The sequence below is a fragment of the Eleutherodactylus coqui genome, chromosome 2 (assembly GCF_035609145.1).
Source record: "Eleutherodactylus coqui strain aEleCoq1 chromosome 2, aEleCoq1.hap1, whole genome shotgun sequence".
Classification (NCBI taxonomy): domain Eukaryota; kingdom Metazoa; phylum Chordata; class Amphibia; order Anura; family Eleutherodactylidae; genus Eleutherodactylus; species Eleutherodactylus coqui.
In genome coordinates, this window is record NC_089838.1 from 93,781,502 (window position 1) to 94,043,000 (window position 261,499).

Below are 261,499 nucleotides of genomic sequence, written 5' to 3' on the forward strand. Positions count from 1 at the left end.
CAGCCTCAGCGGCCGTAAGTAGCCAGTGCGGCAAAATACAAAATGCTAAATCCAATGTATTGTATATGGAAAAATTTCATATTTACCCGCAAAAAATACTTTCCCTTTTTTGTCAGGGGGATAAAAAAGACAACCCCCCCAGAACAAAACCCCAAAAATGTGTGGAGTGCGGGACGAGACTGCCAGCTACGTACCAGAGGCCTCTATGCAAGGCATGCGTAGCTAGGCTAGTCAAAGAGGAATCGGGGGGGATTCATGGATGACGTTAGGAAGCTGGTGAAGGAGGAGGTTCGATCAGCCCTAACGTCACAGCTGGCGCCGCCAGACAAACGCCAGAAAAAGGCGTATGTTCCCGACGAGCCTTCCGACTCCGAGAGTTCTATCGGGTCGGAGCAAGAGGAACAGGCGGCCGAGGAGTCCTCAGATGATGAGGGCCACAAAAGATACTTATTCCATCAAGACGACTTAACGGAATTGATTAAGTCAGTCAGGGCTACATTAAAAATGGAAGACCCCAGAGAACCACGCACCCTGCAAGATGAGATATTCGGGGGACTAGGGGAGAGGCGTAAACATACCTTCCCTGTCCACAAAAACATCATTAAAATTATCCAAAAGGAGTGGAAGAAACCAGACGCAGGTTCCTTCTCCGCTAGAGGGGTAAAAAGAAGGTACCCATTCGAGGAGGAAGTTTGCGCAAGCTGGGAAGAGATACCCAAGGTAGACGTCCCAGTGGCCAAAGTAGCCAGGAGGACGACCCTGCCCTTTGAGGACGCCGCACAGTTAAAAGATCCCATGGATCGTAAAGCCGAAGGCCTTCTAAAAAAATCATGGGAGGCAGCGGCAAACATACTTAGGCCAGGGATCGCAGCCACTTGCGTGGCACGCACTCTGGGGGTATGGCTCGAACAGCTGGAGCTACACTTAACCAATAAAACGCCAAGGGAACAGATCCTAAATTCCCTACCTATCCTGCGTATGGCAACAAATTTTCTAGCGGATGCCGCGGCCGAAATGGTTAAACTCTCGGCAAAAGCTACAGCCCGATCTAACTCAGGCAGAGGAGTACTATGGCTGAAATCATGGTCAGGCGACTTAGCATCAAAAAATAAACTATGCGCCCTCCTGTTCTACGGTCTGTTTTTGTTCGGACCAGACCTAGACAAAATCCTGGAGAACGCGGCCGACAAAAAGAAGGGATTCCCGGAAGAAAAGCCGCAGAGAGGGAAGACCTTCTTCCGAACCCCAGGGCAACAGCCCGAGGCCTACCGAGGCAAGGGCAAGACAGGCCGCTGGAGTTACCCCAAGGGGGGCAGAGGGAGAAATATCCTCTTTAATCCCCACCAGGGGGAGCACAAGCAGAGACCCTGACGCCAGCTCCGTAGGGGCAAGGCTGTGGAACTTTGTGGACCAATGGGCCGCAATTTGCGAAGGCCCATGGATCCCAAAGATCCTACAGCAGAGATACCGGATAGAACTGGTGTCCCTCCCCAGAAGGAAATTCATTATCACAGGAGGCTCAGGACAACAGTTACACTTACTAAGGCAGAGCGTTCGGGACCTGCAACATCTAAACGCAATATCCCCCGTACCGCAAAACGAGGAAACTCAGGGCCATTATTCCAGGCTCTTCCTAGTAAGAAAACCCTGCGGGAAACAGCGGATGATAGTGAATCTGAAGCCCTTGAACACCTGTGTCAAGTACAGAAAATTCAAAATGGAGTTCATCTCTTCAACGATAAAGTTGATTCCCAAAGGGGCCTACATGGCATCCATCGATCTGAAGGACGCTTATTTCCAGATACCGATCCACGAGGAGTCCCAAAGGTACCTAAGGTTCGCAGTGGATATGGGCAAAGGAATAGAGCACCACCAATTCAGATGCCTGCCTTTCGGGATCTCCTCAGCACCCAGAATTTTTACCAAAATTATGGCAGAGGTAGCTGCCCACCTGAGGAAAAAGTCGATCCTAATAATACCCTACCTGGACGATATTTTAATAATAGCAGAGTCCAGGGAACTACTAACGAAGCACCTAGAGATAGTGCTAGAACTCCTCCAGTCTCTAGGATGGATCATAAACTGGGAAAAATCCAGCTTAGACCCCGACAGGAAGAAGACGTTTTTGGGCATAACGCTCAACTCAGAATTACAATGCTCCTGCCTGCCCGAGAAAAAAATACAAAAAATACAAAGGCTGGTCAGATCCTTCCTACAGAAAAGATCATGCACAATTCGGGAAGCCATGTCTCTCCTGGGAAGCCTAACATCATGCATTCCAGGAGTAGCATGGGCCCAGGCTCACACCAGAGCTCTACAGGCCTCTGTCCTATCCACATGGGACAAAAAGCAGTCCTCGCTAGGGACAAAAATGTATATCCCAAACACAGTGAAAACATCCCTGCGTTGGTGGACATCCCCAGCGAACCTGCAGGAAGGGGTTCATTGGCTACAAAACCCAGCCACGCACATCACAACGGACGCAAGCGCCTGGGGATGGGGAGCGCATGTGGGGAACCAGTTCTTTCAGGGCCCATGGTCCCAAAGGATAAAAGAACAATCCTCCAATTACAGAGAGCTACAGGCCGTATGGCGGGTCCTACAGCAGTTAGGAAACTCGCTACGGAACCAGCATATAAAGATACTGCCGGACAATACCACCACGGTCGCCCATATTCGGCACCAGGGGGGCACAAGGTCTCCTGCCCTGCAAAACATTTCGCAGAAAATCTTCCACTGGGCAGAGGGCCGGATCCTTTCGATCACGGCAACATACTTAAAAGGGACGCTAAACCAAAAAGCGGACTTCCTCAGCAGGAGGCAGATAGACTCAGGAGAATGGTCTCTCTCCCTGGAGGCATTCAGAATCCTGACCAACCGGTGGGGGTCCCCACAATTGGACCTATTTGCAACCAGGGAGAACGCCAAAGTAGGCAATTTCTTCTCCCTCCGGCCAGGAGATCGTCCTACAGCAATAGACGCCCTAGGCCAGGACTGGGGAAAGGGGCTAGCGTACGCGTTTCCTCCGATACCGCTGATCCCCAGGGTCTTACAACATTTCAGAACCCAGGTATGCACGCTAATCCTGGTGACCCCCTTCTGGCCCAAGAGAAGTTGTTTTGGTCTTCTGACAACATTGAGTGTCCAGGACCCAGTCACCTTTCCGACCTGGACAGATCTTCTACCACAGGGGCCACTGAACCACCCGGGCTTAGACAGACTCCACTTAACAGCATGGCTCTTGAGGAATCCTCACTAAGGGGGAAGGGATTCTCACAAAGAGTGGTAGAAACGATAATGTCCAGCAGAAAAAAGACGACCCACCTTATCTACCAGAAGGTTTGGAGAAGGTTCTCCTCATGGAGACAGGGAAGGGATTCCGGGGATTCTATCCCGAGCATCCCTTTGATCTTAGAACTCTTGCAGGAGGGCCTACAGATGGGCCTCTCTCCAAGTACCCTGAAGATCCAGGTCGCAGCCCTTAGCGCCATATGCGACACAAAGTTCGCGGACAATAGATGGGTCAACAGGTTCCTGACAGCAGCAGCTAGATTACGACCTAGACCCATAAAACTTGTTCCAGACTGGAACCTTAATTGGGTTCTAAGGGCCATGTCAGCGGAACCATTCGAGCCGATCGAAGCACTACCGATAAAAATGCTTACGATTAAGACCGTTTTTCTAATAGCCATCACGTCTGCGAGGAGGGTTAGCGAGCTTCAGGCTTTGTCCATTCGCCACCCATTTCTAAAAATCTCGGACTCCAAACTAGTATTTAAAACGGACCATGCCTTCATGCCAAAGGTGGTATCACATTTTCATAGGTCCCAGGACGTAATAATTCCCTCATTTTTTAGCAAACCTAAAAACGAGGAAGAAAAAATCCTAAGCTGCCTGGACGTCAGGAGAGCAGTCCTAGGCTACATAGATGCGACAAGCCACTGGAGACGGGACGACAACCTGTTCATCCAGTTCAGTGGCCCAAATAAAGGGAACAAAGCGGCAAAAAGCTCCATAGCCAGGTGGATCCGCCTAGCCATCATAGAGTCCTATAAGGCCCTCGGGAAGGAAATCCCTTTAGCTCTTAAAGCCCATTCTACAAGGGCAGTAGCATCCTCATGGGCCGAACATAGCTCAGCTTCGGTCGAGCAGATATGCAAAGCCGCAGTCTGGAAAAGACCCCACACGTTCATTAAACATTATAGGGTAAAAGTGCAGCAGGACGAGGACATGGCCTTCGGCCGCAAAGTCCTCTCGGCAGCAATCCCACCCTAGGGAAAAACTTTAGTTGGTACATCTCAATTGGTGCTGTCGTGGAGACAACTGGGGGAAAAAATGGATTATACCTACCTGATAATCAGGTTTCCAGGAGTCTCCATGACAGCACCCGTACCCCCCCTCTAAATGGACAGAAAAGAAACTATAGAATATAATATAAATAAATAAATATATAATATAATATAATTTTATACTCAACAAAAAAACCCTGGTTAAGGGAAGAAATTTAAGTTGAGCTCCTACCCCGGCAATTCGTTAGAATCCACTGAGGAAAGTGGGGAAGGGGGGGAGCTTTTAACCTCTCAGTATGTTCCTGTCCTATCAGGAGGAGGCAATCTCAATTGGTGCTGTCGTGGAGACTCCTGGAAACCTGATTATCAGGTAGGTATAATCCATTTTTTTCTAGGAATTTACCGAAGACTGGCAATCTTACGCTAGTTTTTAGTGGCAGTGCATTCGAGTAACATGGGTCAAATCTTTGAAGACATAGGCTGGCTTCACAAGGGCGTATTTGTGCACGCAAAACTTGCATGCAATATACGCAGAGAATAGAACTTATAGAGTTCAATGGTTTGTTCATATTTGCATAATTTTCCTGCGTATTTTAGTTGCACAAAAAAAGAAGATCGCACCATGCTGTATTTTCCTTCGCATTTGCACACTAAGGGCGCCCACCCACTGGCGATTTTTTTTCCCTGCGAAATTCGCAGCATTTTTTTCTCTGCAGGGGTCTATGGGACTTGTAATGTTAAAATCGCGACCGCGCAAAATCGCAATTTACCGCGAAATCGCGATTTTGCGCGATCGCGATTTTAACATTACAAGTCCCATAGACCCCTGCAGAGAAAAAAATGCTGCGAATTTCGCAGGGAAAAAAAATCGCCAGTGGGTGGGCGACCTAAGGGTGCATTCAGACGAACGTATATCGGCTCGGTTTTCACGCCGAGCCGATATACGTTGTCCTCGTGTGCAGGGGGGGGATGGAAGAGCCAGGAGCAGGAACTGAGCTCCCGCCCCCTCTCTGCCTCCTCTCCGCCCCTCTGCACTATTTGCAATGGGGAGAGGCGGGGCTAATTCACGGAACTTAGCCACGCCCCCTCCCCACCTCTCCCCATTGCAAATAGTGCAGAGGGGTGGAGAGGAGGCAGAGAGGGGGCGGGAGCTCAGTTCCTGCTCCTGGCTCTTCCATCCTCCCCCCCCCCCCCCCCTGCACACGAGGACAACATATATCGGCTCGGCGTGAAAACCGAGCCGATATATGTTCGTCTGATTGCAGCCTAAAAGTCCTCATAAAAGTCAATGGGATGCACAAAATACGTAACGAGATGTGCAAATGATGGCATATCTTTAATAGATTGCCAGTACAAAAACAGTATAATTCATGCATAATGTATAGATAATCAGACAATCTCAAGCTCAAGTCCCCTATGGTGACTAAACAAAAATGTAAAAATAAGTAAAAATAAATTTTCGAATTACTAGAAAAAATACAAAAAAATTTAAAACCCTCTTTTCCCAGTCATCGCATCAAAACTAAATTTTAAAAAATGGTTTCGATACATTCAGAAAGATCCAATTTATTAAAAAATTTCATCATTAATCCTGCACGGTGAATGTTTTTCGAAAAAAGTACAAAATGCCAGTATTGTGCTTCTATTGGTCACCTCATCTCCCAAAATAAATTTGAAGAAAAAGCAATCAAAAAGTCATCATTACTCCAGAATGATGCCAATTAAAACTACATGTGACCTTGCAAAAAACAAGCCCTCGCACAACTCTAACACCGGATTTTCAGAAAACATTAAACATACAAGTGCTTATAAAAAGCATGAAGAGAATTTAGTTGTGCTTCTCAGTATTCTGCGCCTCAGTCCTCTTGTATGGCTGGTGATACTGCCTACATTATAGATTATGCGGCTATACACTATCCTTCCCGACTGAACAGGTAAGGCGGCGGTGATGTGTCCACAGATGACTCATGTGTATAAATAGTAGCGCGCAGTATTGTCCCTTTAAACCTGTGACGTCACTGGGTCATGTGCTTTTATGCGGCTGGGAGTGTACAGCTCGGAATTCCTCATTTTGTGGATCGCTCTTAGGAGCTCCCTGATGTAAAACCTCTTCTTCCAAGTTCAGCCGCACTCATACACACATACACTGCCAGAAGTCACAGCGAGATCAGACGTCTGCGTAGACGATAGAGAACTGTGAGTAGCTGGAGGCTGGTTAAAGGGATTCTGCTTCACGGAAATGACACCGAGTCATTGATGGAAAGTTATGGACTATTTGATGTCCTTTGTATTTCAGCTCCTGACCAGTCTTACTGCTTTCTGTCAGAGAAATTACACAAATAAACAACAATCAGGAATCGTAAGTCGCTGAAGACTAATGTGTAAACGTACTAAGCTTATTTTTGTAATTAAAGCCCACAGGTATTTTTGTATCGCCAAATTCAGAGAGCCATAACTTCTACTATTTTTCCTTGGAGGTACCCATGAGAAGGCTGACTGCAATCTGTAAACAGGAGCAGATTTATGAAGTTGTTGAAAACCAAAACTATCTTTGTTGCCCGTAGCAACCAATTACAGAGCAGCTCTCTTTTCAAAGAGCACTATGAGGAATAAAAGCTGCTCTGTTATTGGTTGCTATGGGCAGCAAAGACAGTTTTTGGTTTAGACAGTTTAATAAATCTCCCTCGCAGTGTCATGGGGGAGACCAAAGGATATGGTGCTGGAGCTGCGGGGACTATAGGATATTTATTATTTTCAGGCATGGGGTGCACTAATTAAAAAAAATATATATAACTCATGCAACACCTTCAATATTATAGCGGAATAGTGGAAGCCGGACAGATCTCATTATAGTCCGTGTGGTCCGTGCTGCGCCCGTTCGATTCCAGCCCATTCTGGATCCAGTGGTTCTAGTATTTTCGCTGTTCTGTTCCAAGGACCGAGTTGAACGACAGAAAAAGACCGCAACTGCAGGGTGCAGATATGAATGGGGCCTAAATGTAAACATTCATTCTGACATTATACCTTCAAACTACTAGGGTTAAGCGTTATAAAAGAAGAATATTAATTCTATAATCCACTATCTGATAATGAAGAACGTCAGATAATCCTCACTTTGGGGAAATTTACTAAAACCGGTATTTCTAATGCTGGTCTTGGTATACTTTCCTTACAGCACATAATGCACCTAAAACATGAAGAGGCTCTTGGTACCTGCGTCTACACGGAAATGTACACCAGATTGGACCTGGCGTACCGTATGCCAGTTTCTGACATAAATCTGTCAGTCCAGGCTGGTCACACCCATTCCCAAATGCTCCACCCACTTTTCAAAAAAGTAGCAAGGCTGATGCAAAAAGCTAAAAATTTTCTAATTTTTACACAAATGGGACTTGCGCAAAAATTTGTGACTTTTTTTTACACCAGAAGGTTTAATAAATGCACCACCTCATTTTCAGAACAGAACTGCAACATAGTATTTAATTTCACAATGATAAAAAGAGAAAATGGAGAAAGAAAATAGTTGGGAAAAAACAAGGTGGGCTTACCATCATATAGCAGTTTTATCACATTATAGGATTTGTACCACTATCATTGCTTACGTGCATTGCTAATAGGACTCTTCCCTGTCACATTTGTTATACTGGGCTCACTACTTACCTTTATGCTCTTTCCCTTAAATTTCCAGTATTCAGTACCCACTGTAGGTCTGCCCACCAATGATTTGTACTTTCGGTGCTCTTACATGTTGTATGAAATATGCTTAAAATGTTTACTTTAATACTTATTCAATAACCATGGTTGAAACTAAAATACTAAGTTATTACAGCACATTTTCTGTTGAGAGTGTATTTGAAGCTTTACTTAGGCCATTTTTTATACATCTTTAAAATGCAATTAGAAGTGCCAACAGTGTGAAACATTTTTTTTACAATGGTTTTCTTTAGGGCTTCCACACATTTGGTTTTTTTTTAACACTGCGTTTTTTGCTATTTTCAATGCGACTTTCTAATGCTAAAACGCAACACACCAAAAACGCAAGTGTGTGGGAGCCCTTACATGCATTTTTAGAGTTTTTTTTAGGATCAGTTTGGTACAGGCAATTTTACATGCAAAACCCTATATAAAAAAACACTGGAAAAAATCCATACTTTCATCATACTCCATTTACATAGAGGCACTGTTGACCCCAAAACACTAGCGTACCTATGGGGGATGCAGGGGATGTGGTTGCACCCGGGCCCAGGAGCCTTAGGGGTCCATAAGGTCTCTCTTCTTCATAGAGGGAACCCAGTAGTATGAATAAAGCATTATAGTTGGGGGTCCTGTTACAGGTTTAGCATTGGGGCCCAGGAGCTTCAAGTTATGCCTCTGCCCCAAAATGGCACTGATGGGTGTTTTAGATGAAAAAATACTTCTAAACCCTATGTATGAAGATTTTCTACTCCTACAAGTGTGTCTAATATACTTTTCCAGGACATTCCCGAAATCCAAGAATATGTGATCAATCTGATACATAGTAAACCAACAGCATCAGGGGTGTCAATCAGAAAGAAAGTCTTCTCAAGTTTTAAAACTGCATCTTTAATCCATCTTGCATAAAAACAAGGCAACGTTTCAACCGGAAGAAACCCGGTCTTTATCAAGCCAATGTATGAGATACCATCTAACTGTGCAGCCCTTAACTAATACATCACACTCCCATCACACCAATAATCAGTGACATAAAAACTACTGACAGCCTGCAGGAATAATACCTGATGACTCATTGGGTCTGACGTCGATCAATCCAGCTGGATCCAATGTCCCAATCAAGTGTATGCGTTAATATGTACCAGCCCCCGGCACTACTGCGTCATCCATGTGCGTCCTGTCAAACCCAGCAAATGTTTAGTATGCTTAGAGCCGCCGGCTCGCATGGGCACATGTCGCGTCATCCGCCGTCGGCCTCATGACGTCAGACGCCACCATGGGCGTGGCCTCGTCCTCCGTCGGGCTATCATGTGACCAACGTCACTCCCAGTCGTCCCAACGCCTACTGCCATACGCTGCGCCTACGTCACTCCTAGCTCAATACAAACTCTACACTGTGTCTCGGTGGTCATGGCAACAGCCGGTCGGCAGAAAAAAACAATTAAAGGGGTTGTCCCGCGGCAGCAAGTGGGTCTATACACTTCTGTATGGCCATAATAATGCACTTTGTAATGTACATTGTGCATTAATTATGAGCCATACAGAAGTTATAAAAAGTTTTATACTTACCTGCTCCGTTGCTAGCGTCCTCGTTCCCATGGAGCCGACTAATTTTCGCCCTCCGATGGCCAAATTAGCCGCGCTTGCGCAGTCCAGGTCTTCTCCTGTTCTCTATGGGGCTCCGTGTAGCTCCGTGTAGCTCCGCCCCGTCACGTGCCGATTCCAGCCAATCAGGAGGCTGGAATCGGCAATGGACCGCACAGAAGAGCTGCGGTCCACGGAGGAAGAGGATCCCGGCGGCCATCTTCACCGGTAAGTATAGAAGTCACCGGAGCGCGGGGATTAAGGTAAGCGCTCCGGTAAGCTTTCTTTAGGTCCCTGCATCGGGGTTGTCTCGCGCCGAACGGGGGGGGGGTTGAAAAAAAAAAAAAAACCCGTTTCGGAGCGGGACAACCCCTTTAACTCTCACACAGAGCATACACGCCCCTTATATTTGTTTCAAATCATATCCCCGTCTGTCACTGTCATCTGTTCTTACCTTCTATTAGCCTATGGTGTAAGATTTATTTAATGTAAAATATTAATTATAGGTCACCAACCCTCAAATCATGCTAATGTGCCATATGTAGTCGCTGTATAATACCATCTTTTTCGTTATAGTTGTCAATACTTCCATTAGGGCTCATCCACTCATTAAGGGACCAGCCACCCCATATAAGGGGACAACAGTTTAAAAAACCAGAAGAGGCAAATATAAGTCCATCCTATCCATACAGAGGGAATCCCCCTATTGTAGACCCCCCTGGGCCCATACCTTCCACAGTAACCACACACCACAATTCAGTTATTTGCAGAATTATTTTCTATTACTTTACTTCCTCCTCACGGTTAGTATAATGCAACCAGAAATTAGTACAACCAAAACCGGACATATTTCATTCCAGAATGACATCAGTCGCATTAGTCAAATAGAATAGGCAAGAGAAAACAATCGGTCCAAAAACCGTCAAAAAGAACCACATAACCAACAAACAGCAGACATTGGGATACTTGATCATTGGATTCAGCTGTCAGATCTCCGTAGGCTGTAACCTTAAAAAAATAAAACAAAAAACATATGTTAAAATCCATGAACATGGCTGGCATGATATCAACATAGATTGATGCACAGGCGTAAATACATATCTGTAAACCTATTACCCATTGCATCCTTAATCCACTTTATCTGTATGCCAAAGGGTTATAGTCAATATTTAACCCTTTCGGGTGAACCGTACCTAACTCAAAGATCCATTTTGCCTCAAGGGATTTCAAACGTCTTTCCTGATCACCACCCCTTATATTTGACTCAACAGAATCAATTATTCTGTACCTGAGCTGGCTGATTGTGTGACCGGCCTCCAAAAAATGCTTGGGGATCGGTAAATCTTTTTTCGCTGTTCTAATTGTGCTTTTGTGTGCCGTAATTCGATTTTTAACTTCATTGGTGGTTTCCCCGACGTAATACAGGCCACACGGACAGATGATGACATACACCACAAAAACCGATCGACATGAATAATGTCTTTTGATGTTATATAACTTTCCAGTGTGTGGGTGTGGAAAGCTGTCTCTGATAACCGTACATCTGCCAAATCCTCCTCAATAATGCGCCTTACTCTTAGGCATTGACTCCAGGGGAGTGATTGTATCATCCCCGGAGGATGTTGATTGTTGTACAGTAGCAAATTGTTACGGTCCTTTTCTTTAACAAAAAGGTCCGTTTTGAACGTCTGTCCCACTTTACGCACTAGAACGTCCAAAAACTGGACAGTATCCTGTGAGTAAATCAATGTAAATTTCAACTTCGGCATAACATTATTGATCTCTTCATGAAAGCCTTCCAATTCGGCAGCTGTACCTTTCCAAATGAAGAACACGTCGTCTATATACCTCCACCACACCTGGACTGAAGCCCAGGTGGGAGAGGTATACAGACGACGTTCCTCCACATATCGCATAAAGATATTTGCGAAAGTTGGGGCCACATTGGACCCCATAGCTGTCCCTTGCCTCTGCCTGTAAAATTTTCCATTATATAGGAAGAAATTTCGTTCTAGCAGCATGGTAAGTAATTGTATAACAAACTCGATGGTTCCATTCGGAAAATCTGATTCAATCAGAAACTCTCTAACCGCCTGTAACCCACAAGCATGTTCGATGTTAGTGTATAGAGCAGAAACATCGAATGAACCAATCAAAGTATGTTCCTCAGGGACAATTTGTCTCAATTTCGGAAAAAAATCTGAGGTATCACGAATATGCGATGCGGCCCCAGTGGCAAATTTGCGCAGGATCTTGTCTAGGAATCTCGAACTATTATTATAGAGAGACCCCCTACTAGACACTATCGGCTGCCCTGGTGGTGCTCTCAGATTTTTGTGAATCTTCGGTAAGGTGTAAAATACCGGTACAATAGGGTGGGCGGGCAACAAGAAATCATACAGTTTCTTATCAATGATACAAAGATCTAAACCTTCCCTTAAAAAGGCACTCAACTCAGACAAATACATTTTTGTAGGGCCCTCAGTGAGGGGTTCGTATATAGAGCCATCGGACAGTTGTGACATAACCTCATCATGATATTGCGTGGAATCCATGACAACAACCACGCCGCCTTTATGCGCGGCGCGTATTGTTATCCTATTATCATCACTAAGAGATCTCATGGCTTCATACTGGCCTTACCCCTTCCACCAAGCCCCCTGGTTCTCAATTTGGCCACTTCCCTCAAAACCAGTTTGGAATAAGTCGTCACTGCATGATCCTGTTTCGGGGGTTGGAAATGACTTATCGGGCGTAGTCCCACACCCGCCGCGGTGAGAGTATTGGTGGACTCAGTCCTCTCTACTCCAACAGTCCTTCTATCTGTAAAATGAGAAAAGTGGGTCCTCAGGCGTAACCGCCTGAAGAAGGCCCTGCAATCGACATCTAGATCAAACCAGTTAATGCCCTGTGCCGGGCAGAAGGATAAACCTTTCGATAGTACCTTAATCTCGTCGTCAGTCAGTGTCACCGTAGAAATGTTGACCACTAGGTTCTCCCCCTGGTTTGCGCTCTTGTCGTTGATCGTGTCTCGACGCGTTGAGAGCTTCTTCCTTCTCCTCTGGTGTCACCTGCCACCTCTCCTCTTGTGCGTCGCTGAAATTGAGGTGCCCGTGTACGTGGGCGTTGATCTAAAAAAATCAAGATTATCCGCCGCCTCAATTTCCTCCAAAGAACCGTTGCTGGAGTTGGATGCCGCTGACGACCAACCAAAGCGAGAAGTGCCACGTCTATTGGTCCCCCCCTCTCTCCTTGGGATACCTACGGCGCCCTCCTCTCGGTTGCCTTGATTCTGTGGGGGTTTGCCAATTGAAAACCCAGCCTTGTTGGTAGTCCTCGGTATCGTGTGTCCATTTATTTCTTTTGACGCTTTCGATATTCTCTCTGTGTACCTTCAGTGATTTATCTAGACGTTCTAGGTATTGTTTCAGCTCCTCCACTGAGAGCTGACCACGTAATTCCTGTTCCACTGTTTGTACAGTCCTTGACTTAACCGTAATTTCTTCTTGTAAAAATTCTAAGTTTAACAAAATTAGATCAAAGGAGTACTTATTGGAAATCCGGACAAACTTGTCACAAAACTCCTTATTCTTAGATATCAGGATTGGCTGTATATGTGACCGCAAACCCCTCGGAATTCTTTGGACGGTATAGTATTCGCCCAGTGTCGCGGCGTGCAGCTTGAGTGTAATTAATTGCTTGTTTAAGGTTTCAAATTGTCTCAAAATCGTCTTTCCATCGGGTGCATTTAAATAGGCCACATCACTCCTTAATCCAGATAGTTTACGTGTCACATCATCATTAGAATATGCAAAGATGTTCGTAACTTGGGGAGCCCCCACTTCCACCACATTTTGTATGCCCAAGCTCATAGTGGGTGCTCGCAACTGTAGATCCAATCGTAACAGTCCACAAAGCAAACAGGTTGTTGCGGCACTTCCACAATAGGAGAAAAAATACTCACTACAGCTATTAACCCGGCTTCAGATGCAAAGCTGAATTTGGATGTGGATCAAACAAGGCAATGTTTCAACTGGAAGAAACCCGGTCTTTATCAAGCCAATGTATGAGATACCATCTAACTGTGCAGCCATACATTGCTTGATAAAGACCGGGTTTCTTCCGTTTGAAACGTTGCCTTGTTTTTATGCAAGATGGATTAAAGATGGAGTTTTAAAACTTGAGAAGACTTTCTTTCTGATTGACACCCCTGATGCTGTTGGTTTACTACATATTGGATGAATCTACATTGGATGTTTGATCCACATCCGAATTCAGCTTTGCATCTGAAGCCGGGTTAATAGCTCTAGTGAGTATTTTTTCTCCTATTGTGGAAGTGCCGCAACAACCTGTTTGCTTTGTGGACTGTGATCAATCTGACACTCACCAGATCCATTAACGATGGATTAAAGTTATTGTATTATTTACGGCCTATATACATTTTTTTAATACAAAGTCTGTATTTGATTGTTGCAGATAACCAATGTCAACAGAAGACCAAGAAGATGAACTATTAGCCCTTACAAGTATTTATGCTGAAGATGAATTTAAGAGAACAGATGCTGCTGCAGGAGGGGAATTTCAATTGTGTCTGGAGTTACCTTCAGATTTTGTAGTATCTATAAAAAGTAAGAAATTGATAATAGTTAAAGGGTGTTTCGGCACTCTGAAAACATTGGATGGAGGTGGCTAATAATAACAAACTAAAGCATATACATCGGTCAGATGTCTCCATCACAGTTGCTCCAGAACTAGGAAGTTGCTGTAATAGTCACATCCTGTTCATTGTACACATGACCTCTCAGCCAATCACAGGCTTCAGTAGTGATTCTGTCATGGTGACAGGCCCTTTTTCTGAATTTCGAAAAGGAAACCTGTCATCACATAAACTATGTTATGGGGCTCAAAGCTAATGGAACGTGGAGTCCGGGGACCTGTGTTTCATGCTAATTACATGCCCTGTTCCAACGCTGTGTCCTTGCAAAGTTTGCACAGGTGAACCTAACGGGGATCACAGCACTGAAACTTGGCGTCTGGTGAGTATGACACAAAGCTCCATGGACTCTCCGTTCCATCAGCTTTGAGCCCCATAACATAGTTTATGTGATGACAGGTTCCCTTAAAAGGGGGTTTTTGAAATTCAAAAGAAGTTTCAAAAGCTTTTAGCCCCATAAAGTAGTTTATGGGGCTCAAGTGTGGTCACCCTTTCAGACATTTTTCGAGAAAGTATAGCTATTTGCATCGTCAGCAGTTACATATAAGCAGATTCGCAAATCAGTTTGTGGCTCACCCGAATTTCAGCTGCAGCAATGATTCTATTTAGCATGGCTGAGTTCAATGTACAACTCTATTCTATGGCGTGTCAAACAGGAACATCCATGGAAATTTGATGTTATCCATATGCAAGAAGCACATTCAAACAGCAGCACATGCACTTATAAGCAATGTTAGTGCCCTCATTATCAAGTGAATAAATACTGTCACCACATAATGTACACAGATTATTTCTTCTTTTCCATCTAGCCCAGGCTACCATGATTCTTCCAGCTATGCCACAGATTGCCCCCAACACTACCTCCAATGTTCCATATGACAAAAGAGTGGGAATTTTTTCATTACATTGCAACTCAGTATGTGGTTCATGTATCCATTTTTCATATCTGCAAATAAGAATTGAAAAAGGCCCAAATTATTTTTTTACTGCATTTCTTGGCAGCAGCTCCATTAACCCTTTCCAATCCACTGTCTGACGTCTAAAGACATTATGATTTAAGGCTGTACAGCTCAGATGTTGGAAGACATCCTTCGGGGTTCTCTTACTGTATATTGCCAGCCTCTCTGCTGTCGGAGCCTATCCAACGTGTCACCTCATGCAGTACTGGCTTTAGCCATCAGATAGCGCCATTGTATAATGGCAGAAAAAGAGTAAGCCCCCTAGGAAAACCAGGATACAAATTGGATTGGAAAGAGTTAAATACAGGCAGCACATGGACGGCGTCTGTGAGCAGTCCATTTTTTTGTGTCCTCGTTGTCTTGAGTGTGTGAATTTTATCCATAAATCGGATCAGAATAGTGCATACCGTTTTATATTTCATGCGATCATGCATCGGTGTGAAAAAACAGATGTGGGAATTGGCACATGAACTACTATGGGTCCATGTGCTATCAGAGCCTGGTTAGTAGTGGACTTGGATAGCACATAGTCTGAAAGTACACTTGTGTGAATTAGCCATAAGGGTGTGAATACAAAGAGAAGTAGTGATCATGTGCCCCTAGTACTGAAGCCTAGAGATCTAACGTGTGGGTCCTAGCTGGAGACACCCATTAATGTCATTTCCTTAGCTGTGTAAATAACATGTCAATCACTATTGAAATTTAAACTGAAAAAGAAGAATATAATTGGGAAAGCACAAGCAAATGTGTGTGACTGCTGTATAATTTACAGAAGGGAGTACAGTGCACATCCCATTCATAAACCATGTATACTACATTCAGGAACATGAAGCAAACATGACGCTGTCAGATATACTGTAACTAAAAATATTTTTGTTTGTAATTTTTTTCCCTCAAGGCAACAGTGCAACAAACTCCTCTGCCGACAACTTTGAGAACACTGTGTCTTTTCTGCCGCCAATTGTGCTGAACTTTGAACTTCCTCCAGGTTACCCGTCCACCACACCTCCGAACTTTACACTGAGCTGCAAGTGGCTTACACCAACACAGGTTACTGTTCATTTAATATACTGACAAGATTATTTATATGTTTATTTCTATTTATGGGTGAGTTTATTCATTCTTACATTGTGCCTCCCAATTCCCTCTCAGAACATTCACCTAATGTATGTAGTAGTTGACCTGTATTAAAGCAATTCACAGCTAAACAATTTCCAAAATCTGGCCAATTAATACATAACTTATATTAATTTAATTAAAATCTTGACATGGTAGAAAGGCACCAACGTAGACAATAGCCAACATTAAACAAACAAGCCTATAGCATAATAGGAAGGATCGGTCAGATATAAGTACAGGTAGAAATGATAGAAAAGGGATAGAGCAAGTTGCATCTTTCCCAAATATGGTCAGAAACCTCCAGTTTGGAATGATACTCCGATTGTTTGCTTCCCACTAGGATGAGTTCCTTTCCTAGGAATAGGAGAAGGGAGAAGGCAGTTACAGCTCAGAAACTCTCCATATAAAACACTTGGACTCACAGACTGCCCTCACATTGATATGCATTTGCAAAATAGGACATGCAATGAGCTTTTTCACAATAATCATTGTCTGTGTAAAAAAAATGTTTTTTTGTTAACCGCTGAAACGTATCATATCCACAAGATTACTTGGTTTCTCATATTTTGCTCTACTGGCTAACACGGTATCAAACTTTTTACATTATATCAAGACATGGTTCACACTATCAATCTTACTTGGGAACAGATATGTCAGTAACCAGGCATTACATGCCTTTATTTAATGGGCAAAGCAGCTGTAAAACCCATATTTCCAATCTCACCTCCTTGATAGAAACACCTTTTGCCATTACCATTTGGACGAATCATTACCACAAAGGTTCACTTACTTTTGCACATTCGTGTGCTCAATAAAAGACATGAACAGTACTGAATTGGATAACAATCAGACCACATTTTTTATCAATGAATGCAGAAATCCAGGCAATTCAAAAGGTTGTTTTTTCTTTCAACTGTATTTGCACTAATTCTGCTTATTTTTGTTATTTGAAATGTGCTATTATTCTTTCAGCTCAGTCTGTTATGCCAGCGTTTAGATGATCTTTGGGAGGAGAACAGCGGATGTGTTGTCATATTTCCATGGATTCAGTTTCTTAAGGAGGAGACACTTGATTACTTGAATATTAAATCTCCATATGAAATTGACGTGTCTAGCAATGGTTTACAGAGCTGGATGCAAACCACTGAAAAGACCTGCGAAGATGGGGTCTTGTTGGAAAAGGCACCATATGACAAACGGGCCATACAGGACGTGCAGTCAGTTCCTGCTCTGGTCAGATGCATCTTGGACTTCAATGAAGCCCAACAGAAGAAGGTTTTTGATAACAAACCATTCTTGTGCAATATCTGTTTTATGGAGAAGCTAGGAAGCGAGTGCACACACTTTAAGGCTTGCGAGCATGTGTACTGTAACTACTGTCTCAAAGACTACTTTGTAGTCCAGATTAAGGACGGACAAGTCCATGCACTAAACTGCCCTGAACCAAAGTGCCCATCTGTTGCAATACCTGCTCAGGTAAGTAATAGCTCAGCATAGATTTTTCTTACAGGTAAGTAAAAGCTCAGCATAGCTTTTGAATAAGCGGTCTGCATTTTTAACTTGGTATAACTAAATAATTTCCATTCACAATCATCTAGAGGGCCTATTTACACACACTGATTGTAGACTATAGCAGCTGAATCGTTAAATGGTTGTTCATCAGATTCTTAATCAGATCTGACCATCTACACTCAGATGTTCTGCTAGGATGGGAACATTGATGGTAATTTCTCAGTGGCGTAGCTAAAGGCTCAGGTGCCTGGAGGAAGAGTTAAGCTTTGGCCCCACACAACTACTTTTGATGGCTCCTAGCCTTGGCCCACCAGGAACTTTTCACTATTACTGGATCTCTTAAGTGACCCATCAATGCAGCACTAGCAGCCAGTGGTGTTGCTAGTGTCTTAAAAGATCAGTCACATATCCCAAGACATAAGTTATACCCCTTCAAAAAAAATGTATACATCAGAAACAGCATATCTATACGACAACTCTTACAACATGGCAGGTACAGATACAACAACTCTGCTCTATGTATGGCAGTATACCTCTAAAATGCAGTCACCAAATAATAGTGAGATACAGTTCTACATAGTGAAAATTGACTACAGTGCAGTTTCGTTCAGTGACATCTTCTCAGATTTGTTCTTCTTTTTTCTATCTGGGCCAGATTGCCATAGATACATCTTCCAGCCACTTCTTGTCTCTGCACACTCCCCATCCTGCTGCTATCTCCAGTGCCCAACCACAGTAATAATGACTTCCTTTTACACCCCGCAACTAGTGTCCCCCACACAGTAATACCGTGTTTCCCCGAAAATAAGGCACCCCCTGAAAGTAAGACATAGTAAGAAATTTGCAGAAGTCCCAAATATAAGGCACCCCCCGATAGTAAGGCATACTAAAGTGTGCAGGCAAGTCAAGAGGTCTGTCCCCTGCCGCCATCCCTGTTGTCTCCTACCTCCAGATGTATAGGTAGATCTGCAGACAGTCTGCTGTTATCCTGTCCCTGCTGTGCTGTACGAGTGTGCTGTTGTGAGCTCCCCTTGCTGGCTGGAAAAGTCCATACTGTACGTTCTGTTCCTGCTGTAAACGTCTGCTGTGATGAGCTCCCCCTGGTGGCCGGAAGCTGCAATACCATCCCTGCTTACAAGTGGTACAGGAACTTCTGTTTGCAGACAGGTACGTTACTTTACAGCCCTTATTTTTTATGGCTCTGTGTGTGAGTCAGGCAACCTGTGTGTGATTCTTAAGACTGGGTTCTCACAGAGCATATTTCCAGTGGAAATCTCGCAGTTTGGCCACAGTGATAAACAGCGAGATTTCCGCCGGGAAAGCGCTGCTTCAAAACCCACGGCACTCAGCCGCTTGTTTTGAAGTGACCTGGCCGCATGCTTTTCCATTTCTGTGGCCACGGAAAATAAGACACCCTCTGAAAATAAGACGTAGCGCATATTTGGGAGCAAAAATTAATATAAGACGCGTCTTATTTTCGGGGAAACAGGGTAGTTCCCACATAGTGCCCAGCACCAATAATACCTACTTTATGCCTTACAGTAATTGTATCCTCCTATGTGCCCACAGTGTAATACTAACCTGTCTGTGCCCCCACAACATAATTATACCCCACTTTGCCCCCAAAGTAATACTGCCTCCAGAATAAAAGTGCCTCTTATTCACTCCCACAAGGTAATAGTGCTCCCACAAAGTACTAGTGCTCCCTATATGCCCATGAAAGTAATTGTACTCCATCTGTTCCATCAGTGTAAGAGTGCTCCTAAAAGCAATTCTGCTATCTTTGTGCCCCTTAATGTAATTGTGCCAGTCACTGCTCACTGTAATTGTGCCAGGGCTGCCGTCGCTAAGCCCCTGACAGACTGCATTGCAAGAAAAGCTTTACTACTTAGGCTGCTGATAAACTGTGCATACATTTTTTGTTGCATGCAAAATTAAAAGTATGAGGCCCAAGTCTTTTTTTTTTAGCATTGCTTAACAGATGTCCATACTTGTGCACTCTGCTGTTTTTGTTCTTTTCTGCACACTCATGTGAATGGGCGTCTGTCATCCGAGAAATCAGACCACAGACCGTTCGAATAAAACACGTCTAAGTAGCCCTCTTGACTGTAATGGGTCAGTTGTATGTATAGTACATGGAGGAGAATTATGCTAGAGGTCTTCTGTATTTTTGTGAATTGTTCCTACAGGGGGTCCGTTATTCTACTCTTGTATCACTAAACAGATTGCTAATAAAAATATTGTTGAACAGATAATAGTAAATGTTAGTCCTGACTGACGGCTCCTGACCTGGATTCCATGTTTCAGTACAGATAGTAAATTGGTCATACCTATGTTTACTTGCAGGTAAAGGATCTGGTTGGGGAGCAGCTTTTCAGCCGCTACGATCGTCTCCTCTTGCAGTCAAGCTTGGATTTAATGGCCGATATTGTTTACTGCCCACGACTAACCTGTCAGACGCCAGTCATGCAGGAGCCAGGGGGTACAATGGGCATTTGCTCGGTTTGCCAATATGCGTTTTGTATCCTATGTAAAATGACCTTCCACGGAATCTCCCCTTGTAAAGAACCTGAAGGTATGTTCACTAGCTTTTATCTCTGCACTAACCAGCGCAAAGCGACAGCTGGTTGTGTGCATGACTTACTGGGGAAGAAATAAGCTGGACGAGGCAGTGTGATGCTTTGGGCAATGTTCTACTGAGAAACTTTGAGTTCTGATCTGCATGTGGATGTTACTTTGACATGTAACACCTTTGTATATGTTGTTGTAGACCTGAGTACCTTTCTTCATAGTAACAGTATTCCATAATGGCCATGCTGCCCTCTTTTAGCAGGATAATGCATTTTCACACACACAGTAGAAATTGCTCAGGAATGATTTGAGGAACATGACAAAGAGTTCCAGTTGTTGACTTTGCCTCCAAATCTCAATCTGAATGAACACTTGTGGGATGTGCAAGATAAACAAATCTTTCACAAGGAGGCTCCACCTGGCAGGTTATAGGACTTAGGGCTCCCTCACACTTGCGTTTTTTTAACGCTGCGTTTTTTAACGCAATTGTCATTGGAACTTTCAAATGTTAAAAACAGATCGCAAAAAAATGCTATGCATTTATAACATTAGAAAGTCCCATTGACAATCGCGTTAAAAAATGCACTGTTAAAAAACACAAGTGTGAGGGAGCCCTTAAAGGGAAATCATATCCCTTATTGATCCCTATCTGTATACAGCACAATGTCTGTCACTTATACCAATCTATTCAGCGATTTTGTAAAACGAAGGACTGATTCACATGAAGTTCACAGTGAGCTGCAGAGCAGGGACCAAATGACTCATTAATATTTATTTATTCAATGCTCCCCCACCCCCTGTACAGCGCAGGATTAAAGCCTCTGCTGCTGCAATCAAGCAGGAGCAGGTCAGGTCTTCAGGCTGTCAGACACAGCCGAGAACCCAGAGGAGAAGGGAGAAGCATTTTTTAACCACTTCTGCCTTCTTCTTTCCATGCTATATAGCGATCAATGAGCGCTATGTGGTAAGAAGTGAAAATGGAATTATTACTTCCACTATGCAACCCAGTAATCATGTGACTAGTGGGTGCCCCCTGTCACAGCAGAGCTTCAGGGTCCTAGCAGGCCCAGAATAGATCTTCCAGTGTCTATTGTCACTACAGGGGGATGTCTCCACTGTAACTGGGGCTTCTATGGATGCCCGAGCTACGGTGGGAAAGTATGTAATAAAAAAAAGAAATACAATGTGAATGGCCCCCAGAGGTTTTATTTGACGTCACGGGTGACAGATGTTAAAAAAAATAGTGACAAAAATAAGTAAATAAAAGTTAGAGAATAAAATAAAAAAATATATATAAAAGAAAATTAACCACTGCTGATGCCAACCAAAACCGTCGCCATAAACGCCCTGTAATCTAAAACTATACAAATTATATATCAAAACATCCGAAATAAAATGAGGAACTCATTCCCATACATTATTTTAGCGCAATGATACCAGTTTTAAAAATAAACAACTATAAATGTTTTTAAAAAATCATTTTTTAGCTTTTTACCCCTCAAAAAACTAAAAAAAACACCTAAAAAAGTCAGTGAAGAAAGATGTAAAAAATAGCCCTATATGTCACAGAAAACAAGGCAGCAAAAATAATTTTGGCAGCTGAAGAAAAAAATACAGCAGTAAAATCACCACATGGGTAAAATCTAGAGATGAGCGAACACCAAAATGTTCGGGTGTTCGTTATTCGTAACGAACTTCCCGTGATGCTCGAGGGTTCGTTTCGAACAACGAACCCCATTGAAGTCAATGGGCGACCAGAACATTTTTGTATTTTGCCGATGCTCGCTAAGGTTTTCATGTGTGAAAATCTGGGCAATTCAGGAAAGTGATGGGAATGACACAGTGACGGATAGGGCAGGCGAGGGGCTACATGTTGGGCTGCATCCTAAGTTCACAGGTCCCACTATTAAGCCACAATAGCGGCAAGAGTGGGCCCCCCCCCCCTCCCAACAACTTTTACTTCTGAAAAGCGCTCATTAGCATGGCATACCTTTGCTAAGCACCACACTACCTCCAACAAAGCACAATCACTGCCTGCATGACACTCCACTGACACTTCTCCTGGGTTACATGCTGCCCAACCGCCCCCCCTCCCCCCCCACAGCGCACACCAAAGTGTCCCTGGGCAGCCTTCAGCTGCCCTCATGCCACACCACGCTCATGTCTATTTAGAATTGCGTCTGCCATGAGGAGGAACCGCAGGCACACACTGCAGAGGTTGGCACGGCTAGGCAGCGACCCTCTTTAAAAGTGGCGGAGCGATAGCCCACAATGCTGTACAGAAGCAATGAGAAATAGAATCCTGTGCCACCGCCATCAGGAGCTGCACACGTGGGCATAGCAATGGGGAACCTATGTGCCACACACTATTCATTCTGTCAAGGTGTCTGCATGCCCCAGTCAGACCGGGCTTTTTAATTCATAGACACAGGCAGGTACAACTCCCTATTGTGAAGTCCCTGTCGACCCACAGCATGGGTGGCTCCCTGGAACCCACCGGCGGTACACAGAAATATCCCATTGCATTGCCCAACACAGCTGAGGTAGTAATGTCGTGCTTAATGCAGGTGGGCTTCGGCCCACACTGCATGCCCCAGTCTGACTGGGGTTCTTTATAAGTGTACAGATGTAGTAAAAAGTCCGTGTGCACCTACAGCATGGGTGGGTGCCAGGAAGCCACCGGCGGTACATAGAAATATCCCATTGCATTGCCCAACACAGCTGAGGTAGTAATGTTGTGCTTAACCCTTTCCAATCCAATTTGTATATGGTTTTCCTAGGGGGCTTACTCTTTTTCTGCTGTTATACAACGGCGCTATATGCTGGCTAAAGCCAGTACTGCATGAGCTGACACGTAGGATAGGCTCCGACAGCAGAGAGGCTGGCAATATACAGTAAGAGAACCCCGACGGACGTCTACCAACAACGGAGCTGTACAGCCTTAAACCCTAATGTCTTCAAAGGTCACACAGTGGACTGGAAAGGGTTAATGCAGGTGGGTTTCGGCCCACACTGCATGCCCCAGTCTGACTGGGGTTCTTTACAAGTGGACACATGTAGGTTAAACTCCCTGTGGACCCACTGCCTGGGTGGGTGCCAGGAAGCCACCGGCGTTACATAGAAATATCCCATTGCATTGCCCAACACAGCTGAGGTAGTAATGTCGTGCGTAATACAGGTGGGCTTCGGCCCACACTGCATGCCCCAGTCAGACGGGTTCTTTAGAAGTGTACAGATGTATTAAAAACTCAGTGTGCACCTACAGCATGGGTGGCTCCCTGGAACCCACCGGCGTTACATAAAAATATCCCATTGCATTGCCCAACACAGCTGAGGTAACGTCAGCTGTAATGCAGGTGGGCTAAAAATTAATTTGATTACACTGTAGGCGAGGGCCCACAAAAATTGCTGTATCAACAGTACTAATGTACATCCCAAAAATTGGCCATGGCCAGCCAAGAGGGCAGGTGAAACCCATTAATCGCTTTGGTTAATGTGGCTTAAGTGGTAACTAGGCCTGGAGGCAGCCCAGTGTAACGAAAAATTGGTTCAAGTTAAAGTTCCAATGCTTTTAAGCGCATTGAAACTTATAAAAATTGTTCTGAAAAATTATTTGAGTGAGCCTTGTGGCCCTAAGAAAAATTGCCCGTTCAGCGTGATTACGTGAGGTTTCAGGAGGAGGAGCAGGAGGAGGAGGAGGAGGAATATTAGACACAGATTGATGAAGCAGAAATGTCCCCGTTTTGGATGGTGAGAGAGAACGTAGCTTCCATCCGCGGGTGCAGCCTACGTATTGCTTACGTATCGCTGCTGTCCGCTGGTGGAGAACAGAAGTCTGGGGAAATCCAGGCTTTGTTCATCTTGATGAGTGTTAGCCTGTCGGCACTGTCGGTTGACAAGCGGCTACGCTTATCTGTGATGATTCCCCCAGCCGCACTAAACACCCTCTCCGACAAGACGCTAGCCGCAGGACAAGCAAGCACCTCCAGGGCATACAGCGCTAGTTCAGGCCACATGTCCAGCTTCGACACCCAGTAGTTGTAGGGGGCAGAGGCGTCACCAAGGATGGTCGTGCGATCCGCTACGTACTCCCTCACCATCCTTTTACAGTGCTCCCGCCGACTCAGCCGTGACTGGGGAGCGGTGACACAGTCTTGGTGGGGAGCCATAAAGCTGGCCAGGCCCTTAAAGACTGTTGCACTGCCTGGGATGTACATGCTGCTCGATCTACGCACATCCCCTGCTACCTTGCCCTCGGTACTGCGCCTTCTGCCACTAGCGCTGTCGGCTGGGAATTTTACCATCAGCTTGTCCGCAAGGGTCCTGTGGTATAGCAACACTCTCGAACCCCTTTCCTCTTCGGGAATCAGAGTGGGCAGGTTCTCCTTATACCGTGGATCGAGCAGTGTGTACACCCAGTAATCCGTCGTGGCCAGAATGCGTGCAACGCGAGGGTCACGAGAAAGGCATCCTAACATGAAGTCAGCCATGTGTGCCAGGGTACCAGTACGCAACACATGGCTGTCCTCATTAGGAAGATCACTTTCAGGATCCTCCTCCTCCTCCTCCTCCTCCTCAGGCCATACACGCTGAAAGGATGACAGGCAATCAGCCGGTGTACCGTCAGCAGCGGCCCAAGCTGTCTCTTCCCCCTCCTCCTCATCCTCCTCATGCTCCTCCTCCTCCTCCTGTACGCGCTGAGAAATAGACAGGAGGGTGCCCTGACTATCCAGCGGCATACTGTCTTCCCCCGCCCCCGTTTACGAGCGCAAAGCAGCTGCCTTTATGGTTTGCAGGGAATTTCTCAAGATGCATAGCAGAGGAATGGTGACGCTAATGATTGTAGCATCGTCGCTCACCACCTGGGTAGACTCCTCAAAATTACCAAGGACATGGCAGATGTCTGCCAACCAGGCCCACTCTTCTGAAAGGAATTGAGGAGGCTGACTCCCACTGCGCCGCCCATGTTGGAGTTGGTATTCGACTATAGCTCTACGTTGTTCATAGAGCCTGGCCAACATGTGGAGCGTAGAGTTCCACCGTGTGGGCACGTCGCACAGCAGTCGGTGCACTGGCAGCTTAAAGTGATGTTGCAGGGTGCGCAGGGTGGCAGCGTCCGTGTGGGACTTGCGGAAATGTGCGCAGAGCCGGCGCGCCTTTACGAGCAGGTCTGACAAGCGTGGGTAGCTTTTCAGAAAGCGCTGAACCACCAAATTAAAGACGTGGGCCAGGCATGGCACGTGCGTGAGGCTGCCGAGCTGCAGAGCCGCCACCAGGTTACGGCCGTTGTCACACACGACCATGCCCGGTTGGAGGCTCAGCGGCGCAAGCCAGCGGTCGGTCTGCTGTGTCAGACCCTGCAGCAGTTCGTGGGCCGTGTGCCTCTTATCGCCTAAGCTGAGTAGTTTCAGCACGGCCTGCTGACGCTTGCCCACCGCTGTGCTGCCACACCGCGCGACACCGACTGCTGGCGACATGCTGCTGCTAACACATCTTGATTGTGAGACAGAGTGTCAGGACAGTGTCCGGGATATGGGGGTCCCTGAGATATCCCGCAACCCCTGTCCCTGCCTACTTGCCCCCCTGGGCTACCCCCCAGGGCGACAACTGGGCGACGGTCCCTACCCTCACTAGGGAAGCGGGACACGGGAGACAGACACTGAGACAAGCAACGGTAGAATGGTCAGACAATCCGGGTAGGCAACAAGAGGGTACGCAGTACGGAGGGGTCAGGCAAAAACGTGGTCAAGTCCAAAAGCAGGTGTCAGAAAAGCCGAGGTCACAAGAGCAGTCAGGATAAACGCGGGTGCAGCTGGAGAACCAAACTAACACTGGCAAGGCCTGAGAGGAAAACACACCTATTTAAATGCTGTCAGCGCTCCCGCCCCAGAAGCTGATTGGGGCGGGGAGCCTGACAGCAGCAGGGCTAATCAGGGCGGTGCTGGGGGCACGCCCCCAGTCTCACTGCACAGACAGTTACCAGGGAAGCCAGCCTGGTAGTCAAGCGACTAGAAGCACCAGCTGCCTCCCTAGCAACCCGGCGGCGACCAGTCTTACAGCGGCCCGGGGAGATCACAAGAACCGGGGTACCTCTGCGCCGTGCTCCTGTACCCCGGGTGGCCGGACCGGTGGTGCGGGCCCGGCGGCCCCGAGAGTTGCCGGTTCTGACAGTACCCCCCCTTCTACGGGGGGACACCGGACCCCCATGGCCAGGTGCGGGCTTAAGCGGGAAAGCCCTGTGGAATGCCTGGACTAGGCGTGGCGCATGCACGTCCCTGGCAGGGACCCACGTCCTATCCTCAGGGCCAAATCCTCTCCAGTGGACCAGGTACTGCAGCCCACCTCTAACCCGTCGGGCATCCACAAGCCTTTCTACTTCATACTCCAGTTCCCCCTGTACCAGAGAGGGAGGAGGCGGGTTCTGGGTGGGGAGAACTGGAGTCACATACTTCTTAAGCAAGTTCTTGTGAAAAACCTTGTGGACCTTCCAGGGGTCAGGAAGTGCCAACTTATATGACACCGGGTTGATAACCTGAGAAACCGTAAATGGGCCAATGAACCGAGGAGCAAGTTTCAGGGAGGGAACCTTAAGTCTCAGATTCTTAGATGATAATAAAACCTGCTCCCCGACCACAAAAGGTGCAGAGATAGTACGTCTTTTATTTGCGTATTTACGCAGTTTCTCTTGGGAACCCTGAAGGTTCTTACGAACCTGGGCCCAAACTGTGCACAGTTCTTCGGCGGATATGTCGGCGGCCGGATTGTTCGAGACCAAAGGAGTAGAAAGCGAGAACCGGGGATGGAACCCATAGTTACAAAAAAAAGGTGACAGTTGGGTCGACGAGTTACCATGGTTGTTAATAGCAAATTCGGCGAGAGGTAAGTAGTTGGCCCACTGATGCTGGTTATCAGAGACAAACAGTCGCAGATACTGGATAAGTTCTTGGTTCATCCGTTCCGTTTGTCCGTTACTCTCGGGATGGAAAGCGGAGGAAAAGGACAAATTAACGTTTAGATTTTTACAGAAGGCTCGCCAGAAGCGAGCGACGAACTGAACCCCTCTATCAGACACAATATCCTCGGGGATCCCATGTAACCGAACAATCTCCTTGATGAACATCTCAGACAAAAGTTTGGCGTTAGGCAACTTGCCAAGTGGAACAAAATGAGACATTTTGGAGAAACGGTCAACTATTACCCAAATGACCGTATTCCCCAGCGAGGATGGCAGATCAGTAATAAAATCCATGGACAAATGGGACCATGGCCTGGACGGAATGGGCAAGGGCAGAAGAGGCCCCTCAGGACGTCTCCTGAGGTTCTTCCCCCTTGCGCAAACCGGGCACGCGGACACAAATACCCGTACATCCTTGGCCATGTGCGGCCACCAATAGAGTCTGGCCGCTAACTCCAGAGTACCCCTGATACCGGGGTGTCCAGCTAGGACTGAAGCATGTGTCTCCTCTAACACTTTCAATCTCAGTGACAACGGGACAAATAATTTGCCTTCCGGAAGGGCTTCAGGAGCAGATTGTTGAGCGGCGTGAATGAGAGGTGAAAGGTCGGAGGAGACAGCAGCGAGGACCACCCCAGGGGAGAGAATGCTCTCAGGCTCCGGCTCGGAAGGTTCCGGAGAACCAAAACTCCTAGACAGGGCATCAGCCTTGACATTCTTAGAACCGGGTCTATAGGTAACAACAAAATTGAACCGAGAGAAAAACAAGGCCCAGCGGGCTTGCCGAGCATTTAACCTCTTAGCGGAATCTAGATAAGTGAGGTTTTTATGGTCAGTGAGTACCGTAATCTGGTGATGGGCTCCTTCCAAAAAATGCCTCCACTCTTCGAAAGCCCACTTAATCGCCAGCAATTCCCGGTTGCCTATATCATAGTTCCGTTCGGTGGACGAAAACTTCCTAGAAAAATAGGCACACGGTCTAAGGTTGGTGAGAGTGGAGGGACCTTGGGACAGTACCGCTCCCACACCAAACTCAGAGGCATCTACCTCCACCACAAAAGGACTGGACAGATCCGGTTGTACTAGGACAGGTGCAGACGAGAACGCCGCCTTTAGGGTATTGAAGGCCCTCAGAGCCTCAGAAGACCAGGTCCTCACATCTGCCCCCTTTCTGGTGAGGTCCGTTAGAGGTTTAGCCACCACGGAGAAGTCTTTAATGAATTTGCGATAGTAGTTGGCGAAGCCGAGGAAGCGTTGAAGGGCTTTCAACGACCCTGGCTGGGCCCACTCCGTGATGGCCTTCACCTTTTCAGGATCCATCTGGAAGTCGCATGGCGTGATGATATACCCCAAAAATGATATCTTTTGTACCCCGAACACACATTTCTCGAGTTTAGCAAACAGCTTGTTATGTCTGAGTCGAGCTAGCACAGTCTGAACGTGAGTATGGTGACTCGGCAAGTCGGAGGAAAAAATCAAAATGTCGTCTAGATATACAACCACGAACACCCCCATGATATCCTGAAACACTGAGTTCATGTACCCCTGAAAAATGGCGGGGGCGTTACACAATCCAAACGGCATAACTAGGTATTCAAAATGCCCGAGGGGCGTATTGAAGGCGGTTTTCCACTCATCCCCCTCCCGAATGCGGATGAGGTTGTATGCTCCCCTGAGATCAAGTTTAGAAAACCATCGGGCACCAGCGACCTGGTTGAGGAGGTCAGGAATGAGTGGAAGAGCATACTGGTTTCGGACTGTGATTTTATTTAGCTCTCTATAGTCAATACAGGGCCGGAGACCCCCATCCTTCTTCTCAACGAAGAAAAACCCGGCACCCACCGGGGATTCTGAGGGCCGGATGTGCCCCTTGGCCAGGCTGTCCTGGATGTAGTCCCTCATGGATTCTCTCTCTGGAACCGTAACGTTATAAATGCGGCCCTTAGGAAGTTTGGCCCCAGGAATCAAGTCTATTTTACAGTCCCATTCCCTATGAGGGGGCAGAGCTTCAGATAATTGTTTGGAGAACACGTCAGAAAACTCGGAGAGGTATTCTGGTAGGGGGCTCCCCTCGCAGGTGGAGATTCCCACCTTCACCGCACAAAGGTGGTTGGCACAGCGGGGACCCCACTTTACCAGTTCCAACGTGTCCCAATTTACTACCGGGTTGTGCTCCCGGAGCCAGGGGAGGCCTAGGACGACGTCCACAGACAAATCTCTCATCACTAGAAAGGTGCAGGTTTCCACGTGTAAGGCTCCTATAGTAAACCTTACTTCAGGGGTCACCAGATTAACCACCCCTGCTTGCAAAGGAGTGGAGTCCACTCCTGAAACCAGAATCGGAGTTTCTAAACGTAACAAAACCCCGGACAGTTGAGCAACGAAATTAAAGTTAACGAAATTAGCCGCAGCCCCCGAATCAACAAAGGCTTGCCCAGTACGGTGGAAAGCATGAAATTCTAGGGTGCAAGGCACTAACATTTTGGACAACACAGGGAGTACCTTGGCTCCTAGACAGTCCCCCCGATAACTGCCTAGGAGCGGGAGTTCTTCCTGCCGTGGCTTCTTAGCGCAGGTAGCAATGCGGTGACCCGGCTCCCCACAGTAGAAGCAGAGGTTCTTCTTCAGGCGGTGTTCCCGTCGTTGCTCGGGGTTCACGGCTCCCAGCTCCATGGCCTCGGTGGTGGGAGGGTAAAAGGTCGGGTCAGTCGAAGAAGTAGACGTGGGGAGTGGGGTGGTCCGAGCGGCGTGTCTGGCCCTCAAACGTCGGTCGGCTCGAATAGCCAGCGACATGGCTTGTTCCAGGGTTTTAGGCTCTGGGTGGGCCACAAGTAGGTCCTTGAGACCCTCAGACAGACCGGTCAAAAATAAGTCTTTTAGGGCGGCATCGTTCCACCGGGATTCCGTACAATGTTGACGGAATTGGGAACAGTAGTCCTCCGCCATCTTACAACCCTGGCGCAGGGCCAGAAGTTTGGAGACTGCGTAGCCCGCCCGGTCGGGTTCGTCATAAATTTGACCCAGGGCGAAAAAAAAGGCGTCAAGGGATAGTCGGGCTGGAGAGCCAGCTGGTAGCGAGAAAGCCCAATTCTGGGGCTCTCCCCTCAGGCGGGTAATTACGATTCCCACTTTCTGGTATTCAGTACCAGAGGAGTGGGGGCGGAGATCAAAGTAGAGCTTGCAGCTCTCTCTAAATGCAAAAAACTGATCTCTCTCTCCGGAGAAGCAATCCGGAAGCGTGGCTCGAGGTTCTGACATCGTTCCTGGAGCGGACGAGGGCTGCATGGGGCCTGCAGCTGCCACTTGTTCCCGTGGCTGCAAGCGGGCTGTTAGGTCCTGGGCAAGGGTCGTAAGGACCTGGACCTGGTTCGCTACAGCCGCCACGGCCTCCATCGAGGGGCTCAAAGTTGCCGGGCGGATGCAAGGGTCTGACCTTAGTTCGGCCAGTGTTACTGTCAGGACAGTGTCCGGGATATGGGGGTCCCTGAGATATCCCGCAACCCCTGTCCCTGCCTACTTGCCCCCCTGGGCTACCCCCCAGGGCGACAACTGGGCGACGGTCCCTACCCTCACTAGGGAAGCGGGACACGGGAGACAGACACTGAGACAAGCAACGGTAGAATGGTCAGACAATCCGGGTAGGCAACAAGAGGGTACGCAGTACGGAGGGGTCAGGCAAAAACGTGGTCAAGTCCAAAAGCAGGTGTCAGAAAAGCCGAGGTCACAAGAGCAGTCAGGATAAACGCGGGTGCAGCTGGAGAACCAAACTAACACTGGCAAGGCCTGAGAGGAAAACACACCTATTTAAATGCTGTCAGCGCTCCCGCCCCAGAAGCTGATTGGGGCGGGGAGCCTGACAGCAGCAGGGCTAATCAGGGCGGTGCTGGGGGCACGCCCCCAGTCTCACTGCACAGACAGTTACCAGGGAAGCCAGCCTGGTAGTCAAGCGACTAGAAGCACCAGCTGCCTCCCTAGCAACCCGGCGGCGACCAGTCTTACAGCGGCCCGGGGAGATCACAAGAACCGGGGTACCTCTGCGCCGTGCTCCTGTACCCCGGGTGGCCGGACCGGTGGTGCGGGCCCGGCGGCCCCGAGAGTTGCCGGTTCTGACACAGAGGAGGAGGAGGAGGAGGAGGGTGCTTTAGTGGAGGAAGCATACACCTCCGCAGATACCAGCACCGAGCTGGGGCCCGCAATTCTGGGGGTGGGTAGGACGTGAGCGGTCCCAGGCTCTGACTCTGTCCCAGCCTCCACTAAATTCACCCAATGTGCCGTCAGGGAGATGTAGTGGCCCTGCCCGCCTGTGCTTGTCCACGTGTCCGTAGTTAAGTGGACCGTGGCAGTAACCGCGTTGGTGAGGGCGCGCACAATGTTGCGGGAGACGTGGTCGTGCAGGGCTGGGACGGCACATCGGGAAAAGTAGTGGCGACTGGGAACTGAGTAGCGCGGGGCCGCCGCCTCCATGATACTTTTGAAGGACTCCGTTTCCACAACCCTATACGGCAGCATCTCAAGGCTGATGAATTTTGCGATGCGGACGGTTAACGTTTGAGCGTGCGGGTGCGTGGCGGCGTACTTGCGCTTGCGCTCGAACACTTGCGCAAGCGACGGCTGAACGGTGCGCTGAACTACACTGCTGGATGGGGCCGAGGACAGCGGAGATGAGGGTGTGGGTGCAGGCCATGAGGCGGTAGTGCCTGTGTCCTGAGAGGGGGGTTGCATCTCAGTGGCAGGTTGGGGCACAGGGGGAGAGGCAGGGGTGCAAACCGGAGGCGGTGAACGGCCTTTGTCCCACCTTGCGGGTGCTTGGCCATCATATGTCTGCGCATGGTGGTGGTGGTGAGGCTGTTGGTGTTGGCTCCCCGGCTGAGCTTTGCGCGACAAAGGTTGCACACCACTGTTCGTCGGTCGTCAGGCGTCTCTGTGAAAAACTGCCAGACCTTAGAGCACCTCGGCCTCCGCAGGGTGGCATGGCGCGAGGGGGCGCTTTGGGAAACACTTGGTGGATTATTCGGTCTGGCCCTGCCTCTACCCCTGGCCACTGCACTGCCTCTTGCAACCTGCCCTGCTGATGCCCTTGACTCCCCCTCTGAAGACCTGTCCTCCTGAGTAAGCATTGCACACCAGGTGGGGTCAGTCACCTCATCGTCCTGCTGCTCTTCCTCCGAATCCTCTGTGCGCTGCTCCCTGGGACTTACTGCCCTTACTACTACCTCACTGCAAGACAACTGTGTCTGATCGTCATCGTCCTCCTCACCCACAGAAAGTTGTTGAGACAGTTGGCGGAAGTCCCCAGCCTCTTCCCCCGGACCCCGGGAACTTTCGAATGGTTGGGCATCAGTGACGATAAACTCCTCTGGTGGGAGAGGAACCGCTGCTGCCCAATCTAAGCAGGGGCCCGAGAACAGTTCCTGGGAGTGCTCCCGCTCCTGAGCAGGTGTTATTGTAGTGGAGTGAGGAGGCTGGGAGGAAGGAGGAGCAGCAGACAGAGGATTCGGATTGGCAGCAGTGGACGGCGCAGACCTGCGGGTAGACGATAGGTTGCTCGAAGCACTTTCTGCCATCCAGGACAGGACCTGCTCACACTGCTCATTTTCTAATAACCGTCTCCCGCGTGGACCCATTAATTGGGCGATGAATGTGGGGACGCCAGAAACGTGCCTCTCTCTTAATCGCGCAGCAGTCGGCTGCGACACACCTGGATCAGGAGCTTGGCCTGTGCCCACACCCTGACTTGGCCCTCCGCGTCCTCGGCCGCGTCCACGTCCTCTAGGCCTACCCCTACCCCTCAGCATGCTGTATTACCAGTGATTTGATTTCACAGGCAGGAAATAAATTGGCGCAAGACTGCAGGCCAAATATAATTTTTGCCCTTTTTGGAAAACGAAAGGCCCCACTGCCTCTAGTGAATGAATTATCTAAGTTTAATAACTGTGCTGTGTCCCTGCTTATGTGTCACAGAACGTGAGGGTAGCAGAGTTATTATAACTCTGGCAGAGCAGGTATTTTTTTTCCCAATTAAGGAAAGCAAATGGCGAAGCCAGCAGTAAAGCGTAGCTGGGTGCGTATGATTTAGCACTGTTCTTCACGCAGCTCACACGTCTCCACCGCCCGTAAGGACGGACAGAGGCTGGACAAATAGATTTGTTTTCAGTTTTTTCCCACCAAAAGGCAGCACTGCGTATATTCTATGAACAGGAGAAGTTTAATAACTGTGCTGTGTCCCTGCTTATGTGTCACAGAACGTGAGGGTAGCAGAGTTATTATAACTCTGGCAGAGCAGGTATTTTTTTTCCCAATTAAGGAAAGCAAATGGCGAAGCCAGCAGTAAAGCGTAGCTGGGTGCGTATGATTTAGCACTGTTCTTCACGCAGCTCACACGTCTCCACCGCCCGTAAGGACGGACAGAGGCTGGACAAATAGATTTGTTTTCAGTTTTTTCCCACCAACAGGCAGCACTGCGTATATTCTATGAATAATAACTGTGTTGTGGCCCTGCCTATACAATTCTTTCCCTGCAGTATCAATGGAGGGTGGAATGCTCTGCAGAGGCGATTTTGAGAAGCCCACAAAAAATGCAGCACAGCTAACAGCAGCCTGGACAGTACTGCACACTGATAAATATGGCCCTAGAAAGGACCGTTGAGGTTCTTGAAGGCTACACTCACTCCTAACACTCTCCCTGCCTATGCAGCACTTCTGTCCCTAATGCCAGGTGCAACGGTCTGCAGAGGCGATTTTGAGAAGAAAAAAAATCCCACTGCTAACAGCAGCCAACACACAGCTATCAGTGGCCCTAATAAGGACCTTTGGGGGGTCTTGAAGCCTACACTAACTACCAATTCTTTCCCTACAGCAGCTCCGGTATAAACAGCACTGTCCCTCATCTAACTCACACCGCATCTGAGGCGAGCCGTGGGAGGGGCCGACTTTTATATTAGGCGAACACCTGATCTCGCCAGCCACTCACAGCAGGGGGGTGGTATAGGGCTTAAACGTTGCAGGGGGAAGTTGTAATGCCTTCCCTGTCTTTCAATTGGCCAGAAAAGCGCGCTAACGTCTCAGGGAAGGAAGTGAAAGTAACCAGAACACCGCATGGTGTTCGTTACGAATAACGAACATCCCGAACACCCTAATATTCGCACGAATATCAAGCTCGGACGAACGCGTTCGCTCATCTCTAGTAAAATCCCTAAAAAGTGTCTGGTATTTTAGGACTAAAACACCCTGGCCTTTAACGGGTTATTCCAAAATCTAAAGTTATCCCCTATCCACAGTTTTTTGTATAAAAACTGGCATAAAACCCCTTTCCAGCAAAGTCACTTCCCTTTTCAGATGAAGTGAAAAAAAATGTATAAACGTGCATTTTCAATAGTAAATCCGCCCTAATGACGTTCCGTTATATCAGCTACTGGATATTTTTCTTTTGCAATTTATGCAGAATTTGTGTAATAAAGATATTTCTTGTTTTCTTGATCTCTCCCAGAAAAACCTGTCGAATTGAATGAGGGGGATGAGTCTGATGATGAGGATTGGAAAAGAGTAATGGAGAAGGCATTTGACAAGAAGAAGAATATAGAATGGATAGAGGAGAACGCTAAGCCTTGTCCTAGCTGTAAAGTTCCCATCCAGGTAAGATCTGAGAACCTTCTACCTTGTATGTCAGTTCTTTTAGAGGTCTTCATACACCTAGGCAGATTCTAATTCTCAAAATCTGAGGGAAGACACACACACCTTTCCAAAGTCATTCATCTAGAAGGAGTATTGCTGTCCATCTTTTCTGTATTGTGGATGACCGCAGGGGCTCACCATTGGTCATGTGCAGTACAGGATTTTTTTCCTTAATCACTGTTGTTTGAGCTGTCCGACCCGTGGCCCATCCGCATTTATCATTGCGGATAGGTCGCTGGTACCCACATCATCGGCTAGCAACAGCGCGGGTACTCGCAACCTATCCGCAATGTCAAGTCGGACGGCTTCCATTGACTTGAATGGTAGTTGTTCGTGCGGAATATGCACTAGATTAATAGATTAATCTGCGATTTTACTTACACTGGCGGAAATTGCTGTCCGCTCACGTAAGTGGACATGCGGATGGTCTATTCCTTGAATGGATGCAGAATGCCACGGATTGTCCAAGCTGGTGACAATCGCGGAATCCGCAATTCAAATCCAGTTGTGTGCCTCTGGCCTAACTCTTGTTTTTCTGTGACGTAGCTGTCTGAGGGCTTGTTGTTTGCGGGACAAGCTGTATTTTTTAGTGGTAGTGGTTAATCTACCATATAATATACTGAAAAACTTTCAAAAATTCCTGTGGAGTGAAATGGAAAAAGCAATTCTGCCATCTTTAGAGGTCTTGTTGTTTATGGCTTACACCCAGCAGCAAAATGGTATGATAAATGTATTACATTGCAACAATACCAAATTTTTTTTTTGTACTACTTCTCAAAAATAACAGATCTTAAAAAATTATTTTGTGTCACAATCTTCTTCATACAAACCACTCATCTGGAAAGCGTACACGTATGCTGTTTAGCGTTAATGTTATCTTGGTAATGATACTAATCTCAAAAGATCGAAGTGATCATAACTAGGTGATGTTCCTCTAAACCAGTTGTTCTTAATCTGGATTTGATTGAACCCCAAGGGTTCGGTGAGTCAGTCTCAGGGGTTCCGCAGAGGTCAAGTCACACATACTGTGTGTAGGTTGCGCTCAGTTGAGTTCAACCCACTTTTATGATTCGTGACACTATCCACTGTGCATCTGGTAGGCCAGAGGAATTCCTGGATCTTCTCCACTAGAAACTCTTGTATCTCTCTTTTCTAGTTAACTATACTGGATAGAAAGTTCATAAAAAAAGCATTAATTTTGGTTGCGGAGCCTCAAATATATTTTTACCTATTAAACTTTTAAAAGGGCTATCACAAGAGGAATGTTGTTTCTAGTTAAATCCAGACCATAATTCGGAACATTTTTTCTTTTTACACTTAAAAAAAGGTTTATATTCCAGGACTAATGTTAGAATAGCACCACCTGCTGTATCTATTCTGCCTGCCTGAATAAATGTTCCAAAGTGGTCACACATGCTCAGTCTTGCTTTTTTTCTGCTCCACTGGGTATACGAAGTGTCACAATGTACGTGTTGTGGGTGCGGTTCGGCCAGGACATAGTCACAGAAGCAGTCCAGTTAAAAGTCCATTTAGCTTTATTTTATGCCAGCAACATAAACTTTGTGGAGACACACACTTTGACACATGCAATAAGTGAATTAAACACCTGTCCGCATGGGCACTAACTAAACTGTGATTTGCTCACCTAGCAATAACATACAGCAGATATCATCCCAGCGATCAGATTTCAGGCTCCATTCTAGGCTTGTGTGCATCCAAGGCTGTGACTCAGACTGCCTGGGATAGCAGTCTTTTCTGTACCACTAACAAGCATAATGAAGTGGGCTGAGCTGACTGGGAAACCAGGTAAAACCCTGTACTGGAGCATTACCAACCTACCCATCACTCTATTAAAAATCCAGCCCATAAAATATTTAAATAAAGGCTCAGCAAACTCGGTTTGCAGAACAAAACCAACTTTCTGGATTTTTCATTTCACCCAGCTTAGAGGGAGTCTGTCAGCTTGAACATGCATTGTGTTATAGAGCAGGAGGAGCTGAGTAGTTCTATGGGAAAAGATTCTATATCACTTGTATTTTATTCATTTAAGCAACTGCTCTTTCTGAGCTGAACAGTCCAGTGGGCAGAGCTATCAGTGACTGACAGCTATCTGTGTATGACTGCATCAAGGGGTAGCTGTCAATAACTGATAGGACCGCCCATTGGACTGATCAGCTCAGAATTGGCAGAGATATAAATGAGTAAAATACAAGTTATACTGAGTATTTCCCATAAAACTATATATTAGTCTGCTCAGCTCCTCCTGCTCTGTAATATGCTGTCCGCAGAATAGACTACATGTTCAAGCTGACAGACTCCCTTTAAGCAACTGGGTGAAATGTACATTTCCTCCAGCACTTTTTCTGTTGCGTACTCACAGGAGGTATTCCAGGTGTGGTGAGTGGCTGCTACTGAAGCTGAAGTGTCTTTTTTGTTTGTCAATGTACTCGTAGTGGGGTGAGGTTAGAGGAATGTGATGACAAGAAGTCTCTGATAGTGGAGACTTAGTGCTATAGATGGGGTTTCTTTTAGGGATATCTTTAAGCATACTCAGGGACAGTGGTATCTGGTGTTAGGATCAGTATCAGGGGTAGAATATGGGAGAACTTTGGAAAAGATAGAGTTAGGGTCAGTTATTGTCAGTTTGTTACTATTTGTGCACAATCCTCCATCTGCTCCATTATCTGACTACTATCAGCTGTCAGCCCTATTATAGGACTACCATCACCTGTCTGCTCCTGTTATGTATTGGTAATTCTTGTTCTTGCATCTTTGTTACCTACTAGTGTTGATACATGCACCCACTGGCGTAACAATTGGGAATGCAGTTGCACCTGGGCCCAGGAGCCTTAAGGGGCCCATAAGGCCTCTCTTTTCCATATAGGGAGCCCAGTACTACGAATAAAGCATTATAGTTGGGGGCCCTGTTACAGGTTTTGCATTGGGGCCCAGGAGCTTCAAGTTATGGCTTTGCCGGTTAAGGGGTTAAGAGAAGTTGGGGGACCCCAAGATAAACTTTTGCACCCATGCCCATGAGCCTTTAGCTACACCCCTGCATGCATCACATTATTGTTGTTCATTCGACTGTCCGTTTGCTGCATAATTCAGCGCTATTGTAAGTTCCGGAGGTATTTGAGTACTGGGAGACACTATTAGAACGGCTGCTGCAGCTGTGGTTCACTTATGTTGTCTTGTGTCCAGCTGGCATCAATTAAGAATAGATTATTCCTTTGAATATATATATTTTTCTTTTACAGAAAGATGAAGGCTGTAACAAAATGACATGCAGTAGGTGTAAGCAGTACTTCTGCTGGGTCTGTTTGAAAATACTGCCTACAGCAAACCCATATAGACATTTCGAGGATCCTTTAGAATGCCTAAAAGAGTATGTATATTGCACAGTCTTAGAGAAATGGATTGTTACATTTTTTAGAGCTGTCAATGATAAGGGGTCTTCTGGCTTTATAATATGTTTTCTTTGCATAGCTAAAATCTATTGTCACATGAATTCTTTTTTGTACTCAGATACTGCATTTTTCAGTGTGTGTGTGTGTGTATATATATATATTTTGTAATATTCTTCCAGAATCCCCCCTGCTATTACTTATTTTGCACATTAAGAGGTTTCTAGCCTGTGATGACAGGGGTGTTTACGCCTTTTTTGTGAGACACAGGGCACTACCTACTTGGGCAGCTGCAACACGTATAACGTGTTCTTCTTCTTGTACTGTTCATAATGACAGCGATGCTAGGAATCAGCTGGGATCCCGAGCTGCGAACCCCTCAAACGTCTGTTGATGACCTATCCTACGGATAGGTCATTAATAGAAAGAATGCAAAAGTCCCAGAAAAGACCTTTAACCTTCATACATATATGGCACACGTCTGGTGTCTGTGTACGTACACGGCAGGTGTCAGCCAACTTTGAAAGCTGACATCCGGCCGCAATAGCCAGTGATGGAGATAACTCTGATCATGGCTGTTAACCTTTTAAATGCCACTGTCAATTCTTGCAGTGGCATTTAAATGTTAAACTTGGGGCACTTCTCTTTTGCATCACTTTTGATAAATCTCCCTGAGTGACTCAACCTCTCTGTCAAACTCCCTATACCAGGTAGGATCACTGTTGCTAATGGTTGGGTTGCATATTCATGCATTTGAGAAAGCATGTGAACAATGTAAAGTGCTTCTAAATTGTTTTATTGTTATTACAGTTATGTCCTGATATTTTACTCTCCCCTTGCTTTATCATGCGAGTCCACTTTCAATTTTAGAAATGTTGCCATATAATATAGCATATATTCTGCAGTCCATGCTGCCCTGTAACAAAGCACTGCTCCACTTATAAGTGGATAAATAAATGATTTTCTGTGTTTATTCATTTGTAGATTGAAACCTCCTGAAGAGGAAGAATATTGATTTGTGTCTTTGTAACCGGGGTACTTACAATAATGTTCTTACCATGTTGATGACCAGACAAGTGTGATGATCACCAGAAGATACAGAACTCTGTAATCATCCCTGACCATTTAGGTTCTATGATGCTGTTAGTTCGGAGGATCAGACCCGCAGATGGACCAGTATTTGCCGTCATAATACAGGGCAGAGATATGCCAATTCTGTGCTCATGTAAAATTGGTCTTAGAATGATTTTCATCAAATTATATCATGCAGACATGAGGTTTTTCAGTTAAATGGAACTAAAAATATTAGTTTCTGCAGCAGAGGAGGAGAGACTCACAAAGATGTGGCCTCTGCTAAGAGTAAGTCAATTACTCTGTTGCAGCTACTGAAATCACATCTACACTGCTCAAGTACTGTGTTACATTTTTAAATGCAGTTTAAGATGCAAAAAAAAAATGTATGTGAAGGAAGCCAGAGTTTGCAGTGAGATTTCTTTTTATTTGTATGGTTATTGCATTTTTCCACAAAAAATAAATGGAGAATAAGAAATATAAATGATCAGTAAAGAACAAGATTATACAATGCGTCGATGAGTGAACTCATTTATACAGAAAAAAAGAATATTGATATTGACACAGGAAGGGTCTGGCAAAATATGGTAGACAAGGCCAGGCAGTATCTCTACAGACATTCCACTTCCCCAACCTCAGCTCTGGTACAGCGGCAGTGCAGAGTCTATAACCAGCAGCCATAGACTCAGCAGCAGCCAATAAGGGAGTCACTATTACTAATGGAGCCAATATAGGAGTCATTATTATTACTGTAGCCATTATGGGGGGGTACTGTTACTACTGGGGCCACCGATTTTGGGTCACTTACTACTGGGGTCACTATTAGAGTCACTATTACTACTGGGGCCACTGTAGGAGTCACCATTATTACTGGGGGCCACTATAGAAGTCATCATTATTACTGTAGGACACTATTACTACTGAATTCACTATGAGGTCATTATTACTATACAGTCTTACACTTACAATTGACCCTTTGAAGGCAACCATAAGGCTTTCTTTCCATTTACCATAAGGCTAATGTGTCTCTCATTGAAAATGAGTCGGACACCCCTGGCATACAACATTATACTACATGGCAAAGTAGAAAATAAGAAAGGATAAACCTTTAGTATGTAGCCAAGACATCAAAACAAAATTGATTTCAGTGGAAACTTGGTCTGCAATACCAAGTCAGGCCACTGCAGTGGTAACGGATCTGTTTGCTTCTGACAGAAATCAGCTCCGTGCCCAAGTGTAGCAGCCCAGCAAACATAATAGGCCACAGATCTGCTATTGTTGGCCTATTTAGAGGATAGTCTATCAATAGCTTCTAACTGGACCCTGATGTTTCTTAACTACATTCCCTGAAAATTCTTGGTAATTTAGTTTTGGAGGAGGTGTGAATCGCTGTGTGGGCAAAGAGTTTGCCAACATCCTCCTAAGGGCGAGCACCCACTGGCGTTTTTTTACCTGCGTTTTGCGTTTTTCCTGCACAGGCATAGAGATAACATGTGTTCCTGTCCACTGGCGTTTTTTTTGCGTTGCGTTTGCGTTTTTAACATAGGAACTGTCAGTTGCATATGTGTCCTTATTTTTCTCCTAATGCACCCATGAAAGTCAATGGAAATTAATGGAAAAGCCGCGAAAACGCCGCGAAAAACGCGCGGAAAAATGCGCGGAAAAATCGCGGGAAACGCTGCGAAAACGCTGCGGTTTTTTCCCGCGGAAAACGCAAACGCCAGTGGGTGCCCGCCCTAAGGTTGGAGATTCTGGTTTAATGTACACTGTAAAAAAAAAATACTCAAGCCCCTAGAAGGAGTTGTTGTTTTGCTGAAAAACTTGGCATACAGTTACATCTCAGGCAGATATGCAAATGGTCTTGTTACCTGAGTAAAAGTGGTTCCTTCCATGGCCTATTAAAAGGCTCTGATAGGCTACTTGTGTGTAGTGACCTCTTTTTCTTTTTGTGTAGAGCTTGTTGACCACTAGACGCCTCTACAATGTAATCAAAGAGGTTTTGCCCAGTGGGGGGCATATTACTGGAATGTGAGAAGCCAGATGGTGGTATTGACGAATTGCCCACTACCAGGGCTGCCGTTCTGAACAGACTGTTAGGAGGTGTTGGCACCAGTGTATGCGTACATACACAAGTGAGCGCACACACACAAGGCGACTGGGCTCAGCATGCTCTTGGCAGACCACCAGTAGAGAGGATCACCTGATTGTCTGATAAGCACAAGCAGCTCCAACTGTTTTGTTGTCTAACAAACTAATCCAGGTTTAGTTTGGGCACTGACGACGGCCATGTTTGTGTCTGGAGATCTAGGAGTTAGCGCTTCACTCCTGCCTTTGCTGTGGAGCGGTACACTGCCCCCACTGCTGGTGTGGTGCTCTAGGGGGTCATTGCATACGACAGCCTACAGGTTTGCACAATATAGAGGCTCAGTTACAGCAAATGTGGACAAATATGTCGCAGGATACCATACAGAGCCTGTGCGCATCCATGCCTGCCCGTATCACATCTTGTATCCAAGCTAGAGGTGGTACAACAGGGTACTAGAGTCTCCCTTCAAGGCGTCAGTTTTCCACAATAAATTCTCCTTTTGCTCTGATATTGTAATCACTTACTTATATCAACATTATAATCACACAGAGAAAGTTTCATTCAATTCCCACAACAACCTCTAGGTGCTTGATTTTTTTGACAATGAGTGTATTTATTTTGTAACCTGAGAGACAAGAGGCGATCGTACGCCTGTAAGTGTATTGTGAAGCTTGGGAGGGGTAGTATAGAGGTTATTAACAGTAAGTAGCTTATGGTCCACAAAAAGAGAAAACTTGAAATCTCTGCCTCAAAACATAATGCTTTTTTATGGAAGTTGAATCCGGGCAACTAAAGGCTCAAGAGAGCTAAAAGGAGGAGTGATGATTGACATCCCTGCCTAGTGCTATTGGAAATGCAGAGAACATTGAAGGAGGGATAGAGAAGAGACTTTAAATAGACACCAGGAAAGGATCTAAGACACTAAAAGAAGACCCAAGGTTTTCAAACAAAGGGACAGCTTAATTCAGTCAAAGATGTAGAGATATACCTTTGAGAAAAGTCATACTGAACCTGACTGAAACATCCAGTATTTACTAAGCAGCCTTAAGGCCCATTTAGACACAACGATTATTGCTCATATTTCATAAGCTATCTTTTGAGTGATAAACGTTGTGTGTAAATGTACCCATCTTTCAGTTTTCTGCTGAACGATGGACCTCAGTTCGGCTTGAAATCCGTCCTTCAACAGAACAGCTGATAAGACGGACCGGACCGCACGCTGTGTTCTGCTTGGGAACTGCTGAGAACTGCTGATTACATTGTCTCAGCTGTCAGCCCCGTGGGCAGAACAAAATGAATTTATTCAGAGAACAGCCGGTGGTCCTCTGAGTAAATTCAGCTCCCAGTGGCTCACAAGCTACTAATTGGTACTAATAGGCATTACTACCAATTAGTGGATTATGCAAAATAATCGCTCAAAAACCATCTTTTGAGCAATCATCTTTGTGTGTAAATGTGCCTTTACGAATAAATATTTATGCTATTTTTATCTAAGAATGGAAATCTGTATATGATGTTGGCGATCATGCTTTTAGGTGAATCTAGGACAGGGTGTCCCCAAGATCATCTGCTCGGAGCTGTGGAGGGAAATGATGATGTCGGGGCAGGCCCAACATTGGATTGGAAAGGGTTAAAGAAATAGACCTATATGTCACGGGAAAAAAAGTGCAGCAAAAATAATTTTGGTAGCTAAAAGAAAAAAAAAATAGGGCAGTTAAACAGCCACATGGGTAAAATCCCTAAAAAGTGTCTGGTCCTTAAGGTACAAAGCAGAGTGGTCCTTAGGGGGTTAAAGTCAAATGGGTTTTTCACAGCTGACGCAGTGCTGCTCACTTACAGCTCATTCACATGGGCGTGAAGACTTTCGGCCAGCCATGGCATGGCCTCAGCATGGCCGAAAAACACGTGAGCGGGTGTTAAAACTCCTGGAATTCCGTCAGGCAGAGACAGACAGTTTAGCTCTGCTAAACTGCCTCCCCCTCTCCGCCCCCTCGATGGCTGTCGGCAAGAAAAGGGTGCGGGACGGCGCGGGAGCTAGTGTGCTAAACTCCCGCCCCCTCTCAGCCCCTTGTCGGCTGCAAGCAATGGGAGGGTGCGGGACACTTAGCATACTAGCTCTTGCCTTTTCCCGCCCCCTGTTATTGCAGACAGCCAGCAAAGGGCGATAAGGAGGAGGGAAGGGTGTGGGAGTTTAGCAGTGATGCTGCTAAACTCCCTCCCACATCCCTTCTCCAGCAGTTGCCATAGGTTACCATGGGAGTCTATGGCAGTGGCCATATTCTGGCTGGAAAAGATAGTTTCAGAACTATCTTTCCTGGCCGACGTAAAAAGGTCCCGCCGGAATGCGCACCGTATGTGCTATCTTTGGTGGCCAGACAGTTTATGGATCGGGAATATGCCCATCTGAACTGATGCACTGGACACCAATGGATCAGAAGGGTAGCGTATGTCGGCCGGGCATGAAAACGCGGCCAATATACGCTTGTGTGAAAGAGCCCTTAGATAGGGTTTTTTGTACAGTGAACAATTGTAAAAAAAAGAAAAACATGTACAATTTTTATTCAGATCTTTATTGAAAAGACACAAAATGTAAGTAAAAATTTTGCATTTGGGACAAAACTAATCAGAACCTGGTAACATTCTTTAATAAAATTAATACACAAATAATGCTGTTAATGGGAGGGATGAGCCGGATACTCGGATAGCAATTGGTCAATATTTGGCTTCACATTAGTGAGATATAGTCTCTAATCTCCACATCCAGTGATTTGCAATCAATTAATTTTTTCGTAAGGTGATTGGCAACCGCGCTAAAACCCTTTTCCACGAGGTATGAAAATGGAAAAGCTATCAAAAACCTTCTTGCGATAGTCCAGGATAAGTAATAGGTAGCCGTGCAATGCGTTGCTGCTGGTATGAGAACTTGTAAAAACCTGCACATGAACACAGCACAGCACAAAGCAGATCGGTATAGTGCGTGCAAAACCTCTTGGGCTCTGGCGAATCACGTGAAAACGATGTGCAGTAGAGACTTTATAGGTAAATTAGCTACTCCACGGGTCTGTTTTGTCTGTCACCAGAGCCCAAGAAGTTTTGCGCGAACTCTAAATAAACAATTTTATGAAATATCACAGAAGTAAGTAATTTCTATGTCTATTATAGGTATTATGAACACAATCTATGTAAGGAGTATTATGTCACTTACAGAACGCCTAAATGTTGATGATAACCTGCCTAAATGGAGTCGGCCCATGTGAACCCCCATTTACATCTCATGCACCCCCAAATTTTCTGCTTGCTAACAAGTCAAAATCGACCCCTGGCGGTCCATATAGACCACTCTGGGAACCACTGGTCTAGGGCATCGATGACATTGTGGAGTGGGAACTCTTTTCATCTTGCAGTAAGATAAGACTGATGTAGGATATATAGTTGAATGAGCTTATTATTCGCTGCTGGTTTGACCGATGTATATGATGATATAGCTGAGGTCCAGGCCTCATTAGTGAGGGAAGTCCACAACACCCAGGTATACATAAGCCAGTTAAGATTGAATAAAATGAGTATACAAAGTAGAAATAAGACCCACAGGCTCCTGTGTGCGCTGAATATATATCAGTAGGTATGTAGAGATGGACTGGTGTGACTCCGGAAATTGAGTATGGAGCATGTCGGAGCTGTAAGAATCTATAAAAAATGGATCTGCGAATCAAATGCATTTAATAAAGGTATAGCTACAAGATTACACTGTTACTCTTATGGAGAACAATCACATTTTGTTCAAAAGAGACAAATACCCCATTTATGTGTAAATGTTCTAGAGAGGGGACCAACCCATTATTATGTGTCCGAGAGATTTAACACTTGTGGAAGAGATCTATCACTTCCACCACAGACCATTCCCGTACCTGAAGCGGCATAAACGTGGGTTTTTGCAAGTTTACGCAAAGGCCAAAGAAATTACCAAAACTATTAATAAGTGAAATGGAGTATGGGAGGGACTTCCTAGAGTTAGATTAAAAAAGTATCATGTCATCTGCAGAAAATCCAATGCCCTCCTCCCGAGGTCCGATAACAATATCCAAATAAGAAGGGTCCTGCCCAACAATTAAAGCAAGGGACTTTATAGCAATCACAAACGAAAGGGGTGAAAGGGGACAACCCTGTCAGGTACCTCTGCTCAATGGAAAAGGCGGAGAGAGCAATCAATTCAATGAGACTGTAGCAACTGGCGTGCCATGCGTGATGAGAACCCATTTAATGAAGGAATCACTAAACCTGAAACAGCACATCACCTCCAAAAGGTTAGGCCATTCAACAGAGTTGAAGGCCTCAGTGGTGTCTAGAGATGCCAAGGCCCAATCACTCTGCCACTTCCAAACAATTTGTGTTATCAGCTGAACTCTTCTAGTAATATCAGAGGTAGATTTTCCCAGGCATAAGACCCAATTGATTGGGGTGTATGAGTACAATGTATGCAGAGCCTTTTCTTCTATCGAAAAACTGGGTGGCTGCGTGGAAAGTGGACGGACTCTATTATAGTCAATGGGGTCTGAATGGAGCAGGAAAGCGGAATCCCCAATGCAGGTGTGAAACCACCATAACCTGGGTATCTACTGCATATAATTGTATGCGTACAGCTGCTTTAAGTTATACATGTCCTGTAGATAGTGATACTAGTTATTAGGAAATTATAGTACCAGTGTTTCTGGTGGCACAATACCCCCCACATGCATGTCACACACACAGCTCTGCTACATGTACATCACATACAGCTCTGATAGATACATTTTTCATCCCATACACAGGGATCACAACCAGCACGCACTGATCAAGCCCTGGTCATGTGACCCCCCAGACTCCTCCCACATAGGTGACTAATGACATGATGGTGACATCATTACAGGTGCTGTAATTGCAGACTTTACATACAATTACAAAATGCATCAAAAACCAGCATGCGGTTTTATGGGAAAAAGTGAACGAGGGAAGCTTCTACCACTATTGAAACTTCTTTATTGATAAAATAGCAAACAGCTTTACAGACACGGCACACATGAACCAGCATTCACGTGTGCCGTGTCTGTAAAGCTGTTTGCTATTTTATTAATAAAGAAGTCTCAATAGTGGTAGAAGCTTCCCTCGTTCACTTTTTCCCCTGGAACTGGACTTTATCTGCTTGCCGACGGCTACCTGAGGACAGAGCTCCCGCAGAGACTTCCCGATATTACCGAGGCATTGCAGGTGAGGTGAGCCCATATTCTCTTATATATATTGTTTCATTCATGTGGTTTTTATGTATTACTTAAAGGGGTTGTCCCGCGGCAGCAAGTGGGTCTATACACTTCTGTATGGCCATATTAATGCACTTTGTAATGTACATTGTGCATTAATTATGAGCCATACAGAAGTTATCAAAAGTTATTCACTTACTTGTTCCGTTGCTGGCGTCCTCGTCTCCATGGTTGCCGTCTAATTTTCGCCGTCTAATGGCCAAATTAGACGCGCTTGCGCTGTCCGGGTCTTCTGCTTTCTTCAATGGGGCTCCGTGTAGCTCCGCCCCGTCACGTGCCGATTCCAGCCAATCAGGAGGATGGAATCGGCAATGGACCGCACAGAAGCCCTGCGGTCCACCGAGGGAGAAGATGCCGGCAGCCATCTTCACCGGGTAAGTAAGAAGTCACCGTAGCGCGGGGATTCAGGTAAGCACTGTCCGGTGTTCTTTTTTAACCCCTGCATCGGGGTTGTCTCGCGCCAAACGGGGGGGGGGGGGTTGAAAAAAAAAAAAAACCCGTTTCGGCGCGGGACAACCCCTTTAAATCCACATGCAGTTCCTAATAGTGTAAACAGCTTCTTAAAAATGTGTGTGGTTTTTGAATATCACATGCAATTTTTTAAATGTGTTTTTTAATTGTGGGTCAATTAAAAATGCAACTAAAAACATGAACACAGCCAAGGCTACTTTCACACAGCTGAGAAAAACGCGCAAGATTTGTACGTTGTGAGATGCCTAAATCTTGCATGAATATGTACCCTATTCTTTTGAATGGAGTCTTACACATGACTGAAGTTAACGAGTAGTAAATTTTTTTTGGCATTTAGATGTAACAATTATCGCGCACTTTCGTTAATGGGCCCTAAGAATAATAGTCTCAGATAAACATAGGCTTAGAATAGAATACACCGCTTTCCCCTTAAGCATTAACAATCCAATACAGTCTCTAGAAGTTGGCTTTCATATACATGCACAATTTCCGTTTAAATAACACAGTCCATGAAGTTCAGTCTCAGAAACCCAATGGCAGTTCAGTGCTCTTAGGCTAACTTCACACTGGCGAGCGCGATATGGAGCCATGAATCCCACCCCCATACTCTGCTCGCCATCCATATGAATTCCCCAAGGGATGTGAGGAGTTTTCATGTAAAAACAGCCTTGTATCATTACGGGGAGGCAGGGTGGAAGTTTGCTGAGCTTCTTCCATTGTTTTCAATGGGAGACATCACATCGCATGCACTTAGCACATGCTGCGATGCTGCCAGCGGCCGCATTGAAAACAATAGATGATGCAAGAGCAAACACAAAATAGTACATAGAACCACAGCCCGATATTGCGCTTGCCAACACACGATTTCCCCCGCAGATGCGAGGCGTCTTAATATCAAAGCCACCTCGCATCACATTGCGGCACGTCCTATCTTTGGGCGTGCTCTCGCATCATCCATTGCTTTTAAAAGGTAGACGTCGCATCACACTTGCATACAACTAGCAGGCGGTGCGATGCTGCTGTCAGCCCTATTAAAAACAATGGGTGATGCGATGCAAGAGCACACCCAAAGATAGGGTGTGCTGGGATGTGTTTCCTGCATGCGTATGACCCCATTCAAAAGAATGGGGTTCATATTCGTTCGAGATTTGTGCGTACATACCTCGCATGATTTTCTCAGCCGCGTGAAAACGGCCTTATTTTGATAGATTGGACTTTTACAGTACAGCGATACCAAATATGCTTTTTTTAATTATAAATATACAAATGGGTGTTTTAAACTTTTACTACCTTCTATTTCTTCTAATAATTATTAAAACTTTTTAAAACTAATTTTTAGTTTATTTTCTAGTTCCTATAGGGAACTTGGACTTGTGATCATTTAATCACTCATAGAGCTTTCTGAAAGGCAGTCTATCAAGCCATGCTATAGGCATAGGCAATCAACATTGGTAGCCCTGGTACCAAACGGTACCTCGCAATCTTATTACAGGGTGGGGCATTTGGGACCTCCATATACTGATCGCGACAATTAAACACTGCTGTCAAAATTTAAAGGGTTAACAGCAGTGATCTTGCACAGAAACGTCGCCGATGTGAGAATTCTCAGTCTGATTCTGACCCGGCCGTCTGCGTTCACCCTAAGGGGTTAATGTTATGGCTGATCACTGTAAGACGTAAATGTTTAAGATGACATTACCTCCTTTAGAATCAGGAAGCAGTAAACATACAACTTGACAAAAGCTGGATACAGAATATGAATTTCTAAGAAAGTTTGGTGATTGTTAAATTGGTTCTCAGTATTCTGCGCCTCAGTTCTCTTGTATGGCTGATGATACTGCCTACATTATAGATTATGCGGCTATACACTATCCTTCCTGACTGAACAGGTAAGGCGGCGGTGATGTGTCCGCAGATGACTCATGTGTATAAATAGTAGCGCGCAGTATTGTCCCTTTAAACCTGTGACGTCACTGGGTCATGTGCTTTTATGTGGCTGGGAGTGTACAGCTCGGAATTCTTCATTTTGTGGATCGCTCTTAGGAGCTCCCTGATGTAAAACCTCTTCTTCCAAGTTCAGCCGCACTCATACACACATACACTGCCAGAAGTCACAGCGAGATCAGACGTCTGCGTAGACGATAGAGAACTGTGAGTAGCTGGAGGCTGGTTAAAGGGATTCTGCTTCACGGAAATGACACTGAGTCATTGACGGAAAGTTATGGACTATTTGATGGCCTTTGTATTTCAGCTCCTGACCAGTCTTACTGCTTTCTGTCAGAGAACCAGAACATGAATAGACTGATACATTGTAAGAAACTATCAGGGCAGGAGACCTGCTGCTCTGTTTAGCTCACAGAGGGCTTGATACAATTGTAACAACCTCTTGGCTGTGAGAAGTATTAAAAGGGCTTTCTGGATAAAATACTATTGATGACCTATCCACAGGGACCCTGATTGATTAGCTGATTGTGCGACCCCTGTGTAGTGGCCAGCAATTGTCACTGCAGGTTGGGGTTCCATTGATCTCAATGAAAGCTGGATTTGCACTTACAAGCGCTGGCCACTACACAGGGGTCGGAGCATCTGCTTCTGCTCCGACCCCTGTGCATTTACATCACTGTCAGCGGGTGCAAATCAGTTAATCGGTCGGTGTCCCTAGTGGTGGACCACGATCGAGCAACTATTGATAACCTATCCTGAGGATAGTTCATCAATAATATTTTCCTGGAAAACCCCTATAAGGTAGCTGCACACAGAATGTATTTGGCTAAATTCAGATCTGTGCTGGTGATTCTGATTTTCTGCTCTGCTATGGGAGCAGGGACATGGAATCCCCTGAATGAATGGATCTGTCTCATAGTGGACCAAAATGTGCTGAATGGACCCCATTGACTATAATCGGGTCCTTACGGTTTCTGCACCAGTCCAGCATTCAGAAAAAGTCCTGAATGCACAACTTTTTCGTCCAGCATTTGACGCCAGATCTACGCTGGAGGCTGTGGATGGAGCCTCTGATGCAGATGTGAATAGAGCATTAGTTGCAGAAAATATGCTGGGGAATACATGCTTTTTTTCTGAAGTTATTGTCTTTTCTGCCCCATCGCTAGGCAATGGCGAGGGTACCCACAGCCCATCCGCAGTTGACATTGCGGATAAGCTGCGGGTTGGACCGCCTCCACTGATTTCAATTACATGCGTGTCTAATATGCTGTGACTAGAGATGAGCGAGCACCCAAATGCTCGGGTCCTCGTTATGCGAGTCGAGCTTTTCGTTAAATTCGAGAGCTCTACTCGAGTAACGAACCCCATTAGCTACTACTACTACTCTCTCTCTCTCTCTCTCCCCCCCCCCCCTTTCCACAATGTCAATTGTGGCTTCCATTGACGTCAAAAATTGGACATGCTGTGTTTTAATTTCTGCGAGCAGAAATCGCAATCACTGTCCGCTCATGAGAGACGACATGCGAATGTTCTATTATTTGAATGTGTGCGGAATACCGTGGATCGTACATGCGAGTGACGATCACGAATTCCGCAATGCAAACTCGGTTGTGTGAGACCGGCCTTAAAGGGGCATTCACAATATTATGACAGACTTTGTATCGTAGGAGTATAAACTGCAGTGGTTGCCTCATTATTCCTCAATATACTGCATACATATACAAAAGCCTTGAGATGGCACAAATAGTCAAGTAGGTTCTGAATATCACAAAATATTGTTTGCCCTCTGTAGGACACTTTATAAAGGGATACATTTACATCACTATTGATTATACTGTATGCTAGAGCTTTATAGACATTCTCATTACAGAATGAGTCATCTGTACTTGCATAAGTCTGGAAAACCCCGATGACACACACATTCTGAGGTCATTATTATTCTTTGGCAACCTCAGATAGAGAAAGTGCTGTATCGTTGGGAGCGTGCCCTTTGGTGCCAGTGTAGCTCTGCTTTTATAGCATCTTTGTTTTAATGGTGCTATAGGTTCACTATTTATGTGACTTCTCCACCTGCCACTTTTAAATAAGCAACTTAGCAGTAAAGACGGTTTTTACTACTGTTATTCATGCATAGTTTAAGTAATACACTGAAATACTGTACTGTCTGGTCACTGCATATAATGCGCCCAGGAGTGAATATGCTCTTTATACGTATAGTGCATCAGAATGATGGGCAACGTGTACGAAATCTCTGCACATGTTCAGCCAAAATGTATTTGTTAGAATACAGAAGGTCATAGTTTAATGTTTTTCCTGTATAAACAGGAGGTATTTTATAACTCAAAGGGAACCTGTCAACAGATTTGTAGTGATGCAAAAACACAACTTCTCCTGGTGTCACAGGCCTGGTCCTCCCCAATCCTGGTGCCACCAAAACGTTTGGGTCCATATCCCCACAGTCCCAAGAGTGATGCACTAACCAGTATGAATGATAAAGAGGTTCACCCCAAAACACATATCTTCTGCTGGCTTTTAATTTATTTAATTAAAGAGAAGCTGAATATTTTATGCTATTGTCTTATGACTTTTATTGGAGAGTAGTGCCAAGATAATAGTTTTTTTTCACATATCTATTGCACTCCCCATTGGTGGGTCCACCTGGTTGGTAGCACCTCCATTATCTATTTTTCGTAACCCTCCCCAAGGCTTCTTGAATCCCGGTCACATATCTAACTCAAGCCTCTGACATTATTGGGATTGCGCCACCCCTCTCCTTTCTATCTCACCAGATTTGTAGTAGCTTCAGGCCCAATGTCCACAGACAGATTTGATTTGCGGAAACCGCACGGGTCACCCATGCGTTAGATCCACAATTCAAACTGTCCATAGGGAAGCACTGGCATTCACAACTAAATTTAATCATGCAGATTTGATTTGCGGAATCCGCACAGGTCACCCGCGCGTTAGATCCACAATTCAAAGTGTCCATAGGGAAGCATTGGCATTCGCAACTGAATTTAATCAAGCAGATTTGATTTGTGGACCGTTTGGTGCTGAAAACAAATCGTAGCACGCTCCTTTTTCTGTGCGGATTCTGTGCGAACGGGCTCAACAGAAGTCAATGGGTGCGGATGATCCGCAGTGCATCCACAAATACAATTGTCGATGCCCTGCGGATTTGAAGGTTAAAATCAATTAGGGAAGTGGGAAAAAGGTTGGTATGCGGGGTTGCGGATTTTTTTCAGGGTGGATGATCCGCAGTGCATCCACGTGGAAAAACATTACATCCGCGATCTCCCACAAATGGTTTTCGCAGGTCTTTCACTGCTGAAATCTGTATGTGGAAAGCAATCCGCCTGTGGACATGAGGCTTACTGATGATGCAGTGATACTTGATAACAGCATTGCAAACATGCCTATAAAGTTGTCTGTTTCATATTCTATTACGCTTTATGCAAAGAGCAAACCTAGAGTTACTGGGAAGATGCTCGAGCGGTGCAGAGTTATGATGTCCTGGCTCTTATCACATCAATTGCTTCCTGATTGACTTTCCATTGAGCATTTGATGTCAGGGCTTGTTGTGCCGAAATCCTGCACATGCTCCATTCACTAGTACACATCGGGCTAGAACTGCCGTCAAACTCCCAATCGGATGTCAGTGATGTGGTTGCAATATTGAAACCATAATAGTTCACGACTATTCGAAACATATAATGATAATTAATAGGTTGCTTTTCTATAGTAACATATACATTTTTTGTTTTGAATGGTCTTCCTGTAAGTGGCATAAGGCCTCATGTCCCCGGCGAAAATCAGGCCCACTGCGGATTCTTCATGCAGAATCCCAAAGCGGGTCCCTCCTTTCCTGCAGACATGAGGCCTAAAAAGAAGAATTACTCACCTGTCCGGACGCCGGAGAGCAGGAATCCAGCTGCGGGTGTACCGTGGATCCGGACGGCTTCCGTAGGCTTCAATAGGAGCCGTCCACTAAAATGGAGCGTGCTGCGGGTGTTTTCCCGCACACGCAATCCGTGCCTCAGGGGAAAATGACATCCACAGGTATTTAATTACCTGCGGGTGTCCAATGCAGCCCTATGGGGGTGCGGATCACGCTGCGGGTGGCACTCTGCGGATTTTAAATGTTATTTTAGCCGTGGACATGAGGCCTTAGGCCTCCTTCCCACGAGTGTGACGGGCTCCGCCGCGTAATATTACGCTGTGAAGCCCGTCACGGCGCCCCCCAGAGCCCCTATACTTACCTGCGGGAGATAGCGTGAAATCGCTTCCCCGCCCACCGCCGCCGCGTCACCGCCCGTCACCGCCCACCGCCGCCGCGTCACCGGCCGTGTCACGTGCACGGCCGGCCGTGTCACGTGACGCGGCCGGCCGCGTCATATGGCGTCATATGATGCGCGGCGGTGGGCGGGAAAGCGTTTTTTCACGCTATCTCCCGCTGGTTACAGCGGGAGATAGCGTGAACGGACGGCTTCCATTGACTGCAATGGAAGCCGTCAGTGCGTACAGCCCGTCCTCACCCGCAGAAAATAGAGCATGCTGCGGGTGAGGACGGGAGAAATCGCGGTGCGTAATTCCGCGGTGGAATTACGCATCGTGAGCATTGTGCTATTAGGTTCAATAGAACCTAATAGCAGGGGGCAACGCAGCGGATTTTCGCCGCGAATTACGCGGCGGAAATCCGTTCGGGGGAAGGAGGCCTTAGTGTAGTTTTTTTAGTCTGAAACAAAGCTAGCGCTACACAACCTGCATACTTCCTACTGATGTTATACGTGTTATACGTTTTAAATTAATATACACCCTTTAAAAAAAATAAAATAAATAAAAATAAGTAAAGCCCCTAGAAAGAGTTGTTTTGCTGAAAAACTCAGCATGCAGTTACATCTCAAGCAGATATGCAAATGATTAGAGTTGAGGTGTGATTAGATGAACGCTCTTGCTACCAGAGGCCCTAAAAGTGGTTCCACCCTTGGCCTATAAAGGCTCTCAGAGGCTCCTTGTGTGTAGTGACCTCTTTGTCCGCTTGTGTAGAGTTTGTTGGCCACTAGACGCCTCTACGACGCAATCCAACAGATTTCACCCAGTTATCAGAGTTTGAGAGGGGCGCATTATTGGAGGGCGAGAAGCTGGATGGTCATACTGACAAACTGCCCACCACCTGGGTTTTTCTGACCAGACTGTTAGGAGGTGTAGGGACTAGTGGATTTGTGAGGGCACACATGCAAGGTATTTGCATTGATGATCGATTAACCTTATTTTACAGTATATATACTTTAAAATAAATTCAATTTTTTGACTGTCCAAGGTAATCAATGTCAACACAAGACCAAGAAGCACAAGTGGATGAACTATTAGCCCTTACTAGTATTTACTCTGATACTGAATTCAAAAGGAACAATGCCGCTCCAGGAGGGGAAATCCAGTTGTGTCTGGAGTTACCTGCAGATTTTGAAATTTCTATAAAAAGTGAGTAAGCAACTGACAAAAGTTAAAAACAATATAAATGTGTTTTGAAATGAGAGAATGTAACTACACTTGTATTGGCAGCAGTTTCACAAGTCAGTTTGTGTTTTGTTTTAATATAAATAATGTACTATATAACTGACTTGTCAGTCAGAAATGATGGTTGCTATATTTTGTTCCCCTTTTTTACGGTTTTTAACTAAAGTTAGGGTCAGGTTGTTGCTTTCATAAGATCTCAGCTTTGGCCTGCAAAAATTTACCCCATGAACATTTATGCCATTTTAGCCCTACCATCATATATTTTGCCTTATAGTTAGTATGTATAGCATACCTCTAAATATAAATCATACTGCAATAACATGAACAGTTGCTATCATATATTGGACAATAACATAAATGCCGTCAGAGACTTGATGATGACCTACCTTCAAAATAGATCATCAGTAACTAATCGGAAAGGGTCCGCTGCCCAGGATCTTGGCTGATTGTCTGATCGCTAGCATTAGAGCTCTGATGTGCGAAGCTGCTTTGTTGCTGGAAGCAGAGAGCTCCGTACATTGTACAGTGGCCTGGCGTGGTACCTATTGAATTGAATAGCACTCAGTCTACAGTAACTTGCCTAGCCACCGCACAATGTATAGAGCTGTCTGCTTCTGGCAACAAAGCAGCTCCATACATTAGAACACTGATCACAGAAGTGGGGATCCTGGGTGGTGGAACCCCATTGATCAGCTACTGATGACCTATCCTGAGAATAGGTTATTAATATTAGAAGTGTGACAAGATCTTTAAATCCAGAGACTCACAGGTGACATCTTCTCTGATTGTAGTTGTTCAATATCCTTGCTTTTCCATTTGGCCCAGACTATCATGAGTGCTTCTTCTAGTTATGACATGATTTTGCAGCACGTCTCCTCACCTTTACCTATCATACCTCCCATGACAGCTACAGATTGTCTCAAAACTGCCATAATGTCACACATACCAATCACAATACCCCTATGACAGCCACAATCCCCTATTTGTCAGCCACAATGCCTTCATTTCCCCACAATGCCCCCCCCCCTCCCCACACCCGTGCTTGCCACAGTCCCACCTCCACCATACACGTAGCTGCCACTTACTTTAGACAGATGTACTTCATTATTTTTGAACTGCAGCTTTCACATCCCCATGTTAGATGTCAGTTATGATATCAGCTGCTTGGAAATAATCAACCTAATGGTCACAATGGCGTTCCTTGCCAGTTTTCAATCATATCTTCACCTTAAGGACATGAATACATTTGAGAGAAGGGATCACATTTTCTGTTTCCCAAGCCTAGAACGCCAGCTCTCAGGCACCCACTGAGGCAATTACCTAAGCTGTCTGAATAACATGTCAGTAAGGGCACATTCGCACTTGTGTTTATCCTCCATTTTGGCTTTCCATCTCTCTCTTCCGTTTTTAGAGCAGAGAGACTAAATTAAAATGGAATTAAACTGCAGCTCTACTTGTTCTGTTTAAAAACGGAAACCTAATGGACTAGAAGTATGGCGGCCGGACGCAGACCTTAGTGTGGTGACAGCGGGGACCAAGATGGTTGTCAACAGTGGCTCTACTGTCCCTCCCTGTAACATCCAGATGTGGCCTAGCCCAGTTACACACAGTGGCAAGAATAATGATAGCAACATTAAATGAAATAGTTTAAATGTTCTTGTGACGCCAGTACCTCCTACATGAAGCGTTCTGGTAACGTTGAAATGAAGAGTTCACACCAAGCTCGAGAAAGCAAACCAAAGGTACACAGTTTACTCCACGCTTGAAAAGTTAACAGCAGTTCACACTTGGCAGAATTCTTAGTAAGCATTCAATTCAACAGTTCCACTTGAGCAGAAAATACACGCACATATTTCTTAGCTTCTCCTCTGTAAAGAAAGATGGACCCACCAGTCTAAGTAATCGGTGGAATTCTTCCAGATGAGTATTTGTGGATGAATGAAGGGAATCAGGCTGACTTCTTTAGCTTAGTTAGACTCACGCTTGATAATGACCTCTCGCCTCTTGGTTCCGAAGGGTCTGCCCCGTCTAGACTTCCTCTCTCTAGCAGAGATGAAAGAGACTCCTTCCACTCCGGCCTCTTGCACTGAACTTGAGCACTCCATTAGACGTGACTTATTCTGGTTTGAGCCCAACTGGCTTAAGCTCCAGTTTCAGCCTCCTCACTCTCCTCCATTCTACTGCCAACCACCTCACTCACTAACTACTACAACACCAACTGCTCCCCAAGAACTAACTTCTCTAGTTATATCTACAATTATAGAGCAATTTGCTAAGCCAATATCAAGGCTGCTTAAAATGACTGACAAGACACACAAGGTTAGAGTAAATTCTGCACAGTCACTCAAGATTAAGTTACACAAACACCAGACAAGTGAACTTACATTAACCCAGGCAAGGCAATACACATAACAATACACAGTCTACCACATTTTAGGGGGGGTTCACACAGGGCGGATTTGCCGCTGTTTTGCCGCAGCAGATCCGCCCACGGCAAAATCCGCCCGCGGCCGCTAATCTCAGGATTAGCCAGCCATGTGGATGAGATTTCTCAGAAATCTCGTCCACACGGGACGGCTAATCCGCTGCGGTAAATCCGGTTGAAACCGGTTTCAAAAGATGGAGCATGTCTATTTACCTTTCCATTTTTATTTATTTACGTTGTGGCCGCGCTCTCCTCTATGGGAGCGCCGGCCGCAACGGAAAAGAATGCGGCTGAGCCGCTTTAAAGCCGCGGCGGTTCTCCCGGCGGAAACCTCGCGGTTTTTGCTGCGGCCAAACCGCGAGACTTCCGATGGGAATCCGCCCTGTGTGAACCCAGCCTAACAGTACAAACACATACACACCACAGAAGGTATCTATTAAAGTGCTGGAAGTTCCCTACTCTGGGACACTACAGAAGCAAATGGAAAGCTATCCATTTTTAAAAACCATATTACAATCAATGGTAGCGAACAGGGAACTGTTTAATTCCGTATTATTTTTGTCTTTCTACTCCAAAAACTGAACAGGGAGATGGAAAGTCAAAACCAAAACAGAGGATAAACACTGGTGTGAACTGAGACAAAGTATTAAAATATATATTGAAAAGAAGCATTTAATACTTTTTAATGCAAAAGCAAGTATGTGTAATTGCCGTGTAATATAAAGGAGGATGGTATATGATAAAATACAGTGTACATCCAATACGTAAGTCATGTGTATTACTTTCAGGAACATGAAGCAAACACGACGCTGTCAAATATACTGCAACTAAAACGCTAAAAATATTTTTGCTTCTATTTTGTTCCTAAGGCAACAGTGCAACAAACTCCTCTGCCGACAACTTTGAGAACACTGTGTCTTTTCTGCCGCCAATTGTGCTGAACTTTGAACTTCCTCCAGGTTACCCGTCCACCACACCCCCGAACTTTACACTGAGCTGCAAGTGGCTTACACCAACACAGGTTACTGTTCATTTAGTATACTGACATTATTTATATGGTTGTTTCTATTTATGGGTGAGTTTAGTAATTATTTCATTGTCCCAAATGTAAACAAAATAATCTTGTAGATATGATACCTTTTAATGGCTAACAAAAACAAAACTATTTTAGGCCTCCTTCCCACGAACGGATTTCCGCCGCGTAATTTGCGGCGAACATCCGCTGCGCTGCCCGCAGCTATTAGGTTCTATTGCACCTAACAGCTCAGGGTACACGGTGCGGAATTCCACCGCGGAATTCCTCACCGTGAAATCTCCCGTCCTCACCCGCGGCATGCTGTATTTGCCGCGGGTGTACACGCAGACGGCTTCCATTGCAGTCAATGGAAGCCGTCCGTTCACGCTATCTCCCGCTGTAGCACAGCGGAAGATAGCGTGAAAATGCTTCCCCACCTACGCGGCCGGCGTGTCACATGACGCGGCCACGTGTCACATGACGCGGCGGCGGTGGGCGGGGAAGCGTCATGCGGGAGCGAGGATGCCGGATCCGCTGGTAAGTATGGGGTCTCTGTGGGGCGCTGTGACGGAGCCCGTCACGGCCGTGTGCAGCCGGCCTTAAGGTGGTTTTACAACTGCACTGAAACCTCCGGTCAGAGGTTCCTTCGCAGATCCGGCTTCATGGAGCGCTTTGTCTTCCGGTAAAATGGCGGGCAGCTGATCAGAAACTTATGGACCTCATATATTTGGGCCGTTCTGTGATGTTCTGTTCCGGCATAAGATGGTGTCATATGGGCAGAGGATTACCCTTTCATGCTCCCTGAATGGAGCAGGAAATCAGAAGCCCTGACACGGATGCGAAACCACTCATACAGCAAGCTTTTGAGGCTACTTAGACATCTTCATCAGGCTGGTATACCAAAATATATCTAAAGAAACACACACACACACACACATACACACAAAAAAAGCAGAGGCATGACGTGATTAATTAACATTTAACTACATGAATAACCAGATAACAGAAGGAACTTGGAAAGTAATGCTGGGTTTACATGGAACGATCGTTCAGAAAATCATTCAAATGATTGAAACTGAACAATAATCATTCAGCTTAAACATGAGCCAATGCCCGAACGATGAACTAGAATTGTGCGCTTCTTGGTCATCTTTCAGTTTCTGTTGGCATAAAAATCATACAGTTTAAACACTGATTGGTCAGTGTTTCACATAGGAATACAAAACACACAACGATTAGTAAACGAGAATGGCACGATTCTCAATGAGAATCATACAGTCTTAACACGCTGCCCGAGCGGGAACATGCTGGTTGGTGACATCACCAGCTTGTTTGATTCCCTTTCAGTGTAAAAGGGGCTTAAAAGCTAATTTACATGCAACGATTATCGTTCAAAATTCGTCAACAGCTTTTGAGAGATAGCCGTTGCGTGTAAATGTGTGCCCATCGCGCACGTACTGTGGATTTTTTGTCCATCATTGCTGAGTTCTCCACGGACAACGCTGATAGCATTGTTTCAGCTGCTGTCCCGCTGGAGAACAATGAAGCTGTAAGCAGATAACAGACCTTCAGCTGTTTACAGCAAAGGGAGCCTCATTTGCGTGCTAATGAGCCACTTAGTAGTTTATGCAAAATGATCGTTCAAAACTGTAATTCAAGTCTTTTGAGTGAATTTTGAGCGATCATCTTTGCATGTAAATGGGGGGTTAGTCCTTAATTAGTTCACAGATAAGAGTGAAAGAGTTTTATGGTCTCTAAATTGACTTCAGTTCAGTGACCCGGTGCCCCCGCTATCCCTGGACCCCTTTTCTCAGATGTTAGAACTTGCCACAAGGATGTTGAAGCCTGTATTCAGGGTGTCACACCATCTTTTAAATCTGTATTCCCTGAACCTCCTGTCTCTTTGGGATTTGAAGTTGCCTTTTAATATAGCAACCTTTGTTCTATGTTGTGTCCTTGGATACAAATTTTCAGCCATAAGTAAATGATTCTCTCTTTCTTGTATGGTGTGGGGATAAGATCTTGTTCTTGCTTTAAATGTTTGTCCTGTTTTTCCAGCATAAAGACCCCCAATAGTACATTTACCGTATGTATATATATGCCTTAACAGTATATGGATTTGCATGAATGCTACTTATTTTTTAATCTAAAATGTGCTATTATTCTTTCAGCTCAGTCTGTTATGCCAGCGTTTAGATGACCTCTGGGAGGAGAACAGCGGATGTGTTGTCATATTTCCATGGATTCAGTTTCTTAAGGAGGAGACACTTGATTACTTGAATATTAAATCTCCATATGAAATTGACGTGTCTAGCAATGGTTTACAGAGCTGGATGCAAACCACTGAAAAGACCTGTGAAGATGGGGTCTCGTTGGAAAAGGCACCATATGACAAACGGGCCATACAGGACGTGCAGTCAGTTCCTGCTCTGGTCAGATGCATCTTGGACTTCAATGAAGCCCAACAGAAGAAGGTTTTTGATAGCAAACTATTCTTGTGCAATATCTGTTTTATGGAGAAGCTAGGAAGCGAGTGCACACACTTTAAGGCTTGCGAGCATGTGTACTGTAACTACTGTCTCAAAGACTACTTTGAAATCCAGATTAAGGACGGACAAGTCCATGCACTAAACTGCCCTGAACCAAAGTGCCCATCTGTTGCAACACCTGCTCAGGTAAGTCACACCTTGGTGGAGCTTTGGACTAAATGATTTACTTTTTTAAAAATTCACATCTTTTTTATTAGATAAAGTTTTTTGTGTCCTAAGACACTTTTAACAGACAATACAGACACATAAACAAAAAACAACTCCCCCAAGTGAACATATCCCATAAGTCACTCTTGTATAGGTCTCATAAGTCTCACATCGCTATAGAGTCCTCTGTTTTTCCATCATCATATATGGGCTTGTTGTAGTCAGTATTGTTCGCTGTTACCTGGAATGCAAGGGTTAACACAGCAATCTCCCTCTCCTCTCTCTTCTCCCTCCTCACTCCCTCTCCTTCCCAGGACACAGTATTTAAACATTATCCTCAAAGCAAGTCATTATTAAGTAGACCGAAGACATGCAGCCATTTAAGCCATATATTGTCATATTTCTGTAACGTTTTCCTTTTGCAATAAATGCTTTTTTCCCTTCAAAAGTGACCTTTTTAAGCTCAGCTAGATCAGGAGGGTCTCATCCAGCCAGTGCTGTGCTATCAATTTTCTGGCCAAATATAATATTCTAGCCACTGCCAGCTTTTCGTTTTTGTCTAGGGGTATATCATTCACATATCCCAAAACACACACTAGCGGAGTAAATTCCAATGTAACTCCATACACATTATGGATCAGACTGCATACCTCAGACCAATATCTTTGCAAATGATTTACATTTTTCATTTGGTATAGCTAAATAATTTCCATTCACAATCAGCTGAATCAACCGATATTTCTTCATCAGAATGATGGGTCTGCACTGGTAATCTACACTCAGATGGTTTTGTAGGATAGGAACAATGATAGGACTTTCTGTTGTGAATGTGATCACTGTTACTCTCTGCAGTCATAGTTAAGGCTTTTTTACATGGATGTCAAAAGCATGCGAGTTTTGTGAGTTTGCACATTACACAGAACTTGCACGCTGTATTACTCCATTGTTTTCAATGGCTTAATCTATAGGAGTGTTTTTCTGATGCTGCGAGATGGAAAATCTGAAGCATGGTCCAGTGGATCAAAAAAAAACTTTTTTGTAGGTAAGATAATGATCAGATCTCATGGAGCCAATAATTTTGTCCACTCAAAACGCACCACTACTGAAAGACATATTTTTAATGCATTTAAAAAAAAAACAAAAAACAAACAAGCCCCTAGAAGGAGGAGTTGTTTAGCTGCAAAACCTCAGCATGCAGTTACGTCATCTCAGGCAGATATGTAGATGATTAGAGTTGTGGCGTTATTAGATGAATGGTCTTGCCACCTGAGACCCTAAAAGTGGTTCTCCCCTGTAAAAAGGCTCTCAGAGGCTCTTTGTGTGTAGTGACCTATTTTTCCACTTGTGTAGAGCTTGTTGACCACTAGACCTACCTCTACGATGCAATCAAAGAGATTTTGCCACATTAACAGAGTTTCATAGGGGTTGCATTATTGGAATGGGAGAAGCTGGAATGGTTGTATCAATGAATTGCCGTCACCTGAGCCATTCTGACCAGACTGTTAGGAGGTGTTGGAACCAGTGGATGTGTAGTGGCCCAGTTCTTCTATTTCTGGCCCCCTCCGTAATGTCATACATGTCATGTCTTTTGTAGGTGCCCTGTGCAAAAGTGTATTGTCATTCTGTTATGTGTATTGCACAGCTGCAGCAAGTGAGGAGTTAAAGGGGTTGTCCCGCGCCGAAACGGGTTTTTTTTTTTTTCAACCCCCCCCCCGTTCGGCGCGAGACAACCCCGATGCAGGGACGTACAGACAGCTTACCGGAGCGCTTACCTTGATCCCCGCGCTCCGGTGACTTCTATACTTACCTGTGAAGATGGCCGCCGGGAACCTCTTGCTTCGTGGACCGCAGCTCTTCTGTGCGGTCCACTGCCGATTCCAGCCTCCTGATTGGCTGGAATCGGCACGTGACGGGGCGGAGCTACACGGAGCCGCTCTCTGGCACGAGCGGCTCCATAGAAGACTACAGAAGACCCGGACTGCGCAAGCGCGGCTAATTTGGCCATCGGAGGGCGAAAATTAGTCGGGCTCCATGGGAACGAGGACGCTAACAACGGAGCAGGTAAGTAAAAAACTTTTTATAACTTCTGTATGGCTCATAATTAATGCACGATGTATATTACAAAGTGCATTATTATGGCCATACAGAAGTGTATAGACCCACTTGCTGCCTCGGGACAACCCCTTTAAGTGGTTGCATGAGCTTGGGAGATGCTTGCAATGTATCAGTTATGTCCTGTCACATGATCCATTTTGTCTATAAATATGAGTGTTTTAGGTGTGTCTGGAGAATAGATTAGAGGAGAGGAGATTAGAGTCTGCTGATTCTGGGTTCTTGAGAGTGCCAGCCCCATGGCACTCATGTGGTGAAGAATGGAGGAGGAAGAGTGGTTCCTGATCTTCTGTGTGTCAGTGACCATGGAGAAGTGAGAGTCCCAAGAGAGATAGAGTGTGAGCATGTTGGTGGTGAGTCAAGGCCAAATCCCTTGGGCTCACTGCATAGAGGTACTTTAATTCTACTTTTCCTACATGGCCGTCCTGTATCGGGGAACACCGTGTAGAAGTACTATCCTATTGTTGCCTGCCAGCATGTCAAATTTGTGTAAATTGTGCCTTCCATCCAGACTTTATTGCAAGTAAAGTTTTGCCAGGCCCTGACCACTCCCAGGGACCTGAGGTATGTTATACAAGTCAGCAGCTCTTTTATTTACCACAGAGGGTCTTTTCGGTGGGTAATGGAACGGTGGCGTCCCCCGTGACAACCCCTATATCTGTTCGCAAGTTTATTGAGCATCCCTCTCTGAGGGGTGTCCAGAAGAGGCCCAGCGTGACAGTCAGTCACTCCTAGTAGTAGTACAAGGAACAATGACAGCTCAGCAATATGTCCAGGGCATCCTGCAGCCATATGTTTTCCTCTCATGGCGGCTTCCAAGAGGTATTTTCCAGCAGGATAATGCTCAGCTGCACACACAAGGGGGTCACAGGAATGTCTCCACAACATTGCCATACTTCCGAGGCGGACCAACAGGGTACTAGAGCCTCCCTTCCAGTGTTTGATTTTGCACAATAAATTATCCTTTTGCTCTAATATTGTGATCAATTATATCAACGTTACAATCACACATGAAAAATTTCCTTCAATTCCAACTCCTTTTTGAGGGGGGATTTTCTTTTCAATGAGTGTATATTTGGGATGTAAAGTGTTGAACTGGTTCTCAGTGTGTAATGACTCTGCTGCCTTCTTCAAGTTTCTTGTATGAACTCCGCAACACTTCTTCAAGACCGTTCTGTTTTCTGTGTTTACTAGATTCATGGATGTTTTATATAGTATGCCAACTGTACTTTGCATCTGAGATGTTAATGTTTATTACTTTTATAAAATGAAGTACATTGTTGAACAGATAATAGTAAATGTTAGTACTGACTGACGGCTCCTGACCTGGATTCCATGTTTCAGTACAGATAGTAAATTGGTCATGACTATGTTTACTTGCAGGTAAAGGATCTGGTTGGGGAGCAGCTTTTCAGCCGCTACGATCGTCTCCTCTTACAGTCAAGCTTGGATTTAATGGCTGATATTGCTTACTGCCCACGACTAACCTGTCAGACGCCAGTCCTGAAGGAACAAAAGAGTGCAATGTGTATTTGCTCAGCCTGCCAATATGCGTTTTGTATCTATTGCAAAAGGGCCTTCCATGGAATTTCCTATTGCAGAGTAACTCCAGGTATGTTCAGTATCACAAGAGTGGGGATACTTTTGTTCTCCTCTTCTCTTTACTGCACGCTTCACAGTGAGGATATTGAACACCAGCCAATCATGTGTGCTGCCACTCTATTCATTTCAGTGGGATTGCCGCTGATAGCTGAGTATAAGAACTCAGGATTAGTGGGGGTCTCAGCAGTGAGACTCCCACAAATATGATTTTTATCATCTATTCTGTGGATTTGATTCTTTAACTCAGTTTGCTGCACCCCTCTGCCCTACCAATTAATGCAACACAATTTTATTTTAACATTGTGGAGTCAGGATTTGGAAATTTCAAGGTGAGGCTACATGAGGTTGCTTCTCAGCAGCCGCAATGAGAGCCAAAACTGCATTGAGCAGCAAATTGGCACAGTTTGCAAATGGTTTGTTATTGGTCGCATGGTTTTGCAGGTAAAGCCGCTGTGCAGCCATTTAAGAATCAATATATACCTCATCTCAGCAGTAGAGTGGTCATGCTGCTCTGTGTATTTATACCCTAGGACCAGGGGCATAGCTAAATGCTCATGGGCACTGGTGGAAAAGGTCAACTTGGGGCCCCTGTGCTCTATTCTTCACGACTCCCAGTCATTACTCATCTATGACTTTCAGCTTCATCACTGGATTTTTTTTTACCCTCATTGATGTGGCATTAGCAGTTAAGGGTGTTTATAGGGTCTTAAAAGATCAGGGGTACAAACCCCAAGTCATCTGTTTTGTCTCCTCTCCCAAAAGAAAAAAATAGAAATATACTGGAGAAAGCATAACTATAAGAACTTGCATAACACGGCCGGTTTAAATATAGTCAGATACTATCTGTACACAGTGATAGTGATTATAGTGCAGTTACCTCCTGTGATCACAGGTGGCATTTTCTCTGATTGGTGTTGCTCACTTTTATTTTTTTATCTGAGCCCAGACCGCCATAGAGACTTCTTCCTGCCACAACTCGTCACTGTACACATCTCTCCATCCTGTCACCAATGCAACAAACCAGATGAAACCAGCTCATATAACCTAATATCTCCTGACACAAAGATCCCATCCAACCTTATGTCCTGCCACATAGAAAAGCAAAATCTGATCCAGTAAGGAGGATGAAAAAAAAACATTAAAGATTTAAAAATTAAAAAACACTGAAGATCCAGAAAATGACAGTATGTCTGCATTTCAGGCACACAGCGTGTAAGCATCTAAAATGTGTAGGTGCTGCCATTTCTCTGGATGATCAGCAGCTTTAAATTTTTGTAGAAATGAAGATTGGATGATCTTTTATCCTGAGCGTTGGATCTTGGATCATCCTGCCTCTCTCAGTGCCCCATACTTAGTAATGTGCCCATTATGGCCACCAAACAATAATAATACTTCCTGTGTGTCCTGCATAGTGTTTCATGTTTATAGCTTGGTTTTTGCTGTATGAATTGACGATTTTAGCCATATCATTCTGGGGCACATATGAATTTCATAGTCTGGGTTAGGTAAAAATCATTTCATAGGTTGTTAATACCAATTTTCTTTTCTTTTACTTATTTCACATAGTAAATCGTGTTTTTATTGGATAAATTGCAATATTTTATTATGTTTTTTAATAGCGGGATTTTAATGTGAAAACATTTTTTTTAAATCATACTTATTCGGCCCACAAATGGATTTGAAGATGTGATAATTTAATTGCTTAGAATCTAAGCATGTGTTATGTCGCCGCCCGCAACTGTCGGTGGCGACATAACACATGATTACAAGAGAACAAGCGGCGGAGCCGCTGCGGGACATAACACATGATTAGAAGAATACCAGTGGTGGAGCCGCAGCACTCCGGTTGGGAAACACTGGCTTAGATAATCCACTTCAGAACTAATGTGGTGCAGTGTATTGTCTCTAACTGTCACTTTCCTCACTGACAGTAAAACCTATTACTGCCACAGAAGAAACTGACTAGCCTAGGCCACTGTACTTGGCTGACCAGAAGGCTTTGATTTAGCCTCCAGCTGCCATGGAAACCATTGGCACCTCACAATCAGATTGCAGGGAGGAGGGTGTGCAGCCATTGGACACGTCACCGGCTGATCCACATTAGCATATTTAAAATGTTCTGGGCCAACAAGGACACACTCACACGAATCACATATAAGTTCTCCCCTAACCTGTCAATTAATTGAACGACCCCATGCGTACCAAGGGATCAGATATGACTGTATTTATGATAGTACATAACCAGAAGTCTGTACTGACTTCAACTAAAGTAGTCTAGGTACGTAAAAGAGGAAAAACTTCTGGGTGACAACCGTATCTGTCACAAGAAAGAAGGCTAGGTAGGAAAATGAATATAATATCACCTAGTTACAGGCTTAACTGGAATAGGGCAGAGATAAATTGGAGCCCTACTCCGTATACTGGCTGAGGCAAGATATAGGTGTGCTCAGGACAAAAATTATCCTGCTTGTGTATAGAGGGGGTATGGTTCAGAAAAATCCAATCCCTTATACCACCTTTAAGGTTCGATATACCAATAACACTTTAGAAATGGTTCATAGTTTTAAGGTTCGACATGTTTCTATGTCTGATATCGACACTTCCTCAGGAATCTTTAACCCCTTAGTGACCAAGCCTGTTTGCGCCTTAATGACCAGGCCAAAATTTGCAAATCTGACATGTCACTTTAACATGGAAAAACACCAAAAAGGTTTTGCATATCCAAGCGATTCTGACATTGTTTTTTTGCCACATGTTGTACTTCATTTAGGCGGGAAAAATAGACCGATAGAATTTGTGTTCATTTATTAAAATCGCCAAAATTGGGAAAATTTTGAAAAAAATTGTCATTTTTTCACATTTCCAACTGCAATATCTTAAATATGTGCAAACATAATATAGAAATTTTTGCTAAGATTTATATTTCCACCCGTTTACTTTATTTTGGGCGCACATTGGAAAAACTTTCGTTTTTTTTTAACCATTTAGGAGACGTACAAATTTAACATAACTTTTTAGCATTTTGAGGAACACTTTGTTTTCCTATACCAAGCCAAGATTGGAAAGGTTCATGAGTGTCAGAATAATAGATACCCCCCCAAATGACCCCATTTTAAAAACTACACCCCTTAGTGTATTCACTGAGGGGTGTCATGAGTATTTTGAGTCCACAGTTTTTTTTCAGGAATTAATTCAATTTAGAGGAGAAAAAGTAAAATTTCATATTTTTGCAAATATGTCATTTTAAAGACATATTTTTTCCTATAGTTTACATGGAAATCAGGATTTACACCCCAAAATGGATACCCCTATTTGTCCCGTGTTCAGAAATATACCCATTGTGGCCCTATTCTTATATCTGAGTCCACAACGGGGCCCAAAATGAAAGGAGTAGTCAGTGTCTTTCAAAACAGAAATTTTGCTTGAAGTCCTTTTAGGCCCCATAGCACACATGTAGAGTTCTTGAGCGCCCAAAACCATAGAAAACTACCACAAATGACCCCATTTTGAAAACTAGACCCCTTAAGGAATTTATCTAGGGGTGTACTGCATATTTTGACCCCACAGTTTTTGAATGAATTCAAACCAAGCACAAGGAAAAAATTGTGATTTTCGTTTTTTCAGCAATTCTGTCATTTTAAAAACAGCTTTTTTTGTACAGCACACATATGAATGAAGACTTGCACCCAAAAATGGATACCCCTGTTTGTCCCGTGTTCAGAGACATACCCATTGTGGCCCTAATCTTATGTCTGGATACACAACGGAGCCCAAAATGAAAGGAGCGACCGGTGGCTTTCGGAACACAAATTTTGCTTGAAGTCCTTTTAGGCCCCATTGCCCACTTGTAGAGTTCTTGAGCGGCCAAAACCATAGAGAACCCCCACAAATGACCCCATTTTGAAAACTAGACCCCTTATCGAATTTATTTAGGGGTGTACTGTGTATTTTAACCCTACAATTTTTGAATAGATCTAAGCAAAGCAGTAGGCAAAAATTAAGATTTTCATTTTTTGGGCTATTGTGTCAATTTAAAAACAGTTTTTTTTGTACAGGACACATATAAATGAAGGCTTTCACCCCAAAATGGATACCCCTATTTGTCCCGTGTTCAGAAACATACCCATTGTGGCCCTAATAGACTTACAGGACCTATGGCAAGGCCTATAAAGGAGGGAACACCCGTTGGATTTCAGGGTACCACTGAATAAATTTCAGGCCCCATTGCCCACTTATAGAGCCATTGAGCGGCCAAAACTATAAAGAACCCCCTCAAATGACCCCATTTTGAAAACTAGACCCCTTAACGAATTCATCCAGGGGTGTACTGCAAATTTTGACGCCACAGTATTTGAATGAATCTAAGCAAAGCAGAAGGAAAAAGTTACGATTTTCAATTTTTTTGGCAATTTTTTTCAATTTAAAAACAGTTTTTTTGACCAGTGTACATAGGAATGAAGACATTCACCCCAAAATGGTTACCCCCGTTTGTCCCTAGTTCAGAAACATACCCATTGTGGCCCTAATCCACTTACAGGACGCATGGCAAAGCCTATAAAGGACGGAACACCTGTTGGATTTTAGGGCACAACTGAATAAATCCCAGGCCCCATTGCTTATTTGTACACACACTCCGCTCCCTTTTTGGCATTCGCAAATCTTAGATAAAAGTAATAATGTGAACTGTGTAGTATTTCCGAAGAAAGGGGTAATTACGGAGGCTGGTTGGGATGGGCACATGGGGCAATAACACCGTGTATCCCCCCTCCTCTCATGCTTTTTGGGGGTCATTTCGTGACCTCAGTGGCGGGTATGGGGTGTAAAAAGTGGCATTCCGTGAGTCTCCGTAAGCTTGATGAGGTGCGGTGGTCTCACACAGAAGGCGCTCAACAAGGTGCTCCTGGAACTGCAGGAAGGCGAGCGTTCCCGGGGCTTCTTGTAAATTACGTATTACAGGTAGCGGTCTGAATAAGGCCGGGCTCACGCGGGTGCAGGCAGATTCCACTTGCGGAGACCCACAGCGGATCCCATCTGTGAGCCCGGCTGTGACTCTGCGTACGGCCATGTAATGTACTGCACATAACTGCCTACTCACACAGGCGGTCATCCGCAGTACACCTTTTTTATGTTTGTATTTCCCGCACCGTCGCTTAGCGATGACGCGGGTACCCGCAGCCCGTATACAAGGTAGTTGCGTATGGGCTGCAGGTATATCCGCGACCATGGAGCACAATGGGCTCTATGTTGCGGATATCCGCGGTAAAATAGAACCTGCTGCGTTCTCTTTTCTGCGAGTGGATTACGCAATTCCGACCCACTAATGTGAGCGGAATTGTGTAATCCAATGCGATTGATCTGTGTATTACCGCAGATCAGACGCATGCGGAATCCGTAATTCCTATCCGGTCATGTGAGACCGGCCTAAGGTAGATTGCTACCTTTTTATCACGTGACCGGGGACCGCTCAACGAGGCCACCCGTCACTGCTCCAGGCTCTCGGCGACTGTTGGTCGCTGGAAGCAAGGAGATTTTAAGTTTCCTGGGCTCCCCGACTCCTGCGCATGTGTCCGGCTTTTTGCCGGCAATCGCATGTGCAGAATTCGGGAAGGTTCACGAAGGAGGATCGCGTCGGGGTTCAAATACGGAGGCCTCCGATAAAAAGTTTCATCTCATCTCACCGATCGGATCGGTGAGGGGAGATGAAGCTTCAAATTTTTTTTTTTACTTTTACGTGATCGCCATTATTGGATAATGACGAACACGTGATCAGGAACCGCTCACCGCGGCCCCCCGTGAAATCTCCATGCTCTTGGCTACGTTTTGTAGCCAGGAGCAGGGAGAATTTAAATTATCCTGACAATCCACAGCTTTTGCGCATGCGTCCGCCATTCTTGCGACGGGCGCGTGCGCAGAAGCTGTGGTAAGGTCCGCGAATAAATCCGGGGGCCTTAGGTACGTACTTTCATCCTCCCTTACGGATATGATCCGTGAGGGGAGATGAAACGTACGCTTTTTAAACTTTTTTTTAAACTTTGTAAAACTTTTTTTTTACTTTTTTTAAAAACTTTTTTACACTTTTTTCCATTGGATGACAGTGATCATGTCCCTGGTGACATCCCTCTGCTCTTGGCTACACATGGCAGCCAAGAGCAGAGGGATTTCAAATTTCCCGGGGCTCGAGCTCCTCTGTGCACGCGCCTGATGTCAATCATCGGGCGCACATGTGCAGACGGGGATTCGGGTCCCCGGACATCGGCACACCGCTGAGGACTGGGGGTGAGTATTTTCACCTCCCCTCATGGGTCCGATCCATGAGGGGAGGTGAAACTGACTTTTTAAAACTTTTTTTTAACTTTTTCGCGATCGCCGCTATCCATTGGATAACGGCGATCGCGGTACTGGGGACCGCTCACCGCAGTCCCCGCTGACATCTCCTGCCTAGGTAGCCGGGAGCCAGGAGATTTTAAATCTCCAGCGCCGCCGGGCCTTCTGCGCATGCGGCTGACGTAATGCCGCCTGGCGCGCATGCGCAGAAGACCAGCTTCGGGCCCGGAGCGGCAGGAGAGCGGGGAGCAGCGTGCCGGACCTGGGTGAGTATTTTCAGCTGCTCTGATGAATCCGATCCATCAGAGCAGCTGAATCTTTAACTTTTTTTGTACTTTTATTTACTTTTTTGCGATCAGCGCTATCCATTGCATAGCGCCGATCGCAATGCCGGGGGAAGGGGGGGGGTCCCCGCAGCCCGGGATGACAGCTCCATGCTGTCGGCGACCTGCGGACACCGACAGCATGGAGCTATCACGTCCACAGCCCGAGGGGCTTTATTCTCTGCAGGATACGTGTTTTTACGTCCTCAGAGAATAACGCCCACTTCGGGACGACGTAAAAAGGCAATGGGCTGGTCGTTAAGGGGTTAAGATAATAAAGTAAGTGTTAAATATGGATATTGGCAACTAGGAACGAGGGGATAGGGCTGGAGTGATTTTTGCTACTGATGGCTGCACCAGGCTGATGCCTGGGATAAATCAGCTGTTTGATAATTAATTTGCTGAAAGGCCTATTAATGATATTATCATCACCAGATGATTTGATGTGATCGGTGGTTGGGAAAGCCCTGTAACTGTCACCGAGACCATGACCAAGGTAAGTGGTCCTAGGGCAGTACAGGTGCCAATCCAACAGATGTCTATTGTTTAACAGAACATAGTCTGTTACCAGATCACTATCTATTGCTGAAGATCGTGCCACAAGGCAGCGGTTATAGCTGTCTGCCCTAGGCCCACACCCAGCTCCTAATCTCCCCAGAACTGCTTTCAAAGATGTACCAAAATAATAAAAAGATGGAGAAAGAGATAACGCCTCTGCCCTGAATAGTAGCATAAGCACATCTCTGCCGCATAAATACATTGTGTATTTACATGACCGAAAATCGCTTACGCCGATGTATATCGCCTGCTTCGGCGTGTTTTTGTGTGCAAATGCACTGTGAATTGGCGCACTCAAAACCGAACACACAAAATCAAATGGATTTTATGTATAAGTATGCAGTTCCCTATGCATTTACGCATGCACATTGATTTCAATGGACTTATACGGTGTGTAATATGCACCAAGATAAAACATGCCGTGTATTTGTTCACATAACTGCACGTGGTGTGAAAAAATACGTTCATGTTAATGTACCCACTGAAATCAATGGGCTCTATTTACTGCTTATTACGCATGCAAAATTGCACGCTTAATATGCGGTGCAAATACGCTAGTTCGAACAAACCCTAAGTAGTCATTCTCATTGACCTTGTAAAGTCCTTGCTTACCTGATTCTGAGCCATAGCAATAACTGGCATTAAAGCTTGCTGTGGACTTCATTCAGCTTTGACTTTCTGGCCTAGAGTTCCATCTTACTACTTCTCAGCTACTGTACAATGCTCTTTTACATTTTATACAGACTTTGTGTAGTAAATTTTTTTCCTTCGTTTTTAGCACAACTCATTGAATTGGCTAGAGAGTATCTGGATGCTGATAAGAAAGGAAAGATAGAACTGGAGAAGAGATATGGACCTCTGAAGAAGATTGCTGAAGATATACAGAATAAGGAGTGGATACAGGAGAACTCTAAGCCCTGCCCTAGCTGTAAAGCTCCCATTGAGGTAAAGTATCAGATAGCAGGGGAGAATGTCCTACCTTGTATAGCCATTCTTTAGGAAACATTTTTCTTCCTGTGGGCAGGTGCCACTCCTGGAAGTTTGAGAGGAAGAGTAATGGCCCATTTACATGGAACGATTATTGTTCAGAATGCCGCGAGAATTTGAATGATAGTCGTCCCGTGTAAATGCATCCAGCGACTGTACGAGAATTGTTCAGTCATTCAGATTCTGCATGCAGAAGACTGAACAAAGTAAGGGAGGCCTTAGACAATAGGCTGCAGCAAGAATCTCTCCCCTACACCCTGTCTACAGTAAGGCCACTATTCAGAGCAATTTTGGGTGATCATTTCAAACATTTTTCACTGTATCTGGTTATCTGAGGTTGCATGTTTTTGCGTATTTTTGACATCACAGAGCACACAAACCCTTTTAGCATCACTGCTCATGAATTAAGACCAGTAACGGAAATCTCTGCGTGCTGCTGAATAGATTTGATAGCTGAATAGGAGTACAGAAGCCCCTACATTCTGGAAACCTATTAAGGCCCAATCTTTTGGACTATATGTATATCTTTTTTAGAGATGAGCGAGCATTGTCCTTAGCGAGTATCTCCCCGCTCGGCAGAGAAGGTTTGGCTGCCGACGCAGGTGACAGGTGAGTTGCGGCAGTTCGCAGGGGGGAGTGGGGGGGAGAGAGGGAGAGAGAGATCTCCCCTCCGTTCCTCGCCGCTCTCCTCCGCGGCTACCCGCCCGCCACCGGCAGCCGAATCTTTGCTCCCGAGCGGGCAGGTACTCGCTAAGGGCAATGCTCGCTCGAGCAATTGCCCTTAGCGAGTATACTCGCTATCTCTAATCTTTTTCCCTACACCAAAACATATAATTTATCGTTTCACACCATCAACCCCCACCATCTTCTTCTAATGTCTCGCAATCCAACCCCTCATCCTCCTCCAATGTGCACTACTACAGTCCTAGGTCAGCAAGCGGATGTGGACCCGCTTTGCCACAAACTGATTTGACTTTGGGCTAAATCTGGAGGCAGCACTTAGGATACCCCGGTTTTCACCTCTTGCACCTCAAAGTGGCATTTGGTCTTCGCTGCGGGGTCCCAAAGTTGTTACTCGCAAAAGTAGTCTCAGTTGTGTGGCAGCTGACACTAACATATGACCGAGGTGCAAAACCTATTAACCCCTTAACGACCAGCCCATAGACTTTTTACGTCCTAGCTTGCTGGGTCTTATTCCCTGAGAACGTAGAAATATGTTTCCTGCAGGGATTAAAGCCCTGCAAGCTAAGGACGTGGCAGCTCCATGCTGCCGGCTCCGGGAGGTAGCCGGCAACCTGGAGCTGCCATTTTGGGCTGCGGGTTCCCTCCCCCGGTCACATGATCGCCGGCATTTACCGAATTCCGGCGATCATATAAAAGTTGGTAAAAAGTAAAAAAAAAGTTAAAGATTCAGCTGCCCCGGTGGATCGGATCCATCGGGGCAGCTGAAAGTACTCGCCCGCCTTCGCCGCGATGACCGGCGGTGTCCTAGCCTCCAGGTCCCGTCAGCGCCTTCTGCGCATGCGCGCCAGACGTCATACGCCAGGCGCGCGCTCAGAAGGCATGCGCGGCCCGGGAAATTTAAAAATTCTTCTGCTCCCGGCTCCCATGTGTAGCCGAGAGCAGAGGGATGTTACCGGGAGCCTCTGTATGCGGTTCCCAGTCACATGATCGCTGCTATCCAATGGATAACAGCGATCATGTAAAGTAAAAAAAAGCTTTAAAAAAGTTTAAAAAAAAGTTTAAGTTTCATCTCTCCTCACAGATCGTATCCATGAGGGGAGATGAAATAACGTACCTAAGGCACCACATTTATCCGTGGACTTCACCACGGCTTCTGCGCACGCGCCCGCCGCTAAGATGGCGGACGCATGTGCAAAAGGCACAGATTGCCAGGGTAATTTAAAATCTCCCTGCTCCTGGCTACCAAATGTAGCCAAGGGCCTGTAGATTTCACCGGGGCCCACAAAACGAGGTTCATGGTCACGTGATCGCCATTTTCCAATTGAAAACGGCGATCACGTAAAAGTAAAAGAAGCTAAAATTTCACCTCCAATCACAGATCAGATTCGTGAGGGGAGGTGAAATTACTTACCTAAGGCCTCTGGCGATGTCCCCTGACAGGATCTTTATCCACGGACCTTTCCCCAACTTTGGCGCATGTGCCCATTAACAAAATGGCAGACGCAAGCACAAAAGCTGTGGAGGGCCCTGGAAATTCAAAGTCTCGGATAAGCAAAACCTTTACGGAGTTATTCTATGTCAAAGTGACACATGTCAGATTTCCAAAATTTGGTCTGGTCATTAAGGCACAAACAGGCTTGGTCACTTAGGGGTTAACACTATACTCACCTTAGCCTGTTGCAAAAAAAAGGATTAGATTGTGAGCCAGTACTATGCTGCCTAACAGCAACGTGCATTACAATTACGTAAACTTATAACTTTTATCCACTGGCCAACTATACAAAGATTTTGACAATGCCTTCAATTATAATCCTTTATCTATACCGCCGATCTGTTCATAAGTCTCCTCACTATGCCACAACCCCAAACGACTTTTCGATACATTCCACTCCCTCTTCAGCCCCAAAGAACAGGCCCCCGTGACGGATCTTAGTGCTGGAGAGCTAGCCGCCCATTTCATAGAAAAAAAATCAAAAACATCTGAAAACAAATCTCCAAAAACTGCACGGCGAGCCCCGATCCCGGTCTCTCTAGCAATGACTCCATAACTCACTATCTATACTAGAACCAACCACAGAGGAAGAAGTCTCCAGATTGCTTTTCACCTGCGTGAGCGACCCTCTTCTAAAGGCCCGAGTAAGACGGCATACTCTCCCCCCCCACTACAGTTACACCTTTGGCCCTACTCTTTGTAGCTATTTTTCCTAGATTGCCAGCAAACAGATGAAAGCAGACCTAGCAAAAAATTGAATTAAAATGCATAGGCCTCGCCCATAACCCCTCTAGCCCACCTTTCTATCTCCAAACGTGGTGTGCTTTCTACCATTAACCCCTTGAGTGGCACACCCGGAAATTTTCCGGGACGAGCTCCATTGCCGATAGCAATATAGTCCGGAAGATTTCCGGGCTATGTATCACTATGGGAGTTACAGAGCACACTGCCACAAGCTGTGGCAGTGTGCTCTGCCTGCACAGTCCCACAGAGAACAAAGCAAGGGCTTTGAACAACAGAAGCAGAAGATATTGCCGATATGCCGTCAATCTCCTGCTTCTAAGTCTACTGCTTTGTTTATAGGTTGCCATAGAGACCATCGGCTTGTCAGAAGCAAGCCGACGGTCTCTGTGGCAGGGAGAGCTGGTGCTTGTCTGTCAGAGGACAGCCAGGCACCAGCTCTTACAGCAGAGATAAGAGAAAACCTCTGATCTCTGCTGTGTTAACCCTCTACATGCTGCAGTCTATGTGACTGCAGCATGTAAAGGGCTGTCACTGCAGCATGTAAAGGGCTGTCACCATCGGACCCCCAGAAAGTGATCAGGGGGTCCTGATGGGTCCCTGTGGAAGTCCCCTAAAGGGACCAAAATAAAAAAAAGTAAAAAAAAAAAAGTAAAAAAATTATAAAAAAAATAAAAATAAAAACACTTGTCTCTCTTTACTTTTTAAAGAATTTTAAATAAAATCACACATGTGGTATCCGTGCGTCATAATGACCCAGAGAAGGATGTTGGTACATTATTTAACCCCTTAATGACATGGCCCCTTTTTTTCTTTTTTCTCCATTTCTTTTTTTCCTCCCCACCTTTTAAAAAACCTGCCCTGGTGGGTACGACAGGGTGGTAGGAAACCCGCCACTCAAGGGGTTAAAGGTATGTAGAAAAAAATGTTTATTCTGCTGAATATCTAGGAGAAATAATACTGCTGGTATCTGTTGCCACCAGTCTACATCTCTAATTGGTGACCTTTGTTATTTTATTCTTGCACTTTGCCCCCTACACTTCTCTTATCTCTGTATAAGGCTAGTCCTGCAGGCCAAGTCAGTTATATATATATAGGTTGGTGGGGATTTCTGTCTGCATTTTCGGCTCTGGGGTCTGAATCTGATTCCTCATGGAATCAGTCAGCTCCTGTTAACCCTCTCGACTTCGCATCGCTTCATATCATAATTTTTTTGTGAGTGGAGGTGATTTAACTGTACTGCACCTCTTTTTTTGTATAGTCTGTTTTTTGGCACTCTCCTTTTCCATTCTCCCCATCTTGCCCCTGATAATCAGGCTGCGGTTTGCCAGAGAAACGCATTGGGAATCTTTTCTTTGACTGGGCATCATTTTTTATTTCCTTTTGTGTGAAATGAAGCTAAGCACAATTATACCAACTGTGTGCTGCTTTGCTACACTTCACACATTTGGGCTATTAGTTCTGTGTGTCCTTCGTAAGTGTGGTTAAGGTGATACAGGGACATATATTTAAGTTTTGTACCCCCATGCACCACCATGCAGGAATGGCGCTTTGAGATAGTAAACCATATAAGCACAGCGGCAGCTAACAGGAGTTTATGTTGGGCATTCTTTGATTAGAATTGACCTACATGAAAGTCCGTATTCTATCTGTGGGCTGCCCTTGCTCTTTGGAGTCCGGTCTAGAACAATTTCATTTATTATATTTTTTTCACTAACCGTATTGAGGTTACTGTATATCTGGACCTCCTTGGTATTTTTTTCTTTTTCCCTTCCTTTGTGAGGACTCTTAACCCCTTGAGTGGCGGGTTTCCTACCACCCTGTCAGACCCACCAGGGCAGGTTTTTTAAAATGGTCTAATCATTGAATTTCAACTAATTTTGCAGTTGCGTCTCAAGAGCCATAACTTTTTCATTTTTCCATTGACATGGCCATATAAGGGCTTGTTTTTTATGGGACAAGTTGTGATTTTTTAAACAGGAGGGAGGAAAAACAGAAATGGGGAAAAAAGAAAAAAAGAGGCCATGTCATTAAGGGGTTAAATAATGCATTAACTTCCTTCTCTGGGTCATTACGACGCATGGATACCACATGTGTGATTGTATTTTTGATTTTTTTACAAAGTAAAGGGAGAGAAGTGTTTTTATTATTTTTTTTATAATTTTTTAACTTTATTTAAAAAAAAATTTTTTTTTTGTCCCTTTAGGGGACTTCCACAGGGACCCATCAGGACCCCTGATCACATTCCGGGGGTCCGATGGTGACAGCCCTTTACATGCTGCAGTGACAGCCCTTTACATGCTGCAGTCACATAGACTACCGCATGTAAAGGGTTAACACAGCAGAGATTGGAGGTTTTCTTTGATCTCTGCTATAAGAGCTGGTACCTAGCTGTCCTCTGACAGCTAACAACCAGCTCTCCCTGCCACAGAGACCATTGGCTTGCTTCTGACAAGCCGATGGTCTCTATGGCAACCTGTAAACAAAGCAGGAGATTGCCGACATATCGCCAATATCTTCTGCTGGTTTTTCAAAGCTCTTGCTTTGTTCTCTGTGGGTCTGTGCAGGCAGAGCACACTGTCACAGCTTGTGGCATTGTGCTCTGCAGCTCCCATAGTGATACATAGCCCGGAAATCTTCCGGGCTATGTTGCTATGAGCAGTGGAGCTCGTCCCGGAAATTTTCCGGGCGTGCCACTCTAGGGGTTAAATGGAGCATGTCGCGTTTTTTTTCATGCACATTAAATTTTTAAATCCTTTTAAAATACCATCCGCTGCTATTTATTTAACCGCGGGTGGTCAATGCATTCCTATGGGAAATTTTACAAGCGGATCACGCGCGCGGGTGATCCGCTGCGGATTTTAAAACATATTTTTCCCGTGGACATGAGGCCTTAAAGCGCTCTCAGAGCAGGCCATTACATTTCCCAAATGTGAAGAAATGTACATTTTGGGGCAGTTCAATTGATCAAAACAGTCTAAAGCCAAAACTGACCTTGTCCATAGCCACCAATCAGAATTCAGCTTTCATTTTGTAACCTTGTCGCCATCCATAAGGTGCTGGAAACTAGTAATTAGCACCTTGTGACATACATTGCAGGGCACAAAGTTTATATAGTAATGCAGCATTGTCCTCAGGCCGGTCTCACATAGCGGTTTAGAGTGGCGCTGGTAAACGCGGTTGACAGGGTTTTTAGCGCACCCCATCATTGCAATGGGTGATGTGGTGCGTTAAAAAGTGCTGCAACGCACTGAAATAGAACATACCGCTATGAAGCCCCATTGATATCAATGGAGACTCAGTACAGCGTTTCAAACGCCCGCTAAAACGCTGTAACAAGCGCCTGTGTGGGAGTGGCCTTATAGCACCTATAGATAGCTATCATGATAATGTATATAAACTGAGAACGCACCTACCTATACCATAAACAGCAGCCATCTATATGGTCTCCTCTCACAAGGTGGACTCTTTTCCGGCTCTCAAGCACTCCCATTTTCCTTCTCACACACCACATGACATGACGAACTGATACATCTACATGCAGGCAATGGTTTTATTACTGTTAACCTCTCAAGCGCCGCAGCTGTGCAACACACACACTGGATATGACAGCAGTTTAAAAAAATAATAAATGGTTTAGTTTTTTTTGTAAGAAAGTTGTGTGCTTTAGTTTTGTATTTCTTGTGGCGCTTTTATATACACATCTTTTTTTTCAGTAGAGGCCTTTTCATCATTCTCTTTCCATACTTTGCCTAAATAGTTCTTGTCGTTCTTCATAATGACTACGTATTCTATACAATCCCTAAGGAAAGTATGTAGCATCTTTGAATACATCACACATTTTATAGATTGCCTGGTTTTCACACATTGCGTGTAACATATCTATGGCATGTCAGAAGATCTATTGAGAATGGATTGTTCCTTTACATATATTTTTTCTTTTATAGAAAATTGAAGGCTGTAACAAAATGACATGCAGTGGGTGTAAGCAGAACTTCTGCTGGCTCTGTTTGAAGGTATTGTCTCAAGAAAACCCATATCAACATTTTGATGATCCTACAGAATGCTTTAATCGGTATGTATCTAGTATGTAATTATCCAGCATAGAAATGTTTGGATTGACAAATAAGAGGTCATCTTCTTTCATAATATGTTGTCTTTTTGTATAATTACACTCTATTGTCACAGTTATTCTTTGTCCACTCCAGTATCTATGATTATATATTGTTCAAAAACTTAAGGGAACACTTAGCATCACAGTATAACCAGGGGCTGGCTAGTAAATTTTAGTCTGTGGAAGAAGCACACAGCACTGGCCCATCAGTGACCCATGAGGCAGATGGCCACACGAAGTCAAACATACCCGTTGACTGCAACCAATGGTTACACTAATTACTACTAACATTATGTGGCCAATGGGCACCATGGGTGGGCGTAATTTGGTGACATACAGCCAGCCACACCATGTGTTTCTACCCTTACCCTGATTATTTGACATAAATATGAAACCAGAACTAACCCCATTATGTAAATACAGCACCAGAACCAAGCTCATACCATGAAAACAATATCAAGCTCAGTACATAAATACAGCACCAGAACCAATTTCATAACATAAATACAGCACCAGAACCAAGCTCATGTTATAAAAAAAACATAACCAAGCTCATAACATAAATACGACACCAAAACCAAAAATTATATTCTTCACTATATGACCAGTTTCATACAAGTGTATTATGGATGGACTTTTGTGCGCTAATCTGATTATGGTTCTACTGACCTGAGATCACATCATCATAAATACATACCCTAATCATAGTGGTTATACAAAGACTGATATTACCACCATACAATGACCATATAGCGATCAGTTCTACACAAGTGCTGTGCAGGCCGTGTAGGAGATTACAGTACAGTCACGCAGTATTTATCGACTCATAGGTCATGTCTTCTTTGGAGTTGTTCACTTTTCCAATCTTTTCCCTCTGGCCCAGACCTCCATAAAGATTTCTTCCGGTCACAACCTCTCTCTGTAAAATTTTCCATGTAGGCATCTTTGTCTCCTCACTTTTTCAGCATCCCACCAATACTTTTCCAAACTATAGTACATGAACTCTGCGGCTAATCCAGTTATGTGCATGTTGCTGCCCTATCTGCTGTGTGGCATAGCATAGTGCCTGCAAAAAGTGCCAAACCGATAATGCCGCAATATATAGTCGCACAAAAGGTAATAAATAGTGCAGTACATTTTGAAAGTGCCACAGTTTGTGCTCCAAACAGTAGTAGTACTCCATTTAGTGTCCTACACAGTAATAGCACCCGCTGTGTCCACAAACCAATAATACCACCGAAGAGACCTTTACAAAGCAATAGTGTCTTCTTGAAATTAATTGTGCCTGCAAGTGCCCCATAATAAGAATAGTACCCGAAGTGTATATACGGTGGATACTGGCTGTCTTTGATAGAATCCTCTCAGCCCGCCCCCGTGATGAGATTGCGAGATGCCATTCGGTTGTCATGGCAACCCAGGGCCCTCTGAAAGGCTGCCAGGGCTGCTATGTAAAAAAATATTTTAAAAATTCTTATTGAACAACTGCTATTGTGTTTGCTTTGTAAATTCAAGCTGATCTCCAGGATCTCCCCAATTAAAGGCCCTTTTACATGGAACGATTATCTTTGTAGTTGTTCAAAACCCGCACTCCAACGGGGTTTTGAACGATAATTGTCCTGTGTAAATGCATGCAGAAAATGAACGGCTGGACGAGAGTCGTTTAGGCGTTCAGTTTTAAACACGCCTAAAAACCGAATGACATGTCGTTCAGTGTAAAAAGCAACTGTTCAGGACTGAACCGCCGCTGCCTACAGTGAATGGAGAGGGGTGGAGTGAACGCTACTCCAGCCGCTCCTCCTCCCTGCTGCCTGCGCTGTGAGTGATCCAGCGATATTCACTCCTGTGTAACAGCATGGGAGCGAGTATATACGGGGGCGAGTGTCAGCAATCGTTGGCTCGACACTTGTCCCATGTAATAGGGCCTTAAGGCCTCATGCACATAGTGCTTTTAGAGGAGTTTCCATATGCACTTATTACTATAGTAGTATACATTGCCCTATTGAAATGCAGTGATGCAATATTCAGGAACTGTGTGATATGGGTCCAAATATACTCTGTGTGCATGAGACCTAAGGCTCATTTGCCACCGTATTTGCCTGATACTCTTTTCTTTTTTCTCACGGCTATTTACTAGTCCAAAACTGAACTTTAGATGAGAAAAGTCTTTCCGTGTTGGGTCAAAGTAGATGATTTGTGGTACTGCTCCAGGAGCCACTTCTATGGTGGAACTTGACTGCCACTCCTATCACCAACTACAGAATTCACTCCTCCTCAAAGAGATCCTCCCAGTTTTGGGATAAAATTCTGTACCAAGGCCGAAGAGGGAGGGGGTATATCACCTGCAGTTGTTCTTCTCTGCCAGCTCTCTAATCCGACAGTTTCTAACTTCCTAATGTACACTGTGCACTGCTCTCTGATTGGCCAGAACTGATCATGGGAGCAGCCCTGGCCAATCAGAGAGCAAGTATTATGCATTGATAGTCTAACACTACCAATAACAGGCCATATTCGATGGCTGAATACAGTATCTCCCAGAATCAGCTCATCAGGGGGACAACGGCAGAGAAGAACAGCAGCAAATAATAAACCCCCCTCCAGTCCCGGGACAGAAGTTTGTCCTGGGAACAGAAAGTTACTTTAAAGCCACCTGGAATAAATGTTCTTATCATAGTCATTCAAATTCTTCTCTTTGGCTAATCATTTTTAGGTAACCTTCACCTTGCCAATTATGCTCAACTACTTCTATAATATAACATTAGGTTTTGTACAGCGTTTAGCACTGCCTTTTCAGCCCAGCCCTAAACGCTGTACAACACTCCCATTCATTTCAATGGGGCTGCTCACACAGGGCTGAAAACGCAGCGCCTTCCAACACTGCGCTTTGACAGCGATGCATGTTCTATTTTGGGGTGTTTTCAGCCCTGCGTCGCCCATTGAAATGAATGGGCAGCGGTTTTAGCACTGCTGAAAACGCGGCAACACTTGGTGCCGCGTTTTTGGCAGCGTTAACCGCTCGCCGATTTTCGGGGTGAGGGCTTGCAATAGAAGCCCTACCCCAAAAATCAGTCCGAGCTAGGTAGAGGGGGGGGGGGGGGGGGGGGAAGTAATACTCACCTAGCCACTGCAGTCCGGGTCTCTGCCGCTGATCTGGGCTTCCTCTGCACTAACAAGTCTATTGCCGTAGGCCAGGTTTGAGAACCCCGCCTCCGGCAATAGAGTGCTGTGATTGGGCATCGAGCGCGCGCCGACAACCAATCACAGCCCTTCATTGACTGTCTCAGCCAATCAGAGCTTGCCGGCGCTGATTGGCTGAGACAGTCAATGAAGGGCTGTGATTGGACATCGAACCAGCGCCGACAACCAATCACAGCACTCTATTGCTGAAGGCGGGGTTCTCAAACCTGGCCTACGGCAATAGACTTGGGAGTGCAGAGGAAGCCCGGATCAGCGGCAGAGACAAGCGGCCGCGACCGGGACTGCAGCGGCTTGGTGAGTATTGCTTTTTTTTTTCTTTTCAGCATCCTTGGCTGCGTTTATAGCCGAGCTGAAAACGCAGCCAAAATGCTGGCATAAAGTATGCCAGCGCTGCTGAAACGGGGCGGAATCTGCAGTAAACGCTGCGTTTCTGCAAACGCCCTGTGTGAGGGAGGCCTTAGTATCTCCAGGGTCCTTCTTATAGAGGCTAATAAAATGTGACAAAACCGTATGGTCTATTTTACCTTTATTTATATTGTTGTAATGTTCTCCTACATCCACTGCCTACATGTTCTGCCCTTGTACTTTAGACCACAGGGGCATTCTAGTAGGTATATGACACCCCCTGTGTTACAGATGCTGAATTAAGAAATAGTTTTTTATTGTCACTAGAAAGGAATTGGTAACTGTTTCTTAACTATGTATTTTGAACTACCTGGCACACCTTGAGTTTAAAGCAAGAATCTAAAGCTCTGAACACAAAAAAATGTGTCTTATCTTGTTCTTATAATATATTATAACCTTATTTTTTAGGTTACATATTAGAAACTGAACAATTTAAGGTTTGTTAGGAAGATCATGTCCAATCCCATTCTGAAGTATATGCGATTTAAGAAAAAATATCTTCAATCCACTTGGAGCCTTCTTCGCAGATTTCAACTAAAATCCAGGATGAACTAACTCATCATGAAGATTTCAATCCAAAATTGAAACCCGTAGTATGATTTTTTTGTTTTGTTCACTGGCTCAATAAAGCTTTGGCCTGCTAAACATAGAACGAGTGGCTTTTCATTACATTATTGTTTATTTTTGTCAGCTTCTAAAGAACTACCCCAGTGCTGTCTTAACAGCATTATGGGCCCCTGGGCAAAGCAGTGTACTGGCCATTCCACAGCATTTCGTGTAAACATACCCAACGTCAGCCTGAGGTATGCTGCTAGGGGCAGAGTGGCCCCAGTAGTAATAGTGACTCCCCGCAGTGGCCTCACTAGTAAAAATGACCCCTATACTGACCCCAGTAGTAATAGTGACCCCTACAGTGGCCTCAGTAGTAATGGGCTCCCCTGTATTGACCCCAGCAGTAATAGTGACCCCTATATCGTCCATAGTAGTAATAGTATCCCCCACAGTGGCCTCAGTAGTAATAGTGACCCCCACAGTGGCCTCAGTACTAATGGTGACCTCCACAGTGGCCTCAGCAGTACTAGTGACCCCCACAGTGGCGCCAGTAGTGATTGTGACCCTCACAGTAGCCTCATATAGTAATGCTGACCCCCACAGTAGACTCAGTAGTAATAGTGACCCCCACAGTGGCCTCAGTAGTAATAGTGTCCTCCACAGTGGCCTCAGTGGTAATAGTGACCCCCACAGTGGCTTCAGGGGTAATACTATTAGTACTGGGGCTGATATAGGGAACACTATTATTGATAGTGTCCCCTATATCAACCCCAGTAGTAACAGTGACCCCCACAGTAGCTCCAGTACAAATATAACCCACCCTGAAACCCACATATTTACCTTCTCCTGGTCTTCAGAGTGCCGATGCTCCTCCCAGAGTGACTGTGGGCAGAAGTGTGTACACTCGCAATAGCGCCTCCTCCCCTCTCCTCTTCTCCTGTGGAACTAAGGAGAAGAGGTCAAGGAAGGTGGGGAGGAAGATCCCAGATGCACACACTGCGGCTGCGATGCTGCAATGTGATTACCATCCGTGGCATCCCAGCTGGTAATCACCTCCTTAGTGACCAGATGGGGTCCTGGCAGAATGCGGGACTATCCTGCCTAAATCGGGACGTCTGGTCAGCTAACTAATGGTGAACACTATAACAGAAAAAAAACCCACAATGGCAGAATTGATATTTTTTTCACTCTGCCCTTACCCCCCAAAAATGTATAAAAGTTATATGAATACACTAGCTGATATACCCGACTTCGCCCGAGTTAATTTGGTACTGGTGTTCACAGAGAAAATCTTATGAAATTGTGGTTACTTTAGAGATACCGGGAAAAAAATATGTTAACCATTTTGCATGGTTCTTTGTGTTGCCCGGGAAACAGCACATGGAGGTAATCATGCGACCTTTCCTTTATATAAAATAACATTGGTAAGTGAGAGAATTAGATTACATACATAAAATTTGGACGCTATTCCTTTGCACTTAGAATTGAATAATTGAGTTGGGACCCATTAACTTTTCCTATTTATGACATAATCAATGCTCGTGCCAAATTTCAAGTTTCTATGACATCGGGAGGTCAGAGAATTAGATTTTATGCGTAAAATTTGGATGCTAATTCTTTTGCGCTTAGTATTGACTTTTCACCTCTTGCAACTCAAAGTGGCATTTCGTCTTCGCTGTGGGGTCCCCAAGCCGTTACTCGCAAAAATAGTCTCAGTTGTGTGGCAGCTGATACTAACATAAGACCGAGATGCAAGACCTATTAACGCTATACTCACCTCAGCCTGTTGCAAAAAAAGGATTAGATTGTGAGCCAGTACTATGCTGCCTAACAGCAACGTGCATTACAATTACGTGAGCTTGTAACTTTTATCTACTGGCCAACTATACAAAGTTTTTGACAAAGCCTTCAATTATAATTCCCTATCTATACCGCCGATCTGTTCATAAGTCTCCTCACTATCCCACAACCCCAAAGGACTTTTCGATTCATTCCACTCCCTCTTCAGCCCCAAATAACAGGCCCCCGTGACGGATCTCAGTGCTGGAGAGCTAACCGCCAATATTAGAGAAAAAAAGTCAAAAACATCTGAAAACAAATCTCCAAAAACTGCACGGCGAGCCCCGATCCCGGTCTCTCTAGCAATGACTCCATAACTCACTATCTATTCTAAAACCAACCACAGAGGAAGAAGTCTTCAGATTGCTTTTCACTACTTGCCCCACCACCTGTGCTAGTGACCCTCTTCTAAAGGCCCGAGTAAGACGGCATACTCTCCACCCACTACAGTTACACCTTTGGCCCTACTCTTTGTAGCTATTTTTCCTAGATCACCAGCAAACAGATGAAAGCACACCTAGCAAAAAAATCGAGTTAAAATGCATAGGCCTCCTCCATAACCCCTCTAGCCCACCTTTCCATCTCCAAACGTGGTGTGCTTTCTACCATTAAAGGTAGGTAGAAAAAAATGTTCACTCAATCTGCTTACGATCTAGGAAAAATAGAAGGACCATCTAGTTTAGCTCCTCGACATTGCATACACAGACTGGCCTAGTTTACAACTTTTAGACTAATCCTTAATGTAATTTTTCATTATGAAAAAAAACAGCAAGTGCTTCACCGTTCAGATGTATTGGCTCACATTAATGCGGTCGGTGCCTGGAAACTGCACTAAAACTAGAACTGGGCACCGTTAGGTCAGCAAGCGGATATGGACCCGCTTTGCCACAAACTGATATGACTTTGGTCTAAATCTGGAGGCAGCACTTAGGATACCCCGGTTTTCACCTCTTGCACCTCAAAGTGGCATTCGGTCTTCGCTGCGGGGTCCCAAAGTCGTTACTCGCAAAAGTAGTCTCAGTTGTGTGGCAGCTGACACTAACATATGACCGAGGTGCAAGACCTATTAACGCTATACTCACCTTAGCCTGTTGCAAAGAAAAGGGTTAGATTGTGAGCCAGTACCATGCCGCCTAACAGCAACGTCCATTACAATTACATAAACTTGTAACTTTTATCCACTAGCCAACTATACAAAGTTTTTGACAAGGCCTTCAATTATAATTCTATACCAATACTGCTGATCTTTTCGAAAGTCTCCTCACTATCCCACAACCCAAAACGACTTTTCGATACAGTTCACCCCCTCTTCAGCCCCAAAGAACAGGCCCCGTGACAGATCTCAGTGCTGGAGAGCTAACCGCCAATATTAGAGAAAAAAAGTCAAAAACATCTGAAAACAAATCTCCAAAAACTGCACGGGCAGCCCCGATCCCGGTCTCTCTAGCAATGACTCCATAACTCACTATCTATACTAGAACCAACCGCAGAGGAACAAGTCTCCAGATTGCTTTTCACTACTTGCCCCACCACCTGCGCTAGTGACCGTCTTCTAAAGACCCGATAAAGACGGCATACTCTCCACCCACTACAGTTACACCTTTGGCCCTACTCTTTGTAGCTATTTTTCCTAGATCACCAGCAAACAGATGAAAGCACACCTAGCAAAAAAATCGAGTTAAAATGCATAGGCCTCCTCCATAACCCCTCTAGCCCACGTTTCCCTCTCCAAACGTGGTGTGCTTTCTACCATTAAAGGTAGGTAGAAAAAAATCTTCACTCAATCTGCTTACGATCTAGGAAAAATAGAAGGACCATCTAGTTTAGCTCCTCAATATTGCATACACAGACCGGTCTAGCTTACAACTTTTAGACTAATCCTTAATCTAATTTTTCATTATGAAAAAAAACAGCAAGTGCTTCACCGTTCAGATGTATTGGCTCACATTAAGTGGTCGGTGCCTGGAAACTGCACTAAAACTAGAACGGGGCACCGTTAGGTCAGCAAGCGGATGTGGACCCACTTTGCCACAAACTGATTTGACTTTGGGCTAAATCTGGAGGCAGCACTTAGGATACCCCGGTTTTCACCTCTTGCACCTCAAAGTGGCATTCGGTCTTCGCTGCGGGGTCCCAAAGTCGTTACTCGCAAAAGTAGTCTCAGTTGTGTGGCAGCTGACACTAACATATGACCGAGGTGCAAGACCTATTAACGCTATACTCACCTTAGCCTGTGTCAAAGAAAAGGATTAGATTGTGAGCCAGTACCATGCCGCCTAACAGCAACGTCCATTACAATTACATAAACTTGTAACTTTTATCCACTAGCCAACTATACAAAGTTTTTGACAAGGCCTTCAATTATAATTCTATACCAATACTGCTGATCTTTTCGAAAGTCTCCTCACTATCCCACAACCCAAAACGACTTTTCGATACAGTTCACCCCCTCTTTAGCCCCAAAGAACAGGCCCCCGTGACAGATCTCAGTGCTGGAGAGCTAACCGCCAATATTAGAGAAAAAAAGTCAAAAACATCTGAAAACAAATCTCCAAAAACTGCACGGCGATCCCCGATCCCGGTCTCTCTAGCAATGACTCCATAACTCACTATCTATACTAGAACCAACCGCAGAGGAACAAGTCTCCAGATTGCTTTTCACTACTTGCCCCACCACCTGCGCTAGTGACCCTCTTCTAAAGGCCCGATAAAGACGGCATACTCTCCACCCACTACAGTTACACCTTTGGCCCTACTCTTTGTAGCTATTATTCATAGATCACCAGCAAACAGATGAAAGCACACCCAGCAAAAAAATCGAGTTAAAACGCATAGGCCTCCTCCATAACCCCTCTAGCCCACCTTACCATCTCCAAACGTGGTGTGCTTTCTACCATTAAAGGTAGGTAGAAAAAAATGTTCACTCAATCTGCTTACGATCTAGGAAAAATAGAAGGACCATCTAGTTTAGCTCCTCAATATTGCATACACAGACTGGCCTAATTTACAACTTTTAGACTTATCCTTAATGTAATTTTTCATTATGAAAAAAAAACAGCAAGTGCTTCACCGCTCAAATGTATTGGCTCACATTAAGTGGTCGGTGCCTGGAAACTGCACTAAAACTAGAACGGGGCACCGTTAGGTCAGCAAGCGGATGTGGACCCACTTTGCCACAAACTGATTTGACTTTGGGCTAAATCTGGAGGCAGCACTTAGGATACCCCGGTTTTCACCTCTTGCACCTCAAAGTGGCATTCGGTCTTCGCTGCGGGGTCCCAAAGTCGTTACTCGCAAAAGTAGTCTCAGTTGTGTGGCAGCTGACACTAACATATGACCGAGGTGCAAGACCTATTAACGCTATACTCACCTTAGCCTGTGTCAAAGAAAAGGATTAGATTGTGAGCCAGTACCATGCCGCCTAACAGCAAAGTCCATTACAATTACATAAACTTGTAACTTTTATCCACTAGCCAACTATACAAAGTTTTTGACAAGGCCTTCAATTATAATTCTATACCAATACTGCTGATCTTTTCGAAAGTCTCCTCACTATCCCACAACCCAAAACGACTTTTCGATACAGTTCACCCCCTCTTTAGCCCCAAAGAACAGGCCCCCGTGACAGATCTCAGTGCTGGAGAGCTAACCGCCAATATTAGAGAAAAAAAGTCAAAAACATCTGAAAACAAATCTCCAAAAACTGCACGGCGATCCCCGATCCCGGTCTCTCTAGCAATGACTCCATAACTCACTATCTATACTAGAACCAACCGCAGAGGAACAAGTCTCCAGATTGCTTTTCACTACTTGCCCCACCACCTGCGCTAGTGACCCTCTTCTAAAGGCCCGATAAAGACGGCATACTCTCCACCCACTACAGTTACACCTTTGGCCCTACTCTTTGTATCTATTTTTCATAGATCACCAGCAAACAGATGAAAGCACACCCAGCAAAAAAATCGAGTGAAAACGCATAGGCCTCCTCCATAACCCCTCTAGCACACCTTTCCATCTCCAAACGTGGTGTGCTTTCTACCATTAAAGGTAGGTAGAAAAAAATGTTCACTCAATCTGCTTACGATCTAGGAAAAATAGAAGGACCATCTAGTTTAGCTCCTCAATATTGCATACACAGACTGGCCTAATTTACAACTTTTAGACTTATCCTTAATGTAATTTTTCATTATGAAAAAAAACAGCAAGTGCTTCACCGTTCAGATGTATTGGCTCACATTAAGTGGTCGGTGCCTGGAAACTGCACTAAAACTAGAACGGGGCACCGTTAGGTCAGCAAGCGGATGTGGACCCACTTTGCCACAAACTGATTTGACTTTGGGCTAAATCTGGAGGCAGCACTTAGGATACCCCGGTTTTCACCTCTTGCACCTCAAAGTGGCATTCGGTCTTCGCTGCGGGGTCCCAAAGTCGTTACTCGCAAAAGTAGTCTCAGTTGTGTGGCAGCTGACACTAACATATGACCGAGGTGCAAGACCTATTAACGCTATACTCACCTTAGCCTGTGTCAAAGAAAAGGATTAGATTGTGAGCCAGTACCATGCTGCCTAACAGCAACGTCCATTACAATTACATAAACTTGTAACTTTTATCCACTAGCCAACTATACAAAGTTTTTGACAAGGCCTTCAATTATAATTCTATACCAATACTGCTGATCTTTTCGAAAGTCTCCTCACTATCCCACAACCCAAAACGACTTTTCGATACAGTTCACCCCCTCTTCAGCCCCAAAGAACAGGCCCCCGTGACAGATCTCAGTGCTGGAGAGCTAACCGCCAATATTAGAGAAAAAAAGTCACAAACATCTGAAAACAAATCTCCAAAAACTGCACGGGCAGCCCCGATCCCGGTCTCTCTAGCAATGACTCCATAACTCACTATCTATACTAGAACCAACCACAGATGAAGAAGTCTCCAGATTGCTTTTCACTACTTGCCCCACCACCTGCGCTAGTGACCCTCTTCTAAAGGCCCGAGTAGGGGGGCGTGGCCTGCGGATGACCGGGAAAGCCGCTTGAGAGTCGGACTCCCGCTACAGCCTTCCTTCCCTCAGCCATAAACCTCCGGTACTCGGCGAAAATCACCCTCCCAAGTCGGGATGGGTAAGAAGACGGCCCCAGACACAAAATCAGCGGCACTCACCTCCAAAAAAGGGACAATGGAGCGCTTTATCGGCGCTCCGTGCACAGCCGGGAGAAGATCCAAGATGGCGCCGGCCAACACCGGAGCACATGTGCCGGCTTCCTCTCCCCCTGCAGCAGCAGCGGCTCAACTCAGCCCGACCGCACGGAGAACACAGACCACACAGATGGAAACCCCCTTAACAACAGCAGCAGCAGCAGCAGCAGGAGCTGGGACAGGGAACTCCTCACAGAACGACCTAGCAGACCAAAGCAGCCCAGGGACTGAAACCCAAGATGCAGGGTCTGTATCCACCATAACTGTGAGTAAGGGGGAACCCTGCCCCCCCGCAAAACACCCAGGACAAAGCCCCTCAGCACACTACACAGCAACACTGCAACAGCACAGCCCTGAAGGGAGTAATGATCCCCACGACTGGGACATATCCCCTAACAAAAGTGCATTCAGCAGCCCTACACATAGCTCGCCAGAAAGGGCAACATCTATGGCGGATAACGGGGCATGGAAATCACGAATTATGTCAATCCCCACAAAGGACGAATTGAATGCACTATTTACAAGATTTGAAGAGTCTAACAGACAGGCCCTTGACCGGATCCATACTGACATACACCATATGGGACACAGGCTCCTCCAGGTGGAGGAGACGCAGGAGGGAATGGCGTCCATTTTGGAATCCCACAGACAGGTCATTCAACACCAATCAGATCAAATCTCCAACATTATCTCACATTTAGATGATCTTGAGAACAGAAATAGGAGGAATAACCTGCGCATACGGGGCGTAAGAGAAGAAGTAGAAGGTCACCAGCTAGAGGAATGGGCCCAAACATTTTTTTTACAACTGCTGGGCCGCACACGAGAAAAACCGATCATGATAGATAGAATTCACAGGGCACTGGGCCCGAGAAGCACGGACACTAACCGCCCAAGGGACATAATATGTAGGATCCACTTTTATAAGGAAAAGGACTACATCTTACAGAAAGCCAGAGAAAAGGGAGACCTCACGCATAATGGCCGACCGCTTATTCTGCTACAAGACCTAGCACGTAATACACTGCGCCTGAGAGGAGCCCTGAAACCACTAACCACAGCGCTAAAAGAAAACGGAATCATATACCGGTGGGGTTTTCCGTTCGCCCTAATTGCCAAAAAAGAGGGGAAGACAGCCACTTTCCGTATGTTGGGAGATTTACCCAATTTTCTAGGAACATTTCAGCTCCCCCTGATTAAGATACCTGACTGGCCCACCTCCCCAGTACCGATCGCCTATACAGCCCAGGAACAATGGCAATCGGTGCCCCCTAAACAGCGACGAGAACGCCGCAGAGACCCAATACCAGGAACTTAGACTTCAATGTCTCTACAAGATTGTTACAGAAGGCATACCAAAGGGTCATCACGCCGCTGTCCGAATATGGACTTTACACCCGTTATAGTCCTTATAATTGCCGTCTAATTACGCTAAGTTTATAATTCTGTTTCTTGGTTTTTTGTTTTTCTATTATAAAATTATTATAACCCATTTAGAAACAGGTTTAAAATGCAGATACCGGAACCTATGTACACAAGGATCCCGATAGGGACCTCAGCGTATCTACACTCACACTGAGGGAGGGGGTTGTGTGGGACCCGATCTAGCTTTGTCGGAAACCTCACCACTCTCCACCAGGGTGAAAAGTTGCACATTAGTGCAACCTACACGAGTTCTCAACTCCTCACCACACTAGTGTGGCGGCCTAATGCCACACAAAGGTTTTCTAACAAACCTTTTTCTTTTTTCTTTCTTTTCTCTTTCTTTTCTCTCCACCCCACTCTCTCCCTTTTCCCCCCTCCTCCCAAACCCGGTCAGGAAGATAACCCAAGAATTAAGACTACACAATGACCAATATCACATTTAGTACTTACAATGTAAGGGGGATGAATAAGCCTGCCAAGAGGGGGCAGATCTTGGAACACCTACATAAACACAGAACAATGATTGCGCTACTACAAGAAACACACTTCCAAAAAAACAAGATACCCAATTGTAGGAACCGCAACTACACAACCTGGTATCACAGCCCTCATCCTTCTAAAAAGGCAGGGGGCACGTCAATTGCCATACACAAACACTTCCCTCACAAATTTATTTCGCTATCAACAGACTCTGAAGGTCGTTATATTTTTCTAAAAATCCAAGTCGGCAATGAAGTTATAACTGTAGCTAACATTTATTTCCCGAACCAAGGACAGGTCCGATTTGGGATCCGGATACTGGGGGCTTTGAGGACCTTTGCGGACGGCTCCAACGTCATACTGGGAGGCGACCTCAACCTCAGCCTAGAGCCCAAACTCGACTCCTCTGGGGGTAAGTCTAACATCGCATACACAGCACTCCGCAGACTCCGCAGGGAACTGGCTAATCTCCGCCTGATTGACCTCTGGCGGATATTACACCCGGGAAAAAGAGATTACAGTTTTTATTCCCCATCCCATAAATGCTATCACAGACTAGACTACCTATTCATATCACACGCCCTACTAGATCGTAACCCCTCAAGCTCGATAGGTTCCCTCATCTGGTCCGACCATGCTCCGGTCTGGGGATCATTGAGAGGGTCTCAAAACGATAGGAAAAACATTAGCTGGCGCCTGAACGATAACTTACTGAATGATGCCGCCTGCTTACAGGCGATTCAGGAGGCTATCCGAAACTTCGGCCTGGACCACGCCCTGGACCTAACCCCTGCGCCCATAAAGTGGGAAGCACTTAAATGTGTACTCAGGGGGATATTTATATCCCACGGGGCACGCTTAAAGAAAGAGAGAACAGGCAAACTGAGCGACCTAATCTCCCAACTAGACCAACTCGAACACGCCAACAAAACATCGTCCTCTATAAGTAAGGCAGCAGAAATTTCGTCAACCCGAAACAAAATATTACACATACTAGACCAAAATTCACTTTGCCAGAGGGATAAAACTAAAGGATGGTACTATGAGCATGGGAACAAAAGCGGAAAGGGACTAGCCAGAGCTCTAAACCCAAAAACATCACAAACGTACGTATTCGCCATTCAAACTCAAAAAGAAGGACTGGTCCACGCCAACTCAAAAATAATAAATAATTTCCACCAATATTATCACGACCTATACAATCTTCCAGACAGATATAAAAAACAGGGGACGAAAATAGCACGAGAGAGAGATTCCTATCTGGCAGACTTTACTCCAACTAGGATCTCGGACTCAGACCAGGCCTTACTAGAAGAGGACTTCACAATACAGGAGGTAAAAGAAGCAATCAAGTCCCTGAAGATAGGGAAGAGCCCAGGTCCTGATGGGTACACACCCCGGTTTTTCAAAATCTTTGAGGAACACTTAGCCCCTTTATTGCTCCACACCTTCAACTCAATCTCTGACTCGTGCCCCTTCCCCACACAAGCATTACAAGCGGTAATAACAGTCATACCGAAGCCAGGCAAGGACCCATCAGTCTGTGGTAGTTACAGGCCGATATCCCTCTTGAACATTGACACCAAAATTTTCTCCAAAATTATAGCTACACGTCTACAAGCGCAAATACCAACCTTGATCCATAGAGACCAGGTGGGCTTTGTGCACGGGAGGGAGGCAGGGGACAATACTATAAGGACGTTGGCCCTCGTGTCCCGGGCGCGGAAATCCGGGGATCCCCTCTGTCTTCTCTCAGTAGACGCGGAGAAAGCCTTTGACAGGGTAAGCTGGGGATTCCTGGAGGCAGTCCTTGAGAGGCTGGGCTTCGGCCCCAAACTCAGGAGCCGGATAATGGCCTTGTATAGGGACCCCTCAGCACGTATCCGGGTCAATGGACAGCTGTCGGATCCAATTCAGATTCGTAACGGCACACGTCAGGGGTGTCCCCTGTCTCCCTCCCTATACATACTAGTTATGGAGGCTTTAGCGAACGCTCTCCGAGCGAATTCGAACATATGCGGGATCAGGATAGGCAATACCGAACACAAAACAGCTCTATATGCTGACGACCTATTACTATATATCACGAATCCCAGAATAGCCCTCCCTGTTGTCCTAGAGGAATTTAAAAGGTTTGGACGGCTCTCTAACTTTAAAGTGAATCTGAGCAAGTCAGTAATCTTAAACACCACTTTAACAGATGCAGAAGTCACCGCCCTAAAACCATCTCTTCCTTTCATCTGGAGATCAGACGAGATCAAATACCTGGGGGTAACAATTACACCAGACCTAGACCAACTTTTCCTGAAAAACTATAAATCCCTATTAACCAAACTGGAAGCGGACTTTGACAGATGGAAAACAGTCCCTCTGTCTTGGTTCGGAAGGATCAACACCATCAAAATGAATGCCCTCCCAAGATTTATGTACATGTTCCAAACAGTACCAATAAAACTACCGGGGGCATTTCTATTAAAGGTCAGGAGGTCAATGATGTACTTCATCTGGGGGAACCATAGACCAAGGCGTAATTGGAAGGCCCTGACCGCACCCAGAGCTTCTGGAGGAATGGGAATCCCAAATCTAGCTCTTTACCATAAAGCCTCATTAACTAAACGCATGTTAGATTTACTCCACATTGGAACACAGAGGCTTTGGGCGGAATCGGAACAAGACTCAGTCCCCTTTAAAGGAATGGGCCTCGCATGGATACCGGGCAAAGAGAAACATAAAGACCTAGGACTATCGCCCTTCATAGAGAACATGATAACGACATGGTCAGATTATGTGACTCTAAAGGGAATGATTAGTAAACCCGGTCCTCTCACTCCCCTGACGGGAAACCCAGAGTTCCCCACCTTTTTAAAAGGATCATACCTGACAAATAACACACCAAACAATATCTTAAGGGTCCGGGACGTGGTATCGACGGAAGGGCTTAAACCACTAATTGATTTAATCGGAGACAGAAGGCCCCCTCCCGGAGCATGGTTCCATTATTTACAACTTAGCCACTACATTAGATCTTTAGGAACCATTCAACAATTGAGCCGCCCCACCACCTCATTTGAGGAAATCTGTATCTCATCTTCCCCGGAAAAATATACAATATCGACACTATATCAAATACTGATCAAAGAGGACACCCGTAACTATGGGAGGGACATAGAAAGGAACTGGGAAAGGGACCTAAACAATACACCCCAGAGGAGTCCTGGAAAAAATCATATACTATATCACACAAAATCTCGATATCCAACAAAATGCAGGAATTAAATTACAAAATACTTATAAGATGGTATCAAACTCCAGTGAAACTAGCGAGGATTTTTCCCCAGTATCCGGATACCTGTTGGAGATGCCTAAAAGAAAAAGGGTCATTCATCCATCTCTGGTGGTCCTGCTCTCTGATCCGTCCACTATGGCGAGAGGTCAACACTCTTTACTCTACCGTTAGCAGAAATCAAATCCAATTCACGCCAGAAATTGCTTTATTGTCCATGTTCCCTGGTTCAATATCACATGCCAAAGGCTCTCTACTGAGATTCTTTATATTGGCCATGCGTCAGATAATTCCTAGAGCATGGAAAACAACAACACCCCCTTCCAGATTACGGTGGCTGGAAGCTTTAGATCACATAAAACACATGGAGGAGCTTTGCGCTAGGGATGAACTAAGATACGAGAAACATGTCTCCACCTGGCTGATTTGGACCCAATACCGACATTCACCGGACCTAACGACTTGGCTAGAGACAGGCATCCCACCCTCCCTGATCACAACTGTACCCACAAATATGAATACTGTGTCATTAGCGATAACAGACCAATAACTACATAAGTACATACCTCAACCTTTCTAAGGTATAGACCGGACCCTTCCCTCCTCCCCTTCCTTATCCTCCCCTACACCTCTTCTAAATATCTTATCTGTCTTTTTTCTCTTTTCTTCCCGTTTTTTCTTTTCCTTAAACATATTTCCAATAATCTCTCTATGTTTGCTTGATATAATTAGTTCATTAAAGGATTAGCAATTGATTGTAATGTGATATTTCGAGACTATAGAATTGTTTTAAAATGTTTAAAAATGTTTATTATTTGGAAAACAGAAAAATCTGCCTCAGAAAGAAACCATTTTATGAAGGAAGACAAAGAGAATATATTTCTATACTGTTTATCTACTCACATGTTAAAAAATTGTATTCTTTAAAAATGCATGGCAGGCAATAAAATTCTTTTGAACCATAAAGGCCCGAGTAAGTCGGCATACTCTCCACCCACTACAGTTACACCTTTGGCCCTACTCTTTGTAGCTATTTTTCATAGATCACCAGCAAACAGATGAAAGCACACCTAGCAAAAAAATCGAGTTAAAACGCATAGGCCTCCTCCATAACCCCTCTAGCCCACCTTTCCATCTCCAAACGTGGTGTGCTTTCTACCATTAAAGGTAGGTAGAAAAAAATCTTCACTCAATCTGCTTACGATCTAGGAAAAATAGAAGGACCATCTAGTTTAGCTCCTCAATATTGCATACACAGACCGGTCTAGCTTACAACTTTTAGACTAATCCTTAATCTAATTTTTCATTATGAAAAAAAACAGCAAGTGCTTCACCGTTCAGATGTATTGGCTCACATTAAGTGGTCGGTGCCTGGAAACTGCACTAAAACTGGAACGGGGCACCGTTAGGTCAGCAAGCGGATGTGGACCCACTTTGCCACAAACTGATTTGACTTTGGGCTAAATCTGGAGGCAGCACTTAGGATACCCCGGTTTTCACCTCTTGCACCTCAAAGTGGCATTCGGTCTTCGCTGCGGGGTCCCAAAGTCGTTACTCGCAAAAGTAGTCTCAGTTGTGTGGCAGCTGACACTAACATATGACCGAGGTGCAAGACCTATTAACGCTTTACTCACCTTAGCCTGTGTCAAAGAAAAGGATTAGATTGTGAGCCAGTACCATGCCGCCTAACAGCAACGTCCATTACAATTACATAAACTTGTAACTTTTATCCACTAGCCAACTATACAAAGTTTTTGACAAGGCCTTCAATTATAATTATATACCAATACTGCTGATCTTTTCGAAAGTCTCATCACTATCCCACAACCCAAAACGACTTTTCGATACAGTTCACCCCCTCTTCAGCCCCAAAGAACAGGCCCCCGTGACAGATCTCAGTGCTGGAGAGCTAACCGCCAATATTAGAGAAAAAAAAGTCAAAAACATCTGAAAACAAATCTCCAAAAACTGCACGGCGATCCCCGATCCGGGTCTCTCCAGCAATGACTGCATAACTCACTATCTATACTAGAACCAACCGCAGAGGAACAAGTCTCCAGATTTCTTTTCACTACTTGCCCCACCACCTGCGCTAGTGACCCTCTTCTAAAGGCCCGATAAAGACGGCATACTCTCCACCCACTACAGTTACACCTTTGGCCCTATTCTTTGTAGCTATTTTTCCTAGATCACCAGCAAACAGATGAAAGCACACCTAGCAAAAAATCGAGTTAAAACGCATAGGCCTCCTCCATAACCCCTCTAGCCCACCTTTCCATCTCCAAACGTGGTGTGCTTTCTACCATTAAAGGTAGGTAGAAAAAAATCTTCACTCAATCTGCTTACGATCTAGGAAAAATAGAAGGACCATCTAGTTTAGCTCGTCAATATTGCATACACAGACTGGCCTAATTTACAACTTTTAGACTAATCCTTAATGTAATTTTTCATTATGAAAAAAAAACAGCAAGTGCTTCAGCTTTCAGATGTATTGGCTCACATTAAGTGGTCGGTGCCTGGAAACTGCGCTAAAACTAGAACGGGGCACCGTTAGGTCCGCAAGCGGATGTGGACCCGCTTTGCCACAAACTGATTTGACTTTGGGCTAAATCTGGAGGCAGCACTTAGGATACCCCGGTTTTCACCTCTTGCACCTCAAAGTGGCATTTGGTCTTCGCTGCGGGGTCCCAAAGTCGTTACTCGCAAAAGTAGTCTCAATTGTGTGGCAGCTGACACTAACATATGACCGAGGTGCAAGACCTATTAACGCTTTACTCACCTTAGCCTGTTGCAAAGAAAAGGATTAGATTGTGAGCCAGTACCATGCTGCCTAACAGCAGTGTCCATTAAAATTACAATTATAATTCTAAACCAATACTGCTGATCTTTTCGAAAGTCTCCTCACTATCCCACAACCCAAAACGACTTTTTGATACAGTTCACCCCCTCTTAAGCCCCAAAAAACAGGACCCTGTGACAGATCTCAGTGCTGGAGAGCTAACCGCCAATATTGGAGAAAAAAAGTCAAAAACATCTGAAAACAAATCTCCAAAAACTGCACGGGCAGCCCCAATCCCGGTCTCTCTAGCAATGACTCCATAACTCACTATCTATACTAGAACCACCCACAGATGAAGAAGTCTCCAGATTGCTTTTCACTACTTGCCCCACCACCTGCGTGAGCGACCCTCTCCTAAAGGCCCAAGTAAGACAGCATACTCTCCACCCACTACAGTTACACCTTTGACCCTACTCTTTGTAGCTATTTTTCCTAGATCACCAGCAAACAGATGAAAGCACACCTAGCAAAAAAATCGAGTTAAAACGCATAGGCCTCCTCCATAACCCCTCTAGCCCACCTTTCCATCTCCAAACGTGGTGTGCTTTCTACCATTAAAGGTAGGTAGAAAAAAAACTTCACTCAATCTGCTTACGATCTAGGAAAAATAGAAGGACCATCTAGTTTAGCTCCTCAATATTGCATACACAGACCGGTCTAGCTTACAACTTTTAGACTAATCCTTAAAGTAATTTTTCATTATGAAAAAAAACAGCAAGTGCTTCACCGTTCAGATGTATTGGCTCACAGTAAGTGGTCGGTGCCTGGAAACTGCACTAAAACTAGAACGGGGCACCGTTAGGTCAGCAAGCGGATGTGGACCCACTTTGCCACAAACTGATTTGACTTTGGGCTAAATCTGGAGGCAGCACTTAGGATACCTCGGTTTTCACCTCTTGCACCTCAAAGTGGCATTCGATCTTCGCTGCGGGGTCCCAAAGTCGTTACTCGCAAAAGTAGTCTCAGTTGTGTGGCAGCTGACACTAACATATGACCGAGGTGCAAGACCTATTAACGCTATACTCACCTTAGCCTGTGTCAAAGAAAAAGATTAGATTGTGAGCCAGTACTATGCCGCCTAACAGCAACGTCCATTACAATTACATAAACTTGTAACTTTTATCCACTAGCCAACTATACAAACTTTTTGACAAGGCCTTCAATTATAATTCTATACCAATACTGCTGATCTTTTCGAAAGTCTCCTCACTATCCCACAACCCAAAACGACTTTTTTCGATACAGTTCACCCCCTCTTCAGCCCCAAAGAACAGGCCCCCGTGACAGATCTCAGTGCTGGAGAGCTAACCGCCAATATTAGAGAAAAAAAGTCAAAAACATCTGAAAACAAATCTCCAAAAACTGCACGGCGATCCCCGATCCCGGTCTCTCTAGCAATGACTCCATAACTCACTATCTATACTAGAACCAACCGCAGAGGAACAAGTCTACAGATTGCTTTTCACTACTTGCCCCACCACCTGCGCTAGTGACCGTCTTCTAAAGACCCGATAAAGACGGCATACTCTCCACCCACTACAGTTACACCTTTGGCCCTACTCTTTGTAGCTATTTTTCATAGATCACCAGCAAACAGATGAAAGCACACCCAGCAAAAAAATCGAGTTAAAACGCATAGGCCTCCTCCATAACCCCTCTAGCCCACCTTTCCATCTCCAAACGTGGTGTGCTTTCTACCATTAAAGGTAGGTAGAAAAAAATGTTCACTCAATCTGCTTACGATCTAGGAAAAATAGAAGGACCATCTAGTTTAGCTCCTCAATATTGCATACACAGACTGGCCTAATTTACAACTTTTAGACTTATCCTTAATGTAATTTTTCATTATGAAAAAAAAACAGCAAGTGCTTCACCGTTCAGATGTATTGGCTCACATTAAGTGGTCGGTGCCTGGAAACTGGACTAAAACTAGAACGGGGCACCGTTAGGTCAGCAAGCGGATGTGGACCCACTTTGCCACAAACTGATTTGACTTTGGGCTAAATCTGGAGGCAGCACTTAGGATACCCCGGTTTTCACCTCTTGCACCTCAAAGTGGCATTTGGTCTTCGCTGCGGGGTCCCAAAGTCGTTACTCGCAAAATAATAATAATAATAATAATAATCTTTATTTGTATAGCGCCAACATATTCCGCAGCGCTTACATAGACAGGGGGGAAAACAGAAAGACAAAATACAAACATTACAGAACCACGGTTACATATAGCAATCAGTTGATGGAAACAATAGGGGTGAGGGTCCTGCTCCAACGAGCTTACATACTACAAGTAATGGGGTGATACAGAGGGTAAAGGGGCTGGAGATGTGCACAGTATGGCGAGGTGGAGAGTGAGCGATGCTATACACATAGACAAAGGTCAGACATTTAGCCATGTGACGGCAGAAACGGTGTGACTGCAGGAGCGGTTTATGATGGCTAGCAGGGATTGCAGTCAGTAGGTCAGGGAGCATGTTATCAGGCGGAGTACAGAGAGGTTTGTTTAGGGAATGCGGTATGCCTCCCTGAAGAGGTGCGTTTTTAGAGCACGTCTGAAGTTCTGCGAGTCCTGGATTGCTCGGGTAGCCTTTGGTAGTGCGTTCCAGAGGACCGGTGCTGCTCTGGAGAACTCTTGGAGGCGGGAATGAGAAGTTCGAATTAAAGGGGCGCTCAGTCTGGTTTCATTAGCAGAGCGGAGAGCCCGGGCTGGTTGATGGATTGAGATGAGGGAGGCGATATAGGGTGGCGCTGTACTGTGGAGGGCTTTGTGGATGAAGGTAGCGAGTTTGAATTGAATTCTGTATTTAACGGGCAGCCAGTGCAGTGACCGGCATAGGACAGAGGCGTCCGAGTAGCGGCTGGACAGGAAGATGAGCCTGGCTGCCGCATTCAGGATGGACTGGAGAGGGTAGAGTCTGGTGCAGGGGAGGCCGATCAGCAACGAGTTGCAATAATCGAGCCGGGAGTGGATGAGGGCAACAGTAAGCGTTTTTAACGTCTCCACAGTGAGAAAAGAGCGGATTTTTGCGATGTTCTTGAGGTGCAGCAAAAGTAGTCTCAGTTGTGTGGCAGCTGACACTAACATATGACCGAGGTGCAAGACCTATTAACGCTTTACTCACCTTACCCTGTTGCAAAGAAAAGGATTAGATTGTGAGCCAGTACCATGCTGCCTAACAGCAGTGTCCATTAAAATTACAATTATAATTCTAAACCAATACTGCTGATCTTTTCGAAAGTCTCCTCACTATCCCACAACCCAAAATGACTTTTCGATACAGTTCACCCCCTCTTAAGCCCCAAAAAACAGGCCCCCGTGACAGATCTCAGTGCTGGAGAGCTAACCGCCAATATTAGAGAAAAAAAGTCAAAAACATCTGAAAACAAATCTCCAAAAACTGCACGGCAAGCCCTGATCCCGGTCCCTCTAGCAATGACTCCATAACTCACTATCTATACTAGAACCAACCACAGATGAACAAGTCTCCAGATTGCTTTTCACTACTTGCCCCACCACCTGCGCTAGTGACCCTCTTCTAAAGGCCCGAGTAAGACGGCATACTCTCCACCCACTACAGTTACACCTTTGGCCCTACTCTTTGTAGCTATTTTTCCTAGATCACCAGCAAACAGATGAAAGCACACCTAGCAAAAAAATCGAGTTAAAACGCATAGGCCTCCTCCATAACCCCTCTAGCCCACCTTTCCATCTCCAAATGTGGTGTGCTTTCTACCATTAAAGGTAGGTAGAAAAAAATCTTCACTCAATCTGCTTACGATCTAGGAAAAATAGAAGGACCATCTAGTTTAGCTCCTCAATATTGCATACACAGACCGGTCTAGCTTACAACTTTTAGACTAATCCTTAATGTAATTTTTCATTATGAAAAAAAACAGCAAGTGCTTCACCGTTCAGATGTATTGGCTCACAGTAAGTGGTCGGTGCCTGGAAACTGCACTAAAACTAGAACGGGGCACCGTTAGGTCAGCAAGCGGATGTGGACCCACTTTGCCACAAACTGATTTGACTTTGGGCTAAATCTGGAGGCAGCACTTAGGATACCCCGGTTTTCACCTCTTGCACCTCAAAGTGGCATTCGATCTTCGCTGCGGGGTCCCAAAGTCGTTACTCGCAAAAGTAGTCTCAGTTGTGTGGCAGCTGACACTAACATATGACCGAGGTGCAAGACCTATTAACGCTTTACTCACCTTAGCCTGTTGCAAAGAAAAGGATTAGATTGTGAGCCAGTACCATGCTGCCTAACAGCAGTGTCCATTAAAATTACAATTATAATTCTAAACCAATACTGCTGATCTTTTCGAAACTCTCCTCACTATCCCACAACCCAAAACGACTTTTCGATACAGTTCACCCCCTCTTAAGCCCCAAAAAACAGGCCCCCGTGACAGATCTCAGTGCTGGAGAGCTAACTGCCAATATTAGAGAAAAAAAGTCAAAAACATCTGAAAACAAATCTCCAAAAACTGCACGGCAAGCCCTGATCCTGGTCCCTCTAGCAATGACTCCATAACTCACTATCTATACTAGAACCAACCACAGATGAAGAAGTCTCCAGATTGCTTTTCACTACTTGCCCCACCACCTGCGCTAGTGACCCTCTTCTAAAGGCCCGAGTAAGACGGCATACTCTCCACCCACTACAGTTACACCTTTGGCCCTACTCTTTGTAGCTATTTTTCCTAGATCACCAGCAAACAGATGAAAGCACACGTAGCAAAAAAATCGAGTTAAAACGCATAGGCCTCCTCCATAACCCCTCTAGCCCACCTTTCCATCTCCAAACGTGGTGTGCTTTCTACCATTAAAGGTAGGTAGAAAAAAATGTTCACTCAATCTGCTTACGATCTAGGAAAAATAGAAGGACCATCTAGTTTAGCTCCTCAATATTGCATACACAGACTGGCCTAATTTACAACTTTTAGACTTATCCTTAATGTAATTTTTCATTATGAAAAAAAACAGCAAGTGCTTCACCGTTCAGATGTATTGGCTCACATTAAGTGGTCGGTGCCTGGAAACTGCACTAAAACTAGAACGGGGCACCGTTAGGTCAGCAAGCGGATGTGGACCCACTTTGCCACAAACTGATTTGACTTTGGGCTAAATCTGGAGGCAGCACTTAGGATACCCCGGTTTTCACCTCTTGCACCTCAAAGTGGCATTCGGTCTTCGCTGCGGGGTCCCAAAGTCGTTACTCGCAAAAGTAGTCTCAGTTGTGTGGCAGCTGACACTAACATATGACCGAGGTGCAAGACCTATTAACGCTATACTCACCTTAGCCTGTGTCAAAGAAAAGGATTAGATTGTGAGCCAGTACCATGCTGCCTAACAGCAACGTCCATTACAATTACATAAACTTGTAACTTTTATCCACTAGCCAACTATACAAAGTTTTTGACAAGGCCTTCAATTATAATTCTATACCAATACTGCTGATCTTTTCGAAAGTCTCCTCACTATCCCACAACCCAAAACGACTTTTCGATACAGTTCACCCCCTCTTCAGCCCCAAAGAACAGGCCCCCGTGACAGATCTCAGTGCTGGAGAGCTAACCGCCAATATTAGAGAAAAAAAGTCACAAACATCTGAAAACAAATCTCCAAAAACTGCACGGGCAGCCCCGATCCCGGTCTCTCTAGCAATGACTCCATAACTCACTATCTATACTAGAACCAACCACAGATGAAGAAGTCTCCAGATTGCTTTTCACTACTTGCCCCACCACCTGCGCTAGTGACCCTCTTCTAAAGGCCCGAGTAGGGGGGCGTGGCCTGCGGATGACCGGGAAAGCCGCTTGAGAGTCGGACTCCCGCTACAGCCTTCCTTCCCTCAGCCATAAACCTCCGGTACTCGGCGAAAATCACCCTCCCAAGTCGGGATGGGTAAGAAGACGGCCCCAGACACAAAATCAGCGGCACTCACCTCCAAAAAAGGGACAATGGAGCGCTTTATCGGCGCTCCGTGCACAGCCGGGAGAAGATCCAAGATGGCGCCGGCCAACACCGGAGCACATGTGCCGGCTTCCTCTCCCCCTGCAGCAGCAGCGGCTCAACTCAGCCCGACCGCACGGAGAACACAGACCACACAGATGGAAACCCCCTTAACAACAGCAGCAGCAGCAGCAGCAGGAGCTGGGACAGGGAACTCCTCACAGAACGACCTAGCAGACCAAAGCAGCCCAGGGACTGAAACCCAAGATGCAGGGTCTGTATCCACCATAACTGTGAGTAAGGGGGAACCCTGCCCCCCCGCAAAACACCCAGGACAAAGCCCCTCAGCACACTACACAGCAACACTGCAACAGCACAGCCCTGAAGGGAGTAATGATCCCCACGACTGGGACATATCCCCTAACAAAAGTGCATTCAGCAGCCCTACACATAGCTCGCCAGAAAGGGCAACATCTATGGCGGATAACGGGGCATGGAAATCACGAATTATGTCAATCCCCACAAAGGACGAATTGAATGCACTATTTACAAGATTTGAAGAGTCTAACAGACAGGCCCTTGACCGGATCCATACTGACATACACCATATGGGACACAGGCTCCTCCAGGTGGAGGAGACGCAGGAGGGAATGGCGTCCATTTTGGAATCCCACAGACAGGTCATTCAACACCAATCAGATCAAATCTCCAACATTATCTCACATTTAGATGATCTTGAGAACAGAAATAGGAGGAATAACCTGCGCATACGGGGCGTAAGAGAAGAAGTAGAAGGTCACCAGCTAGAGGAATGGGCCCAAACATTTTTTTTACAACTGCTGGGCCGCACACGAGAAAAACCGATCATGATAGATAGAATTCACAGGGCACTGGGCCCGAGAAGCACGGACACTAACCGCCCAAGGGACATAATATGTAGGATCCACTTTTATAAGGAAAAGGACTACATCTTACAGAAAGCCAGAGAAAAGGGAGACCTCACGCATAATGGCCGACCGCTTATTCTGCTACAAGACCTAGCACGTAATACACTGCGCCTGAGAGGAGCCCTGAAACCACTAACCACAGCGCTAAAAGAAAACGGAATCATATACCGGTGGGGTTTTCCGTTCGCCCTAATTGCCAAAAAAGAGGGGAAGACAGCCACTTTCCGTATGTTGGGAGATTTACCCAATTTTCTAGGAACATTTCAGCTCCCCCTGATTAAGATACCTGACTGGCCCACCTCCCCAGTACCGATCGCCTATACAGCCCAGGAACAATGGCAATCGGTGCCCCCTAAACAGCGACGAGAACGCCGCAGAGACCCAATACCAGGAACTTAGACTTCAATGTCTCTACAAGATTGTTACAGAAGGCATACCAAAGGGTCATCACGCCGCTGTCCGAATATGGACTTTACACCCGTTATAGTCCTTATAATTGCCGTCTAATTACGCTAAGTTTATAATTCTGTTTCTTGGTTTTTTGTTTTTCTATTATAAAATTATTATAACCCATTTAGAAACAGGTTTAAAATGCAGATACCGGAACCTATGTACACAAGGATCCCGATAGGGACCTCAGCGTATCTACACTCACACTGAGGGAGGGGGTTGTGTGGGACCCGATCTAGCTTTGTCGGAAACCTCACCACTCTCCACCAGGGTGAAAAGTTGCACATTAGTGCAACCTACACGAGTTCTCAACTCCTCACCACACTAGTGTGGCGGCCTAATGCCACACAAAGGTTTTCTAACAAACCTTTTTCTTTTTTCTTTCTTTTCTCTTTCTTTTCTCTCCACCCCACTCTCTCCCTTTTCCCCCCTCCTCCCAAACCCGGTCAGGAAGATAACCCAAGAATTAAGACTACACAATGACCAATATCACATTTAGTACTTACAATGTAAGGGGGATGAATAAGCCTGCCAAGAGGGGGCAGATCTTGGAACACCTACATAAACACAGAACAATGATTGCGCTACTACAAGAAACACACTTCCAAAAAAACAAGATACCCAATTGTAGGAACCGCAACTACACAACCTGGTATCACAGCCCTCATCCTTCTAAAAAGGCAGGGGGCACGTCAATTGCCATACACAAACACTTCCCTCACAAATTTATTTCGCTATCAACAGACTCTGAAGGTCGTTATATTTTTCTAAAAATCCAAGTCGGCAATGAAGTTATAACTGTAGCTAACATTTATTTCCCGAACCAAGGACAGGTCCGATTTGGGATCCGGATACTGGGGGCTTTGAGGACCTTTGCGGACGGCTCCAACGTCATACTGGGAGGCGACCTCAACCTCAGCCTAGAGCCCAAACTCGACTCCTCTGGGGGTAAGTCTAACATCGCATACACAGCACTCCGCAGACTCCGCAGGGAACTGGCTAATCTCCGCCTGATTGACCTCTGGCGGATATTACACCCGGGAAAAAGAGATTACAGTTTTTATTCCCCATCCCATAAATGCTATCACAGACTAGACTACCTATTCATATCACACGCCCTACTAGATCGTAACCCCTCAAGCTCGATAGGTTCCCTCATCTGGTCCGACCATGCTCCGGTCTGGGGATCATTGAGAGGGTCTCAAAACGATAGGAAAAACATTAGCTGGCGCCTGAACGATAACTTACTGAATGATGCCGCCTGCTTACAGGCGATTCAGGAGGCTATCCGAAACTTCGGCCTGGACCACGCCCTGGACCTAACCCCTGCGCCCATAAAGTGGGAAGCACTTAAATGTGTACTCAGGGGGATATTTATATCCCACGGGGCACGCTTAAAGAAAGAGAGAACAGGCAAACTGAGCGACCTAATCTCCCAACTAGACCAACTCGAACACGCCAACAAAACATCGTCCTCTATAAGTAAGGCAGCAGAAATTTCGTCAACCCGAAACAAAATATTACACATACTAGACCAAAATTCACTTTGCCAGAGGGATAAAACTAAAGGATGGTACTATGAGCATGGGAACAAAAGCGGAAAGGGACTAGCCAGAGCTCTAAACCCAAAAACATCACAAACGTACGTATTCGCCATTCAAACTCAAAAAGAAGGACTGGTCCACGCCAACTCAAAAATAATAAATAATTTCCACCAATATTATCACGACCTATACAATCTTCCAGACAGATATAAAAAACAGGGGACGAAAATAGCACGAGAGAGAGATTCCTATCTGGCAGACTTTACTCCAACTAGGATCTCGGACTCAGACCAGGCCTTACTAGAAGAGGACTTCACAATACAGGAGGTAAAAGAAGCAATCAAGTCCCTGAAGATAGGGAAGAGCCCAGGTCCTGATGGGTACACACCCCGGTTTTTCAAAATCTTTGAGGAACACTTAGCCCCTTTATTGCTCCACACCTTCAACTCAATCTCTGACTCGTGCCCCTTCCCCACACAAGCATTACAAGCGGTAATAACAGTCATACCGAAGCCAGGCAAGGACCCATCAGTCTGTGGTAGTTACAGGCCGATATCCCTCTTGAACATTGACACCAAAATTTTCTCCAAAATTATAGCTACACGTCTACAAGCGCAAATACCAACCTTGATCCATAGAGACCAGGTGGGCTTTGTGCACGGGAGGGAGGCAGGGGACAATACTATAAGGACGTTGGCCCTCGTGTCCCGGGCGCGGAAATCCGGGGATCCCCTCTGTCTTCTCTCAGTAGACGCGGAGAAAGCCTTTGACAGGGTAAGCTGGGGATTCCTGGAGGCAGTCCTTGAGAGGCTGGGCTTCGGCCCCAAACTCAGGAGCCGGATAATGGCCTTGTATAGGGACCCCTCAGCACGTATCCGGGTCAATGGACAGCTGTCGGATCCAATTCAGATTCGTAACGGCACACGTCAGGGGTGTCCCCTGTCTCCCTCCCTATACATACTAGTTATGGAGGCTTTAGCGAACGCTCTCCGAGCGAATTCGAACATATGCGGGATCAGGATAGGCAATACCGAACACAAAACAGCTCTATATGCTGACGACCTATTACTATATATCACGAATCCCAGAATAGCCCTCCCTGTTGTCCTAGAGGAATTTAAAAGGTTTGGACGGCTCTCTAACTTTAAAGTGAATCTGAGCAAGTCAGTAATCTTAAACACCACTTTAACAGATGCAGAAGTCACCGCCCTAAAACCATCTCTTCCTTTCATCTGGAGATCAGACGAGATCAAATACCTGGGGGTAACAATTACACCAGACCTAGACCAACTTTTCCTGAAAAACTATAAATCCCTATTAACCAAACTGGAAGCGGACTTTGACAGATGGAAAACAGTCCCTCTGTCTTGGTTCGGAAGGATCAACACCATCAAAATGAATGCCCTCCCAAGATTTATGTACATGTTCCAAACAGTACCAATAAAACTACCGGGGGCATTTCTATTAAAGGTCAGGAGGTCAATGATGTACTTCATCTGGGGGAACCATAGACCAAGGCGTAATTGGAAGGCCCTGACCGCACCCAGAGCTTCTGGAGGAATGGGAATCCCAAATCTAGCTCTTTACCATAAAGCCTCATTAACTAAACGCATGTTAGATTTACTCCACATTGGAACACAGAGGCTTTGGGCGGAATCGGAACAAGACTCAGTCCCCTTTAAAGGAATGGGCCTCGCATGGATACCGGGCAAAGAGAAACATAAAGACCTAGGACTATCGCCCTTCATAGAGAACATGATAACGACATGGTCAGATTATGTGACTCTAAAGGGAATGATTAGTAAACCCGGTCCTCTCACTCCCCTGACGGGAAACCCAGAGTTCCCCACCTTTTTAAAAGGATCATACCTGACAAATAACACACCAAACAATATCTTAAGGGTCCGGGACGTGGTATCGACGGAAGGGCTTAAACCACTAATTGATTTAATCGGAGACAGAAGGCCCCCTCCCGGAGCATGGTTCCATTATTTACAACTTAGCCACTACATTAGATCTTTAGGAACCATTCAACAATTGAGCCGCCCCACCACCTCATTTGAGGAAATCTGTATCTCATCTTCCCCGGAAAAATATACAATATCGACACTATATCAAATACTGATCAAAGAGGACACCCGTAACTATGGGAGGGACATAGAAAGGAACTGGGAAAGGGACCTAAACAATACACCCCAGAGGAGTCCTGGAAAAAATCATATACTATATCACACAAAATCTCGATATCCAACAAAATGCAGGAATTAAATTACAAAATACTTATAAGATGGTATCAAACTCCAGTGAAACTAGCGAGGATTTTTCCCCAGTATCCGGATACCTGTTGGAGATGCCTAAAAGAAAAAGGGTCATTCATCCATCTCTGGTGGTCCTGCTCTCTGATCCGTCCACTATGGCGAGAGGTCAACACTCTTTACTCTACCGTTAGCAGAAATCAAATCCAATTCACGCCAGAAATTGCTTTATTGTCCATGTTCCCTGGTTCAATATCACATGCCAAAGGCTCTCTACTGAGATTCTTTATATTGGCCATGCGTCAGATAATTCCTAGAGCATGGAAAACAACAACACCCCCTTCCAGATTACGGTGGCTGGAAGCTTTAGATCACATAAAACACATGGAGGAGCTTTGCGCTAGGGATGAACTAAGATACGAGAAACATGTCTCCACCTGGCTGATTTGGACCCAATACCGACATTCACCGGACCTAACGACTTGGCTAGAGACAGGCATCCCACCCTCCCTGATCACAACTGTACCCACAAATATGAATACTGTGTCATTAGCGATAACAGACCAATAACTACATAAGTACATACCTCAACCTTTCTAAGGTATAGACCGGACCCTTCCCTCCTCCCCTTCCTTATCCTCCCCTACACCTCTTCTAAATATCTTATCTGTCTTTTTTCTCTTTTCTTCCCGTTTTTTCTTTTCCTTAAACATATTTCCAATAATCTCTCTATGTTTGCTTGATATAATTAGTTCATTAAAGGATTAGCAATTGATTGTAATGTGATATTTCGAGACTATAGAATTGTTTTAAAATGTTTAAAAATGTTTATTATTTGGAAAACAGAAAAATCTGCCTCAGAAAGAAACCATTTTATGAAGGAAGACAAAGAGAATATATTTCTATACTGTTTATCTACTCACATGTTAAAAAATTGTATTCTTTAAAAATGCATGGCAGGCAATAAAATTCTTTTGAACCATAAAGGCCCGAGTAAGTCGGCATACTCTCCACCCACTACAGTTACACCTTTGGCCCTACTCTTTGTAGCTATTTTTCATAGATCACCAGCAAACAGATGAAAGCACACCTAGCAAAAAAATCGAGTTAAAACGCATAGGCCTCCTCCATAACCCCTCTAGCCCACCTTTCCATCTCCAAACGTGGTGTGCTTTCTACCATTAAAGGTAGGTAGAAAAAAATCTTCACTCAATCTGCTTACGATCTAGGAAAAATAGAAGGACCATCTAGTTTAGCTCCTCAATATTGCATACACAGACCGGTCTAGCTTACAACTTTTAGACTAATCCTTAATCTAATTTTTCATTATGAAAAAAAACAGCAAGTGCTTCACCGTTCAGATGTATTGGCTCACATTAAGTGGTCGGTGCCTGGAAACTGCACTAAAACTGGAACGGGGCACCGTTAGGTCAGCAAGCGGATGTGGACCCACTTTGCCACAAACTGATTTGACTTTGGGCTAAATCTGGAGGCAGCACTTAGGATACCCCGGTTTTCACCTCTTGCACCTCAAAGTGGCATTCGGTCTTCGCTGCGGGGTCCCAAAGTCGTTACTCGCAAAAGTAGTCTCAGTTGTGTGGCAGCTGACACTAACATATGACCGAGGTGCAAGACCTATTAACGCTTTACTCACCTTAGCCTGTGTCAAAGAAAAGGATTAGATTGTGAGCCAGTACCATGCCGCCTAACAGCAACGTCCATTACAATTACATAAACTTGTAACTTTTATCCACTAGCCAACTATACAAAGTTTTTGACAAGGCCTTCAATTATAATTATATACCAATACTGCTGATCTTTTCGAAAGTCTCATCACTATCCCACAACCCAAAACGACTTTTCGATACAGTTCACCCCCTCTTCAGCCCCAAAGAACAGGCCCCCGTGACAGATCTCAGTGCTGGAGAGCTAACCGCCAATATTAGAGAAAAAAAAGTCAAAAACATCTGAAAACAAATCTCCAAAAACTGCACGGCGATCCCCGATCCGGGTCTCTCCAGCAATGACTGCATAACTCACTATCTATACTAGAACCAACCGCAGAGGAACAAGTCTCCAGATTTCTTTTCACTACTTGCCCCACCACCTGCGCTAGTGACCCTCTTCTAAAGGCCCGATAAAGACGGCATACTCTCCACCCACTACAGTTACACCTTTGGCCCTATTCTTTGTAGCTATTTTTCCTAGATCACCAGCAAACAGATGAAAGCACACCTAGCAAAAAATCGAGTTAAAACGCATAGGCCTCCTCCATAACCCCTCTAGCCCACCTTTCCATCTCCAAACGTGGTGTGCTTTCTACCATTAAAGGTAGGTAGAAAAAAATCTTCACTCAATCTGCTTACGATCTAGGAAAAATAGAAGGACCATCTAGTTTAGCTCGTCAATATTGCATACACAGACTGGCCTAATTTACAACTTTTAGACTAATCCTTAATGTAATTTTTCATTATGAAAAAAAAACAGCAAGTGCTTCAGCTTTCAGATGTATTGGCTCACATTAAGTGGTCGGTGCCTGGAAACTGCGCTAAAACTAGAACGGGGCACCGTTAGGTCCGCAAGCGGATGTGGACCCGCTTTGCCACAAACTGATTTGACTTTGGGCTAAATCTGGAGGCAGCACTTAGGATACCCCGGTTTTCACCTCTTGCACCTCAAAGTGGCATTTGGTCTTCGCTGCGGGGTCCCAAAGTCGTTACTCGCAAAAGTAGTCTCAATTGTGTGGCAGCTGACACTAACATATGACCGAGGTGCAAGACCTATTAACGCTTTACTCACCTTAGCCTGTTGCAAAGAAAAGGATTAGATTGTGAGCCAGTACCATGCTGCCTAACAGCAGTGTCCATTAAAATTACAATTATAATTCTAAACCAATACTGCTGATCTTTTCGAAAGTCTCCTCACTATCCCACAACCCAAAACGACTTTTTGATACAGTTCACCCCCTCTTAAGCCCCAAAAAACAGGACCCTGTGACAGATCTCAGTGCTGGAGAGCTAACCGCCAATATTGGAGAAAAAAAGTCAAAAACATCTGAAAACAAATCTCCAAAAACTGCACGGGCAGCCCCAATCCCGGTCTCTCTAGCAATGACTCCATAACTCACTATCTATACTAGAACCACCCACAGATGAAGAAGTCTCCAGATTGCTTTTCACTACTTGCCCCACCACCTGCGTGAGCGACCCTCTCCTAAAGGCCCAAGTAAGACAGCATACTCTCCACCCACTACAGTTACACCTTTGACCCTACTCTTTGTAGCTATTTTTCCTAGATCACCAGCAAACAGATGAAAGCACACCTAGCAAAAAAATCGAGTTAAAACGCATAGGCCTCCTCCATAACCCCTCTAGCCCACCTTTCCATCTCCAAACGTGGTGTGCTTTCTACCATTAAAGGTAGGTAGAAAAAAAACTTCACTCAATCTGCTTACGATCTAGGAAAAATAGAAGGACCATCTAGTTTAGCTCCTCAATATTGCATACACAGACCGGTCTAGCTTACAACTTTTAGACTAATCCTTAAAGTAATTTTTCATTATGAAAAAAAACAGCAAGTGCTTCACCGTTCAGATGTATTGGCTCACAGTAAGTGGTCGGTGCCTGGAAACTGCACTAAAACTAGAACGGGGCACCGTTAGGTCAGCAAGCGGATGTGGACCCACTTTGCCACAAACTGATTTGACTTTGGGCTAAATCTGGAGGCAGCACTTAGGATACCTCGGTTTTCACCTCTTGCACCTCAAAGTGGCATTCGATCTTCGCTGCGGGGTCCCAAAGTCGTTACTCGCAAAAGTAGTCTCAGTTGTGTGGCAGCTGACACTAACATATGACCGAGGTGCAAGACCTATTAACGCTATACTCACCTTAGCCTGTGTCAAAGAAAAAGATTAGATTGTGAGCCAGTACTATGCCGCCTAACAGCAACGTCCATTACAATTACATAAACTTGTAACTTTTATCCACTAGCCAACTATACAAACTTTTTGACAAGGCCTTCAATTATAATTCTATACCAATACTGCTGATCTTTTCGAAAGTCTCCTCACTATCCCACAACCCAAAACGACTTTTTTCGATACAGTTCACCCCCTCTTCAGCCCCAAAGAACAGGCCCCCGTGACAGATCTCAGTGCTGGAGAGCTAACCGCCAATATTAGAGAAAAAAAGTCAAAAACATCTGAAAACAAATCTCCAAAAACTGCACGGCGATCCCCGATCCCGGTCTCTCTAGCAATGACTCCATAACTCACTATCTATACTAGAACCAACCGCAGAGGAACAAGTCTACAGATTGCTTTTCACTACTTGCCCCACCACCTGCGCTAGTGACCGTCTTCTAAAGACCCGATAAAGACGGCATACTCTCCACCCACTACAGTTACACCTTTGGCCCTACTCTTTGTAGCTATTTTTCATAGATCACCAGCAAACAGATGAAAGCACACCCAGCAAAAAAATCGAGTTAAAACGCATAGGCCTCCTCCATAACCCCTCTAGCCCACCTTTCCATCTCCAAACGTGGTGTGCTTTCTACCATTAAAGGTAGGTAGAAAAAAATGTTCACTCAATCTGCTTACGATCTAGGAAAAATAGAAGGACCATCTAGTTTAGCTCCTCAATATTGCATACACAGACTGGCCTAATTTACAACTTTTAGACTTATCCTTAATGTAATTTTTCATTATGAAAAAAAAACAGCAAGTGCTTCACCGTTCAGATGTATTGGCTCACATTAAGTGGTCGGTGCCTGGAAACTGGACTAAAACTAGAACGGGGCACCGTTAGGTCAGCAAGCGGATGTGGACCCACTTTGCCACAAACTGATTTGACTTTGGGCTAAATCTGGAGGCAGCACTTAGGATACCCCGGTTTTCACCTCTTGCACCTCAAAGTGGCATTTGGTCTTCGCTGCGGGGTCCCAAAGTCGTTACTCGCAAAATAATAATAATAATAATAATAATCTTTATTTGTATAGCGCCAACATATTCCGCAGCGCTTACATAGACAGGGGGGAAAACAGAAAGACAAAATACAAACATTACAGAACCACGGTTACATATAGCAATCAGTTGATGGAAACAATAGGGGTGAGGGTCCTGCTCCAACGAGCTTACATACTACAAGTAATGGGGTGATACAGAGGGTAAAGGGGCTGGAGATGTGCACAGTATGGCGAGGTGGAGAGTGAGCGATGCTATACACATAGACAAAGGTCAGACATTTAGCCATGTGACGGCAGAAACGGTGTGACTGCAGGAGCGGTTTATGATGGCTAGCAGGGATTGCAGTCAGTAGGTCAGGGAGCATGTTATCAGGCGGAGTACAGAGAGGTTTGTTTAGGGAATGCGGTATGCCTCCCTGAAGAGGTGCGTTTTTAGAGCACGTCTGAAGTTCTGCGAGTCCTGGATTGCTCGGGTAGCCTTTGGTAGTGCGTTCCAGAGGACCGGTGCTGCTCTGGAGAACTCTTGGAGGCGGGAATGAGAAGTTCGAATTAAAGGGGCGCTCAGTCTGGTTTCATTAGCAGAGCGGAGAGCCCGGGCTGGTTGATGGATTGAGATGAGGGAGGCGATATAGGGTGGCGCTGTACTGTGGAGGGCTTTGTGGATGAAGGTAGCGAGTTTGAATTGAATTCTGTATTTAACGGGCAGCCAGTGCAGTGACCGGCATAGGACAGAGGCGTCCGAGTAGCGGCTGGACAGGAAGATGAGCCTGGCTGCCGCATTCAGGATGGACTGGAGAGGGTAGAGTCTGGTGCAGGGGAGGCCGATCAGCAACGAGTTGCAATAATCGAGCCGGGAGTGGATGAGGGCAACAGTAAGCGTTTTTAACGTCTCCACAGTGAGAAAAGAGCGGATTTTTGCGATGTTCTTGAGGTGCAGCAAAAGTAGTCTCAGTTGTGTGGCAGCTGACACTAACATATGACCGAGGTGCAAGACCTATTAACGCTTTACTCACCTTACCCTGTTGCAAAGAAAAGGATTAGATTGTGAGCCAGTACCATGCTGCCTAACAGCAGTGTCCATTAAAATTACAATTATAATTCTAAACCAATACTGCTGATCTTTTCGAAAGTCTCCTCACTATCCCACAACCCAAAATGACTTTTCGATACAGTTCACCCCCTCTTAAGCCCCAAAAAACAGGCCCCCGTGACAGATCTCAGTGCTGGAGAGCTAACCGCCAATATTAGAGAAAAAAAGTCAAAAACATCTGAAAACAAATCTCCAAAAACTGCACGGCAAGCCCTGATCCCGGTCCCTCTAGCAATGACTCCATAACTCACTATCTATACTAGAACCAACCACAGATGAACAAGTCTCCAGATTGCTTTTCACTACTTGCCCCACCACCTGCGCTAGTGACCCTCTTCTAAAGGCCCGAGTAAGACGGCATACTCTCCACCCACTACAGTTACACCTTTGGCCCTACTCTTTGTAGCTATTTTTCCTAGATCACCAGCAAACAGATGAAAGCACACCTAGCAAAAAAATCGAGTTAAAACGCATAGGCCTCCTCCATAACCCCTCTAGCCCACCTTTCCATCTCCAAATGTGGTGTGCTTTCTACCATTAAAGGTAGGTAGAAAAAAATCTTCACTCAATCTGCTTACGATCTAGGAAAAATAGAAGGACCATCTAGTTTAGCTCCTCAATATTGCATACACAGACCGGTCTAGCTTACAACTTTTAGACTAATCCTTAATGTAATTTTTCATTATGAAAAAAAACAGCAAGTGCTTCACCGTTCAGATGTATTGGCTCACAGTAAGTGGTCGGTGCCTGGAAACTGCACTAAAACTAGAACGGGGCACCGTTAGGTCAGCAAGCGGATGTGGACCCACTTTGCCACAAACTGATTTGACTTTGGGCTAAATCTGGAGGCAGCACTTAGGATACCCCGGTTTTCACCTCTTGCACCTCAAAGTGGCATTCGATCTTCGCTGCGGGGTCCCAAAGTCGTTACTCGCAAAAGTAGTCTCAGTTGTGTGGCAGCTGACACTAACATATGACCGAGGTGCAAGACCTATTAACGCTTTACTCACCTTAGCCTGTTGCAAAGAAAAGGATTAGATTGTGAGCCAGTACCATGCTGCCTAACAGCAGTGTCCATTAAAATTACAATTATAATTCTAAACCAATACTGCTGATCTTTTCGAAACTCTCCTCACTATCCCACAACCCAAAACGACTTTTCGATACAGTTCACCCCCTCTTAAGCCCCAAAAAACAGGCCCCCGTGACAGATCTCAGTGCTGGAGAGCTAACTGCCAATATTAGAGAAAAAAAGTCAAAAACATCTGAAAACAAATCTCCAAAAACTGCACGGCAAGCCCTGATCCTGGTCCCTCTAGCAATGACTCCATAACTCACTATCTATACTAGAACCAACCACAGATGAAGAAGTCTCCAGATTGCTTTTCACTACTTGCCCCACCACCTGCGCTAGTGACCCTCTTCTAAAGGCCCGAGTAAGACGGCATACTCTCCACCCACTACAGTTACACCTTTGGCCCTACTCTTTGTAGCTATTTTTCCTAGATCACCAGCAAACAGATGAAAGCACACGTAGCAAAAAAATCGAGTTAAAACGCATAGGCCTCCTCCATAACCCCTCTAGCCCACCTTTCCATCTCCAAACGTGGTGTGCTTTCTACCATTAAAGGTAGGTAGAAAAAAATGTTCACTCAATCTGCTTACGATCTAGGAAAAATAGAAGGACCATCTAGTTTAGCTCCTCAATATTGCATACACAGACTGGCCTAATTTACAACTTTTAGACTTATCCTTAATGTAATTTTTCATTATGAAAAAAAACAGCAAGTGCTTCACCGTTCAGATGTATTGGCTCACATTAAGTGGTCGGTGCCTGGAAACTGCACTAAAACTAGAACGGGGCACCGTTAGGTCAGCAAGCGGATGTGGACCCACTTTGCCACAAACTGATTTGACTTTGGGCTAAATCTGGAGGCAGCACTTAGGATACCCCGGTTTTCACCTCTTGCACGTCAAAGTTGCATTCGATCTTCGCTGCGGGGTCCCAAAGTCGTTACTCGCAAAAGTAGTCTCAGTTGTGTGGCAGCTGACACTAACATATGACCGAGGTGCAAGACCTATTAACCCTTTCCAATCCATTTATTTTTTCTGACCCATTCTCCCCAGCTCCAAATAAATTGGAGCTGGGAGAATGGGTGAGAAAAAATACATTTTCCCTGCATCCTCCTGATCTGACAGAGTTCAGGAGGGTGCAGGGAGGGACCTGCTTACCTGACCGGCGTCTTGTGCATTCTCCTTCTGCCTCCCGGCTCGGTGATCATGTGACCGCTGGGGTCAGGTGACACCTGGCGGTCACATGATCGCCGGGTCGGGAGACAGAAGGAGAATGCACAAGACGCTGGTCAGGTAAGCAGGTCCTTGCACGGTGCAGGCTCCCGGATCGGCGTTCATGTGACCGCCGGGGGTCAGGTAACACCGGCGGTCACATGATCGCCGGCCGGACTCTATGCATTGCATAGCGCTAATTGAGCGCTATGTAATGTATAAAGAAGTGGGCAGAAAGGGTTAAAAACCCTTTCTGCCTTCTCCTCGGGGGTCCTCGATGACGACCAGTAAAGGAGTGCATCTGCACCCGATGTGCCTGACGATCGGGTGCAGATCCACTCCTGCACTGCAGTGTCGGGCCTGCCCCGACATCGGAGCTGTGGAGGAAAATGATGATGTCGGGGCAGGCCCGACATTGGACTGGAAAGGGTTAACGCTATACTCACCTTAGCCTGTGTCAAAGAAAAGGATTAGATTGTGAGCCAGTACCATGCCGCCTAACAGCAACGTCCATTACAATTACATAAACTTGTAACTTTTATCCACTAGCCAACTATACAAACTTTTTTAAAGGCCTTCAATTATAATTCTATACCAATACTGCTGATCTTTTCGAAAGTCTCCTCACTATCCCACAACCCAAAACGACTTTTCGATACAGTTTACCCCCTCTTCAGCCCCAAAGAACAGGCCCCCGTGACAGATCTCAGTGCTGGAGAGCTAACCGCCAATATTAGAGAAAAAAAGTCAAAAACATCTGAAAACAAATCTCCAAAAACTGCACGGCGATCCCCGATCCCGGTCTCTCTAGCAATGACTCCATAACTCACTATCTATACTAGAACCAACCGCAGAGGAACAAGTCTCCAGATTGCTTTTCACTACTTGCCCCACCACCTGCGCTAGTGACCGTCTTCTAAAGACCCGATAAAGACGGCATACTCTCCACCCACTACAGTTACACCTTTGGCCCTACTCTTTGTAGCTATTTTTCCTAGATCACCAGCAAACAGATGAAAGCACACCTAGCAAAAAAATCGAGTTAAAACGCATAGGCCTCCTCCATAACCCCTCTAGCCCACGTTTCCCTCTCCAAACGTGGTGTGCTTTCTACCATTAAAGGTAGGTAGAAAAAAATCTTCACTCAATCTGCTTACGATCTAGGAAAAATAGAAGGACCATCTAGTTTAGCTCCTCAATATTGCATACACAGACCGGTCTAGCTTACAACTTTTAGACTAATCCTTAATCTAATTTTTCATTATGAAAAAAAACAGCAAGTGCTTCACCGTTCAGATGTATTGGCTCACATTAAGTGGTCGGTGCCTGGAAACTGCACTAAAACTAGAACGGGGCACCGTTAGGTCAGCAAGCGGATGTGGACCCACTTTGCCACAAACTGATTTGACTTTGGGCTAAATCTGGAGGCAGCACTTAGGATACCCCGGTTTTCACCTCTTGCACGTCAAAGTTGCATTCGATCTTCGCTGCGGGGTCCCAAAGTCGTTACTCGCAAAAGTAGTCTCAGTTGTGTGGCAGCTGACACTAACATATGACCGAGGTGCAAGACCTATTAACCCTTTCCAATCCATTTATTTTTTCTGACCCATTCTCCCCAGCTCCAAATAAATTGGAGCTGGGAGAATGGGTGAGAAAAAATACATTTTCCCTGCATCCTCCTGATCTGACAGAGTTCAGGAGGGTGCAGGGAGGGACCTGCTTACCTGACCGGCGTCTTGTGCATTCTCCTTCTGCCTCCCGGCTCGGCGATCATGTGACCGCTGGGGTCAGGTGACACCTGGCAGTCACATGATCGCCGGGTCGGGAGACAGAAGGAGAATGCACAAGACGCTGGTCAGGTAAGCAGGTCCTTGCACGGTGCAGGCTCCCGGATCGGCGTTCATGTGACCGCCCGGGGTCAGGTAACACCGGCGGTCACATGATCGCCGGCCGGACTCTATGCATTGCATAGCGCTAATTGAGCGCTATGTAATGTATAAAGAAGTGGGCAGAAAGGGTTAAAAACCCTTTCTGCCTTCTCCTCGGGGGTCCTCGATGACGACCAGTAAAGGAGTGCATCTGCACCCGATGTGCCTGACGATCGGGTGCAGATCCACTCCTGCACTGCAGTGTCGGGCCTGCCCCGACATCGGAGCTGTGGAGGAAAATGATGATGTCGGGGCAGGCCCGACATTGGACTGGAAAGGGTTAACGCTATACTCACCTTAGCCTGTGTCAAAGAAAAGGATTAGATTGTGAGCCAGTACCATGCCGCCTAACAGCAACGTCCATTACAATTACATAAACTTGTAACTTTTATCCACTAGCCAACTATACAAACTTTTTTAAAGGCCTTCAATTATAATTCTATACCAATACTGCTGATCTTTTCGAAAGTCTCCTCACTATCCCACAACCCAAAACGACTTTTCGATACAGTTTACCCCCTCTTCAGCCCCAAAGAACAGGCCCCCGTGACAGATCTCAGTGCTGGAGAGCTAACCGCCAATATTAGAGAAAAAAAGTCAAAAACATCTGAAAACAAATCTCCAAAAACTGCACGGCGATCCCCGATCCCGGTCTCTCTAGCAATGACTCCATAACTCACTATCTATACTAGAACCAACCGCAGAGGAACAAGTCTCCAGATTGCTTTTCACTACTTGCCCCACCACCTGCGCTAGTGACCGTCTTCTAAAGACCCGATAAAGACGGCATACTCTCCACCCACTACAGTTACACCTTTGGCCCTACTCTTTGTAGCTATTTTTCCTAGATCACCAGCAAACAGATGAAAGCACACCTAGCAAAAAAATCGAGTTAAAACGCATAGGCCTCCTCCATAACCCCTCTAGCCCACCTTTCCATCACCAAACGTGGTGTGCTTTCTACCATTAAAGGTAGGTAGAAAAAAATCTTCACTCAATCTGCTTACGATCTAGGAAAAATAGAAGGACCATCTACCTAGTTTAGCTCCTCAATATTGCATACACAGACCGGTCTAGCTTACAACTTTTAGACTAATCCTTAATCTAATTTTTCATTATGAAAAAAAACAGCAAGTGCTTCACCGTTCAGATGTATTGGCTCACATTAAGTGGTCGGTGCCTGGAAACTGCACTAAAACTAGAACGGGGCACCGTTAGGTCAGCAAGCGGATGTGGACCCACTTTGCCACAAACTGATTTGACTTTGGGCTAAATCTGGAGGCAGCACTTAGGATACCCCGGTTTTCACCTCTTGCACCTCAAAGTGGCATTCGGTCTTCGCTGCGGGGTCCCAAAGTCGTTACTCGCAAAAGTAGTCTCAGTTGTGTGGCAGCTGACACTAACATATGACCGAGGTGCAAGACCTATTAACGCTATACTCACCTTAGCCTGTGTCAAAGAAAAGGATTAGATTGTGAGCCAGTACCATGCCGCCTAACAGCAACGTCCATTACAATTACATAAACTGGTAACTTTTATCCACTAGCCAACTATACAAAGTTTTTGACAAGGCCTTCAATTATAATTCTATACCAATACTGCTGATCTTTTCGAAAGTCTCCTCACTATCCCACAACCCAAAACGACTTTTCAAAACAGTTCACCCCCTCTTCAGCCCCAAAGAAAAGGCCCCCGTGACAGATCTCAGTGCTGGAGAGCTAACCGCCAATATTAGAGAAAAAAAGTCAAAAACATCTGAAAACAAATCTCCAAAAACTGCACGGCGATCCCCGATCCCGGTCTTTCTAGCAATGACTCCATAACTCACTATCTATACTAGAACCAACCGCAGAGGAACAAGTCTCCAGATTGCTTTTCACTACTTGCCCCACCACCTGCGCTAGAGACCCTCTTCTAAAGGCCCGAGTAAGACGGCATACTCTCCACCCACTACAGTTACACCTTTGGCCCTACTCTTTGTAGCTATTTTTCATAGATCACCAGCAAACAGATGAAAGCACGCCTAGCAAAAAAATCGAGTTAAAACGCATAGGCCTCCTCCATAACCCCTCTAGCCCACCTTTCCATCTCCAAACGTGGTGTGCTTTCTACCATTAAAGGTAGTGTGAGGGTATATATATATATATTGCCATATGTGTTTTTTATGCTTTTATACCTATATGCAAGTTTTATTCAATTCCAAATGAAAAAAACTTATATGTCGCCTTACATCAGATATTTCAAGAGAGATGTTCTAGAAATTCAGAGAAAACCACCGAACCAGACATGAAGGACGCATGTACTTGGCTGTTTTCCCAGAAGCCCATATCAAGATGTTCAAATGTACATAACTTTCACTGTCTTAGGCCGAAATCCGGACTTCTTAGAATTGAGTGGGTGATTCTTTGTACTGGAGTTAATTGAATACGTGATTTTCTGTACGTAAGCCAGAGGCGCCAGTATCAAGATAATGACTGTTGTATGACTTTCACTGTCTCAGTCCGCAAATCCGGACTTCCCATATATGGTTATGAGCCCATCACCCCGTAGTGGGGAGGGGACAAAGTATATAAGATCTCATGTAATCTGTAATAAAGCACGTCGACGGCAGCCGCAGCCATGTCCCGTGTGAGAAACTATACCAGACCTCTGTGTGGTGTCTCTTCTTACGGCCGGCAACGGGGCAAGTGGGGTGGGCCCGATTGGTGTTGCACTTAGAATTTTAACCCTCATAAATGGCGCCCGAACGTGCGGCGGTAAAATCGGAGCTTACAGCGCAATTCACCCGGATCCACGCCACTGAGAAACCGTCCTGCTGCAATCCGAGCCTGATCAACTCACTTAGAACTCCAGGTAAGACCGGCATATATTTATGTTGTGTTTTACGCTGAGAGTCTTGCAGCAGGACTGACTATCTGTGGTTTGTGACCGGACGGGTTGGGTTAAGAGTTCTACACGGTAACTCGTATGGGCTCCGGGTTTGCCGTCATGGACCACTGACCGTGATATGCGCACCAATGGCTCACCCAGAAATTAGTCTGTAGTTTATTTGTACTTTGAAGTCCGTAGCGTTTTAGCGATAGTGGAGATTGTTTGTTGTATCTGCAGAATTTTTTTCTCTTACTTTTCATTTGATCTCACAAGAGAAGGGACCCTCAGGTTAGTTTAGTTAGTTGTTAATGGTTTAGCAGAGAGGGATGCATTTTGTGAGATGAGGCTTCATAAGAAAAAGGGACTCTCGGTTGTTTTGCCTTATATATGGGGCTAGCGATTTGATTTCAGAGAGATGCATTTTTATGGGGCTGGTTCCATAAGGAGAAGGGACCCTCGGTTGTCTGCCGGTATATAAGGGGCTGACAATTTGAAAATTAAGAGGGATGCATTCTATGGAGCGTGTTATTATTATTATTTGTTGTTGTTGTAATATGCGTAAGATCTTATTAAAGAAGACAGAGCCCCTCAAGGGCTGCCGCCGTGTGGATGAATCTGTAAAATGTAAGAAAACTCTAATGAAAATGTGTGACACCGACCCGCACGGCAGATTACAAAATGGTGTCTGGGAGGAGGTCTTTAGGACCCAGAGGTGCCTTGAAAGACCAAGGTTTGCTAGGAGGAGAGAGAGAGAGACAGTCAGAGTAAGTTAAGTATATACACATTATTTGTTTAAGAAAGTATCCGTAAGTGAAATGTTGAAAAGTACAGTAAGTAATCAAGAGGGCGTCAGGAGAGAGTCTATTGAAGGTTATATTGGCAGTTAGGTAGGGAGAAAAGTGCTGAAGGAGCAAGCACGTCGATAAGTAAGTTACAATGCATGTGATTGGTTGGCAAAGAGAGAAAGAAAATGTGTATAATACAAGATAGATAATAGATAATATGTATAATCCATACTAGGTGGATGTATATGTGTATATATATATACTGTAAGTGCAAATAGTTAACTGAGCTTGCTTTTAGATGAGAAAGATTAACTGAGCTTGCTTGTAGGGGAGAAGAGGCTTGTTGACATGTAGCTGCGACTCTGTGTAGCCTTCCAAGGTCAGGAAGATAACAGCGAGAGAGAAAATGCAATAACATCCTTGGTTAATATCTTGGCTTGCTTGCAATGAATTGAAATGAATTTAATTAGTTATACTGTCTTAGTAAGCAGGAAATATAGTAATTTCTAATGTATATTCTTACTTATACAGGGGTTGAAAATGAATGTTGCAAGGTCCCAGGATATGTGTTAATTATGATTTCAAAATGCAGGCAATAGTTTAAGCTAAAACTTATTCAGTCTGTTTCATATTCGCGGAGAGATAACAGTCAGGGTCACAAGGGGGGCTGAAAAATACCCAGAGATTCTAAAACACTTTAGCGTTTAATACAGCATATAATAGCTTCAGTCAGTAGATAAGAAATATAGAATATTTCAGTCACTCAGCAAACTTTTTCACATAATTTGTCAAAGATAGCGCTCATTCACAATCTCATCTCAATAGAATCATGTACTTTATAATAGCACTCACCTCGGTGTTTTTCAGCTGATGTATGTATGTTTGTCAAACTTTTTTTGTCCGTGCATCTGCATGGACTGGTACACCTTTAAAGGGGGGCGACGGAGCAAACTTGAGAGCATGGATGGATGAGAGTTGGTGACCCGTGTTCAAGCTGCGGTGGGCTGCGTGGAATGTGTGATGTGGATAATTGACTGGGGATAAAAGTCCTCCCCATGCATGGGACTTTGCTTGGTTGTGATGTGGATGCTTGGACTGTTAAGCTGAAATTAAGTTGAGAAGACGGACGCAAGGAGCCAATATCGAAGGGGTGGAGCTAGATAATGTAATAGTACGTAATGTTTCATCCTTCTTGTCCAAGGGAGGGGTGAGGATTTTGAGCAGCTAGTAAAAGTTTTTTTTTCTCCTGTCTGAAATTTGATAAAGATATTGCAGGCAGGAACAGACTAATAATGAATTCACTTAAAGGGATATCACATTTCAAATATTAATAGGTGTTTGTAGACTATTCTTCCCCGATGTAACTCATGTTTCTGTTATAGGTGCTAACATTTTACAGGCCTTATCTGCATCCATCAAATCTTTTTACAATGTTGTAATAACTTAAACCCGGCTACTATTGTTCCAATTGAGTACCCTGGTTTAAAGGGGGGGAGGAGAAGGCATAGGTGATCTAGGTATTGCAAGTCAGCCATTTTAGGTATTGCAAATCAGCCATTTTTAAATTTTTTTTGCAAGCCATTTTTAATTTTTTAATTTTTTGCAACAAGGTTCTGATCTTTTTGAAATAGAATACCAGCCTGATTGTCTAGCAGTGATGCAACAAGAAAATTTAAGTTTTAAAAAAGTTACTGAAAGCCCTTGTTAATAATGCATATTTTGAGTTGTTTTTTATAGATGATACCAGGGTGATTGACGACTCCACACTGGATATACGGTGGTTACACAACAAGATGTCCTAAAAAGCAGAATGTCTCCGCATGTCGCAGTACAAGAAGCGGAACTAAAAGCACTCACGGAGGCGTGTAGAGTGGAGGAAGGTAAGACGGCAACCATTTACACTGACTCCCGGTATGCATTTGGCATAGCTCATGATTACGGCCCAACATGGAAGGCCAGACAGTTTTTTACCTCAGCAGGACAGCCAATTAAAAATGTTGCAGCGGTGCAGTCTCATGGAGGCCCTACTTCTACCTGACAAGGTGGAAAGCTCACACCAATTCCTACACCAAAGAAGCAAGAGGCAACGCCATCACAGACCACACAGCAAAAGCAGCGGCCCTCAAGCCGTGAAAGAAAGAAGAAAAGAAGAATTTGATAATAACTTTGGACTTTGACTAAACTTGGACTTTGATAACAACTTGGACTTTGATAATAATTTTGGACTTTGATTTGAACTTGGACTTTGATAAAAATTTGAACTTTGATATGCTAAAGAATTTACAGTTAAGAAAAAGACAAATGGACTAAAAAGGGACGGCGTATGGTGAACAGTCAACAGAACTTGCTTACCATAGTCCCTGTGCCCCATGATGGCCCAGCTGACGCACGGAAAGACGCACCTCTCAAAGCAGCAATGATGACGACGCTTGAACAAGAACGGGTGGCTCCTTGGTTTTCTGTAGCTGCTGCATCATTTGTCCAATTTTGCATGATCTTTGCCGTAAAGCAACAGGGCAGAAGTAAATTTGCCACATCACACTTGCCGGGGCCACTCTACCCATTTCAGGGATTGCAAATTGGCTACATTCAGCTACCACTTGTTGGGAAGCATGAAAATGTGCTTGTTGTTGTTGATGTCTTTTCAGGTTGGAGACCTACTCTGTTACCAAAGTAAATAAGCAGGTAATCGCACAGAAGCTCATGAATGAGGTAATCTGCAGATATGGGGTACCGGAAGTGATTGAGTCAAACAAAGGTACAAATGTCACAGGTGAAATAATGCAACACATTATGTCTGCTTTGGGTATATTCCAGGTTTTTCACACACCCTACCATCCGCAGAGTAGTGGGAAAGTAGATACAAAAGGCAATGAAGAAAATGGTAAAATTTTGAATTGAGTGTCTTTCATTAGTTTTTCTTTTTCTTAAGAGGGTACATGCCACAGTATCAGAGTTTGGTGAATGATTTTCTTGTTAATGTTGTCATAGGCCTCTCCAAGGAATTGTTAGTAATGCATTCTGCAGTCTCTGCTTTTCTCCCAGGTCCTACAGATGAGTGTCACAATCTGAAACCAGGTGACAGGGTCTATGTAAAAAAGTTTGAGAGACAAACCCGGTTTGAATGTCCCTTACCAGATGTTGCTCACCACCCCAACTGCAGTCAAGCTCGAAGGAAAGCCCACTTGGATCCACACTTCGCACTGAAAAAACTAATGATCCTGCATATCCTTTACATGCTATAATTTGGTACAATTCCTCTAACACACACCTTTGACTACTGTACACTAGCTCCATGTTTCAGAACAAAATTAATACAATTAAATGTGCAATATGAAGAGTACACTGAGGGTGAGAATCCAACACCGCATCCTGCTAAGAGAGAAGTTGACACTCTAGGTGGTAACTTTGATCCACATGTACACATAGATACAATAGGAGTGCCAAGGGGGGCGCCAGATGAATTTAATTCTAGAGATCAGGTTAAAGCAGGTTTTGAGTCTTTATTTGCTATTGTCACTGTTAATAATAATGTAGATTGGATGAATTATATCTATTACAATCAGCAGAGGTTTGTAAACTACACCAGAGATGCTTTACAAGGGTTAGCTGACCAGTTAGGGCCCACTGCATCCATGGCGTTGCATGGCCCTAGAGTAGCCCTGGATATGATTTTAGCAGAAAGAGGTGGGGTATGTAATTTCTTGTATGTGTATTTTCCCTTTGATCAAAAAGAGTATGAGTAATGTGACCAAAATTTCCCTTGTTTGAAAAAGATGAAGAGCCAATTCCGATAATGCCAACCACGTATGTTACCAGAAGAATGGAGAGATGGACTAGTACTGCGTCTGCCTCAGTCTCATAAGATGGACTGTCAGTGGACTTCCCATTTGCCTAGGGAAAGTGCAGAAGACCTTAGGTTCCGGCGAGGGCACACCCTGCGGGGTGTTAACTTGTACAGATAGAGGGTATGGATGCCCGGAAATAAGCCCAGGGAATCCATGGCCTCCTTCTGAGGTGAGGTAGGGATCCCTCCCCTTTAGGAGTAGGGACTTACGGGCAGTGGAGAAACCCTGACACAAGGGAGAGACGACCGAGGAAGAGTGCAAAGTCTGATGCTTGATCTCCATATTAAGTTTTTTAGGGGGGTTTGTGAGGGTATATATATATATATTGCCATATGTGTTTTTTATGCTTTTATACCTATATGCAAGTTTTATTCAATTCCAAATGAAAAAAACTTATATGTCGCCTTACATCAGATATTTCAAGAGAGATGTTCTAGAAATTCAGAGAAAACCACCGAACCAGACATGAAGGACGCATGTACTTGGCTGTTTTCCCAGAAGCCCATATCAAGATGTTCAAATGTACATAACTTTCACTGTCTTAGGCCGAAATCCGGACTTCTTAGAATTGAGTGGGTGATTCTTTGTACTGGAGTTAATTGAATACGTGATTTTCTGTACGTAAGCCAGAGGCGCCAGTATCAAGATAATGACTGTTGTATGACTTTCACTGTCTCAGTCAGCAAATCCGGACTTCCCATATATGGTTATGAGCCCATCACCCCGTAGTGGGGAGGGGACAAAGTGTATAAGATCTCATGTAATCTGTAATAAAGCACGTCGACGGCAGCCGCAGCCATGTTTCGTGTGAGAAACTATACCAGACCTCTGTGTGGTGTCTCTTCTTACGGCCGGCAACGGGGCAAGTGGGGTGGGCCCGATTGGTGTTGCACTTAGAATTTTAACCCTCATAGTAGGTAGAAAAAAATGTTCACTCAATCTGCTTACGATCTAGGAAAAATAGAAGGACTATCTAGTTTAGCTCCTCAATATTGCATACACAGATTGGCCTAATTTACAACTTTTAGACTAATCCTTAATGTAATTTTTCATTATGAAAAAAAACAGCAAGTGCTTCAGCTTTCAGATGTATTGGCTCACATTAAGTGGTCGGTGCCTGGAAACTGCACTAAAACTAGAACGGGGCACCGTTAGGTCAGCAAGCGGATGTGGACCCACTTTGCCACAAACTGATTTGACTTTGGGCTAAATCTGGAGGCAGCACTTAGGATACCCCGGTTTTCACCTCTTGCACCTCAAAGTGGCATTTGGTCTTCGCTGCGGGGTCCCAAAGTCGTTACTCGCAAAAGTAGTCTCAGTTGTGTGGCAGCTGACACTAACATATGACCGAGGTGCAAGACCTATTAACGCTTTACTCACCTTAGCCTGTTGCAAAGAAAAGGATTAGATTGTGAGCCAGTACCATGCTGCCTAACAGCAGTGTCCATTAAAATTACAATTATAATTCTAAACCAATACTGCTGATCTTTTCGAAAGTCTCCTCACTATCCCACAACCCAAAACGACTCTTCGATACACTTCACCCCCTCTTCAGCCCCAAAGAACAGGCCCCCGTGACAGATCTCAGTGCTGGAGAGCTAACCGCCAATATTAGAGAAAAAAAGTCAAAAACATCTGAAAACAAATCTCCAAAAACTGCACGGCAAGCCCTGATCCCGGTCCCTCTAGCAATGACTCCATAACTGATTATCTATACTAGAACCAACCACAGAGTAAGAAGACTGCAGATTGCTTTTCACTACTTGCCCCACCACCTGCGCTGGTGACCCTCTTCTAAAGGCTCGAGTAATCTCCACCCACTACAGTTACACCTTTGGCCCTACTCTTTGTAGCTATTTTTCCTAGATCACCAGCAAACAGATGAAAGCACACCTAGCAAAAAAATCGAATTAAAATGCATAGGCCTCCTCCATAACCCCTCTAGCCCACCTTTCCATCTCCAAACGTGGTGTGCTTTCTACCATTAAAGGTAGGTAGAAAAAAATGTTCACTCAATCTGCTTACGATCTAGGAAAAATAGAAGGACCATCTAGTTTAGCTCCTCAATATTGCATACACAGACCGGTCTAGCTTACAACTTTTAGACTAATCCTTAAAGGGGTGGTCTCGCGAAACAAAGTGGGGTTATACACTTCCGTATGGCCATATTAAAGCACTTTGTAATATACATCGTGCATTAAATATGAGCCATACAGAAGTTATTCCACTTACCTGCTCCGTTGCTAGCGTCCTCGTCTCCATGGTTCCGTCTAAATTCGCCGGCAGCTTGCTTTTTTAGACGCGCTTGCGCAGTCCGGTCTTCTCCTTTCAGCACGAGCCGCTTCAGTGTGCTCCCCGCTACAGCTCTTCTGCGCATGCGCAGACGAGCTGTCACTGCTCGGGAGCGCGCTGGAGCGGCCATTCTGTACCATCCTCTGTTAGAGGAAGGTGCAGAGCTGCCGAGCTGTCCGGAGAAGCCGCCCAGCTGTCCCGCCGTCCAGCTGTCCTGGTAAGTGATGGGCCGGGGGGGCTGTCGCTGCGCCGGGGGGGGGGCTGTCGCTGGGCCGGGGGGGGCTGTCGCTGCGCCGGGGGAACTAGCGCTGGGCCGGGGGGGCTGCCGCTGTGATGGGGGGGGCTGTCGCTGCGCCGGGGGGGCTGCCGCTGTGATGGGGGAACTAGCGCTAGGCCGGGGGGGCTGCCGCTGTGATGGGGGGGGCTGTCGCTGCGCCGGGGGGGCTGCCGCTGTGATGGGGGAACTAGCGCTGACCCGGGGGGGGGCTGTCGCTGGGCCGGGGGGGCTGTCGCTGTGATGGGGGGTGGGGGGCTGCGCTGGTTACCTTCTGCCTGGCGGTGGGTAACAGGTCGGCCGTGTTCACTCCAGGGGTCCGGTCGGCGGCTGCGGGGCGTCTGGTTGTCATGGAGACACAGCTGGTAGCGTCTCGGGAGCGCGCACGTCGGGCTACAGCAAGCGATGCGAAAAGAGCTGGCGGCCATCTTGGGAAAAAGTTTTATAAGTTGCTGAAACGCTGAAACGGTAAGTAGAAACCAGCTAGGAAAGTAATTTACAGGGGTAATTAGTAATGTATGTTTAATTAGGGGGACTGGGCAAAAAAAAAAATTCACTGCTTCCTCGAGACATCTCCTTTAATCTAATTTTTCATTATGAAAAAAAAACAGCAAGTGCTTCACCGTTCAGATGTATTGGCTCACATTAAGTGGTCGGTGCCTGGAAACTGCACTAAAACTAGAACGGGGCACCGTTAGGTCAGCAAGCGGATGTGGACCCACTTTGCCACAAACTGATTTGACTTTGGGCTAAATCTGGAGGCAGCACTTAGGATACCCCGATTTTCACCTCTTGCACCTCAAAGTGGCATTCGGTCTTCGCTGCGGGGTCCCAAAGTCGTTACTCGCAAAAGTAGTCTCAGTTGTGTGGCAGCTGACACTAACATATGACCGAGGTGCAAGACCTATTAACGCTATACTCACCTTAGCCTGTGTCAAAGAAAAGGATTAGATTGTGAGCCAGTACCATGCTGGCTAACAGCAGTGTCCATTAAAATTACAATTATAATTCTAAACCAATACTGCTGATCTTTTCGAGAGTCTCCTCACTATCCCACAACCCAAAACGACTTTTCGATACAGTTCACCCCCTCTTAAGCCCCAAAAAACAGGCCCCCGTGACAGATCTCAGTGCTGGAGAGCTAACCGCCAATATTAGAGAAAAAAAGTCAAAAACATCTGAAAACAAATCTCCAAAAACTGCACGGCAAGCCCTGATCCCGGTCTCTCTAGCAATGACTCCATAACTCATTATCTATACTAGAACCAACCACAGAGGAAGAAGTCTCCAGATTGCTTTTCACTACTTGCCCCACAACCTGCGCTAGTGACCCTCTTCTAAAGGCCTGAGTAAGACGGCATACTCTCCACCCACTACAGTTACACCTTTGGCCCTACTCTTTGTAGCTATTTTTCATAGATCACCAGCAAACAGATGAAAGCACACCTAGCAAAAAAATCGAGTTAAAACGCATAGGCCTCCTCCATAACCCCTCTAGCCCACCTTTCCATCTCCAAACGTGGTGTGCTTTCCACCATTAAAGGTAGGTAGAAAAAAATCTTCACTCAATCTGCTTACGATCTAGGAAAAATAGAAGGACCATCTAGTTTAGCTCCTCAATATTGCATACACAGACCGGTCTAGCTTACAACTTTTAGACTAATCCTTAATGTAATTTTTCATTATGAAAAAAAACAGCAAGTGCTTCACCGTTCAGATGTATTGGCTCACATTAAGTGGTCGGTGCCTGGAAACTGCACTAAAACAAGAACGGGGCACCGTTAGGTCAGCAAGCGGATGTGGACCCACTTTGCCACAAACTGATTTGACTTTGGGCTAAATCTGGAGGCAGCACTTAGGATACCCCGGTTTTCACCTCTTGCACCTCAAAGTGGCATTCGGTCTTCGCTGCGGGGTCCCAAAGTCGTTACTTGCAAAAGTAGTCTCAGTTGTGTGGCAGCTGACACTAACATATGACCGAGGAGCAAGACCTATTAACGCTATACTCACCTTAGCCTGTGTCAAAGAAAAGGATTAGATTGTGAGCCAGTACCATGCCGCCTAACAGCAACGTCCATTACAATTACATAAACTTGTAACTTTTATCCACTAGCCAACTATACAAAGTTTTTGACAAGGCCTTCAATTATAATTCTATACCAATACTGCTGATCTTTTCGAAAGTCTCATCACTATCCCACAACCCAAAACGACTTTTCGATACAGTTCACCCCCTCTTCAGCCCCAAAGAACAGGCCCCCGTGACAGATCTCAGTGCTGGAGAGCTAACCGCCAATATTAGAGAAAAAAAGTCAAAAACATCTGAAAACAAATCTCCAAAAACTGCACGGCGATCCCCGATCCCGGTCTCTCTAGCAATGACTCCATAACTCATTATCTATACTAGAACCACCCACAGATGAAGAAGTCTCCAGATTGCTTTTCACTACTTGCCCCCACCACCTGCGCTAGTGACCGTCTTCTAAAGGCCCGATAAAGACGGCATACTCTCCACCCACTACAGTTACACCTTTGGCCCTACTCTTTGTAGCTATTTTTCATAGATCACCAGCAAACAGATGAAAGCACACCCAGCAAAAAAATCGAGTTAAAACGCATAGGCCTCCTCCATAAGCCCTCTAGCCCACCTTTCCATCTCCAAACGTGGTGTGCTTTCTACCATTAAAGGTAGGTAGAAAAAAATGTTCACTCAATCTGCTTACGATCTAGGAAAAATAGAAGGACCATCTAGTTTAGCTCCTCAATATTGCATACACAGACTGGCCTAATTTACAACTTTTAGACTAATCCTTAATGTAATTTTTCATTATGAAAAAAAAACAGCAAGTGCTTCACCGTTCAGATGTATTGGCTCCCATTAAGTGGTCGGTGCCTGGAAACTGCACTAAAACTAGAACGGGGCACCGTTAGGTCAGCAAGCGGATGTGGACCCGCTTTGCCACAAACTGATTTGACTTTGGGCTAAATCTGGAGGCAGCACTTAGGATACCCTGGTTTTCACCTCTTGCACCTCAAAGTGGCATTTGGTCTTCGCTGCGGGGTCCCAAAGTCATTACTTGCAAAAGTAGTCTCACTTGTGTGGCAGTTGACACTAACATATGACCGAGGAGCAAGACCTATTAACGCTATACTCACCTTAGCCTGTGTCAAAGAAAAGGATTAGATTGTGAGCCAGTACCATGCCGCCTAACAGCAACGTCCATTACAATTACATAAACTTGTAACTTTTATCCACTAGCCAACTATACAAAGTTTTTGACAAGGCCTTCAATTATAATTCTATACCAATACTGCTGATCTTTTCGAAAGTCTCATCACTATCCCACAACCCAAAACGACTTTTCGATACAGTTCACCCCCTCTTCAGCCCCAAAGAACAGGCCCCCGTGACAGATCTCAGTGCTGGAGAGCTAACCGCCAATATTAGAGAAAAAAAGTCAAAAACATCTGAAAACAAATCTCCAAAAACTGCACGGCGATCCCCGATCCCGGTCTCTCTAGCAATGACTCCATAACTCATTATCTATACTAGAACCACCCACAGATGAAGAAGTCTCCAGATTGCTTTTCACTACTTGCCCCCACCACCTGCGCTAGTGACCGTCTTCTAAAGGCCCGATAAAGACGGCATACTCTCCACCCACTACAGTTACACCTTTGGCCCTACTCTTTGTAGCTATTTTTCATAGATCACCAGCAAACAGATGAAAGCACACCCAGCAAAAAAATCGAGTTAAAATGCATAGGCCTCCTCCATAAGCCCTCTAGCCCACCTTTCCATCTCCAAACGTGGTGTGCTTTCTACCATTAAAGGTAGGTAGAAAAAAATGTTCACTCAATCTGCTTACGATCTAGGAAAAATAGAAGGACCATCTAGTTTAGCTCCTCAATATTGCATACACAGACTGGCCTAATTTACAACTTTTAGACTAATCCTTAATGTAATTTTTCATTATGAAAAAAAAACACCAAGTGCTTCACCGTTCAGATGTATTGGCTCACATTAAGTGGTCGGTGCCTGGAAACTGCACTAAAACTAGAACGGGGCACCGTTAGGTCAGCAAGCGGATGTGGACCCGCTTTGCCACAAACTGATTTGACTTTGGGCTAAATCTGGAGGCAGCACTTAGGATACCCCGGTTTTCACCTCTTGCACCTCAAAGTGGCATTTGGTCTTCGCTGCGGGGTCCCAAAGTCATTACTTGCAAAAGTAGTCTCACTTGTGTGGCAGTTGACACTAACATATGACCGAGGAGCAAGACCTATTAACGCTATACTCACCTTAGCCTGTGTCAAAGAAAAGGATTAGATTGTGAGCCAGTACCATGCCGCCTAACAGCAACGTCCATTACAATTACATAAACTTGTAACTTTTATCCACTAGCCAACTATACAAAGTTTTTGACAAGGCCTTCAATTATAATTCTATACCAATACTGCTGATCTTTTCGAAAGTCTCATCACTATCCCACAACCCAAAACGACTTTTCGATACAGTTCACCCCCTCTTCAGCCCCAAAGAACAGGCCCCCGTGACAGATCTCAGTGCTGGAGAGCTAACCGCCAATATTAGAGAAAAAAAGTCAAAAACATCTGAAAACAAATCTCCAAAAACTGCACGGCGATCCCCGATCCCGGTCTCTCTAGCAATGACTCCATAACTCATTATCTATACTAGAACCACCCACAGATGAAGAAGTCTCCAGATTGCTTTTCACTACTTGCCCCCACCACCTGCGCTAGTGACCGTCTTCTAAAGGCCCGATAAAGACGGCATACTCTCCACCCACTACAGTTACACCTTTGGCCCTACTCTTTGTAGCTATTTTTCATAGATCACCAGCAAACAGATGAAAGCACACCCAGCAAAAAAATCGAGTTAAAACGCATAGGCCTCCTCCATAAGCCCTCTAGCCCACCTTTCCATCTCCAAACGTGGTGTGCTTTCTACCATTAAAGGTAGGTAGAAAAAAATGTTCACTCAATCTGCTTACGATCTAGGAAAAATAGAAGGACCATCTAGTTTAGCTCCTCAATATTGCATACACAGACTGGCCTAATTTACAACTTTTAGACTAATCCTTAATGTAATTTTTCATTATGAAAAAAAAACAGCAAGTGCTTCACCGTTCAGATGTATTGGCTCCCATTAAGTGGTCGGTGCCTGGAAACTGCACTAAAACTAGAACGGGGCACCGTTAGGTCAGCAAGCGGATGTGGACCCGCTTTGCCACAAACTGATTTGACTTTGGGCTAAATCTGGAGGCAGCACTTAGGATACCCTGGTTTTCACCTCTTGCACCTCAAAGTGGCATTTGGTCTTCGCTGCGGGGTCCCAAAGTCATTACTTGCAAAAGTAGTCTCACTTGTGTGGCAGTTGACACTAACATATGACCGAGGAGCAAGACCTATTAACGCTATACTCACCTTAGCCTGTGTCAAAGAAAAGGATTAGATTGTGAGCCAGTACCATGCCGCCTAACAGCAACGTCCATTACAATTACATAAACTTGTAACTTTTATCCACTAGCCAACTATACAAAGTTTTTGACAAGGCCTTCAATTATAATTCTATACCAATACTGCTGATCTTTTCGAAAGTCTCATCACTATCCCACAACCCAAAACGACTTTTCGATACAGTTCACCCCCTCTTCAGCCCCAAAGAACAGGCCCCCGTGACAGATCTCAGTGCTGGAGAGCTAACCGCCAATATTAGAGAAAAAAAGTCAAAAACATCTGAAAACAAATCTCCAAAAACTGCACGGCGATCCCCAATCCCGGTCTCTCTAGCAATGACTCCATAACTCATTATCTATACTAGAACCACCCACAGATGAAGAAGTCTCCAGATTGCTTTTCACTACTTGCCCCCACCACCTGCGCTAGTGACCGTCTTCTAAAGGCCCGATAAAGACGGCATACTCTCCACCCACTACAGTTACACCTTTGGCCCTACTCTTTGTAGCTATTTTTCATAGATCACCAGCAAACAGATGAAAGCACACCCAGCAAAAAAATCGAGTTAAAATGCATAGGCCTCCTCCATAAGCCCTCTAGCCCACCTTTCCATCTCCAAACGTGGTGTGCTTTCTACCATTAAAGGTAGGTAGAAAAAAATGTTCACTCAATCTGCTTACGATCTAGGAAAAATAGAAGGACCATCTAGTTTAGCTCCTCAATATTGCATACACAGACTGGCCTAATTTACAACTTTTAGACTAATCCTTAATGTAATTTTTCATTATGAAAAAAAAACACCAAGTGCTTCACCGTTCAGATGTATTGGCTCACATTAAGTGGTCGGTGCCTGGAAACTGCACTAAAACTAGAACGGGGCACCGTTAGGTCAGCAAGCGGATGTGGACCCGCTTTGCCACAAACTGATTTGACTTTGGGCTAAATCTGGAGGCAGCACTTAGGATACCCCGGTTTTCACCTCTTGCACCTCAAAGTGGCATTTGGTCTTCGCTGCGGGGTCCCAAAGTCATTACTTGCAAAAGTAGTCTCACTTGTGTGGCAGTTGACACTAACATATGACCGAGGAGCAAGACCTATTAACGCTATACTCACCTTAGCCTGTGTCAAAGAAAAGGATTAGATTGTGAGCCAGTACCATGCCGCCTAACAGCAACGTCCATTACAATTACATAAACTTGTAACTTTTATCCACTAGCCAACTATACAAAGTTTTTGACAAGGCCTTCAATTATAATTCTATACCAATACTGCTGATCTTTTCGAAAGTCTCCTCACTATCCCACAACCCAAAACGACTTTTCGATACAGTTCACCCCCTCTTCAGCCCCAAAAGACAGGCCCCCGTGACAGATCTCAGTGCTGGAGAGCTAACCGCCAATATTAGAGAAAAAAAGTCAAAAACATCTGAAAACAAATCTCCAAAAACTGCACGGGCAGCCCCGATCCCTTTCTCTCTAGCAATGACTCCATAAATCACTATCTATACTAGAACCACCCACAGATGAAGAAGTCTCCAGATTGCTTTTCACTACTTGCCCCACCACCTGCGCTAGTGACCGTCTTCTAAAGGCCCGAGTAAGACGGTATGAGGGTTAAAATTCTAAGTGCAGCACCAATCGGCCCCACCCCACTTGCCCAGTTGCCGGCGGTAAGAAGAGACACCACACAGGGATCTGGTATCATTCCTCACACGGGAGAAAAAACTGCGCACTTTATTACAGATTACATGAGATCTTATACCCTCTGCCCTCTCACCACTAGGGGGTGATGGGCTCATAATCATATATGGGCAGTCCGGATTTCCGCCTTAGACAGTGAGGCGCCTCTGGCTTATACAGAAAATCACGTATTTAATTAACTCCAGTGCAAAGAATTACCCACACAATTCTAAGAAGTCCGGCCTAAGACAGTGAAAATTATGTACATTTGAACATCTTGATATCTTGTTTCTGGCGCTTCTGGGAAATCGGCCAAGTACATGCGGCCTTGTGTCTGGTTCTTCTTCTCTGAATTTAAGATACATCTCTTGCAAAACCTTGGCATATCTGATGTAAGGCGAAGTATTAAAGTTTTTTTTTCATTTGGAATTGAATAAAACTTGCATACAGGTATAAAAGCATAAAAAACACATATGGCAATATATATATATACCCTCACAAACCCCCCTAAAAAACTTAATATGGAGATCAAGCATCAGACCTTGCACTCTTCCTCGGTCGTCTCTCCCTTGCGTCAGGGTTTCTCCACTGCCCGTAAGTCCCTACTCCTAAAAGGGAGGGATCCCTACCTCACCTCAGAAGGAGGCCATGGATTCCCTGGGCTTATTTCCGGGCCTCCATACCCTCTATCTGTACAAGTTAACACCCCACAGGGTGTGCCCTCGCCGGAACCTAAGGTCTTCTGCACTTTCCCTAGGCAAAATGGGAAGTCCACTGACAGTCCATCTTATGAGACTGAGGCAGACACAGTACTAGTCCATCTCTCCATTTTTCTGGTAACGTATCTGGTTGGCATTATCGGAACTGGCTCTTCATCTTTTTCAAACAAGGGAAATTTTGGTCACATTATCCAGTCCCTTACTCATACTCTTTTTGATCAAAGGGAAAATACACATACAAGAAATTACATACCCAACCTCTTTCTGCTAAAATCATATCCACGGCCACTCTATTTTGGAACGCCATGGATGCAGTGGGCCCTAACTGGTCAGCTAACCCTTGCAAAGCATCTCTGGTGTAGTTTACAAACCTCTGCTGATTGTAATAGATATAATTCATCTAATCTACATTATTATTAACAGTGACAATAACAAATAAGGACTCAAAACCTGCTTTAACCTGATCTCTAGAATTAAATTCATCTGGCACCCCCCTTGGCACTCCTATTGCATCTATGTATAAATGTGGATTAAAGTTACCACCTGGAGCGTCAACTTCTCTCTTAGCACGATGCGGTGTTGGATTCTCACCCTCAGTGTAGTCTACATATTGCACATTCCATTGTATTAATTTGTTCTGAAACAGGGGGCTAGTGTACAGTAGTCAAAGGTGTGTGTTAGAGGAATTGTACCACATTATAGCATTTAAAGGATATACAGGATCATTAGTTTTTTCAGTGCGAAGTGTGGATCCAAGTGGGCTTTCCTTCGAGCTTGACTGCAGTTGGGGTGGTGAACAACATCTGGTAAGGACCTTTAAACCGGGTTTCTCTCAAACTTTTTTACATCTGGTCACCTGGTTTTAGATTGTGACACTCATCTGTAGGACCTGGTAGAAAAGCAGAGACTACAGAATACATTATTGACAATTCCTTAGAGAGACCTATGACAACATTAACAAGAAAATCATTCCCCAAACTCTGATACTGTGGCATGTATCCTCCTGGAAAAAAGAAACACTAATGGAAGACACTCAATTCAAAATTTTACCATTTTCTTCATTGCCTTTTATATCTACTTTCCCCCTACTCTGCGGATGGTAGGGTGTGTGAAAAACCTGGAATATACCCAAAACAGACATGATGTATTGCATTATTTCATCTGTGACATTTGTACCTTTGTTTGACTCAATCACTTCCGGTACCCCATATCTGCGGATTACCTCATTCATGAGCTTCTGTGCGGTTACCAGCTTATTTACTTTGGTAACAGGGTAGGTCTCCAACCTGAAAAGAAATCAACAACAAGCACGTATTCATGCTTCCCAACAAGTGGGAACTGAGTGTAGCCAATTTGCAATCCCTGAAATGGGTAGAGTGGTCTAGGCAAGTGTGATGTGGCAAATTTACTTCTGCCCTGTTGCTTACGGCAAAGATCATGCAAAATTGGACAAATGATGCAGCAGCTACAGGAAACCAAGGAGCCACCCGTGCTTGTTCAAGCATCGACATCATTGCTGCTTTGAGAGGTGCGTCTTTTCGTGCGTCAGCTGGGCCATCATTGGGCACAGGGACTATGGCAAGCAAGTTCTGTTGACTGTTCACCATACGCTGTCCCTTTTTAGTCCATTTCTAGTTTTAGTCAAAGTCCAAAGTTATAATCAAAGTCCAAAATTATTATCAAAGTCCAAGATTTTTATCAAATTCTTCTTTTCTTCTGTTCTTCCACGGCTTGAGGGACGCTGCTTTTGCTGTGTGGTCTGTGATGGCGTTGCCTCTTGCTTCTCCGGTGTAGGAATTGGTGTGAGCTTTCCACCTTGTCAGGTAGAAGTAGGGCCTCCATGAGACTCTGCACCGCTGCAACATTCTTAATTGGCTGTGTAAAAAACTGTCTGGCCTTCCATGTTGGGCCGTAATCATGAGCTATGCCAGATGCATACCGGGAGTCAGTGTAAATGTTTGCCGTCTTACCTTCCTTCACTCTACACGCCTCCGTGAGTGCTTTTAGTTCCGCTTCTTGTACTGCGACATGCGGAGACATTCTGCTTTTTAGGACATCTTGTTGTGTAACCACCGTATATCCAGTGTGGAGTCGTCAATCACCCTGGGTACCATCTATAAAAAACAACTCAAAATATGCATTATTAACAAGGGCTTTCAGTAACTTTTTAAAACTTAAATTTTCTTGTTGCATCACTGCTAGACAATCAGGCTGGTATTCTATTTCAAAAAGATCAGAATCTTGTTGCAAAAAATTAAAAAATTTAAAAATGGCTTGCAAAAAATTTAAAAATGGCTGATTTGCAATACCTAGATCACCTATGCCTTCTCCTCCCCCCCTTTAAACCAGGGTACGCAATTGGAACAAGAGCACCCGGTTTCAAGGTAGTATAACATTGTAAAAAGATTTGATGGAAGCAGATAAGGCCTGTAAGATGTTAGCACCTATAACAGAAACATGAGTTACACCGGGACAGAAAAATCTACAAAACATCTACTAATATTTGAAATGTGATATCCCTTTAAGTGAATTCATTATTAGTCTGGTCCTGCCTGCAATATCTTTATCAAATTTCAGACAGGAGAAAAAAAAAAAAAAAAACAAAACAAAAAAACTAGCTGCTCAAAATTCTCCCCCCTCCCTTGTGCAGGAGGGATGAAACATTACTACGTACTATTACATCATATAGCTCCACCCCTTCGATATTGGCACATTGCATCCGTCTTCTCAACTTAATTTCAGCTTAACCGTCCACACGTCCACATCTCAACCAAGCAAAGTCCCATGCATGGGGTAGGACGTTTACCCCCAGTCAATTTCCACATCACACATTCCACGCAGCCCGAACACGGGTCACTAACTCTCATCCATCCATGCACTCAAGTCTGCTCCGTCACCCCCCTTTAAAGGTGTACCAGTCCATACAGATGCACAGACAAAAAAAGTTTGACAAACATACATCAGTTGAAAAACACCGAGGTGAGTGCTATTATAAAGTACATAATTCTATTGAGATGAGATTGTGAATGAGCGCTATCTTTGACAAATTATGTGAAAAAGTTTGCTGAGTGACTAAAATATTCTATATTTCTTATCTACTGAAGCTATTATATGCTGTATTAAACGCTGAAGTGTTTTAGAATCTCTGGGTATTTTTCAACCCCCCTTGTGACCCTGACTGTTATCTCTCCGCGAATATGAAACACAGTTTTAGCTTAAACTATTGAAAAAACATTTTGAAATCATAATTAACACATATGCTGGGACCTTGCAACATTCATTTTCAACCCCTGTATAAGTAAGAATATACATTAGAAATTACTATATTTCCCTGCCTACTAAGACAGTATAACTAATTAAATTCATTTCAATTCATTGCAAGCAAACAAAGATATTAACCAAGGATGTTATTACATTTTCTCTCTCGCTGTTATCTTCCTGACCTTGGAGACTGAACACAAGCTCACAGCTATATGTCAACAGACTCTTCTCCCCTTCAGCTAACTATTTGCACTTACAGTATATATATATACACATATATATCCACCTAGTATGGATTATACATTATCTATTATCTATCTTGTATTATACACATTTTCATCTCTTTGCCAAAAAAAATCATATGCATTGTAACTTACTTATCGACTTTGCCTGCTCCCCTTATTTCTCTCCCCTACCTAACTGCCAATATAACTTTCAATAGACACTCTCCTGACGCCCTCTTGATCACTTACTGTACTTTTCAACATTTCACTTACGGATACTTTCTTAAACAAATAATGTGTATATACCTAACTTACTCTGACTGTCTCTCTCTCTCCTAGCAAACCTTGATCTTCCAAGGCACCTCTGGGTCCTAAAGACCTCCTCCCAGACACCATTTTGTAATCTGCCGTGCGGGTCGGTGTCACACATTTTCATTAGTTTTCTTACATTTTACAGATTCATCCACACGGCGGCAGCCCTTGAGGGGCTCTATCTTCTTTAATAAGATCTTACGCATATTACAACAAAAACAACAAAAAATAACACGCTCCATAGAATGCATCCCTCTTAATTTTCAAATTGTCAGCCCCTTATATACCGGCAGACAACCGAGGGTCCCTTCTCCTTATGGAACCAGTCCCATAAAAATGCATCTCTCTGAAATCAAATTGCTAGCCCCATATATAAGGCAAACCGACCGAAAGTCCCTTCTTTCTATGAGACATCTCACAAAATGCATCCCTCTCTGCTAAACCATTAACAACTAACTAAACTAACCTGAGGGTCCCTTCTCTTGTGAGATCAAATGAAAAGTAAGAGAAAAAAAAAATTCTGCAGATACAACAAACAATCTCCACTATCTCTAAAACGCTACGGACTTCAAAGTACAAATAAACTACAGACTAGTTTCTGGGTGAGCCATTGGTGCGTATATCACGGTCAGTGGTCCATGACGGCAAACCCGGAGCCCACACGAGTTACCGTGTAGAACTCTTAACCCAACCCATCCGGTCACAAACCACAGATAGTCCATCCTGCTGCAAGACTTCGCAGTGTAAAACACAACATAAATATATGTTTGTCTTACCTGGAGTTCTAAGTGAGTTGATCAGGCTCGGTTTGCAGTAGGACGGTTTCTCAGTAGCGTGGATCCGGGTGAATTGCGCTGTAAGCTCCGATTTTACCGCCCCACGTTGGGCGCCATTTATGAGGGTTAAAATTCTAAGTGCAGCACCAATCGGCCCCACCCCACTTGCCCCGTTGCCGGCGGTAAGAAGAGACACCACACAGGGATCTGGTATCATTCCTCACACGGGAGAAAAAACTGCGCACTTTATTACAGATTACATGAGATCTTATACCCTCTGCCCTCTCACCACTAGGGGGTGATGGGCTCATAATCATATATGGGCAGTCCGGATTTCCGCCTTAGACAGTGAGGCGCCTCTGGCTTATACAGAAAATCACGTATTTAATTAACTCCAGTGCAAAGAATTACCCACACAATTCTAAGAAGTCCGGCCTAAGACAGTGAAAATTATGTACATTTGAACATCTTGATATCTTGTTTCTGGCGCTTCTGGGAAATCGGCCAAGTACATGCGGCCTTGTGTCTGGTTCTTCTTCTCTGAATTTAAGATACATCTCTTGCAAAACCTTGGCATATCTGATGTAAGGCGAAGTATTAAAGTTTTTTTTCATTTGGAATTGAATAAAACTTGCATACAGGTATAAAAGCATAAAAAACACATATGGCAATATATATATATACCCTCACAACGGCATACTCTCCACCCACTACAGTTACACCTTTGGCCCTACTCTTTGTAGCTATTTTTCCTAGATCACCAGCAAACAGATGAAAGCACACCCAGCAAAAAAATCGAGTTAAAACGAATAGGCCTCCTCCATAACCCCTCTAGCCCACCTTTCCATCTCCAAACGTGGTGTGCTTTCTACCATTAAAGGTAGGTAGAAAAAAATGTTCACTCAATCTGCTTACGATCTAGGAAAAATAGAAGGACCATCTAGTTTAGCTCCTCAATATTGCATACACAGACTGGCCTAATTTACAACTTTTAGACTAATCCTTAATGTAATTTTTCATTATGAAAAAAAAACAGCAAGTGCTTCACCGTTCAGATGTATTGGCTCACATTAAGTGGTCGGTGCCTGGAAACTGCACTAAAACTAGAACGGGGCACCGTTAGGTCAGCAAGCGGATGTGGACCCACTTTGCCACAAACTGATTTGACTTTGGGCTAAATCTAGAGGCAGCACTTAGGATACCCCGGTTTTCACCTCTTGCACCTCAAAGTGGCATTTGGTCTTCGCTGCGGGGTCCCAAAGTCGTTACTCGCAAAAGTAGTCTCAGTTGTGTGGCAGCTGACACTAACATATGACCGAGGTGCAAGACCTATTAACGCTTTACTCACCTTAGCCTGTTGCAAAGAAAAGGATTAGATTGTGAGCCAGTACCATGCTGCCTAACAGCAGTGTCCATTAAAATTACAATTATAATTCTAAACCAATACTGCTGATCTTTTCGAAAGTCTCCTCACTATCCCACGACCCAAAACGACTTTTCGATACAGTTCACCCCCTCTTAAGCCCCCAAAAACAGGCCCCCGTGACAGATCTCAGTGCTGGAGAGCTAACCGCCAATATTAGAGAAAAAAAGTCAAAAACATCTGAAAACAAATCTCCAAAAACTGCACGGCAAGCCCTGATCCCGGTCCCTCTAGCAATGACTCCATAACTCATTATCTATACTAGAACCAACCACAGAGTAAGAAGACTCCAGATTGCTTTTCACTACTTGCCCCACCACCTGCGCTAGTGACCCTCCTCTAAAGCCCCGAGTAATCTCCACCCACTACAGTTACACCTTTGGCCCTACTCTTTGTAGCTATTTTTCCTAGATCACCAGCAAACAGATGAAAGCACACCCAGCAAAAAAATCGAGTTAAAACGAATAGGCCTCCTCCATAACCCCTCTAGCCCACCTTTCCATCTCCAAACGTGGTGTGCTTTCTACCATTAAAGGTAGGTAGAAAAAAATCTTCACTCAATCTGCTTACGATCTAGGAAAAATAGAAGGACCATCTAGTTTAGCTCCTCAATATTGCATACACAGACCGGTCTAGCTTACAACTTTTAGACTAATCCTTAATGTAATTTTTCATTATGAAAAAAAACAGCAAGTGCTTCACCGTTCAGATGTATTGGCTCACAGTAAGTGGTCGGTGCCTGGAAACTGCACTAAAACTAGAACGGGGCACCGTTAGGTCAGCAAGCGGATGTGGACCCACTTTGCCACAAACTGATTTGACTTTGGGCTAAATCTGGAGGCAGCACTTAGGATACCCCGGTTTTCACCTCTTGCACCTCAAAGTGGCATTCGATCTTCGCTGCGGGGTCCCAAAGTCGTTACTCGCAAAAGTAGTCTCAGTTGTGTGGCAGCTGACACTAACATATGACCGAGGTGCAAGACCTATTAACGCTTTACTCACCTTAGCCTGTTGCAAAGAAAAGGATTAGATTGTGAGCCAGTACCATGCTGCCTAACAGCAGTGTCCATTAAAATTACAATTATAATTCTAAACCAATACTGCTGATCTTTTCGAAACTCTCCTCACTATCCCACAACCCAAAACGACTTTTCAATACAGTTCACCCCCTCTTAAGCCCCAAAAAACAGGCCCCCGTGACAGATCTCAGTGCTGGAGAGCTAACTGCCAATATTAGAGAAAAAAAGTCAAAAACATCTGAAAACAAATCTCCAAAAACTGCACGGCAAGCCCTGATCCTGGTCCCTCTAGCAATGACTCCATAACTCACTATCTATACTAGAACCAACCACAGATGAAGAAGTCTCCAGATTGCTTTTCACTACTTGCCCCACCACCTGCGCTAGTGACCCTCTTCTAAAGGCCCGAGTAAGACGGCATACTCTCCACCCACTACAGTTACACCTTTGGCCCTACTCTTTGTAGCTATTTTTCCTAGATCACCAGCAAACAGATGAAAGCACACGTAGCAAAAAAATCGAGTTAAAACGCATAGGCCTCCTCCATAACCCCTCTAGCCCACCTTTCCATCTCCAAACGTGGTGTGCTTTCTACCATTAAAGGTAGGTAGAAAAAAATGTTCACTCAATCTGCTTACGATCTAGGAAAAATAGAAGGACCATCTAGTTTAGCTCCTCAATATTGCATACACAGACTGGCCTAATTTACAACTTTTAGACTTATCCTTAATGTAATTTTTCATTATGAAAAAAAACAGCAAGTGCTTCACCGTTCAGATGTATTGGCTCACATTAAGTGGTCGGTGCCTGGAAACTGCACTAAAACTAGAACGGGGCACCGTTAGGTCAGCAAGCGGATGTGGACCCACTTTGCCACAAACTGATTTGACTTTGGGCTAAATCTGGAGGCAGCACTTAGGATACCCCGGTTTTCACCTCTTGCACGTCAAAGTTGCATTCGATCTTCGCTGCGGGGTCCCAAAGTCGTTACTCGCAAAAGTAGTCTCAGTTGTGTGGCAGCTGACACTAACATATGACCGAGGTGCAAGACCTATTAACCCTTTCCAATCCATTTATTTTTTCTGACCCATTCTCCCCAGCTCCAAATAAATTGGAGCTGGGAGAATGGGTGAGAAAAAATACATTTTCCCTGCATCCTCCTGATCTGACAGAGTTCAGGAGGGTGCAGGGAGGGACCTGCTTACCTGACCGGCGTCTTGTGCATTCTCCTTCTGCCTCCCGGCTCGGCGATCATGTGACCGCTGGGGTCAGGTGACACCTGGCGGTCACATGATCGCCGGGTCGGGAGACAGAAGGAGAATGCACAAGACGCTGGTCAGGTAAGCAGGTCCTTGCACGGTGCAGGCTCCCGGATCGGCGTTCATGTGACCGCCCGGGGTCAGGTAACACCGGCGGTCACATGATCGCCGGCCGGACTCTATGCATTGCATAGCGCTAATTGAGCGCTATGTAATGTATAAAGAAGTGGGCAGAAAGGGTTAAAAACCCTTTCTGCCTTCTCCTCGGGGGTCCTCGATGACGACCAGTAAAGGAGTGCATCTGCACCCGATGTGCCTGACGATCGGGTGCAGATCCACTCCTGCACTGCAGTGTCGGGCCTGCCCCGACATCGGAGCTGTGGAGGAAAATGATGATGTCGGGGCAGGCCCGACATTGGACTGGAAAGGGTTAACGCTATACTCACCTTAGCCTGTGTCAAAGAAAAGGATTAGATTGTGAGCCAGTACCATGCCGCCTAACAGCAACGTCCATTACAATTACATAAACTTGTAACTTTTATCCACTAGCCAACTATACAAACTTTTTTAAAGGCCTTCAATTATAATTCTATACCAATACTGCTGATCTTTTCGAAAGTCTCCTCACTATCCCACAACCCAAAACGACTTTTCGATACAGTTTACCCCCTCTTCAGCCCCAAAGAACAGGCCCCCGTGACAGATCTCAGTGCTGGAGAGCTAACCGCCAATATTAGAGAAAAAAAGTCAAAAACATCTGAAAACAAATCTCCAAAAACTGCACGGCGATCCCCGATCCCGGTCTCTCTAGCAATGACTCCATAACTCACTATCTATACTAGAACCAACCGCAGAGGAACAAGTCTCCAGATTGCTTTTCACTACTTGCCCCACCACCTGCGCTAGTGACCGTCTTCTAAAGACCCGATAAAGACGGCATACTCTCCACCCACTACAGTTACACCTTTGGCCCTACTCTTTGTAGCTATTTTTCCTAGATCACCAGCAAACAGATGAAAGCACACCTAGCAAAAAAATCGAGTTAAAACGCATAGGCCTCCTCCATAACCCCTCTAGCCCACGTTTCCCTCTCCAAACGTGGTGTGCTTTCTACCATTAAAGGTAGGTAGAAAAAAATCTTCACTCAATCTGCTTACGATCTAGGAAAAATAGAAGGACCATCTACCTAGTTTAGCTCCTCAATATTGCATACACAGACCGGTCTAGCTTACAACTTTTAGACTAATCCTTAATCTAATTTTTCATTATGAAAAAAAACAGCAAGTGCTTCACCGTTCAGATGTATTGGCTCACATTAAGTGGTCGGTGCCTGGAAACTGCACTAAAACTAGAACGGGGCACCGTTAGGTCAGCAAGCGGATGTGGACCCACTTTGCCACAAACTGATTTGACTTTGGGCTAAATCTGGAGGCAGCACTTAGGATACCCCGGTTTTCACCTCTTGCACCTCAAAGTGGCATTCGGTCTTCGCTGCGGGGTCCCAAAGTCGTTACTCGCAAAAGTAGTCTCAGTTGTGTGGCAGCTGACACTAACATATGACCGAGGTGCAAGACCTATTAACGCTATACTCACCTTAGCCTGTGTCAAAGAAAAGGATTAGATTGTGAGCCAGTACCATGCCGCCTAACAGCAACGTCCATTACAATTACATAAACTGGTAACTTTTATCCACTAGCCAACTATACAAAGTTTTTGACAAGGCCTTCAATTATAATTCTATACCAATACTGCTGATCTTTTCGAAAGTCTCCTCACTATCCCACAACCCAAAACGACTTTTCAAAACAGTTCACCCCCTCTTCAGCCCCAAAGAAAAGGCCCCCGTGACAGATCTCAGTGCTGGAGAGCTAACCGCCAATATTAGAGAAAAAAAGTCAAAAACATCTGAAAACAAATCTCCAAAAACTGCACGGCGATCCCCGATCCCGGTCTTTCTAGCAATGACTCCATAACTCACTATCTATACTAGAACCAACCGCAGAGGAACAAGTCTCCAGATTGCTTTTCACTACTTGCCCCACCACCTGCGCTAGAGACCCTCTTCTAAAGGCCCGAGTAAGACGGCATACTCTCCACCCACTACAGTTACACCTTTGGCCCTACTCTTTGTAGCTATTTTTCATAGATCACCAGCAAACAGATGAAAGCACGCCTAGCAAAAAAATCGAGTTAAAACGCATAGGCCTCCTCCATAACCCCTCTAGCCCACCTTTCCATCTCCAAACGTGGTGTGCTTTCTACCATTAAAGGTAGTGTGAGGGTATATATATATATATTGCCATATGTGTTTTTTATGCTTTTATACCTATATGCAAGTTTTATTCAATTCCAAATGAAAAAAACTTATATGTCGCCTTACATCAGATATTTCAAGAGAGATGTTCTAGAAATTCAGAGAAAACCACCGAACCAGACATGAAGGACGCATGTACTTGGCTGTTTTCCCAGAAGCCCATATCAAGATGTTCAAATGTACATAACTTTCACTGTCTTAGGCCGAAATCCGGACTTCTTAGAATTGAGTGGGTGATTCTTTGTACTGGAGTTAATTGAATACGTGATTTTCTGTACGTAAGCCAGAGGCGCCAGTATCAAGATAATGACTGTTGTATGACTTTCACTGTCTCAGTCCGCAAATCCGGACTTCCCATATATGGTTATGAGCCCATCACCCCGTAGTGGGGAGGGGACAAAGTGTATAAGATCTCATGTAATCTGTAATAAAGCACGTCGACGGCAGCCGCAGCCATGTCCCGTGTGAGAAACTATACCAGACCTCTGTGTGGTGTCTCTTCTTACGGCCGGCAACGGGGCAAGTGGGGTGGGCCCGATTGGTGTTGCACTTAGAATTTTAACCCTCATAAATGGCGCCCGAACGTGCGGCGGTAAAATCGGAGCTTACAGCGCAATTCACCCGGATCCACGCCACTGAGAAACCGTCCTGCTGCAATCCGAGCCTGATCAACTCACTTAGAACTCCAGGTAAGACCGGCATATATTTATGTTGTGTTTTACGCTGAGAGTCTTGCAGCAGGACTGACTATCTGTGGTTTGTGACCGGACGGGTTGGGTTAAGAGTTCTACACGGTAACTCGTGTGGGCTCCGGGTTTGCCGTCATGGACCACTGACCGTGATATGCGCACCAATGGCTCACCCAGAAATTAGTCTGTAGTTTATTTGTACTTTGAAGTCCGTAGCGTTTTAGCGATAGTGGAGATTGTTTGTTGTATCTGCAGAATTTTTTTCTCTTACTTTTCATTTGATCTCACAAGAGAAGGGACCCTCAGGTTAGTTTAGTTAGTTGTTAATGGTTTAGCAGAGAGGGATGCATTTTGTGAGATGAGGCTTCATAAGAAAAAGGGACTCTCGGTTGTTTTGCCTTATATATGGGGCTAGCGATTTGATTTCAGAGAGATGCATTTTTATGGGGCTGGTTCCATAAGGAGAAGGGACCCTCGGTTGTCTGCCGGTATATAAGGGGCTGACAATTTGAAAATTAAGAGGGATGCATTCTATGGAGCGTGTTATTATTATTATTTGTTGTTGTTGTAATATGCGTAAGATCTTATTAAAGAAGACAGAGCCCCTCAAGGGCTGCCGCCGTGTGGATGAATCTGTAAAATGTAAGAAAACTCTAATGAAAATGTGTGACACCGACCCGCACGGCAGATTACAAAATGGTGTCTGGGAGGAGGTCTTTAGGACCCAGAGGTGCCTTGAAAGACCAAGGTTTGCTAGGAGGAGAGAGAGAGAGACAGTCAGAGTAAGTTAAGTATATACACATTATTTGTTTAAGAAAGTATCCGTAAGTGAAATGTTGAAAAGTACAGTAAGTAATCAAGAGGGCGTCAGGAGAGTGTCTATTGAAGGTTATATTGGCAGTTAGGTAGGGAGAAAAGTGCTGAAGGAGCAAGCACGTCGATAAGTAAGTTACAATGCATGTGATTGGTTGGCAAAGAGAGAAAGAAAATGTGTATAATACAAGATAGATAATAGATAATATGTATAATCCATACTAGGTGGATGTATATGTGTATATATATATACTGTAAGTGCAAATAGTTAACTGAGCTTGCTTTTAGATGAGAAAGATTAACTGAGCTTGCTTGTAGGGGAGAAGAGGCTTGTTGACATGTAGCTGCGACTCTGTGTAGCCTTCCAAGGTCAGGAAGATAACAGCGAGAGAGAAAATGCAATAACATCCTTGGTTAATATCTTGGCTTGCTTGCAATGAATTGAAATGAATTTAATTAGTTATACTGTCTTAGTAAGCAGGAAATATAGTAATTTCTAATGTATATTCTTACTTATACAGGGGTTGAAAATGAATGTTGCAAGGTCCCAGGATATGTGTTAATTATGATTTCAAAATGCAGGCAATAGTTTAAGCTAAAACTTATTCAGTCTGTTTCATATTCGCGGAGAGATAACAGTCAGGGTCACAAGGGGGGCTGAAAAATACCCAGAGATTCTAAAACACTTTAGCGTTTAATACAGCATATAATAGCTTCAGTCAGTAGATAAGAAATATAGAATATTTCAGTCACTCAGCAAACTTTTTCACATAATTTGTCAAAGATAGCGCTCATTCACAATCTCATCTCAATAGAATCATGTACTTTATAATAGCACTCACCTCGGTGTTTTTCAGCTGATGTATGTATGTTTGTCAAACTTTTTTTGTCCGTGCATCTGCATGGACTGGTACACCTTTAAAGGGGGGCGACGGAGCAAACTTGAGAGCATGGATGGATGAGAGTTGGTGACCCGTGTTCAAGCTGCGGTGGGCTGCGTGGAATGTGTGATGTGGATAATTGACTGGGGATAAAAGTCCTCCCCATGCATGGGACTTTGCTTGGTTGTGATGTGGATGCTTGGACTGTTAAGCTGAAATTAAGCTGAGAAGACGGACGCAAGGAGCCAATATCGAAGGGGTGGAGCTAGATGATGTAATAGTACGTAATGTTTCATCCTTCTTGTCCAAGGGAGGGGTGAGGATTTTGAGCAGCTAGTAAAAGTTTTTTTTTCTCCTGTCTGAAATTTGATAAAGATATTGCAGGCAGGAACAGACTAATAATGAATTCACTTAAAGGGATATCACATTTCAAATATTAATAGGTGTTTGTAGACTATTCTTCCCCGATGTAACTCATGTTTCTGTTATAGGTGCTAACATTTTACAGGCCTTATCTGCATCCATCAAATCTTTTTACAATGTTGTAATAACTTAAACCCGGCTACTATTGTTCCAATTGAGTACCCTGGTTTAAAGGGGGGGAGGAGAAGGCATAGGTGATCTAGGTATTGCAAGTCAGCCATTTTAGGTATTGCAAATCAGCCATTTTTAAATTTTTTTTGCAAGCCATTTTTAATTTTTTAATTTTTTGCAACAAGGTTCTGATCTTTTTGAAATAGAATACCAGCCTGATTGTCTAGCAGTGATGCAACAAGAAAATTTAAGTTTTAAAAAAGTTACTGAAAGCCCTTGTTAATAATGCATATTTTGAGTTGTTTTTTATAGATGATACCAGGGTGATTGACGACTCCACACTGGATATACGGTGGTTACACAACAAGATGTCCTAAAAAGCAGAATGTCTCCGCATGTCGCAGTACAAGAAGCGGAACTAAAAGCACTCACGGAGGCGTGTAGAGTGGAGGAAGGTAAGACGGCAACCATTTACACTGACTCCCGGTATGCATTTGGCATAGCTCATGATTACGGCCCAACATGGAAGGCCAGACAGTTTTTTACCTCAGCAGGACAGCCAATTAAAAATGTTGCAGCGGTGCAGTCTCATGGAGGCCCTACTTCTACCTGACAAGGTGGAAAGCTCACACCAATTCCTACACCAAAGAAGCAAGAGGCAACGCCATCACAGACCACACAGCAAAAGCAGCGGCCCTCAAGCCGTGAAAGAAAGAAGAAAAGAAGAATTTGATAATAACTTTGGACTTTGACTAAACTTGGACTTTGATAACAACTTGGACTTTGATAATAATTTTGGACTTTGATTTGAACTTGGACTTTGATAAAAATTTGAACTTTGATATGCTAAAGAATTTACAGTTAAGAAAAAGACAAATGGACTAAAAAGGGACGGCGTATGGTGAACAGTCAACAGAACTTGCTTACCATAGTCCCTGTGCCCCATGATGGCCCAGCTGACGCACGGAAAGACGCACCTCTCAAAGCAGCAATGATGACGACGCTTGAACAAGAACGGGTGGCTCCTTGGTTTTCTGTAGCTGCTGCATCATTTGTCCAATTTTGCATGATCTTTGCCGTAAAGCAACAGGGCAGAAGTAAATTTGCCACATCACACTTGCCGGGGCCACTCTACCCATTTCAGGGATTGCAAATTGGCTACATTCAGCTACCACTTGTTGGGAAGCATGAAAATGTGCTTGTTGTTGTTGATGTCTTTTCAGGTTGGAGACCTACTCTGTTACCAAAGTAAATAAGCAGGTAATCGCACAGAAGCTCATGAATGAGGTAATCTGCAGATATGGGGTACCGGAAGTGATTGAGTCAAACAAAGGTACAAATGTCACAGGTGAAATAATGCAACACATTATGTCTGCTTTGGGTATATTCCAGGTTTTTCACACACCCTACCATCCGCAGAGTAGTGGGAAAGTAGATACAAAAGGCAATGAAGAAAATGGTAAAATTTTGAATTGAGTGTCTTTCATTAGTTTTTCTTTTTCTTAAGAGGGTACATGCCACAGTATCAGAGTTTGGTGAATGATTTTCTTGTTAATGTTGTCATAGGCCTCTCCAAGGAATTGTTAGTAATGCATTCTGCAGTCTCTGCTTTTCTCCCAGGTCCTACAGATGAGTGTCACAATCTGAAACCAGGTGACAGGGTCTATGTAAAAAAGTTTGAGAGACAAACCCGGTTTGAATGTCCCTTACCAGATGTTGCTCACCACCCCAACTGCAGTCAAGCTCGAAGGAAAGCCCACTTGGATCCACACTTCGCACTGAAAAAACTAATGATCCTGCATATCCTTTACATGCTATAATTTGGTACAATTCCTCTAACACACACCTTTGACTACTGTACACTAGCTCCCTGTTTCAGAACAAAATTAATACAATTAAATGTGCAATATGAAGAGTACACTGAGGGTGAGAATCCAACACCGCATCCTGCTAAGAGAGAAGTTGACACTCTAGGTGGTAACTTTGATCCACATGTACACATAGATACAATAGGAGTGCCAAGGGGGGCGCCAGATGAATTTAATTCTAGAGATCAGGTTAAAGCAGGTTTTGAGTCTTTATTTGCTATTGTCACTGTTAATAATAATGTAGATTGGATGAATTATATCTATTACAATCAGCAGAGGTTTGTAAACTACACCAGAGATGCTTTACAAGGGTTAGCTGACCAGTTAGGGCCCACTGCATCCATGGCGTTGCATGGCCCTAGAGTAGCCCTGGATATGATTTTAGCAGAAAGAGGTGGGGTATGTAATTTCTTGTATGTGTATTTTCCCTTTGATCAAAAAGAGTATGAGTAATGTGACCAAAATTTCCCTTGTTTGAAAAAGATGAAGAGCCAGTTCCGATAATGCCAACCACGTATGTTACCAGAAGAATGGAGAGATGGACTAGTACTGCGTCTGCCTCAGTCTCATAAGATGGACTGTCAGTGGACTTCCCATTTGCCTAGGGAAAGTGCAGAAGACCTTAGGTTCCGGCGAGGGCACACCCTGCGGGGTGTTAACTTGTACAGATAGAGGGTATGGATGCCCGGAAATAAGCCCAGGGAATCCATGGCCTCCTTCTGAGGTGAGGTAGGGATCCCTCCCCTTTAGGAGTAGGGACTTACGGGCAGTGGAGAAACCCTGACACAAGGGAGAGACGACCGAGGAAGAGTGCAAAGTCTGATGCTTGATCTCCATATTAAGTTTTTTAGGGGGGTTTGTGAGGGTATATATATATATATTGCCATATGTGTTTTTTATGCTTTTATACCTATATGCAAGTTTTATTCAATTCCAAATGAAAAAAACTTATATGTCGCCTTACATCAGATATTTCAAGAGAGATGTTCTAGAAATTCAGAGAAAACCACCGAACCAGACATGAAGGACGCATGTACTTGGCTGTTTTCCCAGAAGCCCATATCAAGATGTTCAAATGTACATAACTTTCACTGTCTTAGGCCGAAATCCGGACTTCTTAGAATTGAGTGGGTGATTCTTTGTACTGGAGTTAATTGAATACGTGATTTTCTGTACGTAAGCCAGAGGCGCCAGTATCAAGATAATGACTGTTGTATGACTTTCACTGTCTCAGTCAGCAAATCCGGACTTCCCATATATGGTTATGAGCCCATCACCCCGTAGTGGGGAGGGGACAAAGTGTATAAGATCTCATGTAATCTGTAATAAAGCACGTCGACGGCAGCCGCAGCCATGTTTCGTGTGAGAAACTATACCAGACCTCTGTGTGGTGTCTCTTCTTACGGCCGGCAACGGGGCAAGTGGGGTGGGCCCGATTGGTGTTGCACTTAGAATTTTAACCCTCATAGTAGGTAGAAAAAAATGTTCACTCAATCTGCTTACGATCTAGGAAAAATAGAAGGACTATCTAGTTTAGCTCCTCAATATTGCATACACAGATTGGCCTAATTTACAACTTTTAGACTAATCCTTAATGTAATTTTTCATTATGAAAAAAAACAGCAAGTGCTTCAGCTTTCAGATGTATTGGCTCACATTAAGTGGTCGGTGCCTGGAAACTGCACTAAAACTAGAACGGGGCACCGTTAGGTCAGCAAGCGGATGTGGACCCACTTTGCCACAAACTGATTTGACTTTGGGCTAAATCTGGAGGCAGCACTTAGGATACCCCGGTTTTCACCTCTTGCACCTCAAAGTGGCATTTGGTCTTCGCTGCGGGGTCCCAAAGTCGTTACTCGCAAAAGTAGTCTCAGTTGTGTGGCAGCTGACACTAACATATGACCGAGGTGCAAGACCTATTAACGCTTTACTCACCTTAGCCTGTTGCAAAGAAAAGGATTAGATTGTGAGCCAGTACCATGCTGCCTAACAGCAGTGTCCATTAAAATTACAATTATAATTCTAAACCAATACTGCTGATCTTTTCGAAAGTCTCCTCACTATCCCACAACCCAAAACGACTCTTCGATACACTTCACCCCCTCTTCAGCCCCAAAGAACAGGCCCCCGTGACAGATCTCAGTGCTGGAGAGCTAACCGCCAATATTAGAGAAAAAAAGTCAAAAACATCTGAAAACAAATCTCCAAAAACTGCACGGCAAGCCCTGATCCCGGTCCCTCTAGCAATGACTCCATAACTGATTATCTATACTAGAACCAACCACAGAGTAAGAAGACTGCAGATTGCTTTTCACTACTTGCCCCACCACCTGCGCTGGTGACCCTCTTCTAAAGGCTCGAGTAATCTCCACCCACTACAGTTACACCTTTGGCCCTACTCTTTGTAGCTATTTTTCCTAGATCACCAGCAAACAGATGAAAGCACACCTAGCAAAAAAATCGAATTAAAATGCATAGGCCTCCTCCATAACCCCTCTAGCCCACCTTTCCATCTCCAAACGTGGTGTGCTTTCTACCATTAAAGGTAGGTAGAAAAAAATGTTCACTCAATCTGCTTACGATCTAGGAAAAATAGAAGGACCATCTAGTTTAGCTCCTCAATATTGCATACACAGACCGGTCTAGCTTACAACTTTTAGACTAATCCTTAAAGGGGTGGTCTCGCGAAACAAAGTGGGGTTATACACTTCCGTATGGCCATATTAAAGCACTTTGTAATATACATCGTGCATTAAATATGAGCCATACAGAAGTTATTCCACTTACCTGCTCCGTTGCTAGCGTCCTCGTCTCCATGGTTCCGTCTAAATTCGCCGGCAGCTTGCTTTTTTAGACGCGCTTGCGCAGTCCGGTCTTCTCCTTTCAGCACGAGCCGCTTCAGTGTGCTCCCCGCTACAGCTCTTCTGCGCATGCGCAGACGAGCTGTCACTGCTCGGGAGCGCGCTGGAGCGGCCATTCTGTACCATCCTCTGTTAGAGGAAGGTGCAGAGCTGCCGAGCTGTCCGGAGAAGCCGCCCAGCTGTCCCGCCGTCCAGCTGTCCTGGTAAGTGATGGGCCGGGGGGGCTGTCGCTGCGCCGGGGGGGGGGCTGTCGCTGGGCCGGGGGGGGCTGTCGCTGCGCCGGGGGAACTAGCGCTGGGCCGGGGGGGCTGCCGCTGTGATGGGGGGGGCTGTCGCTGCGCCGGGGGGGCTGCCGCTGTGATGGGGGAACTAGCGCTAGGCCGGGGGGGCTGCCGCTGTGATGGGGGGGGCTGTCGCTGCGCCGGGGGGGCTGCCGCTGTGATGGGGGAACTAGCGCTGACCCGGGGGGGGGCTGTCGCTGGGCCGGGGGGGCTGTCGCTGTGATGGGGGGTGGGGGGCTGCGCTGGTTACCTTCTGCCTGGCGGTGGGTGACAGGTCGGCCGTGTTCACTCCAGGGGTCCGGTCGGCGGCTGCGGGGCGTCTGGTTGTCATGGAGACACAGCTGGTAGCGTCTCGGGAGCGCGCACGTCGGGCTACAGCAAGCGATGCGAAAAGAGCTGGCGGCCATCTTGGGAAAAAGTTTTATAAGTTGCTGAAACGCTGAAACGGTAAGTAGAAACCAGCTAGGAAAGTAATTTACAGGGGTAATTAGTAATGTATGTTTAATTAGGGGGACTGGGCAAAAAAAAAAATTCACTGCTTCCTCGAGACATCTCCTTTAATCTAATTTTTCATTATGAAAAAAAAACAGCAAGTGCTTCACCGTTCAGATGTATTGGCTCACATTAAGTGGTCGGTGCCTGGAAACTGCACTAAAACTAGAACGGGGCACCGTTAGGTCAGCAAGCGGATGTGGACCCACTTTGCCACAAACTGATTTGACTTTGGGCTAAATCTGGAGGCAGCACTTAGGATACCCCGGTTTTCACCTCTTGCACCTCAAAGTGGCATTCGGTCTTCGCTGCGGGGTCCCAAAGTCATTACTCGCAAAAGTAGTCTCAGTTGTGTGGCAGCTGACACTAACATATGACCGAGGTGCAAGACCTATTAACGCTATACTCACCTTAGCCTGTGTCAAAGAAAAGGATTAGATTGTGAGCCAGTACCATGCTGGCTAACAGCAGTGTCCATTAAAATTACAATTATAATTCTAAACCAATACTGCTGATCTTTTCGAGAGTCTCCTCACTATCCCACAACCCAAAACGACTTTTCGATACAGTTCACCCCCTCTTAAGCCCCAAAAAACAGGCCCCCGTGACAGATCTCAGTGCTGGAGAGCTAACCGCCAATATTAGAGAAAAAAAGTCAAAAACATCTGAAAACAAATCTCCAAAAACTGCACGGCAAGCCCTGATCCCGGTCTCTCTAGCAATGACTCCATAACTCATTATCTATACTAGAACCAACCACAGAGGAAGAAGTCTCCAGATTGCTTTTCACTACTTGCCCCACAACCTGCGCTAGTGACCCTCTTCTAAAGGCCTGAGTAAGACGGCATACTCTCCACCCACTACAGTTACACCTTTGGCCCTACTCTTTGTAGCTATTTTTCATAGATCACCAGCAAACAGATGAAAGCACACCTAGCAAAAAAATCGAGTTAAAACGCATAGGCCTCCTCCATAACCCCTCTAGCCCACCTTTCCATCTCCAAACGTGGTGTGCTTTCCACCATTAAAGGTAGGTAGAAAAAAATCTTCACTCAATCTGCTTACGATCTAGGAAAAATAGAAGGACCATCTAGTTTAGCTCCTCAATATTGCATACACAGACCGGTCTAGCTTACAACTTTTAGACTAATCCTTAATGTAATTTTTCATTATGAAAAAAAACAGCAAGTGCTTCACCGTTCAGATGTATTGGCTCACATTAAGTGGTCGGTGCCTGGAAACTGCACTAAAACAAGAACGGGGCACCGTTAGGTCAGCAAGCGGATGTGGACCCACTTTGCCACAAACTGATTTGACTTTGGGCTAAATCTGGAGGCAGCACTTAGGATACCCCGGTTTTCACCTCTTGCACCTCAAAGTGGCATTCGGTCTTCGCTGCGGGGTCCCAAAGTCGTTACTTGCAAAAGTAGTCTCAGTTGTGTGGCAGCTGACACTAACATATGACCGAGGAGCAAGACCTATTAACGCTATACTCACCTTAGCCTGTGTCAAAGAAAAGGATTAGATTGTGAGCCAGTACCATGCCGCCTAACAGCAACGTCCATTACAATTACATAAACTTGTAACTTTTATCCACTAGCCAACTATACAAAGTTTTTGACAAGGCCTTCAATTATAATTCTATACCAATACTGCTGATCTTTTCGAAAGTCTCATCACTATCCCACAACCCAAAACGACTTTTCGATACAGTTCACCCCCTCTTCAGCCCCAAAGAACAGGCCCCCGTGACAGATCTCAGTGCTGGAGAGCTAACCGCCAATATTAGAGAAAAAAAGTCAAAAACATCTGAAAACAAATCTCCAAAAACTGCACGGCGATCCCCGATCCCGGTCTCTCTAGCAATGACTCCATAACTCATTATCTATACTAGAACCACCCACAGATGAAGAAGTCTCCAGATTGCTTTTCACTACTTGCCCCCACCACCTGCGCTAGTGACCGTCTTCTAAAGGCCCGATAAAGACGGCATACTCTCCACCCACTACAGTTACACCTTTGGCCCTACTCTTTGTAGCTATTTTTCATAGATCACCAGCAAACAGATGAAAGCACACCCAGCAAAAAAATCGAGTTAAAACGCATAGGCCTCCTCCATAAGCCCTCTAGCCCACCTTTCCATCTCCAAACGTGGTGTGCTTTCTACCATTAAAGGTAGGTAGAAAAAAATGTTCACTCAATCTGCTTACGATCTAGGAAAAATAGAAGGACCATCTAGTTTAGCTCCTCAATATTGCATACACAGACTGGCCTAATTTACAACTTTTAGACTAATCCTTAATGTAATTTTTCATTATGAAAAAAAAACACCAAGTGCTTCACCGTTCAGATGTATTGGCTCCCATTAAGTGGTCGGTGCCTGGAAACTGCACTAAAACTAGAACGGGGCACCGTTAGGTCAGCAAGCGGATGTGGACCCGCTTTGCCACAAACTGATTTGACTTTGGGCTAAATCTGGAGGCAGCACTTAGGATACCCTGGTTTTCACCTCTTGCACCTCAAAGTGGCATTTGGTCTTCGCTGCGGGGTCCCAAAGTCATTACTTGCAAAAGTAGTCTCACTTGTGTGGCAGTTGACACTAACATATGACCGAGGAGCAAGACCTATTAACGCTATACTCACCTTAGCCTGTGTCAAAGAAAAGGATTAGATTGTGAGCCAGTACCATGCCGCCTAACAGCAACGTCCATTACAATTACATAAACTTGTAACTTTTATCCACTAGCCAACTATACAAAGTTTTTGACAAGGCCTTCAATTATAATTCTATACCAATACTGCTGATCTTTTCGAAAGTCTCATCACTATCCCACAACCCAAAACGACTTTTCGATACAGTTCACCCCCTCTTCAGCCCCAAAGAACAGGCCCCCGTGACAGATCTCAGTGCTGGAGAGCTAACCGCCAATATTAGAGAAAAAAAGTCAAAAACATCTGAAAACAAATCTCCAAAAACTGCACGGCGATCCCCGATCCCGGTCTCTCTAGCAATGACTCCATAACTCATTATCTATACTAGAACCACCCACAGATGAAGAAGTCTCCAGATTGCTTTTCACTACTTGCCCCCACCACCTGCGCTAGTGACCGTCTTCTAAAGGCCCGATAAAGACGGCATACTCTCCACCCACTACAGTTACACCTTTGGCCCTACTCTTTGTAGCTATTTTTCATAGATCACCAGCAAACAGATGAAAGCACACCCAGCAAAAAAATCGAGTTAAAACGCATAGGCCTCCTCCATAAGCCCTCTAGCCCACCTTTCCATCTCCAAACGTGGTGTGCTTTCTACCATTAAAGGTAGGTAGAAAAAAATGTTCACTCAATCTGCTTACGATCTAGGAAAAATAGAAGGACCATCTAGTTTAGCTCCTCAATATTGCATACACAGACTGGCCTAATTTACAACTTTTAGACTAATCCTTAATGTAATTTTTCATTATGAAAAAAAAACACCAAGTGCTTCACCGTTCAGATGTATTGGCTCACATTAAGTGGTCGGTGCCTGGAAACTGCACTAAAACTAGAACGGGGCACCGTTAGGTCAGCAAGCGGATGTGGACCCGCTTTGCCACAAACTGATTTGACTTTGGGCTAAATCTGGAGGCAGCACTTAGGATACCCCGGTTTTCACCTCTTGCACCTCAAAGTGGCATTTGGTCTTCGCTGCGGGGTCCCAAAGTCATTACTTGCAAAAGTAGTCTCACTTGTGTGGCAGTTGACACTAACATATGACCGAGGAGCAAGACCTATTAACGCTATACTCACCTTAGCCTGTGTCAAAGAAAAGGATTAGATTGTGAGCCAGTACCATGCCGCCTAACAGCAACGTCCATTACAATTACATAAACTTGTAACTTTTATCCACTAGCCAACTATACAAAGTTTTTGACAAGGCCTTCAATTATAATTCTATACCAATACTGCTGATCTTTTCGAAAGTCTCCTCACTATCCCACAACCCAAAACGACTTTTCGATACAGTTCACCCCCTCTTCAGCCCCAAAAGACAGGCCCCCGTGACAGATCTCAGTGCTGGAGAGCTAACCGCCAATATTAGAGAAAAAAAGTCAAAAACATCTGAAAACAAATCTCCAAAAACTGCACGGGCAGCCCCGATCCCTTTCTCTCTAGCAATGACTCCATAAATCACTATCTATACTAGAACCACCCACAGATGAAGAAGTCTCCAGATTGCTTTTCACTACTTGCCCCACCACCTGCGCTAGTGACCGTCTTCTAAAGGCCCGAGTAAGACGGTATGAGGGTTAAAATTCTAAGTGCAGCACCAATCGGCCCCACCCCACTTGCCCCGTTGCCGGCGGTAAGAAGAGACACCACACAGGGATCTGGTATCATTCCTCACACGGGAGAAAAAACTGCGCACTTTATTACAGATTACATGAGATCTTATACCCTCTGCCCTCTCACCACTAGGGGGTGATGGGCTCATAATCATATATGGGCAGTCCGGATTTCCGCCTTAGACAGTGAGGCGCCTCTGGCTTATACAGAAAATCACGTATTTAATTAACTCCAGTGCAAAGAATTACCCACACAATTCTAAGAAGTCCGGCCTAAGACAGTGAAAATTATGTACATTTGAACATCTTGATATCTTGTTTCTGGCGCTTCTGGGAAATCGGCCAAGTACATGCGGCCTTGTGTCTGGTTCTTCTTCTCTGAATTTAAGATACATCTCTTGCAAAACCTTGGCATATCTGATGTAAGGCGAAGTATTAAAGTTTTTTTTTCATTTGGAATTGAATAAAACTTGCATACAGGTATAAAAGCATAAAAAACACATATGGCAATATATATATATACCCTCACAAACCCCCCTAAAAAACTTAATATGGAGATCAAGCATCAGACCTTGCACTCTTCCTCGGTCGTCTCTCCCTTGCGTCAGGGTTTCTCCACTGCCCGTAAGTCCCTACTCCTAAAAGGGAGGGATCCCTACCTCACCTCAGAAGGAGGCCATGGATTCCCTGGGCTTATTTCCGGGCCTCCATACCCTCTATCTGTACAAGTTAACACCCCACAGGGTGTGCCCTCGCCGGAACCTAAGGTCTTCTGCACTTTCCCTAGGCAAAATGGGAAGTCCACTGACAGTCCATCTTATGAGACTGAGGCAGACACAGTACTAGTCCATCTCTCCATTTTTCTGGTAACGTATCTGGTTGGCATTATCGGAACTGGCTCTTCATCTTTTTCAAACAAGGGAAATTTTGGTCACATTATCCAGTCCCTTACTCATACTCTTTTTGATCAAAGGGAAAATACACATACAAGAAATTACATACCCAACCTCTTTCTGCTAAAATCATATCCACGGCCACTCTATTTTGGAACGCCATGGATGCAGTGGGCCCTAACTGGTCAGCTAACCCTTGCAAAGCATCTCTGGTGTAGTTTACAAACCTCTGCTGATTGTAATAGATATAATTCATCTAATCTACATTATTATTAACAGTGACAATAACAAATAAGGACTCAAAACCTGCTTTAACCTGATCTCTAGAATTAAATTCATCTGGCACCCCCCTTGGCACTCCTATTGCATCTATGTATAAATGTGGATTAAAGTTACCACCTGGAGCGTCAACTTCTCTCTTAGCACGATGCGGTGTTGGATTCTCACCCTCAGTGTAGTCTACATATTGCACATTCCATTGTATTAATTTGTTCTGAAACAGGGGGCTAGTGTACAGTAGTCAAAGGTGTGTGTTAGAGGAATTGTACCACATTATAGCATTTAAAGGATATACAGGATCATTAGTTTTTTCAGTGCGAAGTGTGGATCCAAGTGGGCTTTCCTTCGAGCTTGACTGCAGTTGGGGTGGTGAACAACATCTGGTAAGGACCTTTAAACCGGGTTTCTCTCAAACTTTTTTACATCTGGTCACCTGGTTTTAGATTGTGACACTCATCTGTAGGACCTGGTAGAAAAGCAGAGACTACAGAATACATTATTGACAATTCCTTAGAGAGACCTATGACAACATTAACAAGAAAATCATTCCCCAAACTCTGATACTGTGGCATGTATCCTCCTGGAAAAAAGAAACACTAATGGAAGACACTCAATTCAAAATTTTACCATTTTCTTCATTGCCTTTTATATCTACTTTCCCCCTACTCTGCGGATGGTAGGGTGTGTGAAAAACCTGGAATATACCCAAAACAGACATGATGTATTGCATTATTTCATCTGTGACATTTGTACCTTTGTTTGACTCAATCACTTCCGGTACCCCATATCTGCGGATTACCTCATTCATGAGCTTCTGTGCGGTTACCAGCTTATTTACTTTGGTAACAGGGTAGGTCTCCAACCTGAAAAGAAATCAACAACAAGCACGTATTCATGCTTCCCAACAAGTGGGAACTGAGTGTAGCCAATTTGCAATCCCTGAAATGGGTAGAGTGGTCTAGGCAAGTGTGATGTGGCAAATTTACTTCTGCCCTGTTGCTTACGGCAAAGATCATGCAAAATTGGACAAATGATGCAGCAGCTACAGGAAACCAAGGAGCCACCCGTGCTTGTTCAAGCATCGACATCATTGCTGCTTTGAGAGGTGCGTCTTTTCGTGCGTCAGCTGGGCCATCATTGGGCACAGGGACTATGGCAAGCAAGTTCTGTTGACTGTTCACCATACGCTGTCCCTTTTTAGTCCATTTGTAGTTTTAGTCAAAGTCCAAAGTTATAATCAAAGTCCAAAATTATTATCAAAGTCCAAGATTTTTATCAAATTCTTCTTTTCTTCTGTTCTTCCACGGCTTGAGGGACGCTGCTTTTGCTGTGTGGTCTGTGATGGCGTTGCCTCTTGCTTCTCCGGTGTAGGAATTGGTGTGAGCTTTCCACCTTGTCAGGTAGAAGTAGGGCCTCCATGAGACTCTGCACCGCTGCAACATTCTTAATTGGCTGTGTAAAAAACTGTCTGGCCTTCCATGTTGGGCCGTAATCATGAGCTATGCCAGATGCATACCGGGAGTCAGTGTAAATGTTTGCCGTCTTACCTTCCTTCACTCTACACGCCTCCGTGAGTGCTTTTAGTTCCGCTTCTTGTACTGCGACATGCGGAGACATTCTGCTTTTTAGGACATCTTGTTGTGTAACCACCGTATATCCAGTGTGGAGTCGTCAATCACCCTGGGTACCATCTATAAAAAACAACTCAAAATATGCATTATTAACAAGGGCTTTCAGTAACTTTTTAAAACTTAAATTTTCTTGTTGCATCACTGCTAGACAATCAGGCTGGTATTCTATTTCAAAAAGATCAGAATCTTGTTGCAAAAAATTAAAAAATTTAAAAATGGCTTGCAAAAAATTTAAAAATGGCTGATTTGCAATACCTAGATCACCTATGCCTTCTCCTCCCCCCCTTTAAACCAGGGTACGCAATTGGAACAAGAGCACCCGGTTTCAAGGTAGTATAACATTGTAAAAAGATTTGATGGAAGCAGATAAGGCCTGTAAGATGTTAGCACCTATAACAGAAACATGAGTTACACCGGGACAGAAAAATCTACAAAACATCTACTAATATTTGAAATGTGATATCCCTTTAAGTGAATTCATTATTAGTCTGGTCCTGCCTGCAATATCTTTATCAAATTTCAGACAGGAGAAAAAAAAAAAAAAAAACAAAACAAAAAAACTAGCTGCTCAAAATTCTCCCCCCTCCCTTGTGCAGGAGGGATGAAACATTACTACGTACTATTACATCATATAGCTCCACCCCTTCGATATTGGCACATTGCATCCGTCTTCTCAACTTAATTTCAGCTTAACCGTCCACACGTCCACATCTCAACCAAGCAAAGTCCCATGCATGGGGTAGGACTTTTACCTCCAGTCAATTTCCACATCACACATTCCACGCAGCCCGAACACGGGTCACTAACTCTCATCCATCCATGCACTCAAGTCTGCTCCGTCACCCCCCTTTAAAGGTGTACCAGTCCATACAGATGCACAGACAAAAAAAGTTTGACAAACATACATCAGTTGAAAAACACCGAGGTGAGTGCTATTATAAAGTACATAATTCTATTGAGATGAGATTGTGAATGAGCGCTATCTTTGACAAATTATGTGAAAAAGTTTGCTGAGTGACTAAAATATTCTATATTTCTTATCTACTGAAGCTATTATATGCTGTATTAAACGCTGAAGTGTTTTAGAATCTCTGGGTATTTTTCAACCCCCCTTGTGACCCTGACTGTTATCTCTCCGCGAATATGAAACACAGTTTTAGCTTAAACTATTGAAAAAACATTTTGAAATCATAATTAACACATATGCTGGGACCTTGCAACATTCATTTTCAACCCCTGTATAAGTAAGAATATACATTAGAAATTACTATATTTCCCTGCCTACTAAGACAGTATAACTAATTAAATTCATTTCAATTCATTGCAAGCAAACAAAGATATTAACCAAGGATGTTATTACATTTTCTCTCTCGCTGTTATCTTCCTGACCTTGGAGACTGAACACAAGCTCACAGCTATATGTCAACAGACTCTTCTCCCCTTCAGCTAACTATTTGCACTTACAGTATATATATATACACATATATATCCACCTAGTATGGATTATACATTATCTATTATCTATCTTGTATTATACACATTTTCATCTCTTTGCCAAAAAAAATCATATGCATTGTAACTTACTTATCGACTTTGCCTGCTCCCCTTATTTCTCTCCCCTACCTAACTGCCAATATAACTTTCAATAGACACTCTCCTGACGCCCTCTTGATCACTTACTGTACTTTTCAACATTTCACTTACGGATACTTTCTTAAACAAATAATGTGTATATACCTAACTTACTCTGACTGTCTCTCTCTCTCCTAGCAAACCTTGATCTTCCAAGGCACCTCTGGGTCCTAAAGACCTCCTCCCAGACACCATTTTGTAATCTGCCGTGCGGGTCGGTGTCACACATTTTCATTAGTTTTCTTACATTTTACAGATTCATCCACACGGCGGCAGCCCTTGAGGGGCTCTATCTTCTTTAATAAGATCTTACGCATATTACAACAAAAACAACAAAAAATAACACGCTCCATAGAATGCATCCCTCTTAATTTTCAAATTGTCAGCCCCTTATATACCGGCAGACAACCGAGGGTCCCTTCTCCTTATGGAACCAGTCCCATAAAAATGCATCTCTCTGAAATCAAATTGCTAGCCCCATATATAAGGCAAACCGACCGAAAGTCCCTTCTTTCTATGAGACATCTCACAAAATGCATCCCTCTCTGCTAAACCATTAACAACTAACTAAACTAACCTGAGGGTCCCTTCTCTTGTGAGATCAAATGAAAAGTAAGAGAAAAAAAAAATTCTGCAGATACAACAAACAATCTCCACTATCTCTAAAACGCTACGGACTTCAAAGTACAAATAAACTACAGACTAGTTTCTGGGTGAGCCATTGGTGCGCATATCACGGTCAGTGGTCCATGACGGCAAACCCGGAGCCCACACGAGTTACCGTGTAGAACTCTTAACCCAACCCATCCGGTCACAAACCACAGATAGTCCATCCTGCTGCAAGACTTCGCAGTGTAAAACACAACATAAATATATGTTTGTCTTACCTGGAGTTCTAAGTGAGTTGATCAGGCTCGGTTTGCAGTAGGACGGTTTCTCAGTAGCGTGGATCCGGGTGAATTGCGCTGTAAGCTCCGATTTTACCGCCCCACGTTGGGCGCCATTTATGAGGGTTAAAATTCTAAGTGCAGCACCAATCGGCCCCACCCCACTTGCCCCGTTGCCGGCGGTAAGAAGAGACACCACACAGGGATCTGGTATCATTCCTCACACGGGAGAAAAAACTGCGCACTTTATTACAGATTACATGAGATCTTATACCCTCTGCCCTCTCACCACTAGGGGGTGATGGGCTCATAATCATATATGGGCAGTCCGGATTTCCGCCTTAGACAGTGAGGCGCCTCTGGCTTATACAGAAAATCACGTATTTAATTAACTCCAGTGCAAAGAATTACCCACACAATTCTAAGAAGTCCGGCCTAAGACAGTGAAAATTATGTACATTTGAACATCTTGATATCTTGTTTCTGGCGCTTCTGGGAAATCGGCCAAGTACATGCGGCCTTGTGTCTGGTTCTTCTTCTCTGAATTTAAGATACATCTCTTGCAAAACCTTGGCATATCTGATGTAAGGCGAAGTATTAAAGTTTTTTTTTCATTTGGAATTGAATAAAACTTGCATACAGGTATAAAAGCATAAAAAACACATATGGCAATATATATATATACCCTCACAACGGCATACTCTCCACCCACTACAGTTACACCTTTGGCCCTACTCTTTGTAGCTATTTTTCCTAGATCACCAGCAAACAGATGAAAGCACACCCAGCAAAAAAATCGAGTTAAAACGAATAGGCCTCCTCCATAACCCCTCTAGCCCACCTTTCCATCTCCAAACGTGGTGTGCTTTCTACCATTAAAGGTAGGTAGAAAAAAATGTTCACTCAATCTGCTTACGATCTAGGAAAAATAGAAGGACCATCTAGTTTAGCTCCTCAATATTGCATACACAGACTGGCCTAATTTACAACTTTTAGACTAATCCTTAATGTAATTTTTCATTATGAAAAAAAAACAGCAAGTGCTTCACCGTTCAGATGTATTGGCTCACATTAAGTGGTCGGTGCCTGGAAACTGCACTAAAACTAGAACGGGGCACCGTTAGGTCAGCAAGCGGATGTGGACCCACTTTGCCACAAACTGATTTGACTTTGGGCTAAATCTAGAGGCAGCACTTAGGATACCCCGGTTTTCACCTCTTGCACCTCAAAGTGGCATTTGGTCTTCGCTGCGGGGTCCCAAAGTCGTTACTCGCAAAAGTAGTCTCAGTTGTGTGGCAGCTGACACTAACATATGACCGAGGTGCAAGACCTATTAACGCTTTACTCACCTTAGCCTGTTGCAAAGAAAAGGATTAGATTGTGAGCCAGTACCATGCTGCCTAACAGCAGTGTCCATTAAAATTACAATTATAATTCTAAACCAATACTGCTGATCTTTTCGAAAGTCTCCTCACTATCCCACGACCCAAAACGACTTTTCGATACAGTTCACCCCCTCTTAAGCCCCCAAAAACAGGCCCCCGTGACAGATCTCAGTGCTGGAGAGCTAACCGCCAATATTAGAGAAAAAAAGTCAAAAACATCTGAAAACAAATCTCCAAAAACTGCACGGCAAGCCCTGATCCCGGTCCCTCTAGCAATGACTCCATAACTCATTATCTATACTAGAACCAACCACAGAGTAAGAAGACTCCAGATTGCTTTTCACTACTTGCCCCACCACCTGCGCTAGTGACCCTCCTCTAAAGCCCCGAGTAATCTCCACCCACTACAGTTACACCTTTGGCCCTACTCTTTGTAGCTATTTTTCCTAGATCACCAGCAAACAGATGAAAGCACACCCAGCAAAAAAATCGAGTTAAAACGAATAGGCCTCCTCCATAACCCCTCTAGCCCACCTTTCCATCTCCAAACGTGGTGTGCTTTCTACCATTAAAGGTAGGTAGAAAAAAATGTTCACTCAATCTGCTTACGATCTAGGAAAAATAGAAGGACCATCTAGTTTAGCTCCTCAATATTGCATACACAGACTGGCCTAATTTAGAACTTTTAGACTAATCCTTAATGTAATTTTTCATTATGAAAAAAAAACAGCAAGTGCTTCACCGTTCAGATGTATTGGCTCACATTAAGTGGTCGGTGCCTGGAAACTGCACTAAAACTAGAACGGGGCACCGTTAGGTCAGCAAGCGGATGTGGACCCACTTTGCCACAAACTGATTTGACTTTGGGCTAAATCTAGAGGCAGCACTTAGGATACCCCGGTTTTCACCTCTTGCACCTCAAAGTGGCATTTGGTCTTCGCTGCGGGGTCCCAAAGTCGTTACTCGCAAAAGTAGTCTCAGTTGTGTGGCAGCTGACACTAACATATGACCGAGGTGCAAGACCTATTAACGCTATACTCACCTTAGCCTGTGTCAAAGAAAAGGATTAGATTGTGAGCCAGTACCATGCCGCCTAACAGCAACGTCCATTACAATTACATAAACTTGTAACTTTTATCCACTAGCCAACTATACAAAGTTTTTGACAAGGCCTTCAATTATAATTCTATACCAATACTGCTGATCTTTTCGAAAGTCTCCTCACTATCCCACAACCCAAAACGACTTTTCGATACAGTTCACCCCCTCTTCAGCCCCAAAAGACAGGCCCCCGTGACAGATCTCAGTGCTGGAGAGCTAACCGCCAATATTAGAGAAAAAAAGTCAAAAACATCTGAAAACAAATCTCCAAAAACTGCACGGGCAGCCCCGATCCCTTTCTCTCTAGCAATGACTCCATAAATCACTATCTATACTAGAACCACCCACAGATGAAGAAGTCTCCAGATTGCTTTTCACTACTTGCCCCACCACCTGCGCTAGTGACCGTCTTCTAAAGGCCCGAGTAAGACGGCATACTCTCCACCCACTACAGTTACACCTTTGGCCCTACTCTTTGTAGCTATTTTTTCTAGATCACCAGCAAACAGATGAAAGCACACCCAGCAAAAAAATCGAGTTAAAACGAATAGGCCTCCTCCATAACCCCTCTAGCCCACCTTTCCATCTCCAAACGTGGTGTGCTTTCTACCATTAAAGGTAGGTAGAAAAAAATGTTCACTCAATCTGCTTACGATCTAGGAAAAATAGAAGGACCATCTAGTTTAGCTCCTCAATATTGCATACACAGACTGGCCTAATTTACAACTTTTAGACTAATCCTTAATGTAATTTTTCATTATGAAAAAAAAACAGCAAGTGCTTCACCGTTCAGATGTATTGGCTCACATTAAGTGGTCGGTGCCTGGAAACTGCACTAAAACTAGAACGGGGCACCGTTAGGTCAGCAAGCGGATGTGGACCCACTTTGCCACAAACTGATTTGACTTTGGGCTAAATCTAGAGGCAGCACTTAGGATACCCCGGTTTTCACCTCTTGCACCTCAAAGTGGCATTTGGTCTTCGCTGCGGGGTCCCAAAGTCATTACTCGCAAAAGTAGTCTCAGTTGTGTGGCAGCTGACACTAACATATGACCGAGGTGCAAGACCTATTAACGCTTTACTCACCTTAGCCTGTTGCAAAGAAAAGGATTAGATTGTGAGCCAGTACCATGCTGGCTAACAGCAGTGTCCATTAAAATTACAATTATAATTCTAAACCAATACTGCTGATCTTTTCGAAAGTCTCCTCACTATCCCACGACCCAAAACGACTTTTCGATACAGTTCACCCCCTCTTAAGCCCCCAAAAACAGGCCCCCGTGACAGATCTCAGTGCTGGAGAGCTAACCGCCAATATTAGAGAAAAAAAGTCAAAAACATCTGAAAACAAATCTCCAAAAACTGCACGGCAAGCCCTGATCCCGGTCCCTCTAGCAATGACTCCATAACTCATTATCTATACTAGAACCAAACACAGAGTAAGAAGACTCCAGATTGCTTTTCACTACTTGCCCCACCACCTGCGCTAGTGACCCTCCTCTAAAGCCCCGAGTAATCTCCACCCACTACAGTTACACCTTTGGCCCTACTCTTTGTAGCTATTTTTCCTAGATCACCAGCAAACAGATGAAAGCACACCTAGCAAAAAAATCGAGTTAAAACGCATAGGCCTCCTCCATAACCCCTCTAGCCCACCTTTCCATCTCCAAACGTGGTGTGCTTTCTACCATTAAAGGTAGGTAGAAAAAAATGTTCACTCAATCTGCTTACGATCTAGGAAAAATAGAAGGACCATCTAGTTTAGCTCCTCAATATTGCATACACAGACTGGCCTAATTTACAACTTTTAGACTAATCCTTAATGTAATTTTTCATTATGAAAAAAAAACAGCAAGTGCTTCACCGTTCAGATGTATTGGCTCACATTAAGTGGTCGGTGCCTGGAAACTGCAGTAAAACTAGAACGGGGCACCGTTAGGTCAGCAAGCGGATGTGGACCCACTTTGCCACAAACTGATTTGACTTTGGGCTAAATCTGGAGGCAGCACTTAGGATACCCCGGTTTTCACCTCTTGCACCTCAAAGTGGCATTTAGTCTTCGCTGCGGGGTCCCAAAGTCGTTACTTGCAAAAGTAGTCTCAGTTGTGTGGCAGCTGACACTAACATATGACCGAGGAGCAAGACCTATTAACGCTATACTCACCTTAGCCTGTGTCAAAGAAAAGGATTAGATTGTGAGCCAGTACCATGCCGCCTAACAGCAACGTCCATTACAATTACATAAACTTGTAACTTTTATCCACTAGCCAACTATACAAAGTTTTTGACAAGGCCTTCAATTATAATTCTATACCAATACTGCTGATCTTTTCGAAAGTCTCCTCACTATCCCACAACCCAAAACGACTTTTCGATACAGTTCACCCCCTCTTCAGCCCCAAAAGACAGGCCCCCGTGACAGATCTCAGTGCTGGAGAGCTAACCGCCAATATTAGAGAAAAAAAGTCAAAAACATCTGAAAACAAATCTCCAAAAACTGCACGGGCAGCCCCGATCCCTTTCTCTCTAGCAATGACTCCATAAATCACTATCTATACTAGAACCACCCACAGATGAAGAAGTCTCCAGATTGCTTTTCACTACTTGCCCCACCACCTGCGCTAGTGACCGTCTTCTAAAGGCCCGAGTAAGACGGCATACTCTCCACCCACTACAGTTACACCTTTGGCCCTACTCTTTGTAGCTATTTTTTCTAGATCACCAGCAAACAGATGAAAGCACACCCAGCAAAAAAATCGAGTTAAAACGAATAGGCCTCCTCCATAACCCCTCTAGCCCACCTTTCCATCTCCAAACGTGGTGTGCTTTCTACCATTAAAGGTAGGTAGAAAAAAATGTTCACTCAATCTGCTTACGATCTAGGAAAAATAGAAGGACCATCTAGTTTAGCTCCTCAATATTGCATACACAGACTGGCCTAATTTACAACTTTTAGACTAATCCTTAATGTAATTTTTCATTATGAAAAAAAAACAGCAAGTGCTTCACCGTTCAGATGTATTGGCTCACATTAAGTGGTCGGTGCCTGGAAACTGCACTAAAACTAGAACGGGGCACCGTTAGGTCAGCAAGCGGATGTGGACCCACTTTGCCACAAACTGATTTGACTTTGGGCTAAATCTAGAGGCAGCACTTAGGATACCCCGGTTTTCACCTCTTGCACCTCAAAGTGGCATTTGGTCTTCGCTGCGGGGTCCCAAAGTCGTTACTCGCAAAAGTAGTCTCAGTTGTGTGGCAGCTGACACTAACATATGACCGAGGTGCAAGACCTATTAACGCTTTACTCACCTTAGCCTGTTGCAAAGAAAAGGATTAGATTGTGAGCCAGTACCATGCTGCCTAACAGCAGTGTCCATTAAAATTACAATTATAATTCTAAACCAATACTGCTGATCTTTTCGAAAGTCTCCTCACTATCCCACGACCCAAAACGACTTTTCGATACAGTTCACCCCCTCTTAAGCCCCCAAAAACAGGCCCCCGTGACAGATCTCAGTGCTGGAGAGCTAACCGCCAATATTAGAGAAAAAAAGTCAAAAACATCTGAAAACAAATCTCCAAAAACTGCACGGCAAGCCCTGATCCCGGTCCCTCTAGCAATGACTCCATAACTCATTATCTATACTAGAACCAACCACAGAGTAAGAAGACTCCAGATTGCTTTTCACTACTTGCCCCACCACCTGCGCCAATGACCCTCTTCTAAAGGCCCGAGTAATCTCCACCCACTACAGTTACACCTTTGGCCCTACTCTTTGTAGCTATTTTTCATAGATCACCAGCAAATAGATGAAAGCACACCTAGCAAAAAAATCGAGTTAAAACGCATAGGCCTCCTCCATAACCCCTCTAGCCCACCTTTCCATCTCCAAACGTGGTGTGCTTTCTACCATTAAAGGTAGGTAGAAAAAAATCTTCACTCAATCTGCTTACGATCTAGGAAAAATAGAAGGACCATCTAGTTTAGCTCCTCAATATTGCATACACAGACCGGTCTAGCTTACAACTTTTAGACTAATCCTTAATGTAATTTTTCATTATGAAAAAAAACAGCAAGTGCTTCACCGTTCAGATGTATTGGCTCACATTAATGTGGTCGGTGCCCGGAAACTGCACTAAAACTAGAACTGGGCACCGTTAGGTCAGCAAGCGGATGTGGACCCGCTTTGCCACAAACTGATTTGACTTTGGGCTAAATCTGGAGGCAGCACTTAGGATACCCCGGTTTTCACCTCTTGCACCTCAAAGTGGCATTCGGTCTTCGCTGCGGGGTCCCAAAGTCGTTACTCGCAAAAGTAGTCTCAGTTGTGTGGCAGCTGACACTAACATAAGACCGAGGTGCAAGACCTATTAACGCTTTACTCACCTTAGCCTGTTGCAAAGAAAAGGGTTAGATTGTGAGCCAGTACTATGCTGCCTAACAGCAACGTCCATTACAATTACATAAACTTGTAACTTTTATCCACTAGCCAACTATACAAAGTTTTTGACAAGGCCTTCAATTATAATTCTATACCAATACTGCTGATCTTTTCGAAAGTCTCCTCACTATCCCACAACCCAAAACGACTTTTCGATACAGTTCACCCCCTCTTCAGCCCCAAAGAACAGGCCCCCGTGACAGATCTCAGTGCTGGAGAGCTAACCGCCAATATTAGAGAAAAAAAGTCAAAAACATCTGAAAACAAATCTCCAAAAACTGCACGGCGATCCCCGATCCCGGTCTCTCTAGCAATGACTCCATAACTCACTATCTATACTAGAACCAACCGCAGAGGAACAAGTCTCCAGATTGCTTTTCACTACTTGCCCCACCACCTGCGCTAGTGACCCTCTTCTAAAGGCCCGATAAAGACGGCATACTCTCCACCCACTACAGTTACACCTTTGGCCCTACTCTTTGTAGCTATTATTCATAGATCACCAGCAAACAGATGAACGCACACCCAGCAAAAAAATCGAGTTAAAACGCATAGGCCTCCTCCATAACCCCTCTAGCCCACCTTACCATCTCCAAACGTGGTGTGCTTTCTACCATTAAAGGTAGGTAGAAAAAAATGTTCACTCAATCTGCTTACGATCTAGGAAAAATAGAAGGACCATCTAGTTTAGCTTCTCAATATTGCATACACAGACTGGCCTAATTTACAACTTTTAGACTAATCCTTAATGTAATTTTTCATTATGAAAAAAAACAGCAAGTGCTTCACCGTTCAGATGTATTGGCTCACATTAATGCGGTCGGTGCCTGGAAACTGCACTAAAACTAGAACTGGGCACCGTTAGGTCAGCAAGTGGATATGGACCCGCTTTGCCACAAACTGATATGACTTTGGGCTAAATCTGGAGGCAGCACTTAGGATACCCCGGTTTTCACCTCTTGCACCTCAAAGTGGCATTTGGTCTTCGCTGCGGGGTCCCAAAGTCGTTACTCGCAAAAGTAGTCTCAGTTGTGTGGCAGCTGACACTAACATATGACCGAGGTGCAAGACCTATTAACGCTTTACTCACCTTAGCCTGTTGCAAAGAAAAGGATTAGATTGTGAGCCAGTACCATGCCGCCTAACAGCAGTGTCCATTACAATTACATAAACTTGTAACTTTTATCCACTGGCCAACTATATAAAGTTTTTGACAAGGCCTTCAATTATAATTCTAAACCAATACTGCTGATCTTTTCAAAAGTCTCCTCACTATCCCACAACCCAAAATGACTTTTCGATACAGTTCACCCCCTCTTCAGCCCCAAAGAACAGGCCCCCGTGACAGATCTCAGTGCTGTAGAGCTAGCCGCGCATATTAGAGAAAAAAAGTCAAAAACATCTGAAAACAAATCTCCAAAAACTGCACGGCAAGCCCTGATCCCGGTCTCTCTAGCAATGACTTCATAACTCATTATCTATACTAGAACCAACCACAGAGGAAGAAGTCTCCAGATTGCTTTTCACTACTTGCCCCACCACCTGCGCTAGTGACCCTCTTCTAAAGGCCCGAGTAAGACGGCATACTCTCCACCCACTACAGTTACACCTTTGGCCCTACTCTTTGTAGCTATTTTTCATAGATCACCAGCAAACAGATGAACGCACACCTAGCAAAAAAATCGAGTTAAAACGCATAGGCCTCCTCCATAACCCCTCTAGCCCACCTTTCCATCTCCAAACGTGGTGTGCTCTCTACCATTAAAGGTAGGTAGAAAAAAATGTTTGTTCTGCTGAATATCTAGGAGAAATAATACCGCTGGTATCTGTTGCCACCAGTCTACATCTCTTATTAGTGACCTTTGTTATTTTATTCTTGCACTTTGCCTCCTACAGCTCTCTTATCTCTGTGTAAGGCTAGTCCTGCAGGCCATTCAGTTATATATATATAGGTTGGTGGGGATTTCTGTTTGTATTTTCGGCTCTGGGGTCTGAATCTGATTTCTCATGGAATCAGTCAGCTCCTGTTAACCCTCTCGACTCCGCTTTACTTTATATCATATATTTTTTGTAAGAGTGGAGGTGATTTAACTGTACTGCACCTCTTTTTTGTATAGTCTGTTTTTTGGCACTCTCCTTTTCCATTCTCACCATCTTGCCCCTGATAATCAGGCTGTGGTTTGCAGAGAAGCACATTGGGAATTTTTTCTTTGACTGGGCATCATTTTTTATTTCCTTTTGTGTGAAATGAAGCTAAGCACAATTATACCAACTCTGTGCTGCTTTGCTACACTTCACATATTTGGGCTATTAGTTCCATGTCCTTCGTATGTGTGGTTTACGTGATACAGGGACATATATCTAAGTTTTGTACCCCCATGCACCACCATGCAGGACTGGCACTTTGAGATAGGAAACCATATAAGCACAGCGGCAGCTAACAGGAGTTCATGTTGGGCATTCTTTGATTAGAATTGACCTACATGAAAGTCCGTATTCTATCTGTGGGCGGCCCTTGCCCTTTGGAGTCCGGTCTAGAACAATTTCATTAATTATATTTTTTTCACTAACCCTATTGAGGTTACTGTATATCTGGACCTCCTTGGTATTTTTTTCTTTTTCCCTTCCTTTGTGAGGACTCTTAAGGGTAGTTTTGGGCCACAAAGAAAACATTTCTTCTAGACTCTCCTTTTAACCCCAGAGGTCTGTATGTACTTAGCTTGCACAAATCTAAGGAGCTGTATTGTTTGGATGGCCTACCCTTGATTCCGAGTAAGGGCGCACTTGTTACACAACTACAATGAAGTGGTCCGATCTCGTAGTGCCTCCACAATATGCTATATGCTGTTTGACTTCTTTTTGGTTTTAAACCCCAGTTTTAATTGTATTTAATAAAATTTGTAGTTTTAGGGTGTTCGGTGACTTTATAAGCGTACACTACCTTTAACTTCGGTGATTTCAGTGTTTAGAAGAAGTAACCATGTGCATGAATCTGGTTTGGATTCGGCCATCTGAACATGCTCTAATGTCTGCACTATATTGTGAATTGGATATTGGGGATAGGAATTGCGGATTCCGTGAGCGTTTAATCTGCGGTAATATGCAGATCAGTTAAATGTATTGGATTACACAATTCTGCTCACATTAGCGGGTCGGAATTATGCAATCTGTTCGCTGAAAATAACGCAGCATTTTCTCTGCTGAACGCAGCATATTCTATTTTATCGCGGAATCCACGAAATAGAGCCCATTGTTTTCTATGGTTTGGGATATACACGCAGCTTGTGTATGGGCTGCGGGTATCCATGTCATCACTAAGTCATGGTGCAGGAAATATAAACAAAAAGCTGTACTGCACATAACCGCCTGTGTGAGTATGCGGTCATACACGGTACATTACACAGCCGTATGCAGGGTCATGGCATGTGAGCCTGGGCATAGGCCCAATGTGGAATTAAATTGCCTCTCGCAGAAGTTTCTCAATTTAATCCACCCATAGGGATGCATGGGCGTCCATGCTGGAATTAAAGTATGCGGATTTGTTTTGTGGACCTTTTAATCCGGAAAACAAATCGCAGCATGCTTCATTTCAGTGCAGTTCCTGTACAGACAGCTTCCATTGAAGTCAAAGGAAGCCGTCCGATCCGCAGCACACCCGCATCTGACACTGCAGACGGGCCATGGATGCCACGGGAAAGCAGGAGTTTTAAAGGAAAAATCTGTACTGCGCATTTCCGACGGCGAGCCGTGTGGACCATCCGCATTACAGACGTCCCAGCACAAAAGAGGTCCGCACTGAATGCAACCCACCCGTGTACATGAGGCCTTACTGTTACTTAGAGCCCAAGAGCTAAAAATATAGGCATTTCTTCTCAACAGAATATTTCTCAAACACATCAGTGTTTATAACATAAGTATTAGTAATGCACAAAGATACTATTACATATCAGTATGAGGGCAGCTGCAGACGCCGTATGCACAACTATGCTCGCCAGCATAGCGCGTAGTTGCGCATGAACAAGGTTTTTCACCGGATGTTCAGACTCCACGCCATAGCGAAGGAGTTTGAAAAAAATAGCGGGAAGATAGGTCTTGCCCAAACTTTTCCACGCATAGTTAATAGTACATGCGGGAAAGATAGGGCAGATCCTATCTCTTCCCAACCGTACAATTAACAGGTGAGAATCCTGATAGTGAAAACAAAACCACTGAAATCAATTGAAATCAGTGGTTTGGTTTTGTCCTGTTACGCGGTTATGATTATCACTTTTATAAGATTGTGGGCTTAAACACATCAGCTCAGGTCTAGTATACCTCTAAATAATACAGTCAGCCTATAACAGATACCAGCTCTACCCAGTCATAATGATTACAATGCAGTCACCTCCAGTGATGACAGGGGGCGACTTCTATGATTGGGGTTTTTCACTGTCTCTTCTTCTCTCTGGGATTGGACTGCCCTGGCAACTTCATCTAGCCATAAATTGTCTTTGAACACTCCCCATCCTGCTGCTACTTCTGCTGTCCTTCTCAGTGCCGCATACAGTAATAGTGCCCACCACAAGAGTAATAGTGCCCTCCTCTGTGCCATAATCATCCCCCTTTTCACCCACAAATGGTAATAAAACTTTCGTAATAACCCTGAAAATAATACACCTTCTATGTCCACTAAAGCAGGGGTCCCCAACCACCAGTCCACGGTAGTAATAGTGCCCCCTATAGTGGCTTCAGTAGTAATGGTGTCCCCTATATTGACCCCAGTAGTAATATCTGACCCTAAAATTAGTCCCAGTAGTAATAGTGCCCCCTACCTTGGCTCCAGTAGTTATAGAGACCCCTTCCAATGGCCTCTGGCCAGGCAGCATCCCTACAGGTGTTCTACTCACCGTGCCTGCAACTCCTGTCCGGCATCAGCATCTTCTGTGTCTGTGACCGCTGAGCTCTCCCCTCAGCATCTGTGATGCATGCAGGATGGCGCACACAGACACCGGAGAAGAGAGGTCAGCGGTCACAGACTATACACTGCTGTTGATGGACCAGAGTTGGTTGGGTAAGTGGAAGGCTTGTTAGCGTGCTGCACAGCCGGTGGGCCACATAAAATGAGTTGGCAGGCTGCATTCGTCCCGCAGGCCTTGTGCTTGACATGTGTGGTCTACAAGGTATGCCTGATGCTATTTGGCACATATTGTCACCATAGAAAACAATGTATCGTTTAACTGTATCCAAAAATGGTGGTGTGCAAGGTGCCTTTATTTGCAGATCCCAGCAACGTGAATGCATTCCTCCCACCCGAGCATGCTCGGATCACTAAGCAGTTACTCGAGAAGAGCGACGCTCGCTTGAGCAACTGCCTTACCGAGTAGACTCGCTCATCTCTAGTCACAAGCTATAAGCACTATAAACTAAGTGATGGTTCCCAAAAATGTTTTATACTAACCTCCTAGTGCAAAGGTACCTTTACACGGGGCGATTACCTTCCAAGTAATTGCTTGAAACAGTGATTCTGAGTGCTAGATGGCCCGAGTACACACAGTCACCGACATGGCACTCGCATTGTGTGAAAAATACGGGTGAAAATCCCCCATTATTCCCTATGGGAGAAAAAACATAATGCATCCCACTCGCATGAAACTCACAGGTACATTATTTATTTTTTTCTGCACCCAAAGGGAAGAATGGCCGATTCTTCAACAGAATCACCTAAAAATATGACATGCTACAATTTTTCACTCACATCGCACTGGATTTTTTCCAGTGCGATTTCTGTGCATCTCTCCGTGTAGATGCATCCTTAATGATGATGTATTGCAGTATATTGTACACGAGATCTGATAATCACTAGTTAAAGTCCCATACGGGGACTAAAGGAATTAAAAATAAGATAAATAACATTTTTCTATAATTATTTGTACATTAAAAATTAATTATTGACAGTTTAAAAAAAAAAAAAATTCCAGTCATCACATCAAAAAATAAATAAATAGCTTTTGCTGCATCAGTGAGAGTCCAGTTTATTAAAATATATCATTATTTATCCAGCAGAATGAACGCCGTCCGTTTAAAAAAAAAAACAACAACAAAACACAACGCTAGGATTGCGCTTCTTTTGGTCATCAATAAAAAATTGAATAAAAGTAGATAAAAGAGATTAAGTAAGAAAAACAATGTAGTAGAAGTGCAATCTTTTGCTGGATCTGCACCGGAGATTCCTAACGAAGCCTCCAACGCAGATGTGAAAGGGGCCGTACAGAGGAGCATACAACACTGAAATGATCCTTACGTGCCACGCAGGGGGCGCTATTCCTGAAGAGCCATCCAGGATCACTGCTTGAAGCTCTTCCATGGCGTATAGTGAGAAGATGCTGGTCATTCTTGTAACATGTTAGTCAGTGATTCATCCGCCAACTGAAGGGAGAAGCCTGAGAGTAGTAGAGCTGAGCAGGAACAGTTCATCACTTAGAGATGAACCCTGAAAAAAATACACCTTCTATGTCCACTAAAGTAAGTGCCCTGTGTGCGCCTCCACAAAGTAATAGTGCCCCCTGTGCTCCCACAAAGTCACTGCACTCTTCTGTGCTCCCACAAAGTTATAGTGTCTCAGTGTGCCCTGCGTCCTCACAAAGTAATAGTGCCCGCTGTGCATGCCTCCATAGGTAATACCCTCTATGGCGCCACAAAGTAATAGTGCCCTTTGTGTGTATCTGTACAAAGTAATGGCCGTTCACACCAGCGTTAGCGCCCATTAGAGATTTTATCTGTTTTTGGAATAGGGAAATTAAATTAAAATGGAATTAAACATTTCATTCTTTCTCTGGGTTTTCAATTAACGGAAATGTTTCTTTTGTTTACGTTAAATTTTCGTTTTTTAAACAGAACCAACAGTGCGGTCTGCGGCGCTATTTGTTCTGTTTAAGAAATGGAAACTAAACGGAAGCAAAAGAAAACATTATTAATAAAACCCATTGAAATGTTTGGGGCAAAAATATAAACATGTAATTCCATTTCTCTGCTCCAAAAACGCTATAGAGGAACAGAAATCTCTATCGCTGAGCGACTGTCCCAGCGGACAATGTGCTTCCCCATACCCGACTCCGCTTTCTGCTCTGAAGCAATGGACAGAGAGCAGGAGGAGGAGCTGGCATGTGAATAAAAACTGCCGTGCGGTGACAGCGGCTCAGCGGGACCTGAAAGTCATTAAATACATGACCGCCATCACTGCTGTTCGGTTGGCCCTCCGCTTGTTTTCACAGTTGGGCTGCCGGACAGCAGTGCTATAGTGGGGTCATCTTGGGGTGGGAGCCCTGAGCAACTGCCCAGTTTGCCTCCCCCTCCCTAAATACTGGGGTTGTAGTTTAGAAAAAACAACGCAAACATTACCATCTTTTATCTTAAAAGAAAACCATATATAAACCAGGATGTTCACCACTATCTCTGTCCGGCAGCCATCTTGTCCAATCTGACTTTAACTGCCAAATTGGCCATTATAACACAAATCCCCGCTATAACGCTCACCTTCTGGGAACTACTTACATTCTGTCGCCTGGATAGGAATATACGGCCACCCTCATGCGGCTAATACAAAGCCCATCTAATCATGTTGTCGTTGCCAGGTGACATATTTACACAGCAGGCCCCGTCACCCATAGCAACCAATCCCAGAGCAGCTCGCATTTCTCCACAGCAGCTTCCGAAATGTAAGCTGAGCTCTGATTGGTTGCCATGGGCGACCAGGCCTGCTTTTTTTGTTCTGATAACTGAGGTTTCTTAAATATTCACCATATTTTTGTTGATTATCAATAATTTCTCAAGAATTACAGTCCCTGTAAAAGGAAGCTCAGTGGAGCAAGTAGCCACAAGCATGGCTGCCATGTTATGTAATGCTTGTATATACCATGTATTCTCAGGAGCGTCACCCATCCTGCCGCCATACAGTAACCCGCAATAACTCACCAACCCAAATATTTCTCATATAGATGTATTCATTATAATGTAACATTAACCCCTGCTCAGCCAAATCCCACTGTAGTGCACTACATAGACAGATAAAGCAGAGCCCAATGTGTTATTTAAAGGGGTATTCCCAGAATATCATATTTTATTAGTCCATCTGTATAGTGCTATGTAGCTATTGGCTGAAGGTGCGGGACCAATATCGTTACACCCCATATGGGGCAGTGCGTTTTTATATAACATAAGCCAAATATACAGTACAGCCCCCAAATGGCACAGAACAGAACCCATTGACTATAATGGGGCCATCCTGCTTCTGGTATTTCCCAGTGTAGCATCAATATTTCATCAGGGATTTTCCGCTGGATCTGTTCCGGAGATTCCTAACGAAGCCTCCAACGCAGATGTGAATAGGGCCGTACAGAGGAGCATACAACACTGAAATGGTCCTTACGTGCCACGCAGGAGGCGCTGTTCCTGCAGAGCCATCCGGGATCACTGCTTGAAGCTCTTCCATGGCGTATAGTGAGAAGATGCTGGTCTTGTGGGCTGAGAGTTATCTGATGGAATGTAGACCGCTGTCACAAATGAGCCACCTGTGATGTCATTAAACAGAACCCTATGATGTCACCGACTGAAGGGAGACACACTTCACTGTACACCAGATATCACTAGTAGGGACCACTATATATAAATTATCTAATTCACTAATTAACACAGGACTCAAAGATAACCTTCATTAACCCCTTCCCTGCCGTGATCTAAGTAGATTGCAGCAGGGAAAGAGTTCACAGAGGGATCGCGCTCCCTCTGTATCTCCGGCCGGCTCTCGCGATGTCATCGCGAGAGCCCGGCCTGTCACCATAGCAACAGGACGCCAGACACTGGCGTCCTGTATTGCCTGTGCCTATAATCGCTGTACAAGCGATAAGGCATGGCAGAGCAGTAGCTCTGCCATGCCTTATGACAGTGATCATAGGCAAAGTGCTGCAAGTCCCTCAGAGGGACACAAACAGTGTAAAAAAAGAAAAGAAAAGTGTAAAAACATGAAAAATGTAAAAAAAAATTTTTTAAAAACCCTTTTTTAATGCTTTTTCTATTATTAGCATAAAAAAAGGGAAAAAAAATTAAAACCCCACATATTGGGTATTGACACGTCCGTAATGATGTGTACAAAAACTTGAACACCCTTTTTTATTTTGTACGACAAAAAGCGTTAAAAAAAACGCTAAAAAACAGAGGCAAAATGGTAATTTTTAGCTTTTTGCCTCCCAAAAAATGCAATAAAACTGATCAAAAAAGCCGTACATTCCCCAAAATGGTACCAATAAAAACTACAGCTCGTCTCGCAAAAAATAAGCCTTTATAGAGCTCCGTACATAGAAAAATACAAAAGTTACAGGACTTTGAATGCAGCTATAGAGAAAAAAAAAAGATTTCCAAAAAAAAGGGGGTTTTATTGCAAAAAAGTGTAAAAACTAGAGATGAGCGAGCGTACTCGGAAAAGCACTACTCGCTCGAGTAATTTGCTTTATCCGAGTATCGCTGTGCTCGCCCCTGAAGATTCGGGTGCCGCTGCGGCTGACAGGTGAGTCGCAGCGGGGAGCAGGGGAGAGCGGGCAGGAGAGAGGGAGAGAAAGATCTCCCCTCCGTTCCTCCCCGCTCTCCCCTGCAGCTCCCGGCTCCGTGCCGGCACCCGAATCTTCAGGGACACAGCAATACTCGGATAAAGCAAATTACTCGAGCGAGTAGTGCTTTTCCGAGTACGCTCGCTCATCTCTAGTAAAAGCCTAAAAAAAGTATAACAATTTTGGTATCGTTGTTACCGTACTGATCCGCAGAAAAAATTTAGTGTGTCATTTATGCTGCATTATTAACGCTGTAAAAAAAAGAAAAAGAAATCTATGGCAGAATTGATGCGTTTTCTCTCCCTGTTATCATTAAAAAAAATAAAAATTTTTACGATATTGTCTATGTACCCAAAAGTGGCACCGGTGTCATTCTTGTAACATGTTAGTTAGTGATTCGTCCACCAACTGAAGGGAGAAGCCTGAGGGCTCATGTCCACGGGGAAAATAAGAATTAAGATCTGCAGCATTTTTCCCGCACGCGGATCCGCGCCCCATAGGAATGCATTGACCACCCGCGGGTAGATAAACACCCGCGGATGGTATTTAAAAAATTTCTGGAGCATGAAAAAAAATGGACATGCTCCATTTTAGTGCGGATCACACGTGCGGGAGCACATAGAGCACATAGCTCAATTGATCTCCCGCATGAAAAATAAAAGACAATTACAGTGCATCCGCAGCCCAAATCCGCATTACAAATCCGCAGCGGATCTGATTTTCCTCGTGGACATGAGGCCTGAGAGTAGTAGAGCTGAGCAAGAACAGTTCATCACTAAGGCCTCATGTCCATGGGAAAAATGTGGCCCGCGCAGATATGTAACACGGATTTCCGCAGCGGATGCAGTGTGGATGAACTTAAATTCCTTTCTTTTAATGCGGGAGATCATTTGAACTATGAGCTCTATGAGCTCCCGCACGCGTGATCCACACTTAAGGCTTCATGTCCACGGGGTTAAAATCTGCAGCGTTTTTCCCGCACGCGGATCCGCGCCCCATAGGGATGCATTGGACACCCGCAGGTAGTTAAATACCTGCGGATGTCATTTTTCCCTTCAGGCGCGGATCTGCGTGCGGGAAAAAAAATGGACATGCTCCATTTTAGTGCGGGTCTCCTGCGGGGACGGATCCCGCAGGCTTCGATTGAAGCCTATGGAAGCCATCCGGATCCGCGGAACACCCTACCAGAATTAAACTCACCTGTCCTGGACGCTGCAGGTCTCCCTTCCGTCGCGGCCGGATCACTTTAAAATACCATCTGCTGCTATTTATATAACCGCGGGGGGTCAATGCATTGCTATGGGAAATTTTACATGCGGATCGCGCGGGTGATCCGCTGCGGATTTTAAAATATATTTTCCCCGTGGACATGAGGCCTTAAAGCGCTCTCAGAGCAGGCCATTATGTTTCCTAAATGTGAAGAAATGTACATTTTGGGGCAGTTCAATTGATCAAAACAGTCTAAAACCAAAACTGACCTTGTCCATAGCCACCAATCAGAACTCAACTTTCATTTTGTAACCTTGTCGCCATCCATAAGGTGCTGGAAACTAGTAATTAGCACCTTGTGACATACATTGCAGGGCACAACGTTTATATAGTAATGCAGCATTGTCCTCAGGCCAGTCTCACACAGGCATTTCACAGTGTTTTAGAACGGCGCTGGTAAACGCGGTTGACAGGGTTTTTACCGCACCGCATCATTGCAATGGGTGATGTGGTGCGCTAAAAAGCGCTGCAACGCACTGAAATAGAACATACCGCTATGAAGCCCCATTGATATCAATGGAGACTCAGTACAGCGTTTCAAACACCCGCTAAAACGCTGTAACAAGCGCCTGTGTGGGAGTGGCCTTATAGCACCTATAGATAGCTATCATGATAATGTATATAAACTGAGAACGCACCTACCTATACCATAAACAGCAGCCATCTATATGGTCTCCTCTCACAAGGTGGACTCTTTTCCGGCTCTCAAGCACTCCCATTTTCCTTCTCACACACCACATGACATGGCAAACTGATACATCTACATGCAGGCAACGGTTTTATTACTGTTAACCTATTAAGCGCTGCAGCGGTGCAGCACACACACTGGATATGACAGCAGTTTAAAAAAATAATAAATGGTTTCGTTTTTTTTTTGTAAGAAAGTTGTGTGCTTTAGTTTTGTATTTCTTGTGGCGCTTTTATATACACATCTTTTTTTTTTTCAGTAGAGGCCTTTTGATCATTCTCTTTCCATACTTTGCCTAAATAGTTCTTGTCGTTCTTCATAATGACTACGTATTCTATACAATCCCTAGGGACAGTATGTAGCATCTTTAAGTACATCACACATTTTAGGGCTCCTTCCCACGAAGGGATTTCCGCCGTGTTGCCCGCGGCTATTAGGTTCTATTGAACCTAGTAGCTCAGGGCTCACGGTGTGGAATTCCACCGCGGAATTCCGCACCGTGAAATCACCTGACCTCACCCACGGCCTGCTCTATTTGCCGCGGGTGTACGCGCGGACGGCTTCCATTGCAGTCAATGGAAGCCCGTCCGTCACGCTATCTTCCACACACGCTATCTTCCATTGTAGCACAGTGGAAGATAGCGTGAAACCGCTTCCCCGCCTACCGCCGCCGCGTCATATGACACGGCCGTCGCATCATATGACACGGCCAGCCGCGTCATGTGACACGGTGGGCGTGTTATGTGACGTGGCTGGCGTGTCACATGACGCTGCGGCGCGTCATGCGGGAGAGAGGACGTCGGATCCGCAGGTAAGTTTGGGGGTCTCTGGGGGGCGCCGTGTGCAGCCGGCCTTATAGATTGCCTGTTTTTCACACATTACGTGTAACATATCAGAACAATATCAGAACCAAGCTCAGTACATAAATACAGCACCAGAACCAATTTCATAACATAAATACAGCACCAGAACCAAGCTCATACTATAAAAATACAGAACCAAGCTCATAACATAAATACGACACCAAAACCAAGAATTATATTTCTTCACTATATGACCAGTTTCATACAAGTGTATTATGGGTGGACTTTTGTGCGCTAATCTGATCATTGTTCTACTGACCTGAAATCACATCATCATAAATACATACCCTTAGGCCTCATGTCCACGGGCAAAAGAAGAATTAAAATCCGCAGCGGATGTTAACTCTTCTCCCGCCCGCGGATCCGCATCCCATAGGGATGCATTGACCACCCGCGGGTAGATAAATACCCGCGGATGGTCAATAAAAGTGATTTTTTTAAAAATGGAGCATGAAAAAATCTGGACCATGCTCCATTTTCGTGTGGGTCTCCCGCGGGGACGGCTCCCGCGGGCTTCTATTGAAGCCTATGGAAGCCATCCAGATTCGCGGGAGACCTAAAATAAGAATTAGGTCACCCGCAGTGGGCCGGAAGGGTCTTCTCTTCCTCACGGCCGGATCTTTCTTGCTTCGGTTCGGCGGATGTGCCCGGCGCATGCGCGCAGCACGTCGGCGACGTGCCGCCAGCGTGCCGAATTCATCCGCCGGCCGAAAAAGAAGATCTGGATGTGAGGAAGAGAAGACCCTTCCGGCCTGCTGCGGGTGACTTAATTCTTTTAAATTCTTCTTTTCAGCGCTCATGTCCGCGGGGCAGGAGGGACCCGCTACGGATTCTCCATGGAGAATCCGGAGCGGGCCTGATTTTCCCCGTGGACATGAGGCCTAAACATAGTGGTTATACAAAGACTGATATTACCACCATACAATGACCATATAGTCAGATCAATGTCAGTTCTACACAAGTGCTCTGCAGGCCGTGTAGGAGAATTCAGTACAGTCACGCAGTATTTATCGACTCATAGGTCATGTCTTCTTTGGAGTTGTTCACTTTTCCAATCTTTTCCCTCTGGCCCAGACCTCCATAAAGATTTCTTCCGGTCACAACTTCTCTGCATCTTTGTCTCCTCACTTTTTCAGCATCCCACCAATACTTTTCCGAACTATAGTACATGAATTCTGCGGCTAACCCAGTTATGTGCATGTTGCTGCCCTATCTGCTGTGTGGCATAGCATAGTAACTGCAAAAAGTGCCAAATAGAGATGAGCGAGCATACTCGCTAAGGGCAATTACTCGATCGAGCATTACCCTTAGCGAGTACCTGCCCGCTTGGAAGAAAAGATTCGGCTGCCGGCAGCGGGCAAGGAGCTGCGGGGGAGAGCGGGGAGGAAGGGAGGGGAGATCTCTCTCTCCCTCTCTCCCCCCCGCTACCCCCTGCAACTCACCCGTCACCCGTGCCGGCAGCCGAACCTTTTCTTCTGAACGGGGAGATGCTCGCTCGAGCAATTGTCCTTAGCGAGTATGCTCGCTCATCTCTAGTGCCAAACCGATAATGCCGCAATATAGTCCCACAAAAGGTAATAAATAGTGCAGTACATTGTGAAAGTGCCACAGTTTGTGCTCCAAACAGTAGTAGTACTCCATTTAGTGTCCTACACAGTAATAGCACCCGCTGTGTCCACAAACCAATAATACCACCGAAGAGACCTTTACAAAGCAATAGTGTCTTCTTGAAATTAATTGTGCCTGCAAGTGCCCCATAATAAGAATAGTACCCGAAGTGTCCCCTTTAATTTTGCCTCTTAAAGGGGTTGTCCCGCGGCAGCAAGTGGGTCTATACACTTCTGTATGGCCATATTAATGCACTTTGTAATGTACATTGTGCATTAATTATGAGCCATACAGAAGTTATAAAAAGTTTTATACTTACCTGTTCCGTTGCTGGCGTCCTCGTCTCCATGGTGCCGACTAATTTTCGCCCTCCGATGGCCAAATTAGCCGCGCTTGCGCAGTCCGGGTCTTCTGCAGTCTTCTATGGGGCTCCGTGTAGCTCCGTGTAGCTCCGCCCCGTCACGTGCCGATTCCAGCCAATCAGGAGGCTGGAATCGGCAGTGGACCGCACAGAAGAGCTGCGGTCCACGGAGGAAGAGGCCATCTTCAGCGGTGAGTAGAGAAGTCACCGGAGCGCGGGGATTCAGGTAAGCGCTCCGGTGAGCTTTCTTTACCTCCCTGCATCGGGGTTGTCTCGCGCCGAACGGGGGGGGGGTTGAAAAAAAAAAAAAACCCGTTTCGGCGCGGGACAACCCCTTTAAGCCACTGGAGGCTTTTGGGTGTACATGGATGCCCTCCAGCGTCAGGATTTGTATGGAGTGGGATTGGGAGCCGAATCTGCCTTATATACGGCGGATACTGGCTGTCTTTGATAGAATCCTCTCACCCCGCCCCCGTGATGAGATTGCAAGATGCCATTCGGTTGTCATGGCAACCCAGGGCCCTCTGAAAGGCTGCCAGGGCTGCTATGTAAAAAAATATTTTAAAAATTCTTACTGAACAACTGCTATTGTGTTTGCTTTGTAAATTCAAGCTGATCTCCAGGATCTCCCCAAGTGAAGGCCCTTCTACACGGAACGATTATCTTTGTAGTTGCTCAAAACCCGCACTCCCACAGGGTTTTGAACGATAATTGCCCCGTGTAAATGCATGCAGAAAATGAACGGCTGGACGAGAGTCGTTTAGGCGTTCAGTTTTAAACACGCCTAAAAACCGAATGACATGTCGTTCAGTGTAAAAAGCAACTGTTCAGGACTGAACCGCCGCTGCCTACAGTGAATGGAGAGGGGTGGAGTGAACGCTACTCCAGCCGCCCCTCCTCCCTGCTGCCTGCGCTGTGAGTGATCCAGCGATATTCACTCCTGTGTAACAGCATGGGAGCGAGTATATACGGGGTTGAGTGTCAGCAATCGTTGGCTCGACACTTGTCCCATGTAATAGGGCCTTAAGGCCTCATGCAAATAGTGCTTTTAGAGGAGTTTCCAAACGCACTTATTACTATAGTAGTATACATTGCCCTATTGAAATGCAGTGATGCAATATTCAGGAACTGTGTGATATGGGTCCCAAATATACTCTGTGTGCATGAGACCTAAGGCTCATTTGCCACCGTATCTGCCTGATACTCTTTTCTTTTTTCTCACGGCTATTTACTAGTCCAAAACTGAACTTTAGATGAGAAAAGTCTTTCCGTGTTGGGTCAAAGTAGATGATTTGTGGTACTGCTCCAGGAGCCACTTCTATGGTGGAACTTGACTGCCACTCTATCACCAACTACAGAATTCACTCCTCCTCAAAGAGATCCTCCCAGTTTTGGGATAAAATTCTGTACCAAGGCCGAAGAGGGAGGGGGTATATCACCTGCAGTTGTTCTTCTCTGCCAGCTCTCTAATCCGACAGTTTCTAACTTCCTAATGTACACTGTGCACTGCTCTCTGATTGGCCAGAACTGATCATGGGAGCAGCCCTGGCCAATCAGAGAGCAAGTATTATGCATTGATAGTCTAACACTACCAATAACAGGCCATATTCGATGGCTGAATACAGTATCTCCCAGAATCAGCTCATCAGGGGGACAACGGCAGAGAAGAACAGCAGCAAATAATAAACCCCCCTCCAGTCCCGGGACAGAAGTTTGTCCTGGGAACAGAAAGTTACTTTAAAGCCACCTGGAATAAATGTTCTTATCATATTCATTCAAATTCTTCTCTTTGGCTAATCATTTTTAGGTAACCTTCACCTTGCCAATTATGCTCAACTACTTCTATAATATAACATTTAGTATCTCCAGGGTCCTTCTTATAGAGGCTAATAAAATGTGACAAAACCGTATGGTCTATTTTACCTTTATTTAGATTGTTGTAATGTTCTCCTACATCCACTGCCTACATGTTCTGCCCTTGTACTTTAGACCACAGGGGCATTCTAGTAGGTATATGACACCCCCTGTATTACAGATGTTGAATTAAGAAATATTTTTTTATTGTCACTAGAAAGGAATTGGTAACTGTTTCTTAAAGGGGTTGTCCCGCGCCGAAACGTTTTTTTTTTTTTTTCAATAGCCACCCCGTTCGGCGCGAGACAAACCTGATGCAGGGGTTAAAAAAGAAAACCGGATAGTGCTTACCTGAATCCCCGCGCTCCGGTGACTTCTTACTTACCTGGTGAAGATGGCCGCCGGGATCTTCACCCTCGGTGGACCGCAGGGCTTCTGTGCGGTCCATTGCCGATTCCAGCCTCCTGATTGGCTGGAATCGGCACGTGACGGGGCGGAGCTACGAGGAGCAGCTCTCCGGCACGAGCGGCCCCATTCAGAAAAGAAGAAGACCGGACTGCGCAATCGCGTCTAATCCGGCGATTAGACGCTGAAAATTAGACGGCACCATGGAGACGAGGACGCCAGCAACGGAACAGGTAAGTGAATAACTTCTGTATGGCTCATAATTAATGCACAATGTACATTACAAAGTGCATTAATATGGCCATACAGAAGTGTATAACCCCACTTGCTTTCGCGGGACAACCCCTTTAACTATGTATTTTGAACTACCTGGCACACCTTGAGTTTAAAGCAAGAATCTAAAGCTCTGAACACAAAAAATGTGTCTTATCTTGTTCTTATAATATAACTATGGACAATCTTATTTTTTAGGTTACATGTTAGAAACTGAACAATTTAAGGTTTGTTGGGAAGATCATGTCCAATCCCATTCTGAAGTATATGCGATTTAAGAAAAAATATCTTCAATCCACTTGGAGCCTTCTTCGCAGATTTCAACTAAAATCCAGGACGAATGATTTTTTTGTTTTGTTCACTGGCTCAATAAAGCTTTGGCCTGCTAAACATAGAACGAGTGGCTTTTCATTACATTATTGTTTATTTTTGTCAGCTTCTAAAGAACTACCCCAGTGCTGTCTTAACAGCATTATGGGCCCCCGGGCAAAGCAGTGTACTGGCCATTTCACAGCATTTCCGCCTCGTGTAAACATACCCAACGTCAGCCTGAGGTATGCTGCTAGGGGCAGAGTGGCCCCAGTAGTAATAGTGACTCCCCGCAGTGGCCTCACTAGTAAAAATGACCACTATACTGACCCCAGTAGTAATAGTGACCCCCACAGTGGCCTCAGTAGTAATGGACTCCCTTATATTGACCCCAGCAGTAATAATGACCCCTATATCGTCCCTAGTAATAATAGTATCCCCCACAGTGGCCTTAGTAGTAATAATGACCCCCACAGTGGCTTCAGTAGTAATGGTGACCCCCACAGTGGCCTCAGTAGTAATAGTGACCCTCATAGTGGCGCTAGTAGTAATAGTGACCCCCACAGTGGTGCCAGTAGTGATTGCGACCCGCACAGTAGCCTCATATAGTAATGCTGACTCCCACAGTAGACTCAGTAGTAATAGTGACCCCCACAGTGGCCTCAGTAGTAATAGTGTCCTCCACAGTGGCCTCAGTAGTAATAGTGACCCTTATAGTGGCGCTAGTAGTAATAGTGACCCCCACAGTGGCGCCAATAGTAATTGTGACCCCCACAGTAGCCTCATATAGTAATGATGACCCCCCACAGTAGGCTCAGTAGTAATGGTGACCCCCACAGTGGCCTTAGTAGTAATAGTGACCCCCACAGTGGCCTCAGTAGTAACAGTGTCCTCCACAGTGGCCTCAGTAGTAATAGTGACCCCCACAGTGGCCTCAGTAGTAATAGTGTCCTCCACAGTGGCCTCAGTAGTAATAGTGTCCTCCACAGTGGCCTCAGTAGTAATAGTGACCCCCTCAGTGGCCTCAGTAGTAATAGTGTCCTCCACAGTGGCCTCAGTAGTAATAGTGACCCCCACAGTGGCTTCAGGGGTAATCCTATTAGTACTGGGGCTGATATAGGGAATGCTATTAATAATAGTGTCCCCTATGTCAACCCCAATAGTAACAGTGACCCCAACAGTAGCTCCAGTACAAATATAACCCACCCTGAAACCCACATATTTACCTTCTCCTAGTCTTCAAAGTGCCGATGCTCCTCTCACAGCGGCTGTCTGCGGAAGTGTGTACACCCGCAATAGCGCCTCCTCCTTTCCTCTCCTCTTCTCCTGTGAAACTAAGGAGAAGAGGTCAGGGAAGGAGGTGAGGAAGATCCCAGATGCACACACTGCGGCCGCGGCGCTGCAAAGTGATTACCAGCCAGGGCATCCCAGCTGGTAATCACCTCCTTAGTGACCAGATGGGGTCCTGGCAGAAAGCGGGACTATCCCGCCTAAATCTGGACATCTGGTCAGCTAACTAATGGTGAACACCATAAAAGAAAAAGAAAAACACAATGGCAGAATTGATATTTTTTTCACTCTGCCCTCACCCCCCCAAAAAATGTATAAAAGTTATATGAATACATATGTACCCCAAATATGCCACCAACAAAAACTACAGCCTGCCGCACAACGAGTTACGTCACAGGGAAATAAAAAAACATATGAGTTCTGGCTTTGGAAAAAGGGAGATGAAACTTTGGCATATTTTAACCAAATTTATTTCTCTGGACACCTTACAAAACAGCCCTGAAAAAGTCAAAAGACACGCGGCCTGTTCAGTGCACACAAATGACCTCTAGCGGCAAAATACTTCAGTAAGGACGGATTCAGATGAGCGTAAGCGCATTTGTGTACATTTTTGTTGTGTATTTGTGCGTGCATCGGCATATTTTACTGTAAGTTTTGTGCATGGAAGTCATGTGCCATCGCGCACGCAAAAAAACCCTGCAATGATGCTCTCAGCCACTGAAATGGCCAATTAGTTGAATATGCGCAACACGAAAAATGTGTCCGCAAAATACGAACGGACCCGTTAAAATCAATGGGTTCTATTCTGTTTAATGTACGCGCTAAAATAGTCGCGCGAGTCAGGCCTGAAGGGGCACTCACAAGGGCGTATGCGTGATTCGCTCTGTGAATATGTAGCGTATTCATGGACTGAAATACGCTGCTGCGTTTTTATCATGCATAGAGAAAAATGCGCAAAACCCCATTGATTTTGCGCGTAAACATGCAGGTTTCCTGTGTATTTACGCACAACCATTGATTTCAAAGCGCTATTACGGCGCGTAACACATGCAACGTAATAAGGCTTCGTCCACTGGCGTTTTATCACTGCATATTACGCATACGATGCACGGCCACGTGGTAAATGGAGTCAATGGACTTTCATTAATCCATGCACATAAGCGTGTAGATACGAGCGCAAAATATATTGCATCGTGAGCCCTATACTTTTACATAGGCAGCGTATGCAGCGCTGTCTGTATGCAATACATTGCGCTTGGGTGGCGTTTTCCTTCGCAACCCCGCTATGAAACAGAGTGGAGAATTTAGAAAAAAAAAATCGCAAACACAGGTAAAACGGTGCGCCAGTGGACATGAGGCCTTAGGACATGCTGCCCGTGGACACGAGGCCTTAGGACATGCTGCCCGTGGACACGAGGCCTTAGGACATGCTGCCCGTGGACATGAGGCCTTAGGACATGCTGCCCGTGGACACGAGGCCTTAGGACATGCTGCCCGTGGACACGAGGCCTTAGGACATGCTGCCCGTGGACACGAGGCCTTAGGGCATGCTGCCCGTGGACACGAGGCCTTAGGACATGCTGCCAGTGGACATGAGGCCTTAGGACATGCTGCCCGTGGACATGAGGCCTTAGGACATGCTGCCAGTGGACATGAGGCCTTAGGGCATGCTGCCCGTGGACATGAGGCCTTAGGACATGCTGCCAGTGGACATGAGGCCTTAGGACATGCTGCCCGTGGACATGAGGCCTTAGGACATGCTGCCAGTGGACATGAAGCCTTAGGGCATGCTGCCCGTGGACATGAGGCCTTAGGACATGCTGCCAGTGGACAGGAGGCCTTAGGACATGCTGCCCGTGGACACGAGGCCTTAGGACATGCTGCCCGTGGACACGAGGCCTTAGGACATGCTGCCCGTGGACACGAGGCCTTAGGACATGCTGCCCGTGGACACGAGGCCTTAGGGCATGCTGCCCGTGGACACGAGGCCTTAGGACATGCTGCCAGTGGACATGAGGCCTTAGGACATGCTGCCCGTGGACACGAGGCCTTAGGGCATGCTGCCCATGGACACGAGGCCTTAGGACATGCTGCCCGTGGACACGAGGCCTTAGGGCATGCTGCCCGTGGACACGAGGCCTTAGGACATGCTGCCCGTGGACACGAGGCCTTAGGGCATGCTGCCGTGGACACGAGGCCTTAGGACATGCTGCCCGTGGACACGAGGCCTTAGGACATGCTGCCCGTGGACACGAGGCCTTAGGACATGCTACCCGTGGACACGAGGCCTTAGGATATGCTGCCCGTGGACACGAGGCCTTAGGGCATGCTGCCCGTGGACACGAGGCCTTAGGACATGCTGCCCGTGGACATGAGGCCTTGGGACATGCTGCGCTTTTTTTTCACGTGACCGACATTTTTGTGAACAGCACACAGCTGTGAATGAACAGGTGGAAATCAATGGCGTCTATTCGCTGCGTATTTACGCTCGTGTAAAGAGTGCTAATTCTGCGCAGACAGTACTGCCTTCCATGAAATAAGGTGAGGGAGCAGTAAACAGGAGGAAGGTGGAGGCTTCCTCCCCTCAGGCAGCAGGCCAGGATATATGGTGGCAGCCCTATTTACTCTGTACACAGCACTGCCTGCCAGACAACATGGCCTCCCGCAGCTGCGCTCTCTGAGTTAAATCACCACAGCTGAGGGGCCCAAGCTAATGCACACGGCTGCCAGCAGGGGGAGCTCCTACGTGCTGCTGTGAGGACATAACACAGGAGTCCGGATCTGCAGGACGCCATAGAGAAAGCAGCTGAGAGAGGGAGGACGAGGGCGCCAAGTCCAGCAAGAGAGCCACAACAAGCCAGCAGGCCGGCCGAGAGGAAGCCGACATATCTGCAGCCTGCTGTGAGGTGATGTACGGGGCTGTGTGCAGTATAGACTCCCGCTGGCTCTGCAGTGTCCGCACTACCAGTTGAACCCATTCTCGGTGTATGACTGTGGTTTGTGTCCTCCATAGAGCAGAACTTCTCCCTGCATTCTGATGTTACTTCTTAGTTGTCACTTCCTATCTTCTATAGACCGCTCTGTGTGTCCTATACACATCCACAGCCCTGCTCTGATCTCAGTGACACTTGGCACCAGGGCTTTTCAGCATCGGCGACCAATACAGGTGGAATTAAAAATCCCAAACTCCCAGACTTCCCTTGTAACTTTTGTTGCCAATAGCAACCAATCACAGCGCAGTTTTCATTTCTTATACTGCTGATGTAAAATGAGATCTGCGCTGTGATTGGTTCTTAATCCAATTTTTGACAAACGAATGATTTCGGATGCCTGCAAAATGGCGCAGTAACATCAGTGATCCTGTAGAATAAGGAAATCACTTGGAAAGCCCAATTTTTAATAACCAATCCCTGTGCTTGTAGGGCCGTGCAGCGCAGGAGTATATCACCAGTATATTACATATGAGCTGCTGCTTAGTAAAAAATAGATAAGACTCGGGTGCTGCGGGGCGACTACGTATCCTTTCTCTTTTCTGTATGGTGGATCACCATAGACTCTCACCGTCGGTCATGCGCAGTACAGAGTAAAACAAAGAAACTTTGTTTTTCCCGCGCTGTCGCTAAGCAATGACACGGGTACCCGCGGCCTATCCACAGTGTCGGTTGCGGATGGGCTACAGGTCGGATTGCTTCCATTGACTTCAATGGAAGCCATTCGTGTGGCGTCTGCACAAAAACACAACATGCTGCGATGATTTTATTATTTTTTTTCCCTCTGCTTGCGGACATGCGAATGTTTTTTTATTTTTTCAATTTATGTGAAATATTGCGGATTGTTCGCACGGGTGACCACTGCAGATTCCACAATTTATATCCGGTTGTGTGCAGCTGGCCTTAGTAAAACCGATTGGATGTCCCTTGCTATTGACGCTGGCGTTTAAGGGTTAAGCAGCTGGGATTAAAGTTCTCAGATCCCTGCTGCTGAAGATGGTGTGGGCACCGCTCCTGAGCCATTCTAGTACAGTGACACGCAGCATCCCCCTGCTTCCCTCCCCGTCATGTGTGATGTGCAGTACTGGTACATGGCTGCTGCAGACCATCAGCCATGTGTCATTCATGCTGGCATCCCTGCTCAGTCATCTCTGCCATATCCGCAGTCCCATTGAAATGAGTGTAGTGGCAGCACTCATATCCGGCTCCTTTTACACGGAGCGATTAATTTGCGCGCACGACTAACGACAGGGTTCGCTCGTGGAGCCTGTTAATACAGGCAGATCATTCGCTCACAAATCATTCAGTCGTTGGCATTCACAGAGTGAACGACTAAACAATCGCGGTTTACACGCAACGATGTGTAAACGAGTGAACGACGCTTTTTATGCCTGCATAGAATGAACGAGAAGTAAACGAATTCTCATTCGCTGTACAATTGTTGGCCGTGTTTACACGAAGTGATTATCGTTCAAATGTGCACAATCCAGTGTTTTTGTTTTTTAATAATTGTTCCGTGTAAAAGGGCCCTAAGTCAGTTATGGGGGAATATCCCTTTAAGGTGACTACCCTTTTACTTGTGTGTGTAGTATAGCTCTTCGGTATAAGCCTGTTCCTGCGCTGTCTGACAACATTCAGCTCTAGAGCTTTATTTTGTGGACCTCAGCAACTTGACTCCAGGAAAAAACATCCCGCCGGCGGCTGCGGTGACGAGGCTGAGTCAGCGAAAACCTCCAGCTCAAAGCAAGGTACAAAACCAGATCTTCTGGGGGTTTATCGTTCCAGCTGAAAGCTGCAGGAAACTTCCCAGATCGGCTTATTAACCACTTAGGATATGTTTCTGAAATGTCTACGGATTTACCAACAGGAAGCCTGTATGTGTAGATGGTGTGCCCCGTACGTGCCGCTGATGGAAGGGTTTACATCTAGAGAATACGGCGGAGCAACTGCTGACTTGCATTACGTGACTTGGGCCGCCCTCAGACAGCATTTAGCACTGCTTTTTCAGTGCTGCGCTAAACTCTGTACAACACTCCCATTCATTTCAATTGGGACTGCTCACACAAGCGTCAAAATGCAGCGTCTTCAATGGCTGTGATTGGTGCATCCAGCGCTGTGATTGGCTAAGCCGGCTGTCACTCAGCCAATCAGAGCGATCTCTTACTGGAGGCAGGGTCTTCAAACCCCGTCACTAGCAAAAGATCCTCTGTTGGCTTGACAAGTGCACGGCAGCTGGCCCAGAGCTATGGAGAACACCGGCGGGGACCCTGATGGCACCTGCTAGGTGAGTATGGATTTATTTTTCCCCTTAGGCCTCATGTTCACGGGTAAATTAATATTTAAAATCCACAGCGTTTTTCCTGCACGCGGATCTGTGCCCCATAGGGATGCATTGGACACCCGCAGGTAGTTAAATACCTGCAGATGTCATTTTTCCCATCAGGCACGGATCCGCGTGCCGGAAAAAATCGGACATGCTCCATTTTCGTGCAGGTCTCCCGCAGGCTTCTATTGAAGCCTATGGAAGCCGTCCGGATCCGCGGAACACCCGTACCATAATTAAAACTCACCTGTCCTGGACGCTGCAGGTCTCCCTTCCTTCCCGTCCGGATCTTCTTTCTTCGGCCCGGCGGATGTGTCCGGCGCATGAAGGCGGCACATCTGCCGGGCCGAAGAAAGAAGATCCGGCCGGGAAGGAAGGAAGAACTGCAGCGTTATTCTTATTTTTTGCCCTCATGTCTGCGGGGCAGGAGGGACTCCATGAAGAATGCACGGCGGGCCTGATTTTCCCTGTGGACATGACGCCTTAGCATCCTTGGCTGCATTTTTTAGCTATCCTGAAAACGCAGCCCAAACGCTGGCATAGTGTATGCCAGCGCTGCTGAAACGGCAGTAAACGCAGCGTTGAAAAATGCTGCGTCTCTGCAGACGCCTGTGGCCTTGCTCATGCGAGCATAATTTTATTGCATTTTACACGCAATAGACTCATGCATAATACCCAGATAGCTCAGTTTCGTTGATCTATTCACACTTGCATATATTCACTTGTGTAGAATACACTCGTAGAAAAGAACAAAGCATATCTTGTTTTACCACATACTACATGTGATAGCACCCATAGAGAACAATAGGGCTTTAATAAATGCTGTACATACGCAATTACAGTATGTGCGGCGCTTATATGCAACGTCGCTAAGCAACAGAGCGAGGAATCAAAAAAATAAAATGAACCGGAAGACTGCGTGATGGCATACATGAAATACGGTATTGCTTACAGTCAGAAATTGTGATGTCGGCTCACACTACGGTAAAACGCGACATTGTGCTGCTCACTCGCGTGAGCCTGCTCCTACCTTGGATTGCCTCACTTGAACCCGCTGTTATGTAAATGGTACAGCATTTGTGTAAGAGAGGGGGTCCCATTGAAGTGAGGGAGGCAGTGTCGGCCCCTGTCATACACTTCAGGACAACCCGTGGCTTGTGTCTGCATGACAGCTTTTTAAATCCCTTGGGCATAGTTTTTGACATTTGAAACTAAGTTTTGTAAGGATACTGGCTGGGAGCGTCCTATTAAAAAAAACAAAAAAAAAACTTGCAAAGTATCTTGGTAACTGTTGCTTTTACATGTAACTGTGAGGCCCCCTGCACACGGGCGGAAATTCCGCAGCGGGATTTCCCGCTGAGTTTTCGCGCCTGCCCATCTGCATAGGATTGCATTGCAAAACGCAATCCCATGCAGACAGCTGCGATTTGCTCACGTGAAAATACGTGGAAAACAAATCGCGGTATGCTCGGGCGGCTGCCAGCACGTCAGAGTGGGGAAGATGCGGAAGCGGGTGAGCCGCACTGCTCACTGCAGGGGCGCGGGTCGGGTCCCGCTGCAAGAATTCTCGCAGTGGGATCCGACCCGGCCGTCTGCAGGCGGCCTTACGTGTGTCATTGAAGGCAGAATCATGGCTTCTTAAGTTTACTATTTGGCATTTTGAAAGCTCTGTCGGATGCATTGTATTTATTTTTCTAGCATCAGATTTCTGCCCACAAGGTTCATGTTTTGTGTGGACGATCTGTTACATTGTTCCGAATGCATATATATATTTTTTCTTTTTAGATAAAAATGAAACTCATCATTTTGGATGACTATAAGCAAGCTAGTGAGTGGGCTGCTAAGTACATAAGAAACCGCATCATACACTTTAACCCAAATGCTGAGAAATATTTTACATTAGGCCTTCCTACAGGTAAGTTGCAGTTTAGTCATTTTGCTCTTTTTTTTTTTTTTTTTCTAATAGAAACAATTGCATTTCTCAAAATAGATTTTAGTGGCAACAATATGGATTATATTAAAGGGCTATTCCCATCACAATAATCAAGGTTCACTGTACTTCCTGTGTCCATAGTGCAGCACCGCAGAGATATCCTTTTTCTAACTTCAGTGTACAGCTCATTGTCAGGGAGACTGACCACCACCCGGCCACTGATCTGCAATTCATGTTCAGAAGCCTTTCTGTACAGGTCAATAGATCTGTTAGTGTGCTTGCAATCCAAGGAGGGGGTCACACAGGATGGAAATCTCGCAAAATGACCGCACCGAAACCCGCATGATTTCTGCCGGATAAGTGCAGCTTCAAAACCCGCAGCCTCAGGTTTTGAAGCGGCTTTGCTGCCTGTGTTTCTGCTGCGGCCATCTGTCCCCATAGAGATGAAAGGATTGACATGCGGCGTCTTTGTTCTCCACGCGGCTTGGCTGCAGCGTGTGGACTAATTTTTGCACAATCTTGTCCACTTTGCTGGCTAGTCCCGGGATTAGGAGCCACGGGTGGAATTGCCGCGTGAACATTCCGTCCCGTGTGAACCCAGGCTAAGGCTGCGTCTAGACTGAATGATGATCATTCAGCTAAACCCAGCAACGACGAATGAGAATCGTGCGCTTTTCATTCGTCATTCAGTTAGTATAAAAATCAGCGCCTTCTCATACAGTTCAAACAAGGATCGTTCAGTGTTTCACATAGGAGTGCAGTCTAAACTGGTTGCCCGAACCCGGAGAAGCTGGTGACTATTCCGGTGTGGAATTCAAATTCGTGAGATGTCAATTGTTGTCTCCTCTTCGAAACTCGCTCCCTCTCAATGAGGGGGTTAACTCCGCACAGGAATCCTTGATGAAGTGCAAATGGTGCGGGTTTGCAGGCATGGATGCCGCAGCTGATCTGTAGCGGGATGTCCGCATGGTCATTTCACTGGAATTCCACCCCATGTGAACCCAGCCTAAAGGGGTACAAGTGTCTGTTCTCTGTAAATCACAGAGATAAGTGTGGGGTGTAGAGCATGCACCCTCTGCATCTACGCAGCGTTGAGGTTGAGCAGTACAAATGTAACAGGTGAAGGACACTGGAGCAGTAGGGGCATGCACATCTAGGCTGTCAATCAGGATGTGAGACCCCCTTCCAGGAGAAACAAGGAAGTAGCTGGCCACAGGAGTTGTACAGGAGGTAAAATGGGGAGATGGGAACCCCCTTTTAAATATCACTGAGGAGAATGTAAGATGGGAAAGGCATTAGAATGGCTGGCGTGTATTAATATGCCTATTTTAGGATAAATGTAATAGTCCCGAGCTCTGTTAACCAGAATGGAGAGATTTCCATATATTTATCTTTTTATCCTTTTCAATGTTCCAGGAAGCACACCCCTAGGATGTTACAAAAAGCTAATTGAATACCATAAAAATGGAGATCTCTCCTTCAAGTATGTGAAAACCTTCAACATGGATGAGTATGTCGGTGAGTGTTAAATGAAAGCCCCCAACTGTACGGTCATCTAATCTTTCTCTTTATGGTTCTACAATTTTATAAAGTTTAATATCTCTAATGTAAATACATTTTTTTAAGCAAATTTTATCGACACTTTACACAGGTCATGTAGTTTGCATGCAAGTAACACCATGCACAATAAAGAAGAAACATTCTGTGCTGTCCAGCATTTCTATGATATACTAATATATAAAAGATAGTGAGTTCGAAGTCGGTCAAGCCAATAAGCTATGGAATCTACACACATTATTCAGAGTAGAAGCAGAGAACGCCAGTTGCCCTAGATCTGCATAAACTTATTAGGACAAACTTTTTTTTTTTTTTTTAAATCGCACTCTTGTGTATTATGGAGTCCTTGATCAGATGTTTCCGCTTGGTGAGGGATGGAGATCTTATAGCTATCTAACGGATAGCAATAGCCTTCTGAGCGAAGATCAAAGATTCTCCCAAGAAACTTTTTTCCTAGTGTGACTAGGTGTTTGCATCGAGCATACCTACCGGTAGGAGGCGAGAAGCTGGATTTAGATGGATCTGCTTGCTAATTACCTGAGAGAGTAAATTATATGCCTCTATCTAAAATGAGTAAATAGAAGTACAGTTTTAAAAGCAGTGCTTTCAAACGGGCATCTATGACACTAAAGGGGTTTGGAGGCTCCCCATATGAAGCAACCTAATTTGGATAAAATAACATTGATGAATCATATAGAGTTGCATAAATGTATTTACCGATGGGGAAACGTGTGATCCCAACGCCTCACCACACAGTTCATCATTGAATTTAGGGATAATCTCTTTTCACAAGCTCAACTTTGTACACAGACTTCCTTTCTAATCTAGATATTAATTCCCTGGGATCTTAAGGTTGCCTATGGGTGATTGAGGTAGACACTTACAATTTACTTTGACTCCGTTAAGGCTGCGCTCACACATGCAGTCAGAAAACTAGTGCCAAACTGTGGCGTGTTACAGCGTCTTTAAATGCACCCCATCACTGTGATGTGTGATGAGGTGCACAAAAATGGAGCAGACAACACTCGAAAATTACAGCGTTTCTAACCAGTGTTTGAGCACTGGTCTGTGAGAGACCCCACTGAAATCAATAGCGGCATTGTACTTGTGAGAGATGTATGTGTGCTCTATAAAAGACTGTCTTGTGTAAATTTTAGTTTGTTCTAGCTACGCCTTTAGAAGAGATGTTAAAGACTATTGCAGTATCTGGGAAATAATTGAATACAACCCCCAAAACTGGAATGACTCTGACTGGTTGGGCCAATGAAAGCAGCACTGCATTAACCAATCAGAGCACTAGTTTGCTGGAGGCGGGGCATTCAAGCCCCGCATCCAGAAAGCAATGCTATGTTGGCGTGGAGGAGGGAGCAACAGCCTGCAGCAGCACTGCAGATCATCGCAGAACACTGGCAGGAGAGGAGAATAGTTTTTTTTTTTGTTTGTTTTTTCTACTAGTAGTTGATTTTCCCCATTGGAACGCATTAATGGTGTTTCAATGGGGAAAAGTGCTTTGACGTACGAGTTTTTTTTGTCCTTGTGAGCTCTGTCTCGGAACGGATTATACTCTTATGTCAAGGCACCACTATATAGTGTTGCTATTCTGTCTTCTATAGGCCTCCAGCATTACAGGCGAGCTGTCACTAAATCATTGATCCTCTGCTGACTCTGCCAGTCTGCACAGCTAATAATTGAGCTACAGATTGGTTTACTTTTATACTAATTTCTTGCAACTCCTTTTTAGTGGGGGGGGGGGGGGGGGGGTAACCTTCCGTGTAATCTCATGCAGACACATATAGTAGACTGCAGTGACCAGGGTAAACATTTGAAATATTACAAAACTAACATTTTGGGGTCCTGTAACAAAAGGTCACAGATTATGCCCATTGTAGTCTGGAGATAAGATGACTTCTGGTTCCTGTACTCTCCAGTGGCTGCTTTTAAGGCTGGGTTCACACACGGCGGATTCCCGTCGGAAATCTCGCGGTTTGGCCGCAGCAAAAAACGCGAGATTTCCGCCGGGAGAACCGCTGCGGTTTAAGTTGCGGCGGCTTTGAAGCGGTCCGGCCGCATGCATTTCCGTTGCGGCCGGCTCTCCCATAGAGGAGAGTGCGGCCGTAACATAAATAAACAAAAAAACGTCTGTAAACAGACATGCTGCTTCTTTTGAAACCGCGGCTGCGGCAGCCGCGGTTTCAACCGGATTTACCGCAGCGGATTAGCCGTCCCGTGTGGACGAGGTTTCGGGGAAACCTCGTCCACATGGCTGGCTAATCCCGAGATTAGCGGCCGCGGGCGGTTTTGCCGCCGGCGGATCTGCGGCAGAACCGCGGCAAATCCGCCCTGTGTGACCCCTGCCTTAATGTTTTTCTAAATGTTAACAAAGCAGAAGAGCAGCTACGACAAGATGGCTGCCTCCATTAAAAAAAAAAACAAAAAACACTTGACATACACTCCCTTACAAAAAAAAATAGCCTACAGGACAAGGTGTGGAGCAGGATGTAGAGGACTATGTTCTCTGTAGTTATTGCTGGATCCTTAGTAATAAATGGAGAATACTGCCAGTTGAACAAATCGTAGAATTCTTAAAACAAATATTGCACCACATAGAAGCCATAGTCCACAGCAATACTGCCTCATTAATGGGGACTAAAGTACAACCTGTCACCTTGGCTTTGCCAGAAATGGGTGATATGTTCTATTTCAGAATATTGCTTACTATGTATTGTGTACTTTAATTGTGCAGTCCTAGATTTAGATAAACAAGTAAAGGTAATGATCTCACCTGATTTCTTGCTGTGTCCTCTTTTCAGCATGAAGAAAGTCTCTCATCCATACCGCTCGGTCCTAGGCGGTTTCTTGACACATGCATTTAAATGATAGGAGCTTGGATGCATAGAGCTAAAAGCTTTCACCTCCTTGATCAAGACCTGAGAAGGTTGAAACGCGTCCTCAGGACGTTTGTATTTTTCTTATGATGGGCACATACTGAATAAATGGAGAGCTTTTATCTCTATGCATCTAAGCTCCTATCATTTAAATGCACATGTGTCTAGATTTAGATAAGTCTTTTTTTTGCTTTTCAGGATTTCCGTAAGTTTCAGAAGTAACAGATTGTTACACCAATAGAATGTCTTGTATACCTCAAGTAGTGATAGTGCAGTAATTGCAACTTTAATGAGTGTCCACGTTGAAACACTTTATTTTTATTTTAGATATGCTGATTAAAGGGGTTTTCCATAAAGGACACTTATCCCCTATTTACAGGATGGGGGATACATTTCTGACTGCTGAGACTGTGAGTTATATCTATGCAGCCAGAGTTCCCCACGTGAAGGTGCAAGTGTCTCTACAGCTCCAATGCTTTCTATGGGACTGAGGAAGACTGTCAAGCACATCAATCGCCCCTTTGTCCCATAGAAGTGAATGAAACCTAACCACCATGTGCACCGCTGCTACTTTATTCACATGGTTCCCAGCAGTCAGACTCCTAGCCATCAGACCTTTTATCTCCATTCTGTCCTTAGTGGGAAATCCATTTCATTTCATAATCTAGCTTTGGAAATATCTGAGCTTGTATCTTCTGGTACAGAGCTCCAAATCCCCTGAATAGCCAGAAATGCAGCTGCATGCAGAAAGGCTAAGCAATAAACTTCTGACTGTCCCCTATAAATGCTGACCTGTTATCCTTCATGGAGTTCCATGATCAGCCGCCTCACTGGTCTGCATGTAGTGGGCATATGCAAACTGTAATATTTTGTCTTGTGAAGTGTAAGTGAAAACTGCAAGAAAAAAACTTATATATGTATATTTTTATGTGCTTGATTTGCTTCGCCTTGTAGGACTGCCCCGCGATCACCCAGAGAGCTATCACTCCTTTATGTGGAATAACTTTTTTAGGCACATTGATATCAATCCTGAAAACGCTCACATCTTGGATGGAAATGCTCCAGATCTTCAGGCTGAATGTGACGTATTTGAAGAAAAAATTAAGGCAGCTGGTGGAATAGAATTATTTGTTGGAGGTGAGCTAAACTATTAGGTTATCAATAATTGTTCGGCTGTTAAAACAAGGCTGGACACAACCAACTATTGTGTTAGTCAAACTTTAAAAAATAATCCAAAAAATTCCATCTCACTATGTGCCACTAAGCTTAATAGGCTGACCTTTCCTGTTCTGAACAGAAGCCTCATGGATACTAGTCACAATGGACAGGAGTGGTCTCATGGACTTCTATGGGAGAGTGTTCTAGGCATGCTCTGTAACCCATGTCCCTACCAGCCAGAAGTTTTAGAACTCTTCAATCAAAGTTCAAATCCAGCAAATAATGTGCAATAGTTTAAAAATAAGTTAAAGGGGTTGTCCCGCGCCCAAACGGGTTTTTTTATTTTTTTTAATAGCCCCCCCCCACGTTCGGCGCGAGACAAACCCGATGCATGTGTTGAAAAAAAAAAAACCGGATAGTACTTACCCGAATCCCCGCGCTCTGGTGACTTCTTACTTACCTTGCGAAGATGGCCGCCGGGATCTTCACCCTCGGTGGACCGCAGGTCTTCTGTGCGGTCCATTGCCGATTCCAGCCTCCTGATTGGCTGGAATCGGCACACGTGAGGGGGCGGAGCTACGAGGAGCGCTCTCCAGCACGAGCAGCCCCATTAAACACAGAGAAGACCGGACTGCGCAAGCGCGTCTAATCGGGCGATTAGACGCTGAAAATTAGACGGCACCATGGAGACGGGGACGCCAGCAACGGAACAGGTAAGTGAATAACTTCTGTATGGCTCATATTTAATGCACGATGTATATTACAAAGTGCATTAATATGGCCATACAGAAGTGTATACCCCAACTTTGTTTCGCGGGACAACCCCTTTAAATGTTAACAAAATTGACATTTTAACCTGCAATAGGCAACAATAGTCAGATTTTTTGATTTTAACCAAAGGGCTTTTTCAGGGGACACCTCAAGGACAGCCGCTCTGCAGCACAGAAGGCAAACTTGCGGTTTGAAACTGGATGCAAACTATTCCTACGGGAGTCTCAACGTTTTTGTAGATTTGTCAAACTCTCTCATTCTACTGTATGTAACCAGTGTTGGAACAAACTGCATCACAGCAACCACTAGGGCAGGATTTGGACAGTGTTGTTCTTTTTCCTTGCTCTTCAGGGCACACTGATTTCATAGTGGCAAGATAAAGATAATTAACCAAAGACAGACGATTATAACCCTTAGAAGTGTAGTTCTGTCTTAAAGTGTTTCCTATACCATCCAAAGGCCCCTGGGAAGCGGGAGGAAAGTAATGGGTTGAGGTCTGGCAGACCAAAGGTCATTACAAATCATTGTTTCTCGTCTGTTATCATTGGGGGACACGGCAAAGACCTTGGGTATAGCTTCTGCCACTAGGAGGCGACACTAAGCATAAAGTGTTAACTCCTCCCACTAGCTATACCCCTCCTGCAAGCAGCATGCTAGCTCATATAGGTGTTTGTCGCGCCAGCAGCGAGCTTGCAGCACGGCCCGCAGTGGCCCTGTTCGCGGCCAGAGATTGGCGGCGGCACGCCGCCCACGATATCCCCCCACCAGTGCATCGGAGACGCACGCCCTCCTCAACAGTCCCCCGGCTAGGGGCCCCACGTGTTGGCGCGCCCTTAGCAACATGGCGCCGCGCACACTTATCTACAGCCCCCGGCTAGGGGCCCCACTTGTTGGCGCGTGGACCATAAAGGTGCCGCCGCGCGGTCACGTGGCCCCCCTCCTCTCCTGAGCCGTGTCCCGCACGGCCCCTGCTTCAACATGGCGCCTTGCGGCCCCTCCTCGCAGCCGCCCCTGCCACGGCAAGGGGCTCTATGGGCTGGTGCGTGGCCTACTTAAAATTGCCGCCGAGCGGTCACGTGGCTTCCTCTACTCCTGAGCCGTGTCCCACGCGGCCACGTCTCATTACACACGTGCGCCCCTCAATATGGCGTGTCCAGGAGGACGCGCCTACGCCTCCCAGCGTTCCTGCTAGGAATGTGATGCCACGGTGCGTCCATTTTCGGCCGGCCCGTCGATACGCCTTACCATTGCTCGGCTACGTTTTTTTTTAAAGGCTGTGCAGTCAGCATTGTCCTCTACAGCGGTCTTGGGAGCACGTATCCTGTGTGCACCGCCGCAGGTCAGGTTGATTGTCGCCGAACAGATTGCGTAGCTCACGGCCGTCCGGTTAACTTGATTGCCATTGGCTGGTGTATATGGCGAAAGTGCAGCCCACCAGCTCATGGTTGGGCTACCGTTCCATACGCAAGCCATGCGTGAAGTTGAGGTTGCTGGGATCTCGTTCAGACTACATACAGTCTATCGGGGCTCCCTGCTGCGGTAGCTCCCCTATGGCCCCTCCGGCAGTCTCCCACTTTGACACGCAGACGGGGCCGACCAGAGCCTCGTACTAGGTGCGCTCTCACTACTGTACGGAATGTACGGACAACAGTGCTGAACTATTGGCAGCATACTCCGGACTCATACATCTGGTACCTTTCACGGTACTATACAAAGACCTTCTGGAACCATCGCTGCCCATATCTGCTCCGGACCGGGTTGAGCCTTACCTGTCGGTAGCTCCCCCATTGCCCCTCCTGCAGTTCCCTGCAGCCAGCGTTCTGCAGCATCCGTGCCCAGGAGGCCACATGGACGGGGCTAGCCAGAGCCACATGCCAAGTGCGCTCTCGCTGCAGTACGAGATACATCCAGCAAGGGATATCTCGCCTTACTGTATACAGCGTCCAAACTGATGGTCAGCATTACGGGGGCGTGCTGACAGGGAATCATGAATCCTATCATCGGCTCCGGGCAGGGTTGAGCCTTGCCCGTCGGTAGCTCCCCTATGGCAGTACCGTAGTGTCTGAGTCCACTCGCTACAGCACTATATATACTGACAACAATGTGCGAACTCTGGTCAGCAATGGGCTTGCTGACACCTGTGGTACCTTCCCTTCTGGATAGGGTACTGCACAGGGAGACTCTAAATTCATCACTGCACATGTCTACTCCGCATCGGGTAAGCTTTACCTGTCAGCAGCTCCCCTGCTGCCACCCGCATTCACATGTACCGCGGTTCCACGTCCAGGAGATGCGGGCGGGGCGGCCAGAGCCGCATAGCAAATGCGCTCCCGCTTAAGTAATGCGGTCCCTTGTCAGTACTCACAAGGGAGTCTCTGGACTCATTTTTTCACATGTCTGCCCCGAATCGTGTTTAATCTCTCTACAGGCAATCGTTCCACAGTGTCCGTGTCCAGGAGGACACGCGGACAGTGGCAGGCAAGGCCCACATGCTGTGTGCGCTCTCGTTAAGGAACAAGACTACATCGAGCTGGAGAATACCTCGTCTTGCGTACAACGGGGTTCAAGCTGCTTGTCGGCAGAACACCAGGCTGCTGAGCCCGGTGGTACCTTCCATGCCTGAAGCAGCGCATCCACTGGCCTGAGCCGGAGTCAGACTTTTTCCCTCAGTAGTCCCTACATCCTGGTCAGAGTCCGGGACAGAGCCATTTATCAAGTGCGCTCTCCGCTGCAGTACTGCAGTTACAGCCAGCTGAGAATATCTCGGTCTATGGATAATGTTACTCACACTGATTGTCAGTTGTACGGTGACAGGCCTGACTGGAGTTGAGCCTGGCCTAACGGCTAGCTGCCCCTTCGCATTCCCTGCAGGCAAACAGACCGCAACGTCGGATGCTAGGTTGCCACGCGGACAGGGCCCGACTAGAACCATATATAGTATGTGATCTCGCTATAGTACGAGAGTTACACTCCCAAAGACAGTCATCCCATGGACCACAATCTTGGGCTGTACTTCAGTCTTGCTGAGTCCTGTGATACTTTCCCGAGGGAAGGAGAATACTCATAGGTATTCTGTGAAGAGCTTGCGCGCTGGACCTTTACCTGATGGCTACCACCTCTGGGACGACCACCTGCAGCTTCCTACAAGCAACTTGGGGCGCCCCTCCAGTCGACGTCTTGTTGTGCCTATCCACTGTGAGTTCGCATTCTTTCAGGCGGTTACTGAACTACAGGGCATGTTGTGCTGGCTATGCACGCCGAACTACTTGTCCTACAGCCGTGGTTATCTCACTACTGGAGACAGAGCCCCTGATGACCCTAATGGGTGCAGAACAGACCACGTTTTTTACCAATGGTGTGAATGGGGACTGGCCGAGGAGTACTCTGTATTTGGAGCGGTCGCTACGGTTAGGGCGCTGATCCTCAGCAAACTGTACAGGGAGGTTAACACGCCTAATGGAGTTAAGTCAGGCAGAACCAGCGGCTCTCTGTGATACTCAGGCATCACCTTCCCTGCGTTATTGCTTGCAGCAGAGCGTAAGACAGTCCATACTTGTACTGTCGGCAATTTTTAGGGTTCATCCCTCCCCTCTGCTGGGGTTTTCTCAAGGGGAACAGTGAGTCCCTTTCTAGTGTACCCTTGCTGCCTTGCGTGCCCAACCGTTTTTGGTGCCTAGTAGATTCTCGCAGTAACAATGAATCCCAGTATGGGGTTAGCGCTAGTCGGGTACCCAGTTAGTCTCTATTCCAGAGGACAGATGTCCTCAGAAGCACGTGGGCCATGCAAGTGAACGCTGTCGGTATGGTTGCAGGATCACGGGGCTAAAGAATTTTCCTCAGACACGCTCTACTCCTTTGATTTACAGCTAAACCGACAGCCGACGTCCTGGACAGAGGTTGTTGGGTTACACAGCATCAAGGTCAAGCTGCAGATCCTCCAGCCTGGGTCAACACGGAATTCCAGCATGGAACAGTTGCAGATCTCAACAAGTTGTGTCTTCATTGGCGTCTGGAATCGACCTGCGTCCTTCCTCACGGAGGGACCGTGAAGGTCAGGTTGACTACCTGGAGGTATATGGAAGCTCACTTACAACTGGGTCGACTGGTGGAAGGCCGACAACTCTCTGAAGTCTCGGCGCTTAGGGCCCAACAACTCTGCTTTTGGTGCCTACCTTGTACCGTCGGTACAGGAGACGATCGTTATCTACCTGCGGTGAGTTCTGCCGTCAGTATCGGGACCACTTCAGCGGAGTATCGGTGGGCACCTTTGTCAGTAGTTCTGAGGAACGCTCCAGGGTAAGTTGGCTTGGTCTGACTACGCAAGAATACTTTGCGTAGCTAGCATGCACGGCTGCTAATCCTGGCAACTCCGACTGGATTCCGGTGTCTCCGGGGGAAAGCCTTGCAATGGATCGCCTTGCGGCATACAGGGTCACAGTCACAGCGAGGTTATATTCTCAGGCCGTATTGTGGCTTGTATACAGCGAGTGCCTCATCAGCAGAGGCTCCTTGTCAGGATTTCTTCCCCCAGAGGGTGGATCGGGCCTTTTGCTTAGGTCCCTTTAAGCTCTGTCTGAGCATGTTGGATGCTTAGTAATCCATTAACGCGGGTCGCAGTTGAAGGACAGGTTGCTCCTAACACACGCGGCTTCTTATATTTTCCCGCCCCCTTGGGTACTGCTCTAGAACGTCCCAAGGTCTTTGCTGTGTCCCCCAATGATAACGGACGAGAAAACTAGATTTTGTAAGAACTTACCGTAAAATCTTTCTCGTCTTGTTCATTGGGGGACACAGCACCCACCCAGTCTGGTATTAGGACTGTAACGTATACTCCTCTTGCTGGGAGGATCCTTGGTGTGGTCGCACACGGTGCTGGAATGAGTTACAGTTCGTGAGTATGATTGTTATCTATTATTGTTGTATCCTACTGGCTGCTCCTACTGCTTGCATACAAACTGAGCTAGCATGCTGCTTGCAGGAGGGGTATAGCTAGTGGGAGGAGTTAACACTTTTTTATGCTTAGTGTCGCCTCCTAGTGGCAGAAGCTATACCCAAGGTCTTTGCTGTGTCCCCCAATGAACAAGACGAGAAGGAGATTTTATGGTAAGTTCTTACAAAATCTAGTTCTTTAAGTCAAGAATTTGTGTGATGTGTGGTGTTGAGCGTGATATATGGGGCCGAGTTTCACAGCCTGATATCGCACTCTTCTGTATGAAATTAGGTTAAACTGTAGATATCAATAAAAGCAGAAAAAACTGAAGTGTTGTAAAGCTTTTGACTGCTAGGCAGGATTATAAATGAAAGGTTACACGTACACTAAGGCCTTCCTCCCACAGACATTTGCAGAAACGCAGTGTTTTCTGCAGATTCTTCCTGGTTTTAGTAGCGCTGGCATGCATTATACCAGTGTTTTGGCTGCTAGAAAAAAAAACCCACTCACCTAGCAGGTGAAGCCGCTGTCCCCAGCGCCGCTGTTGGGACCTTGTGAAGCCCGCAGATTGCTGTGATTGGTTGAGTGACAGCTGACTGTCCCAATTAAAGCCAGCCAATCAAAGCAATCTCTTGCTGGAAGCGGGGTTTTAGAATCTCCGTTACCAGCGAAAGTTCCTCTGAAGGCTGACAAGTTCCGAGAGCGCCACCGGGGACATCAACATCACCTGCAAGGTGAGTATTGATTTTTTTTTATTTTTTTTATTTATTTTTTTCCGTTAACTCAAGCAGTGTAGCTGGGGCGTTTGGCCCGCTGCCAAAAATGCAGTACAAAGTTGTGCCGTGTTTTTGGCAGCACTGAAACCGCTGCCCAATTATTTCAATGAGCAACGCAGGGCTGAACATGGCCTAAAATAAAACATGCAACGCTGTCAAAGCGTAGCATTAAAGACTCTTGTGTGAGCCGCCCCATTGAAATGAATGGGAGTGTTGTACAGCGTTTAGTGCTGTGCTGAAAAAGCAACGCTAAACTAAAAAAAAACTGTTCAAAAAAACCTGTGAGGCAGGGAGGCCTAACACCCATATGTAGATAACGCAGGTTTCGCACTAGGCAATGGACACACAGCTCACTTCCTCCCCCTCTCTGCAGGGACCACTGTACAGGTTACAGAGCACGCCTTGAACACTCTTCCACAGAAGTTTGTCTCCTGTCTGTTGTGTTTATGGTTTTTGAGGCTACAGTAGAGAACAGGGAATGTCCGCCAATGGGCTTGCTAGCAGACAAGGATGGGGGAGGGGGGGGGACCCTTTCTTTTGTAGAGGTGAATGTGGCGCAACCTTTTAAGAATAGCCGATCGCAGCTATTAACCCTTTAAATACCGCTCTCCATTCTGACAGTGGCATTTAAATTCCCCGGTGAGATCGGGGGAGCCGTGCAGGTGTCATGGCAGTGGTGGGCCTTCTGAATGGCCTCAAGGCTGCCTATCAAGCCATCCCTGTGGGGTGGCTTGATAGACTGCCTGTCAAAAAGCAGTATGACGTAAAGCTATAGCATACATCCTACTGCAGGAGCGATCAAAGCATCGCATGTTGTAGTCCCCCAGGGGGGCTTAAGAAAAAAGTGTAAATCGGAGCAATAAAGTGTGTTTTTTTTTTTTTTTTTGTTTTTTTTTTTTTTTTATTGTAAATAAAAAGTAAGTTAGAAAAGTTAAAATCGCCCCCCCCTTTTGCTATATTAAATTAAAAAATCTAAATCCTAAAATAAAAATACATATTTGGTATCGCCGCGTCCGTAAAAGTCCGATCTATCAAAGTAGTGCGTTATTTTGCCCACACGGTGAACATCGTCCGAAACAAATAAAGAATGCCAGAAATGCACTTTTTCAGTTACTATGTCTCCCAGAAAAAAAACGCAATCAAAATGTCATATGAATTCCAAATTGGTCGTAAACTACAGGACATCCCGCAAAAAATGAGCCCTCGCACAACCAGAAAAAAAGTTATTGCGCACAGAAGATGGTGGCAGAAAATAATTGAAAAAAATTAAAGGTCTTTTGAAAAAGTAGTACAGTAGAAAAAACTAGTAACCGTACTGACCCATAGAATGAAGAAATCTTGTCATCTTTGTTGCAGTTTGTGCGCCGTAGAAACAAGACGCACTGAAAGATGGCAGAATCTTTGTTGTGGTTTTTTTTTTTTTTTTTTTTTTTCAATTTAGAATTTTTTTTACAAGTTTTTCAGTACATTATTTGGAACAGTGAATAGCACTATTTAAAAATACAACTTGTCCTGCAAAAAACAAGCCCTCATTCAGCGGCGTCGATGGATAAATAAAGGTACGATTTTTTTTAATTTTTAAAGGGGCGAAAATGGAAAAACAAAAGCGGGCTGTGCATTAAGGGCTTAAGAACCAGTTTGTAAATGCGTTTCGAGGTATGTGAACCTCTTTCTCAGTAATCACTTGGGGATACACTGTTAAGGACATGTATCTTGTATCTGCGCTGATGGGCCAGATTAAATACTACAAGATGTCACACTGTTTCTTTCAATCTGTATAGGGGAAAAAACCTAACTTTAATTTTCTGAGGACAGATCCGTTTTAAGGTTACCCACACTATGCCAGCTACATATCCATTGTCTTCACTACCCATGATACTATATGCCATACTCTAGTTGGCGGCAGCATTTCAGTATTGCTACTCCTAAACCATAAATGGTTTGCCTGATTCTGAAGATGTGATGTTTGGTCCATTTTTATCTATTTCCCATGTGGTTGAGAAGGAAGGACTAGCAATGTTTTTATTAAACAAATGTGCATACAACTTGTACTGGTTTAGTTTTGTTTTCGATCAAAAGTTGTGTTTTTTTTGTATAGACTTGTGCCCATGTTTTTTTTGTGACAGGAATCGGTCCTGATGGTCACATAGCTTTCAATGAACCAGGGTCCAGTCTGGTCTCCAGAACTAGAGTCAAGACCTTAGCCATGGACACCATATTGGCTAATGCACGGTTTTTTGACAACAACTTATCAAAAGTACCCACCATGGCTCTGACAGTTGGCGTGGGAACAGTGATGGATGCAAAAGAGGTAATGTGGCTTTAAGAACCTGACTTTATCAAAGGGAAAACCATAGCGGTTTTTATTATACTAGATTGACCTGCTGTTCGCTATAAGAACATGCGTTTGGAAAAGTGTTTTTTATGAATCTCACCCGCTCTCTTTCCAAGCTGCTTCTGTTCTCCTTTCTCTCTCTTCCTCTCCCTCCCCATGCCGCTTCTCTTCTCTCGTCGCTTCAGCCAGCAGCGACGTTCATAGTCATGCGACGGTGAGGGAGAGAGATGTTGCGTGACTGTATGGCACTTAGCAGCAATTTATATAGCCCAGTCAAGTCCCGGCTGTGCTCCTGCCCAGAGGTAAGACAGGGTGTGTGTCTGCTGCTTCTTTCATAGCAGCGCTCCAGCCAGTGGGGACATTTATAGTCTCCATAGAGAGAGACATCATGAAACTATGAACGTCACTTAGCACTGCAATATTAAATGTGGGGAACTTTGACAAGGCCCGACAGGTCACAGAATGTACCCTCCTCAAATTTTGGGATTTTATGGCAGTGGTCGGCATCTAAGGAATTGAATGACACCAAAAAAACAAGAGATATTGTGTGTGTGTGTAATCTGTGATTATCAATAGAAGATTTGGCAGGGGTTCGCCTCTCATCATCCCTGCTGATCTTCCTGACACTGCTGTCAAAGGGGTCAGCCGGCCTAAAGAGTGCATGACTTAGGCCTCCCTCACACAGGGCGTTTTGTACAGCGTTTAGCACTGCCTTTTCAGCCCAGCGCTAAACGCTGTACAACACTCCTATTCATTTCAATGGGGCTGCTCACACAGGGCTGAAAACGCAGCGCCTTCTAACGCTGCGCTTTGACAGCGATGCATGTTCTATTTTGGGGCGTTTTCAGCCCTGCGTCGCCCATTGAAATGAATGGGCAGCGGTTTTAGCACTGCTGAAAACGCGGCAACACTTGGTGCCGCGTTTTTGGCAGCGTTAACCGCTCGCCGATTTTCGGGGTGAGGGCTTGCAATAGGAGCCCTACCCCAAAAATCAGTCCCAGCTAGGTAGAGGGGGGGGAAAAAGTAATACTCACCTAGCCGCTGCAGTCTGGGTCGCGGCCGCTGGTCTCTGCCGCTAATCTGGGCTTCCTCTGCAGTAACAAGTCTATTGCCGTAGGCCAGGTTTGAGAACCCCGCCTCCGGCAATAGAGTGCTGTGATTGGTTGTCGGCGCGAGCTCGATGCCCAATCACAGCCCTTCATTGACTGTCTCAGCCAATCAAAGCTTGCCGGCGCTGATTGTCTGAGACAGTCAATGAAGGGCTGTGATTGGTTGTCGGCGCGCTCGATGTCCAATCACAGCCCTTCATTGACTGTCTCAGCCAATCAGCGCCGGCAAGCTCTGATTGGCTGAGACAGTCAATGAAGAGCTGTGATTGGTTGTCGGCGCGCGCTCGATGCCCAATCACAGCACTCTATTGCCGGAGGCGGGGTTCTCAAACCTGGCCTACGGCAATAGACTTGTTAGTGCAGAGGAAGCCCAGATCAGCGGCAGAGACCAGCGGCCGCGACCCGGACTGCAGCGGCTAGGTGAGTATTGCTTTTTTTTTTTTTTCTTTTCAGCATCCTTGGCTGCGTTTTCAGCCGAGCTGAAAACGCAGCCAAAACGCTGGCATAAAGTATACCAGCGCTGCTGAAACGGGGTGGAATCTGCAGTAAGCGCAGTGTTTCTGAAAACGCCCTGTGAGGGAGGCCTTAGACCATACAGACTGTTCAATGGGGAAGGCAGAAACTCCTATCGATTACTGCTGGTGCTTAGTCTCCTGTTACACAGGTATAATGAGGATGATGGATCAACCTTCTGACTTTAAATGTATGGTCTTTAGGTTATTTAGGTAGTGGCACTGTCCTCCCAGTAGGCAGAGATGGTACAGGCTCTAGCTGGTTATGTGATGCTGTGCCGATGCATTATGGGATCGCTAGCAGAGCATAGAGGAAAGCGGGGAGGAATTTAAGATGATGACCGATAAGTACTGATCAGGAGCCTGCACTGCATGGAAGTGACTGCAGTGTATGTAGTCACACTAGGGAGGTCCCCTGTCAAGTGAGGGATGAAGGGATGGAATTTTTTTATTTTTATTTTGCTGGAAAGGCCCTTTTTAAGGGGGTAATTTACTGTACACCTTGCCCTAAATATATATATATTTTTTCTTGTGTATTTTCATAGGTAATGATACTAATCACTGGGGCACATAAGGCCTTTGCCCTGTACAAGGCTATAGAGGAAGGAGTAAACCACATGTGGACAGTGTCTGCCTTCCAGCAGCACCCGAGTACAGTGTTTGTTTGTGATGAGGATGCAACGCTAGAGCTGCGGGTGAAGACTGTAAAATATTTCAAAGGTAGATATTTTTTTTTTTTTTTTTTTTAATTTATTTATTTTTCCACACAACGTGGTTAAAGGAGTTGTCCCGCGAAAGCAAGTGGGGTTCAGCACTTCTGTATGGCCATATTAATGCACTTTGTAATGTACATCGTGCATTAAATATGAGCCATACAGAAGTTATTCACTTACCTGTTCCGTTGCTGGCGTCCCCGTCGCCATGGTGCCGTCTAATTTCAGCATCTAATTGCCCGATTAGACGCGCTTGCGCAGTCCGGTCTTCTCCCTGGTGAATGGGGCCGCTCGTGCCGGAGAGCTGCTCCTCGTAGCTCCGCCCCGTCACGTGTGCCGATTCCAGCCAATCAGGAGGCTGGAATCGGCAATGGACCGCACAGAGCCCACGGTGCACCATGGGAGAAGACCCGTGGTGCATCGTGGGTGAAGATCCCGGCGGCCATCTTAGTAAGGTAAGGAAGAAGTCGCCGCAGCGCGGGGATTCGGGTAAGTACTAAACGGTTTTTTTTGTTTTTTTTTAACACATGCATTGGGTTTGTCTCGCGCCGAACGGGGGGCCTATTGAAAAAAAATCAAAAACCCGTTTCGGCGCGGGACAACCCCTTTAAGTTTAATCTCCAGTAAAATGTATTTTCCAACCCCTCAATACTAATATATGCAGGGGTTTATGCTACGTAGGCCGGACGTCTCTCTATGCAAGCCTGTGAGAACCTCACTGCGTCTCGTAGACATGCATAGAGAGACCAATTTATGATCCACATAGTAGATGCTATGGTATTTGGGTTATCTGTGCCGGGTGACGTGATCTACCGGCAGCTGGGACCAGAGCCGCTGATTCTGCAATAAAGTGTAGGTCAAGAGTATTCCCAACAGGGTGCTGCTTTAACCGGACTGTACAGACAATAACTGCAGCCTTTTATAACACATTTGGAATAAACTGAAATGCAGAGCATGCCAGACCATGTTGACCAATTCGACTACTGCTGTCTTAAGGGTAACCACACATCCCCGATTAAAAATCCACAACAAAGTCCACTTGTGGATGTCACCATGGAACTCACTTACTGCATTGTAATGAATGAATTCCACACTGAAAATCCACAGCATTTTCACAACAAATGGAGCATGCTGTGGATTTTAAAATCTGCATAATTACTCTTCTGCTGTGGAGTTTTTCTGCTGCAAGTGAACGTGGTTTCTTAAAACTTCCTTGCATTGCAGCCACATTGTGTGCATGAAATCCACAGCCAAGATTCTACAGCAAATCCACAATGTATGAAGTCACCGTAAGGGTGGGCTCACATGCAACGGAAATGGTGTGACTTGTCCGCAACAAAATCTGCAACGTTTCTGCATCAAAAACCCTTCAAAATCTACACAATTAATGCAGATGCTGACTACATATCAGCTGAGGATCCGCTGTGGATTTCAGCCTGCTCAGTGCTCCTCTCATGCCCCAAAGCTGAGGGCTGCTGTACCCAGATTCAGCACACATGGCAACTGCTACTGAGCGCTGACTGTCATGTGATGCAGAAGTTGCATCATGTGAACTGTTGTGGTGCGCAGTAGCAGTTGCCAGTGGGTGCTGCACTCTGGGTACAGTATTGGGAGGTAAGAGGAGCGCTGAACAGGCTTAAATCTGCCGCTGATGGTCTGTCTGCACCAATGGTGTGGATTTTGTCGCCGTTTTTTGTATAGGTCCCCCCCCCCCCCCCCCCCCCTCCTCCAAAGACATTAAATTTTTTCCAATTTTCTGCAGTCATCTTGTGTTCGCAATAACTTTTTAAATTTTTTAGTCAACGTAGTTGAGCAATGGCGGAATACATAGGACTTTTTGATCGCTTTTTATTGAGTTTTTTTCTGGGAAATAGGGTGCATTTCTGGCGTTCTTTATTTATTTTTTTTCAGACTACGTTCACTGTGCGGGATAAATAATGTGCTACTTTGATAGATCAGACCTTTACGGACGTAGTGATACCAAATATGTATATATTTATTTTTTTTTTTTATAATTTAGCTTTTATAATTTTAGATATGGCAAAAGGAGGGTGATTTAAACTTACACTTTTTTTTACAATTAAAAAAATATTATTGATCTTTTTTACTTTGACAGGCGTTTAAAGTGTTAATAGCCGCAAACGTCCAATAGCGGCTATTGCCCGTGGGTGTCAGCTGTAATAAACAGCTGATGCCTGGGCGGTCTGAAGAGAGGTCGCCCCGCGATCTCTCTTCATACATAGCCCGACGCCCCAGGACATAAATGTACGTCCTGTAACAGGAAGGGGTTAATGCATGTAAACTCCTTCAGAGCTGTTAATAGGCACATGTGTATTTGGGTATCCACATACTTCTTAATATTTAGGGTGCAGTGAATACAATTAGTAATTTAGGACCTACTTTCTTGCAGTGCCTAGGGTAGCACCAACACTTGTCAGTAATTGTAGATGCTACTGATATACAAGCATTTTTATATACGTGATAGTGGGCAGGGAAAGGAGATCTATACAATAATGTGCAAAAGTCCTAGGCAGGTGGGGGGGGGGGGGGGGGATGCTGCAAGGTAAGAATGCTTTTAGAAATAGAAGTGCCTAATAATTCTAATTTTGACAATTGGCAACATGCAAAGTAAATGAACAAAAGAAATTCTAAATCAAATCCGTATCTGGTGTGACCGCCCTTCATCTTTAGCGTCATTTCTTCTAGGTACGCTGTTTTTGAAGGAACTCTGCAGGGTGGTTGTTCCAAACATTTTAGAGAACTAACTACAGATCTTCCTCACATTCTTTTGGCCATGTAATTCGGTGGGAGCCATGTCATCTTTTTAGGACTCCTTGTTCGTTTTTATGCTGAAGATGGTTCTTAAAGTTTTCTTAATACAAATTCTTAAATGCTGAAATCTAGGAGCACAGCTAAGTCGCCGGGTTTGCTGCTGTTTACGTGCATAAATTCCACAGTGTAAACAGCCGCAGGCTGATGCAGGCATAACAGAGCTTGTCTTTTGGCTAGTGCTGTAGCTCCTCCCACAGCTCACGGGTCCTGCAACTTACCAGCACCAGCCTCTGTGACTGAGTGTGTCGGCGAAAACCTGATGGAGGCAGCAGACAGGAGCTTCTAGTAGTCTGACCTGCACACGAGCAATACAGCGTAGTACTTCCACTCCTGTCCTCCCATCATGCACTGCTCACAGGAGGTTGGAGGCTATGGACAGGCAAGGAAGGAGCAAATGTGGACAAGATGTCAGAGAAAGTGGAGATATTTTTCTGACGCGACATAGATGGAAAAGGTACAGTAAGCCTATTGCAAAATGGCTTTACATTAGATTTTAAAATGTTAGTCTATGCCCGGAATACCCCTTTAATGACATTAGTTGTATGTTTGGTGGTAGTGGCATACTGCAGAATAAGTGGTATTTCATGATTGGTAAGTATCTCCCTGTATTTCTCAGCATTGAGGACACCAATAATCCTGCGCAAATCCCCAACTCCATTTACTGAAATGCAGCCCAAACTTGCCAGGACCCTGCACCATGCCTCACTGCTGCCTACAGACACTCACTAATGCCTCACTGCTGCCTGCAGGCACTCATTCAGCTAACAAACTGGTTTCTGTTGCAACCAAATATTTCACACTGAGTCCAGAGCACCTGCTGACATTTTCTGTACCCTAGTTTTGTTTTTTAGCATAGTTGACTTCCTTGGCCTTGTTTCTACATCAAAGGTATTGCATTTTAGCCACAATTCTTCCATGAAGACCACTTGTGGCCAGACGTCTCTGAGCAGTAGATGGTGTACCTGGGTCCTACTGGTTTCTGCCAGTTCTGAGCTCATGTTACTGCTGGACATCTTCAGACTTTGAAGGGAAGTAAGCATGATGTGTCTTTTTTTTTTTTTTTCTGCTTCACTAAGTTTCCTTGGCCGATCACTGCATCTACGATCCTCAATGTTGCCCTTTTTTTTTTTTTTGCGCTGTTTCAAAAACACTCGAACAGCAGATCATGAAACTCCAGTCTGCTGTGACATCTTTGCTTGGGAGAGACCTCGCTGATGCAGTATAACTACCTTGTGTCTTGTTGCGGTGCTCAGTCTTGCCATGGTGTATGACCTGTGACATGAAACTGTCTTCCATAACCTCACCTTTGCATCACATTTTGGGTTGTTCCTCACCCAGATTTAAGCCTTCTACACAGCTGTTTCTGTTAATAACTGCATTTCAACCTACATTTGAAAATGCGCAACTATACCAAACTGGTAATATCAATCGTAACCTGGCTATATTCCTACAAAATCTAACTTTGTGCAAGCGTACCTGAGAGAATTGTGGGTGGTCACACCAAATATATTGGTTTGATTTACTTTTTCTCTTTTTTGTATTTATTTTTTAACTGCCTTCTTATTTTGCAGCATTTTTTCACACCTGCCTAAAACCTTTGCAGAGGACTGCCTGTGTACTATAATATGTAGTTAAATACTATGCTGTGTGCACACTAATACTGTATAACTGAATGTGTACTGTTGTTCAAGCTGAAATCTGCTGTTGTAGAAAATCCATGGAATGAGTTTAGAAACTTGAATAGTTATGGAGAAGCTTGAGTATGACGTCGCTTTTTTAAATTTCCATAACTCTTTGATCTCTGCTGCCATCTTGTGTTAGCATTTATAATAGTTATGGTAATATAAAAGTCAGTGCTACAGAACATTATGGTTAAATTGGGCTGCTTTCATATCTGCACAAGAGGGTGGTGTTCCCCCAAACCTCACGTTTCATTTGGGTAAACAAAGGGGAATCCCCTAGCTGAACGGATCTGTCTTCTGATTGAACTGAACATCACTAACTGGACCCATTGACTCATTTTACCAGAAGGGGCTGCATGCACCACTTTTCCTTCCAGTATTTTGCACGGAATCTGCAGTGGAACATCTGACTGGAGGTGCCAGCGCAAATATGAAACAATTGAAGAAAAGTGTAATAATACAGTACATAGGTTTTAGGGAACTATATGACTCACCCACCAATATCATTGGCGAGGGTCTGACTTCTGGCACCCCCAATAATCAGCTGAGTAGGGGGATCAGCTGAGTACAGGTTTCCAGTAGCATCTTGTCTCCTTTGTTTACCAGTTACAGCACTGTACATTTGGTTATGACAGTTTGTCCCCTATGTCCTTCTATCCAGGGCATAAACTAGGAAGGCAGCCTGCTATATATTAGGGCACAATGAAGTGAAATGTCAATTTACATGTGTAGGGCAGCTACTGAGCAATGCCAGTGTGTAGTTCAGTCGCCAAAAAAATAAATAAATAATGGAGTTCAATTCTGTACTTCAGCACCAAGTAAGGCCAGCGGCACATGCCGGTCGGATTCCCGATGTGGAATCCAACCCCGTGCCTGGCCGGTGACAACCCCCCCCCCCCCCTCCCCGCCCCCCACCCGTGCACCAGTGAGTCATCTTCATTATATGTGCTGCGTATGGACCAGATGGCTTGTGGTTGGACATACACTGTATACGGTTTCTTGCACTGTTGCTCTGGATTCCCCAATGCAAATTTGCCCGTGTGCAGTTCTCTTACTGGGAGACTTTTTTTTTTTTGTTTGTTTGTTTTTGTCTCCTTTTCCAATTCATAGTAAATTTTTGTCTCCATTAAAACAGTTGCAGACTTGGAAGGGGGAGGATGTCATGCTTGCAAAATTGCTCTGCCGTATGCAATATCTGCCCAGTAAATGCTGCACAATAACCAAAGAGGACTGCAAATTGGCACAGTGTTTTAGGGCATGGTGACCGTACATGTTTAGTGTTTCATGATTGATTTGCAGCATACATTGCTTCCCTTCTGGTTCTACTCACCTTCTATTAAAGAGGACCCGTTACCATTCCTCATCCTGAATAATTATGGATAAATTTGACAACCGGGCATTATCCCTCCACTAAAGGGGTGCATATCTACAGTCCGACACTGATTGGACAATGCCCCACTGTCAATTTTATATGTGTATTTCGAAGAGGAACAGCGCAACAGATTTCTGAGCAGGGTTGTAGAGGTGTGTGTGTGTGTGTGTGTGTGTGTGTGTGTGTATATATGTGTAATATATAGATATATAGATATATATCTATATATATTATATATATATCTCAAAAACATTGATAATTAGGATGTGAAAGGTGGAAGTTCTGTCATAATTGTGATGAAATCCCGATGTTGCCATCTTAATACCATACAGTTATCACTTAAACATGAGTCACATATGATAAGTCAGTCTGTGAACTTTGAGGAGTTGAAACTTGGCTCACTGACTCCACAGTCCTGGTTCATAAACCGTTTTACTTTTTTTTTTTTTTTTTTCTTTCTTGAATCTATCCTTGGATTATGTCTCCTCTGTTCTGTTCCACAGGTTTAATGCATGTTCACAATAAACTGGTTGATCCCCTGTACAGCATAAAGAAGGAAGGGGCTGGAGTCGGACACACTCCAAAGAAACCATACAGTGACTGAGTTCGGAGACAACTTGATGAAGACTGTATAACGGTGCTGCTTGAAGAATATGGCTTGTTACCTCCCTGACCAATCAGTCTGGCCGAGGACCGCCCCTTACTGCTGGTGGACCAATATGATGATAATACATCACTAGTAATGGTGAATAAAGCTATGTTCACTGATCACATACTCTTATGGGCAGTCTGTGTAAGGACTGTATATCTCACACCTTTTTAGATGAATCTTTTGGATGTTTCCTACTCTCCTCTGAAATGTACGGTCCTAAGGCTGATTTCAAGCAAACCTAATACAGGTACATACTCCAGCCCCACCACAAATGTAATACCTGAAAGTCACCACATCAGAGGGATCTATGATGCTGTTATGTTGGGTCACTGTACTTCACTAGGCTGGGATTTGTAGCGGTGTACCTGTTCAATTACGCTTGTGTAGAACGTGCCTAACAAATTAACGGTGTTGTCTGCCCTTTCTGTTTTTACTGATTACTTATCCTCTGGATAGGTCCTCAGTAGCTGATGGATGGGGATCCTCCACTCAGGACCTCCGTCCATCAGCTGATGATCCAGCCAACTGTCCATTGCAATGGGCCATGATGTCATCAGTGCTCTTTACAAGAAGTGCTGGTTTTACTCCCATTGAAATCAATGGGAGAGCCTAGGTGCTACAGCACTTCCTGCTTCTCATGACATCCCGCCCAGGAAGCGCTGATAACATCCTGTTGTCAGAAGATAGGTCATCAGTTGATATGGGTGGGAAAGAGCAGACAACCCCTTTAATACAACTCTGAGTACAGCCTTAAACAAAGCCTTACTTTTTTTACTTGACACTAACTTTTTTAGAAGCACAATATATTTTTCAAATGTTTTCTATGAGACTAATTTTGTATTGCATTCTGTACTCTGCAAATACAGTTTCTGTAATTGTTGTAATTTGTCTACAATAACCAGGGCTTTTACCCTAATGGCCACTCTGATTAAACATTGATGCAAGCAAATCATCCATGAGAATCCGTTTTCTCAGTCTTTGCAGCGGCCTTCTCAATATTACAATTTCCTGCCTGTATAGGACTAGTGCGCACCTCACTGGTTTTCCTACTTTTCTGGCTGATCAGTGTGTACCCCTTGTCAACTATAACATTAAATCTACCTGACTAATATCGTGTTGGTAGTCTTCTTTATGTCAAAAGCAACTTCAACCTGTGGAGGCGTGGACTCGACAAGATATCTGAAGGTATCCTTTATCTGGCATCAAGGTGTGAGCTTCAGGTCCTTAAAAACAATCTGTTTATGTAATTCCTCATGAGAGCTGGATTGTACCGTTGTCTTTATACCACAGCATACCTAGTGCTAATGACCTTCACAGACCATGGCGTGCTGAGTGCAGCGTACCTGTACCTTTTTGTGCAGTTTTTGCACTGACTGGTGCCCTGTGCAATCTTGAGACCCGACTAGCGGCAGAAAGAAGGGCACTGACGAAGACTGGGAGCTGCAGGCAGGGTTGGAGTCAATGTAGCCAAAAAGTGCCTGGCAACACTGGACACAATCTTTATTTTAGCACACTTTTCTGCCTTAAAGATTTTCCGGTGGAACCCATTGAAATCATGTGCTTCACCTGTACAAGCCGTGCTGCCGAACACTGCAATGCAAAATTGTGCAATGTGTTGTAAAACTGTGTAATTGTCTCTTTAAGCTTAAGAGGTCTAACCCACCTCATGTCCATGGGTGGGTGTGAAATCCGGGATTCACGTGGTTCCCACCCTGCCTGCGGCATGAAGACAATACTCACCATACCGGATACATGCAGGTCATCCGGCGTCTCCTCCATGCATGTGGGCAAGCCTGCTAGCTTGGCTCCCCCTCCCTCACGCACATGCACAGTGGAGGTGTGTTTTTTTTTTAAATTTTATTTTCTAATCTCAGGCTTTCCCTCGGGACCTGCAGCACACCCGATGTGACAGTTCCGGGTGTGCCGCAGACTGGACGGCTTTCATTGACTTTAATGGAAGCCATCCGTGTGGGTCCTGCGGCAAAACACAGCATGCTGCGATTTGTTTTCTGGACCGGATGGTCTGGAAAACAAACCTGCATGCTCTAATTAAGCACCATGTGTCCATCAATTATTGCCTATGGGCGGCTTGAACTCCAGATCATCCGCGCGGATCCCGGAATTCAAACCCGTCTGTGACCATGAAGCCTTACAGGAAGGCTGCTTCCCAATAGGTGGTGCTATAGAGGCATTGTTCCATCTTACGCCTTAGATGGCCTTTATAAGACTCCTCACTAGGTACTCACCCTAAGAAGAAACCATACTCTTCCTGACCTACATCATAGACCTTGCCTAGCTAAGTCATCAACCTACTGCACACTGGTGTGGGGCAGAAACCCCCAAACAGCTGTCTGTACATGGTTTATCTTTTTCCTCTAGAGAAACTTCTGGCTTTTGCTTATAGCGACTGGAAATGTAAGTCCTGTTAAAATGTCTGACATTCACTTGTAGGAAGGCTGCCTTCCAATAGGTGGTGCTGCAGAGGCATTATTAAATCATTCTATTTGTATACATGGTACCTTGATAGTTGTGAAATAGGGAGTGTGCACCTATCAGATATTTATGGCATGGACTTTTGATAAGCCATAAATTTGTCTCTTATGATACCTCTTTACATTCTATTGTGGTCCATGGGACTGGTTCAATCTGACAATGTGGCTTTGGTAAGTTAGAGGTATGTGCACTCCTGCTTACAAATATCTAGCCGCAGTATTTTTGATTTAAAAATCTAGTAAAAACAGCAACAAAAAGTGGCCCAAAGAATGTTCTAAAACACTGAGGTCAGTTTTAGGAACCTTTCAAATGGACAGATTTTTAAATCTGCAAGCTGTATCAACAACACAGTACACTTTGCACCATAGGGCCACCTGTGGATTTTGATGCAGAATTGAAAATTGGCTGAAATCTGCCTGTAATTGTGCACCAAATTCTGCAATCAGACCTACAAATTTCAGTCTTGAAACCAGCAGGGGCAGCTTAAGCTGTGTCTTGCGATTGGGCCCAGCGGAATAATCTTGCCTGTCTGAAAGCGCTCTACAAAGGCTTATCTGGTAATTCCGTATTTATATTTTTTCTTACAGAACTATCCAGTATACTTTGAAATGCAACAAAAGCCAAATTTGCCTGCCCCCACAGCTTCTGGTCTCCTCTGATCTTAACCTTTGGGGTGCAAAGAGTAGGTTATAACACCAGGGCCATGTGACTTCTGCAGTCAATCAGCATCTCACTTCAGCTGGTGATTAGTTGCAATGATCACATGACCTAGTGTTGATGTATTTAACATCTGAAAGTGAAGAGTAGCAGGAAATGGGTGCCAGCAGACCCGAAGTAGTTGAGTAGGACACCTATGGTTTTACATCACATTGGGCAGCTTTGTAAAAAGAAGCTAATATAGACCCCTGGATAACCCCTTTAATGTTGAAAATATGTCCGGTATCAAAGACCAAGCAATCTTTTTTTATTTTATCTTATGTCTTCATTGTTCTATGTCAAACACCATAACCTTATTTTTCCATTGATCTGTGTACCGGCTTGCTGCGGGATAAGCTATAATTTTCAATGACATCAAGTGCATATAAATTATACATTTAAACCTAAAACTTTTTTTTTTACATTTTGCTCGTGTCTATGCATTGGGAGGAGTATGGTGATGCCAAATCAGTCTGGGTCTCTGTGCAAAAAGTACTAAAGCAATGCCGTTTTGGAATAAAGGCGGTTTTATGTCTCCGCAATCTGTCAGCCAGGACACTGGGACAGTAGCATCCACAGCACTGGGTTGTCAAAGGAAGGCAGCGCAGCACAAGAACACCCTTTTAATGGCTTCCAATATAATCCTGCTGCAGCAGTTGTTAAGGGGTTAAAAAGATTTTGGACTGTATGTTTGCAGACAAATATTAATCTGTGTGAAGCCTCTTCGATAGTTAATATTTACCTCCCAGTGATACCATTCTTGTGTTGCCATGATGTGTAACTGGTAAGTGCTGTTATATGTTCATTTAGTACATGTGTGAAATCTCTTTCCTAGTCCACTAGGCAGGTTTGCTGCTGGTTACTCAAGTGTTAACAAATTGAGGCGGTTTTTGCTTACATTGTCTGAAGGAACGAAGTACTTTGGTCACATGTTCTGGCTTTCTACACGCATAAGCAGTACACAGGCTTTTTGCTGAGACAGAATATTGTATGTTGAAATAGCAATAGCTCCTTTTTATGCAGCCCGCTTGTCTCCCTAGCACCCTCCGTTTAGCATCACATGCCTTCATTTTTCTTGGTGGTACAATATTGTAAAGTATAAAATCATTTGGCCTGTAGTATTTTTTATGTCAGAGTTGTCTGTCAAAATGCAGTACACTCCCCTATGTCCCTTCTTTCCCTGATATTTTACTCCATAGGCTTGTGTATCGAACTTTATCAAACACAGTTAGGGAGATTTAACCTGCTTGGGCCAGAATTCTGGCAACCAAAAGTCACAATTTTAGTGCAAATAGTTATTTTTTGGGACAAGAACCTTTTTGCGGTTTCAAAAATTTTGATTTATCACTTGTGACAACCAGCCCTTGCCTGCCTTCTCCAATCAATACTGCCACATTAACCTTGGTTTGGAAAGGCTGCTGTAGCACCCATTAACACATAATGTAACAGTTTTAATATATAGAACATTCAATACCCATTCAGAAGAGTCACCACAGCCAAACTAAATCTCTGTTGCTTACTTCACCATATTCCAACATGATTGCCCATGGCTGCAACCACCTGACCCAAGGGTACCAATATTAAAGGGGTTGTCCCGCGCCGAAACGGGTTTTTTTTTTTTTTTTCAACCCCCCCCCCCCCGTTCGGCGCGAGACAACCCCGATGCAGGGGTTAAAAAAGATCACCGGAGAGTGCTTACCTGAATCCCCGCGCTCCGGTGACTTCTTACTTACCTGATGAAGATGGCCGCGGGGATCTTCTCACTCGGTGGACCGCAGGGCTTCTGTGCGGTCCATTGCCGATTCCAGCCTCCTGATTGGCTGGAATCGGCATGGGGCGGAGCTACACGGAGTCGGCATCCAGCACGAGCAGCCCCATTGAAAAAAGAAGAAGACTGGGACTGCGCAAGCGCGGCTAATTTGGCCATTAGACGGCGAAAATTAGTCGGCTCCATGGGAACGAGGACGCCAGCAACGGAGCAGGTAAGTGAAAAACTTCTTATAACTTCTGTATGGCTCATAATTAATGCACAATGTATATTACAAAGTGCATTAATATGGCCATACAGAAGTGTATAGACCCACTTGCTGCCGCGGGACAACCCCTTTAACCCCTTAATGACATGGCCTATTTTGAGCTTAAGGACCAAGCCTTATTTTTCAAATCTGACATCTGTCACTTTCTGTGCTAATAACTTTTGAATGCTTTTACTTATCAAGGTGATTCTGAGATTGTTTTTTCGTGACATATTGTACTTTATGTTAGTGTAAAAATTTCATCAATAAATTTTGTCCTTATTTGGAAAAAAAATCAAAATTTACTGAAAATTTGGAAAAATTCACAATTTTCAAACTTTGAATTGTTTTCTTTGTAAGATAGAAAGTCAAACACCACAACATAGTTATTAATTAACATTTCCCATAGGCCTACTTTACACAGCAATCATTTTTTAAGTGTTATTTTACTTTTTGCAGACTCCACAAAGTATATAAATTTAGCAGTAATTTTTCACATTTACTAGCAAATTTCAAAATCTAAATTTTTTAAGGACCAATGCAGTTCAGACATAGTTTTGCCGAGCCTGTATATCAGAATCCCCCATGAATTGCCCCATTTTAAAATCAGCACCCTTCAAAGTATTCAAAATGGCATTTAGAAAGTTTATTAACCCTTTAGATGTTTTACAGGAATTAAAGGAAAGTGCATCAAAAATTAGAACAGTTCCTTTTTTCTACTGATTTTCAATATAAAACCTTTTTTTTAATATAAAACAGTAGGAGTTAGCAAAGAAACAAAACTTGGAATGTATGACCCAGATTCAGCAGTTTTTAGAAATGCCCCATATGTGGACGTAGCCTGTTGTATGGGCACATGGTAGGTCTCAGAAGGAAAGGAGCGCTTCTTGTCTTTTTGAATGCAGATTTGGCAGGAATACTTTTCAGACCCCATGTAGTGTTTGCAGTGCCCCTGAGGTAGCAGTACATTTGAAACCCCCAATAACTGACCCCATTTTGGAAACTACACCCCTCAGGGAATTTATTAAGGGGTGTAGTGAGCGGTTTGAACCCACAGATGTTTGAGGAATTTTTTTTAACAGTTTGAGTTCAATACGAAAAAATCCAATTTTTCACATAATGTTTAGCTTTAGGCCCAGATTTTCATTTTTCACCAGTGGCAGAAGGAAAAAACGTACCCCATGATGCGTTACCCAGTTGCTCTCGAACACGGAAATGCCCCATATGTGGACGTAGCCTGTTGTATGGGCACATGGCAGGACTCAGAAGGATAGGAGCGCTTCTTGGCTTTTTGAATGCAGGTTTTGCTAGAATAATTTTCAGACCCCATGTAGTGTTTACAGTGCCCCTGAGGTACCAGTGCATTTGAAACCCCCTACAACTGACCCCATTTTGGAAACTAGACCCCTCAGGGAATTTTTTAAGGGGTGTAGTGAGCGGTTTGAACCCACAGGTATTTGAGGAATTTTTTTAACAGTTTGAGTTCAATGCAAAAAAATCACATTTTTCACATAATGTTCAGCTTTAGGCCCAGATTTATATTTTTTACCAGTGGCAGAAGGAAAAAACGTACCCCATGATGCGTTACCCAGTTGCTCTCGAACACGGAAATGCCCCATATGTGGACGTAGCCTGTTGTATGGGCACATGGCAGGACTCAGAAGGATAGGAGCGCTTCTTGGCTTTTTGAATGCAGATTTTGCTGGAATAATTTTTAGACCCCATGTAGTGTTTACAGTGCCCCTGAGGTACCAGTGCATTTGAAACCCCCAACAACCGACCCCATTTTGGAAACTACACCCCTCAGGGAATTTTTTAAGGGGTGTAGTGAGCGGTTTGAACCCACAGGTATTTGAGAATTTTTTTTTAACAATTTGAGTTGAGAACGAAAAATTCACATTTTTCCAATAATGCTCAGTTTAGGCCCAGATTTTTATTTTTTACCAGGGGCAGAAGGAGAAAACGTAATCCATGATGTTACCCAACAGGGAAATGCCCCATATGTGAATCTAAACTGTTTTTAGGGCGCAGGGCTCAGAAGGGAAGGACTTAGCATGTGGCTTTATGTACAAGCTGTGCGAAGTACATCAGGGTAAAACGTCAGGGCAATAAAAAAATTAAAATTTCAGGGACGTGTGGTAGATCTTAAAACACTCATTTATACAGAGGCCGGGTTGTGTGGGGCACGTTTCACACTGGTATCTGGTGTCTTTTCTTATCCCCTGTTTGTAGCACACTCTGCACCTCTTTTGGGGCCTTCCCTTCGTCGCAGTGGTACAATTTGCCCTGGTACAATTCTTGTGGCCTCGCTTCCAGAAGTACTGGGCCTCTCCCCCACCTCCTGGTCCCCAAATATTAGGTCCTTGATAACTTCCTCTTGAAATTCAAGGAATGTCCCCCTGTGGCCTGCACCTCGGAACAGCACGTAGGCATTATACAGTGCCATCTGTACGAGGTGCATGGCCAGTTTTTTGTACCACACCCGTGTTTTCCGCATGGCTCTATAGGGCTCCAGTACCTGGTCTGATAGATCGACCCCTCCCATGTACTTATTATAGTCGAGGACGCAGTCTGGTTTGGGGGTCTCTGCACTGGTACCTCGTACTGGGCAGGGGGTACTGCTGTGGCCGTGTATTGTCGTCAACATAAGGACATCCCTCTTGTCCTTATATTTAACGCACAATACATTGTCGCTGCATTGGGCCCGGCTCTCACCCCTTCTGAGCAGTTGCCCAAGCAGCGTCTTAGGGAGGCTTTTTTGATTTTTCCGAACAGTGCCACATGCCACTGTTCCTCTGGAAGCGAGGCACTGAAACAGGGGGACACTGGTATAAAAGTTATCCAGGTACAGATGGTAACCCTGGTCTAATAGTGGGTGCACCAGTTCCCACACTATTTTCCCTGTTACTCCCAGCACGGGGGGGCATTCTGGGGGCTCAATTTTAGTGTCCTTCCCCTCGTAAATACGGAACTTGTGGGTGTACCCTGATGTACTTTCGCACAGCTTGTACAACTTCACACCATACCGTGCCCGCTTACTGGGCAGGTACTGGCGGAATTTTAGCCTCCCCTTGAAGTGTACCAGGGACTCGTCTACTGCAATGTTTATCTGTGGGGCATACGCCTGGGCAAACTTGGCGTTAAAATGGTCTATTACGGGCCTGATCTTATACAACCGATCGTAATTGGGGTGATCGCTGGGGGGGCACAGCTGGTTGTCATTGTAGTGCAGAAATTTTAAAATACACTCAAAGCGCGTCCTCGACATCGCCATGCGGAACATTGGGGTGTGGTACAAAATATCGGTAGACCAGTACGCCCTGATTGTTGGCTTCTTTATTAGCCCCATGGTTAGTATAAGCCCCCAAAATTTTTGTATCTCTGGTGCATCCACTGGGGTCCACTTATCGGGTCTGGCATAGCTGGAGGTGGGATTTTGTTGAATAAAATTCTGGGCGTACAAATTAGTCTGGGTAACAATGTGGGCAATGAACTCTTCTGAAAAAAAAAACTTGAAGAAGTCCTTCCCTCTGAGCCCTTCCGGATCAAATTGAATCCCTGGGTTCCCAATAAAATCAGGGATCTGGGGTCTGTAATCTTCCGGGGTACTCCAGTGAGCATCTGATGCATTGGGGTCAGTGGCGGTCCTTGGACGCCTTCTCGGGGGTGCAGGGAGCTCAGACTCGCTGGATGAGGATGAGGATGAGGAGTCGGAGAATGCCAAAAAAGTGGGGTCGTCATCACCACTACCTGAGTCCGAGTCTGATGCAATGATTGCATACAGTTCCTCTGAAGTGTACCTCCTGCGGGCCATATTTATATAAAATGGGGCACACGGGGAAAAAGTTTTATTAGATGGGACACTGCGGGATGGGGTGACCACGGGACGGGGGTCGGAAAGAACGCGGAAACTTATGTGGTGTATTCACGTAAGTGGTTTTTTTTTTCTTTTTTTTGTTTTTTTTTTACACAGACGAATACACTGACACAACACGGACTAACGACACACTACACACTAGACGGACTAACGACACGCTACACTAACTAATGACGGGTGACGGGACAGGTAACGAAATGGGAACAACAGGAACTTTTTTTGTTTTTTTGGTTTTTTTTTTTACACAGACGAATACACTGACACAACACGGACTAACGACACACTACACACTAGACGGACTAACTAAACGCTACACTAACTAATAACGGGTGACGGGACAGGTAATGAAATGGGAACAACAGGAACTTTTTTTGTTTTTTTTGTTTTTTTTTACACAGACGAATACACTGACACAACACGGACTAACGACACACTACACACTAGACGGACTAACTAAACGCTACACTAACTAATAACGGGTGACGGGACAGGTAATGAAATGGGAACAACAGGAACTTTTTTTTTTTTTTTTTTTACACAGACGAATACACTGACAGTACACGGACTAACGACACGCTACACACTAGACGGACTAACTAAACACTACACTAACTAATAACGGGTGACGGGACAGGTAACAAAATGGGAACAACAGGAACTTTTTTTTTTTTTTTTTTTTACACCAAGGGATACACTGACTACACGCTGCGCTACACTACACTGCTGATCGCATGCTACAGCTCACTCACTACACTTCTGATCACACACTACAGATCCCTCACTCACTACACTACACTGCACTTCTGATCACTCACTCCACTCTGCTACACTACACTGCCTGATCAATCACTCACTACACTCACTACACTACACTGCCTGATCAATCACTCACTACACTCACTACACTACACCACACTGATCACTAACACTCACTCCACTACACCACACTGATGACTAACTCCTATTCACTACACTGATCACTAACTCCACTCTGCTACACTACACTCCACTACACTCCACTATACTACACTACACTACACTACACTACACTCACTCCCTGCCTAATCTACACTCTAATCGCACTTATATTCAGAAAAAAACACAGTAGGTGCTCTCTGTACAAGCACCGGAAACACACTGCGGTGCTTGCACATGGAGCCCCTACTGTAAACAGCGCGAAGTCCGCTGCTGCGCTGTGATTGGTCAGGGAGTTTTTCCCTGACCAATCACAGCGATCGTGGGGGAGGGACCGCTCTGATTGGTCCCCAGCCCGGATGCCTCACTTGTCTGCCGACGATATCAGCCAGGATCGCTGCTGTGTCGCCGCGATTGTCACCGCAGCGACACTTTAATGGCATGACGTACCAGGTACGTCATGTTGCGGGAAGTATCCCGCTACCATGACGTACCAGGTACGTCCAGGAGCGGGAAGGGGTTAACAATGGTGCACAGCCGAACACAACTCCTGAGGCCTAAAGCCACTGCCAGGAGCCTCTGCTATTCTTAACAAATATATCATATCTACAGGATTACTTGGTTTCTTCTACTGAGAACAATCACAGTTAACAAATATCAATCATGTGCAATAAATTGCCTCCAAAACCAGTCAGTTACCCTTTCTTGCCACAGATGGACAGGAGTAACCTCTTAAACACGGTTATCCATCCACATCCATAAAGTTTCAATATCCTCCTGCAATGCCAAACGCCACATGTCTATGCCATTCAAATGTACCCCATTCCTCTTCAAACTCTTTGTGTGGACCACAGCATCATCATTCCTCTGGACAAAACCGTTACTCTTCACACGGGCATTGTTCAACTTGTTCAGTAAGCAGGTATGATGCCACTTTTGTCAAACTGAACTATGGTTACTCCTGCAAACATAGCCAACAAACACAACCTGATATTCTGAATAACCTCCCGAGATGGGCGAAGGCCCAAATTATTGACCACTGCATAGATAACTTTAACCCTTTCCAATCCACTGTCTGACCTCTGAAGACTTTATGATTTAAGGCTGTACAGCTCCAGTGTTGGAAGACGTTCGTCAGGGTTCTCTTACTGTATATTACCAGCCTCTCTGCTGTCGGAGCCTATCCAATGTGTCACCTCATGCAGTACTGGCTTTAGCCAGTAAATAGCGCCGTTTTATAACGGCAGAAAAAGAGTAAGCCTTCTAGGAAAACCAGGATACAAATTGGATTGGAAAGGGTTAATGTCTGGGGCATGGTACAATGATGTGAAATTAAAAGTTGAGCAATAAACATGAATCTTCTTCATGAATTAATAATGATTGTGGACCCATAAACTTTACACAATGAATTAGACAAACTTGGGACCCAGGCAACTCATGTAAGTCGATCCATACACCTTGATCCATTTTAGACCATTGTAAACACCACCTTACCCAACGTTGCAACAGCCATACGTCAATCCACCTTCTATACCCAGAAATCTGAAAAGCCCTGAAAAAAAAGTCAATGAAAAAGCCAAACTAAATAATGACCCCCTCGTAAACCGATGAACACTCAACATCCACCCAATCACCCAAGTGCTCAAGACACTGGCCACCGAGTATCCCCTCTCCAATCCCTTTTATGATAATTCTTTAATGCCTTTACACCAAAAATTGTTTTGTAACATCTGCATAGCCCTCCAAACGAAACAAAAGCAGCCATACGCCTATTAAATCCCAACACCGTTACCTTTTCCTCATGCAAATGGACAATAAAGTAGAGCAGCTAGGTCAATAGATTAGGATGATCATTAGACTCTAGACCTTGGCTTGCAAATGCTCATTCCAGTTACATCGTCAAATATGCATCCCATGTGCTGCTACTCAAAGGCTTTCCAATCAGTCCAGGTGCTGACCCCAAACCATGCTTCACAGTTTCTCTGGACACAGAATAACACACTGCTTTGCCTCTGGTGCCAACAACCAAAACCTGTCCTCCAATGAATTCAAAGACAAGTCTTTCAATACCAACTAAAGTAACCGTGATACTGTTAATTGACTGGACCACACTCATCGCACCAAAACCAAACTTTTTTTAATCCTACAATCTCTCCTCCCAAATCTCAGTTGCCTAAATAATGGGGGATAATTCCAAGAGCACAAGTTTAATCACCAACACCGTTTCCTGTCACACAATAGCCAAGGCACTGCACACCACTGGCCCCGAAAGAAAGCCCCATAAATGCATTGGCGTAAGGGCTCCCACACACTTGCGTTTTCTTAACGCTCTTTTTTAACGCGATTGTCAATGGGACTTTTTTAATGCTAAAAACGCAAGTTGCGTTACGTTTTAACATTAGAAAGTCCCATTGACAATCACATTAAAAAAACACAAGTGGGTGGGAGCCCTCAAGCTTCAAATGCACACTATCAACTAGTGAATCTATCCGCACCAACTGCCTGTTATAAGAAATTAAAAAAGGTCTCTCACTATTGAGTGCTCATGCACCTACTGACAATTGTACAAAGTGATGCGGCACAACTGTGCCCTCCCTACTTCTGGCCAATCTCTAGCAGAATACTCATTCCATGGACATGATTCGGCATACACAATTCAACTTCCTCAGCAATGATTGCACTTGACGCAATCGAACCTTCTTACACCGACCACAGTGCCCCACCAACTACCGTGAATTCTCTCAACTTATCCAATGGAAGCTGCATTCCGTGTTATTCATATCGATGGCTATATCCAAAAACTTCACTAGCAGTAGTACCCTCCATCTTGTCTGGTGCTAAAGGAATCCCAAAATGATTGGAGAACACCTCCTTGGTATGCAACAGCACAGAATACATTTAGGAACTATTTGGGCACCATTTGGGCTAATAAACAGAAAATTATTGAAGTAATGAAGCACAGATGACCGTCTGGCCTCTTGCTTCACTACCCATTCAACAAAGTTGCTGAATTTCTCAAAATAAGTGAAAGAAATTGAACAGCCCATTGGCAAACAGCAATCCACATAATAGCTAAAAAGCTGAAAACTTTCAGATTGACGTGGGAGTAACTTTACAAAGCATTATACGATGCAGATACAGGTGTCTGCGGAACTGTGTGCAAAAACAGAGTGAGGTTCCCACAACCCCTGGTGTCCAGACGCATAAAAAGGGGGCGTCTTACGTGTTGGCAAATGACCCACTGCATGCCATAAAGTGGCATGACAAGAAAGATGTGTACATACTCTCCACCGTGCGCACAGACACCTCCGTTGCAGTAACAAATAGGGGGCTGCAACGCAGAAAAAAGAAAACCATCTGTGTCACGGATTGCAATAAATTTATGGGGGTTGTAGATCTGTCGGACCAGGCGCTTCAGCCGTATCCCGTAAAATGCAAAACCAGAGTATAGTATAAAAGGATAGCGATCTACCTGATTTAGATCGCTACATATAATGCCTACATCTATATATATAAAATTGAATGTATGCGTGTCTGTCTGTCTGTGTGTCTGTCTGCATGTCTGTCTGTTTGTCGTTTATGCGCTACTACACCATTCATCCGATCGCCATGAAACTTTGGGAAGTTGTTAAGTGCACTCCTGGGAAGATTATAGGCATAGTACAACTATCCTATGATAAATGGCGCGCGTGCTTGCGTCGTCGACAGTTACGCCCCCCCACGTAGATCGTTCGATTTCCATCATTGCCAATAATTCTCTCACTTCCCGATAGCGTAGAAACATGAAATTTGGCACGAGCATTGATTATGTCATAAATAGGAAAAGCTAATGGGTCCCAACTCGATTATTCAATTCTAAGCGCCAAAGAATTAGTGTCCAAATTTTACGTACGGAATCTAATTCTCTCACTTTCCAATGTCATAGAAACTTGAAATTTGGCACGAGTATTAATTATGTCAAAAACAGGATGAGTTAATGGGTCCTAACTCGATTATTCAATTCTAAGCGCCAAAGAATTAGCGTCTAAATTTTACGTACGGAATCTAATTTTCTCGCTTCCCAATGTCATAGAAACTTGAAATTTGGCACGAGCATTGATTATGTCATAAATAGGAAAAGTTAATGGGTCCCAACTCGATTATTCAATTTTAAGTGCCAAAGAATTAGCGTCTAAATTTTACGTACGGAATCTAATTTTCGCGCTTCCCAATATCATAGAAACTTGAAATTTGGCACGAGCATTGATTATGTCATAAATAGGAAAAGTTAATGGGTCCCAACTCGATTATTCAATTCTAAGCGCAAAAGAATTAACGTCCAAATTTTACGTACGGAATCTAATTCTCTCACTTTCCAATTTCACAGAAACTTGAAATTTGGCACGAGCATTGATTATGACATAAATAGGAAAAGTTAATGGGTCCCAACTCGATTATTCAATTCTAAGCTCAAAAAATCAGCGTCCAAATTTTACGTACCGAATCTAATTCCATCACTTCCCAATGTCATAGAAACTTGAAATTTGGCACGAGCATTGATTATGTCATAAATAGGAAAAGTTAATGGGTCCCAACTCAATTATTTAACTATAAGCGCTAAAGAATTAGCATCCAAATTTTACGTACGGAATCTAATTTTCTCACATCCTGATGTCATAGAAACATGAAATTTGGCATTAGCATTGATTATGTCATAAATAGGAAAAGTTAATGGGTCCCAACTCGATTATTTAACTATAAGCGCTAAAGAATTAGCATCCAAATTTTACGTAGTACGGAATCTAATTCTCTCACTTCACGATGTAATTTGGCACGAGCATTGATTATGTCATAAATAGGAAAAGTTATTGGGTCCCAACCCGATTATTCAATTCTAAGCGCAAAAGAATTAGCGTCCAAATTTTACGTACGGAATCTAATTTTCTCACTTCCTGATATATATAAATGAATGTATGTCCGTCTGTCTGTCCTTTATGCATTACTACACCATTCATCCAATTGCCATGAGACTTTGGGAAGTTGCTGAGTACACTTCTGGGAAGATTACTGGCATAGCACAACTATCCTATGATAGGTGGCATGTGTGCAAGCATCGTCGACAGTTATGCCCCCCAGACAAAGATCATTTGATTTCCATCTCAAGCACGAAAGCAAAAGGCATTACAAGCAAGCGTGTTCAACTACAAAATGATACATCTGCCGAACGTTTCGCTTGACAATTGCTGCATATTGAGAATGCTGAGGTAAAATAAAGCTTTGCTGTGATTGGTTGCTATTTCTTATACTACTGAGGTAACATGAAAGCTGTGCTGTGACTGGTTGCTATATATTATACTGCTGAGGCAACATGAAAGCTGTGCTGTGATTGGTTGCTACTTCTTATACTACTGAGGTTACATGAAAGATGCGCTGCGATTGGTTGTTATATATTATACCGCTGAGGTAACTTGAAAGCTGCGCTGTGATTGGTTGTTATCTAGATATTTAAAAACGAATGTATGTATGTATGTCTGTCTGTCTGTCTGTCTGTCTTCGCAGCAACGCGCGACGGATAAGCTAGTAATTTATAAAACATCCCAGGGAACGCTGAGCTTCCTCCAGTTCCAGGAGCAGCTTGTAGAGCACCTTTTGTTTGAGACCACCACACCTCCGGTTGCATTGCAGTCCGAGGTGTGAAGGCTTACAGAAGGCCATTTTCTGCACCTCATCCCTGAAACTGCAGGCAAAAAATACCCCCCCCAAAAGTGCTGGGTTCGTAACAAGCAAGGGAGGAGGAGGGATACCAAATTTTATTGCCCCAGGTGTCCATGCAAACCAGGCCTCTGTAATTACCCCTGCTTTGAAACCTACCACATAGTCTTACATTATTAATTTTATTTAATATATAAAAAATGCCAAAAAGGAAGGGGGGGATTCCTTTTAGGGAGTCAATTTTTATTTTTTTTTGCAACGGGGCCTGGAATTTATTTAGCTGCGCCCTGAAATCCAATGGATGGTCCCTCCATTATAGGCCTAGCCATGTGTCCTGTATGCAGATTGGGGCTATAATGAGGGTATTGCTGAACACAGAAGAACTAGTGCTATACAATTTGGGGTGCGTCTTCCCAGTTTTCCCTGCTGTAAACAAAGAAAACTGTCATTGAAAGTGACAAATTTATGAAAAAAACACGAAATTTTATTTTTCACTTGTTTTACAATAATTTTTGCAAAAAAATGTAGAGTCAAAATGCTCAGTACACACCTAGATAAATGGGCTAAGGGGTCTAGTTTTCAAAATGGGGTCATTAGTGGGGCTTCTCTATTGTTTTGGCGCTCAAGAGCTCTACAAGTATGCTATGCGGCCTTCAAGCAAAATTTCTGTTCTGAAAGTTACCAACTACATCTTTCATTTTGGGCCATTTTGTGCATCCAGACATAAAATTAGGGCCACAACAGGTATGTTTTTGAACACGAGACAAATGGGGGTATCCATTTTGGGGTGTCAATCCTCATTTTCATGTGTATAGAAAAAAAATAATGTCTTTAAAATGACATTTGTAAAAATATGAAATTTTATTTTTTTCTTCTCTAAATTTCATTAACTCCTGAAAAAAACCTGTGGGGTCAAAATACTCATCACCCCCTTCGGTGAATATATTAAGGGGTGTAGTTTTTAAAATAGGGTCATTTGTGGGGGTATCTATTATTCTGACACTCATAAGCCTTTGCAATCTTGGCTTGGTATAGGAAAACAAAGTGTTCCTCAAAATGTTGAAAAGTAATGTTAAATTTGTACGTCTCCTAAATGGTTAAACCCCCCCCCCCCCCCCAAAAACGAAAGTTTTTCAAATGTGCATTCAGAATAAAGTAAACAGATGGAAATATATACCTTAGCAAAAATTGTACAGTATGCTTGCACATATTTGAGACATTACAATTGAAAGTGTGAAAAAAATGACAACATTTTCCCAATCCCATCAGTATATTTTTACAACCTAAAATATGTGGCAAAAAAACAATGTCAGAATCACTTGGATATGCAAAGCATTTATGGAGTTATCCTATGTTAAAGTGACACATGTCAGATTTCCAAAATTTGGCCTGGTCACTAAGGCGCAAACAGGCTTCATCACTAAGGTGTTAAACTGCCAAGAGCAATCTTGCTGCATGCCTGTCTATGATCCCTGTTAAAAAAAACGCCAACTGACTCCTGAAAAAAATGCCCTATCTTCCTTTTAGGTTCCACAAACAAATACATAAGTTGATGTGATCCTATCTAAGGGATGGATGAACTTCCCTGTGCTGCCGAAATTGTTCATCATAAAGAAACCACGCTTCACCAATCGAATCTAAATAACAGGGCAGGGCTGAACAATACGCTGGAGCCTTTTTCTCCAATCACGTTTGCCAGAGCTAATTCGAAAAGGTTTGTGAAATCTATTGATAATGATGCTTCTCCTCCTTAGTCTCATCTGACTTATGCCTATCCAAAGGGAACAGGGAAAAAACTCTCGACATATTTGTACTAGCAGATTTTTTTCCTTAACCAGCTAAAGATGGGACCCCAAAGGGCCATCAAAGCAAACATAGGCCTCCCCTTCGACTTATCTACCAAATGAACATCATCCACCGACTTGCTCTTCTTCCCTTCCGCCATTACATCACCACCAGATATAATGCGTACAATTACTGCACATGTCCAATACCAACTCCACTACCGGTAGCCTAGAGCCATACCACTCTTTACACACAGGACGCCGGACATCACTGACATCAAACATATCAATTTGTCTCCAGTCTATCCCTGCTACATCTCACTTCCTCACCAAGTGCTTGTTGTGCACTCATATACATCATATCACACTTAATCTTTGGTGCGTCATATTTACAGTTCACTACACATCAACATCAAGACTTCCATAATTCTACTGGACATTGACCTCACTTACTTTAACCCTTCCTCTTCTGCTCTGTTGGGGCCACGTCCTTATACCAGGGTGCATGGACATCTACTATTTACATCTGCAATTCACTCTACTATCCAGTGTCTTGTTGTAACTTCACATTAACAGACACCATTAAAATAACTATCATTTCACAAGATTAACACTTTCCCCCCTGCTTGTGGCATCTCATAAAAGGCACTTTTAGCATCCTCACTCAAAATTAACCTTTTGCTTCCTTGCATGAACCTCAGTCCTCTCTCTTAGCAGTTCTGCTACTCACTAATGTTCCATACTGCTGTGCACACCAATGTCTAACAAGGCTGAGCCTCACTTACACGTCCTCTAGCCAAGTGTGGCATACACCACTGGTTCACAAAAGTCCAGACAGTCATCCTGCCATTGCATCCACAGAAATGCCCATCGCACCCTCGGCCCCTGGTCATCAGGACCCTTTTGGCATATGCCTCCGTCCCCCAGTCATCATGCCCTTGTGCTGTCTCTATTCAGCCCCCTGTCTTCAGGGGCCTTTTGGCCCTCAATGTTTAGCTGCTTTTTATCAGGGTCATTTTTAAAAATTCTCATGGCTGTTCCCCTGCATGAGAACAGCGCAGTACCTACAGCCAGCTGCCTCTGCAGTGTTCCCAGTCCTGGCTCTCAGCCACTCATCTGCTGCTACTGGGCTCTCTGTGTGCTGCCAAGCTCTCTGCGCTGCCCCAGCCCTGCAATGCAGTACAGACTTTATATAAGGTGCCTGCTGCACTTAGAACATTCCAGCAGCTTCTCGAAGGGTCAGGCCTACAGTCTAGGGCTTTACTTTTATACTAACTGGGTGCCTATATCCTCTTTCAAGTCAAGATGGTCGCCACTGCAGATACATGTGATAGGGCAGGACCGAAGGTTCTCACTGTATCAGAGATGAGCTCTATCAAATCAAGTGACCTCCCTGTGAAGGTCCTAGCAGGGCCATAAAACAAGGTACACCAGTAATACAGCCATACACATGTACAAAGCAGTGGTTAACACCTTACATAAACAAGAAAGGTGTAAGCACAAGTGTTCTCCTTGCTGATTATATCTGCACTCCTAATAATAATATATAGAGATGAGCGAGCGTACTCGTCCGAGCTTGATGCTCGTTCAAGTATTAGGGTGTTCGAGATGCTCGTTACTCGAGACGAGCACCACGCAATGTTCGAGTTACTTTCACTTTCATCTCTGAGACATTAGCGCGCTTTTCTGGCCAATAGAAAGACATGGAAGGCATTACAACCTCCTCCTGTGATGTTCCAGCCCTATACCACCCCCCTGCAGTGAGTGGCTGGGGAGATTAGGTGACACCTGAGTATTAAAATCTGCCCCGCCCGCGGCTCGCCACAGATGCACTCTGACATAGATCAGGGAAAGTGCTGTCTTGCTCTAGCTGCTATAGGGAGAGCGTTAGGTGTTATATTCGTCTTGAAGAACCCCAACAGTCCTTCTTAGGGCCACATCTGACCGTGTGCAGTACTGTTGAGGCTGCTTTTAGCAGTGTTGCACAATTTATTTATTTTTGTATATCGGGCGTGCAGACCATTGCGTCCTCAGTCTGCAGTCATTGTACAGAGTATAGGGGCAGTACTGGTGAGGCAGGGACAGTGGGAAAGGTGAAAGAGATATACTGTCTATATAGGCAGTGGGCTTTTTCAAAAAAATTGGGGAAAAATACTATATTTGGGCTGCCTGTGACCGTCTTCAGTTTACTGCGTGTCTGCTGGGGGTAGTAGCCCTAATTAATACGCAGCTAAGCGTTACAGCAGGCTTGCGCAAAATTGTTTCCTGGCGCTGCTGTTCCCGTTACATCACCGCCGTCATAGCGCCAGAGGGAAACAGTATACATAATATACGCTGCATACAGTATCTGTCTGGTGTTTCAGCTCACCATTTTAAAAAATTGAAGCAAAATACTTAAGGCCTACCACTGCCCTTTGGCCACTTGACTGCTTCTGCGCTGTGAATTCCACTAGCTCAGTGATACGCACCTACGTCTCACTACAGGCGTGCGCAAAATTGTTTCCTGGCTCTGCTGTGCCCGTTACATCACCGCCGTCATAGCGCCAGAGGGAAACAGTATACATAATATACGCTGCATACAGTATCTGTCTGGTGTTTCAGCTCACCATTTAAAAAAATTGAAGCCAAATACTTAAGGTGTACCACTGCCCTTTGGCCACTTGATTGCTTCTGCGCTGTGAATTCCACTAGCTCAGTCATACGCACCTACGTCTCACTACAGGCGTGTGCAAAATTGTTTCCTGACTCTGCTGTGTGTTTTGTAAGCGAAGTCAGCCTCCAACCACAGGCCAATAAGCAGCACATTTAATTACAGCGTTCTGTTTCTGCTCTACTCGTAATACACCATGCTGAGGGGTAGGGGTAGGCCTAGAGGACGTGGACGCGGGCGAGGACGCGGAGGCCCAAATCAGGGAGTGGGCACAAGCCGAGCTCCTGATCCAGGTGTATCGCAGCCGACTGCTGCGGGATTAGGAGAGAGGCAAGTTTCAGGGGTCCCCAGATTCATCTCACAATTAATGGGTCCACGCGGTAGACCTTTATTAGAAAATGAGCAGTGTGAGCAGGTCCTGTCGTGGATGGCAGAAAGTGCATCCAGCAATCTATCGACCACCCAGTCTTCTATGCCGTCCACAGCTGCAACTCTGAATCCTCTGGCTGCTGCTCCTCCTTCCTCCCAGCCTCCTCACTCCATGAAAATGACACATTCTGAGGAGCAGGCAGACTCCCAGGAACTGTTCTCAGGCCGCTGCCCAGATTGGGCAGCAATGATTCCTCTCCCACCGGAGGAGTTTATCGTGACCGATGCCCAACCTTTGGAAAGTTCCCGGGGTCCGGGGGATGAGGCTGGGGACTTCCGGCAACTGTCTCAAGAGCTTTCAGTGGGTGAGGAGGACGATGACGATGAGACACAGTTGTCTATCAGTGAGGTAGTAGTAAGGGCAGTAAGTCCGAGGGAGGAGCGCACAGAGGATTCAGAGGAAGAGCAGTTGGACGATGAGGTGACTGACCCCACCTGGTTTGCTAAGCCTACTGAGGACAGGCCTTCAGAGGGGGAGGCAAGTGCAGCAGCAGGGCAGGTTGGAAGAGGCAGTGCGGTGGCCAGGGGTAGAGGCAGGGCCAGACCGAATAATCCACCAACTGTTTCCCAAAGCGCCCCCTCGCGCCATGCCACCCTACAGAGGCCGAGGTGCTCAAAGGTGTGGCAGTTTTTCACTGAGAGTGCAGACGACCAACGAACTGTGGTGTGCAAGGTTTGTCGCACCAAGATCAGCCGGGGAGCCACCACCACCAGCATGCGCAGGCATATCATGGCCAAGCACCCCACAAGGTGGGACGAAAGCCGTTCACCGCCTCCGGTTTGCACCACTGCCTCTCCCCCTGTGCCCCAACCTGCCACTGAGATCCAACCCCCCCTCTCAGGACACAGGCATGACCGTCTCCCGGCCTGCACCCACACCCTCACCTCCGCTGTCCTCGGCCCCATCCAGCAATGTCTCTCAGCGCAGCGTCCAGCCATCGATAGCGCAACTGTTTCAGCGCAAGCGCAAGTATGCCGCCACGCACCCGCACGCTCAAGCGTTAAACGTGCACATAGCCAAATTGATCAACCTGGAGATGCTGCCGTATAGGCTTGTGGAAACGGAGGCTTTCAAAAACATGATGGCGGCGGCCCCGCGCTACTTGGTTCCCAGTCGCCACTACTTTTCCTGATGTGCAGTCCCAGTCCTGCACGACCACGTCTCACGCAACATTGTACGCGCCCTCACCAACGCGGTTACTGCCAAGGTCCACTTAACAATGGACACGTGGACAAACACAGGCGGGCAGGGCCACTATATCTCCCTAAAGGCACATTGGGTGAATTTAGTGGAGGCTGGGACCGAGTCAGAGCCTGGGACCGCTCACGTCCTACCCACCCCCAGAATTGCGGGCCCCAGCTCGGTGGTGGTATCTGCGGCGGTGTATGCTTCCTCCACTAAACCACCACCCTCCTCCTCCTCCTACGCAACCTCTGTCTCGCAATCAAGATGTGTCAGCAGCAGCACGTCGCCAGCAGTCGGTGTCGCGCGGCGTGGCAGCACAGCGATGGGCAAGCGTCAGCAGGCCGTGCTGAAACTACTCAGCTTAGGAGCTTATCACAGAGACGGGAAGTCTATATGTAAATTTTTCTTAAAAGCCCTTCGCAGGTATAGACTAAAAGAATATAGTTTATTAGAAACTCTTATAAACATATACGGGCTGACTAACAGTACTAACATACATTGACACAAAAAAGAGGAGAAGATATATTTAGGTGCAAGTTTGAATTATGCATCCAATGTCTCCAATGTAGATAATGGTCACAATAGCATGGTCAGTATAAGTGGATAACTTTAGTGCATATACAGAGTTCCTGCACTGAATGACTGGTGACAGTCGTATGTAGAGGTCGCAGAGAACTACGGCTCTGAATGACTGGTGAAGTCACAGAGAAATACGGCTCATACGGCTCAACGCGTTTTTCCGCTCGCTTTAGAGCGGTTCATCAGGAGCCACAGATGTATATTTGACCAAAAAATCTTTAGTGGGATTAATAGCGTCAATCATTTAATTGACTAAGCTATCTTCCTCTTTTAGGATATATAATCAGTAGGATTAAATTGGCAAGAAAGTGGGTTGTCTGCGAAGATGTCGCCAAAAGGTATATATATATACCAGACACCGTTAGACAAAAAGCCAACAGGGTACGGTGGTATAGTGGCTACGTTGGTAAAGAAGGAAGGAGGACTCGGATAAAGAACTTATGCACTGACAGTAGTCACAAGTCAGATGCGTGTTTAGATATGTCAGCTATAAGGATCCTGTATTTAGCGCTGTATACCTATCCTCCTACAAGTGTTGCAATGTTAGCAGCACTAATGTAGAATTTCTAGTCATATGCACTGACATTAATAGAAAGTCAGGTGCATGTTCAGATAGGTCAGCTAAAGAGGATCCTGTATTTAAAGCTGCATACCTATCCTCCTAAAAGTGTTGCAATGTCAGCAACACTAATGTAGAAATGCTAGACTCCTATCAAAAGCTCAGACAAACAATCTAATATTCAAGCAGGCAGCCAAAAATAGGCTTCAACAAATTTTTCCGCTCAAACAATAGGTCCCCAAGATAAGGCTACCTAGTGTGCCAAACATAGAGTAAAATAACAAACAGATAAAGCCTGTGGCCCTGATGGTGAGCCACAGGTAAAAAAAAAAAATAAAATGTTGGCGACATCTTCGCAGACAACCCACTTTCTTGCCAATTTAATCCTACTGATTATATATCCTAAAAGAGGAAGATAGCTTAGTCAATTAAATGATTGACGCTATTAATCCCACTAAAGATTTTTTGGTCAAATATACATCTGTGGCTCCTGATGAACCGCTCTAAAGCGAGCGGAGAAACGCGTTGAGCCGTATTTCTCTGTGACTTCACCAGTCATTCAGAGCCGTAGTTCTCTGCGACCTCTACATACGACTGTCACCAGTCATTCAGTGCAGGAACTCTGTATATGCACTAAAGTTATCCACTTATACTGACCATGCTATTGTGACCATAATCTACATTGGAGACATTGGATGCATAATTCAAACTTGCACCTAAATATATCTTCTCCTCTTTTTTGTGTTAATGTATGTTAGTACTGTTAGTCAGCCCGTATATGTTTTTAAGAGTTTCTAATAAACTATATTCTTTTAGTCTATACCTGTGAAGGGCTTTTAAGAAATACTCAGCTTAGGAGAGAAGAGGCACACGGCCCACGAACTGCTGCAGGATCTGACACAGCAGACCGACCGCTGGCTTTCGCCGCTGAGCCTCCACCCGGGCATGGTCGTGTGTGACAACGGCCGTAACCTGGTGGTGGCTCTGCAGCCTCACGCACATGCCATGCCTGGCCCACGTCTTTAATTTGGTGGTTCAGCGCTTTCTGAAAAGCTACCCACGCTTGTCAGACCTGCTTGGAAAGGTGCGCCGACTCAGCGCATATTTCCGCAAGTCCAAGACGGACGCTGCCACCCTGCAGACCCTGCAACATCGGTTTAATCTGCCAGTGCACCGACTGCTGTGCGACGTGCCCACTCGGTGGAACTCTACACTCCACATGTTGGCCAGGCTCTATGAGCAGCGTAGAGCTATAGTGGAATACCAACTCCAACATGGGCGGCGTAGTGGGAGTCAGCCTCCTCAATTCTTTACAGAAGAGTGAGCCTGGTTGGCAGACATCTGCCAGGTCCTTGGAAACTTTGAGGAGTCTACCCAGATGGTGAGCGGCGATGCTGCAATCATTAGCGTCATCATTCCTCTGCTATGCCTCTTGAGAAGTTCCCTGCAAAGCATAAAGGCAGACGCTTTGCGCTCGGAAACGGAGGCGGGGGAAGACAGTATGTCGCTGGATAGTCAGAGCACCCTCATGTCTATATCTCAGCGCGTTGAGGAGGAGGAGGAGGGGGAGGAGCATGAGGAAGAGGGGGAAGAGACAGCTTGGCCCACTGCTGAGGGTACCCATGCTGCTTGCCTGTCATCCTTTCAGCGTGTATGGCCTGAGGAGGAGGAGGATCTTGAAAGTGATCTTCCTAGTGAGGACAGCCATGTGTTGCATACAGGTACCCTGGCACACATGGCTTACTTCATGCTAGTATGCCTTTCTCGTGACCCTCGCGTTACACACGTTCTGGCCACTACGGATTACTGGGTGTACACACTGCTCGACCCACGGTATAAGGAGAACCTTTCCACTCTCATACCCGAAGAGGAAAGGGGTTCGAGAGTGATGCTATACCACAGGACCCTGGCGGACAAACTGATGGTAAAATTCCCATCCGACAGCGCTAGTGGTAGAAGGCGCAGTTCCGAGGGCCAGGTAGCAGGGGAGGCGCGGAGATCAGGCAGCATGTACAGCACAGGCAGGGGAACACTCTCCAAGGCCTTTGACAGCTTTATGGCCCCCCAGCAAGACTGTGTCACCGCTCCCCAGTCAAGGCTGAGTCGGTGGGAGCACTGTAAAAGGATGGTGAGGGAGTACGTAGCCGATCGCACGACTGTCCTCCGTGAAGCCTCTGCCCCCTACAACTACTGGGTGTCGAAGCTGGACACGTGGCCTGAACTCGCGCTGTATGCCCTGGAGGTGCTTGCTTGTCCTGCGGCTAGCGTCTTGTCAGAGAGGGTGTTTAGTGCGGCTGGGGGAATCATCACGGATAAGCGTACCCGCCTGTCAACCGACAGTGCCGACAGGCTTACACTCATAAAGATGAACAAAGCCTGGATTTCCCCAGACTTCTCTTCTCCACCAGCGGACAGCAGCGGTACCTAAACAATACGTAGGCTGCACCCGCGGATGGAAGCATCGTTCTCTATCACCATCAAAAACGGGGACCTTTTAGCTTCATCAATCTGTGTATTATATTCATCCTCCTCCTCCTGCTCCTCCTCCTGAAACCTCATGTAATCACGCCGAATGGGCAATTTTTCTTAGGCCCACAAGGCTCAGTCATATTACTTTTGTAAACAATGTTTATACGTGTCAATTCTCATTAAAGCGTTGAAACTTGCACCTGAACCAATTTTTATTTTATCTGGGCTGCCTCCAGGCCTAGTTACAAATTAAGCCACATTAACCAAAGCGATTAATGGGTTTCACCTGCCCTCTTGGTTGGGCATGAGCAATTTTTCTGAGGTACATTAGTACTGTTGGTACACCAATTTTTTGGGGCCCTCGCCTACAGTGTAATCCTACGAATTTTTATAGGCTTCGCCTGCACTCATGGTACAGCAAGGTGTGTGGGGTTGGCCTACACTTTTGCTACATAAATGTAACTGGGGCCTTGTCTATACTGCAACTACTGAAATGTGAAAGAGACTGTTATCTCCCTAAACTGCTGCAACGGGAATGTTACTGTGGCCTGTCTTGACTGCTACTACTACTGAAATGGAACTAATACTGTGCTCCCCCTATAATGCTGCTAGTGATATGTTACTTGGGCCTGTCCCTAATGCTACTGCTGAAATGTTACTAATTCTGGGCTCTGCCTATACCGCTGCTAATGCTATGTCACTGGCGTGTGGAAACGGAGGCTTCCCAAAGACATGATGGTGGCGAGGCCATTTCCCACCAACGCGGTTACTGTTAAGGTGCATATAACCATGGACACGTGGAGAGGACATGTAGTGCCTCAAAAACATCCCCCTCCTCCTCCAACAATAAAAACATTCTTGGCAAATACCTTTGCATTGGTCCGTCTGGTGGCAGTCTAAGAATTTCACGTTTACCGACACAACAAGAGAGCCCCCCCACCATTCCCCCGCCACGGCCCACTTAATCCTGGCCACATTCCGAAAACCAACTAAATAAAACCGCGCTACTAGGTCCGCAGTCGCCACCACATTCCCACCAACGCGGTTACTGTTAAGGTACATATTACTAGTCTGACTGGGGCATGCACTGTGGGCCAAAGCACACCTGTATTGTATGTGACGTTAGGTCTGCTGAGCAGTGCACTGCAATGGGATTTATTTATGTACCGCCGGTGGGTTCCAGGGAGCCACCCATGCTGTGGGTCCACAGGGACTTCACAATAGGGAGTTGTACCTGCCTGTGTTTATGTATTAAAAACCCCGGTCAGACTGGGGCATGCAGTGTGGGCCGAAGCCCACCTGCATTTCATCGGACATAACCTCAGCTGTGCTGGGCAATGCAATGGGATATATTTATGTACCGCCGGTGGCTTCCTGGGACCCACCTATGCTGTCGGTCCACACAGAGTTGTAACTGCATGTGTCTACTTATAAAGAACCCCAGTCTGACTGGGGCATGCAGTGTGGGCCGAAGACCACCTGCATTAAACCTGACGTTACCTCAGCTGTGCTGGGCACTGCAATGGGATTTATTTATGTACCGCCGGTGGGTTCCAGGGAGCCACCCATGCTGTGGGTCCACAGGGACTTCACAATAGGGAGTTGTACCTGCCTGTGTCTACTTATAAAAAACTCCAGTGTGACTGGGGCATGCAGTGTGGGCCGAAGCCCACCTGCATTTAATCTGACGTTAGCTCTGCTGTCCAGGGCACTGCAATGGGATACATTTATGTACAGCCAGTGGGTTCCAGGGAGCCACCCATGCTGTGGGTGCACACAGAATTCCCATTGCGGAGTTGTACCTGCCTGTGACTATTTATAAAAAACCCCGGTCTGACTGGGGCAGGCACACACCTTGACAGAATGAATAGTGTGTGGCACATGGGTTCCCCATTGCTATGCCCACGTGTGCAGCTCCTGATGGAGGTGGCACAGGATTGGATTTCTCATTGCTTCTGTACAGCATTGTGGGCTATCGCCCCGCCCCTTTTAAAGAGGATCGCTGCCTGGCCCTGCCAACCCTCTGCAGTGTGTGCCTCCAGTTCCTCCTCATGGCAGACGCAGTTATAAATAGACATGAGGGTGGTGTGACTGAGGCCAGCGTGTAGCATGAGGGCAGCTGAAGGCTGTGCAGGGACACTTTGGTGTGCGCTGTGGACACTGGGTCGTGCGGGGGGGGGGGGGGGGTTGGGCAGCATGTAACCCAGGAGAAGTGGCAGCGGAGTGTCATGCAGGCAGTGATTGTGCTTTGTTGGAGGTAGTGTGGTGCTTAGCTAAGGTATGCCTTGCTAATGAGGGTTTTTCAGAAGTAAACATTGTTGGGAGGGGGGCACTCTTGCCGCTATTGTGGCTTAATAGTGGGACCTGGGAACTTGAGATGCAGCCCAACATGTAGCCCCTCGCCTGCCCTATCTGTTTCTGTGTCATTCCCATCACTTTCTTGAATTTTCCAGATTTTCACAAATGAAACCCTTAGCAAGCATCGACGATATACAAAAATGCTCGGGTCGCCCATTGACTTCAATGGGGTTCGTTACTCGAAACGAACCCTCGAGCATCGCGAAAAGTTTGTCTCCAGTAACGAGCACCCGAGCATTTTGGTGCTCGCTCATCTCTAATAATATAGTATTATATATTTAGCCATTAGATCACATCCTTCAGCTTGCACCAGGCAAGCGCCACTACCCCTTGTGAGATGGTGACCGGCAAGGTGCTGGAGGGCAGGTATGTGTCGCCTAGGATGCTCTCCTATGCTGCCTTGGGGAGCGCTTGGGCAGATACGTGCCACCGAGCAGCCTGGGCTCAGTGGAGGAAGCCGGCAGTATAGTGTTAGTAGCATTAAGCTACTAACACGTTGTAGTAAGTAAGTGGCTCCAAGCCGCATAATCCGGGCCGGCTTTTCCTGGAGTGACCAAAGTGAAGGGTGGGATGGTCACTCCTACGTACCAGGTGGGGCTGGTACCAGGCCTTATAAAGCCTGGGCCTACAGGGCCAGGGGGAGAGCTGAGACCTTTGCAGGTCTGAGAGTCCTGGCTGGCTGTGTGCAGGAGCCATTTGTTTACCAGTACGTAGACAGGGACGCTACATGTTTAGTAAGTGCTCGGACGAGCAGGATTTACGTTATGTTTGCCTGATGTTAAAGGGGTTGTCCCGCGCCGAAACGGGTTTTTTTTTTTTTCAACCCCCCCCCCCCGGTTGGCGCGAGACAACCCCGATGCAGGGAGGTAAAGAAAGCTTACCGGAGCGCTTACCTTAATCCCCGCGCTCCGGTGACTTCAATACTTACCGCTGAAGATGGCCGCCGGGATCCTCTGTCTCCGTGGACCGCAGCTCTTCTGTGCGGTCCATTGCCGATTCCAGCCTCCTGATTGGCTGGAATCGGCACGTGACGGGGCGGAGCTACACGGAGCCTGCATTCTGCACGAGCGGCTCCATAGAAGACAGGAGAAGACCCGGACTGCGCAAGCGCGGCTAATTTGGCCATCGGAGGGCGAAAATTAGTCGGCACCATGGAGACGAGGACGCCAGCAACGGAGCAGGTAAGTATAAAACTTTTTATAACTTCTGTATGGCTCATAATTAATGCACAATGTATATTACAAAGTGCATTAATATGGCCATACAGAAGTGTATAGACCCACTTGCTGCCGCGGGACAACCCCTTTAAGGCCTGTATTTTGCTTTGGTTTGCTTGGAAATAAACCCAGGCAAAGCCTGGACTAAAGACTTTATCCTATGTGTCACTGTCTCTGACTGCTTATGCCCAGGTTGCTACCGATCCTAAACGCTAATCCCTCACACCCTCCAAAACTAGTCTACATTGATATTTCTTAATTGTTTGCCACATATTTAGCATAATGCATATACTTTTCACCATTAGTATCAGAGCTTTACATTACTTTTTAAACAGGAGTTTATAAGAACTCCAGCAATATTAGAAATTAGGGACCATGGTGTTCTCCTGAGAATCATGCCCCTTTACTGGATGTTACATACAGTGTAGTGTCAATGGGCAAGGTGTTGTGTTTACAGTATATATCTGAAAATATCTGAAGGGCTGACACAGTGCAGAGGGATCAGCCCTATTCTCATCTGCACAAGGAAAGACCAGAAGCAATTGGATGAAACTGAAAGGGAGGAGACACAGATTAGATATTAGACAGTGAGGGTGATCAATGAGTGGAACAGGTTACCACAGGAGGTAGTGAGTTCTCCTTCAATGGAAGTGTTCAAACAAAGGCCGGACAAATATCTGTGTGAGATTATTTAGTAAATCCTGCACTGAGTAGGGGATTAGACCCGATGACCCTGAAGCTCCCCTCCAACTCTACCATTCTATGATTCTATATAGCACAGTCAGTGTCCTTTGTCATTTGTTCTGGTTCATACAGTTGGTCAATGTGTTCTTTGCTGTGTACACAGTCCTCCACATTTACAGCGGGCGGTTTGCCAGTACGCGATTTTAAAATATTGCAAGGCTAATTGTTGTACCTTACAGTATTCACTGCCACAAGTAGCCGGAAACTCTAGCGATCAGTTCTACATAGTGCAGAGGTATATACAACATTGAAGAGTTGTAGGCGGGGCAGACAATTGTGATGCAGTACTGGATCCTAAAAAGCTCATGCAGTGTTGTCCTACAACTCATATCACCGTGTAGTGAGCTGTGTATATAGTCTTCTACAGTGCAAAGTGTTATACACAGTGCAATAAGCCATGTATATAGTGTTGTATACATTGCAGTAAGCCATGTGTACAGTGTTAAGAGCTCTGTATTTCAGGTTGTACACAGTGCACTGACCACAGTCTAGTAAACAGTGCTGAGAGCTTGTGTATACAGTGTTATGAGTTGTATATAGTTCCAGGGTCATATATATTTTTATATTTGTCGTTTTGAGCAAGGCATGTTCGCGGTGCACATAATCAAGCAGCTGATGCTCTTTTCCATCAACAGTGGGCTTATTTTCAGGAAGCCCTTCCGGATACAGACAGAGCCAGAGATTCTTTTCAATGGCCTCTATGGAAGCTGGTAGAGCCCTTATTGACTACCTGATATGCGATTCCTTGGCAAATAGAACGTGGAGGAGCTGCAGGTAACCGGAGGTGCTTCATTTGGGGACAAGGAGTTGGTGGAGCTTTTTCTGGCTCAACAAGCTGAATGAGAAGCGATGGCCTCAGTAGTGCCCTGCAAGTTGTCTGCTCTGGCTTCAATGTTCCAGCGGTCGCAGAGACCAGATGTTACCAAGCGTTTTCGGGTCCGGCAGGTGGTGAAAGGTCTACAAAGGGGGTGCAATATGGTTGACAGCAGGAGGCTATTAACTTTTGAGATTCTGTGCCAATTGTTGAATAGCCTTGACAGCATTTGCGCCTTGCTTTATGAGAAAAAACTTGTTCCCCGTAGCCTTGCATTTTTTAGGCTTTTCAAATAGGAGAGCTTGGTAGTGAGTCCAGGAGTCGGCTAGGTAGTCTCTTGGTCGTGGATGTTCCCGTGTTGCTAGCTGCAGCAGTCAGAAAGGCCAGGGTGCACATATCCGGTTATATGTGACGGAGGAGAGATTCCAATTCTTGGCGATATTGTGGAGGGGCTTGGCTGGGGGCAAATGTGCAGGAATTAGGGATTCACTCTTTTAGGTTGGGGGTGGTGACAGAGGCATCCTGCCTGGGTCTTTGGGGGTCAGAGGTGAAAAGAGTGGGTTGGTGGGAGTCTGATGGGTACCAGCTGAGTGTAGGTGGTGTAGGAGAACATATGCTGTATGTGTTATACCTGCTCTAGGGCTCAGTGTATAATGTGCCCCAATAAGGGGCCCGCTATATGTGCTATACCTGCTCTAGGGCTCAGTGTATAATGTGCCCCCTCAGGGTCCTGCTACATGTGCTAGACCTGCTCCAGGGCTCAGTGTATAACGTAACCCCCCCCCCCCACCACCACCACCACCACCACATGTGTTATATCTGCTCCAGGGTTCTGTGTATAATGTGCCGCACAGGGTTCCGCTATATGTACTGCACCCTGTGTGTGTGGCGCTGTGTGCAGTGCCCTGTGAGTCTCCTCCTCGCTGTTACCTGTGTGTGTGCAGTGCTGTGTTCAGTGCCCCCCCGTGTGTACAGTGCTGTGTGCAGCGCCCCCTGTGTGTACAGTGCTATGTGCAGCGCCCCCTGTGTGTTCAGTGCTATGTGCAGCGCCCCTTGTGAGTCTCCTCCTCGCTGTGCCATGTGTGTACAATGCTGTGCCCTATGATTCTCCTCCTTGCTGTGTGTATAGTGCTATGTTCAGTGCCCTGTGAGTCTCCTCCTCGCTGTTACCTGTGTGTGTGCAGTGCTGTGTTCAGTGCCCCCTGTGTGTACAGTGCTGTGTGCAGCGCCCCCTGTGTGTACAGTGCTATGTGCAGCGCCCCCTGTGTGTTCAGTGCTATGTGCAGCGCCCCTTGTGAGTCTCCTCCTCGCTGTGCCATGTGTGTACAATGCTGTGCCCTATGATTCTCCTCCTTGCTGTGTGTATAGTGCTATGTTCAGTGCCCTGTGAGTGTCCTCCTCGCTGTGCCCCGAGTGTGTGCAGTGCCCTGCGAGTCTCCTCCTTGCTGTGCCATGTGAGTACAGTTCTGTGTGCAGTGCCCTGTGAGTCTCCTCCTCGCTGTGCCCTATGCAGTGCTCCTGTGTGTACAGTGCCCTGTGAGTCTCCCCCTCGTGCTGCCCTGCGTGTACAGTGCTGTGTGTACTGCAAGTTTCCTCCTCACTGTGCCCTGTGTGTGCAGTGCCCTGTGCGTATACTGTACAAACAGGGCACAGCGAGAAGGAGACTCACAGGGCACTGTACAATGCTGTGTGCCGTGCCCTGTGAGTCTCCTCCTCGCTGTGCCTTGCGTGTACCATGCTGTGTGCAGTGTTACGCAAATCTCCTCCTTGCTGTGGCATGTGTACAGTTCCCTGCGACTCTCCTCCTCGCTTTGCCCTGTGTGCAGTGCTGTGTGCGCAGTGCGCTGTGAGTCTCCTCTTCGCTGTGCCCTGTGTGCCCAGTGAGTCTCCTCCTCGCTGTGCCCTGTGTGTACAGTGCTGTGTGCTATTCCCTGTAAGTCTTCTCCGCGCTTTGCCCTGTGTGCAGTGCTGTATGCGCAGTGCCCTGTGTATGCGGTGCTGTGTGCAGTGCCTTGTGTGTATAGTGCTGAGTGCAGTGCTCTGAGTCTCCTCCTCGCATTGCACTGTGCGTACGGTGTTGTGTACCGTGCCCTGTGTGCGCAGTGCTGTGTACAGTGGACTGTGAGTCTCCTCCTCGCCGTGCCCTGTGTATGCATTGCCCTGGGTGTGCGGTGCTGTGCCACGCTCTGTGTGTGCAGTGCCCTGTCAGTCTCCTCCGCGCTGTGCCCTGTGTGTACAGTGCTGGGTGCAGTGTCCTAGGTGTGTGGTGCTGGGTGCGGTGCCCTGGGTGTAGGATGCAGTGTGTGTGTGTAGTGCCCTGTGAGTACAGTGCAGGGTGTGCAGTGCCCCCTGTGAGCATGGTGCTGGGTGCGCAGTGCCCTGGGTGTATGTTTCTGGGTGCAGTGTGTGTGCAGTGCCCTGGGTGTAGGATGTAGTGTGTGTGCAGTGCCCTGTGAATACGGCGCTGGGTGCAGTGCCCTGGGTGTGCGGTGCTGAGTGTGAAGTGCCCCCTGTGAGTACAGTGCTGGGTGCAGGGTCTGTGCAGTGCCCTGGGTCTATGTTGCTGGGTGCAGTGTATGTATGCAGTGCCCTGGGTGTAGGATGTAGTGTGTGTGCAGTGCCCTGTGAGTACGGCGCTTGGTGCAGTGCCCCCGTGTGCGGCGACGGGTGCAGTGCCTCCGGTGTGCGGCGATGGGTGCAGTGCCCTCCCCCGTGTGCGGCGATGGGTGCAGTGCCCCCCCGTGTGCGGCGATGGGTGCAGTGCCCCCGGTGTAGGATGCAGCGTGTGTGCAGTGCCCTGTGAGTACGGTGTTCGGTGCAGTGCCCCTGTGAGTATGATGCTAGGTGCAGGGTGTGCAGTGCCCCTGTGAGTATGGTGCTGGGTGCAGGGTGTGCAGTGCCCCTGTGAGTATGGTGCTGGCTGCAGGGTGTGCAGTGTCCCTGTGAGTACGGTGCTGGGTGCAGAGTGTGTGTGTGTGCAGTGCCCTGAGTGTGCGGTGCTAGGTGCAGTGCCCTGGGTGTGCGGTGCTGGGTGTATAGTGCTGAGTGCAGTGCTCTAAGTCTCCTCCTCACAGTGCCCTGTGTGTGCAGTGCTGTGAACAGTGGACTGTGAGTCTCCTTCTCGCGGTGCCCTGTGTATATATTGCCCTGGGTGTGTGGTGCTGTGCCGCGCTCCATGTGTGCAGTGCCCTGTCAGTCTCCTCCGTGCTGTGCCCTGTGTGTACATTGCTGGGTGCAGTGCCCTAGGTGTAGGATGCAGTGTGTGTAGTGCCCTGTGAGTACAGTGCTGGGTGCAGGGTGTGTAGTGCCCCCTGTGAGCACGGTGCTGGGTGCAGGGTGTGCAGTGCCCTGGGTGTATGTTCCTGGGTGCAGTGTGTGTGCAGTGCCCTGGGTGTAGGATGTAGTGTGTGTGCAGTGCCCTGTGAGTACGGCGCTGGGTGCAGTGCCCCTGTGAGTACAGTGCTGGGTGCAGGGTCTGTGCAGTACCCTGGGTGTAGGATGTAGTGTGTGTTCAGTGCCCTGTGAGTACGGCGCTGGGTGCAGTGCCCTGGGTGTGCGGCGCTGTGTGTGACGCGCCCCCCTGTGAGTACAGTGCTGGGTGCAGGGTCTGTGCAGTGCCCTGGGTGTGCGGCGCTGAGTGTGAAGTGCCCCCTGTGAGTACAGTGCTGGGTGCAGGGTCTGTGCAGTGCCCTGGGTCTATGTTGCTGGGTGCAGTGTATGTATGCAGTGCCCTGGGTGTAGGATGTAGTGTATGTGCAGTGCCCTGTGAGTACGGCGCTTGGTGCAGTGCGCCCCCCGTGTGCGGCGATGGGTGCAGTGCCCTCCCCCGTGTGCGGCGATGGGTGCAGTGCCCCCATATGCGGCGATGGGTGCAGTGCCCCCGATGTAGGATGCAGCGTGTGTGCAGTGCCCTGTGAGTACGGTGTTCGGTGCAGTGCCCCTGTGAGTATGATGCTAGGTGCAGGGTGTGCAGTGCCCCTGTGAGTATGGTGCTGGGTGCAGGGTGTGCAGTGGCCCCTGTGAGTATGGTGCTGGGTGCAGGGTGTGCAGTGGCCCCTGTGAGTATGGTGCTGGGTGCAGGGTGTGCAGTGGCCCCTGTGAGTATGGTGCTGGGTGCAGGGTGTGCAGTGGCCCCTGTGAGAATGGTGCTGGGTGCAGGGTGTGCAGTGGCCCCTGTGAGAATGGTGCTGGGTGCAGGGTGTGCAGTGTCCCTGTGAGTATGGTGCTGAGTGCAGAGTGTGCAGTGTCCCTGTGAGTACGGTGCTGGGTGCAGTGTGTGTGTGCAGTACCCTGAGTGTGCGGTGCTGGGTGCAGTGCCCTGGGTGTGCAGTGCTGGGTGTATAGTGCTGAGTGCAGTGCTCTAAGTCTCCTCCTCGCAGTGCCCTGTGTGTGCAGTGCTGTGAACAGTGGACTGTGAGTCTCCTTCTCGCGGTGCCCTGTGTATACATTGCCCTGGGTGTGTGGTGCTGTGCCGCGCTCCATGTGTGTGCAGTGCCCTGTCAGTCTCCTCCGTGCTGTGCCCTGTGTGTACATTGCTGGGTGCAGTGCCCTAGGTGTAGGATGCAGTGTGTGTGTAGTGCCCTGTGAGTACAGTGCTGGGTGCAGGGTGTGTAGTGCCCCCTGTGAGCACGGTGCTGGGTGCAGGGTGTGCAGTGCCCTGGGTGTATGTTTCTGGGTGCAGTGTGTGTGTGTGCAGTGCCCTGGGTGTAGGATGTAGTGTGTGTGCAGTGCCCTGTGAGTACGGCGCTGGGTGCAGTGCCCCTGTGAGTACAGTGCTGGGTGCAGGGTCTGTGCAGTGCCCTGGGTGTATGTTGCTGGGTGCAGTGTATGTATGCAGTGCCCTGGGTGTAGGATGTAGTGTGTGTGCAGTGCCCTGTGAGTACGGCGCTTGGTGCAGTGCCCTGTGGGTACGGCGCTGGGTGCAGTGCCCCCGGTGTGCGGCGATGGGTGCAGTGCCCCCAGCGGTGTGTGGCAATGGCTGCAGTGCCCCCGGTGTAGGATGCAGTGTGTGTGCAGTGCCCTGTGAGTACGGTGTTGGGTGCAGTGCCCCTGTGAGTATGGTGCTTGGTGCAGGGTGTGCAGTGCCCCCTGTAAGTACGGTGCTGGGTGCAGAGTGTGCAATGTCCCTGTGAGTACGGTGCTGGGTGCAGTGTGTGTGTGCAGTGCTGGGTGTATAGTGCTGAGTGCAGAGCTCTAAGTCTCCTCCTCGCAGTGCCCTGTGTGTGCAGTGCTGTGTGCAGTGGACTGTGAGTCTTCTCCTTGCTGTGCCCTGTGTATACATTGCCCTGGGTGTGCGGTGCTGTGCCGCGCTCCGTGTGTGTGCCGTGCCCTGTCAGTCTCCTCCGCGCTATGCCCTGTTTGTACAGTGCTGGGTGCAGTGCCCTAGGTGTAGGATGCAGTGTGTATGTAGTGCCCTGTGAGTACCATGCTGGGTGCAGGGTATGCAGTGCCCCCCTGTGAGCACGGTGCAGTGCCCTGGGTGTATGTTGCTGGGTGCAGTGTGTGTGTGCGCAATGCCCTGGGTGTAGGATGTAGTGTGTGTGCAGTGCCCTGTGTGTACGGCACTGGGTGCAGTGCCCTGGGTGTGCGGCGCTGGGTGTGCAGTGCCCCCTGTGAGTACAGTGCTGGGTGCAGGGTGTAGTGTGTGTGCTGTGCTCTGTGAGTACGGTGCTGGGTACAGTCCCCTGGGTGTAGGATGTAGTGTGTGTGCAGTGCCCTGTGAGTACGGCGCTGGGTGCAGTGCCCCTGTGAGTACAGTGCTGGGTGCAGGGTCTGTGCAGTACCCTGGGTGTAGAATGTAGTGTGTGTGCAGTGCCCTGGGTGTGCGCCGCTGAGTGTGAAGTGCCCCCTGTGAGTACAGTGCTGGGTGCAGGGTCTGTGCAGTGCCCTGGGTGTATGTTGCTGGGTGCAGTGTATGTATGCAGTACCCTGGGTGTAGGGTGTAGCATGTGTGCAGTGCCCTGTGAGTACGGCGCTTGGTGCAGTGCCCTGGGTGTGCGGCGCTGTGTGCAGTGCCCCCAGCGGTGTGCGGCGATCGGTGCAGTGCCCCCAGGTGTAGGATGCAGTGTATGCAGTGCCCCTGTGAGTACGGTGTTGGGTGCAGTGCACCCGGTGAGTATGGTGCTGGGTGTGCAGTGCCCCCTGTGAGTACGGTGCAGGGTGTGCAGTGCCCGTGTGAGTACGGTGCAGGGTGTGCAGTGCCCCCTGTGAGTACGGTGCAGGGTGTGCAGTGCCCGTGTGAGTACGGTGCAGGGCGTGCAGTGCCCCTGTGAGTACGGTGCTGGGTGTGCAGTGCCCATGTGAGTACGGTGCTGGGTGTGCAGTGCCCCTGTGTGTACAGTGCTGGGTGCAGTGCCCTAGGTGTTCGGTGCTGGGTACAGTGTGTGCGCGCAGTGCGCTGGGCATAAGATGCAGTGTGCGTGCAGTGTGCACGCAGTGCCCTGGCTGTACAGCGCTGGGTGCAGTGTGTGTAGTGCCCTGTGAGTACAATGCTGGGTGGAGTGTGCGTGGAGTGCCCTGTGAGTATGGTGCTGGGTGGAGTGTGCGTGCAGTGCCCTGTGAGTACGGTGCTGGGTGGAGTGTGCGTGCAGTGCCCTGTGAGTACGGTGCTGGGTGGAGTGTGCGTGCAGTGCCCTGTGAGTACGGTGCTGGGTGGAGTGTGCGTGCAGTGCCCTGTGAGTACGGTGCTGGGTGCAGGGTGTGCAGTGCCCTGGGTGTATGTTGCTGGGTGCAGGGTGTGTGTGCAGTGCCCTGGGTGTAGGATGTAGTATGTGTGTGCAGTGCCCTTTGAGTACGGTGCTGTGTGCAGTGCCCTAGGTGTGTGGTGCTGTGTGCGGTGCCCTGGGTGTAGGATGCAGTGTGTGTAGTGCCCTGTGAGTACAGTGCTGGGTGCAGGGTGTGCAGTGCCCCCTGTAAGCACGGTGCTGTGTGCAGGATGTGCAGTGCCCTGGGTGTATGTTGCTGGGTGCAGTGTGTGTGTGCGCAATGCCCTGGGTGTAGGATGTAGTGTGTGTGCTGTGCTCTGTGAGTACGGTGCTGGGTACAGTCCCCTGGGTGTGCGGCGCTGAGTGTGAAGTGCCCCCTGTGAGTACAGTGCTGGGTGCACGGTCTGTGCAGTGCCCTGGGTGTATGTTGCTGGGTGCAGTGTATGTATGCAGTACCCTGGGTGTAGGGTGTAGCATGTGTGCAGTGCCCTGTGAGTACGGCGCTTGGTGCAGTGCCCTGGGTGTGCGGCGCTGTGTGCGGCGATCGGTGCAGTGCCCCCAGGTGTAGGATGCAGTGTATGCAGTGCCTCTGTGAGTACGGTGGTGGGTGCAGTGCCCCCTGTGAGTACGGTGCAGGGTGTGCAGTGCCCCCGTGTGAGTACGGTGCAGGGTGTGCAGTGCCCCCGTGTGAGTACGGTGCAGGGTGTGCAGTGCCCCGTGTGAGTACGGTGCAGGGTGTGCAGTGCCCCGTGTGAGTACGGTGCAGGGTGTGCAGTGCCCCCGTGTGAGTACGGTGCAGGGTGTGCAGTGCCCCCGTGTGAGTACGGTGCAGGGTGTGCAGTGCCCCGTGTGAGTACGGTGCAGGGTGTGCAGTGCCCCGTGTGAGTACGGTGCTGGTTGCAGTGCCCGTGCAGTGTCATGAGAGTACGGTGCTGGCTGCGGTGTGTGTGCAGTGCCCCAATGAGTACAGTGCTGGGTGCAGTGTGTGCGCAGTGCCCCCTGGCTGTACGGCGCTGGGTGCAGTGCCCTGTGAGTACGGGCTGCTGGTTGCAGTGCGTGCGCAGTGCCCTGTGAGCACGGCGCTGGGCGCAGTGTGCGCGCAGTGCCCTGTGAGCACGGTGCTGGGTGCAGTGTGTGCGCAGTGCCCTGTGAGCACGGTGCTGGGTGCAGTGTGTGTGCAGTGCCCTGTGAGCATGGTGCT

The 261,499-nt window shown here is 45.6% G+C and overlaps 3 protein-coding genes across 9 annotated transcripts; all 3 read left to right on the plus strand.

Moving 5' to 3' along the window:
- The first annotated feature begins 6,336 nt into the window (after positions 1-6,336).
- Positions 6,337-40,038, plus strand: LOC136611543 (E3 ubiquitin-protein ligase RNF14-like). 4 transcript variants are annotated; one of them, XM_066591228.1, is made up of 9 exons: positions 6,337-6,485; positions 6,586-6,670; positions 14,043-14,194; positions 16,138-16,289; positions 17,331-17,834; positions 20,217-20,445; positions 34,883-35,028; positions 38,325-38,452; positions 39,456-40,038. In XM_066591228.1, exons 3-9 carry the CDS (start codon positions 14,050-14,052, stop codon positions 39,484-39,486), a joined length of 1,335 nt encoding a protein of 444 aa, XP_066447325.1. In that variant the 5' UTR covers positions 6,337-6,485; positions 6,586-6,670; positions 14,043-14,049; the 3' UTR covers positions 39,487-40,038. The 4 variants fall into 4 exon arrangements, with proteins under 4 accessions (XP_066447325.1, XP_066447324.1, XP_066447327.1 ...); XM_066591227.1 differs by having other exon boundaries at positions 6,586-6,648; XM_066591230.1 differs by lacking the exon at positions 38,325-38,452 and having other exon boundaries at positions 6,586-6,648.
- A 9,350-nt stretch (positions 40,039-49,388) lies between these two features.
- LOC136611544 (E3 ubiquitin-protein ligase RNF14-like) lies at positions 49,389-191,324 on the plus strand. 2 transcript variants are annotated; one of them, XM_066591233.1, is made up of 8 exons: positions 49,389-49,544; positions 54,658-54,818; positions 58,149-58,300; positions 60,466-60,969; positions 64,486-64,714; positions 72,688-72,854; positions 79,761-79,888; positions 191,188-191,324. In XM_066591233.1, the coding sequence occupies exons 2-8, from the start codon at positions 54,665-54,667 to the stop codon at positions 191,204-191,206; spliced, it is 1,353 nt and encodes a 450-aa protein (XP_066447330.1). In that variant the 5' UTR covers positions 49,389-49,544; positions 54,658-54,664; the 3' UTR covers positions 191,207-191,324. The 2 variants fall into 2 exon arrangements, with proteins under 2 accessions (XP_066447330.1, XP_066447328.1); XM_066591231.1 differs by lacking the exon at positions 191,188-191,324 and adding an exon at positions 83,936-84,173.
- Positions 191,325-195,338: 4,014 nt separating this feature from the next.
- GNPDA1 (glucosamine-6-phosphate deaminase 1) lies at positions 195,339-224,229 on the plus strand. Of its 3 annotated transcripts, none has more exons than XM_066591234.1 (7): positions 195,339-195,494; positions 199,687-199,816; positions 201,251-201,352; positions 205,231-205,413; positions 214,038-214,222; positions 216,413-216,587; positions 222,970-224,229. In XM_066591234.1, the coding sequence occupies exons 2-7, from the start codon at positions 199,693-199,695 to the stop codon at positions 223,068-223,070; spliced, it is 870 nt and encodes a 289-aa protein (XP_066447331.1). In that variant the 5' UTR covers positions 195,339-195,494; positions 199,687-199,692; the 3' UTR covers positions 223,071-224,229. The 3 variants fall into 3 exon arrangements, with proteins under 3 accessions (XP_066447331.1, XP_066447332.1, XP_066447333.1); XM_066591235.1 differs by having other exon boundaries at positions 195,346-195,499; XM_066591236.1 differs by having other exon boundaries at positions 195,346-195,489.
- Positions 224,230-261,499: the final 37,270 nt, after the last annotated feature.

Bases quoted from the DNA above. Each gene is read 5' to 3' on its own strand.
- GNPDA1 (XM_066591234.1), top strand. From the start codon at position 199,693: ATGAAACTCATCATTTTGGATGACTATAAGCAAGCTAGTGAGTGGGCT. The intron at 205,414-214,037 runs GTGAGCTAAACT...TTTTTGTGACAG, and splicing joins AATAGAATTATTTGTTGGAG to GAATCGGTCCTGATGGTCAC. The intron at 216,588-222,969 runs GTAGATATTTTT...TCTGTTCCACAG, and splicing joins GACTGTAAAATATTTCAAAG to GTTTAATGCATGTTCACAAT.
- LOC136611543 (XM_066591228.1), top strand. From the start codon at position 14,050: ATGTCAACAGAAGACCAAGAAGATGAACTATTAGCCCTTACAAGTATT. The intron at 17,835-20,216 runs GTAAGTAATAGC...GTTTACTTGCAG, and splicing joins CTGTTGCAATACCTGCTCAG to GTAAAGGATCTGGTTGGGGA. The intron at 35,029-38,324 runs GTAAGATCTGAG...TTTCTTTTACAG, and splicing joins GCTGTAAAGTTCCCATCCAG to AAAGATGAAGGCTGTAACAA.
- LOC136611544 (XM_066591233.1), top strand. From the start codon at position 54,665: ATGTCAACACAAGACCAAGAAGCACAAGTGGATGAACTATTAGCCCTT. The intron at 60,970-64,485 runs GTAAGTCACACC...GTTTACTTGCAG, and splicing joins CTGTTGCAACACCTGCTCAG to GTAAAGGATCTGGTTGGGGA. The intron at 64,715-72,687 runs GTATGTTCAGTA...CTTCGTTTTTAG, and splicing joins CTATTGCAGAGTAACTCCAG to CACAACTCATTGAATTGGCT.